Source organism: Acartia tonsa, chromosome 3, assembly GCF_053477335.1.
Source record: "Acartia tonsa isolate MP-2025a chromosome 3, ASM5347733v1, whole genome shotgun sequence".
Taxonomy (NCBI): domain Eukaryota; kingdom Metazoa; phylum Arthropoda; class Copepoda; order Calanoida; family Acartiidae; genus Acartia; species Acartia tonsa.
The window spans coordinates 8864779-9140737 of NC_137262.1; the positions used below are offsets into that span (position 1 = coordinate 8864779).

Here is a 275959-nt window from a genome sequence, read left to right on the forward strand (position 1 = left end):
ATTCTAAACTTAATTAAATAGGAATAGCAAAGATAATTAAGTTTTAGTTAAGCTTTCTATTAAATAATCAACTTTACTGTCATATATTATATCATACTATAATATATTTTGTTTAAACAAGGACGTGTTTGCACATAACAGGCATACAGATAAGCTATGGTTCAGATTATCAAACAATTGCCCGTTAATTGATTGCTTATACAATATAACTTCTTATATTTTTAAAAGCGAATCTTTTATTTAATTAGGGTTGGAACGCCCGTCCGCAACGGTTAGCTTAAATCGTTCATTGAGGCACGATATAATTGTTTAATTAATCATAAACTTAACATGGTGATTCAGCATCAGAAAACGTAGAAACTCTATAATTGTTACCAGAATGTCCGTATGTCCATTTAAGGCATGTTATTTTTAACTTTTTATATGTGATGTAATCATTCTATTCATCTATTTTTGAAATACAGATCAATATAACAACAAATTTCAATGTAATAAGCAAAGAATCTCTATAATCAAGTTCTAAAAAAGAAAGTATGTCTTCACGTATTAAAGTAGTTTACAAATTTAGTTTAGACTTATACAAATTTATATTCTGCTTATTCAGTTACTATATAACCTAAGGATTATAACGCACTAGTTGCGTGTAAACAAAAGCGGAAGTAGCTTCATTACACCTTCTCAATCTATGTCACACATTATAGGGGGGTGTGGGCATAGGATATAAAAAAAAATAACAAAAAATGTGAAAACAAGAACGTTCAACCTTTTTTAAAGGGGATTATAATGAGGGGTTGGTAAGGTTAGTGGGGGTAATCTAATTATTCTTTAAAAATTTTAAGGGGGTAAAAGGAGGGTTTGAATTTTGAGGCGAGTAAACAGCCTCTTTATCCCCCCCCCCCCCCTGGAGGTCTAAGTGTGAAAATCCACACTTATGTATTTATCTATTTAAAGTTAACAACGACAATGTTTAAGTCAATTAAATGAGAAATGTTATTTTAGGTCTATAAGCAGCTAAATCACCGTGTAAAAGTTGATATCTGCAATTAATTTTAATGAAACATGTTTTTTGCTACGGTATACACACGTTAATGTCAAGAAAAATGACATATCCCCAAGCACGCACTTTAAGCATTTTTATAAAAAATATGGGTAGTACACAATACAATATTCATTACTCTTTAGTTTGGATGGCGGATCTAATGCCAATGCAAATAAACTGTAAATAAATAAGTAAAAGATGAATAAATGGAGAATAGGAGAAACTTGAATAAGCTAGAGGGAATTTGACGTAGAGATGTGTGCAAAAACATGAAGCACAGACCAATCAACAAAAACATAATTGCAGAGTATATTTGCTACTTTGAAAAGTGTCTAGAATCTATAGAAATAAGACAATGGCCGATAAATTGATGTATCCCCTATGATGATACACAATATTACTCTGTCTTAAATCCCTAAAATTGAGATGGAGAATCCCTTATTTTTATTACGTCACAAGAATCAAAAGTGGTACAGATTGGGCTTCGTCTTTCTGTAGATTAGACTTTGTGGTTCAAACGTTTTTTCACTCAACTTCATCAACCAACCAATAAAAATTCAATAAAAGTCTCCAAAGTGGTTAATCTAACCAACAAGAAAACGTCATTGTAAAACTTTTTGGACTAGTGTAATAAACAGCCCAATGATCCCCCCCCCCCTCCCCGCTTGGATAAGTGTATACCTTCAACCCCCTGGAACTGTTGGTATACGTCCTTGGAAACTGTGTGTGAGCAGGCCTGGAACTTGGTCTGTGTCTGGATGTATGCCTTGTCAGAGCAGCCGCCACCTGATCCTTCGTAGTTCTCTTCACTTTCCCTGAAAGACATATTCATAATATAATTAAATTTTATATTGCCTAGATTTTCAAAATGCACCTCAAATTGAATAGAGGGCACAACCTACCAGGGGCGTCCAAGCTTTTTTATTTAGGGGGGTAAAATTTTGAAAATACAAATTTTGGGGGGGGGGCTAATCTTTATTTCATAGAGGAATTTTTTTTATTTGGGGGGGAGGGGGTAAAAATTGAAAATCCAAAATTTTCGGGGTGCCTACGGCACCCCCTAATTCATTTGGGTGGGGGGGGGGGGGGTAACCGCCCCATTACCCCCACCCTTGGACGTCTATGCAACCCACCCCCGTTATCTCGAATAGACACTTTAAGGGGTACCCCAAAAGTTTGTGTTATCTTATGGGCATGGTCATACTCAACACTCATAGAATTTATCCACCATAAACATTTTTTTTAATGCTACACATTCAACACACTAATATAATAATAATACCAAAACTAATAAAAAACAAATATAAAAATATGTCAGTTAATACAACTTTTATTCAGTGTTGACATTGAACATTGTCATTATAGATAAAACAATCCAATTTTTAATATACATTGATATAATAAAAATAAATGCATTAAGGTCTTAAAACTGCACAGAGAACTGTTTTGCTTTATTAGCTTTGTTGTCCTTGTTTGTAAAAATATATGCTGACGTTTTGTACTTGGCACATAGTGTACTTAAATTTAAAAACAAATGAAAATATAATTACTCATTTTCTATTAAAAACTGAAAGCCTGATTTACAATTATGTAAATCAGGAAACTAAAGGGATAAGACAATGGAAGAGAAATTCATGTACACTCAATGATGATAAACAAAATTACTCTTTCTGTAGATTAAAATTATTGGTTGAAAATATTAGATACCGCTAACTTGAACTAGCCAACCAATGTTTAATAAAAGTCCCCAGCAAACTAATGAGAAAAAGTTTAAGAAGCCTTGGACACAAATGTATAATTTACAATTTGATGAGTGCTATAAAGAGAAGAACGGATATACAGGACCACTTATACAGTAGATTCGCCTCCAAAAGTTATACAATATTTGCATGAAGTTGTAATTATCAACTTACGAAAAAGTTGGAGGTAAAATAAGAGCATATAATTATATGTTTACATATTTCATATATTTCTCCTTACAACATAAATAACTTAGTACCAACCAATCAAGGCTTTTGTATCCTAACAAATATTTATTCAGTTGCCATATCCCTCTGCAAGAGTTTATGTCCGGGGGGAAATTAAACATGTTGATTAAAAATAGAAATGATGTATTTCTGTTTTCATTTATTGATCTTTGAAAGTGTAAAATATTCCTCTAGCCTCATAGTATTCTTGAGAAAATCGGAGTTAATTTTAGATAAACATTTCAATTTTATAAAACATATTTAAAAAGTAATTCAGCAAAATTGTCAAAACGAACAATAATATATTAATATTGCATAAAATATATGCAGTCCTAGTAGAGAGTCCAAGCAGTTCAGTGGTTAGCAAGGTTTTATCTTGACGGACAGACACTGTTTTATTTAATTTAATTTTAGATTTTTTATATCTGTATCTCTGCTAGAGCATAGCATAGGAGCAAAAGGGGATTAATACAAATATTTCTAAACAAATTTATTGTGTGTCCCGGTTTTTCAGATCAAGGAATGGATAGTTCATCTAATTTACATATATGTATATATTATAGTAAAGCTTCTTTATAAGTCTATTTTTGGGTAAGTAACTATTCAACTCTGTCATAGATCCTAAGGCAAATCCCAACAATGGCAGACAACCAACCTTTTGATTGCAAGATCTTTGTCTGGAAGTCCTAACTCTGCATGGTAAGGAGATACGTCTGTTTTGGGCAAATGAACTTCCCCTATTCTTAAGTAATTAAGTAATTGACATATAGTAGCAGTAGGTATTACATTTAACGTTTTTAATTATGACATGGTTTAAGCTGATATAAGAACATTAGAGTAAAACGCTAGAGGTAGAAAGGGTTATATAACTGAATCTCCCTTGTGCATCCTTCCTATTGGGTCATTGAAAATCGACCAATGGTGTCGCTTATATTAACACAGCCAAATAGCAAAAAATAATTTAGATGCAGACGATAAAGGTCATTGAAAAAGGAAGGGAGTAGTTATAAATCTATACTATAGATCTGTTATAAGAACCACCCAACTCCAATTTTATGGTAGCTAATTTTTAAGTTAAAATAAAGTTACTCTTAGGAAACAAGCAAACCAAAATACCATCGTATTATAAACGGCTTTCCGCGGATATAGAATGTACAATTATAAGATTAAAACCAGTTTTTTTAGCCCCGAGGTGCCGAAGGCACGGGCTAAAAAAACTGGTTTTAATCTTATGATTGTAAATTTTTATATTCGTAGAAAGCCGTTTATAATACGATGCTAGACATAGTTTTTTCGTATGGATGAGAACCGGTTCCTATCTACCGGATTCGAATGAATACGAGAAAAAATTCTGATTATTTTACTTATCCCTTGATTGCTGTATCTAACTATGTCCAAAATAAACATATTTCACGCGCATGTAATTGATTTCACTGACAGATATTCTTGCTCATGTGTATATATGTATATGTATATGTATTTACATCTAAACTTGATGATTTAGGACAGTGTAGCACTTTTGTCCAAATCACTACTAGTTTTGATTTAAGAAAAATCCGTTAAACTAAACAAAACTACCTTGTTTCTTTATTGCAATACAACCTCAAAACTGAGGGAAAAGTCGACCCCTCACCCATTTTCAATTTGAGTTTTTTTAAAAACAAATTTGGGGCGAGGTCATCTTTTATTGGGAAGGTGTAGATACCCCCCCAAAAAATAGTTAAAAAACCTTCTCTTGATCTATAATTCACTATTAAGGAGACCCATATCGGTACAGCGGTAAGCGTGATCCTTCGCTAGAGACAAAAAAAGCTTCTAATTTATATAATAAAGTGTGTGCAAAAAAAATCGGACATTTTTAAAATTGAAATTGCGTGGCTTGTGTTAATAGTAGAAAAATGTTACCCATACCATTAGAACCTCTAAGAAGTTTATTTTTTTGGAAATGTAAGAACGATTCCTGTGTTACGTATAGTTAGGGAGCTACATTTTAAAATGTCCCAACTGACTTAAAACTTGACTTGCGAGTAAATTTTGGGACATTTTACCACCTAGCTTCTAGATTATTTGTATCCGTTCTTATATTTCCAAAATATACAGTTCATAGCGGTTTTAACGGTATGTGTAACATTTTTCTTCCATTTATACAAGCTGCGCAATTTAAATTTTAAAAATGTAGGCATGTCTTTTTGCAAGAATTTTTGTCTAATATTTACTAATATACTCGCAAGTCAAGTTTTAAGTCAGTTGGGACATTTTAACACGTAGCTCCCTAACTAAGCGTAGCACAGGAAATATATTTATACTTCCAAAAAATAGACTTCTTAGCGGTTCTAACGGTATGTGTAACATTTTGCTACTATTAACACAAGCCGCGCAATTTCAATTTTAAAAATGTCCGCGTTTTTTGCACACCCTTTAGAATTATTTCTACAATTATAAAGTTGCTATTAATATCTGTACTTTATCGTTGAAGAAATTGGGAGGTCGACCTTCAATTTTATTTTTGTTAAAGCATAAATTTTAGGAAAGTTGGAGTTTTTCATAGGACCTTTTTATTTAGGGAGGGTGTTAGTATTCTCCCCTCAGAAATAGTTTAAAACATTCCCATGGAAAAAACATAAGAAGACCCAAATCATTTCGGTGATAACGAGTTCTTTCGGTAAAGAAATAATAAAGACAGAAAGACCGTCGTTACTTTTATATTTGTATAGGTAAACGGTTATAAAGCGTTATCTGTTGTCCTAATTTAGCTGAATTGTATTTTGCATAGAAAATAGAGGACAAGAAATTAAGAGGAAACGGGAAGTAATGAAGCAAAAGTATGTATAGTATATATAGGGAATATTTTATATACAGCTTTGTAAACTATTACACAAATATTCTGCAATATTAAGATTCAAGCAAGCTTTAAGAAGCTAAAATCAAAGTCAAGGTATAGGTTTAATTTGTATATGGTATGAAAGTCGGGGGGTAGGACATAATTAAGAATTTCAGTAAATTAATATCTTATATTAAAATGAACAAAAAAATAATTTGAATTTCTAAGAAGAAAGAAATGTAGAGGGACAAAGTGACTCAAAAATCAGCCATGTGACGTCATAATAATGAGGGATTATACATCTCTTTTTTAATGGTTTTCGTTCCCACTTCTTCTCTCATCTCCCTCATTTTTATGACGTCAAATGTCTGATTTTTTAAACACTTTGTCCCACTTCCTGCAGCCGCCAAATTTGTCGCACTTTCCGTGTCAGTCGCAACCAGCAAATTCCAACTTTATTATGTCTGATCAATTTCAAGCATTGCATTGTTGGAGTGATATAATTGATTGTGATTCTTAATAATTTATTTCATTTAAACACAAATAACAAGAAACAAACCTACAGACACTTACACATTTTATATATAAAGAAATGCGGGACAGCGGAAAGTGTCATGTGTGACGTCATAAAAATACGTATATTATCCATCTCTTTTTAAAGGTTTCCTTTCCCACTTCTCCTTTCATCCTTCCTTTTTACTTTTTAGACGTATTTTTATGACGTCAAACGTGACCATTTCCGCAGTCTCAAGAACTGCACTATTAAGAAATGTCTTACCAGTATTGATTAACAATGGGACAGTCATCAAGTTGAACAAGCCCCGAGTCTACGTACTGTCCCAGCAATGCTTGGATCTGCATATCTTTCATCTTCCTATAAAACAAATATTATGGTAAGTTTGTACAAGTGAATGGCTAGGACGTCCAAATTCCCCCCCTCCAAAAAATGTAGGTTAGGTAGACACTCACAAAACCTATGGAAATTCATTAGATTACCCTTCCACCCCCCTTAAAGAAGCTTGGACTTCCTTGGTGATCGGTGGATGATTAAATTATCTTAAAATTGTCCTTTCCATAATAATCCTATATTTTGAAGGTGAACTAAATGATACCTCATAGGATTAAAATATATTTAGTAGGGGATAGGGGGTTTTAAAAACTAATTTCTGGGGGGAAAGAGTCAGTGTGTGAGCGATGTCAACGCTTATAGAGATGCTACGTATTTGAAAATTTCAATTTAACACTTTGGTTTACTATGGGATTGGTTCTTGCCCAAAAATCAGAAAAAGTTATAAAAAACAAGTATGTCAACATCCATAAAAACGTAGCTATGAAATGGAAGGACAAACGGACATTAACACTTGTATAGTGTCTAAACCGAATAATCAGAATATAAAAGTATAAGAGTCGAAGCAAAATAGTTAGTAAATTTGTTGAAAAACTAATTGATACAGGATAATGTTTATGGACATACTTACATTTTTAGGACTTGATTAAGTTGCTTCGCTTATAATATTGTTCTTTGTTGTCCCAGGAATCAATATACCAAAAATCAGATCAAACGGATTATTAGATCTAATTATAGAAAAGCTTTGCTTTTAAAAACAATATTTGTAAGCTTCATGTATTCATTATCATAAAAATTGTTATTATTCATTAAGCTCAATAAAATATGTATGTGTATCAGATATTTTTATGCTGTAAGAAAAAATGACAAAAATACAAGTGTTTTAATTTCAGTTAACCCAGATACTTTTTTTTTATTTATTTTCAATTTAAATTCATATGTATTTATACTTGTTTTTTATTAGTAGCATAGCAGCTCTACAAATCATAAAAGTTGATCTTTAGTCTATTGCAGTTGTTCGCCCCCCCCCCCCCCCCTTAATAAAAGAGTCTGATCCAAAGAAAATAGCATAAACTTTTATAAAACTCAGAGATCTAAAGGGATAAGACAATGGCCGATAAATCAATGTACATCCCCAATTATGAAACACATAATTACCCCTTCTGTAGATTAAAATTTGTGATTGAAACGTTTGAACACTCAACTTAATTTACCAACCAAAGTTTCTAAGCCAACAAATAAGAAAACGTTATCATAAAACTTTTGGGGCTAGTGTAATAAACAGCTTATTGTCCCTTTTCTCTCTCTGATAAAGCTATTATGAGATATTCCTATAAAGCAAACTAGAACCTGTCAAACGCTGCTGTAATTTTTGCTCAAAATGGACGGTCAATCAGTGGGTTATTTTTTAATTTAAAAGTTTTCGTTGTTATTTTAACCCTGATTAATTTAGTAGGTCAGACGCTTACTTGACATATTCAAATAATTTAAATTAAAATATTATATTGCTCTTCACTTATAACAGTAAAACTTTTTACAGTGAGGCTTCGAAACCGATTAATATCCGCTGGATTAGAACCGGTTCTCAGCCATTCAAAAAAAACATGTATAGCATTGTATTACAGACAGTTTTCCACAAATATTCAAATAAAAATCATAAAATTAATACCAGTTTTGTTAGCCTAGGACTTGGGCTCCTCGGGGCTATTAAAGCTCGTTTTAATCTTTTAACTTTTCATTTTAATATCCGCGGAAAGCTGTCTATAAAACGATGCGATAAATAACTATTCGCTAACTTTAAAGCTGCAAACATCAAAGTTGTAATAAAATAAAACAAGCTAGAAAAAAAACATATTTAGGAATAGTTATTTCTCGTATCGTATTATAAACGGCTTTCCGCGGATATAGAATGTACAATTATAAGATTAAAACTAGTTTTTTTAGCCCCGTGGTGCCGAAGGCACCGGCTAAAAAAACTAGTTTTAATCTTATGATTGTACATTTCTATATTCGTAGAAAACTGGATATAATACGATGCTAGACATAGTTTTTTCGTATTCATGAGAACCGGTTCCTATCCACCGGATTCAAATGAATACGAGAAAAGTAATTACCAAATATAGTTCATGTATCAAGGAAATCTTCATATAAACTTAATTATTATTTATCGGATAATTGAAATTATAGAGTTGTTTTGATACTAAAAATGAATAAAAAGATCAAATAATTTGCAAATTCGTAATCTATGATTAAGAAGTAATTTTTTAAAATTTTGTAATTATGTATCAACATTTTAATAATTCAAAGTCTAATTGTTTTTATTTGTCTGCAAAATTTAATAAGAAATTATTATTATATAATTGTACATAGATATATCTTATATGTACATATATGTGATTTTATTAAAAAAAAAGTTATTCAACAAGTAGTTATTTAATCACTTGATCAGTTTAAGCTAAAAAAATTAACCCACCAGTACAAAAAAAAAGATATGACTCAAAAATGGAGGTAGTGGGGTTATCAAAACCCTCTTTGAACAAGATATTATAAAGTTATCTCTTTATATTTTTCTTACCCTCAAGGCTTTACACCCCCTTGGTGAATCGATGTGTACGCCCCTTTATGCTCAGGGAGGGGACATTGGGCTATTTATTACACTAGTCCTCAAAGTTTTATAATAACGCTTTCTTATTCGTTTCCTTAACAACTTTGGGGATTTTTAATAAATTTTGTTTGGTTAGTTCATTTTGTTGATTGTTTAAACGTTTTAACCACCTACAGAAGGAGTGATTTTGTGTATCATCATTGAGGATGTGCATCAATATATCGGCCATTATCTTATCCCTTTAGATCCCTGAGAGACCATAGACTATGTGGTTGTAAATGGACAATGGACATACCTATGAAAGGATATTAATAAATAATTATATGTAGATACAATTCATATACATTTCACCTAACTAAACTTACTTGATATCCTCTTCTGAGTGGCACTGAGTCCATGTCTGACCGCACTGGTTGATGAAGGTCTCAAACAAGGTACACGTGGCCTTCTCCTTGTCGCCATTCTCCTCCAGCGTGGATTGGTACTTTGTGGTAGCTGAACCTGCAACAAAAATCCTCAATTATAAAGATGCTCCGCCGTAGCTGGAATAGGTAGGTCAAAAGCAGTGACATCTATCCCCATTTTGCTAGGGCACTATAGAATTAGACAGCTACTGCTCCGCCAATGAATAATATGGAAATGGATTTAGTATTACTTGGAACTTAAACCAGAGCTGGATCTTTAAATCATTTTAGTGGTGAGCCAGATCGGGGTGAGCCGAATTTCAGCCAATCACAGCGCGGCATTTCATAAAATGCTGTGCTCTCATTGGTGGAAAGTTGGCTCACCCCGATCTGGCTCACCACTAAAATGATTTAAAGATCCAGCTCAGATTATCATATACTCTAATAAAGTGAAACTTGTAGCTGGCTAAAATAACGATTCCCTCTATCCACCACCTCAACCTCAACCCCATCCCCTCCCTTCCTACTTGATGAACAAACTGATTAATAAATGATGTCAATATTAGCAAAATAAATTGACAGTTTTTTTCCCGTCTACATCCATTATAAAGGTTTAATTCTTATATATTCTATAGGATGTGTGTCTGTCTACATCGAAAACTCTCGCTTTCTTTACAGTGAAGCAAGCTTCTTATGGATTCTAGAAAGGTTTTACTTATTTAGGTGGAGGATAACTCCACAAAGAGAAACCGCCTCTAGAAAAAACCAACCCCTCCCCCCACCCTCTAGAGGCATAACCGCGGGTTACTTATTTTTTTTAAAAGCATCCTAAACTGTAGCTAAAGAATGCTATAATCTCAGATTACTAATTTACTGTAAAAATAAGTTACCACCCCTTTTTAATATTTATTGTATCATAGAGTTAGAAAAACAAGTTTTAGTTTTAATTAAAATGTTTAATTCAGCCTTTAATTTTAAAAAAAACTTGAGTTCTAGAATAGCTTTGCCATTAAAATACTGATTGACAGATGCTTTCTTTAGAAAAGGGATTCAAATACGTAAGACAAGAGTCATTTATTCAACTTTTAACGTCTAAATGTGCATTTTCAAATTTTAAAAGTAATGCTTAAAGTTTGAAAGTATGTATTTATTGTAGATTAATGAAGCATAGGACATTGTATTCATAAACATGTCAGTTATACTTTCTGAACAGCAGCATAGTCTATACCCACAAAACATATGGGAAGATATTATCAGCTACGAATACAATTCTTTTTAGAATCACTTAAGAACAGTGTTGAAATTACATGTATCGTGTGGTTCTTAAGAAGCTTTTCGCCTGAAGCTATAAACACATATAATTTTTATAAGCGAAGCTTTTCTATAATTAGGGTCGGTCCGTCCGTACGTCCGTCCGTAACGGATAGCTTTTTTCGTTAATTTAGACATGTTAGAATTGTCCTATCGATTTCAAATTTTGCATGGTGATTCCTTTAGTAGTTAGGTACGATTTAGAAAGCGTAGCAACTCTATAATCACTACCAAAATGTCCGTGCGTCCATTTTAAACATGTTGATTTTTTTACTTTTTTAAATAGCTTTTTTCGTTAATTTAGGCATGTTAGAATTGTCCTATCGATTTCAAATTTTGCATGGTAATTCCTGTAACAGTTAGGTACGAGCAACTCTATAATCATTACCAGAATATCCGTACGTCCATTTTAAACATGTTGATTTTTTTTACATTTTAACAACAAATTTGTATGTGACCTAATTATCCGATTGGTCTGATTTTTGGTATACTGATTCCTGGGACAACAAAGTACAACATTATAAGCGAAGCAACTCTATAATCAAGTCCTAAAAATGTAAGTATGTCCATAATCATTATCAAGCTGTATCAAGCAGTTTTTCAACAAATTTACTTACAATTTTGCTTTGACTCTTATACATTCGCATTCTGATTATTCAGTTCTGACATTATACAAGTGTTAATGTCCGTTTGTCCTACCCTTTCAGAGCTTCGCTTTTATGGATGTTGTCATCCTTGTTTTTATATGCATATAAGTATCTTCCTTCGAAAAGGAGACTTTTTGCTTATACTACCTGGAGCAGCTTCTATTTAAAAATTATAATAAATAAAGAAACAAGGATGACAACATCCATAATTAGCGAAGCACCAAATCTATTATGAAATAGACAAACAAAAGTCACTAAAAAGCCAGTAAAAAGTTGCTTAAAAGCAGTCTGACCACTACGGATGTTTTATTTATACTTAATTATGCTCCATATTGATGGGAATTCTGACAAGAAGTTTCAGCCTTCTATCTTTTAAAGGAGCTGAGAAAATCACGTTTTTCTCAAAACGTTTCAGACATACGGACAGACGGACATTTCAAGTTAAAGAGTAGATTCGCTACTAAAAATAGTAGAAATTTCGTCCCTCAGGGATGGATTTGAACACTGTTCCAATCAAACTTTATTTTTTGAATGAATGTTCAATTTATTTATTTATATAAGACTTTAGTCTGAGATGTACAGGGATCTAAAGGGATAAGACAATGGCCGATAAATTGCTGTGCACAAAATTACCCCTTCTGTAGATTGCTATTCATGGTTGAAACGTTTGGACACTAAACTTAATGAACCAACCAATTAAAATTCAATAAACGTTCAAAGTTGTGAGCCCAACGAATAAGAAAACTTAGTATAAAACTTTGTGGACTAGTGCAAATAAACAGCCCAATATCCCCTCCGGTCCCTCCCTGAAGAGGTATCTAACTATGTAAATGACTAAGATAACAAACTGAATAAAATTTCTAAACAACTCATAAAAACGGACAGTGAAATGTTGAAATTAGGTCAAATATGTTAATAGGTTAATTAAACCGTAAATACAATTAAATGTACATATAACAAGAATGATTACATCCAAGTAAAATATAAAGTCCATCCTATTATTCTATTTAATTTACACGAAATACTATAGAGTACATCAAATTTCTGTTTTATTTGGGAAATATGATTAAAAATATAAAGAAAAAAATTGTAAATATTCTGTTGACAAATAACAACTACTTTTTCACTGTCGGTATGTCTGTATTGCACTGAACATAATAAAATTTTTCATAGGAAAATAAGTTTCTCAGGTGTTTTTCAAGATAGACGTCTGTAATTTGTAATTTGCAGAATACATGACCAATGAGCATCTGCTCTATAACTCACTTTGTCCGACTTTTCGTCCAACATTTTTCTGTGCTTTGATACTTATAAACCTTGTCGACCTTCTTTAAAAACGATTCAACGAAAAGCTGAAGCTTTACATAAACCTAAAATGAATTGCTTTCTAGAAATCAAAATATGCATCAAAGATTAATTGATTTGAGTCGGATTTTTTGCAATTTCATAATTCAACTAAAATATTAAATAGAACATTTCTTTCTTCCAAGTATATAAATTAATTGAGAAAGTTGTGTTAAAAAAATTGGTGTAATTATGCTAAAAAATGTGATAAATGTTCAAACACATTAGGATTAGCCTAATTTGCTAGATTTTAAATTATTACACTCAGTGGCGTGCACAGCCATTCACTAGGGGGTGTAAAGCCTTATAGGGATGAAAATGGAATGCAGCCATACCAATTTTTAAAGAGGATTTTTAAAGGATTTTAAATAGGCGTTAACCCCCCACACCCCCCTCCAAAAAAAAGATTACATACAAATGTACTTTCCCCAGATAAACAATTTTCCAGTATTTTATTTTTTCTGGTGCAGCTCCTCTATAACTAGGACCTGTATGTCTGTATGACTAAGTTATAAAGCTATATTATCCCTTATTAAATTTACTAGTCTCAAATTATCATAGTTCATTTATTAAGCAATACAAAGCCACATTTAAAAAATATTTTCTTGATGTGCAATTTTTTCCCACATTCTATTTCAAACACTTTACATAATAAACAAAATTATTTTTAAAACTACGGTTCAGAAGCCGCTAATTGTTAGGGTAAACAACTGCAGACTTGTTAAATTAGAGCAAGGCGGCTAATACTTGTGATAATTTAATAAAGACAGCTTGACAAAGCTGTGAATTGTAGATTTTCTAACGGCTGTTAAACAACCAGCTACAGCTGCGGACACAAATGCCAAACGCCTATGAAAATAACGGCTGCTATATATAACAAGGATGACAACATACATAAGTAGCGAAGCACAAAAAATTGTGGATGGGAATATGTGAAGTAGATTTAAAGTGTATTTATCAAAATCAAGAATAGATTTATTGGAGAAAATAAACACGAAACCTTGTTTTATTTTGTATGATGAAGACGGTTAAAGTAAATTACATACTAGATGCACATAACAATGGGAAAAAATATTTTGAAACTGTTATGCATAAAAGTTTTAAAATTGGACCAAAAACCAAAGATATGGGGAAATATGTCAAACATATAAAAATAGCCAAAAACATGCTAAAAGGCAGTTTGGTCGCCATTGTTTCTTTTCTTAAAAAGCCAGAAATTTTATTTTAATATCTTTAACTGAAAATTTTTGGAAAATTGGACCATAAAGACCAAAGATATGGGTAAAAATGTGAAAAATATAAAATAAAAATAGCCAAAAACCTGCAAAAAGGCAGTCTGACTGTCATTGTTGTTTTCTTCAAACGACAGGAAATTTAATTTTGATATCTTTAACTGAAAAAATTTCGAAAATCGGACCATAAACACCAAAGATATGGGGAAAAATGTAAAAAAATATTTAAAATAGCCAAAAACCTGCAAAAAGGCAGTCTGACCGTCATTGTTGTTTTCTTCAAATGATGGGAAATTTAATTTTGATATCTTTAACTGAAAAAATTTCGAAAATCGGACCATAAACACCAAAGATATGGGAAAATTTGGAAAATATAAGAAATAGCCTAAAACCTGCAAAAAGGCAGTCTGACCGTCATTGTTGTTTTCTTCAAATGATGGGAAATTTAATTTTGATATCTTTAACTGAAAAAATTTCGAAAATCAGACCATAAACACCAAAGATATGGGGAAAATTTGGAAAATATAAAAAATAGCCTAAAACCTGCTAAAAAGCAGTCCGACCGCCATTGATGTTTTACAGTTAATTGTGCTCCTTAATGATGGAAATGTTGTCAAAAAATTTCAGCCCTCTATCTTTTATAGGAGCCGAGAATATCACGTTTCCCCCAATTCATTAATTACGGACGGACAGACGGACGGACAAACGGACGGACGGACAGACGGACGGACATTGTGAATTATAGAGTAGCTTCGCTACTAAAAAAATGATTTGGTATCCAACCGCCATGTAAGCTACTGCAGCAGCATATTGTCAAAGTATTGTATGCGGCTGTCGAAACTTGGTAAAAAAAACTTGCACAAAACGTCAAACAATTTCTAGCTTCAGTCCATTGACATTTCTCATACCTTCAACAGGCGAGTTAAAACAATAAACAACAAATTTCTCGGCCATAATACATAAATACATTACAGGCATTTTAGGATAGGAAAATATACAACAACAAAAAATAAATCACTACGTCATCATTTATTTAAGCTTTTTAAAAACATTTAAAACAAACTTAATTCATTGACAAACAGACAAAGTGTGAAATCAAGAAAAAAAAACGAAATCTTTATAAAATTAGTATTTATTTATTTTGAAAAAAGGTCGACAGACCGACGGACCAAGCAAATTATACTTGTACAAAAATCTTTAACAAGCAACTGAAAAAAGCACAATATCCAAAGCGCGTTGCGGACGGACTGTAAGAATGACTGACAGACAAAGTGAATTATAGAGTAGCTAAAAAGAGAGACCAACCATTATCTTCTTTGAGACCAACGTTTGGAAAGATATTAGAAATATTTTCCTATGTAAATAAAAGACTTTTTGAGCTAAGCTGATTTTTTTTACTTCTCTATATATTCTTTTTAAAAGCGAAGCTTTTCTATAATTAGGGTTAGTCCGTCCGTACGTCCGTAACGGATAACTTTTTCGTTAATTTGGGCATGTTAGAATTCTCCTATCGATTTCAAACTTTGCATGATGATTCCTGTACCAGTTAGGTACGATTTAGAAAGCTTTGCAACTCTATAATCGGTACCAGAATGTCCGTACGTCCATTTTAAATAAGTTATTTAACATTGATTGGATACATATGCCAAGTATCCCTGAGTTAATACACCTCTAAACACACCCAAATGTGATGTTTTAGGTGCACAGCGATTTTCTTTATAGGGTGCAAAAATATTGGCCTTGTCCATGCGGTTTCCCAGTGATTCTAGTATTTGTTTTCTCGTATTCATTCGAATCCGGTGGATAGGAACCGGTTCTCATCCATACGAAAAAACTATGTCTAGCATCGTATTATATCCAGCTTTCTACGAATATAAAAATGTTCAATCATAAGATTAAAACCAGTTTATTAGCCGGTGCCTTCGGCACCTCGGGGCTAAAAAACTAGTTTTAATCTTATAATTGTACATTCTATATCCGCGGAAAGCCTTTTATAATACGATGCGAGAAATAACTATTATTTTATAGTTACCCACAAATTTGCAGTTTGAATGAAAAGAATAAATTGAAAGTTCATACTTTTAAAATCTAAAATATTATTTCAAGTTTGTTTTAAGCTTTTTATTCTTCGCGCATTTATTTATGTATAGGATGGAAAAGAAGAGTTTAATCTTTGTCAAAAAGTATTTAGACATTGTTGCATATTTTTAAAAATAATAATGAAGATGCTTTCAAGCAGATTGGCCATCTATTTTTTTAAAGTAATAAATATCTTTTTTTGACATTTTTAGAATCTATATTGAGTAGGTTAGGTCAATTTATGATACTCCATCTCGGATTATTTATCAAAATGAGTAAGCTTATGTAAGGAGTATGATTTTAATTCATAATATTGAACCTTTCATTAGATAAGAGAATGTGTTCTTCGTACCAGAAAATGTCTTGCTATCAAATGATTGTAGTTTATAGATGAAAACACTATAGCAAAACACAAAAAAAATCTTTTTACGTTTGGAAAACTTTAAATCACAACAAAATATAAAAAAAAATGCTTAAATGAGGCAACACCTGTCATTTCTGTTCTAAACAAATAAATTGACAAATTCATTGTGAACGAACACATATAAGCTAGGGATAGAAATCTAAAATGCTTTTTATAAATTATGTAAAGAAGAACGAGTTCAGTCCATAATATCAATGAATATTTTTTAGGAAACATTTTAAAATGTGCATTTTTGTGTCCTGTGCCTCAAACACTAACGGCTACGCCCCTAGAAGCCTCTAGTGGCACTTTAAATGTTTTTTCTTCTTAACATAATACGATACCTATCTATGTTGCTTTCAAGTTTCTACGATACCTAGCTATGTTGCGTGGGAGTCTCTATACATAAAAAAATTACGATTTTTTTGTGATTTCTCTTGGGAGGGTGGTGGTACCCTCCCCCAAAATAGTTAAAACCTTCCCGGGACCTACGAAAAGCTACCCTTTTAAGGAGAACCCGATTTGTTTAGCAGTTAGCGAGATCCTTCGGTACAGACAAACAGATACACAGACAGACACACATCCTGTTTCTTTATTATAAGGATTGATTTTAATGTTATCAATTAATTCTTTCTACATAAGTTACATGATGTTTACTTCAGAAATTACTATTTATTTTAAAAAATAGAAAATCTATGAAGCAAAAATTATCTCCGAAATTTACCCCTATATAAAGGGTGTGCAAAAAAAATGCGGACTTTTTTAAAATTGAAATTGCGCGGCATGTGTTAATAGTAGAAAAATGTTATGCATATCGTTAGAAATGCTAAGAAGTCTATTTTTTAGAAATATAAGAACGATTCCTCTGCTACGTATAGTTTAGGAGCTATATGTTAAAATGTCCCAATTGACTTAAAATTTGAATTGCGAGTAAATTTTGGGACATTTTACCCCCTAGCTCATAGATTATGTGTAGCACAGGAACCGTTCTTATATTTCCAAAAAATACAGTTCATAGCGGTTCTAACGGTATGCGTAATATTTTTCTACTATTAACACAAGCCGCGCAATTTGAATGTACGCATAAATTTTTGCAAAATATCTTCTCTAATTTTTAGTTATATTTTAAAATTTACTCACAAGTCAAGTTTTACGTCAGTTGGGACATTTTAACACGTAGCTCCCAAACTATACGTAGCACAGGATCCGTTCTACTATTAACACAAGCCGCGCAATTTCAATTTTAGAAAAGTCCGCATTTTTTTTGCACACCCTTTATTTGGCATATTAGTAAAAATTTCCCCTTCCCGAACATTTATTTTCCTGTTTTTATAAGTAACAAGATATTACTTACTGTCAACTTTCCTCAAATTTATAAAGTTCACCAAGTAAAATATACCCAAATAATAATTTGTTAAGTCTATTCAGTGTAAAAGTGAAGTTATCTTTTAAATAAGGTTTTTTTAAACTTTGTAAAGCATTGCTGTAGATAATAAATCAAAGTAATGTCTATAAATACCCAGGGAGGGAGGGGACCATGGGCTGTTTATTACACAAGTCCCCAAAGTTTAATAACAACGTTTTCTTATTAGTTGCCCTAACAACTTTGGGGGCTTTATTGAATTCTGATTGGTTGATGCATTAAGTTAAGTGTCCAAACATTTCAACCACTAAATGTGTTATACAGAAGGGGTTATTTTGTGTTTCCTCAATGGGGTTGTACATCAATTTAACGACCATTGTCTTATCCCTTTAAATCCCTGATAAATACCTATCATTATAATCCTAATTTGATTCGTGATGGATGGACAGATATTTGGTACGATTTTATGAAAAATCACAAACAGAAGAACCCAAAAAGATATGAGCACTTGGCGAGGATAATAACATTTATAAAAATGGACCTTACAAAAAGGATTTTGGTAATTGGGAATTCCAAATAAAGGCTATGATAACTTTTTTATTCTGAACCATTCTAGCCTAACAAACTTACTTGTACATTCAGTATATTCTGTTTGCATGTTTTTATTTTCTTCCGGTGTACAGGCCCCGTACACTGTGTACGGTAACAAAGACAGGATCAGCAGGTAGTGTAGGCGGTGCCGTAGCTCAATACTGTAACATAATTATGTTCATTGAAAAATAGATATTGTAAGAGGAGTGTATGGGAGTTTCAACACACCCCGTAGCTGTCTAGAAAAATGGGGATAGACGTCACTGCTTTTGGCCTACCTATTCTATTGACGTCAGGAAAAACTCTATACCCCATCTCTTTTCTAGAGGGTTTCTTTCCCCCTTCCCTTTCTCCATCCCTCTACTATAACGTCAATAGTAGGGTAGAAGACCAGCCTTCCACTTTTCACCCCCTCGATTAATACCCAACCATGACCAAACCCTGCATACGCCACTATTAGTACAGAAATTTAAAAAGGAAAAAAAACACAACATTTCAGTTTTATAGAAAAAATCTTTTATTCTAAAGTGGATGGATGTGTGCCTGTCTTTTAATCTTCCCAGCATATTTAAAGCTTATTTTCTTAGTGGTAGGTCAACCTTTTCAAGAGGAATATTGTAGGTATAAGGTATAACCAACAAGCGAAAAAAAAATCTAAAATAATATTTGAGGGGCAAATGGAAAAGTCGTCAATTTACGATGTGTTGCCCCCCAATGACAGCTGAAAAACACGCATAGGTTTCGTGATTTTTCCGAATTAATTTCGTTATTGGTATAAGCTGGGAATATTGTAGTTTGTTGATGTATCTAATTAAAATTTCTTGAAAATTTTGGGTATAGTCCCTAGGCTACTGTGAAAATACGATGAAATGCCCCTTAAGAGGCGTTGCCACGAAAGGGACTATACCCAAAAAATTTCATAAATCGTTTTTATCAATAAACTTTTCCTGTGTGTGAGAGATCTTTTGTTCTGTGGTAACTTCATGTTTTGTAAGTTTATACAAAAATATTTCACCAGAATTATAAACTAGAAAGTTTTTATTATGACTATTTTATTGGGCACTACTATGTGTGTGTGTGTGGGCGTGTGTGTAACCCCTGTTTATCTCAGGACATTTAGTATCTGAAAACATAATTTAGGATCACAGCAAGGGCTATAAAACAAGAATAATAAATTGTGTAAAAGCGCCGCAACGATAAATTAAAAAGCAACACTACCAACCAGTGTTCGGCAGCCTCGCGCCAGTCACCTGTAAGCAAAAATTTAATCGAAGTGTTATACCTTTACATGCTAATATTTCAACTATATTCAATTTATGACATTCTTTTTTTTTTGTACTTTTACTAGGAGCCAAATAAGTTTTAATTGGTGACTGCCGAGCCCTGCTAATTAAATTTGACATATATTCAAAACTTAAATAGATAATATATATCAAAATGATCATAATTAGCAAAGCAAAATCAGATGAAGGGCTTGCAGACAGACTTTAGTTGCAAAGAGGCTTTGCTACAAGCAAGGATGATTATATTTATAAGAAGCACATTTAATATATATTGATGACAACATTGTGATGATTATTGTAAATGAATTCACTTACAAAAGATTAATAATAGAACAAAAAGTATAGTATTTTCCTAATTGCCTTTCAAGAATTATTTTAAGAATAAATTGTCCGATGGACATTGAACAAACCTTCGTTTGAAAGCAATTAAGATACTTAAGACTACCAAGTAAAAACCTCTAAACATATAAAGATTTAAAAAAAAAGTTTTTCATAGATAATCTTTGTCTCCTGAGGGGCAGATGTTACAGGTAAATTTTTCATGTTGGTGTAAAATATAAATTATAGGACATGAAGGTATTCTAAGTACTGTGTAAAAACTGTAAAAACAAATGTGAATACTTTCAAATAGCATGCTGGGTTGATGTTTAACCTACATCATTTTAACAGCTTATAAAAAAGCTTCACAAAGTGTCTCAAAAGACGTCATAAAAATGAGGTATTTTCTATCTCTTTTTTAGAGGTTTTCTTTCCCACTTCACCCTTTTTCTATCATTTTATTACGTCAAATGGCTGATTTTTTTAGACATTTTGTAAAGCTTCCTTAAAGATTAGATAACAAAAATTGAAATACACATAAAAAAATATAATTATTAAATATAATTAAGATTAAATCATTGTTTTTACGAAATGAATAAAATGCAGAAAAAAAACAATAGAATAATTCATCTTAAAATGTAAGATTGTAAATTTGTGGTTGAGTTTTTAAAAGTCAAACTAAAAAAAACTATTACAGGAAGAAAACGTAATTTGCTATGCTATTTTTAAGGGACAATGTTACAGGGCTCGGTAGCTGCGCGTCAGTCGCGATTAAGCTTCAAATTAAAACTCATTTCGGATGCTTTGACAATTTTTTTAAAAAAAGATGGGAATTCCATATTTGGTTAGGTTTAAACTTCTAGCCGTTTTTAAAAATGCATAAGGTTGATTTCCCTGAATCATACAAACAGTTAGTTGGCTGACGCTCGGCTGCCGAGCCCTGCAATGTTGTGTCTACCTTTCATCAGCTAGGGGAGCACAAATACTTGAGGCTTATTTATTGGCTCACACTATTTTTATACCCCTTCTTTCCTTATAGCAGGGGTACGTATATTTCACTTGTAGCTTTTTAGTAGTGCAGCAACTCTCAGCCCTAATAACTAAAGACATTAAAAATGTAAGGTACGCTACATAAATAGTAAGAGTATGAGGGAATGCCTTGGCCCATAAACAGGCGCACCTCATTACCATGCACAAATAGGACTTTTCAGACAAAGGTCGTGCAATCAAAGGGTTGGTTGTCTGTTGGATGTTGTAGGCGGATGATGTTCTGCATTCTCCAAATGATCACTTAACACTCGAAGGAGAATCCCGCCCTTACGAGGTAAGTTAAGTTCAGCTACTCTAGATTAGGTGTATGTTCGTCTGTTGGTCAAAAATTTATCTTACTATCACAATTGAGCGTAAAACTGCCTGGACCAAGCTATTAATCCTGCAGTTAGTGCAGGGATCTTAAGGGATAAAACAATTGATGATAAATTGATGTACATCCCCATTGATGGTAAACAAAATTACCCCAAATAGATTAAAACAATTGTTAAAAACTTTGGTCACTTCTAGATTGAGCAAAACAATCAAGATTTTAAACAGTACTTTTGGAATAAAACTTTGGGTACCAGTTAAATTTACAGTCCTATATTCAGTCCCTTCCTGGGGCACTTTGGGTTGTTCTACATCCCTAACACATAATCAGATCACTGTTTTCATCATTTATATAACAATTTCATTTATCAAACATTCTGTGCTTAATTTAAATGAGAAACTGTTTTTGAATTTTGATAACAAATATGTTCTTCATATATTTAGTATGTAACAGAATTTTCTAAATAGAAACAGCGTATAAGGTCCAATAAAAAATGACTTCATACAATACAAATGACCAATGATAGGCCAGTATACATTGTTATTGACCAATGTAAATTGTATACTGGCCTATCATTGGTTATTTGTATTGTTTGATGTCATTTTTTATTGGACACTATGCGCTGTTTCTTCTGAATGTATTTGGTATCACTATATCAAAGTTTATTATAAATCTATTATTGCTGCGTTACTTTTAAATAAGATGGTCTGATTGAGAACTCAAACATAGACACAAATTAAAATCTAATTTAAATCTATTTACAGAAGCTAGACTCTGAGGGGGTAAGTGGTCAGGAAAATAGCCTAAAACCATTTCAAGACAAATATAAAGATCCCCTAAAAGATTTAAACAAGAACTTTCCGAGATCTTAAGCTTCAGACAAAAAACCTTACTAATTTATATAATAGGATACTATAACATAATAAGAGTAAAAAAAGGAAAATTAAGAAAAAATCCCAATCCAATTACATTAATCATGTCTCATTAAACTAATTAAATGTTTTAAAATTAAATTTGTTTATCACAGCTCTAGATGTAAAGCTATAGAGATTAAGTGGGAATGAACTTGTCAAGTTTGAAATTATATCTGCCTCTCTCACTATACACACATTTCTTAACACGATTACACACCCCGCACAAACCTTCCACTTTTGCTATAGCACCCTGTACAGTATTATACCCCTACTTCCCTTTCATGTCATACCCATCGAAAGCACCCGCACGCTTTCACCGGCCGGCTAGTCAGTCAGGGGTGTCATTCCTAAATATTCTCCTAGGAGGACCGTACTGTACATCTACCCTTTCCCTTAATTTTTCGCGGACGAAAAAGATTAGATCATCATTTGGCCAAATTGCAAAAGTTTTATCTATCAAGATATAATTTTCATGCTGCATATTGTGTTCTATAAAACTTAATATATATGTATATATATTTAAAATATATGGAATAGATTTTTATTATGATTCAATAAAAAAATGTTAAAACTTTGTACAAACTGTCGTGTTTTATAGTCAACTTTGGGCATTCATTTTATCGTGTTGCATTTATAAATTTTTTTTATATAATTGATATGTTTAGGTTTTAATCTTTTCTGAATATCAAATATTTTCTTTAAAAATTATATTTCTATTTCTTGCATGCAAATATTTAAAATCTTAAATAAAATGCATAATTTAAATAAAATATGACATAGAACTAAAATATTATATCAAGTTATTATAAAGCATATGAATATCATATGTTTTTAATAATGAATATTGGCCAATTAAAATAATGCAAATTTTAATACTTTATTAATTGATGTCCCTAGCTATTTATGTCGGTCTTTTGCTTTGACAGAAGTTTTATAACTAGATTTTGTGGAGTTTTTTTTAATGAAAGAATGTAATCAAATGACCCCTTTTGTGCTATGCCTAGAAGTCGACATATACTTAAATTATATTCTTATTATAATAGTTAACAAGATTGACAACATCCATAAAAGCGAAGCACTGAAACGGTAGAACAAACGGACATTAATGCTTGTATAGTGTCAGAACTGAATAATCAAAATATAAATGTATAATAGGCGAACAAAATTGTAAGTATTTTTTTAACAACTGCTTGATACAGAATAATGTTCATGGACAAACATACTTACATTTTAGAACTTGATTATATAGTTGCTTCGCTTATAATATTGTACTTTATTGTCCCAGGATTCAGTATATCAAAAATCAGATCAATCGGATAATTAGATCACATGAAAATTTGTTTTTCAAAAAGTAAAAAATCAAAATGTTTAAAATGGACGTACGGACATTCTGGTAATGATTATACAGTTACTCCACTTTCTAAATCTTACCTAACTACTACAGGAATCACCATGCAACGTTTGTAATCGATATGACAATACTGACATGCCTAAATTAACAAAAAAGCTCTCCGTTTCGGACGGACGAACAGACTGACCCTAATTATAGAAAAGCTTCGCTTTTAAAAATATACAGAATAAAGAATATCTCGTAATTTCGTAAGTACTCAGTGAAACTAAGAAATGTCACAAAAAATAAGATTCATAAAAAGTCCAATAGAAATCAATTAAAATATTTCTTTTTATTTTCTGAGATATTTCTTAGTTTCCTAAATACTGTGGTATACGAGTTCTCTTCTGTACATCCCCCCCCCCCCCCACGTTTTATGATTAATTACAGCTCATGGTGTTAAGATTAAATTATTTAAATGTGTTGATGGGTAGAATTTATAATTGTTTACCTACAATCTAACACATACATATACACAAAGAAAAGCACATTATACCAGGGAGGAGGGGGACATCGGGCTGTTTATTAAACTAGTTTTATAATAATATTTTCTTGTTTGTTGGCTTAACAACTTTGGGGACTTTTATGGAATTTTGATTGGCTGGTTCAATAAGATGAGTGTCTAAACGTTTCAACCACTTCATTGTAATCTACAGGAGGGGTAATCATCATTTGGGATTTAAATTAATTTATCGGCCCTTTAAATATCTGCAAAGAAAAGCATATTATACAAATATTAATACGTACAACGCGCACATAAACACACACACATGTACATAAGGTTACAGGGATAAGACAATAGATGATTAATATAACGAGATTTTGGTCTGAAGCTTAAGATCCCAATAACTGCTGAACTAATTGGGTTCTCTATTTTGGGTAAGCTTCGCATAGGTCCTGTGTTGGATTTAGGCTACTTTTTTTTACAAATTTAAGTCTTTAGACGGTTTTAAAATATCTTTCTTGTTCATTCCTACCATTTCGAAGATGCTTGGGACGTCACCGCTAGCCTTAAAATTAATAATATAAACGAAGCCAATTAATATAGATATTTTAGGAGGTTTCTTTCCCACTTCTCCTCTCATCTCCCTCATTTTTATGACGTTACATTGAGGGACTTTCTACATTTACAAAAATAAATTTTCTTTATTAATACCCAAAATGGAATATGATTAGGGGTAAAATGAATGTTAATTTAAATTGCCCATCCCTGTCTAATAGAAAATAGAAATCTTATTTAGTATTTAATCCCTGTTAGAATGACATACACAAAAGGATAAAGCCTAAGTTATCGCCTATATGGTGAGAGGAATTTATAAAATCCAGGAAAATATTTCACAATAACATTTTCTTACACAAGAAATTTAATTGATAGCATCACTAATACCCTCATAAATTGAAAACTTAACCCCCCTCCCCCCGGCACTCTCTCTTCATATAACTAAGAATGTGTTATCTCAAAAGGCCCTATATATGCGTTGAAAGGGACATGCAGGGCTTTTTTTCCGCTTTTAAACCTAACATAACCTTTTAAGATACATTGCACATTTTCAATATAGCTTTATAAGTTACAATGCACTATTATTCTTTATTTTACAATACTAAAAAAAGTTAAGTTTGTATACCTAGTCAATAGTATGATTAATGAATCTGTCGATTTTTTTTCCTGCCATAAATAATCAACACCCCTATTTCCATTAGAATATAATAAAACAAGGATGACAACATCCATAAAAGCGAAGCACTGAAACGGTAGGACAAACAGACATTAACACTTGTATAGTATCTGAACTGAAATATCGGAACATAAATGTATAAATGTCGAATCAAAATTGTAGGTAAATTTATTGAAAAACTGCTTAAAAACAGGATAATGTTTATGGACATACTTACATTTTTGGACTTGAATAAGAGTTGCTTCGCTTATAATATTGTTCTTTGTTTTCCCAGGAATCAATATACCAAAAATCAGATCAAACGGATAATTAAAACACTTGAAAATTTGTTGTTAAAAAAGTATAAAAATCAACATGTTTAAAATGGACGTACGGACATTCTGGTAATGATTATAGAGTTGCTACGCTTTCTAAATCGTACCCAACTACTACAGGAATCATCATGCAAAGTTTGAAATCGATAAGACAATTCTAACATGCCTAAATTAACGAATAAAAGCTATCTATCTCGGACGGACGTACGGACGGACGGACCGACCCTAATTATAGAAAAGCTTCGCTTTTAAAAAGGTATTTGTATTATGGAAGGCATAACATAAGGGGCTTGTGACTGTAGGCAAGGATGACAATATTTGTTATCAGCCAATAACAATTAACTTTAAAGGTTAATTCTTCAATTACACAAATCAATGGAAGCAGCTTATAGTGTCTCAAATCTAAGTGGGAAAATGTTGCAATGCTTGGCCGAACTATCCCGAATGACTATATTAGAAGGGAACATGACATCAATCCACATAGTTCGGCCAAACGTTGGAACATTAGTCAACTTTTTGAAGGCACTATAAGCTGCTTCTTTCCAAATTGTCAATTCTGAATGCTCTCTCCAAACTTAAAACCAGCATAAAAAAAACATTGTTTAGTCAATTAAATGTTTGAGGGACATTGTCTGTTAAGTTATTCAAATACAAATGAATTTCAATAAAACAGATAAAGTGTTTTAAACATATATTCAAAATATTTGCTTTACAACAGACAAGCTTTGGTAAAGATCAGTTTCGCTACCCAGAAAAGAAGTGAATAATATATGGTAAAGTTCACAGCATGCCTGAAATTATGGCTGCTGAGTAAGTACGTGAACTCATGGACTTGGGGGTATGAACTCATGGGTTTCTGTAAATGATAACCAGCTTATTTGTTTTATTTTTAAATATATATGTTCCTAAGTGAACTTGACCTTCTTGCAATATGCTTTAGAATTGCATACAAAAACATTCCCCTATGTTTGCAAACTTTAAATTATTACTTTTGCAATTTATAATTGAAAAATTCTTTTTAATATTTTCTTTAAAGATGATTTCTTGGGTTATCATCAGACTTGAATCTCTTGTGGTGTTAGAAACACGTAGAAAAATCCAGGAATTAAGTTAAAGTTAGATAAACTAGAAATATAAATTTGATCAAATGCCTTAGCGGGTGTCTTATAAAATTGGGATAGCAGGTCTTTCCCTTTCACACTATAATGGTTTCGTATCCTCCTGGAGAATCTCTGTGGACGCCACTTATCAAATATTGCAATATATTTTAATATCTTAAATTTAATACATATTCCTTTAGCCCTGATAAAATAGCATGCTTTATTATGAACTATGCAATGCATTGTATGTATTTTACATGCTCCATACGTACAGTTGGGAGGGTGAAATATTTTCTCTGTAATACATATTCCTTTATCCCTGATAAATAGCATGCTTTATTATGAACTATGCAATGCATTGTATGTATTCTACATGCTCCATACGTACAGTTGGGAGGGTGAAATATTTTCTCTGTAATACATTTTCCTTTATTCCTCATAAAATAGCATGCTTTATTATGAACTATGCAATGCATTGTATGTATTCTACATGCTACATACGTACAGTTGGGAGGGTGAGAATATTTTCTATGTTTTACATATTCCTTTTTCCCTGATAAATAGCATGCTTTATTATGAACTATGCAATGCATTGTATGTATTCTACATGCTACATACGTACAGTTGGGAGGGTGAGAATATTTTCTATGTTTTACATATTCCTTTTTCCCTGATAAATAGCATGCTTTATTATGAACTATGCAATGCATTGTATGTATTCTACATGCTACATACGGTGGAAATAATTTCTTAAAGTAAAAATATATAATTTACATTTTAGTTTATAACCTTTTCTCAATAAAGTGTTAGTCCTTTCTTTCATAAAAATTATACCTTAGATATAAGGGCTATTTATTTGAAGCGATTCTTTATTGCATTTTTTAGGTTCGTCCGTCCGTGCATCAGTTACGGGTAGATCTTAAAGCTAATTTAGTTTCAAACTTATTATGAAGTTATATGTACAATTTAGAAAGCGTAGCAAATCTTTATAATCAATACCAAACGTAGTAAATCAATTTCAAACATAATAATTTTGGCTTTTAAAACATTATCGAAGATGATTAAAATCCCTTAACAGATTATGACGTAGCCAATGAGAGGCCAGTATACACTGTTATTGACCAATGGTAAAATTTATGCTGGCCTATCATTGGTTATTCTATCGCATGACGTCATAATCAGTGGAGGTACTTTAATTATCTTCACAAAATCTTATATAAAATACTTGTCCTATTCACTTAAATTTTGGATTATGAATTAATTGGGTAAAATTTTATAAGCGACGCCTCTAGATAATCAAGCCTTGTATATATGTCCATATTTAGTATCCTGTAATTCAGTAATTTTGGAATATAATGAGAACAATTAATGAGAGGGATAAAATATGACCAGCCTCCCAACTGTATACAAGCCACATATGAATGCCTTATACCGGCTCGCACAAAAAAAAGTTTCTTTTCGCCAATTTCTAGTCATTAATCATAGTTACCATTTTGGTAACTTCTTTTAGGCGTGCCGAACATTTTTTTATAAGGGATGTGGGAGTTTTAGGTGATGGGAATAAAGTGTAATTTTAATTAAAAAGGAAAGTTATTTCAAGAATGGCTTCAAAACCGATTAATATCCGCTGTATTAGAACCCGTTCTCAGTCATTCTGAAAAATCACGTATAGCATCGCATTAAAGATAATTTTCCATCAATACAAAAATAAAAATCATTAAATCAATAACATTTTTATTACCCCGCTAAATCTGGTCTTAGTCGAATAATTTTTCATTTTAATATTCGCGGAAAGCTGTCTATATTACGATGCGTATAGATTCGAATCCGATGTATTTCCGCTGAATTAAAACTAGTCTGTCCTGAGCAATATTTACAAAAAAAAATAAATTAGCAGGATTCTGGATTAATCCTTTTTTAGTCCAGAATTGATTATATAACATTTTATTTTATTATCCGCGGAAAACTGTGTATAATATGGTGCGATATATCACTATTATCAAATTTTTAGGCCATATAATTCTCAGATAAAGTATAGAGTAGCTTCAGTACATAAAGTACATATTTAGCACAATTTTAGTTAAGACAGACAAGTTAAAGACTTGAAAAAGACCTTGAGAGATTTATGCTAATTGTTTCTTTAATAGAATAATAGGATCTTCTGTCTGATAACAGTTTCCCTTTTTTGAACTCTAACATCAAAGACAGTAATTAAGATTTCTTACAATGATGGGAGGCTAATACAGTGTTTGAATATGTGCAGTGTGTATTTTGTACAAATGTGGGTTTATCTTGAGTTTTGCAAATATTTTGAAAGGTTTTATTTATTGAAAGATACCCCTCAATCACATATTAACTAAAAAATTAAGAGCATGCAGTATTTCAATTGCTAGCTGCTCTTTCAGGTTTTGAATTTGCGTACTTTTTTGGTCTACTGGGTGTCTGTAATATTCTTAAACAAGGGATCATGATTTTATTAGGGAAAATAAGTAGGTAAAATCATTCAAAATAAGTTTGTTGTAAAATCTCAAAGATGGAACTTTTAATGGAAGGTTTGAGTAATTCTTTTGGCCTATAATTTGATATTTTTATCTTTACTAACAGACTGACGGATGCTAATACTTGTTGATAAGGTTCTCTATTTTTTTTCAAATTTGAAAAATGGGATCAAGTCAAGCTGAGTGTGCCAATGGCAACAAATAAAACAGAGCGTGCCAATATTTCCCCTTGTCAAGTAGAGTATGCCAATATTCCCCCAAGTAAAACATAGTATTCCAATATTTCATCAAGTAAAGCATAGTATGCCAATAGTTTATCAAACAAAGCAGCATGACAAAAAAATAAAAAAAAGATGAATTTAACATATTTTCCGATTTATATTATAATAATTCAACCTACAAATTTACTACTTTATGTACGTACAATATATAAACTAGCAGTGCGTCCCTAGCATCTAGGAGCTTTTTATTCCAAGTAGTAGAAAAGTTAAGAAAATTAGCCTAAAACCATTAAAATTTCAAAATAAAAGATCTCACTAATCGATGGACTGTTATGGTTCTTCTTTCAATGAAGCTTCTTATTGGTCCTTTAAAATACCATGATTTTGTTACAATAGTTTTTCTTTTTCAAACTTAAATGTAAAGGAGATTTTCAGCTCTCTCCTTCCCTCAAATGCCCCTAGATACATCAAGGGGGGGGGGGGCTGGGGTTGGAGCCGCTAGTATATATACATAAATCATTTCAAAATTTTAGGAAAAGCATATCTTGACATGTAAAGCAGAGTATGCCAATATTACGCCAAGTAAAGCAGAGTGTGCCAATATTCCCCCTAGTCAAGTAGAGTATGCCAATATTCCCCCAAGTCAAGTAGCGTGTGCCAAAACAGGCTATTGGCATACTCGGCTTGACTTGATCCGAAAAATGTAAATTTTTCAAAAAGAAAATTTTCGCAATGTTGATACTTTCTTTTTCCTGTTTTTTAAGGAAAGATTGAGTGAATTATTTGATTAAGCCACAAGATAAGAAATAAGGGTAATTACAATTAAAATATTTCTACAAACAGATTTATTTGAATTTGCCTAACTATTCTGCAATCTCATTCTTTTGTGTTTACTCTTTCTTTCTACTTTGAACAATAAAAATCGATCTATTATTACTTGGATGTTGCACCAGATTTTTATGCACTCTCATATACTCGCAGCTGGCTATAACGATGTCCTCTATCCAGCCATTTTACCCCATCCCCTCCCCTTCCACTGGATAAACGAACAGACCAATAAATGAGGTCCATATTTGCAATCTTCATTAACGACAAATTTTCTCCTGTCAATACATCCACGTATATCCTATATCTATTACAATTGAAACAAAGATGAAATCACCCGATGAAACAAAACATAACACATAAACAATGTTGATATTTTTGTAAAATTAAATATTTTTGGCTAAGAAAAGAGTTATTGTTTAAAATAAAAAAAATGATACCTATCTTGATATGATCTAAATTTGAAGAAGAAAAAAAATAGATAATGTGTTGAGTTATTTTTAGAAAATATGATTTTTAAACCCTTGCCTTAAAAAATGAAAGAAAGAAAAACAATAGAAAGGGTGGATTTCTTTTAAATATTTTCTTTAATAACTCCCTTTCTCTTTTGAAAATTTTTATGTATTGTAATTTCAGTTGTAAAATTTATTCTTTAATTAAATTATACGTATAAGGAAATATACATTGGAATATGTATAAATTCTTTATTAAATGAAAACGCCCAAAAAACTTAAATAACTGATTTTTATTCGTGATTGTAAGGATAAATCAAGATAAATTTTCATTAATACTTTCTGTTTTCTGAAAGAGAGAGAGAGAGAGAGAGAGAGAGAGAGAGAGAGAGAGAGAGAGAGAGAGAGAGAGAGAGAGAGAGAGAGAGAGAGGGAGAGAGAGAGAGAGAGAGAGAGAGAGAGGGAGAGAGAGAGAGCGGTTATCCTTGCTGGCTTAAAAAAACTAGAATTAACTAAAGTTTTGTTATGTCTGCACATAAGGTGTCCTTGTTACAATTTTGTATTTGAATGATCGGTTTTTAAAATTACAACTTTAACCGCATCCTAGCAATAACAGTCATACTTGCAATAATATATGTAGGTGCGCAGCTACTCTATAATTACTTCTATTTAATGGACAATTAAAAATTATATTCTTTTAAATATGGAGAGACAAAAGGGCTGTAGATTAGTTTAACTCCCCTTTCTTGTTTTAGACATATTTCAAGTATTATAATCTTTAAAAAAAGGATATGAATATTGTGACCTGTATTTACTTGGCTATTTGTTTATAATTTTATCCTTGTTTTGCATAAAATAGACGTCTACCGCTATTTTCTTTGCTAAAAAATATTTGCATTTTAGAAGATTTAGAAAATACCTCATTAATTAAGCAAATAATGGCATACATACATTTTTAACAATTTCCAAGTCATTTACTTTTCTCTGAAGTATTTAAACCTAGTGGTTTCGTCCCTGGCATAGCTTTTCCCAATGAGTTATTTAAGCAAACAAAATTTAGCATAAATGGATATTTAAATCCCAAGGTATTAAATGATCGAGCGTTAGCTCATCATTTAATACCGAGGGCCCTGCAAGTGATTTCCTAATCTATCAAGGGGCTGTCATCAACACAACAAAAAACCTCATCCTGGCCAATCCATATAAGCGAACCTGGTTAGAAAGCCTAAATAGTTCTACTTTTTTTAAAAAGATTAAATGTTCTAGGTACTATTTATGGTTTAAAAGCTAAGCTGTGAAAATAAATATTGTAAGTTGAAGTAAACCCCCTTAATAGATAAGAACCTTACTTTTTACGGGGAGGGGGGGGGGGGTAAAATGTAAGTATTGGATATTGCATACATTATTTTGTTAGTCTCTTTTATAACCTTATAATCTATATTTATTCTTATGGGTGTTTCCATGCATTCTTTTCTACTTCAATACTTAATACTTAAATATATTTCAATAATTTATTTTAAGGAAAAAAATTGTGTCTAGATAAATTAAACATAAATGTGTCAAACAATGTGAATCAAATCCAAAAGTATACATCCGACAGAAATTTTAACTTGAAACCATCTAAGTGGTGAAAAATACTTACTTCCACATTGTCGGCTGGAAATAAGATTTACATGGCTGCTATCAGTGATGGAGGGCTGTTTAATTTATTTGAGATTATTCCCCAATACTCCACAAATCATTTATTCTGTTACATTCGGCTCTTTTGTCATACTGACCAATCTTAAAACTTGTATAGAGAAGCATTGCTTGTAAAAAAAAACTTAATACATTTAAAAATTAAAGTTCTAAGAATGTCATCACTCCTACATTGAATTTAAGTAAAATGAGTAGATAGGGTCATAATCTTTTAGCGTGAATAGGCAAATCTTAAAAACATTTTTAGCCTTTTCAACATTATTCTGGGAAAAATATACGAGTAAAAAAATAAGAGAAAATTTTATGTTTTGTTTGATTTAAGTTTAGTATATATTTTAGTTTTTACATATATATAAAATATATAGCAAAATATAAATTAACAGATTTGCTTGCTGTGCTTCTTTTAAAGATTGTTATCCTTGTTTATTTATTTTGTTTGTATAAATAACAAATGTTAAAAAGAGTTTATGAAGATGCATATAAAATCGATGTGCAATCACCTCCCCATATTATCACATTGTTTCACAAAATACACATTAGAGTAAAACAATAGAAGGGGAAGGGGTTAAATAAATGTAGGTCCCATTCGGTGCTGACTTTCAATTGGGTCTTTGAATATAAGCCAATTGCATCGTAAATATTAACACAGCCAAGTCGCTACAAAAGAGCAAAAAGCAATTTTCTAGCAGACAAAAAAGGTCCCCAAGACAGGGGCTAGGTATTAAAGGAGTTGTTTCATGATAAGAGTGAAGCAACTAGTCCCCAAAGTTTTATAATTAAGTTTTCTTATTCGTTGGCTTAACAACTTTTGTTGGGTTGGTTCATTAGGTTGAGTGTTCAAACGCTTTAACAACTAATAGCAGAAGGGGTAATAGGATGTTGTTTAAAAAATTTTGAAATTAATGTGATACAATTTACAAACAATAAATGAATGCACACCTTAAAATCATTTATGATATTTATTTTTCTGATTTAAATGAAATACACATGTGTTTAGCTCAATTATTAATATACTTAATATTTCAGACACTGTTTATTTTTATAAGATAAGGGAAAAGGGTTTCTAGACTATAGATATAATGTATAATGATGCTTTCAGATATATAATATGTTTTTATAAGATAAGTGGTGGAACATTATGTGTTGTTGAAATATAGCATCTTTGAAATTGAGAAGTCTTAATTGAAATTTTATTTTTCCAGTCTTTCACATATATTATAACTACTTTGTGTATATCTAAGGTTTTTTGTCGACTTTGCAAGAAAGTTATTTAATGAAAAATAAAATCTAAAAAATTCCTTTAAAAAGCGAAGCGTTTCTACATCAAAGACCGCCCATACATCCGTTATTGATGGCAGCTATAATTTTAAATTTAGGTATGTCATTGTTTTGTTTAACTTCTTTATTACTAAAAGCGATGTCACTCTATAATTATATTTATTAATTATTGTTTGTCTAACTGTATGATTTATTATCTTTGCATATATGGTTGTTTTCATACTAGTCTATTGCTGTTGTTTGAGGGCTTCGAAACTAATAACTCTTTACAGAAATTTGCAAATTTTAAACTTAAAATTGTCAACTTATGGCTTGAATATGTTAAGACTTAATGTACATAATGAATAATTAAGACATATTGTCAAATAAGGGCGTAGCAGTCACTTTGAAATAGGGATATTGGGGAGGGAAATTGGAAAATTTTAAGCTATTGTTTTATAAGTAACGTTAAAAAATAAATTTTATTAAAAAGAATGGTAGGGTTAAAATTTTGTAACTTGTTGTAAATTCTAAATAATTTAATCAGTTAATAACATAAAGTTGTTAAGTATTTAAAAATCCGCCAGTAATCAAGGAAATTATAGTCCATTTTCAGAGCAATTTTTGGACTGTCAAACGGACATATCTTGGGTTAGAGTTTATAATGGCATTAATTGTTCAAAACCTTAAAGTTTACCCCACCTGAATACGCCAATAACATTGACAATTTAAACAAGTTTCATCTTTCATACTGGATGGACGGTTGACTTATTAATATTATTTAGCCTCTAGACACTTGCATAACACCATATCATTTTTCAGGAATTGAAGTCATTATATGTGTTAATTTTTTATAATTTGATCAGAATGAAAGAAAAAAGAATTTTGACAATTAAGACAAAGATTAAATTGTGTCAAAAATGATCCATGTGACGTCATAAAAATGAGGGATTATCCATCTCTTTTTTGGAGGTTTTCCTCTCATCTCCCTCATTTATATGACGTCACATGGATCATTTTTGACACAATTTGATCTTTGTCTACAATTAAAGGAACTTGCCTTTAATTACTAAATGCTTATTTGTTTTGTTTCTTGATTTTTAAAATTGGTTAAACAAACAAAGAAGTTTTAGAAGTTTTGGAAATAGTCCCTTTCGTGGCAACGCCCCTTATGGGGCGATTCATCGTATTTTTAAAATGGCTTTTTACAGGTTATTTTAGGTAAGGTTAGGTTATATTGGGTTAGGTGACTGCCCCACAGGGTTAGGCAATTGGCCCCGCAGGGTTAGAGCCCCGACAGGGGCTGAAAATAAGAGAAAAGCTACAGTGAAAAATACAAAGAATCGCCCCTTAAGGTGCGTTGCCACGAAAGGGACTATAACCGAAGTTTTATTAGAAGTTCTCAAAAAATTATTTTTTCCTTTATATTCAATCCATTTATTTGTGATTTTTACACTATATGGGGTTATACATCAATATTGAATTTCATTTTTACATTATCACCGTATAACAAAATTATTAGCTTGAGAATTATGTTTTAGCAGCTTTAAAAAGGTTATTCTATAAATAGACTTTGTCTGTCCGTCTGTACTTGGAAGTAAATTTGTGCATGTTAATTTTTTCAATAGACAAAAAAACTGTCTTAATTTATGGATTATCATTTTTTCTATTTATATTACATGTTATTTATGAAAAAAGGCTTTGCTACTTTTTTCATGAAATTGTCCTTGTTGTTCATGCATATGCCATTTATATTTTATTATGCTGTAAAGTTTAAAGTATCTTTTATTATTTCCTTTTATACAATTTTGTTTGCCAAAAAAGACTGACTCGTATTTTACATGGAAATTAGCAAATGGCAAAACTTTTAGAAGTATTTCCCTCTACTTTAAAAAAAATTTCATGGGTACAATTTCGAACCACTAGGTTTTTGTAAACCCAATAGAATTAAAAACAAGGATGACAACATTGGACAAACAAACATTTTGGCCCTAAATATAGAAAAGCCCGCTTAAATTGCAATAGTACGAAATTCAAAGTTATTAGAAATCAAATTAATGACACTATAAAAATAAAATGACAAAATAATATAAATATCACTGAAAAAAATATCACTTATTAAACTAAAATATAATAACTATCAAATCAAAACTTTCTAAATATTTGTTAAATAATATGATTTATTTGTAAGGAACCTAGGAAGATGCAAAAAGAAACTGAGCACAGCAGCGAACGAGCGAAATAATTTTCTCTTTTCCCTCTCCCCATCACCACATGACATGACATATTCTCTCTCTACTAAGATTCTTCCCCTATTTCTCTTTCTTATATGCAATGTTTTCACCCCTCCCCCCTAACATTTCTCCTACCCCTATCATATTCATCTTACATTTTATTTCCCCGTTCCTTATTACATATGTGTAAAGCTAAAGTTTGCAAATCCCCCCCCCCCTTTACCCCCTTCTTCCCACCCATCTATCTACTATCAATCTCCATTCTTGTTTTTTCTTATTTAAAAAAAAATTCATATTTCACCCCCTTGACGCGATCATTATTCTTTTTTCTCTCTCTCCTTTTCATTTTGTTCATCTATCAAAACATTCTCTTTTTTTCTCTACCATAGACTTAAAAATATTTTCAAGTAAGGCTTTGAAACCGATTGATATCCGCTGGATTAAGACCGGTTCTCAGCCATACTGTAAAATCATGCATAGCATCGTATTACAGTCAATTTTCCACAAATATTAAAATAAAACTAATTGATTAATAATAGTTTTGTTAGCCTCGAGGGGTTGAAGTTTTTTATCTCATTACTTTCATTTCAATGTCCGTAGAAAGCTGTCTATAATACGATGCGATAAATAACTATTCTTGTCTTTCTTTTCTGTTTGTCTTTTAATTTCTTTCTATCTTCTACTTTATCTTTCTCTGTCTGTATTATCTCTTTCTTCCACTTTTCTTTCTGTTTATAAGCAAAGCTACTCTATAATTCTATGTTTTCGTCCACCAACTTCACTAAAAGAAAATATTATTGATTCTTTAAGTGTTAGTATTTCTTTATTAATAATCTGTTCTATAAATCACTTGGATCGTTGGTCCATCCATAAAGTGGACCTGTATGAATATTAATATTTTAAATATCCTATGACGTTTTTGTCAAAGTTTCAAGAAGTAACTTTAACTTAATTCCTGTGCTTCGCTACTTATGGATGTTGTCATCCTTTGTTCTTGTTTATTCCCTTTTGCTTATGACACTTGTTATCACATCTTATTTAAATTTAAAATATTGTTGACCCAACCCCCTTTACTCCGCCCACTTCCTGCGATACACCCCCAATAATATATATTTCTCATATATAGTTATATTTTTACCCCTTGCTAAGCCTGAATTTCAATTACTTTAATAATTCCCCCACCCGGTGCTTAATGCTTCACCCTCCATTTCTTCTCTTTATAAATTATCTTTTCTGCATAAATTTACCCCTTTTCCTTTCACCCCTTATACTTACAAGAATGGGTGTGCCCTCAATATCGCATATCATCATATCCAAAGTGCTTTAAAATACGTGGGTAAGAGATTCGCACATACACTGATAAAATACCTCCCTACACCACCACCCCCACCCCCTATTACTTAACCCCATTAACTCCAACAACCTTCGCGGAACTTATTGACCAATATCTGAGGATATATTAGCAGCCTAAATTGAAGAAGAAAAAAAAACCTTTGTCACAAAATTCACATATTCCTAAATCCATTTTTACAAAAGCAAATGATTAATTGAGTCAAAGTAAAAAGGACAATTTCAATTGTTGTAATAATTTACTGTTCTTAATATCTAAAATGTCATAAATTTGCAATTTGCGGCAATATAGACACACCCCAAGTATGTGTGTAATGTATGTATGTTTTGGGTAAGGCATGCAATATGACGTTCTTGTTATACAGCTAGCAATGGCTTTTTATCAATTAAGGAGATTAACAAAAATATGAAAAGTTCAACATCTTTATCAAAAAATTAGGTTTCACTTTAATGGTTTTCTGCTGCTTTTTCTTGCTTAAAATCAGAAGTTGGCATTACTTATTTCATTTCACCTTATTGTAAATATATTGTTTTTCATCAGGATTTATTTTTAAAATCAAACATTTTATGCAGGTAATTGGAGAAAGTCGCTTAATGTGACGTCATAAAAATGAGGGAGATGAGAGGAGAAGTGGGAAAGAAACCCCCTGAAAAAAGAGATAGATAATCACTCATTTTTATGATGTCACATGTCTTTTTTTTGAGCGAATTTCTCCATTTACTTTATGCAGATATGTTAGAACACCAACAATATTGAACTCATCATTGTTAGTTAAAGAGAGGGGCAATTCACCTTATTCCCTCCCCCCTCCCTTCCACCCCCATTCCTAAACATTCTGTTTTTAAAAGTTAAGCTTTTCTATAAATAGGGTAGGTCCGTCCGTACGTCCGAGATAGATAGCTTTTATTCATAGATTTAGTCATGTTAGAATTGTCCCTACGATTTCAAATTTTTCATGATGATTCCTGTAGTAGTTAGGTACGATTTAGACAGCGTAGCAACTCTATAATCGTTACCAGAATGTCCGTACGTCCATTTTAAACATGTTTATTTTTTTACTTATGTATGTCCTTAAAAAGAATTCTGTGTTTAAGAAGTTTTGTATAAAATTTACGTATAATTTTGTCAAAACTTATATATTCAAATTTTGTATATTCAGTTCTGATACTCTACAAGAGTCAATGTACGTCTGTCATACCGTTTCAGAGCTTCGCTTTTATGGATGTTGTCATCCTTGTTTAATAACAAATATCATTAAAGAACTTCTAATTCTCCATTTAATCTCATCTACTTTCGAGTGATATTTTTGTGTTCGCTTCACGCAGCCGTGCATTCTTATAATATTGAGCACTGCGGGGTTTTGTTTTGAAGCTAACCAATGCAGAATTTTATCCATTTTCTTCTACTCAGAATTGCATATATGTGAGCATGCAAAAACAATTGTGCAAAAAAGTATATTCAGTCAGCATATTGTCATAAAAGTTTGATTGAAAATAAATCATATATTTCTATAGGCAATAAAAAATAAATTTAAATCTTTGTTCTCCAACAACTTCAATAAGCTGATAAAAGAAATGTAATTTATTAGGAAGGTCCCTTAAAACTACCAATTGACAGAAAAATGTATATATAGGAGGAAGTAAAGGTTGAAAAGGCGACACCATGGAAACTGTCCCAATTTTGTATAACTTTTGCGGAACATGTTCCAGTTACGTCATATTTTTCTTTCCCGAAAAAGGGAAGGGGGGAAGAAAATCTCTTCAAAAGAGATGGGGAAAACCCCCTTTTCTCCCATCTCTTTTTTCTTCCCCCCTTCCCTTTTTTTTCTTTCCCCCTTCCCTTTTTCGGGAAAGAAAAATATGACGTAACTGTAACATGTTCCGCAAAAGTTATACAAAATTGGGACAGTTTCCATGGTGTCTTAAAAAATTAATTTGTCCTTTAACTTTTGGTGGCTGTTTTGAGTATTTAAATGTCATAATTTAAAATATTTTAAAAATCAATAACTACCAGCCAAATATTCTTTTTTTCTACCAGTTTTAGAATGTAAATGTTGGGTTGCCTTGCTTGTCATGTTTACAAACTTTTCATGCCTCATTTTTGCCAGCTGAAAAAAAATTGGCAACCTTTATTTTGCAAGATCTGCGAACTGTTTTGCAATATCTTACATGTAAAATGGAAGAGGAGATAGGACAAAGCTACTCTTGAAGCCATCGTTGGTTTTCTTTTGAATATGTGAAACAAAAAATTTAAGTTATGATAGACGGATCAAAACTATTCATCTATTAAATTCTAGTATAGCAAAAAGAAAGAGCGCAGTGCACAAAAACGGGTGAAAAAGACTTGATTATTTCTACTTTTCTTTAGGCCTATTTCTGCCAGCCGTATGGTCGTTAGCTTTCTTTATATTTTTCAATATACTATCCTTATACTAAAGTAACAGGATGTTTGTGTGTCTGTGTGTTTGTTTGTACCGAAGGATCTCGCTAACCGCTGAACCGATCGGGTTCTCCTTAACAGGGTAGCTTCTCATAGTTCCCAGGAAGGTTTATAACTATTTTGGGGGATATCATTGTTACCACCACCCTCCCAAGAGAAATAATAATAAATCGAAATTTTTATTTTAAGTATAGCGTAACATTGCGAGGTATCGTATAAAGAGACTCTTACGCAACATATCGTAAAAACTTGAACGCAACAAAAAAACATACATTCAAAGTGCCACTAGAGGCTTCTAGGGGCGCAGCCGCTAGTTTACAATATTGTAGCATGACTGACAGACTGACGTACAAAGTAAACTACATACTGAATGCTTATTAGGAAACAGTGTATAGTGTTCAATTGAAAATGACGTCATACAATACAAATAACCAATGATAGGCCAGTATACATTTTAATTGACCAATGGTAAAATATATACTGGCCTATCATTGGTCAATTGACCAATGGTAAAATGTATACTGGCCTGTCATTGGTCATTTGTATTGTATGACGTCAGTTTTTTTATGTGAACTTTTAGTTGCTCCCTTTCTTTAATTTTACGAAAAGACCGTTATCCCAATTTGCATGTTATTATTCTTGTTTATTGTGCACAATACATGAATTTAGCATTGAAGAAGAAAAGACTTTGTTGGCATAATTATCTGGCTGTTTAATTACCATGACACACTTGAAAACATAAAAACATAAATTTGCATGTATAGAACACAAATACGCTTTAAATGTCATATTTAGGTCTTTTTGTACCGACTTTGAAGAAAAGGGGTAAATTTTGTTTAGACTTTTGGATAATATTTGGGATCTTACTCTACATTTCTTAATTATTTATATATTTTAATGACTGCAATGATTTGGTTCAAGCTCTTTATAGTGCCTATAAAAAGGGGATACAGTTAAGATCTTTTGCCGAAATATCCCGAATGACGTCATATTAGAATAATGCACTAAACAGAGCTTCGCTTTGATTATGTTATTATCCTTGTTTAAATAAGTATTCTTAACCTATACCATAATATTATAAGAAGCCAAACAAAAAATAACTTATCACTCCCCTTTTAGGGGCAAACAACTTTTTTAATTAAAAAAGCGAAATATCTTATTAACAAAACAAGAAATATATTTGCAAAAATTTAGCAAGCCTTGCCATTAAGATCTTAATTCACAGCGTGTGGGCGGGAGGAACGACCTAACCATTACACCATCCTCCCTAACAGAAATCATCCTACCATCATTTAAAAAGCGTAGTAACTCAACAAGCCTAACAATGACAATTTTTGTTCAATATTATTATTTATAATAAGACAGAAATTATTTCATTACACATTATCATTTATTGAAAAAAAATTTGAATAAATTTGCTGTTTTTGGAAGTAATTATCCTTGTTTATTAATATACCGGCCGGCATTTCTATAATAGAACTAAGATATAACAAAGACAACTAAACCATTCAAGAAACATTACATCTAATAGTAGCAAAGTCTTTTGAACGTTATTCTAAACATATGGGTATATTAAGATAGACAAGAATGACAACATCCATAAAAGCGAGGCTCTGAAACTTAGGACAAACGAATATTAACACTATAGTGTCAGAAATAAATAACCATAATTTAAATGTATAAGAGTCAAAGCAAAATTGTAAATAAATTTGTTGAAAGACTGCTTGGTACAGGATAATGTTTATGGACATAATTACATTTTTAGGACTTGATTTTAGAGTTGCTTCGCTTAAATATTGTACTTTGTTGTCCCAGGAATCATTATACTAAAAATCAGATCAATCGGATAATTAGATCACATAAAAATTTGTTGTTAAAAAAATAAATAAAACATATTTAAAATTGACGCACGGACATTCTGGTAGCTATTTTAGAGATGCTACGCTTTCTAAATCGTACCTAACTACTACATGAAATACCATGCAAAGTTTGAAATCGATAGGACAATTCTAACATGCCTAAATTAACGAAAAAAATCTATCCGTCACGGACGGACGGACCGACCCTAACTATAGAAAGGCTTCGCTTAAAAAAATATCGGGATCGAAAGATAGATATAAAATTATGCAGCTAATTAGAAAAAGTGAATATTCTACGTTACACAGATAGACAAACACGGTTACTTAATGAGAAGATTCGCCACAAGAATCATATTCGATTGTATAACTTAATAAAATAATTTTAAAAATTATAACTTATATACTTTTAGATTTGATTTCTTTTAGTTTTACGTCTATTGTCTGTATGTTGTATTTTATTAGTTTTTAATCTTAGAAAGACAAATAAGGAAAGAAGATAAACATACAATTGATTGCCCATTTTTACCCTAATTTCCGAGGTTGTACGACAGAGCAATTTTCAGCTACTCCGGTCAAATGGAAAGGCTGAGAGGGAAAACAAAGCGATTTATACATTATACATCTAAAATTTGATTTTTTGGAAGTTTGAAGCTTTCTTAGCTAGTTGTAAATATTGAGTTAAGATGATGGTGATATGTACAAAATCGGAAACTAAGATTCAACTGGTCGGAAAGAAACCCAGACTATTTAGAATGACTAATTCTAACTTAATTGAGATAAACATTAAGGTTTAAATATAATATTAAGTAAGAAAAAAAAAAAAAGCATATGAAGTATCTTCAATTTAATGTTAAAATTAAAATCTAAATACTTATGGTCTTTGACTTATAATGGGTAAAACACCCCTTCAAACAAAAACCAATTTAATTTACATAAGAGAATGAAGTTCCTAATAAGGCATAGTTCATTATAACAGGGATAGGTAAATGGAAGATAATTTATAATCCTTAAAATCCAAAATCTCTATAACGTCTAAGGGTGGAAATAATTGTGTGATACTCCTCTCAAAAAAATTTGGGGGCTGTTATAGGAAATTTTATTCTTTAAATGAACGACCCTTGTCTGAAAGATCTAAATGTCATTGTCCATGGTAGGTTCCGCCTGTTTTTTTTAATAACATTCCCCCTAGACACTCTAGACAGTAAACAATTAATTTAGCTCCATTTACATATCCCTTACTCCGTCAAAGCTACAATAATAGTAACCAAAACATCCCTCTCAAAAACTATTCTAAAACTCCCTCCCCCTCCCCCATCCTAATACAACCTACACGCTTTCTAAAGTAATTTTAACTCCACCTCTTATTGTCTTTAGCAACCAAAAAAGTATTATCTATTTAGATAGCTAGCAAGTATAAACCTACACTGAAAGTATACGTTTATTTTAAAGCGAAGCTTTTCTATAACTAGGGTCTGTAACGGTTAGCTCTTATCGTCAATTTTGTGATGATGATTCCTGTAACAGTTAGATACGGTTTAGAAAGCTTAGCAACTTGATAATCGTTCACCCAGAAAGTCCATTTAAAAAAAGCTGATTTTTTTGACAAAAATGTTTTGATTACTTTTGAATGACCTAAATTTGTAAGAAGTATGTACTATAACAGTATACTGTATTAAGCAATTTTGCAACAAATTTACACACAGTTTTGTTTAGAATTGTAAATTGATATTCTGCTTATTAAGTTCTAACACCATACAAGTAATAATGTTCGTTTGTCCTACCCTCTGATTTGAGAGCTTCGTTTTTATGGATGTTGTACTTGTCATACTTGTTTCGTTTTATTCCACAATGTCAATTTTTCAGGGAATTTTACGTTATGATAGAAACTGCAAATTTCTAGCTAAAAACGCGTATTTTGATCTTTGAACAAGATATTTCTATAATTATGTAGAACAGCTTTCTTTAATGTGAGAGCGTCTTAATCTTTATTTTCACGGACATAGTTGGGGCGCTGGAATATTTTTAATTTCTTTACAAAATTATGCAAAAATGTCTGTACCGTAGGATCTTGCCAACCGCTGAACCGATATGGTTCTCCTTTACATTGTAGCTTCTACCTCTGAAATTAAATCGCCCACTGCAAAAAAAATCCGTGTATCCGCTAGTTTTACATAAATTACTGAAATGGAAAAATTTCTATAATTTAAATAAACTATACAAATTATACAAAAAAATCTTTTGGAAGATATAACACTTGTACGAACTCTTCCAAATTTACGAATAGGGTTGATGGGGTAATAATCAAAAACATAAAAGCAATAAACGTACAAATATTTCCCAACTCCCAACCTGCTTACAGATACATAAATTGATGTTGAAAAATTGTATGTTTTTCTTTAGCTCATTCTCATCTCATTTTCAACACAATCTTTGTTTTCATTGTGTTAACTCGTATTATTATTTCTTTCTTATGAATGGATATACGATTTTGATGGATATATTGACAGGAGAAAATTAGTCGTCAATTTAGCTTGCTAATATGAACCTTATTTATTGGTAAGTTCGTTCATCCAGTAGGAAGGAGCTGGGGTAACAGGGGTGGATGGGGTATTACTTTATCAGAGTACATCTGGTGCAACATCCAAGTAGTAATATATCGATTATCTCACAAAAAAAAGGGAAAGGAATACATATTAAAACGAAAAGTAAAAATAAAATTTTAAGGTTTTTAAATAAAATTACGATTTAACAAATCAATATATTTAATCTTTTAGGGTATAGCTAGATTTATACTCTTTACTTTTATTTCACATGGTCGACAAGAGAAAGCATTTTTATTGCATTTAAACCGGATAACCAATTAGCATATGATTTTACAAAAAAAAAGATGGATTGTTTAAACAAATTGATTTTATTCGAGTTGTTCAAAAGCCTAACTCCAGCCATCCTAATTTAACCTAGAGTAGATGAAACATCAATTTACTATCTAACAAGTAAGTAGCACAGCAAAAAAAAACAGTAAAATACCATGCAGTAAAAAATATAAACCTGAACAGAAGAGGTGTACAAGTGATTAGGCGATTATGCTTCAAGTTTTTTCAACATATTTGTATGTATTGATCGATATACTTCACTATTCATAAAGAAGGATCATTTCTAATGTGAAGTACAATTATTTAAAATTAGTTTTAACAGTCATAAAACATGGCATTGAAAGATAAAGAAAAAGTTGAGTAAAGAAATAAAAACAAATTTGTGTATTATGTAAATAATGCATTAAAACATATGGATGTATAATTGTATAATAGTATCTGTTTAATATATATGACTTTTACTTTTTTTGTGATAACATAATTTTGATAATGACAAGTCTTTAAAGGGTCTACCAAACGCTTCTTTTAGATTTTGGAAAAAAAACGCGTTGCCAAAACTTGCGGGAAGCTCTAACTCTGAGGGATCCTTTTAGGTGCAGGCCATTACCTCTACAGGGTCCCTTACTTACTCTTACGCTTAATGGTTAACCTAGCCAGACCAACAGTTTGTAAAAATTGTACAGACATACAAATTTACACGTTAACTTTTTTTTAGAGATTGCTTTAAATTTGCTGTTAACGTATCCTACACTTATTTGAAGGCTTACCTTTAAAAGATCCATCCAGTGGTTAGGGCGTTTTTTATCTAAACGACAGATATAGTTTCTACTACTCTTTCACACAAAAAAATTAAACACTAAAATTGCTTAAATATTTATTTCTGTTACTGTTTCTGTGATGTTAAAAATTTTTCATACAATAAGTTTTTGCTTATTTATCAACAAATGTGTAAGAACAATTGAAGCCATAAGGTCCCTCGTTTCCACTGAAATATGAAAAAATAATTATATTATTTTTATCACTTTTGTGTAAGCCCTTTTAATTTAAAAAAAAATTCTAATCAAAAACAACCTGTGTTTATGCGACATGGAAAAAACTCCATTTATTTTTTTTATTTTTTTTAACGTTTACCATTCTTCTCAGATTAGACCTAACCTAATATTGTATTAAAATTTAACAAATAAAATTAACAAAAAGTATAATATAAATGACAAACCCCTATTTTTGCTGTCTGTCTGTCTGTTGGTAATGTTAGTTGGTTTTATCTTTCTCTCAATGTTTGAACCTTATATTTTTCTTTAATAATTTTAAAAGGCTTCGCCACTATCCGCTACGTTATCATACTTGTTTACTTCTAATTTACCTGAGCTTGTAATCATTGGATACAAAGTACAAGGTTTGATGAAACCTCTTGGATTTGATTGTCTTTCCTTCCAGCTGTTTACCCTCGTAGCTCTCAAATGTCAACATGTCCTAAAAAGATTTTGTGCATTTTAAATAACATTTTTTGGTTATTAGACACAACCCTACTTTCTTTTATTTTGAAGAAGAAAAAAACGTATTTCATAAATTTTTTCGGGCAACCTGTTTAAATTTAGAAAGGCAATTCCTTTAGAGGTAAAATTTGGTGGTAATACCCTTAATCGGTTTATTCTTCTTTTCTTATGCTATAGTCGCATACCCCAAAGCCTCAGTTGAAACCTCAGATAAACCCCACATTCAGTATTTGCTTCAAATACGGGTTTTCCGCTCTCTAGAAAAAGGGTTCAAGCTGTAAGCGAGATCTTAATCGACCAATAATAATTAAATATTACCAGCATGTAGTCTCTGTTACCAGATCCTGGGGCACAGGCATTCTTACACTTGGTGTTCAAGTCAAACACGTCACAAGTCATCTTGGGAACCTTGCCGTCGGGTGCACTAAAATACAACATTTTCCAGTATGGTTTCGAAACCGATTAACATCCGCTAGACAAGAACCGGTTCTAAGCCATGTTGAGAAATTGTGTATCGTATCGTATTATATCCAGTTTTCTAAGAATTTAAAAATGTACAATCATAATATAAAAGAAACAGTTTTATCTTCGGCATCTCGGGTATAACAAAACTAGTTTTAATCTTATAATTGTACATTTTTATATCCGCGGTAAGCTGTTTATAAGACCATGCGATAAATGAATATTAAGAATCGGTTTCTCTAGAAAATTGGTGTGGAACTATATAGAGTACTGACCCTTTTCAGTACAAAGCTACTCTTTAAATGAATGTGTCTGTTTGATTGTTGGTTTTAAAGAGTACTAACCCTTTATTGGTATGTAAGCTCCTCTGTAAGGTTCAAGGCATGTTTCAATAAAAAAAGTAACCTACTTCTTTCAATAAAGTAAGGGAAGGGATGTGTGGGGAAAAAAATATTTTTCAAATGTTGATCTTATCATTGCATGGACAATATGACAGGGGAAAATTGTCGTAAATATAGGTTTCTTACGTGGAGCTCATTTGTAATGGGGTATCGTTATTTTAGCCCACTGCGAGTTTCACTTAGGGAACATAAAAATTTAGCGTATCATCCAAGTAATAAAATATCCATTAATCTATATTATTATTGCCCGTCCTTTATTTCAATTTTATAGAGATAAAAATTTTACAGGACTAAAAAAACTATTTTAAGATATACATTTTTTGCCAAATCTCTTGGGGAATGTTTTACCATTGTAAAAATAACATAAAGGGAATAATTTTGATAGCGCAGCTTCTCTTTAATCACAACTGTATTCCGCAAATTAGATTAATTTAACATTTGCTACTTCTTTGCGAATTTTTGGGAATAATTGATATTTAAAATTTTAACTTTAAATGAGCAAAATTCCAATTAATTAAACTGTTAAAATTTTTTCCCCCAAGTTGTCTCAGTTGAATTTGCTAAGAAAATTGAAATAAAATTGTTACAACATTTAAATGACTTGGTAAGATCATTTATCTAAACATTAAGCCTCACTGCCAGCGGGAGCTACTACATTAGAGGAGATACGGAAAAAGTGTGACGTCATAAAAATACGTCTAAACCCATCTCTTTTTTGGAAGTTTCCTTTCCCACATTTCCTCTCATCCTTTTTTAGAAGTAATTTTTGTGACGTCACACATGACACTTTTGCATCTCCTAAATTACACAATTTTCTTATTTATTAAATAATAATTTTCTAAGGTAAAATAATTCCAGGTTTACTTGTTAGTAGCAAAGCTACTCTATAATTCACTTTGTCTGACTGTCAGTCAGTCCATCAGTCAGTTGGCCTAGTAACGCTATGAAGGATGATCTTCTTGGATGTTATTTAAGATATACAGCTGATATTATTGTGAAGATTCCCTATACTAATAAGCGAAACAGCGTATAGTGTCCAATAAAAATGATGTCATACAATACAAATGACCAATGATAGGCCAGTATTCAATTTACCATTGGTCAATTACAATTTAAACTGGCCTATCATTGATCATTTGTATTGTATGACGTCATTTTTAATTGGACACTATACATACACTGTTTCCTAATAAGCATTCAGTATGTAGTTTACTTCGTCCGTCAGTCTGTCAGTCATGCTAGTATATAGAAAAATAGACGAAATTTTTTTTGACGAAGCCCAATTTGTACCACTTTTGATTTCTGTGACGTCATGAAAAAGAGGGATTCTCCACTTTTTTTAGGGGTTTTCTTTCCCACTTCTCCTCTCATCTCCCTCATTTTTATGACGCCACAGGAATCAAAAGTGGTACAAATTGGGCTTCGTCAAAAAAATAGAAAAGTGAGAGGGATAAATCAAGAGAAAGAGAGAGCGTAAAAATGCATTTGATGAGATGCTACGCAGCCAAAAATCTAATGTACAATTTTCATTTTGCAAAAAGACATTTTGTGTCTGGCACAAAATGCAGATTCAGACACGAAAAGGGGGATTTGTGCCACCAGGGGGGGAGGGGACATTGGGCTGCTTATTACACTAATCCCCAAAGTTTTATAATAACGTTGACTCTTATTTATTAGCTTAACAAATTTTGGGACTATTATTGAATTTTAGTTAGTCGGTTTATAAAGTTGAGTGTCCAAACGTTCCAACCACTAATTATAATCTACAGAAGGGGTAATGTTGTGTATAATCATTGAGGACGTAAATCATTTTATCGGCCATTGTCTTATCCCTTTAGATCCCTGGATTTGTGCTGCTTTTTATTTATTTAGAATAATATTTTAGGGTCAATTTGAAATTCTTGATGAATAAAAACATTCTTCTCCTTACACATGCATGAAAAATTACAACAGCTTTCTTTGTACTCTACTTTATTAATTTTAAAAAATTGTCTTTGTGTTTAAGGGTATCATTTAAGATAACACCCTAAAACATAAATAAACTTATAATTATTATCAGAACAGTAAACTATAATTCAAATTGTGCCTATTTATGTGTCAAGATAAAACTACTATTACATGTAATGTAGTTTGAAAGTACTGATATTATTTTTACCGTTTAAAAAAATTGAAAAAGTCTTTTAAATCTTCCAATTAACAAAGAAAATCATCTAAAAATATTTAGTAAATACACTCAAGAGAAGTAGGACAATGGAATATTACACTCGTCCCCAAAGTTTTTCGTAACGTTTTCTTATTCGTTGGCTTAAAAACTTTTGGAATTTTGATTGGTTAATTCATTAAGTTGAGTGTCCTAACGTTTCGACTAATAATTGTAATCTACAGAAAAGCACTTTTAGGAATTTACATTGTACATCAATTTATCGGCCATTGCCTTATCCCTTTAGATGTCTGTAAAAACCGAAAATTCCAAAAGACCAATACAAAGCTTCTCTAAAAACTAATTACCTGATCTGATAGATGCAGGATACTGAATCTGGATAGTTATTAGGATAGTATGGACTCAATATAAAGCTGTTGTCTTCCACATATCGTCCGCCACACAAATACTCGGCGCTGTAACAAGAATTTTTGGTACACATTTTTTACATTTGTTTTCAAAGCAAAGCTTTTCTTTATTTATATTTGTTCCGTATGTCCATACGTAACGTAGGCATGTCAGAATCATCCTATCGTTTTTAAAAATTGTCGAATGATACATTTAACCGTTACACTTCATTGGCGTAGCAGTTCTTTGATTTTTGGAATAATAATTAGGCACGATTTTGTAAGTGAAGCATTTCTATAATTAATTAGGTATTTCCAATACACATTAAGCATCTTCTGTAGTTAAGCAATTCTAAGCCGACGTTTTGATAAAATTGAATATTAAATGCATTCTTATTCTAAATTTGTTATTATTTGTTTGTATGTATGGCTGTCCTATTTGTTAAGCTTTGCTTTTATGGATATTGTCATCCTTTTTTATGTTGATGTTACCTGACTTTGATTCTTGCACCTCCTGATCCACCCTAGAATAAAGTATCATACTTTTAGATTTTTATTGTTTGTTTGATATTAGAAAAGCATTTGATTCTGAACCAAAGATATCATTGTTAAAATTTGAAAGATGATGATGACCTCTAGATGGGGCATGGTGTCGCTTCAGATTCTAGACTTCTCCAAGCACCTTGAAACATACTCCGCGACTTATAATTGCGGTATAAAGCTCAAATTTGCCTGATAGACAACCAACCTTATGATTGCACGACATTTGTCTGGAAGTCTTAACTGTGCATGTTAATGAGTTGCACCTGTTTATGGGCCAAGGCATTCTCCCTACTCCCACTATTAATGTCACAGGTCTGACATAGTAGCAGCAGGTTTTATTCTGCAGGGTGGTCCAGACTCGAACCTGACACCTCCCCGTCAGCAAGCCGACACGTTAGCATTTACTTTAACATTTAGCATTTGAAAGATACAAATGAATTAAAAACTATAAATAAAAGTAAAATAGGCATTCCCCCTACTCCCACTATTAATGTCACAGGTCTGACATAGTAGCAGCATCTATTATTCTGCAGAGTGGTCCAGGCTCGAACCTGACACCTCCCCGACAGCAAGCCGATCCTTCACCAATTACTTTAGCATTTGAAATATACAAATAAAATAAAAACTTGAATAAAACAAACAAAAAATAAAAACTTACCCTCTTCATGACATAATTCAGTAAGAGATCATGTTCGTGTGAGTAGAATGGTTTAGCTTTTCCATCACAGAATTCATACTTCTTCGGAGGGTCAACATCCTCTGTTACACTTAATATACTGATAATTATTTATTCTTGCCGAAAATATAATCATACAGTAGACGTTAAAACTAATATTTTATTGATATACTAGTGGCTTCGCCCCGAGCCTCTAGGGGCTTTGCACCAAGAGGTAATTAAAAAAACATTAAGTACTACTGGTGCTGCCGCCAGTAGTTTTATGTGAACTAACTTCCCCATAAGAAAAAAAATTGGGGAAAAATAGGTACCTACGCAAGAAAAGAAAAAAAGAAAAAAATTGGGAGGGAGAGATTTTTTATTTTTGGGGGGGTTGTGGACGTCCCACCCCCCAAGAAAAAACCACCACAGGACCAGTAGGTATATTCCCTGAAGAGTAGAATCCGATCGGTTCAATGGTTACCGAGATCTAAAGGGACAGACGGACGGACAGACAGACAGACATCGTTCTACTTTGTATTATAGATTAATTGAAAGTTTGAAATTATATCCTATTAGATAGAGAAGTAGTTTTTTTTGGAAGCTTTATAAATATTTTGGGGTGGATATAGACTATTTTCCTGACCTCCCCTGCCCTGGTCTAGAGACTAGGGGTAAACGTGAAGAAAATATCTAAGAATATCAAATATTTGCAATATATGCTAGATAGTAAAAGCTTTAATTTTCTTTAGAAAGATTTGACAAAAATTTCGTGATTTTATAAATTAGAAAATATTCAAAAATAAATCAAATTTTAAAAGTTTGAAGAAAATAAAGTACTTATGATTTCATGTCATTAAAACAAGTGTTAATATACAGCAATTAACTTTTTAATAGAAAACTAATATAAAAGCATTTAAAAGAACATTTTAATATGAATTTCATATAAAGAAACATATTTTTGTTGACATACAAATTAATAAATAGAAAGGAAATCAGATTTATCCAGATTTGTTTAATGTTTTGTTCATGCATGAGAAATTACCTGAAGTTTTAAATATTCTAGAAATTCAAATGACATATGTAACTCAAGTATTTATCGTTTGTTATCATAAAAAAAATGATATTACTTTTTTCCACAATAAAAAGCAAAAAGAGATAACAAAAAGTGCCTCATTTTATGGCTGTGGTTAAATCACCGGATTGACACTTTTCTTTTCTTTTTTTAAGGTGTATCTATATTCCCTGAAGAGTAGAGCCAAATCGGTTCAGCGGTTACCGAGATAATAAGCTTGAGACGGACAGACAGATGGACGGACAGACATAGATATGAAGGAAAAGATTTATTTGTAAAAAAAAACATTTGCTGCTTTAAAAAATATCTAAACTTTTAAAATTAATAAATTTTGTTCTAAATTACTCATTCAAATCAAAAACACATTTTTGGCTGATTTTATCATTTTTGTGTGCAAGTGTTTTACAAAGGCCATAAATAATTACTAAATAACTTACGTAACTGATCCTTCACTGCATTTCAAATCCATTTCTTCTATTTCAACGCTGAAAATAGAATTAGATTACTTTCCTGCTTTTATTTTGCCAGATTTTTATGCTAGATTTATTTAGAGTGATATAAGGGAAGCTGCAAATAGTGCCTAACAAAAAGTGACGTCATACAAAACAAGTGACCAATGATAGGCCCGCATATATTTTAATATTGGTTAATGTATTCTGGCCTATCATTAGCCATTTGTATCGCATGACGTCATTTTTTATTAGGCACTATTTGCTGCTTCGTTGTTAAAGTTGATTTTTTCAAAATGAAAATTATTTTTAGGACAAAATAAGGGGACTGATATATGGCTACTAAAATCTTTGGATAAGACATTGAGATCTAGCCAACAAATCAGCCACCATTTGATAATTCTCAACGGTTTGCAGCTGCTGGAATTAAATGACTTTATAGTTAGAATTATTTGGCTATTTTTTTAAAAATAGCATGGGCGCTTTTTACCCTTTCGATCTAATCCCTCTGGCAACATTTACCCACCAACTAGCAGATTTGAAATATTACTTACTCAATTCTCCATTGGCTGATGTCATCGTGTCCTCTGATCAAATCAATATGCCACTCAGCCTAGTAAAGAATATCAAATTTATTTTTCAATATTTTCCATTCCTATTACTTTTTACTCTATATATTCTATATTCTAATATTTATATGCTAAATAGGCCTTTAACAGTTTTTTTAGGCCATAACAAAAATATGTGAATTCAAGAAGAAAGTGTATTGTAAAATATACCGCCCCCCCCCAAATTTTTAAAAACTGCTCTATGTTAGATTAATTACTTTAAAGGTTTACATTGAATTTCTATTGGGATGTTCAAAGTGGCAGTATCCAGACTTTGCCACCCGTAAAATTAATCTTTATGATCTATTTCAGCCTATCATAATTAAAGAGCTAAAGGGAGGAGTAGGTTGCGCTAAAACTCCGTAAAGATTATGAGTTTTAAGTTAAAAACAGTAGTAGAACGATAAAATTTATGTTAACTTAAAAAATTGTCTATAGTTCTTTTCAATAGAAATACACATATTTAGTGAATATTATCGTTCTACTAACATTTTTAAGCCTTAAAACTCACACCTTTACGGATTTTTAGCGAACCTACTCCTCCCTTTATATATATTGTACTATTGCAGCTTTTTTACTTCAGTAAAGCCTTTGTCATTATAAATAAAATCATAAAGGTACAACTTCAAAGCAGTGGCGTGCGGTAAATAGCTTTTAAAATTTACAGAATATCTTTGCACTTGAAGATATGAACATCATTTAAATACAGCGTTGCTAAGAAACAAAACTGTCAACAACAAAAAAAAGCCAAAAATTTTACCTGGCAATAGCTGCCGTCAGCCACTGGTGTGTCAATATAAATAGTTTCATACCTTGCAATAGCTGCCGTCAGCTTCTGGTATGTCAATATAGATAATTTCAATGATTTTACCTTTCAATAGCTGCCGTCAGCTTTTGGTGTGCCAATATAGATAGTTTCATACCTTGCAATAGCTGCCGTCAGCTACGGGCGTGTCAATATATATAGTTTCTCCCTTGTGTAGCTCCAGAGTTACTGTCTCCGGCCTTCAGAAAAGATCATTTAAGGTTCCTAACGAATAGCTCTTAGTTTAGGCATGTTAGAATTGTCCTATCGGTTTCAAACTTGGCAATATAGATAGTTTCTCCCTTTTGTAGCTCCAATGTTACTGTCTCCATTCATTAAGGACCATCAATAATTCAAATTTTATCAGGATTCTTTAAGGTTCGTAACGAATAGATCTGATCGTTTCAGGCATGTTAGAGTTGTCTTATCTGTTTCAAACTTCAAACATCAAGTTAATATACATTGAACATTTATAGGAATTACACTTAAAATTAGCTTGAAGAGATCAATGGAAAATAAATTAAATTAAATTTTCTTACCCGCAGATGCCTTGAATTTGGCCTCTGAAATGAATGTATTTTTACTATTATCTATATTTACTCAATTTCTCTTGAGTTGTAACTTTCATTCTCTGATAATAAAATTTACTTTATAATAAAGTTAAGAATGAAATAAGAAAACCATACAATGGAATGCAAAACAGTTTTTCTAATAGATAAACACTTTGTGCATGAGAGGGAGGAAGGGGACATTGGATTGTGAATTATAAAGGGCCCAACGTTTTTAAAACTTCACTTTCTTAATTATTGGTTTTAAAAGCTATCGATGTATAATCTTATCAAAAGAAGTAATTTTGTTAAAGTTTATTGATAATATGCAACAATTTATTGTCCATTGTTTTATCCCTTAATTTTCTTGCTTTCTGTTTTTACCTGACAAGAGTGGCGAGAGCCCCAAATATTACAACGGCCCTAATCATTCTAAATAACATCGTTTTGATTTTTTACAAAAGATTTTGTTCATCAACTAAATACCTAAGGAAATTTGGTGGTAAGCTCGTTCTATGATTACAATTAATAAACAGCAATTTCTGAAGCAGCTTATAATATCTCAAAAAAAGTGAACAAATGTTCCAACTTTTGGCCGAACTATGCCGATTGAAGTCATATTCCCTTTTGATATGCCGTCAATTGGGATAGTTTGGCCAAACATAGTAAATTTTGTTTGAGACACTATAAACTGATTCCCTTTCTAGTATGTTTGTACAAGCTACCAAAGGCATTATTTTATAGCAATTAGCTTACACATCTAATCTAAGATTCACTTAATTTACAAGATAACAAAATCTTATTGGCGATAAATGGAATCACAAAATGGTTAGGTACACATATCTATTAAAAAAAGGATAGTTTAACTTTTGAAGTGGACATAGATAATTAAATTCCCGACTTTTACTTTTTAAAGTAAAGCATAATAACTATCAAAAAAATAAAATAATGAAACAATTAAAGAAAAAAAGAAATATGAATGTGTTATATAAAAATGCAATACTGAAAACTAAACTCTCACCTGTCAGATGGTGAATCAGGACTGAGTGCTAGTTCACTTTAATTACTTTGTAATATTTTGCCCACTTGGTGCTAATAGAGTATTCAAGAGAGGGTGGATTTTAGATTTATTTTAAAAGTAGTTGTGACAGAGCTGCTGCAGGGCATTTAGCTTCCTGTTGGTTGTGGCTGCAGCATTTTCAAAGCTGCGTGGATGAAAATGTCTGCGGAAAAGGGAAGCTTTTGCTTAATGATAGGTAGCTTTAGGGTGGCTGCGGCTATGGGTGATTCATATAATAGTTGTAGCTGAGAACGGCTGAATTATAATTTTATAACTGCTACTGAGGGTGTCTGTAGTTGCAGCTACGAATGCCGAGCCCTTTTTTATAACTGGTAGGTACCATATAGAAAGCGTAGCAGCTCTAAAATAATTGACTGGACGTCCAGACAGGCGGTCTAGACTAGGCTACTCTGCCCAATCGGACATACGGACAGACCAACCTTAGCTACGCTTCTTAAAATTAGAAAGATCTAAAATAATTTCTTTTCTCGTATTCATTCGAATCCGGTGGAAAGGAACCGGTTCTCATCCATACGAAAAAACTATGTCTAGCATCGTATTATATCCAGTTTTCTACGAATATAGAAATGTACAATTATAAGATTAAAACTAGTTTTTTTAGCCCCGCGGAAAGCCGTTTATAATACGATACGAGAAATAACTATTTCTAAATTTTCTCTCTTTTTTAAAATTTCAAGTTACGCCTAAATTGACTAAAGTATAAATATGAGTAATTCTTTTCAATAAAACACCTTTACTTACATTTTTAGAATTTCAAAAATGAAGTTAGATTACTGTATATCAAGGACTACTTTTTTATTGTTTTTGGAAGAGGTCAAACAGTTTTCTATTTTTTCTCGGTCAACAAAGTTATAGAAAAATCTTGACACAAGGATGACAACATCCATAAAAGCAAAGCTCATACAACAAATAAATAATAACAGCCATACTTACTATTGGAAAACAATTAGAGATTAGGTTGATAATAAGCTTTTTAAAAATTAATAATAAATAGGTCTAAAAACGCACAATAGTTGCAGATTTAGCTGGAATACATTAATTTGGAGTTTAAATCATAGAATAGTTGCTCTTCAAATATTGTGCCAAAACCTAATACAAGATGTCTTATTTCACATAATTGTTCTTCCTTACATACATAGGTATTCAATTATAGAAAAGCTTTGCTTTTGTTAAAAATATTCTGTGATTTTTCATAACTTTTAGAATTTTTTTTTCTTTTCAACATTGTATAAATGACAACGACATTTAATATCTTAACTACTAGGATATCTACAAAAAGTATTAAGTTGTCTGTCTGTCTGCTCATCTGTCTGTCTGAAGCTTAAGATCTCAGTAACCACTGAACCGATTGGGCTCTACTCTTTAGGGAATATACATAGTGGTCCTGGGATGGTTTTAAGCTATTTTTGGGGGGGTGGGACACCTAGCCCCCGCCCACCCCATCTCCCCCCTAGGCTGGGGGCGAAGCCACTAATTTAACCCATAACGGTCATGACTGCCCAAACTGCGTGACTTTTTAAGTATGGGTATGACACATAACTAACAGTTGGAATATTTTGAATATCTCCATCCTGGCGGGCACAGGATGCCAGTAAACCTAGCGGGATCATCTAGGTAAAGAGCAAAAATATTTTTTTTACTTAAACAAAGCATATTATCTTAACAAAATACTAAAATATCCTGTTTAGTACATCCTCATATGAAATATAGGTGTTCAAGTCAATTTTGTTCCAGGTATGATCCTGCAGGGCCTGATCCTCCAGGTCTCCAGAATTCTTTATAAGGCTCCTGTGACCGCAATTTTTGACTTAGATACTTCAAATTTTAAACTTAAGCTTTTCCTACATGTCTACATAACGTATTACAATTTCATAAAGATCCGCCGCCATTATCCCGCCGAACACCGACTGCGGTGGCTGGCAGCTGACAAGTACAGCTCCGGCCGCAGAAATTTATGTTTTGATAATTCTAATAAAAAAAATACATTTTAAGGTGCGGCAAGTGGCCCGACTGTTAAGGGTTAATATTAAAATAATACCAAATAAAATATATTTATTTCTTTTAATAAATAAAAATTTATCAAATTATTTGATATCAGTAATTTTACAGAAATACAATATTAGTTTTAAAATAAGCATTTTTAAGTATCATTCCAATTTTCAATCTTGTGTTGAAACTGTTGAATATGATTATGAACTTGATTGGCTAAATAATCAATATGATTATCTTGATCAGAATCATCATTTTCTACACTTCTTCGCTTCCTCTTTTTCTTACCAAACATCATCATTCCCAGCAGTGGTAGGGCTGTCTAAATTAAGAAAAAAAATAATTTTTCCAATTTTTAAATGCAAGAATGTGTTTTTTTTTGTAGTAAAGTTACTTTATAAGTTTTTTTTTGTCTGTCTGTCCTTTAGTCTGTGGGTAAAGTTACGGGGTTGCCGATTTTCATTTTTTAAATTGAAGATAATTCATTTTTCTTCACACCCCCATATATATCACTTCATTCCACTAACTTTCCCTTAACCTCCAAAACCCTCTTCTTTTCCCCATCGCTTTCAGAGATGGGTAAAAATGGGCAAAATTTCTCCCAGAGAAATACCAATAGTCAGATAGACTATGATACTATAAGCTGAATGCTCATTGTTCAAATAACCAATACAAAAAAGTCATCCATATTATATAGCAGCTGAACACATCCCATCTCCCCTGTACAAATCCAATATCCCAGATGGTAAAATGGACTACAAAAGTTACACTCTTTGATGTCATAGGTAAGAGTCAAACATTTATCCTAAATAGCAACCAATAAATTTTCACTTTTTAAAATTGACATACCAAACAGGCAGCAAAAACAAACATGCGAACATTTGAAATTACAAAGAAGCTTTGATACTCCCAGAAGCAATTCTAGTTGTGTGTATAAGTATTCAAAATTTTATAACCAATTAGATCTTCCTTTTAAAGATTTCTTTTCAAGTTATATTTGAAAGGTTTTGTGATTTTTTTCTTAAGATAATATAAGAATAATATCCTACCATCAGTTGTACCAGCCCAGACACTCCATTCGCTATGCCTGGTGCCCGCAGGACCTTGTGACCTCGCGGCAGTCCAGATTCTGGACCGTCCTGTTCCTGTCTGTCCCTATCCACCCTGGTGGCGAAGTTGCGTCGGTTTGGAGTCTGGGTGGAGGTGCGGTCATCATATTCCTTAGAATCATACCTGAAAAAATTTTCATAACTTTCATTGTACTATAACATGAAAAAGCGTTTAGTCTCCAATAAAAAAAATGACGTCATACAATACAAATGACCAATGATAGACCAGTATACAATTTACCATTGGTCAATTACAATGTATACTGACCTATCATTGGTCATTTGTATCGTATTACGTCGTCTTTAATGCATACTATACGCTGCAAGCTCCTATAACTTGACAAATAAAATATTGTTTGAAAAAATTTAAAATGTATGAATTGAATTAGCTTTAAATAAACCATGTAACATATGTAAGAATTTATTGTTACGGCAAATGATTGTAAAAAAAATATCAGTAAATAAGGAATACATCTTTTTCCATTTAAGTTTAAAATTAATATTCTTTTTAAGTTTGGGGTGGAATTATTTTAATTTATGGCGATTTCTCTTGGTAGGGTGATAGTACCCTCCCTAAACAAATATAAACATTTCGATCCAGAACCTATAAAAAAGAAATACTGTAAAGGAGAATCATATCTGTTCGAGAGATATTTCGCTACAAACAAACAGTCAGACAAGCTAATATACATCCTGTTACTTAAATATAAGAATTGTCATTCCTGTATAAAAAAAAAACACCCTGTATATCTACCTTGAATACTGAGAATCAGAGTCCCTATAAGAATAAACAGGAGCATAGTAATCATATGGTTTCACCAGCGCATATTCATCATAACTTATATAGTTACCTGGAATACTGAGAATCTGAGTCCCTATAAGAATAAACAGGAGCATAGTAATCATATGGTTTCACCAGCGAATATTCATCATAACTTATATAGTTACCTGGAATACTGAGAATCTGAGTCTCTATAAGAATAAACAGGAGCATAGTAATCATATGGTTTCACCAGCGCATATTCATCATAACTTATATAGTTACCTGGAATACTGAGAATCTGAGTCCCTATAAGAATAAACAGGAGCATAGTAATCATATGGTTTCACCAGCGCATATTCATCATAACCGATCTCTTTATCATTCATCGCGTGCTGAATGGTCAGAGTTCTAAACAGATTGGGTTCAGTTAATTTCATTCATGTTAAGGCAGGTTTTAGGTATAAGAATAAGGAACTTTTAGAAGAAAAAAACTATTTTGTCAGTCAAAAGAATTATATTTTTTCTTTGCATTTAACTAGTGATTGGCTGCACCTATAACACCTAACGAAAAGGTTCTCTAAAGGTTTTGAAGGAAAAAATAGTTTCAAACCATCCCATAAATTATGTAAAGCTTCTTGGAGAACTACGGCATACTAATGTGCCATGTCCATGTATCTTTTCTATTATAAAAAGTAATAAAGCCTTTTTGTCTAAAGATTGTTGCCTATTTAGGGAGGATTAACATAGGTCAAGGATGGTTTAAGGCTATTTCATTTTTAGATTTAAGCCTTTGGATGGTTTTAGGCTATTTTAGTGTAAGATTTCAGCCTTGTGGTGTTTTAAGCAATTTTTCTGTCCTCTTCTTACTTACTCATCTATATACAAAGCCCTTAGATGGTGATGGTGCAGCCGCTAGTTATCATTAAATTGTTAATTTTTACTGACCAAAATATTCGACAAATAAAGTTTATATTCAGATGTAATATCCCCCTCCCTTTTTAAAGGTAAATTTATACCTGGGTAGATTGTAAACAAATCTTTGTGGAGACTTCTCCCTAACCTCATTCAAGTTTGGGGCATAATAGTGAAGATTCCCAGGGTCATAGGTTCGATCTTCTTCTTTGTATTTGTATGCATTGCTGTTCTCATAATTGTAACTGTTGGCATCATCATAATTGTAAGTTTTTCTATCCTCATAACTATTTCTATCATAGTTATCTTTATAACTGTTTTTGTCATAATTGGAGCTATATCTTGTATTGGTGTCCCTATAGCTATTTCTATAATCACCAGTATATCTATTTTTGCTATAATCATTATTATAGCTGTTGTTATAGTCTTGAATATCATTGCTATTATAGTTATATTTATAATAATTAGAGTCCTTATTCCCTAGTATGTCATCAATAGAGTTTACATCACCATATTGTCTGTTCTGTTCAGGATAATTGTTACTACTTCTATTGTAATCATCTTGATATGAATATCTGCCTGGTTTATAATTATTTCTGTAGCTGTTTGAGTTTCTATCATAGCGGCTTCTGTTATAGGATTTCTTGTTACTTGGCCTTTGACCTCTATGGTTGTATTTGTAATCAGTGCTTGGTCTGAAGGAAACAATGAAATAAAGTTCTTGCTATAAACAATAAAAAATATAAAGAAAACTTAAGTTTATTTTTAGTAACATTTTCTGTATGAAATGGAAAAAATGTATATACCCCATGGAACTGCTAAAATAAATTTTTCATCTTTGTTTAGCCCCCATCAAATATAAACCAAAGGATAAATGGCTAAGACCTGCAATTTTTTACAGGTAGACATACAGACTTCATACTACTTCTCGAAACACATATACATCTTACTTATCTTCGGACCAAACAAATGAGAAGGAATTAAATTTTTTATTGGAAAAGTTAAAAACTATTTGAGACATAAAAATCTTCAAAACATAAACATTCTATAGCTATGGATATAGGATATACGTGGTTATATTACCAGAGGAAAATTAAGCTTGCTATTATGGAACTCATTTATTGGTCAGTTTGCTCATCCAGTGAGAGGGGAGGGAAGGGATAAGAGGGCGGGTCGTTATTTAAGCCAGCTGCGAGTATTCCTTTTCAAAGTACATGAAAATCTGGTGCAACATCCAAGTAATAATATATGGATTTATACATAGTCTTACCTCTGAGGGATAGGTTGACCGTATTTGACATACTCTTTACCATCAATGTAATATCTAGGATCATTCACTGGCGGGGTATTCTCATAATTATCATTGCCAATATCATCATAATAGTCATATTCATCTGAACCATATTCCTGAAAGTACATTTGTATTGCAAACAATCCTATATGATCACTTAAATCTTTTAGTGAAGCTACTCTATAATTCACTTTGTCTGTTCGCCAGTCCGTCTGTAACGCTATTGGAGAATCGAGATTCTCTCGGTTGCTATTTAAGATTGACATCTGAAAGTTTTGGTGGAGATTCTCTGTATCAATAAGCATCAAGTGTATAATTTACTTTGTTTGTTAGTCTGACGGTCATGCATAAAAGACATTTATAAATGTTGTTATTATTTCAGGACATGTTCTCTATAATTTATTTTGTTAATTTGTCCTTATATGAATTTTTAGTGCTTCGCTACTTATGGATGTTATTATCCTTGTTTAAATTAAGGATCTAGAATTTTTCTATTTTTAATTAAAGCTTTTTATATACTTGTCTCTAAGATCCAAATGTTTAAAAGAAAGTGAACTCTTTGATTGTACGACCATTTTCTGAAAGTTCTAACTCCCAACTAGTTAAATCTTTAATCTTACAAAGCACCAGCAGTGAAACATATTTAAATTCTTTAGTCATGATACGATGGTAGGCCGAGATTTGAACCAATCACTTTAAAATCGGATTTTAGCCTAAACTGGAAAAGTGAATAACTTTACCTTAAACTTTGCATATTCTCGTTCTATACTTGAGTAATTTCTTCCATCCTTTGAAGTTTCGTGTGTCACAGTCCTAATAAATATACAAAGATATTTTTTTGTAAAGTTAGGCATTTTCTGGGTCTATGTATTTACAAAAACTTGACAGCCGCCGAAAAGCCGCCAAATTACTGTTGTTTTAATGCCTAAATTATGAACAATAACATAATTCAAATTTAGAGTTAAATATTCGTTCTATAACAAAAAGTATTTTCTGCCCAAAAAAAACAACTAACTAATCTTCTTGAATATTATCCATTCCAATTTATCCAACTAGAGGCTACGCTGCGCCCCTAAAACCATAAAGGGACTCCTATATTCAAAATTCGAATGGGTATGGAGGGGGCAGAAAAGAATTCATAGACTTATACTTCAGAAAAATAGCCTAAAACCATCAAAATACCTATGAAAAGCTTTTCAAAATATGTTTAGTAAGATCTATACAGACAATCGAAAAAGCCTTCTACTATTCAACTGCCTTTCTAATAAATTTTTTTTAAGCATATCTCTACCTATATTTTTGATCTTCATATTTGTAGATAATGTGTTATATGTAGAATTTTAATATTTTATTACTCTTCTCCTTATATACAAAAATGACCCGCTTATAGAATCATGAATTGTATGCAGAACATATTATCAGGGATCTGCAACCGCAGCCAAATGTTAAAAAGAGAAAATATGCAACCGAAGTAGCAGAAACGCTGCGTTTTTGTATTAAAGACCTATAATTTTTACTAAAGATTATTATTCTCATGTAAAAGGATGGATTAATAGACAAAATTATTTGTTAAAACTTAGTACAAGTAGCGTGCGGAAATGGGGAGTAGCTTGCGGGGTGTCAAAAACCCGTTAAAAATGTAAAGAAGATTTGTCTTCTACTTTTGCAACCCAACTGATTGCTGTCCACGCCACTGCTTAGTTTTTGTTGAAATATAGATTCGCTCAATTTTTTTTGTTCATTTTCTTGTGACATGACAAACTAAAGAGTTGCTACGCTTCTTTGAAATAGTTTTACCTTGTATCATACACATTATGATCAATCCTGTCGACATCCTTTTTATCAGGCAGGGCATAGAACTGATTGTTCCAGGCATCATAGTACGTGTATCTCTTATCGTTAACTCCAATGTCGGATCTTCCCTAAAATAAAAATAAACCTTTATTTAGTCAATTTAGATTGTCCTATCTTGTCAGAATTGGCATAATGAATAATGTAACAGTTAGAAAACGTAGCAACTCTATAATTCGAAGTTGAATATTAAGTTCGTTGTTACTCTACATTAGTTAATGTTCTCAATGTCTAACTTTCTAATATTTTGAGCTTCGCTTTTATGGATGTTGTCATAATTTTTATTATGAATTTAACTATAATTTTTTTAACACTGAAAATGTCAATAAATCATACAACATCATTCATTTTAGACTAAAAAGATCCCTTTATAACACTTGGACAAAGGAATGGATATATTATAGAGTAGCTAAGCTTCTAAAAATAATAGAAAAAGTTAGATTGATGATTAATTTAGAGTAGATAAATTTGTGTTGGACAGATTTTGGACAGACAAACATAAACCAAATGAAGATGCACTTTGGGCTGACAACATTTTATATATGAATGCAGTTTCTAGGCAGTAAACAATGGGACAGGGATGCCATGATTTGTTGTATTTGGGTTTGTTTTTCGACAAAATTTTGTTTTAAAGTTGGCAACCTATACTGTGCATACCACTGTACTCCATGTCTGCTGTCACAGATATAAAGTTGGCAACCTATACTGTGCATACCACTGTACTCCATGGCTGCTGTCACAGATATAAAGTTAGCAACCTCTACTCTGCATACCACTGTACTCCATGGCTGCTGTCACAGATATAAAGTTGGCAACATATACTGTGCATACCACTGTACTCCATGGCTGCTGTCACAGATATAAAGTTGGCAACCTATACTGTGCATACCACTGGACTCCATGGCTGCTGTCACAGATATAAAGTTGGCAACCTATACTGTGCATACCACTGTGCTCCATGGCTGCTGTCACAGATATAAAGTTGGCAACCTATACTTTGCATACCACTGTGCTCCATGGCTGCTGTCACAGATATAAAGTTGGCAACCTATACTGTGCATACCACTGTGCTCCATGGCTGCTGTCACAGATATAAAGTTGGCAACCTATACTGTGCATACCACTGTGCTCCATGGCTGCTGTCACAGATATAAAGTTGGCAACCTATACTGTGCATACCACTGTGCTCCATGGCTGCTGTCACAGATATAAAGTTGGCAACCTATACTGTGCATACCACTGTGCTCCATGGCTGCTGTCACAGATATAAAGTTGGCAACCTATACTGTGCATACCACTGTGCTCCATGGCTGCTGTCACAGATATAAAGTTGGCAACCTATACTATGTATACCCCTGGACTCCATGGCTGCTATCACAGATATATAGTTGGCAACTTATACTGTGCATACCACTGTACTTCATAGCTGCTGTCACAGATATAAAGTTGGCACCATATACTGTGCATACCACTGTGCTCCATGGCTGCTGTCACAGATATAAAGTTGGCAACCTATACTGTGCATACCACTGTACTTCATAGCTGCTGTCACAGATATAAAGTTGGCAACCTATACTGTGCATACCACTGGACTCCATGGCTGCTGTCACAGATATAAAGTTGGCAACCTATACTGTGCATACCACTGTACTCCATGGCTGCTGTCACAGATATAAAGTTGGCAACCTATACTGTGCATACCACTGGACTCCATGGCTGTTGTCACAGATATAAAGTGCAAGATAAAACCAATAGGTCCACATCAAGAATAAAAGGAAATGCAAATGAAATTAAATTAGTTTGTCAATTGTGAGTAGATATGAATTTGACAAAAAAAAAATGATTATTTTCTCTTAAAGAGAATTCTAATTTTTAATCAAATTAAAATTTTAAGATTAAATTAAGATTAACAAGAATAATAACATCCAAAAATAACAAAGCACAAAAAATAATGGATTTATAGAGCAGATTATCAGTGTCATAAAAAAGAAAAAGAATTGTGTTTATTAATTGTATCAGACAGACAGACTGACAGACCAAGTAAATTGTATACTGGATACTGGAAAAAATTCAGCAAAATATCTAAAATAACAGCTGAGAAAACGATATTTTCCTTATTGCATTACGGACGGACAGACCAAGTGAATTATAGAGTAGCTTCTTAATAGAAAAAGAAAAATGAAAATAAGCAATTTAATGAAAATAAAAAATCTTCCAATAATTGCTTAATTGATTTTGCTGCAGAGATCTAATTATTTGTAGGTTATTAATTACACACATACACACAAACACACATACACACACACACACACACACACACACACACACACACTTACAATCACACTCACACAAACACACACACAAACACAAAATCACACACACACACATAATTCAAATTATAGAAATGCTAAGGATAAAAATCATTTAGTACATATATCAATATAAGTTTACTATTCATAAGTCATCATCAGAATATTAAAGTAAAAGAATAAAGGGGGTAGGGGTTTAATAACTGCATGACCACGGGGTAGGGATCCTGTGCCGACTTTCAATTGGGTTCTATAAATTCAGTCAATAGCGTCGGAAATACTAACACAGTCAAGTCGTTACAAAAGAGCAGAAAGCAATTTGCTGGTAGAAGAAAAAGCTTCCCAATACTGGAAGCAGGTAATTTTCTGGGTTATACATCTATACTTTTACATTTAATATCAGAATAATGTTTTTTTGTACAAATAGGTTCCTAACAGCAATGCTTAATATTGATCATAGTATTATAGTATTGACTATAAGATCAAGCATATTATCTCCAATAAATCCTTTGAAATTTCCTAATAACAATGTTCCCGCTATTCATCTATCCTTCATCCTTGTTTTGTATAAAGTTGGTGCCAAATTGTAATTAATGCAAATGATAAAGAAACTATGTATAAACTATTGAAGAACAATTTATTCATTTAAAGTAGTTTTAGCATTGTAAACAAAATTGTTGATTTTCACATAATTTTTTTGTTGTAAATCGGTCCATTCGAGAAATATGTAAAAAAAATATTGTTTTGAATTAAATGAACTGCCATCTGAAAAGTAATAGGTAGTGATTCGTTGACAATAGTTACCAAAATTTCCTATAAAATTTCTTATTTTTGCTGTAATAAACAAACTTAAATTTGAAAATAAAATAGCTTATAACCAAACTGAAAATGATGCGAATCTTTCTTGAAACAGAGAACTCAACGGTTAGCGAGATCATAACGTACAGACAAAAAAACTTACTACTTTTTACAATGCAAGCTGCTACACTAAAATGATCTAAAATGTATCCATTTTTTAATGTTTTAACTGCGACCACAAAATAGAAAATTTAAATGCTCAACTACCTTAGAAAAAAAACTATAAAAAGCGGATAAAAAACTAGAAAGAAAATGTCCGAAATTGGAAGAAAAAAGAAAAAGTCAAACTTTATTATGTTTATGTATAGGTGTCCAGTAAAATATCGTAAATGATAGGAATGAATGTTTCCAACAGCATGATATTGGTCTATTTCAGGTTCTAGGCTATTTTTGGAGTGCCCCCCTTCCCCCAAGGATTATATGGCCTAACCCCCCCCCCTCCCAATTTTTTCTTCTACAAATTTGGTCCTTCCTCTACCCTAATGGGACGAAGCCACTACGAAAAAATGAAATTGAGTGAGGGAATATAAAACTTATATAGATAAATCAAGGATTATTATTTTTATAACATATTTGTGGGAAATTTAGGAACTTTTACTGTGGGAAATACAATTTTTACTTATTTTGCAACCTATTCAAACTTTAAACATAACGTTTACACATAAAAACCATAAAAAGGTTTAGTTTTATCTTAATTGCAATCTTCTATCACTTTGCATTTTATACCAGTTCAATCTTTGTATCTCTTTTGTCTGTGTATCATTCTAATTCAAGGATAATTCAGGAGGGGAGGGGACATTTGCATGGCTGTTTATTACTCTAGTCCCCAAACTTTTATGATAATCTTTTCTTATTATACGCTGACTCAACAAATCTGGGGGAATTAATTGAATTTTGATTGGTTGGTTCATTAAGTTGAGTGTCCACACTTTTCAACCATTATATGAACTCTATAGAAGAGGTAATTTTGTGTATCATCATTAGATTTGTATATCATTTTTTCGGCCATTATCTTATTCCTTTAGATCCCTGAGAATGACAACAATAGCGTTTCCCGTATTTTTTTTGTTAGTCTTACATGTTATTTTAGTTAATTGTTCGTATTTTTTCTATTATTATTATTGATTTTTTTCATAAGATGAATAAATCATTTTAACAACAACATATTATTTTAAATAAATAATTTTATAATCACCAAACTTCCATAGTGTGTGGTAGGGGGTGTAACACTAAAATTTTATAGTCCTACCTGCCCCCCCCCCCCCCTTGCCAAGAGTTTAAATTCCCTGGAAAATCCCAGTGCACGCCACTGCTTCTAGCTTACATCAACAAAAACAAAAAATAATATTACGTGCGTTTTCGGTAGAAAGATCTTTTTTTAAGTAGGGTTGGGCCGGATATCCGGTTTGGCCGGATACCGGATATACGGCTGATTTTTCGGAATCGAACCTTGGCCAGACCTACTTTTAAGTTAAATTTTTGTATGTTTTGGAATCTTATCTAACAATTGTACAGGCCAGACAGACGTACGACCATGCCCTACTCATGACGTAGCTGCGTCACTAAAATGCTCTACAATGTTTTACTTTACATGCATTTAAAATTTAAAAGTGCCCTTTGTTTTAAGCCGTCCATAAGATTTTCTTACACGATAGCCTTGACATAGAAATGTGGTTTTTAATCCTGAATTTAAAAGGACACACACATACTTTAATTTTTATTAAAGGCTTTAGGCTTGTTTTCTTAGATATTTAAACCTAAGTAATTTGCATCAGCCTACTTAGCCTGAACTTAACCTCTATATATTTAGAATGCTTCTCTAAAGGATAAAATTCAGCAATTTAAAGGTATTTCATGACCAGGAGTGTGTTTTTAAATTGTCATTTTAAGACAATAAAATAATATAGCTACTGTGCCACAAAAAACAAAATCATATTGTAAGTACATAAACAATGCAATGTAATATCAATAACATATAATCAAAACAGATTTAGTACAAAATAATTTTATATCATTTTGTCTCTATAGTAGGCAGAACATTTTTTTTTCCCTATAATATCCTATGTATTTATAATAATACCACTCTTTAAAGCCCCTTTTTAAAGAAAAGTTTAATTTTTTAAAGCGACGCTTTTCAATAATTAGGGTCTTATGTCAAAGTTAGCCCTTTTCGTTGATTTATGCATTTAGATGATGATTCCTGTAAAAATCAGGTAAAATTTAGAAAGTGTAGCAACTCTATAAGCATTACCAGAAAGTCCTTACGTCCAATTAAAATATGCTGAATTTGAACTTTTTTGACATTAATTTCTTGTATGATATTATTATCCTATTGATAAACTTTCTTAGTAGCGCAACTATTTTGCAACAAGTTAGTTGTCTGTCTGTACTGTACTTTACGCACTTACACAATCAATAATATGTATATACGAGATTTGCCATATATGTTTGGCTCAAAGAATAGATTTATATTTGACATAAGAATCATAAAAATCTAGGAATCGAACTAGCACCCCAACCAATAAGCATAATTGAATGTATAAATGCTAGTGGAAGATGCACAGTGATATTTGACAGTAAACCTTCAATATTGCAAACTTCTGCCAAATATACAAACTCACAATCATTTTAGATAAAAATACATTACTGGAATTTTGCTGCTTGTTATTACTGTGTAACCTTATGACTTTATTGTTCTTGTTTAGTCTGTAATAGTTATTTCTCGCATCGTATTATAAAAGGCTTTCCGCGGATATATCAATTACGATGCTAGACATAGTTTTTTCGTATGGATGAGAACCGGTTCCTATCCACCGGATTCAAATGAATACGTGAAAATGGTTTAACATTGTTTCTTTTTAAAGATCATATTTTAGTCTTCTTTTCACACGAAATTGTACATAATTGTCCATTATTAATTTGAAGTACATGGGAAACTATGATAATTTATTTCAATTGGCAATAAAACAGTTGAAATTTGTCGCGCATTGTTCTAAAGTGTATTGTAAAACCAACTTTCTCCTTATAAAAGTGTGCTCCTTATATACAGTACTTACTTTAAATTTCAGAAATTGTTTTCAAATGAATGTCAAATATAGTATTGTTTTTACCAGAGCCTCCCCCCCCCCCTTTCCCCTCTTTATATATTTTGGGATATACACAACCTTGCTCACGACTTACTACTTTATAGAATACTAGAGGCCTCTAGGGGGACTGGAGGTAGGAAAGTGGAATCGACACCTCTCATTTAATTTTTAAGAAAAAGTAAAAAAAAATGCTAGAGGTAATTTTTTTTCTTGGGGCAACTTCTTTGGAGGGTGATGGTATCCTCCCCCAAAAATAAAATAGTTATATAACTTCCTTGGACCTACATTATAAAGGAGAACCATATCGATTTAGCGGTAAGCAAGATCCTTCAGTACACACAGACAGACATATAGACATCTTCTTACTTTTATATAAGAAACATGGATAGGATGACCGTTCTGGTAAAGTTTTAAGTAGCTAATTAACGTACCAAGAGCTAGTAAATTTAAAACTATACCTCTAGAGTATTTTCTTGTCTAAGGATATCATGGATAGAACCAGGGGATTCTGGTAACACTCGGTCCTCAGCTAAAAGTAAAGATAAATGTTCAGATAACTATTTTTCTCGTATTCATTCGAATCCGGTGGATAGGAACCGGTTCTCATCCATACGAAAAAAAACTATTTGTAGCAACGTATTATATCCAGCTTTCTACGAATATAAAAATGTACAATCATAAGATTAAAACCAGTTTTTTTAGCCCGTGCCTTCGACACCTCGGGGCTAAAAAAACTAGTTTTAATCTTATAATTGTACATTCTATATCCGCGGAAAGCTGTTTATAATACGATGCGAGAAATAACTATTTTCAAATTTTCAAATTTTCAAAATTGAAAAAAAAATATGTTAGAGGATATTACCGAGATCTTTCGTAACATCATACCACAACAATTACAATAATAGGATTGGTTTACTTTTTCAATGCATTTACAGATTTTAAAAAAAAATATATATAACTGAGTTTCTTAATTCACAACATCTGCATTGAGAAAATTAAATGATTCAACTAGCGCAGCTACTAATTAATTAACCTCTGTCCATCTGTCCATCTGTTTGGCAAACAATGTTCTACTTACTGAGAATTAAACTATCTGAGAACCCAACGCAACACATTCTACTCTGAAATTTAACAAAATGATTAATATAACATCCAAAAGTAGTGATGCACAGAAATAAGACGATATGTTATCAAAAATGAGGATTCACATTTTTTATCTGTTATAGTAGCCCATTAAGTAACATTTTTCATATGGAAATTTTACTGTTGAACCTTGTTGATAAAGGCGAAATCTTTAATCTATCTAATTATTTAGCAACTGATTTAATCTCATTTCGCATACAGGCAGACAGACAAACAATGTCAGTTACAGAGTAGGTTTCCTATGAAAAAGGGAGATAAAAATCGGCAAATCAAAAAAGCGAAGGTTGAATAATAAACAAGGATGACAACATCCATAAGTAGCGAAGCACAAAAAAATCGTGGATGGAAATACGTAAAAGTAGATTTAAAGTGAATTTATCCCAAAAAAAGTTTGAAAATTGGACCAAAAACAATAAAATAAATATATGGGGAAATATGTAAAACATATAAAAATAGCCAAAAACCTGATAAAAGGCAGTCTGACCGCCATGGTTGTTTTCTTTAAACGACGGGAAATTTAATTTTGATATCTATAACTGAAAAAATTTTGAAAATCGGACCATAAACACTGAAGATATGAAGAATAATGTGAAAAATACAAAAATAGCCTAAAACCTGCAAAAAGGCAGTCTGGTCGTCAGGGATGTTTTCTTTAAACGACGGGAAATTTAATTCTTATATCTATAACTGAAAAAAATTTGAAAATTGGACCATAAACACTGAAGATATTGTGGAAATGTGAAAAATACAAAAATAGCCTAAAACCTGCAAAATGGCAATGTGGCCGTCATGGTTGTTTTCTGTAAACGACAGGAAATTTAATTTTGATATCAATAACTGAAAAAATTTTGAAAATCGGACCATAAACACTGAAGATATGGAGAAAAATGTGAAACATACAAAAATAGCCTAAAACCTGCTAAAAAGGGGTCTGACCGCCCTTGATGTTTTATAGTTAATTGTGCTGCTTAATAATGGGAATGTTGTCAAAAAATTTCAGCTGTCTATCTTTAATAGGAGCTGAGAAAATCACGTTTCCCCTATTCTGTCTCAAACGGACGGACGGACAGACGGACCGACGGACAGATGGACGGACGGACGGACATTTCGAATTATAGAGTAGCTTCGCTACTAAAAATAATGACCAACTAGACCTCAAAAATTAATTTTAATGCGGACCATACTAATACTAATCATTGCATTGCACCTCTCTCCCCTTAATTTTAATAGTTTAATTTTCCCCCATGGTATAACTAATCGCCATAATTTCCAGTAGCGAACCTACTCTAGATATAATTTTATGCAGCACAAATACAAAATGATTTACCTCTCCCATAATGATAAACATAATTCCCCCTTTTGTAAATTAGAATTATTAGTTGAAAAGATTGGACATTGCCAATTGTAACCAACAAATTAAAATATAATGAAAGTTTTTGAACCAGCGAATAAGAGAGCATGTTTATAAAACTTTGGGTACCAGAACAATTTATAGTGCAATTTCCCTTCTTCCAGTAACCAAACACAACTGAAATGTTAACTTAAACTCTCTAACTACTGGACATTATCCTACTTGTTAAATTTTAATTGTAAGAAATGCAGTGTTGAAAACTAATCATACTTAACAATGGATCTATTATTATTTGGATCTTACACCAAATTATCATGTACTTTATTCAAATAAAACTTGTAGCAGGCTAAAATAATTATCCCCCTATCCACCCTTTAACCCATCCCCTACCCCCCTACTGGATGAACGAACTGTCCATGTTAGTAACCTAAAATGACGAAAATTTTCCCCCTGTCATAATATCCACGTATATTGTACGTCCATTTACTTAACATTTAACTCAAGGGCAAAATAAGAAATTTTTGCATGAGAAAAGAAGTTTAAATAACCCCATGTGCTAATCCTAGAACAAACGATTCAAAATGTCGGTCTCGCTGTGTTCTCTGTGTTGCTTAAGATCTCACAAACTGCTGTGCTAAATATGACTATCTAAAATTTTAAGAGAAATCATCTCTTTAAAAAATCGATCTATCCCCCCCCCCCCTTGTTTTAAAATATAGGGTGGTGGGTTAACCTCACCCATTCCAAATAGACTCTTCCAAGGGCCTTTAGAGACCTCTAATAAATTATAAAAAGAATCACCTTTATCATTGTACAAAAAATATATAAATAAAGGTATTGCGCTTCTGAAAGTTCAATAACTCGTAATAAATTGCCCTGTATTGCTGTAAGGTGCATTTTAGACATTGGGTTGAGAAAAAGGGATTTTTAAATAAGTTTAATAAAATTCATTTTGTACCTATGAGTTATAAATTTTTTAGGTCTTCACCTTGTGAAAACTATTTTACCTCATAATTTTTCTCAGTTTTAGAGTTTGTATAAATTATTGGTACTTTATTATAACTGGCAATAAATTGAGTTAAATGATAATTTTTATCAAGAGCATTCTTGGTTAATACTTTATTAGTAACTAGCGGCTGTGCCTCCTGCATCTAGGAACTCTGTATTCAAAGGGATACGATAGGAAGGAACAGAAAAATAGCCTAACACTACCCTTCTTCTAAACTCTATGTATAAAAATAGCCTTAAACATCACCGAGATTTATGTAAAGCTTTCCTAAAATTGAGAACTCAACCAGTTCAGTAGTTATTGAGATTTTAGACTTTAGACAAATAAATCTTTACATATTAAGATAAGGACCCAATTAACACCTCTAGCTATAAAATCCATAAATAGATAATCCTGAACCAAATTAAATATCCCTTTACCCATGCTCAAGGGTTTTTATTATTACAGTGAAAAATTAGCCCATAAGAAATGTGCAACCTCATATTACAGGAATAAAGGATTTGTAGTCAATACGTTTTTTTGTAAAACCTATCAAAATTCCTTTGCTAAAAATCCTTAAAACATGAAAAGGCCTAAGTAATCATAATTCAATTTTATCTGAAAAAAAATTCAATCTGTATTTAAGGTTAAAGTAGAGGTCCATAAATTTAATATATTTGTATAAAATGTTCCACCAAAATCCTCCCAAATTTTGAATCATTGCCATTAGAGGAAATATAAAAAATTGCGCAACTAAAAAGGATTGTTATCTAACATATACACAAAAAGCATTTTTAGTAGCATTTTGTAGCATTTATTCTAATAGCGGTATACAACAGTTTTCAGAAAGTTAATCCGTCGGTGAGGAAAGAATATACTTAAATAGAGATGCTTCACAACTAAAAAACTTTTTTTCGTCCAAAAAATTTGGGGTCCACGTGCTATACGAAGGAAACAGACTTCTTATTATATACGTGCATACCTTGAACTGCCTGTGTTGACAAAACCTTGAATTTCTGAATTCAAATTGTACCACAAAAATAAAACAATGTCGTGCATCCTTGTCAAAAGGCATTTGGATTTGGTTCATTTTGGCGGCAAACTCTTATATTTAGAAGTTTAAAGTTGTATCATCATTCCTGATTGTCGTACATAATAGGCAATTAATCTTTAATTATGGTATTGCATTTATATTGAAATTAATTTGGCCTTGATTTAGCTCAAGAACATTTTAATAAAATCATGGATTAATTTCTAAAAATACATTCTAAAAGTCATTGGTATAAGATATTTATTGTGGACCTTTAATTTCCTCGGCTCATTTAAATGGTATTTAACAAGGATGCCAACATCCATAAGTAGCGAAGCACAAAAACGTGGATTGGGAATGTGTACAAATAGATTTAAAGTGTATTTTTTTAAATCAAGAATAGATTTATCGGAGAAAATAAACACGAAACTTTGTTTTATTTTGTATGATGTTGACATAAAAAATGCTCATAACAATTGGAAAAATTATTTTGATACTGATATCCCAAAAAAGTTTGAAAATTGAACCAAAAACACCAAAGATGTGGGAAAATTTGTAAAACATATAAAAATAGCCAAAAACCTGCTAAAAGGCAGTCTGACTGCCATGTTTGTTTTCTTAAAACGACAGGAAATTTAATTTTAATATCCATAACTAAAAATAATTTGGAAATCGGACCATAAACACCAAAGATATGGAAAAAAATGTGAAAAATATAAAAATAGCCTAAAGGCAAAAAGGCAGTCGGACCGCATGCTTGTTTTCTTTAATCGAAAGGAAATTCAATTTTTAAATCTATAACTGAAAAAAAATTTGAAAATCGGACCATAAACACCAAAGATATGGAGAAAAGTTAGAAAAATATAATAATAGCATAAAACCTGCTAAAAAGGAGTCTGACTGGCATCCATGTTTTATACTTAATTATGCTCCATATAAATGGGAATGTTGACAAGAAATTTCAGCCTTCTCTCTTAAACAGGAGCCGAGAAAATCACGTTTCCCCTATTCTGTCTCAGACGGACAGACGGACGAACGGACATTTCTAATTATAGATTAGCTTCGCTACTAATAAAAAAGCCATAAGCGTTGACATATTGTAGATTATTCTTTTTATAAAAATTTGACTGAGGTCTACTTCGACATTATGATCAACTTACTATGAATGTTAGTATTGAAAATCTAAATCTACGAAGAACTATTGATCTTAAAGGATAACCCTTTGACCGTCTGACGATAACAATTATTGGTGGAAATGTTTGGACACTGAGTTTGAAATTGTTTGTAACACCTAAACAATCTTTTGTAATAGTCAACGAATTAGATTAGTATGTTTATAATACTTTTAGGAACATTAATAAATTACAGCCCAATATCACCTCTACACCAGATAAGAAACTCTTTAATCATTAAAATGGCATTATTACTGTAAGTCTTATGTAAATATAATAACAGCACAATAAAATGACAGGGTAACAAACAAAATAGTCTGTTTATATAAAATTAGAAAATACCTTTATTTTAAACCATTAGACTGACTTAGGTTTTTGTAAGAAAAAAAGTGGAGGGGTTGTAATAATGTAATGTTGTAATAAAGCCGCCCAAGTATCACACTAAAAAAATCATCAGAATAGCAAAAACTGCTTAAGGCATCTGCCTGGGATGCGTAATGGGAATGTTATTATTTCCACTTTTTTACAGGCTGGGGAGGGGGGGGGGGAGGTTATCAGTCAAGATGTAAATGTTATCCACCGGTATTTTGAGGGAGGGGTTAAGAAATATATCGGTGCTAGATTACTCCCCCACAGTGGTAATATTTTCTTTATTGCGAATTTTGCACCATCTCCACCCCCTCAATAAACATCTTATCACGTAACAGGTTATCTATTTACTATTGTGGTATTTTGCAGAATTGTGGGCACACCGTATAAAATTACAAAACCAAGATTTCCATTAACTAAAATATCAAGGTCGGCCAAATTAAACTAAATGATCTTCTTTATTAGAATAGAAAGGAAATGATTTTAAATGGGGACACGCCATTAGAAAATTTCTTTGGGGGTTTATTAGTAGCGAAACTACTCTAACACTCACTTTTAAACACTATTTAAAAGTAGCGAATCGGCGAACACTTTTTTTTTGGGACTATCTTTCTTAGGAGGGTGCTGGTATCCTTCATTAAATAGTCGAATATCTATCCTGGAGAAGCTTCACTGTAAAGAGGATCTATATCGGTTCAGGGGTATGCGAGATCCTTTACTCTCTACACACACATAGACATCCTGTTACTTTTATATAAAGATATCCAGCTTAATTTGGCAGAGTCCGCTAATTATAAATATCCGTCGGATTAGAACCGGTTCTCAGCCATCTTGGGACTAACAAAATTGTTTTTAATCTTTAACTCGAAAATCCGCGGAAAGCTGTCTATACTACGATGCAATAATTATTTTATTTCTGTCCATCCATTTTCTTCGCTACTTATGAATGTTTCCATCATTTTTTAAAAATTCAAACCAATTTTCTATGGTTTTTTTTATTTTTCAGGGTCAACAATTTCATCCATTAAAATGGTATTTTTAATCTTCAATAAATCTTAAACTAGGAGGTTTAAATCTTAAATTTACCATTTTTTAAAATAAGTCTTATTGGTTTGTACTTTTAAATATCAACATGATGTAAAACTGCCGCCCTGTCTGTAATTAAATGAAGCATAGATTGAATTTTTTTAGAACAAAAACTAACCAATTACAAAAATATCTTTTTATAATTTGTTCTCGGCTTGATACCAATTTATTAGAAAATGAAAATTGAAAAGGCTAAGTATTTATACAGTTTTTTTTATCAAAAGATATCTTTTTCAATAAAACTGTTTCCAGTATGGCTTCGAAACCGATCAATATCCGCTGGATTAAAACCAATTTATGACATTGTATTACAGACAATTTTCCACGAATGATAAAATTAAAAATCATAAAATAAACCATGTTACCACGGTTAAATCTTATAATATTTTATTTAAATATCCGTAGAAAACTATCTATAATACGATGCGATAAATAACTATTCCTTACAAGATATGGTTTATTTTCTCCCATTACTTGAATTCAGTTTTTACTAATTTTGCTTGACAACAAAAAAAATTTATTTTGTTGGTTTATACAGACACAAATCTGTGTTTAATAAATGATTTGTTGGAGCTTAATTGGCATCATTGACAATTTATTAATGGTATCAAAATTATTCTGCCATATGCCACGCTGAGTTAGCTTAGGGTAAAATTGTTATTAAAAAATCAAGTGTCATGTTTTGATTATTGATTTTAAGAGTTTAAAATATCAACGGATATATATGCAGAATTTCTATAAATGGAAAAGCAATAAAATTCTTTAAACTAGAAATACAATTGTGAGTTTTTTTTACCAGTATTGCAATAAATGATTTAATATTAAATTTAAGTTAAATGGCATTTATTCTTTTGTAATTTGTGTACTTTTAAATCTGACGATAAACAAATTAGTAACATTAACCTTAGCCTCAAGTCACAGTTGAATAGACAGATTGGCGCGACCTTTAGTTACAGAGTTGCTCCGCTATTAAAGATATTCGGGTCATGTGAAGAAAACGAAGTTGCGGGTTTCGTCGTATTTTCACAGTAGCTCTTGAAAGGTTATTTTAGGTTAGGTGATTACCCAGCAGGGTTACAGTTAGAAAGAGGAGAAAAGCTACTGTGAAAATACGACGAAACCCGCAACATCGTTTTTTTTTTCACATGACCCAGATATTCTACATTATACATTATAGCTACATATTATTGTCCTTGGTAGAATAGCTATTTGTTACCCTTTTGGGGCCAACAAACCAGAAACCAATCGTGTAATTTTTTTTATATGATATAATACAATACATGACTTTTCAGTATGGCTAAGATCCGGTTTTAATCCAGCGGATTCGAACCCACACTATTAAATGCAATATAAGCCCTTGTGTATAAGAAATTCGGATCTACTGCAGTTCATGGTAAAATATTGCTGGTAACGCAATTGTCCAAAAATCTATGAATTTTAAAGGCTGCTAGCTGTCAAACGGCTGAACGTACAGATCATACCCGCACACCATTTTAAGCGGCATAAGAAGGCCTACAAATAATCTAAAATAGCCAAGATCCAATGATGCACAGGTAAAGCTTCACTGAAGAAAAAACACGTAAAATAGGTCTTTTTCGCGCATTTCTCTGCACTGCGAGATTATTATGCATTATTGATTTATGGCTATTCCAGATTATTTGTAGGCCTTCTTATGCCGTTAAAAACAGTGTGCGGGCATGATCTGTACGTTCAGCCATTTGGCAGATAGCAGCCTTTAAAATTCATAGATTTTTGGAAAATTGCGTTACCAGCAATATTTTACCGTGAACTGCAGTAGATCCAGAAATTCTATCTGAAAATATGGGAAATAAAAAAGTGGAAATCTTTATGGCGACATTTATTATGGCAAATGGTTAAAAATGTGCAATAAAGTTTTTTTTTCGTTTCTCACTTTCTTGTAATTGGAAATACATTTTTTAAATGCTGCATTATGTTTTTCATTTGGGTATAGTCCCTTTCGCAACATCGCTCCTTATGGGGGCGATTCTTCGTATTTTTTTTACAGTAGCTTTTCTCCTATTTCTAGCCCTTGCGGGGTCTTTAACACTGCGGGGCCAATTACCCAACCCTGTGGGACAATCACCTAAACCAATATAACCTAACCTAACCTAAAATAACCTATAAAAAGCCATTTTAAAAATAGGACGAATCGCCTCTTATGGGGCGATGTTACGAAAAGGACTATTTCCAAATTTTCTAATATAGTAGCTGCGTCGATATCATCTAGGGGATCTTTATTCAAAGGGGCAAGGAAGGGGTTTAAAAATATCCTAAAACCATCCTGCGACTATTATGAATTTTCCCTTAAAATGGGATATTTGTATGAAAAGTTGGGATAAAGGAAAGAAAACGTAGTAGCGGATTCCGTCGTATTTTTACAGTAGCTTTTGATAAGTAATTTTAGGTTAGGTAAATGATAATGATTGCCCCGCAGGGTTAGAAATAGGAGAAAAGCAACTGTGAAAATATGAAGAAACATGAAGTATCATTTGCTTGTTGTTGCTGCGCTAATCTTGGACACAACTGCCCTTGTTCAAATACAAAATTACTAGTGAATTCCTGGAGAAGTAAGGCAGAACAATAGACTAAAACCGACCCTAAAACTCTGATCTAGAAATTAAACTCCCTAAAACCATGTCGGGAGCTCTATGCTGCTTCACTATTTAAAAAAAAACTTAATTACTTATATGGTTACCAAGATATTAAAGGACAAACAAGCAAAAACCTACTAATTTGTATAAAAGGATAGTTATAGTATCAGAATGTAAGAAGATTATGTAGTATAAATACTCTTGCAAACCTATAAAGCAAGAAATAAGCAGGGCTCAGCAACCATGTAGTAGCAACTTTTTTATAACTTTTTTAAAAAGCTGGAAGACTAAAGAAAATCTTCAGATGGTAATCAATCCCTTCTGTAATTTTTTATTTGCTTGAATACGCGGGGTGCCGAGCCCTGGAAATAAGACATCTCTTAATGGTTTTGTAATTGAAATAAAAAAAAGTGCACCATACAATAATGGCGCAAAAGAGCACAAGAAATGAATAATTGTCCCCTACAAAAGATAAAGGAATAATAAAAGAAGTATTTTGTTAAATTAAAAAAAAATATGAAAACTCTGTCTTGCCAATTGATTTGATTGAGGTAAAACGTATTGCTTTTCAACTGCCTATCTGATTAAAGAACATCCTAATTTAAAAATAAGATATCTGTTTGTATGTATATTTATTCTCTAAGATCTCATAAACGGCTGGACCGATCATTCTACTATTTTATGGGAAGTTTTCCATAGGTCCAGAGAAGGCTCTAGCATTTGGGTTTGGAGTAAGGAAGGAGGTGCAATACCCTACCCCCTAAGAGCACACTACCCCACCCCCTTTTTTTCCAAACCAAAATGGGTAGGAAACCTTCACCCCCTCTTAGGGCCTACTAGTAATATAAAAGGCATTTTATAAAAGACATGTAGTTGATATGATAACAGCATAAAAATCGAGAATGCATTGGCTTTAATTGTTCTTGATAAAAATATGATATTCAAGTGAACTTAAAAGATGTATTTAAATTTACTTTACTTGTGCCTGTATCCCTGACTGGTACTTTAGGACTAGATTTATTATCAAGCTTTTTATTGTTCACTGATATGTTACACACATGTGTGTATGCAGTTAATTCAGATATTTAAGGATAATACAGTTAAGTATTATTTATGTATCAGTTTTAGAGCGAAGCTACTTCACAGACCAACTATTGTGCTTTGTGGCTTGTAGAAGGAATATGTTAACGGCAAATAAATTAATTCATCCTCTTGAAGCAGCTTATAATGATTTTAAAAAATGACGTCATACAAAACAAATGACCAATGATAAGACAGTATACATCACAATTGACATATGGTAAAATACATACTTGTCTATCATTGGTCATTTGTATTGTATGACGTCATTCTTTTTATAGGCACTATAAGCTGTTTCCTTCCTACCCTTTATGTTTATTTTGCATGTATAAATTAGATGGACATACAGACATTTCGAATTATAGAATATCTTCACTACTAAAAAGTTGCTACGCTACCAAATATCCGAATATAGTTGGTTCAGCTAGTGATAATGTTTTATAATCTGCAATGATGCATGGCAGATTTATTTAAGGAAAGAGCCAACACATAGACAAATATAGATGAAAAGGCAGGTATATAAAGCAAAAATGAAGGAGCCAATACATAGACAAATATAGATGAAAAGGCAGGTATATAAAGCAAAAATGAAAGCCAACACATAGACAAATATAGATGAAAAAGCAGGTATATTAAGCAAAAATTAAAGCTAACACATAGACAAATTTAGGTGAAATAGCAGGTATATAAAGCAAAAATTAAAGCCAACACATAGACAAATATAGATGAAAAGGCAAGTATGTAAAGCAAAAATGAAGGAGTAAACACATAGAAAAATAAAGAGGAAAGGCAGGTATATAAAGCAAAAATGAAAGCCAACTCATAGACAAATATAGATAAAAAGGCAGGTATATAAAGCAAAAATGAAAGCCAACACATAGACAAATATAGATGAAAAGGCAGGTATATAAAGCAAAATTGAAGGAGCCAACACATAGACAAATATAGATGAAATAGCAGGTATATAAAGCAAAAATGAAAGCCAACACATAGACAAATATAGATGAAAAGGCAGGTATATAAAGCAAAAATGAAGGAGCCAATACATAGACAAATATAGATGAAAAGGCAGGTATATAAAGCAAAAATGAAAGCCAACACATAGACAAATATAGATGAAAAAGCAGGTATATTAAGCAAAAATTAAAGCTAACACATAGACAAATTTAGGTGAAATAGCAGGTATATAAAGCAAAAATTAAAGCCAACACATAGACAAATATAGATGAAAAGGCAAGTATGTAAAGCAAAAATGAAGGAGTAAACACATAGAAAAATAAAGAGGAAAGGCAGGTATATAAAGCAAAAATGAAAGCCAACTCATAGACAAATATAGATAAAAAGGCAGGTATATAAAGCAAAAATGAAAGCCAACACATAGACAAATATAGATGAAAAGGCAGGTATATAAAGCAAAATTGAAGGAGCCAACACATAGACAAATATAGATGAAATAGCAGGTATATAAAGCAAAAATGAAAGCCAACACATAGACAAATATAGATGAAAAGGCAGGTATATAAAGCAAAAATGAAAGCAAAAACATAGACAAATATAGATGAAATAGCAGGTATATAAAGCAAAAATGAAAGCCAACATATAGACAAATATAGATGAAAAGGCAGGTATATTAAGAAAAAAATGAAAAATTACACATAGACAAATACAGATGAAAAGCCAGGTTCATAAAGCCAAAACATAGACAAATTTAGATGAAATAGCAGGTATATAAAGCAAAATTGAAGGAGCCAACACATAGACAAATATCGATGAAAATGCAAGTATAAAGCAAAATTGAAGGAGCCAACACATAGACAAATATCAATGAAAATGCAAGTATATAAAGCAAAAATAAAAGCCAACACATAGTCAAATATAGAGGAAAAGGCAGGTATATAAAGCAAAAATGAAGGAGCCAACACATAGACAAATATAGATGAAATAACAGATATATAAAGCAAAATTGAAGGAACCAACACATAGACAATTTACAAATATAGATGAAAAAGGCAGGTATATAAAGCAAAAATGAAAGCCAACACAAAGACAAATATAGATAAAAAGGCAGGTATAAAAAGCAAAAATGTAGGAGCCAATACTTAGACAAATATAGATGAAATAGCAGGTATATAAAGCAAAAATGAAAGCCAACACATAGACAAATATAGATAAAATAGCAGGTATATAAAGCAAAAATGAAAGCCAACACATAGACAAATATAGATAAAATAGCAGGTATATAAAGCAAAAATGAAAGCCAACACATAGTAAAATATAGATAAAATAGCAGGTATATAAAGCAAAAATGAAAGCCAACACATAGACAAATTTAGATGAAATAGCAGGTATATAAAACAAAATATGAAAGCCAACACATAGATGAATATAGATGAACAGCCAGGTATCTTATGCTAAAAAATAGCTTTAGATAGTTTAAATCAATTGTTAATGCTTTAAAATATTCATAAGAAAGATTCATATCAATTATTATTATTAATTTTTCTTTTTGAGGTCAGCATTCAGTTCTAATTCAATTTTTAAAGATGTTATTTCAATTTTTGCTGCTATACATATTGTTTATTATTCTTTGAGCAAAACTAAGAGAAATTACTGTAAAGATTATGCTACATTAGACAGTATAATAATTTGCCATAATTATTACAGTCTGATAAATTTATGTATTATTTTTAGACTTGTTATGATAGATGAATATATGTTTACAAGCAGAAATATCAAACTTTTAAAACAAAACAAAAACATAATTGAAGGGTTGCTTTTCTACTAATCATGTTATAATTACTTATGGATTTTATCATTCATGTTTTTAAAGGATTGACAATTAATATTTTTTGGCACATTTATCCCAAACAATGAATTAAATATCAATTAAAAATCATGTCATCAAATAGACAGAAATATTGACACAATATAACCCCTATCTGTGCAGTTTTAATGGATGTATAATATACGTTGATATTATGACAGGGGAAAAATTTTTGTCAATTGAGCTTGCTAACATGGAACTCATTGGTCAGTTCGTTCATCCAATAGAAGGGGAGGAAGGTAAAGGGGATGGAAGGTTGGAAATCGTTATTTTAGCCCGCTGCAAGTTTCACTTTATTAGAGAACATGAAAAGCTGGTGTAAGATCCAAGTAATAATATATCCATTACAGTTTTAGACGCCGTAAAAACAAGGACGCCGTTTTGGCTTATAAGCGCAGCTACTCAAAGAACAAAGGATACAAGTTGTATAAAATCAAATACTGATGTGAAGTGTTATGTAATAATTATGGAGAAGCAACAGGATATCTTCTGTATGTCTATCTGTACTTTTGCTCATGAGCTCATCGCCCTCTGAACCAATATGTTTCACCTTTGCAGTAAAGCTTTCTTTAGGTCTGGTAAGCTTTAAATGTAAACTTAGGTAAACTTAAACTTTTTAAAACTTTTGTATAACAAGTTTAAGTGCAGCTTAAATCCTAAAAGCCATAAATGTTATTATCAAATGAAATTAAAAATCTAATAAAAGTAAACTTAATATTAACCATTTACATAGATAATAATTAAGTAGGTAATTACATAAATATTTTTGAATATTTTGATTTAGTCCCATATTTAGTAGCAACGCTTTGGACATGGCTTAAAAGCAACTTGTGGAGCCTATAAAAAAAATGACGTCATACAATACAAATGACCAATAATTGGCTGGTATATATTTTAGTATTGGTCAATTAAAATGTATACTGGCCTATCATTGGTTATTTATAGTGTATGACGTATTGTATTTCCTCCCTATGCTTATCTGAAAAGCACATAATGTCCCTCAACCCCAGTAAATAACCTTAAACAAAAAAAATACCGACACTAAGATTTTTAAAAATGAAGCTTTTCTATAATTAGGGTCGGTCCGTCCACCCGAGATAGATAGCTTTTATTCGTTAATTTAGGCATGTTAGAATTGTCCTATCGATTTCAAACTTTGCATGATGATTCCTCTAGTAGTTAGGTACGATTTAGAAAGCGTAGCAACTCTATAATCATTACCAGAATGTCCGTACGTCCATTTTAAACATGTTGATTTTTCTACTTTTTTAACAACAAATTTTTATGTGATCTAATTATCCGTTTGATCTGATTTTCGGTATATTGATTCCTGGGACATCAAAGAACAATATTATAAGCGAAGCAACTCTATAATCAAGTCCTAAAAATGTAAGTATGTTCATAAACATTATCCTGTATCAAGCAGTTTTTCAACAAATGTACTTACAATTTTGCTTCAACTCTTATACTTTTATATTCTGATTATTCAGTTTAGACACTATACAAGTGTTAATGTCAGTTTGTCCTACTTTTTTAGTGCTTCGATTTTATGGATGTTGTCATCCTTGTTTAACATTGTAGAGCTGTCTGAAAACTTAAGTTACACACCTACTTAAAATACGAAATAGTGATGAACTTTCTATCTTATTTTTATTCATTCAAGGCTCACCCCCCCCCCCCCCTGATAAATCCCTGTGCACGTTGCAAACATTAAAGTATATAATAGACACCGCACTAGACAAAGGACAAATTAGACCAGCAAAACAAGTCATTATTGCAAAAATCGTGTTTTAATTTAATTGTTTTTATTTCAAATTATATAAATTATATCATTTTCTCTTCAATTGCCTCTTTTATTATGATTATATTGGGTGATTTCCCTCAAAATACCGATTAAGAACTGACCCCCCCCCCCCCTATCATTATTCTTATAATGAATTGAAAATAAAGGGGCGGGATAGATTTTTTTCTATGCCTTACTCCTAATGGGGACATAACCTTGCGGTGCCACCAAGTACTCAATATAACCAAACATAACCTAACCTAAAGTTTACAACAAACGCAAAACTATTCCTCCCCCCTTTTTTTCAATCTGATATGGTGGGGGGTTATGTGCTCGACTAGAAACTTTGATGGAAACTGCCTTAAATTGCATTAGTTTAAAATTTACATTATGTTGGTAGTTTGTAGTAATTTCCTTTCAAATTTCCTGCTGTGCGAACATTTATATACTTTCAATTATCTGACAAGAATTGACAGATAAATTATTAAGATTTCAACAGAAAAAATTAGTTTATTATTTGGCAAAAATGAACAAGGATATAAACTGCCAAAAGCTTTACAGATTATCTCGAATTTGAGACGGTTAGAATGAAGGCTCGGCAGTATCAATTAAAAGTAAGCTGAATGAAAATCAACGTTGTTAAGATATAAAAATATCTGGATGTCTATGACCTGTTCTTGTCATGTTATTTAAAGCCTTTAAACTATGCCAAATTTGTATTCTTTAGATAAATTGAAATTAAGGGTTGGGAGGGGGGGGGGTATTTTTTCTCCTATGGCTAACCCCTACGGGGTGTCCTAATACTGCGGGGCCTATCTATAACTGAGGTGACCTAACCCTGAAAGGCAACGCAGTAACCAATAAATTCTATATGACTTGTAATAATAAAATCGACGATATACAAGAATTATTATCGGAGATAGAAACTGAAAAATTTTCTTTTAGTATTCTATTATTTCAAGAAATTTGGGCAGCAAATAACGCACAGACCACTAGATTAGAAAATTATCAAGATATTATCTTACAAACAAGGGAAGGAAAAAGGGGTGGGGGTTTAGGAATATATCTTAAGCAAAACTTAAGTTATGAAATTATTGATGAATTATCATATATTTTAGAGGGCGAATTTGAGACTCAATTCATAAAAGTATTTTTTGGTAAGAACAAATTTAAGATTATAGGCAATATTTACAGAATTCCTGGTGGTAACTTAAATAACTTTATAGAATGGTTTGGAGAAAAATTAACATTTCTTAAAACTGACCCAGTTTTAAAAAAATCTGATGAAATTATATTTGGGGGTGATTTCAATGCAAATTTTCTAAACTTTGATTCCCACAACCAAACAAATGATCTTTTGAACCTATTAATATCCACTTCTTTTCTACCAATGATTACTCTACCTACTAGAATTTGTCAAAATTCAGCAACTCTCATTGATAACATATTTAGCAATAAAAAGCAAGAATTTTATGAAAGCGGCCTAATTATATCTTCTATTTCTGATCATCTCCCAATTTTTTACTTAAATGTAACTTGTGAAAAAAATACTTCAAACCAAAAACAATATTATTATGATATGAGTCCAAATAACATAGAAAACTTTAAAGAGAAACTCTCTTCACAAAATTGGGAAGGTGTTAATAATGATAATATTCCGAAAACTGCCTTTGAAAGTTTTGGTAACATATTAGAAAAGTACTTTAAAGAGAGTTTCCCTTTAAAAGAAAAATGTGTAAACAAAGGAAAAGTTCCTATTAACCCGTGGATGTCACAGGAGTTATTAAAAATCAGAAAAGCCAAAAATAGGGCCTTTAAAAACAAACTTAAACATAGGACTGAATCTGCTGAAAATAAATTTAAATGCCTAAATAATAAATTCAAAAAACTTGCTAGAAAAGAGAAGAAAAAATATTACCATGAAAGATTTGAAGATTGTGTTACTGATATCAGAAAGACTTGGTCGCTAATTAACTTAATAGTCAAGAAAAAAAAGTGTAAAAATGACGTGCCTTGTGTTTTTACAGATGCACAAAAACCCTATAATACTTTCTCTGAGATAGCCAATGGCTTTAATGACTTTTTTGTTGATGTTGGGCCAAGACTTTCTGAATCAATACCTCAATCTTCTAAATCTTTCAGGGATTTCTTGGGGGATCAATATGATGAAGAATTTAACTTTCAGGAAGTAAACTCTTTTATTATCAATATAACTTTGTCCAAATTAAAATCAAAATCAAGTGTAGGTAATGATAATATCTCTATGAAACTTTTAAAAGAAATAATGCCAATAATTGTAAAGCCTATCATTCACCTGTTTAACCTCTCTTTAAACACTGGCTACATTCCTGATAACTATAAATGTGCAAAAATTATACCTATTTACAAAGCTGGTGAAAGAGATAGATTTGACAATTATCGTCCTATTTCCATACTTCCAGCCCTCTCTAAATTACTTGAGAAAATTGTTGCTTTTCAAATGATTAGATATCTTGAGGGAAACAAAATGTTATATCAACATCAATATGGCTTCAGAAGGTCAAGAGACACACAACAACCACTGATACATTTAATCAACAAAGTTTATGACGGACTGAATAAGCCCCAATCAGAATACAGTGCCTGTGTGTTTCTTGACCTTAAAAAGGCATTTGACACGTGTGATATACCAATTTTACTATCCAAACTAAAACACTATGGTTTTAAAGGTGTATCTGCAAAATGGTTTGAAAATTATCTAACTAATAGAAAACAGTATGTTGAAATAAATGGTGTAAAGTCCAAAGAAAAAGTATTAACCCATGGAGTACCACAGGGCTCTGTCATTGGACCAATTTTGTTCTTGTTGTATATAAACGACCTTCCAAATTCAACAACCTTATTTTGTAGCCTTTTTGCAGATGACACAATATTTTGTAAAACCTCAAGTAATTTAGAAACCATAAAAACATCATTAAATGAAGAATTAGATAAGGCATCAGTATGGTTTAGGGCAAATAAACTTTCTTTAAATGTATCTAAAACAAAATACATGGTCTTCAGACTTAGCAGTATGCAACCTGTCAATAATAACTTTAGAATCTTCATTAATGGGGAGGAAGTTGAGAGAATCAGCAATGAAAATGAAACAAAGTCTTTTAAATTTGTTGGGGTACATCTTGATGAATTTCTCAATTGGAATGAGCATACAAAAATGGTAAAAAACAAAGTTTCTAGTTCTCTATATGCATTAAATCAAATAAAAAATGTTCTCCCATCAAAAAACTTTGAAAACGATTTATTCCTCAATGATTTTGCCTCACTTAAATTATTCTAATATCACATGGGGTCTCTCTAAAAGTAAAGATATTGATCAAATAAGAAAACACCAAAAAAGGGCAATAAGGATTATTGTAGGTGCTAATTATAATGCACACACTGAAATTTTGTTTGGACAATCTAAAATCTTAAAATTTGATGATTTGGTAAATTTAAACATTTTAAATTTTATAAGTAAATTTTTTCATAAGAAACTCCCAGAAAGCTTTGATAACATGTTTAAAGTTCTTTCTTCTCAGAGATCAAAAAAGTTACTGATAAGTATACCTAAAACAAAACATCTTGAATATTTTCCAGCAGTGTCATTTCCAAAACTTTGGAATAACTTGAGAAATGAAATAAGGCTTTCAGACTCTGTAAAGAAATCATTGTCCATGATTAAAAAAGATTATCTTTTAAATTATAAATCATTTCATTGCAACAAAAGAAAATGCTTTTCCTGTAAGAAATAAAATCTGTACCAACTTCTGTAACTGTAAATAGTTATTTAGTCAACCCACTTAATTATTGATCTATTAAATTCGTGTAAATATCTTTATATAATAAATAATTTTTGTAATTTCTGGCTATAAATAAAATGATAAATGAAATCAATTAAAGGGGTAAATTTACGGCCTACTCCAAGGCTTAATTACTCCTTGCTATGCAATTTTTAAAATATGATTTTATATGTATATTTAATAATTTAAATGTATTGCATTAGTTAATAAATTCTATTCTATTCTATTCTATTATTAAAAACTAAAAAACACCCACTGAAAATTTTTCGACTAAAATTTCGAATTATAATTTTATATAAAATAACCTATACCAATATGGGATTTTTTATTCAGATGTTTAAAAGTATATATTTGATGTTTAAACAGTGGAACCCACTAAATATAATATCAATGAAAAAAATATGAACATTAGTCAAGCATATTAGACATGTCATTTTATAAATGATCACAAGTATATAACATTTAAAAATACATTATTCATTGTTTTCACTAATGTATATATTATTACTTGGATCTTGAAACAGGCAGCGGGCTAAAATAACGACCAACAAATGAGTTTCATGTTAGCAAGCTAATTTGACGACAATTTCTCCTATGCCATAGTATCCACTTATATTCTAAATCCATTTTTTCACGTGATTTGCTCACCCAAGAATTATAAAACAGTGAGATATGTGGATGTTGGTGTGGCCAAAAAGACCTCGCGAACTGCTAAATCAATCGATAATAATTTTTTTTTTGCAAAAGGACAGTATTTTTTTTAGGAAAAATGGGGCTTTTTTGTTTCTTATTAAAAAAATTATATAGGGACAACTTCAATCACCTCCCCCCTTTTCCATGAGTAAACCTAATACAAAAGATTATTTATTTCCCAGTAAAAGAAAAGAACATGACATAGAAGTTATGTCATTTATTTAACTACAGAAAGCTTTCGTTAAAAAGAATAAAAATTATTATTTGGATTTTTCGGTTCTTTTCGACGTCACACGTACAACAAACCAACAAGATTTGTAGAATTGCTTTCCAGCTAAAAGATGGAATAACAGTGAGATTCTCACAACGATAAAAAGAAATGTAGTATCCTTAAATCTGCACTTTGTTGGTATTTAATCTGAGTAAATCTGTTGAAATACAGGTGAGAATCTGACAATGTGCAAGGGCGTGCATATGATTTTAGCTGGAGGGAGAAAAGGGCGGGGAGGGGTAATGAGTAACTAATGTTGAGATATAAACACACCATGAACTTAGTTTTAAGGGGGTAATGGAAGTTAAATTTTGTTTCCCCTCACCCCTAATTATTCCTATAAGTGTAATATACCCCAGAGAGTAAGGGAGGGGACAATGGATCGAATATTCAATTTTTAAGAGTCTCAGACTTTGGGTACTGGCTTAAAGGGAATGTGCACGAATTCAGCAGGTTCTGACTGATTTTGAGTACTAGCGCATCAATGCCCCGCTAACTAGCTGAGTTAGTTTTGAATATAGCAGACAGAAAAGATGGCTGGTTTTAAAAATATTTTTTCCCAAGAAAATGTCATTTCATATATAGAAACTCTACTGTGATATTTATGTATTAAAAATCTAAGAACCCCTTGAACTTAGGTTGCAGTTAAAAATATATGAGAAGGGTTGACGAAGTTCTAAACACGATTTTTCTAGTGATTAATTACAGAATGTTTACTACATTGTGATGTATTGGTAATTTAATTTTCAAGTGAATTATTTTTTTCTATTACCATGATCCCCTTACAATTTTGGTCAAATTTTCTGGATAAATCTGGTTTTCATTGCTTTTCAGCGAAAACTCTTAAATTGAATTAATTGCCCATTGTCCCCTCCCTTACTCCCTGAATATACCCGTTCATGATGAAACTAACTCTGGAGTGGGTACCCCGCCCCCTCCCTCCCATCTTAGGTGCACGCCCCTGCTATAGTGTGATGCATGGGAGGTTAACCAAACGTCCAACACGTTCACATCAAAAGTGTTCCGCATCAATAAGGGCGTAATACTATATTTAAATCAGAGGGTCAAAATATTAGGACAATTTCTTTTCTTTTTATGTAATAGTTAAAGAGCAATAAAACAAAATTATTAAAGTAAAAATGCCATTTGTTGTAATAGTTTTAAAATTAACAGATCAAACCAAACATTGATTTACTATCTAAAATCTGTAATTCAAATAAAAACTATTAATATTTAGACCTTAAATTGATCAATTAATAGTTATATATCACATCGTATTATGGACAGTTTTCTGCGGATCTTAAAATTAACTGGTATTAACTTTATGATTTTTATTCTAATATTCGTTGAAAACTGTCTGAAATACGATGCTATACATGTGTTTTCATTATAGCTGAAAATCGGTTCTAATCTAATAAACCAGGAAATATTTAGAGGCTAAACTATAATTCACAAGAAAAAATAACTTTTGCTAAAAATCCATGAAAGAGTAAAATTTAGCTGGTAAAAATCCCCCTCTGCAACCTTTTTGATTTACTACTAATTAATTAAGTTTAGCTCGGGTTAGAATCTAACAGAGATAGTGCATATTGGTAGGTTGTTTTTTTACAAGCAAGAATGTTTGCATCCAAAGATAAGATTTAATTGCGAAAAAGTTAATGGCAAAATGGATGTATTTTTTTACTTTATGATATTTTTTTTGAAGTTCAAAATGTACTGAAGTTTAAACTGTTTTTAACCTATTTTTAAATCATATATCAAAAATATACTATGACACCAGTAGAATCAGACTGCAGAGCCCAAATTTGAATTAAGTCCCCAATAAACTTTTTTGGGGGGAATCAAAAATTAATTTTTACTGATGCTCCGGTCATTTTGACCAGAGCATCTTACTTTTTTACTCGGGGTTATATTGTGGCTTTTAGACCAATTTATATAATTCACTTTATATTGATACAATAAAAAAAACTTTACTATGTTCATTGGAAATATATTTTTTTCTAAAACAATTAATTTTATTGAAAAATCTAACATTAAAATAAAACATATAATTCTGAAGTCTGAACCAATTAGAAGTCTTGTTTCATTTCAGTTCCTTCAATTCAAAAAAGAGTGTTTTCACAAAGTGAATTATTTCCAATGTAGTTAAATAATTTTTATTTAATTAAAATGAAAAGAATGAAAACCACACACATAAAAGATACATACTTTTTAAAAATATTTTAAAAAATAAGTTTGAATAATCTTATATTTTATCATATTTGTATATGTGACAAAATTAAATTTGTTCTATTGCATAAACGTTTGTTGTCATCTTACACTATTTAACCTTTTACAGCCAATTTTTATGTGTTTTAAATAAGCACGATAATGTTAATTCATTGATATATTGTAAAGAATTAAGTTTTTAATGAATTAATTTAGATGAAATCAAAAGGCCTAATTTTACTCTATATTATATTTATGAAGCAAAACACTCTAAAAGCTATGAATTTTACCCAAATAAAAAAGACCTTTTGCTCTGATCAAAAAGGACCACAGCAACAGTAAAAATTAATTTTTAAATCCCCTCAAAAAAGTTTATTGGGGACTTAATTCAAATTTAGGCTCTGCAGTTTGATTCTACTAGTGCCATAGTATATTTTTATATATGTTTTAAAAATAGGTTAAAAACAGTTTAAAAAGTACAAATGCAAATAACGACTAAAATTCTGCTTGTTAAACTGTTTTTAACCTATTTTTGAATGGGGGGTCAAAAATATACTATGACACCTATAGAATCAGACTGCAGAGCCCAAATTTGAATTAAGTCCCCAATAAACTTTTTTTGGGGGATTTAAAAATTAATTTTTAGTGTTGCTGTAATCATTTTGACCGAAGCAAAAGCTCTTTATTTACTTCGGGTAATATTGTGGCTTACAGAACATTTTTCTATAATTCACTTTATATTGATACAATAAAAAAAAAAACATTACTCTGTTCATTGGAAATAATTTTTTTTCCCAAAATAATTAATTTCATTGAAAAATCTAACATTTACAATAGAACAAATAATTCTGAAATCTAACCAATAAGAAGTCTTGTTTTATTTCAATTCCTAACAATTCAAAAAAAGAGTGTTTTCACAAAGTGACTTATTTCCAATGTAGTTAAATAATTTTTATTTAATTAAAATGAAAAGAATGAAAACAATACACATAAAAGATACATTCTTTTTAAAATTATTTTAAAAAATAAGTTTGAATAATCTTATTTTATAACGCATTTGTATAAGTGACAAAAATAAATTTGTTGTATTGCATAAACATTTGTTGTCATTTAACCCTTTACAGCCATTTTTTATGTTTTTAAAATAAGTGAGAGAACACAAACATGTTAATGTTAATTCGTTGATATATTATAAAGAATTAACTTTTTAGTGAATTTTTATAGTAAAATCATAAGGCCTAATTTTACTCTATACCAGAATACAATATTTATGAAGCAAAACACTCTAAAAGCTACGAATTTTACCCAAATAAAAAAAACCTTTTGCTTCGGTCAAAATGATCACGGCAACAGTAAAAATTAATATTTAAATCCCCCCAAAAAAGTATATTGGGGATTTAATTCAAATTTAGGCTCTGCAGTCTGATTCTACTGGTGTCATAGTATATTTTTTATTTACGTTTTAAAAATAGGTTAAAAACAGTTTAAATTAATATTTGGTTTTAAAACTTTGTTTAGTACACTATATTGGTAAAGAATATTTCCAATTTGGCCTCGAATCAGAATAATATCCGCTGGATTAGAACTGGTTCTTAGCCTTACTTTAAAAAAAACATATAAAGTATCGTATTACAGAAATTTTCACCAATTCTAAAAAAATCATAAGGTTAATACAAGTTTTTTTTAGCTCGACCCTTTATTTTGATATTTGCGAAAAGCTGTCTATAATACGATGCGATAAATAACTATAACTGCATAATATGGCTCTAAATATGCCTATCTTAACATACATTATAATGTAGAATGGCTGCGCTGAAAAAAGGTTGGATGCAAAATTGGTAAATTCAGAGTGGGGGAAGAATTTCTTTGCTTGCAATCTTTAAAAAGAAGCTTAGATTTTTTTCGTAATTGTAATAACTTGTGTAGCGTAAATTAGATGCAGGAGAAATTAAAGGAATGATTAATTTATCCTCTAAAAGCATAGAAGAATATTTTACTTATCCCTCTGTCTCTAGGAGTTGAGTATCCCGTGCATTCAACCTTTTCAATTCTATGTATGTATGCATCACAGAATGAGATACATAATTACATGGATATTACGCCAGATTTTCGCCTACTCCAGAAAATTGTTACTTCCAGCTGTGTAATATATCAATACCACTTTAACTTCACCTCCAACTGGTGGAACGCAATGACCAATCAATGACGACTATAGTAGCAACCTAGATTAAAGACAAAATGTCCACTGTCATAACATCCACGTATAAATATAACCATTATTACAGGATCTAAACAAGGATCTATTTTTTGAGTGCGCAGCTACTCTAAAACTTACTATAGAATATAACAGGAACCTTTGAATTTTTAATAAGCGCGTAGCCGAGGAAAAGGCATAGAAGGCAATACATCCCTACAAAGAAGATTTTATTACTAATAAATTCTAGTCTCAATAACGATAATGAAAATACTGTAGGGTTGGGCCGGATATCCGGTGTGGATGAAAATAGACAATTACTATTGGACATAGGCATCCTTGTTATACTTAATTAAGGCAAACTAAGTGTTCCCTATTTGTTACTCCTTCTTTTAAAAGCGAAGCTTTTCTATAAATAGGGTCGGTCCGTCCGTCCGTCCGAGATAGATAGCTTTTGTTCGTTAATTTAGGCATGTTAGAATTGTCCTATCGATTTCAAACTTTGCATGGTGATTCCTGTAGTAGTTAGGTACGATTTAGAAAGCGTAGTGCAACTCTATAATCATTACCAGAATGTCCGTACGTCCATTTTAAACATGTTGATTTCTCTACTTTTTAAAAGCGAAGCTTTTCTATAATTAGGGTCGGTCCGTCCGTCCGTCCGAGATAGTTAGCTTTTATTCGTTAATTTAGGCATGTTAGAATTTAAACTTTGCATGGTGATTCCTGTAGTAGTTAGGTACGATTTAGAAAGCGTAGCAACTCTATAATCGTTGCCAGAATGTCCGTACGTCTATTTTAAACATGTTGATTTTTTAGTTTTTAACAACAAATTTTTATGTGATCTAATTATCCGATTGATTAGATTTTTGGTATATTGATTCCTTGGACAACAAAGTATAATGTTATAAGCGAAACAACTCTATAATCAAGTCCTAAATATGTAAGTATGTCCATAAACATTATCCTGTATCAAGCAGTTTTTAAACAAATTTTCTTACAATTTTGCTTCGACTCTTGTACATTTATACTCTGATCATTCAGTTCTGACACTATACAAGTGTTAATGTCCGTTTGTCCTACCGTTTCAGAGCTTCGCTTTTATGGATGTTGTCATCCTTGTTTAAAAACAAATTTTTATGTGATCTAATTATCCGTTTTATCTGATTTTTGGTATATTGATTCCTGGGACAACAAAGAACAATATTTAAGCGAAGCAACTCTATAATCAAGTCGTAAAAATGTAAGTATGTCCATAAACATTATCCTGAATCAAGCAGTTTTTTAACAAATTTACTTACAATTTTGCTTTGACTCTTATACATATATATTATGATTACTCAGTTCTGACACTATACAAGTGTCAATGTCCGTTTGTCATACCGTTTCAGTGCTTCGCTTTTATGGATGTTGTCATCCTTGTTTTTACATGCATTAAATACTAGAAAAATATTTTTCAGATTTAATCAGGAGTCCCAAGGTATAGGACAATGGACGATGAATTGATATTCACCCACAAATTTTGACAAACAAAATTATCACTTTTGCAGTTTCATAATATGATTGGAAAATTTTGAATGCTTCTAGTTTGTACAACCCAATTAAGATTTGATAAAAGTTTATAATCCAACAAATTAGAGAACGTGTATATATTTGATATCATAAGGATTTTTTCCCAGTATGGTTTTGAAACCAATTAATATCCGCTGGATTGCAATTGGTTCTGAGCCATGTTGAAAAATTATGTATCGTATCAAGATTAATCCCAATTTGGTATCCCAATAGTAATTTTACTATCCGCAGAAATCTGTCTTTAATAATTTAATATTTAATGCGATAAATAACTATTATAGGCATTATTGACAATACGTTTCAATCAAAACTACAGACATGGTTATTTTTGGCAAATGAAACTATTAATCAATATGAAAAGAATCACACACACTGACAGTTGTTTCACCGACAATGGCCAAAAGTAAACTGAGGTTAATGTTATTGTGCGTCGTCGCGACGCACGTTGTTCTCCGAATTCCCACGTACGTCTGCGCGCAATAAAACGGGGTAAAATTCTATAAATATATTCATTTATACAGCGTGTCTGTTCTACGTGTAAATTGTTCGTGAGTCCGTCTGACTATCAGTAGATTTATTTGTTGCACAAAATACTTCAATAGAAAATACTCGGCTCCATAATATAAAATAAAAACATTCGTTAAAAATGGTAAAGGACTAGTGGATACGCCCCTAGAGGCACTTGAGTGAAGGGAATAGACACTCTACTTTCAATTTTAGTTTGTTATAAACTTTTGTTGGACTCATAACAAGTTTCATTATTGTGAGATCTTAATCTATATACTTTTGAAATACAAGTATAGTTATTTCTCGTATCGTATTATAAACCGCTTTCCGCGGATATAGAATGTACAATTATTAGATTAAAACCAGTTTTTTTAGCCCCGAGATGCCGAAGACACGGGCTAAAAAATTGGTTTTAATCTTATGATTGTACATTTTTATATTCGTAGAAAGCTGGATATAATATGATGCTAGACATAGTTTTTTCGCATGGTTGAAAACCGGTTCCTATCCACCGGATTCGAATAAATACCAGAAAAATAATTAAAGATATGCGTCTTTTTATCTGTCTATCTAAAACTTTTGATCTCCGAATTGTCACTGAACCTATTTGGCTAGTACTGGGTCATAAAAATACAACATGATTAATGACAGAACTCTGCATAATTTTAAGAAACACATTTTAATTTGAGTATTGAATTAAGTAGGGAATTTAATTAAAAGGTCACAGAAGATGATTAAAGTCCCTCAACAGATTATGACGTCATACGATAAAATAGCCTATGAGAGGCCAGTATACACTTTAATTGATCAATGGTAAAATTTATGCTGACTTCTCATTGGTTATTCTATCGTATGACGTCATAATCTGTAGAGGGACTTTATTCATCTTCAAGGTTAAACAATAATTATAATTCTGATAGCATTTTCAACACTTTCCTAACCTGACCGTTCATTTACTTTCTCTTACTTCAAAGTGACGCTGTTCAAGGTTTACAACCACCTCGCAACATCCTGTAATCGCCACTGCATATATTTATAAACTTTCATTTTTCAATGTATTATTTTTATTATTTTACATGAATTGTGACCTCAACCTACACCGATATGGTTCTCCTTCATAGGGTAGGTTCTCATAGGTCCTAGGAAGGTTTATAACTATTTTCTTGGAGAGTACTACCACCCTCCCAATAGAAATCGCTAAAATAATAAAAAAAAAGATAGTTAAAAGTTACCAAGCAATAGAAACATTAAGAAACAGTTGATCTTAACATAGATAAATTATTTCTTAACCTAATTAATTCAAACGAAAACATTTTAATATGTATAAAAATCTCCCTTTTGCAGGAAAAAGTGTGATATGAAAGATTGCAGAGAAAATATTACTCTTTAGAAATTGATTTATATTCTCCATGGAGTAATTCAAAGATAGTTGCTAAAATACGTTCATGAAATATTGATATCTATGCTACATTTTTGCACTTTACATATTTGTTTTGCACAGTAAGTACTTTGTTAATAAAAAAACGCGGCATTTGCGTATATGATAGCGGGCCTGCTTGCTATCTGGTAGGTGTCGAGTTTGAGTTATACTAGAGACGTTACCAACTGCTGCTATGTCTGGCACGTGACACAATCTGTTTTTTTAGTAACTGCAAATAAGCAGGGAGGGAGGGTGCATTGTGCTTTTTATTGCACTAGTCACCAAAGTCATATAATTACGTTTCTTTATTCGTTGGCTTAACATCATTAGTGACTTATATTGAATTTTGATTAGCTGGTTCATTTTGTTGCGTGTCCAAACGTTTCAATCAATAATTAAAATCTACAGTATGGGAAATGTTGTCTGTCCTCATTGGAGATGTACATCAATTTATCGGCTATTGTCTTATACCTTTAAATCCCTGGCAAATCAGCCCTTTTTTCAAACCAATCTGCATCCGAATCGTCTAAAGAATGCTGGGCTTCTCTTTCTTTTGTGACCAACTCATTGGTATTTTGTTAGTGTGCATTTAATCTTTACATGTAAAAGTTCAGTTGCTAACCAGTTAAATTCTAATCATTTAAGTCAAAATGCAAATACATCCACAAGTTGACTTTATGCATAAATTTCGCAAAGATTAATACAAAAGTATTTGGTTTCTTTACCCTTATGTTGAAATTATAAAAACTATATTCAAATCTTTATGTAGTGCCAATAAAAATTTACGCCATACAGGCCTACCATTAGTCAATTAAAATGTATACTGGCCTGCCATTGGTAATATAGTCTTATAATTGGACATTTGTATTGTGTGAAGTAATTTTTTATAGGCACTATAAAGAGCTTCACATAACAATCTAATTTAAACCTGTCGGGGTTTAGACATCTAACTGATTTTTAAAGTTATTAAATGTCGATTTTCCTGATGCTTACAGGCGGCTGACGCGCGGTTTTTGAGTCCTTATAGCATCAATTAGTAACAAGGCAAAGAATTGGAAATTTAATTTTCTTTAAAAGTCTAGCTCCATCCTTATATAAAAGTGACAGGATCTGTGTCTGTGTATCTGTCTGTCTGTGCTGAAGGACTTCGTAAACCGGTCAACCGATACGGATCTCCTTTACAATGTAGCTTCCTACTATCAGAGTAAATGTTTATATGTCAAGTGTTTACTAAAATATATTTAAAAAGTTTTTATGAAATTCCACTCAAAATCTAATTAATTATGCATACATTTCATTAAAATCACTGTTTTTCCAAATAGCTGCTACGCCCCTAGAGGCCCCTAGGGATCGAACTCCCCTTCTGTTTTGATTTAAGTTTTAAAAAAATAAAAATAAGTTTTGGGGGGCGGATTTTTTTCTCGGGGTGATTTCTTGTGGAAGGATGGTGGTACCCTACCAAAAATAGTTATAACCTTCCTAGAGCCTACCATGAGAAGCTACCCTGTAAAGGAGAACCATATTGGTTCAGCGGTTAGCAAGTTCAATGATACAGACAGATATACAGATAAAGACCCTTTTACTTTATTATAAGGATAAAACTCATCTTTTACATTTTAAAATCATAGCTTAAACAAAATCTTATAGAAACCAACTTGGATTTATTTTCCAGGCAGTTTCATTTACAAATTGCTCAATATCTCGGATATTCTCTGACAGATAAGGGAATGGTGGTCGGACAAGAGGTTCTACCTCCCTCATATTTCTCTTTTTCTTTTTCGCTCTCTCTCTCTCTCTCTCTCTCTCTCTCTCTCTCTCTCTATCTCTCTCTCTCTCTTTCTCTCTGTCTCTCTCTCTGTCTCTCTCTCTCTCTCTCAAATGCCTGGTTTTCTGACGGAGAATTTATTTTACCTTTGACAGAAATGATTCGGAACCAGTTGGTTAAAGGTGTTGCTTGAAGTGACACTAGCATTTTGTAAACATTTGGATAGTTTACTTTAAAATACTTATTTTTGTTTTCGGTGTTTTTTATGATAATGATAATTTTAAATAAACTTAAAACTAGGTTAGGTTTTGTTTCTTGTAGGATTTAAAAGGCTTTTAATATGTTTATAAAAACTGTAATATTGCATTTTATATGTAATTTTTTATTATTTTATGCATTAACATTAAAAAATTTATTTATGAAATTTTTTTTTTAAAATTAAAGTTGATAGAACAATCATTTTTTTAAATTTAATAAACGGGAAAAATATAAAAAGCTTTGATGTTACAAGCAGATAAAAGAGGTTAACGAGAGAATTTTACCATATCTGCAAATTTTAATAAGTCGCAAAATTATCAAAAAAGGGCCAGTCATGGAAAGCACCCATGATTGTGTGTTTAATCTAAAATATATTAAAATTAAAGCAATTTTGCATAAAATTGCAACGATAATTGCAAACACCCACTGGTATGCATTATATTAAGCATTGTCCATTTAAGATCGACATATACACAATACGACCATGTTTATTTTTTTATTATCTATAATACAAAGTAGAACGATGTCTGTCTGTCCGTCTGTCCGTCTGTCTGTCTGTCCCTTAAGATCTCGGTAACCACTGAACCGATCGGATTCTACTCTTCAGGGTATCTACCTATTGGTCGTGTGGTGGTTTTAAGCTATTTTCTTGGGGGGTGGGACACCCCCAACCCCCCCAAAAACCAAAAAATCCCCCCCCATTTTTTTTTTTTTTTTTTTTTTGAAGATTTCCTTGGTCCTTTATTTTTTTTGTAGAAGATTTCCTTGGTACTTTTTTTTGAAGGAGATTTCCATGGTCCTTTACGATTTTCGCCTTAATTTTTTTTATCACCTCTTGGGGCAAAGCCCCTAGAGGCTAGGGGCGAAGCCGCTAGTATAATTCTATAGGAAGAAGAAAAGAAGGATGCTGACTGCCTGTCCGTTGATCTGACTTGGTTAAAGGAAAATATCTCAACAACCCCTAGACTGTTTAGATATGGCTTTTCAGGGAATCTTCTGACTTTAAGCTATGTCTAAGGGAAATGGAAACACCTCTAGCTCTCTAAAGAAAAATAAACCTTTTTATTACTTATATTTAATGATTTTAAAAAGTATAACATAAAAACAAACAAACAAAAATAATAAATATAGTTTTTTATACCTAAATATATCAGAGAAAAGTAGGGAGGTAAGAACATTGGAGTGTAAATTATACTGGCTTCCAAAGTTTCATAAACACATTTTTTTGTTTAAAAACTTTGGAAACTTTGGATTGGTTGGTACAAACTAGCAGTGACCAACTTTTTCATCTTAATTTTAATCTACAGGGATGAATTTTTCATAATTTGTAATAAACGCCCCTAGAGGCCTCTAGGGACACGTAAAATTGTTTCTATTTTAAAATCAGCTATTTACCAAAAATATTTTTACGGTCCATAATTGGTGTTAGTTATGTTTTTAGCTAATTGTAAAAATTCCACAGGGCAGCGTTTTTTTTATTTTTGTCGATTTCTCTAGGGAGGGTGGTTGTACCCTCCCCCAAATAGTTATAAACCTTCCCGGTACCTATGAGAAGCTACCCTGTTAAGGAGAATCCAATAGGTTCAGCGGTTAGCGAGATCCTTTGGTACAAACATTCAAACAGATAGACATCCTGTTACTTTATTTTAAGGATTTATACACCATTCCAAAAATGTTTATCTGTTTTATAAAAGGATGGGGGAATGTTTTGGTCCAAATAAAGCTGTGATGGAAACTACATGCACTCTAGTGCACATAACCACGAACTATTAACTAACTTAGAAACAACTTTTGATTAGATTTAATCATAATTTTACTTGATTAGTCCTCAGAGACAATATTGGATTACATTTTCTATTAATATCAATCCATTTTTTTATATTGTTGTCCCTAAGGATTCTAATAACCAAAAAAGTCTAATAATTTTTATTTAACTCATCGTATTATAGACATTTTTTTGCTGATATTGAAATGGAAAATGTTAGTTCGTGCCTTTGGCTACTCGGGGCTAACAAATGTGTTTGCAATTTTATGATTTTTTATTTTAATATTCGTGGAAAATTGTTTATTTTACATTGCTATACATAAATTTGTTTTAATAATAATATTATTACCTATTCATCTTTTAATAAAAACATTCTGGAATCAGTTTGAACTTTAATGTAGTAATCTATTAACCTATCTTTCTTAATCTATGCCATTAATAGAAGCTTTGAATTGGTCCAAGGGGCGAGAACTCTTAATCGAATTTAAAGTATTGGTATTTGAAAGAAGCTAAATTTTTCCTAACATAAAGTGCATGTAAACCAATTATTGACCTTCTTGTCCTAAACAGTGCTTCACACAATGTATATTTTTCCAACAAAACTAACTTTGGGAATTGCTTCTAGAAACAAAGTTAATTATTTGTGCCCCCCCTCCCCCCCACCTCCCCTCTATATCTCTTTCCTTTATTTTAACTTTTCCCGTATAACTCTTTGTTAAGGTAAAAGGGAAAGAGTGCTACAAAATATTTAGTTTTGAATAGTCCAACTAAAATGTATCTTAATAAAACTAGGTGTTATATTCTTTTTATAGAAGCGTTATGTAGGGCTTGAATTTAGTATTTATTTGTTAAGCTTTGAAGCATGGTAGCTGTATTTATCCAGCATTTTAAACAGACTCGCAATTTTTTTCTTCCTCAAACCTTAAGCTACATAAGTCAAAACATGACAGCAAAAAATGTAACTTTTAATCAGCTTTATACTATTTTAAAAATTAACATTCCGATTCTGCAACCAAAGCTGTGAATAAACAGCTACCAAGTCATACCTGGAGAAAAGTAAAAACGCGTTTACGCAAATCGATTGGGTGGTCTGAAAAAAACAAGAAAAACTCTAATATTTAATTCATCTAAAACAAAAGTGATTGATTTTGCACATTTGGAAGACCCGACTATTTATGCTGTGAAGTTTTTGTGAAGCACCACTAAGAAATCTAGAGAAATAATATAATTGGAAAACTAAAGTTCTACTACAATGAACAAAACTGAGAATAGGAACTTTACTTTGCCATGAGAATTGTGCAGTACTAGGCAAGGATATGACAATGGCCGATAAAGTAATTTACATCCCCCCATGATTATTAACAAAATTACCCCTTCTGTAGATTACAATTAGGGGTTGAAACGTTTGGACACCCAATCTAATGAATCAACCAATCAAATTCAATAATAGTCCCTAAAGTTGTAAAGCCAATGATTAAGACAACCTTATTATAAAACTTTGGGGACTAGTGTAATGAACAGCCCAATGACCCCTGCCTCCATGAGTACAAGGGCATGCACAGGAGGGTGTTTTTCATATGAAAAACCTTTTGAATAAAAAATATTTGATGTTATTTATTTCATCTGCATAATCTGTATTCTTTCATAAATTTGATTTAAGTAGATTGAATTAATCTAACGCAATGGTATATAAAATTGAGAAAAATTTTACTTTTTTTCAGGACTTGGAAACCGCAGTTGTAAACAAAAAGGCTTCTAAATAACAATGGATATAGACTACATGGATATATTGACAGGGGAAAATTTGTCGTCAATTTAAGTCGCTAATATGGACCTTATTTATTGGTCAGTTCGTTTATACGATGGGGTAAAGGTGGTGGATAGGGGGTATAGTTAGTTTAGCTAGCCAGCCAGTAGAAATATAGAGATTTTGTACATGTATTTCTAGGCCACTAAAGTAACTTGTAGGTCTGCAGAAGAATTAATTTCGAAAAAGTGTATTTTGAGTAACACGTCTACTGAGAAGGTCTATTTTTTCTAGGGACGATTTCTCGTAGAAGTTTGTAAGTATCCTCCCTCCCTCCTTAAACATAAAATCTTTAAAAAGATCTTTTATTACAAAAACACTCACAGATAAATAGACAAACATCATGTTACTTCTATGTAGAATTGGATTATGGAAAGAAAACAAAGTAGCGGGTTTCGTCGTATTTTCACAGTAGCTTTTGATAGGTTAGGTAAGTTAAATGTTAAGGTTTGCCTCTCATGATTAGAGCCCCCCCCCCCCTTCCCCCCAAGGGCAAGAAATAAGAGCAACGCTACTTTGAAAATAAGATGAAACCCGCTACTTCGTTTTCTTTCCATGATCCAATGAATTTATATTGAATAAAAAATTTAAATAAAATGGTTTAACATACTAGAAGTATTCTAAAGAATTACATGACTACAATTGTTGAATATTTGTGCCTGTCTTTATCTGTGGTTTAATGTGCAGGTAAAGTGTTTGCTAATGTTAGTGTTAGTGCTAAATTTGTTCAAATTCAGGGGTTCAAATTTGCCAGGATTACCAATTTACCACAAGTAGGATGTGTCAAAATGTAAAGCAACTAAATTTAAATGTTATTAGAGAATAGTTATAATTATTGCATATTATTACAGACAGCTTTCCTTGGATAGTAAAATTTAAAATTATTGATTCCAGTTCAGTTGGTAAACTAAACTGGCATTGGTTTTATGATTTTTATTTTATTTTTCATCGAAAATTGTCTATGTTGCGATATATTTAATGATTTTTTAGTATTGCTCAGAAACGGTCAGAATTCAGTGGATATTAATAGGTTTCGAAACCATACAGGACATATTTTTTTCTCAGTCAGAAAAATTCCTTTTATGAAAACAGTTTTTATAATAAAGTCTTGTGTTTTACCTTATAAGTCTTTAACGTTAGTAATGTGTTTTGCAGGGAGGTATTGTATTGGTTTTAATTTTAATCAAAGATAAGGAGATGTCATAAACATAAAAAGACATTTTTTTATTATAATTTAAAAATCAAATATACATAAATATGTACATTTTAATCTCTTGAAACTTTTTAAAAGAAACAATTAATGATAATTTAAGATTTAAAAGTTTCTAATGACTAATTAATCTGATTAAGTATGAATAAATTAGTAAACCTTTATTGAACTAATGTGCATATAATCAAATGTAAGAACTGCACAAAGCCCAACCTCACATCTTAATTTAATTGATTAGAAATTTGCATTTGGCCAAATTTTTGTTCATTTCACATTTTTTTCTTCTTCAAGTTGTGCATACTGAACTTCCTAGGCAATACACAAACATGCATATTTTTCCTGAAGCTTCTATCCCAAAGCTGAAAATTATTTTTGTTTAAAGAATTTTTTTAGCTTTCTCACACAAAGCACAAAAACTCCCCCCCCCCCCCCTTATATTTTGAGAATAAATTGATAAAACGGGGGTGGGATAATTTTTGGTATGTTTGTTTATCACTTTATTGTCAGGTTAGGCTAGGTTATATTTGATACACTATAGCCCCACAGGGTTAAGGGACAGGTATATGAAAAAAATATCCCTCCTCTATTTTCAATTTTATTAAAAAAATAAGGGAGGGGGGAGAGTTTACACAATTTTTTTAAAAAGATTTCCTGTACAAGTAAAGTTATTATAGGGTAATTGTAAATATAAACGATATATAATAATAAAATAAATAGAAATGTATTAAAATGAAATATAGCAGCTAATATAATAATCATGTAAAGGCATATTGCAAGGGATGTAATATTTGTTATTATTTATTCAACTGCACTTCATCTCCTTATCCTGCAAGATATGTGCAAGAGCGAGCATCTCTAAATTTCAAATAATGGTTGGGTTCATTAGGTGCTAGAAATTCAGATGATAGTTTTTGGAATGAGAGTAAATATATTTTTATCCTTCTGATGGGACCATAACTAAGCAGCCACTCTCAGCTGCGTGACTCACTAGTACACTCAAAACGATGCAGCCATCAAATTTCAATTCAGGCACTCGTCAGCCTTTACTTTAGCTCTACTAATGACTTATAAAATACCATATAGTTGACATTAATCATAAAAATCTTTTTATTGTATTCAATCTATGAAAATTATCAACTTTAAAACATTTTTTGTTGTGTCAATAGAAAATATTTTTAAAATTCAAATAATAAAATGTTGTGAAGTGTTGATGAAGCTAATTTTGTTTAGATGCCAACTTTTATAGAAGAGTAAACACTTGAGCAAATTAGTCTGAGTTGGAGTCTAGCTAAGCGTAAACACCCCCAGGTCATTTTTAAACTAGAGAAAAAAGAAAAGTAAAATAGCACAAAAATTTATATAAAATTTAATATTTTATCAAGGAATTTCTATTCAAAAAGGTTTAATTTAAAATATTTTTAGCAGCCAAGACCTAAACATTTCTGAAATGTATAATTAGGAAAATTTGGAATGACATCATAAATTAAAAATAAGATAATAATTACTACTAAGCTTTAACATACTTAGTTATATAGTTAGAATGATAAATTTAAAGTTATGTTAAGATATCTAAAAATATCTATCTATTCCTTTAGCTTTGCTCTTTCTAAAATTAACCTTCTTTTAGGATTTAATGTTTAAGCTGAAAAATTTCAATTAATTTCACTAAACTAATTTCACTAAACAGATATCTTAAACTTTAAAATTTATTGACATTTTTTTCTTATTACATAATCATCCAAAACTCTGGCATCCGCCAAGAAGCATCAAATAGTGCCTATTGAAAAAAATGATGCCATACAATACAAATGACCAATAATTGGACAATATACATTTTTCCATTGGCTAATTACAATGTATACTGGCCTATCCATGTTCATTTGTATTGTATGACGTCATTTTATAAAAGGCCCTATAAGCTGCATCATCAGCCTAATGCTTATACATATACCATCACTGCTGTTCAAAATTTGAAAACTCTTTAATTCACTTATTGAGTGGACAGTGGACACAAGAGAAAAGTTCTATCCTACTTCTCAATTTAGTTACAACTTGAAAACTCAACTTGTATTGTGAATTAATTTCATTTTGCTGAGTTTTCTAGAATTTTACAGGAAGAGGGAAAGGACTATGGTGGTCATTTTAATCAATTAACCGTTCTCAACATACAAGACTCTAAATTCCAACAACAAAAATATTAAAGGGAAGATTTATTTGATTTCTATGGTGCTATTCCTGTATTCCTGAGAATTTTCTTTTTGTCAAATTTAGCGAATTTAATAAAATTGTTTTATCAGATATTTTGGGGGACTGCCATTTACACATCCAGCAAATTTACAGTGGATGTGTTTTTGCCAGTGCATTGGATGTATTTATGACAAACTGAATTTTACTGTATAAATGACAGTAAAGTCGATTCTCATGCCATAAATACATCCAACACTGGCAAAAATACATACCATATTTTTATACATAGGTCAAAAATACATCCGACACTGGCATTTACACATCCATACTTTTTCATTTATATGTCATAAATACATCCAACACTGGCATTTATACATCCTCAGAAATTTAACACAAAATAAAAAGAAAACACACTTGTATATTATTTTAGTTATAATATATTTGTCAGGTTAAAATAAAAAGCATTATAAAGATTTAAATTAAAATATATTTGTCAGGTTAAAATAAAAAAAGCATTATGTGATGGATTGTTGTGACGATCTTGACCTTGTCACAATTCTATATTTTGGTCTACCAAAATCATCAACCAATGAGTCCCCACTTCCATATTGATTGTGGGGTCTTGGAGGTCCTGTCCCTTGAATCCCTGTATAGGGTCCTGGTAGCATTTCCAGGATTCTTCTTTCCAGAAATTTGTGGGTTTTAATCCCTGTTGTTTTTGTAGTCACAAAAAATAGCATCTGGCTCCGCCATAATAAAACAATGAACTAACAATAAATATTTAAATTATAATATTAATTATATAGCAATAATTTGACCACCTGTGGAAATGTTTTGATGTTCTGTAGGGAGCATCTTGAGAAAAAGGGAAGTAAATAGGGGGAGAGTAACTAAAGTAGGGTAAAAAGTTTAAAACCTATACATACTGTACAAAATATAATTAATTGTAAATAGGGAAGAGTAACTAAAATAGGGTAAAAAGTTTTAAACCTATACATACTGTACAAAATCATAAATTAATCTAGATGTATATTTGCCAGTGATGTATTTATGACATATCATTTAAAAAGTATGGATGTGGAAATGCCAGTGTTGGATGTATTTATGACATATAATTGAAAAAGTATGGATGTGTAAATGCCAGTGTTGGATGTATTTATGGCATGAGAAAAAGTAAAAAAACATTTTGCCAAAAATACATCAACTGTAAATTTGCTGGATGTGTAAGTGCTATAGCCCCGATATTTTCTACAAAAGTCTGGATTAAGGTATTTTAAAGCAGCTAGTTGGCTATCCATAATGTAAATAATCAGTACAAATTGTATTTTTTTTGAGGGATTAGTATATCAAATTATTTCTCATATCCACCAAAACTTTTTACACTTCTGTTGATTTAAATTTACATACCTTTCTTGTTGTATTGTTGTCTTACAGAGAGAGAGAGAGAAGACCTTAGACTATAAATTATGATTATACCCACAGCTTAATAAACAAACTCTCTCATTTGTTGGCCTAAATATTTAAGGGCCTTTTATTGAATATTAATTTAGAAGTGACCAAACTTTTTCATTATAAATTTTAATCTACAGAAGTCAGAAGGTGAAATTTTGTTTATTGTAATTGGAGGTTTATGTACAACAATGTATTGTCCATTGTCTTATCCCCTTAGATTTCTGGTTTGTAAAACCACCTACTAATTTACAGAAAAAGGAAGATCTTTTGATTTATTTAAAAACCTGTGGTTACAAATAGAAAAAAATCGTCTAATTCAGAAACTAGCTCAGTTTCTAATGAATCAGTACTTAACTAATATTTCAATTGGATGGTGTAAGACAGAGTTAGTTAGAAATATTGGCTTCTATACTTATCTTTCACTACCAGGCCACATACAACCTAATACAAGGATATTGAAATAATGGTTGAAAAATAAATTGGTAAACCTGGCATCAATCACAATAATTTTATTCATATTTATTCCTAAAGATACAACATTTCATTGTAACAGTAGATGAAAACGAAATTTTTGTTACACTGCAAATAAAGTTAGAACAACTTTTAAAGTCTTTAGTTTTGATATGGTTTGCGCCGAAATTCAAAGCCACTACCTACCCATCGACGAGAGGATGCGATATTTGTTACGCTAATGTCTCGGGTTAATGATGATAAACAAAAAACCCATTGTGTAGATCAGAATTAGAAAATTAGTTTGAACCAACCAATCAAGTACCTAACGTTTTAAAGAATACTTGTTTATAAAACTTTGGGTACTAAACTAATAGAGAAAAGCCAATAATAATCATGCCCATGTGTTAAACCAATTTGTATGTGGTCCTTGATTTAGACCAAAATGCAACCATATTTTTCAAAAATCATTTATGCAACAAAGCTCCTTTTTTGTTTCTTTTTAATATTTTAAAAATAGCAAAAAAATTAACCAAGTTTTCATGTTATTGCATAACTTTAGTATTATTATCTGATTCTTCAATTCAACCCTAGGATTCGGAATATAATCTAATAGTTGTCTTACTCTGAAGTTATACTTCACTGTGAATATTTAGATTTTGCTATTATAAAACTGTGCTGTAATGATTGTACACCATCCTATTAGCAAATTTGCAAATATTTTGCCAAATTTTCCTTTCACCCCACCGCCGCTGTATGCAAATTTTGTTTATGTTTGCAATTAAATTTTAAAAATCTGTATTTCATAAATTTATTTCATCAAATAACAAAACAGATTATTTGTCAAATAATTTTATTTCAAAGTTTTTAATTGTTTTTTTTGCAACTTTATTTTTATACAAAAGTAAAGTAAGTATTTATATTTGATTTTTGTTTGTAAAAAGACTGACTAGATGTGTAAAAAGAGGAAATAATTTATCGATATTGACCTTTTTGACAGAATAATTTGGTGAGTTTACAAATGCAAGTTTTTTTTCAAAGAAGAATCAAAAAGAGTAGTTTTATGAAAAAATGCCAGGATGTATTTTTTTACAGATCCCAAGGTGAAGGTGAGCTAAACACCCCCTTGACTACTATCCCACTTTTTAACCTCTAAAGTCTACTAGTAAATCTATAAGACAAGGTAAAAATATCATTTTTTCACATTTGAATTTCTGGGTCATGGAAAGAAAACGAAGTTGCGGGTTTTATCGTATTTTAACAGTAACATTTGAAAGTTTATTTTAGGTTAGGTAAGGTTAAGTAAATGTTAATGATTGTAGGAGATAGAAATAGGAGAAAGGCTACCGTGAAAATACGACGAAACCCGCAACTTCGTTTTCTTTCCATGATCCGAATTTCTACCTTTCATATTTTCTCTAGATTCTTCCTCTTTGAGCAAAATTGAGTGCAAAAAATTGTAATTGGCCATGCATCTCAAAAGTTTGTAAATAAAAAGCCAAGAAGAGAGTTTTCAATTACATTGCAATGGTATATTAGTTTTGCACCACCAGAAGTGTGCATACAAGGTTTTCACCTAAATCCAGGAAGGGAGGGGACATTGGACTGTTGATTACACAACTTTGGGGACTTTTACTTGATTTTTGATTGGTTGGTTCATAAAGTTGAAAGTCGAAACGTTTCAACCATTAATTGTAATATACAGAAGGGGTTATTTTGTGTAGCATCATTGGGGATATGCATCAATGTATTTGTCATTGTCTTATTCCTTTAGATCCCTGGCTAAATCCTTTTTTACCAGCCGTTACCCTTTCCACCACTTATTTTATTTGGAAAATAATATGTTTGTTATTTAAATTGAAAGCAAGGACGTCCAAGCTTTTTTTAAGGTGAAAATATAAGATGAGGGTTTACAAAGGTTTTAGGTGGGAGTATATGGGTAATCTAATGTATTTTTTAAAATTTTAAGGGGTTCAAAGTATTAGGGAGGGTAAATAACCCTTTACATAATTTATCATTTATGATCGTCTTTTATTAAGGCCATATGGTCGCCACAAGCCATTAAAATTGCATGAAACAGAATTCTACCAATTGTATGGGGCTGAATTTGGTTAAAGTTACTATTTTTGGTTATATACTATTTCTATTTTCTAGGATATGTTTAGGGGGAGGATAACGTGTCTACTGTCAAAATAAGGAATAATTTTTCATTTTTTCGGTGAGGAAAGAAAAACAGCTCAACAGGGAAGCTATCATTTAATAGATTTATGGGTAAATTTGTCGTCAATTATTTAGACTTATATATTGCTCAGTTCGTTCATCCAATTGGAAGGGATGGGGTATCGTTATTTTAGCCGACTGAGAGCATCATTTCATCAGAGTAGATAAAACAGCATCCAAGTAATAATATATTGATTAATCATTTATTTGTAAAATATGATTTGGAAAATTAATTTTTAGGGCCAAATTATAATAAAACATCTTTTATACAAACAGGAAAACATTTACTAAAAGCAAACATTTTATAATATGGTTAATTAATGTTAAAATAGATTTTTAATTTCAGAATAAAAATGATGAACACAGGATCCATGATGAATAAACCTTTAAAACCTGAAGAGGTAAAATTAGTTCATGTTTTCCTTGAATTCTCAGAAAGGAACATGATCTTTAAATTAAAGCTAGAATATTTTTCAACATATTTGTAAATACACTATTCTAATACACTAAGATATATTTATTTATTTTGTATAAATGTAAATGTTTCAGGTTTTAATCCAAGCATTTTTAATTGGTGATAGTACTCTACATCATAGACGTCCAAGGGGGGGGGGGTAATGGGGCGAATACCCCCCCCCCCCCCCAAACGATTTTGGGGGTGCCAATTTTTTTTCATTTTACCCCCCCCCCCATTTAAAATTTAAATTTACCCCTACCCTGGGGGTGCCGTAGGCACCCCCAACCATTTAGGAGGGGGTATTTACCCCCCCCCCCAAAAAAAAAATAAAAAATCTCTAATAAAAAAAAATTTGCGCGCTTCGCGCCATTTTTAATACTAAATATTTAATCAAATTTAAATTACCCCCCAAAAAAATTTTACCCCGGGGGTAAATTTTTTTTGGGGGGGTAAACTAAATTTACCCCTGCCAACAGATTTCAGGAGGGTAATTACCCCCCCCCAAGCAAATTTTACCCCCGGGGTAAAAATTTTGGGAGGGGTAAAAAAAAGTTTCACGCGCCATTTTACCCCCCCCCCCTTAAAATTTTTACCACCCCCCCCAAAAAAAAGCTTGGACGTCTAATCTCTACATATTACTGCTTATATCATTCTGTCTGTCCGTCCATCTGTTTGTTAATTCCTCGGCTGTTATGATAAATATGAGTTTATCGACGTCAGTATTAAATGTAAGGGACATGCAATTTCTATTCAAGAAATGTTATTCTACTCAAAATGCATCCAAAACCATAAACAGAACTTACGGACATACGTACCTACTGACTAGCGTAAGTAGATGCCTTAGTTAATGAGTAGATACGCATAATAGTTTTGTAATAGTTATTTCTCGCATCGTATTATAAACAGGAAGATGATTAAAGTCCCTCCACAGATTATGACGTCATACGATAGAATAGCCAATGAGAGGCCAGTATACACTGTAATTGACCAATTGCAAAATTTATGCTGGCCTCTCATTGGTTATTTTATCGTATGACGTCAAAAACTGTGGAGGAACTTCTTCTATAAACAGCTTTCCGCGGAGATGCCGATGGCAAGGGCTAAATAAAATGGTTTTAATCTTATGAATGTACATTTTTTTATTCGTAGAAAACTGGATATAATACGATGCTACACATAACTCATTCGTATTGATGAGAACCGGTTCTAATCCACCGGTTTCGAATGAATACGAGAAAACATTATTGACAGTATATCTCCTTTTTTGAAAATAAACAAACATAAAATAACTAACTTTTCAAAATGTGTTCTTTATCCAAGCCGGAAAAATAATAAAATTGCATTTGATTTTTGCATCTGCATATACTGTATTAGGCCATATTTGTTAATATTTATTTGCAAGCTCATAGTGCATCAAAGCCAATCTCAATATTTGCTGCTTTGATTAAAACTTTTCCTATTTATATTTCATTACACTATAAAAAATACAGTTTTTAAATTTTTTATTTCTTTATGTTTTATTTTAATTCCCCCAAAAAGACTTTAAAGTTAAAGATTTTATGGATTTTCTAGGTATAGCCTATTATTGTAAGCTATGGCTGTAGCTAAGGGTCTCCTGATTTAAGGACAGACAGTTTAATTCTTTACAGTGTGTATGGATTTCGCTGTTATACAGTATGCTGCACTTTTATAGGCATATTGATGATGCTTTAGTTTTAAGCATAAATAAAGGTGCTTTCACATAGAATGCCTGTTGTGCACTGATAACCCCATCCCTCTTATTTCTTTAATGATTGTAAATTGTAAATCAATTATATTAATAACAGTGTTGGGGTCCTAACCCTGTGGGGCCTATACCTGCAGTCACCTAACCTAACTTCCCACCCCCAATCTTATTTTCGAATATCATTAAGAATAGCCAATAGGGGAGGAGGGACATAAGGGTTAACAGAGTAACAGGCAAGATGCAATATACGATTAATTAGTGTACTCCTCAAGTTATAATAAACAAAATTAACCCATCTGTAGATTAAATTTGTTGTTGGAAAATTTTGGATACTTCTAGTTTGTACAACTCTTTCAAGATTGAATAAAAGTGTCAAAACTTTTTATGCCTACAAATGAGAGATCATGACCATTTTATATTGCCTCCATAAATATGTACATTCTATGTCAACACCAGGCTACAAAATTAATTTATTATTTGTCTGGTTAAGCTTTGTTATTATTGCTATAACTCTTCCTTGTTCTAATATTTTTTTCACATTTTAGGTTGAAGCTTATAAAGAAGCATTTGATCATTTTGATTGGACTAAAAGTGGAACAATACCTCATGGGGTAAGATAAACTATAATAAAACTTTTTTGCTTTTGACTCTTATTTGATAATAGATAAAAACAACACTAACATTATTCTTTATCGTTCTATTAATCATCATTTTAAAAATCATATAAGAATTTTTCAGCAAAACTCTTTATAGTGTCTATAAAAAAATTAGGCCATACAATACAAATGACCAATGATAATCCAAAACAGAGACTAAATTATCAATGGCAGGTCAGTATACATTTTGATTGACCAATGGTAGGCCAGTATGGCGTCATTTTTTAGCAAATAAATCAACATATCTCATGTCTTGGTTAGGTTACAGACTTTGTGGTTGTAATTCTTGCATCGATTTACAGATTGTACCCAATTTTTGCAGGAATTAAAATGTAGAATTTTATATCAATAGAGCGATTCTAGCCTGCTACAATAAAATATGAAAGCTTTTATCTACCGACCCTAATTGTAGAAAAGCTTTGCTTTTCTAAATGATTTTAAAGGAAACAGTGCATAGTGTCCAAAAGAAAATGACTTCATACAATACAAATGACCACTGATTTGCCATTATACATTGTAATTGACTAATGCTAAATTGTATACTAGCCCATTAATGGCAATTTGTATTGTATGACGTCATTTTTTATTGGACACTATACGCTGTTTTATTGTAAAGGAATTACAATACGCTATGAGACGAGCTGGCCAGAATCCTACAGATGTCGAGGTTCAGGACATGATTAATCAAATAGATGATGGCACGGGAACCTTGGATTTTCAGGTAAAAATATTAAGGGTATGTGGGTCAAATTCTTGTTAGTAGTGAAGCTACTCTATAATTCAATTTGTCTGTCTGTCCATCTGTCAGTTCGAAGCGCTATAGGGGAAATAAGATTTACATAGCTGCTAATAAAGCAAGACCTCAAGTATACAACATCCATGACAGTCCGACTGCATTTTAGCAGCTTTTAGCACCTATGATGTTTTTGTAGATTCTACATATCTTATTTTTTAAACGTTTTAAGGTTAATAGTAAAAAAATTAGATTTCCCATCGTTTTCAAAGATTTTTTGTTCATAGGTGAAAAGACACATAGCTTTTTCCCTAACGAATTTTGATTTAAATTGCATAACTTTATTGAACCACCCCTTGCGTGGTGCTTATTTTTACTTTAAGAACTTAAAGAAGGCCTATTATCCTTTAAATATCTCCGCAAGATTTATAGTCATTATCAAAATTGCGTAAGGATCTTGGTCCAGCCGTTTACGAGCTATTTTAAATTTTATATGTACAGAGACAGATGGGCATTCTTGTACTTTGTTTATCCTTATTTAAAAGTAACAAGATGTTTTTGTCTGTACCTAAGGATCTCGCAAACAGCTAAACCGATAAGGTTCTCCATTACACTGACTCTTCTCATAAACCCTAGAAAGGTTTAGAAATATTTTGTGGAAGGGTACCTCCATCTTAAAGTTCCTCAAGAGCTTCTTGGGGCGTAGCTGCTAGTGTAAAATGTATAATTTATTTGTACAAATTGTTAATTTTTTAGGATTTTCTTCAAGTGATGGGAGAGAAAGTAGGAGAAATAGATATAGAAATACATTTCAAAGATACATTCAGAGTTTTCAGCAAAGATCCAGATGGTAAGCATTATATAACAGTGTGGTGTGTGCACAGATATTTTCTAGGGGGGGGGGGGTGAAAAAGGGAGATGCTACCCTATCTAAGTTCCTTATGGTTTTTTTATTACAACGGAAACTCCTCTTGAAGGGATCATTCAAAAGCAGCAAAATTTTGTGTGTTAGGGAAAAATTTGACTAAATAAATGTTTTTAAGCAACTCAAATTGTAAAAAGATATTTTAAAAGCTATTTTTTGCTAGAAAGGTTTCGTGTTGTTTTTTTAAATTGATTGAAAACAAAATTTATTTTATAAATAATGTATATTTATCTAGGATGTATACCTGCCAATGAACTTAAATTTGTACTTATGCACCTTCCAGGAAAGGTAATCTATAACCCGGAGGGGGACAGAGCGGCACCTTCCCCTTTTTTCTTCTTATTTCCTGTGTTTGAAAGATGGAAGGCTATAACTAAATCTCATAATTTTACATAATTGGGTATAATTATACACAAGCTTTATGGCCATAAGACGTCCCCAAATCTTGCTAGGTCATCCAGTATCGGAACAAAATGTTTTATGACTTTAACAAAGTATTTTTAAAAAAACTGAAGTAGTCGAGCTAATATAGTAAAACTTATTTAGAGATATAAAAGGTGTTCAAGGTGTTATTTATCGCATCGCATTATAGACAGCTTTCCGCGGATATTAAGATGTCAAAAAAATTTAAGATTAAAACAAGGTTTGTAAGCCCCGATGGGCTGGAGGTCCGGCAAAATTTTCCGTAATACGATGCTATACATGACTTTTTATTCTGGCTGAAAATTGGTCCAGCAGATATCAATCGGTTTTCGAAGCCATACTAGAAAATAACTTGCTTTTCTTTAAAATATGTAATACCAATTATCATTTAGATAGCAGGCAAAGAAATTGAAGAAATGATAAAGACAGTTGACAAAAATGGAGATGGAAAAATCAGCTATTCAGAATTTAGGTAAAAACAAAACCTTTTCTCATTTCAAATTGTTTTTTTAAAAGAGAAATTGCATTTTTACTGCATCTTTTTCAACAACAGCATGTTTTTAATGTTAATCATATAAGAAAAGTAATGTCATAATCAACAGGAGATTTTATTTTTATTTTAATTACCTGTTGATTGAATCAAATTGCAAATCTTATTTGTTAAAGCAAACAAAAACAATTTAGTAAATACAACTTCTTTTCTTTGTAGGGGATTATATAAAAATTGGTTTAAAGAACTTTTTACAGTCTATACACGTTAAATGGAATTTATAAATAAATTAATTATGATTAATATCTCTGAATTCTAGTAACAATGAAAACAAATGTAAACTACAATATTTTCAAAATTTAATTTAATGCTAGGGCGTTTTGTGATAATTTAAATAAGGGAACATTCTAAAAGTTACATCATGACAATTGCTTTAAATATAACTGCAATACATATTTATAAACTAGCGGCTGCACCTTCAGCATTTATGGGCTTTGTATTCAACGGGGTGAGAAGGGATAGAAAAATAGCCGAAAACCATTCCAAGGCTTAGATCTAACCAGGGATCAACGTGAAGCTTCCCCGTAAAAGAGAACTCAATCAGATCAATACTTATTGAAATATTATCAATATATATAAAGTTTTCTGTAACCACATTACATTTTTCGTCAGATCAAAAACTATGATTTTGGATTTATTGGTTTCAAACTTGTAGTGCCCAATCTTTTCAACCAACGATTTTAAAATATAAGGAGGAATCATCTTTTTCGTCATTTTGGAATGTATATCAATTCATCGTCCATTGTCTTATCCCTTAAGATCCCTGCTCTAATTGTAAGATGGAACCTGTAATATACAACCTTAGTGCTTGGTTTAATTTCCCCGCTGATGACGCTATTATAAATCAGGGATATAAAGGGATAAGACAATGGCTGATAAATTAATATACATCCCCAATGATGATATACAAAATTACCCCTCTTGTAAATTACAATTAGTTGTTGAAACGTTTGGACACTCAACTTAAAATAAAAGGCCCCAAAGTTGTTGACCCAAAGAATAAGAAAACGTTATTATAAAACTTTGGGGACTAGTGTAACAAACAGCCCAATGTCTCCTCCCTCCCTGGTTATAAATGCAAACCAGGTTGCAAACTTTACACAAATTCAGCACCACCACAAAACAGTTTCGAGGCGTAATGCTCACTTTTTAAAGAGAGAGTGATATTAAGGAATTCTCCTATTAATTTTAAGCCTTTTATCTTTGAAACAAGTGGAAAATTGTATAGAAATTTCCATTTAAATTTTAAGTTTTTTTACCATTAAGCATTTTTAAAATTGTCATTCATTTAAAATATCTTAGACAGGGCTTATTTGCTAAAATGCAATCATTGGCACTAGAAAGCTGTATCTACTATACTGCTGTTAGATTTTGTCATTAGCGTTTAAAGTCTAATGATGATTTAATGACAGTACTAAAGTTTATAAGCTATAAAATCTGAACTTCATTACAATGATTATTTGAATTTGTACTAATAATTAAAAATTTAAAATGTCCTAAAAGAGTTGCTTAAACATGTTGCATTATTGGGTGGCTAATCCCTCCCACAAGCCACCCAGATTTCTATAATCCACAAGGTGACGTCATAAAAATACGTCTAAATCCATCTCTTTGAGAAATGAAAACGATTGTTTTTTTAGAGCAGAAGACTCTTTGTAACAAAGAGTTTTAAATGGAAAGCATTTATGTGGATGTGGATGTTCAAATTCCAAGCTGCATGGCCACTCTTGAAAACGCGACTTAAAGATTTGTATGCAACTACTTTAAAACTGATCAATTTATTCATATGAAAAGTTCTAATCAAATTGGATGTAGGGAGTATTCTCTAGTTATTTGTTGGCGCAATTTTTTTCAGGGATAATCGGATTTATTAATGGAAGATTACTCTTTTATTAAAAAAGTACTAGATTCTGTATAGTTTTAATAAGTGAGAACATATTTTAAAACTCCTCTTTATTTATTTTTTTGTACACATTCCTTGTGTAAAATGTATAATAGTTTAGCAATGATATTGTTTTAAATCTAAGGTAAGGAAAGGATATTTTGATAAAATATCTTTTTAGAAATTGGAAGTAAAAAAGTTTATAATCCTGTTATATAAAGTAGTAAGCATTTTTTGTCTGTAGTAAAAGAGAACCGATGTTGTTCTTCTTTACAGTGAAGTTTCGTATAAGTCATGAGATAGTTTTAGGCAAATTTTTTTTTATAAAAAACAAGTCTGGGTTTTAGGCTATTTTTCTGCTCTTTCATATCCCTTTATGCTCCTAGATACTAGGGGCGTAGCCGCTAGTTATTTATAAAGTAAAAGGAAGACAGACGTCAGTGATTTATTGTGTAACTTCTTTAATTTATGAAATAGATTTATATTTATTTCAACTTTCAAATCAATGACGTGCACAGCGTGCACACCAGGGCCGGGAGGAGGGGGCGAAACCATAAGGGGGTGGCAGGCCTTTTAATTTTAACTCTACACTACCGCGAAGATGATTAAAGTCCCTCAACAGATTATGACTTCATAAATAAAATAACCAATGGAGGCCAGCATAAATTTTATCATTGGCCAATTACAGTGTATAGTGGCCTCTCATTGGCTATTCTATCATATGACGTCATAATCTGTTGAGGTACTTCCATCATCTTCCACTACCGCACGCCTATGGTTCAAATGAAACTGGAATCAATGTTATTTCTTATTATTGTTTTAAGAGTGATGATGGGAGGTTTTCCACTTATTATTCCAAATGATAAATTTGCTCAGGTTACTTTTTCTTTTTCTTTAGATTTATATTTTTTATCCTCATAATAAAGTAACAGGATATCTGTGTGTGTCTTTCTGTCTGTTACGAAGGATCTCGCTAACCATTAAACAGATTACCTTCAACATTCTAAGATAATCGCCCATAGAAAAAATTACTACACTTTTTCTTTTAATAAAAACTAAGAGTTAGGGGTCGACTTTCTTCCCCATCCCTTCAAGTATCTCTAAGGTCCTCTAGGGGCCTGGACGCTAGGTAAAGATACAGTATTCACAGTATACTATTCACTGACCAACAAGCATCATCTCGTACTTTGATAATACTCCTGTGGGAAAATACAACTATATGAGCTAATTGCTGAAAGTGAGCTGGCTGTTTATGCTGAGAGTCACTGTGAACGGTTGCGCCTGATAAATTTCTAAAGTGGCTGCAAATTTTGTTGTTGTTGCATCCTCAAACCTAAATTCTGAAATTCTTTTGAAGCCTCTTGGCTGCTGCAGTAAAATCCTGATTTTAAGTTGTGTTAATTTGATTTTAGGCCAAGAAATTAAAAGAAGACGAGGAAAAAGAAATGCAACTAGAGAAGGAAAGAGCAAAGAAGCGGGAAACTTATGAATATAAAGGATAAATAATCATTACCTTTTCTTCAGGGCTCGGCAGCCGCTTAATTAATCAAACCATCCAAAAAGCATTAAATTTAAGGCTAAATAGCGGGTGACGCGCGGCTGCCGAGCCCTGCTTTTTACTTAAATAATCAAAGCATCCAAAAAGCATTAAATTTGAGGCTAAGTTGCGGGTGACGCGCGGCTGCCGAGCCATGCTTTTCATATATTATATTCCTTTATATTAGGTAAATTATGATTCAAAGTTCTTTCTGGTTAGTTTAACTATATGCTAGGGACGAAGCTCCTAGTAAAAATAATAGTATTATTTTCTTATAAATACTTGCTTAAAAGAAATCTGTAGATCATGGAAAGAAAACGAAGTAGGGGGTATCGTCGTATTTTAACAGTAGCTTTTCATAATCCTGTGGGGCATTCATTAACATTTTTTTAATCGAACCTAAAAAAGTTACTGTGAAATTTCGACGAAAACCGCTACTTAGTTTTCTTTCCATGATCCAAATATGTGAATAGTGCCTTCTTTTTATTTAAATAAGGTGTGCATGTACTTCCGCATAGTAACACACATCAAAACTTTTATTTTATTAAAACAGCACAAACAGCCCCTTACCCTTTTTAACAACCTCCTCATGAAATATCACATCTTATGTGTCTGCATTTGTGTCTATATTTGCGATTATGATTCACTTTGCGGATATGAGAATATGGGGAAGTAATTGATCACCTTTAATTTATAGCTTGTATTAAAAAATTTTGAATTAATTTTGTAATTCTAATATCATATCATATTGATAATATTACTATTCATTTAAATAAAAAAGTGCCAATTTATAAAAAAAATTCGGATCATGGAAAGAAATCGAAGCATGGGATAGGTTACTTTAGGTTAGATTAAGTTAGATAAATTTTAATGATTGGCCCACAAGGGCTAAAAATAGGAGAAAAGCTACTGTGAAAATACGACGTAACCTGCTACTTCGTTTTCTTTCCATGATTAGATGTAATTTATTCATTTGTTTGCTTTGTATTTTAGGTAAAAATTTAAATAAATATATATTTTTTGTTGTGAAAAGATATCATCATGGTCTGAAACAAATTTTCAAAATAATATTGTAATAAATAAAATACAGAGCAGCTATACTTTGAAATATATTAAATTTATTTTAAATGTTTAGCTCTTTTCAGCATTGAACAATAAAAAACAATTTATCATCTGAAAAAGTTTCAGTTTTTCATTTGTCATGTTTTTATTTAATTTGGGTTCAAAACTTTTTTTTGGTGTACCATCAATGCTGCAAAATCATATTGTAAATTCGGTACGACCTTAAATCATTACTACAGCAAAATCCTTCTAGTTTTCCAACCTGTTATCTTTAAACACCCCTTTATTTTTTGCTATTTTGCCTTTTAGTGAAAATTAAACAATTTTTCACAGTATGGCTTTCGAAACCGACTAATATCCGTTGGATTAGAACCAGTTCTAAGCCATTCTGAAAAATCATGTATTGCATCGTTTTATATCCAGTTTTCTCTGATTATAAAAATGTACAATAAAAACTGGTTTTAATCTTATGATTGTACATTTTTAAATCCACGGAAATCTGTTAATAATGCTATGCGATAAATAACTATTATAAGAAAGTGATAGCTAACTAACCTTTTCTTCGGAGGCGCTCGGCTGCTTTCATATTTTAAACTTCAGATGTAAACAAAGAAAAATTACGTCCATAGAAGCAAAGCTCAGCATCAGAAGGACAAACATGAAAAAATATATGTAATCATTCATCATTTTAGTAATCCTCATTCAGGAATCACTATTCAAAGTTTGAAATTTAAAGAGCTATCCGTTTAAGAAGTACTGACGGACAAACTGACCGTATTTATGGAAAAAGCTTCGCATTTAAAAAGCTGAGATAGAAAAAAACCAAAAACTTATCTTAACTTTATTATATATTTTTGTTATAAGATATTTTCAAATGTTAATAATATATAATGTTAATAATAATGCTCAAACAATTTATGAATAAATATTATTTGTAAATATATTTTAATTCAGTAAAAAGGTTACACATGTAATAAACCCAGGAATAAGGTATAGCCAACAAGCGAATTAATTATATAATATTTAAATTCGCTATGATACAAAGATAGATTCCCAAACTTGGAAAACTAAGAACTGAAATTTGCCTCACCTTTCCAATATTGCATTAGACCGCGTACAACTTTTAAAATGGCATTTTTCTACTTCTTCGGGGGAGGTCGTTATTTTAGCTTGCTAGAAAGTTTACTTTAAAAGAACATGAAAATCTGGTAAAAGATCCAAGTAATAATAAATCCATTACAATATCTATTATAACAATCTTGAAGTTTAAAACGTAAATTATGTGTTGTAAGCAAAAGCGCTCTGTTGTTACCAATGCGTCATAATTAGCAAGTGTATCTACACTGTGGAGGAATACTTCTGGTACATGCATAGCAAGAATCATGATTAGCAAGTGTATCTACACTGTGGAGGAATACTTCTGGTGCAGGCATAGCAGGAATCGAACCCGCTACCCGCACCGTTGTACACATTACTAATGACAGTTCTGCAGGGACATTGGCCGTTACACTGGATCCTTACACATAGAAAAGTATAACAGTAAGGGACAGGTAGTTAGTTTTGTTTATATTTTTCCAATTTAAAAACTATTAGGCCTAAACATAAACTCTGACAGGGCCCCCTAAAATTAATCATCAATAAGACAAAATAGATTACTATTGCAAGCTCTGTAATTCCCCTTATCTCTTTTTTAGGGGTTTTCTTTTCCCACTTCTCTTCTCTTCTCCCTCATTTTTAAGACGTCACGTGGCTGATTTTTGAGACACTTTGTCCAGCTACATTTTTAGCCTTCTCTGAGAACCTAGTAAAAGTGTTTGACTCTGATTATGACGTAAACAAAAATTAGCCAATCAGAGGCCACTATAAATTTTACCATTGGTCAATGACAGTGTATAGTGGTCTCTCATTGGCTAATTTTTTTTACGTCATAATCAGAGTCAAACACTTTTACTAGGTTCTTCTCTGACGTAGTTACGAACGGATGTAATTATAAATTAGCTTTTCAAATTTAACATTTCAAATTTTGTTTCTCATATTTTTCTATGTTCCTTTCATTGAAGCAGTTTGCTGTACACAAGTTGCTATAGGTCCGTCTGGTTCGTCCTTTTCCCCTAAACCGATTCTATGAATAACTTGTAGAGTAGCTTTGCTGGGGAAAAATCCAACCCATACCTTAAATTATGTATTTATTCTAATGAAAATAAAAGACTATAAAATATTATCAAAATTAGACAAATTTAAAACAATTTAATATAATATTTAAGTAAAAAAGCACGTATAAAGACCTATTTATTAAAATGGGGAAATAAGATCTATAAAACGAAGACCCTAAAAGGTAAAGTGAGAGACAATACCCCTTTTAATAGAATGGTCATAGTACAGCTAAAAAATTATTAGCAAAAATTATCAGTATAAATTAACATTAGTAAAACAACACAAGAATCATAAAATTAGAGGTTTCGAGATAAACAAACTAAATTAAAAGAATGAAAATTTGTAAAATTAAAGATGACATTGAAAAAACATTATTAAAAAAAAAACTAATTTGAAACCAATAGTTTAATGTATTCTTGATGTAAAATAAAATAAAATGTGATCTTACTAATTTATGAAATGCTTATTGTAATTTAGTTGAGATATGCACACACTTTTAAATGCAAAATCTTAATAATCAGGTCGCCAATTTCCCTAAAACATAAAAATCAACACAAAAATAAAAGTCATCCTTTTTGTCTCTCTTTTTCCTAAGGCTTCAGGGCCTATAAAAGTAAACCTGGAAAAGAGAAACAGTCAGTCGTGATACGGAATTACTATATTACACATACTCTTTAAAAAATTCTAAAATTTAAGGGAAGACTCCCTTCTCTTTCTTTGGAATTTTCTTGAGGGTCTTGGCGGCTCAAACTTAGGATTTTCATTTAAAACACACCTAAAAAATAAAAAGTTTTGTTAGATAAATTCATAAATACTTTGTTAAATAAATTGTAGAATATCATTTGATGTTGGTCAATTGAGATATATTTAAGGATAAGGCCTTCTTAGGGCCTAAAAGCTTAGGCATCCGAACGGATAGTTATCTCCAAGTTTTTGTTCTGAAGAGAACTCCTATAGCTTGGTGCCCTGCACCATTAAATTGCAAGTTACTACGGGACTAAATAGGAATAACAAAGGGAAAGCACGGTGGTGGCCCCGCCACTACGGTTGATGATAGCTCATTATCTGACGGCCGATACTAACAAACCGGATCTTCCCTCAAGCTTCTGAAGTCCAAAAAGGTTGGAGATCGTTATCTATTCGGACAATTTAACATTTTCGAATAAGAACTCTGAATAAGTTCACGTCTTAAAGGTAGTTTTATTTTGCTAATACTCTGGAAGATCGGTTCGGAGCTAGCCTAGTGATTTTCTTACCTGACAAAGGTACCTAACAAAGAACTTCACGCCTCACGGGGATACAGGCAGCAGGACGGAATATTGTAGTCATGTTCGCATGACTCTAGTAACCACAATAGATACTTCCAGTTTAAAAGTGTTGGCAAAGTTAGATACCTAGGAATAAAAAGTTCTCAGATTAAATAGCAATATAAAGTTATCAGTAATATTTTGATACCATTTTCGGATTAGGGCTTCTAAACAAAAGATTATCTCTTAAGCGAACTTGGATGTAGGATCGGTGTAATATAATATCACCATTCTAAGGTTAGATATACTCGCCGAACAGAGATTAATGCGTCACTGATCTGGAAAGGAGACATTGGTGAGAGATTGTAATCCTGTGATAAAGGATTACATTTGTCCCTAGAACCCGGAGGTGACCCATAAAATTGGTTCCGTTACCGGATAAACCCAGGTAAGGTTTAACTTTTCCTTTAGGGGGGGAGAGGGCTACAAAGCCACTAAATAAGTCTTACCGCTAGATATCCATAGTCAGAATTAACATCGTATTCTTCTAAGCCTCGAATATATGTCCTGAAAATGGAAGATAATATTATTGATAATATAGACGAGGATGTATTAAATCCTCCACCATATAACCCTGATTATCAACCTAACCTAGATAATACTGAAGATCAGTATTTACACTTAGAAACTATAAATGATCAAATCGAGGAAATACCTCGAATTCAAACTGAGCCTGAGGTTCACACAATACCAGCCATGTTTGTTTTAAATAACAGACGTAGAAATAGAATCTTGCATAGGCCACAATTACATCTCAACCCCCAAAATGAGATAGAGCATAATACACAAACAATAAAACAAGAACAAACAGGCACAAAGCCTAAAATTAAAAAAGAAAATAAACCATCATCAGATCCACCAGAATATGAATCTGAATCTAGCGACTACTCAGAAAAACGAAAAAATAAAAAACATACAAATAAAAAATACAGACACTATGATCCTCTCAATCCTCATGGTTTTGAGGATAGGCGACATCATAAACATCATGAACACCGTCACAAACAAAAAGACAAACAAAGCGATAGCGACAAAGAGGACAGAAGGAAAGACGAAAAAAACTTCTCAATGCCAAAGAGAATGAATAAACGCAGAGACAGTAGTAGTCCAACATCAAGTTCAAGTTCCAGTTCATCTGATACCGAATCAGATTGGGACAGACGAACATCCTCTAACAATAGAGATAATAGAAATAGAGAGGAAATGATCGAAATGAACATATTAGAAAATAAACTAACCTCTGAACAGATGGATAAGTTGAGACTTCTCCTCCAAGACTCGCCCAGCCATACAGATCTAAATATTAAAAAAATTATAAAACTTATCCCAAACAATCTAGTATGGGGTACCGCTGAACATGAGCGTATTTTCCGCCAAATAAAATACCTTGGCAAAATACCTAACCTATATGGGGAACAAACCAATCCCTATACCTTCTTCAACACTTTTAAATACTTAGAAACATATATAAAACCATTCACCCATAGTTCCTATAACAACATAATAATCCACTATTTTAACCCAGAATCAAGGAACAAATTGGACATGCTAGAAATAGATCCTAATGTGCTAAGTGCACAGGATTTCGTAAAAGCCATCCTAACTACCATAGGTGCCGAAATACTTGGGCCACAGGACTATGAAAGGCGCTTCCATACCTATAGGATAACGACAGAGGACGAGGACAGACCTAACAAAGCTGTCATAAATCTAGCTGCAATGTTGCAAAAAACGGGAAATTCCCACGAAAATCAAATGGCTAAACTTAGAGAAAAAGTGTGTTTTTATCTGGTACCGCAATATTTGCAATCTGCATTTTTGGCAACGACAAATATACCAAATTGCACAAAAGAGACAATACTAAACTGGTTTAGCAACAATCGCAGCTATTATCATGCAGCTGTGGACAGAAAAAGAAGGATGGAAAAACAGAAAAACGGGAATGTTAATCAATTAGGAAAAAATCGCCTAAATTCCCTAACAGCCAAAAAAGAGACACCAAACGATAATGGCAAAAATAAAGGACAACAAAATGATAAAAATGCCAAAGATGTATCTACAAAACCTAAACCTGTTTGCGAACATTGCAAAAAAGGACATTATAGCAAACATTGTCTTAAACACCCAGACCCAGCTATAAGGAAAGCTAACGGGGAATGGTGGGACAAAAAGAAAAAAGAGAAGGAATTAGCCAATCGCATCGTATGCCTACTATGTAATTCTGACACCCATGGTAGTGCCGATTGTCACTATTACCCCAATGTGACACCGGCCCAAGAACAATGCCCTAGATGCCTACATTATGGGATAACGAGACGCCATCATCCACTGGCAGCGTGTACTTTACCACTGCCAGCGGAAAAAAACGGCTAAGGCCGCCGAGTACTTCTCAAGAAATCAATAAAATACATAATACGGATTCTTGGGAAATACCCGGCGCCCCTGACAAAGGGAAAAACTCACCTGCTATAAACAAACATCAAATATCCATTCCAGTGGCAGTTACACTCACTCTAAAAACAGAAATAAATAATGAAAATCAAGAAATTAAACTACTGGAATGTTCAACCAATAAAGACAAACAAAATAACCCTGTAAATATTCCACTTAATTATGATATGCAAGATGAATCTGTAAATAATAAATCAGCAGCCCCTGGCAGCTTAAATGAAGGTAACAGCTGTGATATTGTAAATAGTAATAGTATAAATAATGACCAAATATTAGATATCAATTTGACAGAAACCATACCTGTCAAAGAAATTGTAAAAAAGGGTATATCCGAAAAACTACAAGAGCTTAAAGAATCAGAAAACGAACCAATTAAAGACAGCAATAGTAACAACTTACCCATTCCGAGCGAAGACAAAGCCAATAGCACCATACTTGAACACTCAACACTATATCCTAAAATAGAAATAAAAAATGTTAGTAGTAATTCTGATGATACCCAATCTATTGAAGAAAATGACTTAAAAATTCTTTCCGAAGAAAACCCTTCAATGGAAGATACCCCTGAATATGATATAGATGAAAACGATCTATTAACAGATATTACAGGATTAACTAGGGCTGAAATCATGGCCGAAATCGAAAAAATTGAATTAGACAGTGACAAAGACTCTATATCAGACTTAAGTGACTTAGATAGTAGCGATTTTAGCTCAGATGAAGATGAAAAAAATCCCCCATCAATCTCCGAATCCGGATTAGAAAAAATATTTGAAAATTTCGAGTATCGGGGAGATAAATCTGTAGAGGAACACTTATTGAACATCAATCAAACCATAGCTAACGTAGATATGGCAAACAAAATAAAAACAGACGAACAGACTGAAGTTGAAACTATCGCTAGCGGCTGTTTTTACCTGGACGAATTTGATAATGCAGCGTCTGCTAGGGAACAACATAAAGCCGGAAACATTGAGCAGTCATTTTTAGAACCTGATGATGAGTCTGAAAGCAGAATAAAACATAAAAAACATTATTTTAAAAATGAATTATCATTGGAGAATCGTGTAAAAATTGCAAAAACAATATCGTTTTTGAGTTATTTACACGAATACCCAAACCAAAATAAACTTATGACAATTATTATGATTGTGCTCACAGCCATGTTGTTGGGAAATTATCTTGCTCCATATGGGCTATTGACAATAATTTTCCTATATGTCAATATACCCAATGGGAGATATTTCCTGCAACTGCTGGCTGAGAGGACAACCGACATAATTGACATAGACAAATTAGAAACAAATCTGGAAATTAAAACAATTCAAAGCCACCTAGGCGTGCTGGACAAGATCCAAATTCCCGTGGCAATAAATGGCAGCAAAATAATTTTTGAGCTAGACACTGGGGCCGCAGTAAACTGCGTATCAGAAAATATCTTACTAAAAGTGCTGCCTAATTACCACGAGATGGAGCTTTGTTCGGCCTACCGTTTGTCTTCAGTAGAAGGCAAAGCAATAAGCGTCATTGATGCCCGACGCCTAGGGGTCGAGTTTGAAGGGGTGGGAAAAGTGTTCTTGGACTTCCATGTACTTAAAGAAAAGAATATTTGCCTATTAGGACGCCCATTTTTGATCACTTGCAATATAGGCATGCAAGTAAAGGGACAAAAAGTCTACATAGAAATAAACCCTAACAGAAGAAAGGTAAAAAATCCTTTTGCTGTCAACATCAAAAAATTAGAACTAGCAAAGGGAGAAGAAAAATTAATAGAACTGGAAGTCAAAGATAAAGACCCAAAACAAGAACACTTTATCCCACACCTTTCAAACATGTATACTCAAATTAAGATTAAATACAAAATGTATTCAATAACCAGGACAGGGGAAAATAAACTCGCGGTGTACTGTGAAAATGTAGGAGAAAATCCTCTTATAATCAAACCAGGCGGGTTTCTGATCTCTCTCCTGCCTTGCCAACCTGAAAAAGACAAAAATTTAGAATTAAAAGGTTTTAAAGCACCTAAAATGGGTTCAATTAAATCAATCGCTGTCTTGAGAGGAAACAATGGAATTAAAGAGCAGCTTAATAAAATAAAAAAAGGTTCCAATATTCTGTCAAAGACGCGCGATTATCTAATTAAACCCATCCTAAATATAATAAAATATGTTAAGAATAAAGTAAAAAATATTGTAAATAAATTATTGGATAAAATACCATTTAAAATAGTGCTAAAAAACGTATAAAGCCCCGCTCTAATGTTGATATTTTTAAGAAAGATAAAACATATGTTAACATAGATAAGATTATTAAAATAAATAGTGTAAATACAATACAACCAGAAAATGAATTAAGTCTCGAAGAAATAGCAGATATTTTTGGGGATAATAAAGAGGGAATTGAGTTGACTGCGCCACTACCCCCACCACCATTAACCTTAGAGCAAATATTAGGGAAATTAAGTTACATAGAGGACCAAAATGTAAAACAAAGAGTAGCTAATCTCTTATTAAAATTTGAAAGTGGGGCGTCCCACAACTTCGATATTGGGGAAAGCATTGAAGAAATGGATTTCCCTTGCCCTGAAAATTATGATAAGAATACTAAAATCTATAATCTCTCCCTAACAGATACGCTCCATCTTAGATATTTCATAGACCTGTGTTTAAAAATGGACATTATAGAATGCTCCCCACCCAGCCAGCAGTTTGGGTCACCTGTTTTCCTTACGAGCCGTAAGGATAAACAGGCGCCCCCACGCATAATCATTGACTCTAGGGGGGTAAATGCTAGTATTCCTTACAGCGTATCATCGATCACAATGGATCCGATGAATACGCTAAAAAATCTGCTACCTAAAGTGAGATACGGGACTTTTGTAGATATTAAAAATGCATTTTATAATCTTAAACTATCCCAAAAAGTTCTTGATTCAGGAGTGTCCTGCATTGTGACTAGCTTTGGGTGTTTCCGCTTCAAGAGAGCCATCACCGGCTATGCGGGAACACCCAGCCTTTTGTTGCATTATATATTATCAAATATTCATTTAAATGATTTAAAAATTAATGACATTATAGAATTGTTACTAGTTTGGTTCGATGACCTCTCAATTTTCAGTTGGTATGAAGAGGACATCGAGGACCACCTCGCCAAACTAGAAACTTTTCTATCCCGCCTTAATAGGCTAAATCTAAAATTAAATTTGGACAAATGTACTTTCTGTACAGACTTAAACAAAGATAAAGTAGTTGTACTAGGCTATGAAATAGGCCAGGGACGGATTACCATCCCTGACAAAAAGGTCAAATATATAATGCAACTAAAGGCTCCAAAAACATTAAAAGAACTTCAATCATTTATAGGAAATCTTCAATATTATAGATCACTTTTGCCCCTACCTATCCATGGACATATGAATGCTTTGTTCCCCCAAGTAAGGAATTTTGACTGGAATGAAGAAGCCGATTTTCACTTCAATAAAATCAAAGAAATACTTGCATCTGATAATCTCAGCAATGAATCAGTAAGAAATATAGACTTTCAGGTGTTATACACAGACGCCAGCGAGCATGCCATAGGTTCCAGCTTGCTAGGATTTGAAATTAAAGACCTTTTTCAATCCGAGCTGCCTAACTTTATGGACATGCCTGCTGAACTAAAAGCATATTTTAATGACCATGAAGAGATAGGGGTACTTTTTAAAGAATCAGATTATCTAAACTTATTTTATCAGATATCAATCTTCTTAAAACTAGATTTTTCAAATTCATATGAAAATTGGTATAAAATTTTTTCAAATAATTTTACAATGTATTCACAATTAAGCTATCTTTTGGAAGTCACATCTGACGATGTTGTAAGGACTAAACAAGAAATGAATAAAATATTTGTAGAGAAAATAAATCTACTTAGAGCAGGGGCTCTACCGTTGAATAATCCATACGTTCAGACATTCCTATTCTATTCTTTTTCAATGTTTTCAAAGCATAAACTTCGAATAATTTACCTGTCAAGCAAAGACGGATCCATCCTCGAGAACTTGCTCTACCAGCGATTCACCGAATCCTCCAACTCTGAAATTATAATATTTGTTAATAATGACAATTTTTATTATTTGGGAGTAAAAGAAAATATTGAAATAAAACAGAGAAAATACAAAAAGACAGTTCAAAATCTAGACGTCAGTGACAGAGAAGTTTATACGTTCCTCGAAAAAAGCATGAAAAATAATTTAAATGATATTAATGTGAGAGGAAAGATATTAGGGTTTTTTTCAAAAACCGTGGCCCCCAAAGTTATGGAGACCACAGGTATAGTGTACCTAGAGATCCTGGCCATCTACGAGGGCCTCACCTTCTTTGAGGTGGAGATCAAAGGTACAAGGACATTAATACTGACAGACAATGTGGCTTGTTATAAGATCCTTAGAAACAAGAAAATTGAGAATCGTAAGAGTAAGCTTGATTACTTGAGCCAAAAAATTCTCTATTGGTTTGGAAAAATGGTTTCCTTTCTATCTATTCGGACAGACGAACAGCTGGCCGATTTTATTAGCCGCTTAATGCCCCATGCTACTGAAAGACTTGACTTTCAGGTGGAGGAAATAAAGCCTGTATATCAAGGGGAAAATTTTGCTATTTTTGATGCAGCACCCATTATACGGGACAAAGAAAACTTTATAAACAAGGACACGGATGTACAAATTTTAGCAGTAACTAGAGGCAAAGCTGACGAAGTTCTTAAGAAATATGAGGAATTAACAACCCGCAATAAAAGGGCAAAAAAGAATAAAACCAAAAAACCTAGTAAAAAGGAATTGCAAGAATCAAAAGCTTTGGCAGAAAAATTACTAGAACAAGTTTTGCCTCCTGTCCCTGCTAAAAATCCATCCGAAGAAAATATTAATGTACAGCAGGAAAGCACAAGTAAATCTATCCCTGTCCCCGAGACATCAGACAATATGACACATGTTGAAAAGAGTTCAAATAAAATTGATGACCAAAATGTTAATTTTGATTCAGGGGTTAAAGATACAAATTTAGATAAAAATCAACAACTTTTTAATGACCCAATCCCTATAGCAATTGAGGATAATAATCCAATAGATATAGTGCCCGTAGATGAACAATTTATTATTAATGATCCTATTCCAATTTTTCCTGAACAATTTATTATTAATGATCCTATTCCAATTTTTCCTGACGAAGAACAAAAAATAGAAAATCCAATAAATAGTCTTCCAGATAATGAACAAATAAAATTTAATAATATAGATCCCTTGACTCCTGACCCTATTGAACAAAATATTAACACGAGCTCAAACATAAGTTTAAATATTGAAACTACCGAGGATTTAGGGATAAGCATAGATACAAAAAAATCATTTTCTGAAGTCTTATTAAATACACAAGAACATAGTACAGTAGGACATAGTTCAAATAAAGCTATGGCAGATCAAATGGCACATTTTGAACAACAACTTAATAAAAAACCTGACAGGGAAGAAAGGGAAAAAATGAGAAAAGAAATAGTAAATGAATTTCTAAATCAACCCCATGATAATGAACAAAATTTGTCAAATAAAACTGAAAGTCACACCGAATATGAAGAAAGCATAATATTATTACCAAATGCAAATGCCACCTTTGAAAGGCTGCGAATTTTTGAAAAATCTACCTTTATACAATTACAAATAAAGGAAAATTTGTCAAATGACGTCAATCCAACGACATTAAAATATAAGGAAAATTTATTAATTCTACCCTACCCTCTTTACGGCTATATTGCTGGGAGCATGCACCGTGATATGGTACATGCAGGGGTGAAAAGGGTTCGTGATAATATAACGTCAACATTTTATGTACAGTATAAATCAAAATTGCGGAAAATAATTGAAGCCCATATAGGCTTATGTTGTACATGTATAAAATCCAAAAACAATCACTTAAGATTAAAAAGATTAACCTCAATTAATAGAAATAATAAATTTAGAAATACGGTGGTAGCAATGGATATACTGGAATTTAGTAAGAAATCAAAAATAGATGGAATAAAAGGAATACTGGTTTTTATGGATGTAGCCACCCAGTATATCACATTGCATTACCTACCAGATCTAAACTATGAAGATGTAGAAAATGGCATAAGCCAATACATTTTATTACATGGGCATGTCAAAAATTTCTGGGCCGATAACGGCAAAAACATCAAAAATTCTAAAAGTGAATTATTTCTGAGAAAAATAGGCTCAAGATTCTTAGACAGTGCTGCTTATAAAAGTGCCTCGAGGGGCAATATCGAGAATAGGATTAAAGTAATCCAAAACTTAGTACGAATTGCAAGAGCACATGCCGCAGATGTAAAAATTAAAACAGCATTAAGCACAGTAATACATATAGTGAACACCATAAAATTAATAGGGACAAAACTAAGTCCCTATAACCTCCATTACCTTAGTTTGTATGGTTTTGAAGGTGGAATAGTGCAAAATGATAATTTATTTAGACCTAATTTCTCATTTGACCCCAAATCTCTATCCAAGAGATTTGAGGATTATCAGATTCCTTTTAAGCAATTACATGATGAAACACAAGAGTTTATTTTTAACAGACAAGAAAAATTGTTGAAAAAACTTAACAAGAATAGACATGACCATAACTATAAAGTGGGGCAGTTTTGCGTGCTGCGCCGTGACCGTCTAAAAAAGAAATACTACGCAAAAAATAAACCAGTTTTTGATTTAATGGTATGGGTCATACTTCATATAGGAAGACCTTTAATTACCATAAAAAATATCTGGAGCACTTCTACAAGAAAAGTGAACCCCACGCAAATAAAAATACTGCGTAAGGATTTAATAGGCGATTATCAATTACCCAGAAAGGTTGCTAAACACTTTAAGGTGTTGACCTTGCGGGATATCCGAAAATTTAACAAAATAAATAAAGCAAATAGAATACTGAGAAGTATATCAGACGACAAATCTAGTTCTAGAGTAGATTCACTGTCAAGTATTTAATCTTAACTAAATTAAAGAAAGACAAATATCCTAGTTATATAGTAGCTATTCTCCTTTAATATTTAAAAAACCCACCTTTCGTCATTGCGGCCAATTTCGGAAAGCTCAAGCTCGTCGGACCCCAAGGGTAGGGCTTGTCCATCAGTTCCTTGTCTTGTAACAGCATCTTGCACTTCGCTGTAAACATCAAGTTCCAGCCACGAGCCGGACAGGCAGATGTCCTGGAGCGAGGTAGGAAGGCTACGGGTTCCGATGGGATGCAAATAAGGCAGAGATCTTGAAGTGGGGTTGCGCAGCGACAAGGGGATTAAATCCATCTTTTGTTTAGCCACGTTATAACGTCGCTGGTAACCATGCATTTCAGTCCGCAGTCTCAAACATTCTACTCTCAGGCGTTGGGTTTTTGCATTCAAGGTTCTATAGCGAATTTTTAACTCCTCCTCTTCGGTTTTAGATCTCTTCAACAGCTGGCGAACATTCCTCAAATCACACCAAAGGCTGAGGGAGTTACAAATACAGGTCACCTGAAAATAAAAAAATACAAATTAATAAAATAAGTGATTAAAAAACACATTTGCTAGAATAAGTGTAATATGTGTCATTCAAAAACAATAGATCTAACAAAAAGCAAACAAGTAGTGTCCCATGATCGCATGAGTATATATTGGGAGCTAGTAAGAATAATTCGACAGTTGGATTTATTGTACAACGCAATCATCCAAGCCAAAATCTGTCTATGCAGAGCTTGTAAGAAATTAAAAAGGAGAGAAGCTACTCAGGAATCAGCAGCACGTTTTTATCGATATATGGAGTTAAACTATCAACGTATGGCACGCCCTTATTTGAGAAGAATCATTCTAAGTTTAGCCGCACAAATTAGGTTAAATTTAGGGCAACAAAACTCTTTAGAGTAGTTAACCAATCCTTCACTTAAATAAGCTACACAAATTATTTTCAGTAAAAAATCAGAAAATAAAGACAATACTTAAACTAAGTGAAAAACAATGATGGTTGTGAATTCACCAGAACTTTTTAGATGCTTCCCTAAGAAAAAACTTATAGAACTAGTACATGATGATATGAAGGCGGAGGATGTGATTGTACTTTGCTATGATTACATCTTCTACTTCAACGCAATGTTCAGGGACTTGAGATGGGTCCAAAGCGCCACCTCCGATGAGATATTTCATGACCAGCTGAGCGATCAAATTCGAAAGAACGGCGAATGGAAAGCCTTCTTAAAGAATTTGATCGCTTGGTTCCGTGATTCTCCTCGGAGTGAAAGGCTGCCTAAAATCTTCCTTGACCATGCAGCCAGCATCGACCATACTATAAATAAATATCACCTAGCCATTAGGGAGTGGGACTCTGCAGTATGGGAGGGACGAGATAAACCCAGCCGTTTTCAGAAAGAGCGACACGAGCTCCCCCATCACGAAGGAAACCGACTCCAAAGCCTCGGCCGCCGTGCTCACCGCAACCAGGATAGACGAGATAGACGTTATCAACACCTTCAAGAACACCGTGCTAACCATTACCAGCACGACACTCGCAACATACTTGGCGAATACCCCAGGGAGCAGCGGCAAAGGCCTAGTGGCCTAGCAGCATGGGGTTTCAGAGCTTGGCCAACTAGTGGCGACCTTCGCCAACAACTTGACAGAGGACGTCGCCGCTGTGCCTCGGTTCAACCAGTGCCACGCTATGACCACGGCCCTAGAAGTCACGACAGCTAAGAAAATTAGCACCCATCAGCTTAGTTGGTAGTCTAGAGTAGCAACATATTTAATCCTTATTCATGATACCTATATTTAACCATATTATCCTTATTTAATCTTATTTAACCATATTAATATTATAATCATTATATGTTAATCTTTATTTAATCAAAATATATTATAATCAATAAGCACAAAATGAGTTAATATGTCGTCTAAAAATAATTATGAAAGATTGATAAACTCTATTTAAAAAAGATAGGGATAAGTTAATTAAAAATTAATTGAAATTTTGATTCTATAATTAATAAAACGAGAAAAATTTATAAAAAGGTTTCTAAGCGACAATAGTAGGTTTTGCCTCAAATTAATTAAAATTGTAACAATAGAATGTGCGGCTGATGCCTAGAAAAGCTTCGCTCCCAGAAAAATAGGATTGTTATTAAAACGAAAACGCAAATTTTTAAAACTTGCTTATTTCCAAAAAATTTAGTTGATAGGTGTATCTTAATTATACGTTAATACTTAAGTAAAACGCTAACTTTAGAAAAGGGACCGATCCAAAAAAGGTTTCTATAAAAATAAAAAAGGTTCTAAACAGAAAAACAACTTTTAAAAATAATTACTACAAAAAATCTATATCGACGAACGAAAAAAGCTAATTTTAGAGAAAGTTTCGCTCCAAAATTATTCTTGTTTGTAAATGAATGAACATCCCTTTTTGTAAGAACTAATAAAGGGTTAAAAAAGTTGACACATGTCAAGTTTGAACATAAAACAGATCCAAAATTATTTAAAATTTAATTCAAACAATGCAAGTTTGAATAAGTATGACGCCATCTTGCTTATTTAAAATCCAACTTGCGAATTTTTGAAACACACTCACACAGCCTAGCCTACTGGTGTGTTTGCGTCACACAACTCAGTTAAGGGGTACGCACACCCTAGCGCCATATAGGCATACACACACACAAGCCAATTAGCAGTAAAGTACATCTCAGAAGGTCACTAAGGCACACACACACCACCCGTGCTATACAGGCACACACACACACGCAAATACACTTAACCTAGATAAAACATAAAACATACAAAATACAATCTTTATTAACAAAAAGCAACAAATTAATTTATAATCATATTAATAAAAAATTCTTCGCGTAGGCGTAAATATTCATCAATAATAGGTCTCAGGCGAACGACAACAGTCTCGCGATCGTCACCATAGCTGGGATATTGGGAGAGAAAGACACTATATAAGCGTTCCAAACGTGCATGAAATCCAGTAAGGAAACCTTCCCTAACTCTCATAGGCAATTCAGGATTGTTGAACCTGGTCACACTCTCGTATTTAACTTCATCCAACACTTTATCCAATAAAACCTTAATATGAGTTTGCAAATTATCAAAATTAAGGTCATTTACAAGTAAGGCTTTAGAATTTTCCAGCACATTTTCTGCAAACGACATCTTTCAAACAGAATAAATAAATGATTCAAACACCAAATAACCATTCATTTTTATACCAAAATAACCAGGTGCGTAAAGCTAGAGATACGAGTAAAGCTCACGAGTAAACCTCATTAACCTGCCATTAATCCATTTCTATTGGTTAATAGAATGCTACATATTAATGCGCTGAATTACAGCGGCAAGCCTAACATTAAAATTCTTTCCAATACAAATCTTACAATATAAAATAAATCTAACCTTTTAATAACAATTATTAATAAATTATTACGCCGTTTAAAAAACAAATAAAAAATAGTTTTCCACAATTTATTGAAAAATCAATTTGGAAATATTAAGAAAAATATTTCAAAATCAAGGAAAGCTGCCGCTGGTCTTCTCGCAGATCCTGTTGGAAATTGAATCGAATCTTCGACGGATAAACTCAATGTAATCATTCGAATACTCGATAAAATCATCCCCAAAAGTAGCAGGCTTAGTATCATCTGGTGTGAAACGGCTGACCCACTCAAATTCTAGATCCAGCAACTCTCTTCTAAAATTATCGCGATCAGTTTGAGAAGCTAAATCTCCGTATTCGCCGTTTTGTAAACCCACCACAATTTTGGCTATATTTCTAGTGAAATCGCCATAAATAACTTTTAGAGCCTCGCGACTAGCAAATGTAGGCATTTTCGCAATAAGCAACCAAACACAACTGAAATTAAACAAAACAAACCAAGCAAACATCAACTAAAACACAAAGATAAACCAATTCACGCGCAAATTAAACGCGCCAAATAACAAAGGTTAATAGCTACCACACCTGGAAAATAAAAAACACCCCTTTTTAAACCGATTAAAATAATAACTAATCTACACAACAGCTGCAGGCAGCTAAACAATAAAAGAGGCGGCAAAATTATTAAAACAAAACAAAAAATAAAACAAAATAAATAAAATAATTTTCACATTTATTAATGCATATTTGAAACGCAAATAATTTGTCTAAACATGAAAAACTTGGAGCTGGTGAAACTCTACATCATCCTCTACAGTTTTCAACTTAGCAAGTTGAACATCTTCAGTTTCTCCTGGCAAAGGCCGACAGAGCAAGACCCTTGCGACTAAAGTCTCTTGAACACCCAATAGTCTAACCACCTCCTGCCTATCAACGGTAGGATCAGAGGTCTCAATCCTCATTTGTAGATATCTATGTGCATTCCTCATGACGCTAGTCAAATCCTCCCAAATTAATCTAACAGTTTCGCTTGCAGCCATTCTTTTAAATATTCGCTAACAAACTAAAAGTAAAACCAAAACCAAAAAACATTAGAACTCTAAGCACACCAGATACGCGCGCGCAAAACTAAATAAACCATCCATAGAACAAAAACAAAATAGATCAGAAATATTTCGAGCATACAAAACAACAAATAAATAAATATTACAAAATTTATTCATAAATTATGACAATAAATTTTATAAAACACTACAAACTGAAACTAAACTACAAATTTAAATTTTAATATTCTTGCCAAAAATCATAAACAGTCTGGCCAGCAAAGCCCATAGCATCCCGGAAAAATCGATCCAATCTTGCAACCTTTTTAAAGATAGGCTTAATTTTTCGAATAAAAGCCCCCTTGGTTTCTCCAAAGATGGGGCGGCTCAAGCTGAAATAGTTGAACAGTACATCCAATTCACGCAAACATTCTTTAGCCAAGATACAGATACCATCACCAGGATATTCCAAATATGCTTCGAACTGCTGCCGAGCACAACCAAACTCGTATTCTCGAATAAAATCCCAATCTTCACAGGCACTCGCATACGCATTTTCATAACAAACATCCGCATCCATGGAATCCTTCTCAGACATTTTTACTCCAAAGTTCAATAAAGAATGATAAAATCATAAAGCACAACTTATATTTATACTTAAAATTGTCAATAACACACATACAGATTACAAACACACACACCGATATCAAAAAATTCAAATAACAAGCAAAAAACTTAAACCTTAGAATAAATAGGTAAAATTAAAATTTTGTCCCAAAAGCGTTAAATTTATAAAACTACTAAATGTGAGTTATAATCCTTATAGCATTAACACACAACAGCAATAGAAAAAATTAGCAAAATTAAAAATAATATTTAATATTGCATCTAAAATGTAATCCTTGCTATAAAACTTGTCAACATTAGCAAAACACATAGATATTAAACCATAATAACCAAATAACATTAATTTCGAATATTAAAATAAAAACAACATTCAGTCACTAAAATAAAACACAAATTATACAACACATCATATTTATTAAAAAGAAAAAACAAACTAATTTATAATCATATTAGCATAAAACTCTTCGCGCAGCTGATAATATCCATCAACAATAGGTCTAATAATAGCAATAAAAGAATCACGATCAACACCAAATACTGGCTGAAGGGTAAGAAATCTCTCATACAGGCTATCCAAACGACCAAAGAATCCAGAGACCCAGAACTCTTCCCTAATTCTTATAGGCAACGTTGGATCATTAAATCTAGTAAAACTAGCATAACGGGCCTCATCTTGAAATCTATCCAAAAGGAAAGTAAAATTCAACTTCAAACTCTCAAAATGGCTATTATTCAGCTCGAAAGCTTCAACTTTCTCCTCCTCTGTTAAAGGCATTTTCAAACAAACAACCACAACTAATAAAACCAAAACAACAGCAAACTATTTTTATACCAAAAACCCAAGCGCATAAAAACAAATCACGTGCACTTAACTCACGAATACACCTCTTAAACCTGTCCTTAAAACGAATTCCTATTGGACAACCAGCCATAACCGAACCCCAGACAAAGAGGAACATAAAATAGCAACAAACTAATATCCACATAAAGCAGCAAATAAAATGAAATAGCAAATCCTATCTATCTTTCTCTCGACTAAATCTATATCACTAATACTCAGTCAGGCAAAATTCTAAAAGTCAGTAAAAAAGCGCTACTAGTCTTGAACAAATAATCACTTATAAGATAGATAGAAAATAATTTTCAACAAATACACCCTCCCTCCCTACATCCCTGGAATTTAAATAATTAAAGGAGATATAAAAGCTACATATATGTCGTCAAAATACCCCTAAAAGGTAATTTTTTTTTTTGCCACAGGGGGAGAGTATTTGCCATTGCAAATAACATTAAATCTTTTGGTTAATAAAAAATCCTTTAAAGTTTCATTCAAATAAAATAAGGGTAAAGTATGCATACGGCCTTATTTCCTCAATAAAAGAAAAAAGAGGTCTTTTAGCTCAAATCAAAAAGGGCAACTAGCTTCCAAACTTATAAACAGATAAGAATGGGGCAATAGGTCAAACATAGACCAAAAATAACTTTCCAAAAACTCTAAAATAAAAAGCAGGGAGGAAAGCACCATAGGTTATAAAAACCAAATATATTGAAACTTAAAAAACATAAAAGGTACTCACCACAATAACCAAAAGAAAACACACAACGCCAGCCCCAACCAGCAAGAGTGCTGGGCAAGCGGACCGAAGGCCGCTCACGGGCGCCTCCTTCAAAGCCGGTATAGATTCGGAACAGTTAAACAAGACAGGAGGCGGCGCTGGATGTTGGTAGCGACTAAAAAAGAAAAAAAGATAGAATTAATAAATAATACTATTCTTACTCTAACAAATACTTCTAAAAAAGTACAAAAAATAATCATTACCTACAAATAACATTAACTACAGAAGGCTCCAAGCAACGTAAGAAATCTTTATGATAATCCAACGAACGATCATGGAGATCAACACCAATCTCCTCACTACTATCCTCGTCGTAAACGTAGTTGGGATCCATAACAATAACTAATCAAAAACTGTAAGATTTCAGTGTATAATTTCACTGACTAAATAAAAAAAAAGCAATATATATATCAAAATTCTAATTATTACCTCGCAATCTGCTAAACAGCAGATAAGATAGATGGTAAAATTAGCATACAGCCAAATGGCCAAAGAATACCCCAGGCAGATCTGGGAAAGCAGAAAAATCTGAAAATAACATAAATAAATTAGTAAAGAAATAACAAAAAATATATTAAAAAACTCTTGTTAAATGTCTTTAGATAATAAAACGCTAAAATCGAGATAAATTAGCGGGTTATTGAGAACACTTTATTAAAATAAGTCCGATACTTAAAAAAGTTACTTACCACATAATAGAACAATAAGCTGGGGGAGCGTCCTCCACAACAGCAGCTTCGCGCTCAACAGCGGGGTTGTTCATAGGGGCTTCGATATCTTCAAGCTGATAATCGTCGGCGGCCCCCCCCGGACGTGACCGCAGATGAAACACCTGACCAAACGCCAGGGAAAAACGCCGGGAGAAGGCCTTCAGCTTGTCTTTCGGCAAAACTAAAAATAAATCAAAATTAATAAAACATTACAAATAAAATAAGATAAACCTTTTAAAGATCGGACCAATACTCAATAAATCTATTAATTGATATCATTTTAAAAAAGCAATTATATTATTTTATGTTTCAGCACAGCACATAAATCAGAGATTAAAAGATGGCGCGTGCATATAAAAAGCAAAAAGTTATATGCATAGGGGGAAGTTACTTTCAACGAGTAAGGTCCGAACTTGAAAAGGCAGGTTTTATTTTTCTTTTTCTAACAAATGTACAAATGTTATATTCATCAAACTTACCCCCCAGAAAAAGAGAAATAAAAAGAAATTTCTTTAAATCCTTAAGAAAAGAATTAAACAAAAACACACTAATACTGTTAAATTTAACAGGAAACTCTCTATTTGTCAACCAATGTAAAAATGACCACCACAACCCAGAAAATACAACCGGTTTCGACAACGACAAAACAATATCCTACATACAATGTATGAAAAGACTACTAAGGTTCCTGATTAAAAATCTCAGGAAGAAAGGGATGGAAGTGTCAGAAATGAAGGAAAGAATCGTGATTCTGCCAACCTCCCCAAGATTTATCTATACGTGTTGCCAAGATCCTGACCACCACACACAAGATTTAAAAACAATCCATGATACAGTGTCATCAATGCAATTAACTTTAAAACATTGTTTCACCATAACAAAAGTACCGATAGTCCGAGTGGTGCCATTGCGCCACTGGATCAACTTCATACTAATCAACCTAGACATAGACGAAATATTTTGTGCAGATATGGAATTTTTGAAAAAACTGTGCAAAAGGAACTTCTTGTTCTCTTTCCGAAATTTAGGAGGGAATAAGACCGCTCAAAAAATAATACTGAAATATGTGTTAGACTTGAAAAAAGACAATGGATTACACATCAAATCAGACTACAACAAATTATGGATCGACTACCTGCACTGTCTGATATCACCTGACTATCCGATTAATGCAATTGTAAACAGAAAATTGCGTATTCATTATGATAAATTGAAGTATTAGGACGATTAAAAATGTATGACTTTCAGTGGTTACACAAAAAACTAGACGAAAAACTAAAAAACTTTTTCTACTTTTAGGAAATGATTTTGTTAATCCTATCCCTACTATTTGGGGCTAGTAGTGGTGTGTTACAAGGGGAACAGGTCAGTTTTCTCAAGGAATCTCACTACCTACCAGTAGAAAGATTCCCTTCTTATTACCAAGATTCCATAAAATTCAAAATACAAATTCTAGGGGAAAAAGAGTTTAAAAACATTTTTAGAGATCAAATTCAACATGGCTTTTGGCAAGCCTTTAAATTCATTGCTAGGAGATATTTCCAAAACGAACAACTGAACCATATTGGTATAGGATTACTAGACTTAAAAAATAGTTTGGATAGAATCAAAAATGGCACTATTACATGTAAATTAGCTAACGTAGAGGATCTGATTATAGAATTATATGACATGATTACTGCTAGTAACCCTACAACCACTGAAAGTCCTACTAGAAAAAAGCGAAGTGAACCTAAAAAACCACGTCTTGACCCCGCAATTTCTAACAAGCCCCCAGCAATAGAAAATCCAGCATTTCCAGCTTTCACTATGAGACAAATATTGGCAATAGTCTTTGACAACGGTTTTGACAACCCACCTACTCAATATAATGATAGACCCAGATCTGAACAACTAAAAATAAGTATATCAGTAAATTATGGAATCGAAAATTTAAGAAGAGAACAATTATTTAGAATAGGAAAACTAGGGAATTTTGATTTAAAAAGATACAAGACCCAAGTACTAAAAAAGAAAGTAAGAAAAGGCATAGCTAAATTGCTAGGAATGGAAGGTATGCCAGACGAAGTGTTTCGCCAATATGTCAGCGATTCATCTTCTGGTTTAATCAACTTTTTGGATTCAAATAATCTTCCATTATTTAGTGCTAATTCAGCTGGCCCTTCTACTTCAAACAATATAAATACAAATAGTAACAGTCAAGACAACGGGGGTCAAAATATGGTTTTGGGAGAACTCAATTATAATTATAATGACTATGATGACCCAAATTATAATCCTGACACAGACTCTGACGCTCAAATGAATTCGAGCTCCGACTCTGAAAGCGATAGCGATGAAATTAACGAAAGTGAACTAGATGATCTAGGGGATGAACAACCCCCTTCATCATACTCAACAGAGGAACCAACATCTGAATCTCTACCTCCATCACCTCCACCAACACTACCTTCAACACAATCTGAATCTACCCCATCAACAGAAACCCCTCCAACTACTGAAACTAGCTCTAACCCTACGGAAAAATCGAGCACAGCAACAGTAGCAAGTACAGATCCTACAACAAAAACAGAAACCCCTCCAACTACTGAAACTAGCTCTAACCCTACGGAAGAATCGAGCTCAGCAACAGTAGCGAATACTAATCCTACAACAAAAACAGAAGCTCCTATGATTTCTCCCAAACCTGAAGAACCACAGGAAGGTCATAGCCATGCAGCCTCCAATGGGGAACCTCCTTTACCGGGGCATTCTCCACCTGTGAAAGAAGAATCTCATCTACCTGAAAATTCTTCTCCTGTGAAAGAAGAATCTCATCTACCTGAAAATTCTTCTCCTGTGACAGAAGAATCTCATTTACCTGAGAACTCTTTACCCGTAAAAGAAGAACCTCCTTTACCTGAACACACTCCACCCACAAAACCTGAAGAAATCCTAATTAAACCCGACATAGAATCTTATCTATCCAGAGACATGGAAGATTCCATCTCAAATGACAATCCTATAAAACCTGAAAACAATCTTAACACGGAAATGGAGGTTGACAATGATGACCCTAACCCAATAAAACCCGAAAATAATCCCGAATCACAAATGGAAGTCAGTGGGGAAAGTAATGCTTCAATAAAACCATTACCTAAAGATGAAAATAATAGAAAGGGATTAAGATGTATACCACTAAATAGGTTGACAGAGGAAATAATGGAGGTGGATATAACAGAGTGTGATGAACCCGACCACGTAAATATACTACAAACTATCTTTGAACTAAGACAACATCTAGGCCAACTTGTTAATCAAGCTGCTAATAAAGATAGCGAAATAACAAGGTTAAAAGATCATATAGAAGATTTAGAAAACATCATTAAACTAGAGACACAAGAAAGAACCAAGCTAGAAAATCTACAACGAGATTGTTCAGCAAACTTAGCACACTTATCTTCGACATATCAGGAATTAGGTCGAAGGTATGATGACCTAGAAACAGAAAATCATGCCTTATTTGGAAGTAAATTAACACTAGAAAGTAGAGTAACGGCTGAAAAAACAAGAGCTGATACAGCGGAAGGAAGATGGGCAGAATTAAATGAATTATACGAACAAATAACGGCTGAAAAATTAAGTACTGATTTAAATCTCAATGAACTTAAAAGTACTGTAACATCACTAACAATGGACAACAAACAGGTCAATAACGATAAAGAACTACTAACAATAAGGTTAGAGAATTGCGAAAAAAGGACAAATACTCTAGAAAAGAATCTCCAAGAATTAAACCAAAATATACTTGCTTTACAAAAAGAAATAAATAGACTAGAATTAGAAAGAAATAAAGCCATTAACGAAAAAACCACAATTCAAAATCAATTAGATACCTTAATATTCCAAAAAGATAGGTTTAAAGATGATAAGGTAAACTGGCTAAATAAAGAAATAAAAGAAATAGAAATAAAAAGGGGTTTATTAGAAAATAATTTGGAAGACTGCCAAAAAACTATCAAAGATCTAACACTAGAAAAAGAAAAAGCTCAAAAAGACTATGGGAGAAACATCTTACAAATAAGAGAGAAATTGTCACAAGAAATTTCAGAATTAAAAGAACAACTTCAATCTGCTACTTCATACATCAATGAAGGGATTGAAATGGAAAAAACTCTGCAAAATGACAAAGCAGTAGCAAAAAATAAAGAACTAAAACTTGTTGCTGAAAAAATCGCATTACAAAATAATATAATCTCCATTAACTCAATGTTAAAATCAAAAACATTAAAAAACCGCTATCTTAGAGGCCTATTCAAGAAAACCATGGGGAAAAATAGGGATTTAAAGAAGCAAAATCGTATTCTAAAACGACAAATACTTGAAGGCAATAATTTACCACTCAGCGGACCAAAAGTGGAGAATGAAACTCCTTCATCCTCTGAAAAACCTGCACCACCGGCAGGATCAAGCTCCGAAACACCTCCAGCTAACAATGGAGGACAATCAGAAGCGAACGCCGTACCTCCTGGTAATAGTGAAGCACCTCCAACAAACAGTGAAACACCTCCAGTCAATGCTGGATCATCCCAAGAAAATAACAATGGGGAACAAAACAATAACAATGGAGGACAAAACAATGACAATGGAGGACAAAATAATAATAATGGAGATCAAAATAATAACGATAGGTCAGAACAATCCGATAATGGAGACAATGACGAGGGTGATAACGAATCTGATTATCCAGACTTCAGAACATCCGAAGAAGTTCTGTCTCAAATTAATCTAGCTTATGGCGAAATTAAAAAGATCAAAAGCTTAGTACAAACTCCTGAAACTAGACAAAGATTAATAAGATTGGAAACAAAATATGACACTTTAACTGAAATTTTAGCAAGCTTAGCACGAGATAGCGAAAAAATTCAGAATACACTAGAATCTATACCAAATAGTGGACTCACACCACTCTATTCCAAAATCAATTTTAGAAAAACCTTAAAGCTACAGGAATTTGACTTAGGCCTCAGAATACAAAAAATCTATGACATCTCAAAAGGGACCAAAACACCTTTGAGACAAAGAATATACCGCCGTATCATGGAAGAAATAGACTTAATATCAAATTATCTAATTAATATTATCCCATTGGGGGATCAACCTAAAGTGATTGATCCCACCTTACTACGAGAATGCGTGGATTTAGTAGCTGCTGACAAACCTATAGTAAGCATGTTGTACCATGATGATTATCTATGGGCCTTTAATACTGATAAACATTATGGATACAAATACAAATCGATGTGGTTTGGTGGTGTGCCACAATGGGCTTTGCGAGAAAGGTCAATTTTTTCATCTACCTTTCCCCCAGAGCTCCTTTGTGACAAAACACTAATCCATCATCACTCTGTATATTGCTTAGGAAGACATATAAGAGTAGAGGACAACAAATGCATAAAGGACACAGTGAAAAGTTGCGATTATACTTTTACATTCTCAGCAGAGGCACACACAGAATTAATAGAGGACCTAACTTATGCCTGTAACACTACTTGTGAAATTTACCAACACGAAGGAAATCCTATCGCCAGCTTTCTTATGACGCCGGACATTATTAACAAACATTTTGGAAAAACCGGATCTTTCAATGATATTTTAGGAGTAATTTACGATTTTATAATGCAACACTGGTGGGCAATTTTCGTTTGGATTTCCTTTGGAGGCTTTAACGTGCTCATAGTCATTGTTACATGCTTTAGTAATTATTTCATTAGTAACGAAGGAGAATTCAGATGGTTCCCTTGCACAAAAAATGACGCAAAAAATTTGGCAAAATGTTGTTGTTGCAAAGAACAAGAAATTAGGCATACAGAATATGAGCTCGTTAACCTCCAAAGGCCAGCCGTTTGAAAGGTCGGCCACCAGTGTGCACAAAAATTTCCTAACAAAAATAAATAAAATTATCAAAAAACTAAATTAATATCATTAAAAGATCCAAATTTATTTAGGAAAAAATATACATCCAACTACCTTACTGCTAATTTTGTTTTTAGGTACCTATATATATATATTTTTAGACCGACAAACTAGGAAAATTGTACAACATCCACGCAGTACCAGAAATTACCAGGGTAACCAAAAAACCATTAAAATTCTAAAAAAGACCAAAAGACAATAACTAGACATTTAAAACGCAAATGACTACTTTACAAAAACTACGGCACACAAATTTTAACATTATTATGTCACAAAGTCAAATTTTGCTTAATTATAAAAACATATAAAAAACCTCCATATTGTTCTAAAAAATGTAAAGAATAATTCAAAATCAAATTAAATCAGTTACAATTAAGACTTGAGGCTGGACACATCTATCTGGAATTATGCTTGGCTTTTATTGATTATAATTCGAATAGAAATAGTTTTGTAAAAGAACAATTTTTAAGGTAAACCACAGTTTTTCCATTAAGAAATAATTTTAATAAGTCATACGTGATAAATTACCACCTGATGCCTCAAAAACCAATGCTTATTTCTCCATTTTTAACTAAATTTTTAAACAATTTTGATACACTCCAATCACTAATTAATAATTTTCCTGCTCTTAATCAAAAAAGGCTGCATTAATCCGGGATAAAGGAAAGGATACAGAATCTTTAATGATTTTTTAAATATTTTTAGAATGAACAATCAGAGTGTGCATTTCCTAAAGACGAGAAGTTATTAGCTGCGGCTGCAAAGTCCCGCAAATACAGCGTCACCGCTCAGGGTGGTTCTACCACCTGTATTTGTCAGGGCACTCCCGCCTATCCCAGCCACGCTCAGGTGGACAATTGAGGGGATTGACAATGGCTGATAACTTTTCAGGAACGACAGCTCCAATTGAGGGGGTAAATAATCATGTTGGACAATCTGAAACCTATCCCGAGGGACAATACCAATCTGTCCTAACCGAAGCCTTAAGGAAGCTGATGTTATCAGCTGAACATATAGATTTCCCATCCGGAGAACTAATGCAATTGGTTGAGAGGAATTTGACCGTTTATACCCCAAAATACAAACGTCCAATTACCCCAGCTGAAATGTTAACTATGAGTCCTAATCAATGGATGGGAGGGGAAGTAATATTTGCTTTTTTATTGGAAGAACTTGGTCATCTTGAAAATGTCTCTATTCTACATACCTACTTTGGCGAATTTCTAAAAAGCAACAGCCGAGAGGAACTAAACCAAATATATGACGGACAACTAAATACCATGTTAAATAGAGAAGTAGTCCTAATTCCCCTTCACCTAAGGGGAAACCACTGGGCTCTCGTCGTAGTTTATAAATCAAGCAATCAAATAGCATACTATGACTCGCTCCTTCAATGGGACTTAGCAGATCATAGAAAAAGTATTGTTGAAAGTCTGCAAAAATTACACAACATTTTTGTAGAAGAAAGAATTCTAAACACGCCTGTAACCGTTAGTATCGTCAACGATGCGCCACAACAAACAAATCTAAATGAATGTGGCCTTTACGTCTGTAAAACGGCGGTTGCCTTGATCAGGGGAGAACCACTCAACTTTGGCGGTCAAGACCTAAACTACTATCGAAAAACCATAGTCAAAAGCGTTCTTGGCATTGACTGCAAAGATGCCCCGGCAAATTCTGCGAATACGCTAGAACCATCATCACCAAGCCTGGAAGAAACCATAGAAACGGAATTAAACCTTACCTTTCAGGATCTCCCTGACTATAGCGACATGTTAGAGGACCTCTTTGCTGAAATAGACAAGGACATAGCCAATGCCCCTCAACCAACTCAACAGATAAACCAACCAAGCATGGCGTGTACAATGGACCAACCAACCCCTATGGACAGCGTTAGCCAACTACCTGTAACAGCCGCGGAAGTTGAAGATCCTTTCCAACTATGGGATAAAAAATACCAAGAACAACTAAAATATCTTAAAACAACCGAGATCCCCTATCTAGACTTTAACCGAGACAATGTTTTGTGTACACATAACTGGTTAGGAAGCTACAAAGATTGCAGAAAAATGTCAGAAGTTGCCCTAATACTAAGACAACAATATAATGTATTTGGGGAACATAAATGGACCTTCTTGGCAAATGAAGCCAGACGGGACGGGCGTTTCATCATAAATTGGTTTCTAAAAATCCCTGTGTACGACATAGAAATTGGGCCTATGTCTTTTCTACCAGGAAACCGAAAAACTGTATGCAGAACGATAAGAATTATAAAAAACCTCAACAGGCACCAACTGGACTTGGCTACACAACAAATGATAGACAAAAAACTCAATATGTTCTACAATAATCCCGACTACCACAAGAAAAAAATACACGAGACCAGGAAGATTCCAACAAAAAGGACCGTCAAACGACTACAAAATTAAATGTAATGAAAATCTACCACTGGAAACAAAAACGCAAAAAAGGATTTTATTCTTACCCAAAAAACCCAAAACAAATTTTTACCCAAAAAACCCCAAGCAAAATTTATTTTTAATCAAAACCCAAAACAAAATTTATTTCTTACTCAATAATCCAAAGCAAAATTTCCTACTTTTAAAAGGGAAAATTTTATAAAATTTTAAAAATTAAGGTAACACGAAAAAGCTAATGCTGGCTAAAAAACCACAAAAAACCTAAAGTTAAAAAAGGGAAAAAACTACTCTATAATTAAGTTGTCTAAAATAATAAAATACGATAATATATATAATATATTCGGGGAAATATCTGATCAATAATACCTTTCTGTCACTGCTAGCTGCTCTTATGTGAATAATATAAGTGGAAAAGGGTGACATTGATCAGACGGTTCCTTTGACCAATAATTTAAAATATGGTAAACTGATTGAAAAATACACAAATAAAAGAGGCTAAATTGTTTGAGTATTTTACTTTCAGCAAATAAAGTAGTAAAATTAAAATATATTAAAAAATCGGTCAAAATCGAATAAAACGAACTATGCACTTACGGAATTTCGCAGAAAGGAGGACGATCAGCAGAGAGATAAGAGTCAGGGTGGCAATCAACACGTCTCCGGACACGGGATCAGCAGGGCTGATCATGTCAAGCCCGGCCTTCTCTAACTGATACAACGTATTCTGAAAAAAGGAAAATCATTTACTTATCAAAAAAGAATAATTAAAACAGAATAAAATAAATAAAATATAAAATTCAAACACAAAACAACTGTTATGCGATAAGCGTAATACAGGGATGTTTGAAATTTTATATGACTATGAAAATGAAAAAAGTTTCTTTAAAAAATACGTATAAAATTTAGTCCGAAAAAGATATTTATCTACCGCCATAGGGAGACTAAATATTATACAATTAAGGAATAGAGAATTTTTAAGAAAACTGATATAAATGATTTACGTTGAAACTAAGCGATAATGACCGAAAATATTGTAATTAAAGTAATATTGTAATTAATGTAGTAACATTTTATGTTTATTAAAATCAGCAAATAAAAGAAGAAAGCTAAACCAAAAACAGAAGCTGATTCTAATAAATACAAAATTATTAATATTAAGGGAATACATTATTGTGATTGAAATATTCATTTGATAAAACATTATCTATTATAGTAAAAAAGTCTCCATAGAAAGAACAGGATTAAGGATCAGTGCCGGAACAATAAAAAAGGTATATTTACCTGCAGAAACAACCGGTCCTCCTCCTTATCCCTGCCTGGCTGCCCTAACATCTCTACCAGCTTACCGCCGGTATAGATGTTTAGGGCATTAAACTGTTGCATGGTGAGATTATACTCGGCCAGGACCGAGTATAACCTCCCCATGGCAACTTCGTTTAACATAATGCCTGACAAAAATAAGTTCGCACAAATCAAGGAAATGAGGTCGCGGAAAATAATCGAAAATTCTGAAAAATAAGAATCACTTTTAATAATATCAACATGAAGAATTGATTCCTCATTCGACAAGACAAAAAACTTATCACCGAAGGCTAATTCAAAGGGAAAATATATTGAAATTATCACCTAGCCTTTATTTATGCATTTACACATGCTTTTTTCATATTTTTAACCTATAAAAGGTGAATTTTCACTGTATTTTTCCCTTTCTACAAAATAAAAAATTTCAGCGTGCCGCCACCTTAAAGTAAACTAAAACCGGCATGGTTATTCAATATGGCGTACTCTGGAGTGTACGCGGCATTCGCGAAATATGTGAGATAAGACGACATTTAGCCATCGGTATAAGTATTTTTGGTCTCTTTATATTTATGAAATAAAAACCTTAACAATATCGTAAATATAGTATTTAGTAATTTTTCTTTGTACAAAAAACACAAAAAAATCATTAAAATAATAAACGAAAGATGTCCTATGATTTAAAACACCTCAAAAACCAAGGCTGTATGAAACACGGGTCATCCTTAGCCTCTTGAAACGTGTTATAATCGAGCTTTTCTTTTTGAGGGGGGTACATGGTTCGTCCTTTTCCCCTAAACCGATTCTATGAATAACTTGTAGAGTAGCTTTGCTGGGGAAAAATCCAACCCATACCTTAAATTATGTATTTATTCTAATGAAAATAAAAGACTATAAAATATTATCAAAATTAGACAAATTTAAAACAATTTAATATAATATTTAAGTAAAAAAGCACGTATAAAGACCTATTTATTAAAATGGGGAAATAAGATCTATAAAACGAAGACCCTAAAAGGTAAAGTGAGAGACAATACCCCTTTTAATAGAATGGTCATAGTACAGCTAAAAAATTATTAGCAAAAATTATCAGTATAAATTAACATTAGTAAAACAACACAAGAATCATAAAATTAGAGGTTTCGAGATAAACAAACTAAATTAAAAGAATGAAAATTTGTAAAATTAAAGATGACATTGAAAAAACATTATTAAAAAAAAAACTAATTTGAAACCAATAGTTTAATGTATTCTTGATGTAAAATAAAATAAAATGTGATCTTACTAATTTATGAAATGCTTATTGTAATTTAGTTGAGATATGCACACACTTTTAAATGCAAAATCTTAATAATCAGGTCGCCAATTTCCCTAAAACATAAAAATCAACACAAAAATAAAAGTCATCCTTTTTGTCTCTCTTTTTCCTAAGGCTTCAGGGCCTATAAAAGTAAACCTGGAAAAGAGAAACAGTCAGTCGTGATACGGAATTACTATATTACACATACTCTTTAAAAAATTCTAAAATTTAAGGGAAGACTCCCTTCTCTTTCTTTGGAATTTTCTTGAGGGTCTTGGCGGCTCAAACTTAGGATTTTCATTTAAAACACACCTAAAAAATAAAAAGTTTTGTTAGATAAATTCATAAATACTTTGTTAAATAAATTGTAGAATATCATTTGATGTTGGTCAATTGAGATATATTTAAGGATAAGGCCTTCTTAGGGCCTAAAAGCTTAGGCATCCGAACGGATAGTTATCTCCAAGTTTTTGTTCTGAAGAGAACTCCTATAGCTTGGTGCCCTGCACCATTAAATTGCAAGTTACTACGGGACTAAATAGGAATAACAAAGGGAAAGCACGGTGGTGGCCCCGCCACTACGGTTGATGATAGCTCATTATCTGACGGCCGATACTAACAAACCGGATCTTCCCTCAAGCTTCTGAAGTCCAAAAAGGTTGGAGATCGTTATCTATTCGGACAATTTAACATTTTCGAATAAGAACTCTGAATAAGTTCACGTCTTAAAGGTAGTTTTATTTTGCTAATACTCTGGAAGATCGGTTCGGAGCTAGCCTAGTGATTTTCTTACCTGACAAAGGTACCTAACAAAGAACTTCACGCCTCACGGGGATACAGGCAGCAGGACGGAATATTGTAGTCATGTTCGCATGACTCTAGTAACCACAATAGATACTTCCAGTTTAAAAGTGTTGGCAAAGTTAGATACCTAGGAATAAAAAGTTCTCAGATTAAATAGCAATATAAAGTTATCAGTAATATTTTGATACCATTTTCGGATTAGGGCTTCTAAACAAAAGATTATCTCTTAAGCGAACTTGGATGTAGGATCGGTGTAATATAATATCACCATTCTAAGGTTAGATATACTCGCCGAACAGAGATTAATGCGTCACTGATCTGGAAAGGAGACATTGGTGAGAGATTGTAGTCCTGTGATAAAGGATTACATTTGTCCCTAGAACCCGGAGGTGACCCACGTCCATTCACTCCACACACAGGACTGTACAAAGCTGGACAAATACAGTTGGCCTGGCGACGCTGAACATTATGCTGCCCACCAACGGATGTAAACGCTCTTGTTTCAGTAATAATATGAATTATAAATATAGAAACAATTAAAAACTTTGTATTAAACATTATATGGTGTCTGAAAAGATAAACTGATAGTAAAATCTTAGGATAATAAAGGTTTTATTGAAATTTGATACACGTATGAATTTAACAAGTTATCATAGTGTAACAAGGATGACAACTTCTAAAAAGCAAAAATTCTATAATTAACAAATCAATTATGAAGTTTTTGGCATCAATTAAAGAGAAGATTTTGTTGGCATGTTAACTTCTAAAAATATGATTTATAATTAAAAATCCAAGTTGAGAAATAGATATGACAAGGAATACAATTTAGGAACTTTCATTGATTGGTTGGTACAATAAGTTGAGTTTTCAATCGATTCAACCACTAATTGTAATCTACAGCAGGGGTAATTTTGTGTATCATCACTGGGGATGTATATCAATTTATCAGCCATTGTCTTATCCCTTTAAATCCCTGGCTACTATTAGTGTGATAAAATATTTATTACCAAAAGGGATGAATCAATTAAAATCAGACGTCCATCAGACAATACTTTGAAGTTTAAAACGCAACAAACCATAGCCAAGGAAAAGCTTCGCCTTTATAAAGTACAAGTAATCAGGTGCTGTGATTCAGCAAACTAATTACCAAAAGTCTGGGTATTTCGTCAGGGTAGGTAAGTTTTGAAATCCAACTTAGTGTCGGGGGGTATGAACGGGAGAAAGAAAGAAAATGGTTTAGAGGAAAATTTTCACCTAGAAATGCTGGTCAGAATCCCTGACAATTTTTAAATTTTACTAAAGTTTTTTATACCAAATTCCTGTTTCTTTTTAGTTTACTCATCCTAGCTTGTGACTTTTATTGTTGCGCTACTTATGGGCATAATTTTCCTTGTTATGCAAGATAAGTGTAGAATCTTCTGTTAAATGTTAAGTATAAACAGCTTTCCGCGGATATAGAATGTACAATTATAAGATTAAAACCATTTTTTAGCCCCGAGGTGCCGAAGGCCTAAGAGAAAATATATTCTAATTCATAACATAAAATTTAACATTTTTAACAATTAATGCATTTTTGCTTCACTTTTATGAATTTTCTTATTCTTATTCTTTAAGAACTTTAGTTTAGTTTTATTATAACATTACATTTGGTTTCTTTAAAATGTTAAAGATGACTGAATTTGAAAGAAATTGTGATGCTAAAAATGGGAAGTCCATCTGAATTTATTTTTTTACCACTCCCAGATATTACCAAGGCAATTTATACATTTAATTAGCCAAAAAATTATTAAAAATAACCATTAAATTTCTATCTCAAAGTTAGCGCTCCGCAGCCGTTCATTATTTTGGCAGCCCTGTGTAGAGGAAAAATTATTACGAATAAAAACGGCTGCTGTTGAAAAAAATTATGACTTAGCTGCGGCTTGTTGGTTTACTGGCAGCTTTAGTTCGTTGTCTTGTAAACTTTTGCATTGTAGCTGCGACTGACGAGCCCTGATTCTTTTATAAAATGCTACAGATTCACATTTGAGTGCTCTTCTTCAGTGGAAATCCCATTTGAATGTCTTTTTAAAAGCGAAGCTTTTCTATAATTAGGGTCGGTCAGTCCGTATGTCCGTCCGTCCGAAACGGATAGCTTTTTTCGTTAATTTAGGCATGTTAAAATTGTCCTATCGATTTCAAATTTTGCATGGTGACTCTTTTAGTAGTTAGGTACGATTAAGAAAGCGTAGCAACTCTATAATCATTACCAAAATGTCCGTACGTCCAATTTAAAGATGTTGATTTTTTTACTTTTTTAACAACAAATTTTTATGTGATCTAATCATCTGATTGATCTGATTTTTGGTATATTGATTCCTGGGACAACACATTATAATGTTATAAGCGACGCAACTCTATAATCAAGTCCTAAAAATGTAAGTATGTCTATAAACATTATCCTGTTTTAAAACAAATTTACTTACAATTTTGCTTCGACTCTTATACATTTATATTCTGATTATTCAGTTCTGACACTATATAAGTGTTAATGTCCGTTTGTCCTACCGTTTCAGTGCTTCGCTTTTATGGATGTTGTCATCCTTGTTAACTATTAAGTTTTCTTTTTTTTTCTTGCACTAGGACGACAATGTTTAATACAATGAAAATAGCTGAGATAGGGGGCAGAAATTGGCCTCCGTAAATTTAGCATAAAATAGTCTAAAAACCATATCACCAAAGAGTATTATTTAGCCGGTTGAGAGATAGTAAGGGTCATATTTAACGACATAAAGACATCCCAGTTTTATCATGGTGTAACAATTTACATAAGACAAATATTAGTTATTTCTCGCATCGTATTATAAACAGCTTTCCGCGGATATAGAATGTACAATTATAAGATTAAAACCAGTTTTTTAGCCCCGAGATGCCGAAGGCACGGGCTAAAACAACTGGTTTTAATCTTATGATTGTACATTTCTATATTCGTAGAAAACTGGATATAATACGATGATAGACATAGTTTTTTCGTATGGATGAGAACCGGTTCCTATCCACCGGATTCGAATGAATACGAGAAAATTTTTTATAGGCTTTCTAATAGATTTTACGCCAGATTTCATATGAGTTAGCCTAGCAAATTAGTTTTGGAGAATTTAGAGTAACAAAATTAAATCTTTTTAAAAAGTAAATCTGAAAGAAAATTTCCAGTATGTCTTTCTGTCTGTCTGTGTGCCTGTTTGTACCAAAGGATCTCGCTAACTGTAAAATGTAGCTTCTCACACATCATAGGAAGGTTTATATTTAGTTTAGGGAAAGGTTCTCGAGAGAAGTTGCCCTTAGAAATTTTTTTTCTCTTTAAACTTCAACTAAAAGTGGAGGGTCAACTTACGACTACCCCTGCACTTCCCTTATGTGCCCCTGTAGGCCTCTAAGGGCGTAGCCGCTAGTTCAAATATATATTGTTAATATATTTGTTGCATCTATTCTAAACATAAGGTTCATAGTGAATTTCAAACTAGTTTCTTTAAAATAGACTTCAACACATGAAATTTTAATAAAAAATAAAATATAAAATTCAAGATTTGACAATAGATTTATTATAGGCTAAACAGTTTAAATATCAAAATAATACATGTCTCAACTACTTCTAACCCCAGTTAAAAACTCAAGCCACTTTATTCAATATTTAAACAGTTTAAACTATAAAATAAATAAGATAAAAATACTTTGTGATAAAAATACTTTTTTTAGTTGGTTCAATACAAACAGAAAAAAAATATTAGAATAGCAAGCAGACGGTCATGGAAATTTAAAGAGTAGATATTCAGAGGATTTAGTAGAAAATTCATTTTTAGAATATTCATATACCCGTATGGACAGACAATGAGATTTATGGAGCAGCCACAATATTAAAATCGGCCATGAACAAAACAAAGCAATGATTGGACCCTCCATTATACGTCCAAGTATGGTTTCAGGCTGTTATTCTTAACCCTACCTCACTCTCAAAAACAAAAAAAATCAAATATGCATAAATTAATACATCAATTATAATTATCTGTTGCTGCAAGATACATATTAGTGGCAAGCAACAAAATAAAGAAAAAATAGGTCAGCTGAATTTTGGTTTCCGATTGTTGTGTATATAGTTTCCTCATCCTATCTCAATATTTATTACTAGCTAAAAAAGCTTAAAACTTCAAAAAAATCTAAATTTGAAAAATTAAAATTTTGAATGTAAAATGTATAAATCGTTTATGCATTATATAGCTTTTACCTTTGACCGGAATAGCTGAAAATAGGTTTTGCAATATTTGGGGGTTATCTACTGTACAACTTCGGAAATTAGGTAAGAAATAGTCAATTAATTTTCAGTTGATCGAAAAATAACATATGAGGCATTAATAAGGGCGCAACTAGAAAAAAATATAAGTAGGTATAATGACGGAATAATACTAGATTTTGGGAAAATTGTAAGGTTACATAAACAAGGATGACAATATTATTGAGGAGAAGGACAATCTAAAATATGCAGAGAAACTTTGCTTATTGATCATATAAAGAACCTCTGAATTAATCATAATTACCTCTTTTAAAGTCAATTTTCACAAAGTACGGACGGACGGACAGGCCAATTGAGTTATAATAGAGTAAATTTATAGAAATAGTAAATACATATGGCTAATCATCAAATAGGTTGACAAAATAGGCATTCCTTTAAAATACAACTACCTATCTCTTTTTGTAGTTTTAAATTTTGTTTGCCTCTGCTTACGTGCTTACGTAAAACTGCATTTGATGTTCATATGCACGGTAGTTTTTTAATAATTTTGAAACATGACAAAATGTCCTATTCCCATATAAGATTTAATCCATAATACAAAGTAGAATCCATCTGTACGCCTGTTTGTCTCGGTAACCGCTGAACCTATTGGGTTTAATATTGAGGATAAATAGATACTGATCCTGTTTTAAGTGTTGGGTGGTGGGACATCCCTAATCCCCCCCTCCAAAAAAAATTACCATACTTTTTTAATGTAAAAGCAACTATGTCACAACGTGCGGTACAATTTTCCTTCTCTCATAAAAAAAGCCACTAAAACTTAATTTAACTTTATAAAAAAAAACAATATTTGTTTAAGACTGCATGTTTTAGTGAGATGGGATACTCTGCCGAATAAAAATTAATGTTGATGTGCCCAGTAAAAGCTTGAAAACAGCCGGACCATTTGGACTACAATTATTTGGGAAGCTTGAAAGTATTAGGTTTTATTCTTTTCGCAGTAGGGTAGATGAAACTTAATCTAAATATGGAAAAATAACCTTCCAATTATTTTTTAAGATAAATTTCAAACTAAGGTAGAAAAGACCTTAAACTTACTTTAGGAAAGAGACATGTGTATTGTGTAGGCTTTTTTGAGACTGATAAGAAAAAAGAGCATGATATCTATCGCAAGGGAGTAGTCAATGGACTGTAAATTACACTGGTACACAAAGTTTCATAATCCTTATTCTTATTCGTTGGCTTAAAAACATAGGATACTTTTGATTAATGGGTGGTTAGTGCCAATTTAGTAGTATCCAAACTTTTCAACTATAATTTAATCTAGAGTAGGGTAATTTTGTTTGTCATCATTTGAGATATACATAAATTTATATGCTGTTTATTTCTTTTAAAAATATTCAATACACACTGGAAGGAGTAGAGCCACACGTGCAATTCTAACACATACAGGATAATAGACATATTAATCTGGATAATCAATGAACCCAAAATCCGTCCAAATTAAAAAGGGATTCCTAGCAGACAAACACCTTTGGTTATTTTTTGTATTCAAGTGATATCTTCAGAAATGCGACTATTCATAGAACGAAATAACAAAAAATAAACCCTTTCCTACCAAAATCTGTAAACAATTTAAACCTTTAACATGATGTTCTTCAACTATTATCCTATTTGCTAATTTAGAGAGTATGTCTCTAGATTATCTCTAATCAAATATAAGGTCATAGTCTATCTACAAAAAGATACAAGTTATTTCGCCATTACTTGGGGTTTATACTAAACATTTGATTAAATTAATAAATTTATAGATTTTGCTCATTTAAAATCAATCCTGATTGGAATCTCAACAAGTGAAGACATAATTACATCGTAAGAAAAGCTCTTGTATTATACAAAGAAAACGAAGTTACGGGTTTCTTCGTATTTTTATAGTACCTTTTTAAAGGCGAAGCTTTTCTATAACTAGGGTCGGTCCGTCCGTCCGTTACAGTTAGCTTTTTTCGTTAATTTAAACAGATTAGAATTATCCTATCTATTCCAAACTTTGCATGCTGATTCCTATAAAAGTTAGGTACGACTTAGAAAGCAGCAGCTCTATAATAGTTACCAACAAGTCCGTACGTCCATTTAAAACAAGCTGTTTTTTTACTTTTTGACAACAAATTTTTGAATTTTCAAATTATCCTATTCATCGGATTTTTTGAACACTGATTCCTAATACAACAAGGTATAGTGTAATAAACAGTAACATGTATTTAAACAGTTTTGCAACAATTTCACTTACAATTTTGTATAGACATATGCATTAATATTCATCTTATTTAGTTCTGACACTCTACAAGTGCTAATGCAAGATTGTTCTCAGAGCGCTCACTATTATCTAGTAATTGCATTTCTACATCTTCTCCATTTTCTATCATCAGAGGAAAAAATTGATTCTGAAAATTATTGATATCATCATTTGAAGTAAAATTTTTCTCATTTTGTTCTGTTTCATCAGTTTGGGGCTCATCTTCAATAATGTATGCAAATTCCATGAAAGTTTTTTTGTAGCATCTTAGAACTATGAATTCAATAACAATAAAAATTGTTGCAATGAATCCAATAGCTCCACAACTAAACAGAAATACTTTAAATCTCCAAATCTTAATTTGCAAAAATGAACACATGTGGTCTGTGCTCATGTCATATTCTGTTTGAAAAACAGTACATATGTTACTTCCAATCAAGAAACAACAAAACATCAATTGAACACAAAGGCACTTTCTTCTTAACTTTTTGAGACTTTTTCTGTTTATTTTGTTTTTCATCATTTTGTAGACAACATTTAGAGGATTTGCAATATTGTTTGGATCAATTGTGTTGACTAGTATTTTCTTGAAAATTTCTCTACCACTTTCTTTGTTGAAATGGATTATAAAAAATGTCACAAGTGGAACAAATAGTTCAGAGAAGGCATAGAAACAATATATACAAATGATTTCATACTGATTAAACTCCATATTGCAACTTGTGTTACCAGTATCAGTCCACATCAGGAATGACATTGTACAAATATTATATATAGGAAGTATTACTATAACCATCTGACTAATGCCATTTGCAAGAAGAAATTTGAATACTTGCTTCAATTCAACTTCAGTCCCATACAACTGATAGAGGTTATAGCTTGCTATGCCAAACATCAGACTTAAGAATGAAGTAATTATGCTAATTATACTTATTACCAAATTTGTAGTGTCTTCATATCCATCATTTGAACCATTTAAACACACATAGATTTGAAGGTGAAGTTGGAACAAGGCTTCTCCGTTTAGTTCATTTATCTAAACAGAAAGTACTTTATAGTATAGAGTAATTTTTATTTTTAAATTGTATGAAAATAAGATGGTAAGTTGGAGGTTGGGTGGATTAGTTGATACAACTTTTAGAAAATATACCACCATTACCTTGCAAGGGCGGGATTCTCCTTCGTTTTAAGTGATCATCTAGAGAATCCAGAGCATCATCTACATGTAATGGGATGCGATACTCTTACACCCAAGGATATTAGGTTAAGTAACATTATCAGACAAACAACAAATACTACATTAAAACAAAAACCTTTAAATGCCAATACTTCTCAGCCATATTCTTGTTAGGACTGAAAAGATCCAAAAATCCATATATAGGCACTAAAACTTGATTACATATGGCTTCTACATATTCCATTGGTTTACTTCTTCTAGATGAATCTGATACTGTCTTCAATAGACTGAAGATAATTGGCAGCATCATGATAAAAACTATTTATTGCTTTGCTTTTGATAAATGCAAGTAATAAAAAAAAGATGTATTATAAATTTTTGGAATCATATGTACATGGCTAATCTTTAAAATCTGAAAGCAAAGAAACCTGAGATATATCCATATCTAACATCTTTGTTTTGGAAACACTTGATTGTGAAGTTGATATCAAGACCAATATCCACAAACGGAAGAATTACATTTAAATCCAGTTTTAACATGGATTTTGGAGTTAACAAATTTCTGATTTTGTCTTTAACAGAAGGTTGTGTTTCTGAAAATTGTGTGATTTTATTACTTTTACATTAGAAAAGGTCATGTTTTTTACAAATCAAATTTACATCAATTGAACATTATTTATTTTTCTAAAGCTTCTTAACAAAATAATGAATATAATTAAAAATTAAATTTATTTTTAAAGCAAATGTTTAAAGCAGCAGAAATTGAAAGGCATAATGCTCACCATTTGTTACAGTAATATCTTTAGTCTTACATTGTATATATACCACCTCAAGGGTACTTAAAACATCCTATTTCAAAAATGTTTGAATTGAAATGTAAAATTAATTAGTTTTTTTTATTCAAGTAAACCTCTATTATATTAGTCATCAAAACAAATTCACTGCAGGATTATCAAATTCATCCTTGCTTCACTTGAAAAAAAGGTCATCAAAATATACCTAACAGACAAAATACCCTTTGATTACACAACCTTTGTCTGGAAGTCTTTACTGTGAATAATAATGAGTTGTATTTGTTTATGGGCCAAGGCATTCCTTCTACTCTTATATATTATGATAGCAGAAGATTCTTTTTTAATGTCTCTAGTTTGACACAGTGAGGTCCAGACCTGAACCCGATAGCAAGCCAACATGTTTCCAATATGCAAATGCTGCTCGTTAATCAAACCATTGGTTTTCTGTAATGCTATCAAAACAACCCAACAGTTATAGACTAACCTTTAAACCTTTCGTGTATGAATATTTACAGATTATTAAAAAGAACTCACCTTTTTATTATTTTCCTCATCTTGTGTTTCAATGATAATTACTTTATCTGTTTGAGTTGCTTTATCAGATTGAGCTACTCTACTCAATATGTTGAAATTAGACTGATCATCTTTTGTTTTGGTTTCATGCACAAAATTTTGTATTTCCTGAGGGTCTTCCTTTTTATCATCAACAATAATCTGATTAACACTACTTGTTAGGCTACTAATTTCTAGTTCATTATTTTCTGCTACAACAAAAATATCTTCAATAGTTTTAATGTTGTCATCTGCTACTGTATTTTCTAATTTGGGATTTTCATTTGGGTTTTTAATGAAATCAAGACAAGGAAGCTTAGTTATGATCTCTGTTTTATTTATTTCATTAGCGAGTTGTTCATTGCCTTCTTTTATATCATAAGTATATCCATCAGCTGTGACAGAATCTCTTTTATATTCCATAATGACTTTGTCACTCTGTTCAGGTATTTTCCTGTTAAGTTTTTCAACATATTTATCATTGTGTCCAATGATATTAGAACCATAAAGTACACTTAGATTGTCTGTTTTCAATTTCCCATCAGGCAGCTTTACCTTTTCAAAAACATAATCTTCTTCAGTTTTGAAGACTGTATTTCTGAAATTTGACACGTCTTTCAATATGTCTTCATTTTTGTTCATGGTAACAATCTTATCAGGTAGAAAAATATCCAAGCTTGATCTGTCTCCTCTATCTTTGTTTTTTCCATCATCAGATTGCTTTTCAACATCATCTGGACCATGTTTTACGTCAAGAACTTCTCTGTCCCCAGATAATTCCATTTGTTTTGATAGTTTGCCATCACTGGGGTCATAATGTGTATTTGTGTCATATTCTTTTAATGATGGTTTTCTGCCATTTTTTTCAGACTCATCTTCTGTTAAAGACATTTTAATTTCATTCTAATGTCATCTAACACAAAAAAAAGATTTTTCTTAGTGGATTTATGAATTTTCTCACCTTCACTATTTTTAAATTTAAATATTTTTTAGAAGGTTCATTTACTAAATTTGTACGACAATAGAATCTTAAAAAAACTGCACTGTATATGTCACAATTTTGAATTTAATTATTATTGATGCCTGTTATTAACTAATAAACTAACCCTACAGTACACCCAATTAAGATTTTCACCCCCCCCCCCACCCTCCTACTCAAAAAATTTTTTCTTCATATTTTGTAGCAGCTGAGAAAATCATATTTTCCCAAAACAATACATAATAATGGATTGATAAAAGAAGAATATTTGAAGTTGAAATTTAATAGATTACATAATTATATTACCATACTTTAAAAGTTATATCCAGACTAAAATTAATAAGAATAGTGACTAGTATGTTCTTGATAACATTTTTTACTTCCTTTGCAGCAAATATATTGTTTTAACCCTATTCTTGGCAAGGGGGTGGGGGGCGGTTGTATGCCCCACCCCTAAAGATTTGATTGGTTAGTTTATTTAGTTAAGTTTCAATTCTGTATTGGGAGTGAACATAAATTCATCGGCCATTGTCATGTCCCTTTAGATCTCTGGCTGTTACTATATGTTTTTAAGATTTTCTATTTGTAAAGCCTCGCTTTTTAAGGAATGTTATCATTCTTGTTTCCCCTATTTCTAGGCAATGCGGGGGACTCTAATTCTTCGGGGCAATCTTTAATATTTACATAACCTATATTAAAATAACCTTTTAAAAGCTACTGTGAAAATACGACAAAACATGCTTCTTCGTTTTCTTTCCATGATCTAAGTTTTTCATTAAAAATAATCATATCTACAATAAACTAACCCCCTACCCCCTTCTTATCTTAATATTTTTGATATGAAGGAGGGGAGGGGGGTTCAGTGTTTGATAAACCACTTTAAGGGAAATTCAGTAAAATCACTAAATTGTCCAATGAAATATTTCCTTTTGTTAAGTCATTATTGATGCTAAATTTAAATAATATAACCACATATAACAATTTCTATTGTATTTCTATTTATTATTATCATAAATTTTTAGAATTGCAATTGCTGAGGAATGAAGTCTGGAATAGTGATGTTAATTTTGTGGACTCTTCTTGCTTTTAGTAAGTATTATTTCAAGTAACGAAGCTACTCTATAAGTGTTCTGGCCATGTGTGTGTATGTCCTTAATGCCATACCATTTATTATCATGTATGATGAAGCATTACAAAACCTTGCTCATGAGTATTGGAAATCAGCCCCAAAATAATTAGCTGTCTATCTTCAGGGCAAAGGGAATGTGATTCTGACTAACAATTCTAAGTGAAAAATTCCCCCTCTTCTTATCCACTCTCCTTTCACTTACACCAAAGAACCAGTTTTACTCCAACAAAATATATAATCTTCCTCAATTTCAAATGGAATGAATTGACTGAATAGCAGCCCCTGGTCTATATTAAACAGCTTGTGAGAAAGTCACATTTCTTCCTTGCCACATGGACAAACTGACGGAAATACAAAGGGAATTATAGAGTAGATTTGCTACTAAATATAGCCTTTTATAATTAAACTAGCGGTTTCGCCCCTAGCCTCTAGGGGCTTTGCCCCAAGAGGTTTGATAAAACCAATTTTTTGGTATTTTAGATTTTTAAAAAAAATTTGGGGGGGGGGGAATTTTGTTTGGGGGGTGGGGAGGTAGTCGACCCCACTATTTTAATTTTAGTTTTAAAAAGAAAAATATTTTCGGGGGGGGGGGGGTATTTTTCGAACACAGTAATAGTGTCTGACTGATTATGACGTAACCAAAAAAATTAGCCAATGACAGGCCGTTATTGACCAATGGTAAAATTTATAGTGGTCTCTCATTGGATAATTTTTTTGTCACGTCATAATCAGTCAGACACTATTACTGTGTTCGTATTTTTCATTTTTTGGGGGGGTTGGGGGTGTCCCACCCCCCAAGAAAATAGTTATAAACCTTCCCGGGACTTATAAGAAGCTACCCTGCAAAGGAGAACCCGATCGGTTCAGCAGTTATCGAGATCCTTCGCTACAAACAAACAAAAAGACAGACAAACAGACAGACATCGTTCTACTTTGTATTATAGATATTCTTTCAATTTATAAAAATAATTTGTTGCAGTTTACGGAGTCGCCGGGCAGCGTGGCAACTTTGACGTTGAGTTTGACCACTTGTCCAACGGCCTCCAGTTTTCCGCCACGTCGTCCTGGAACGGGGGTGGTCCGACCACAAATCACGAGATCAAGTTCTCCACCGATCATGGACGTAGGACATTCACAGCCAAGTTTGTGGATGGGAGTCAAACTCATGAAATCAATGGAAATTTTAATGTTGTCGGTAGAAAAGTTATGCTCACAGGCAAGTAAATATTAAGTTAATATTTATAATCAAGGGGGAGGTAGGTTGTGTTAAAATCCCGTAAGGGTGTGAGTGTTGAGGCTTAAAACAGTAGTAGGAAGATAATATCACTAGATATTTGTTTTCCTTATTGAAAAGAACTATAGACATAAAAATTAGTGAAAAATATTTAGTGACTATTATCGTTCTACTTCTTTTTTTGTACCTTAAAACTCACACCTTTACGGAATTTTAGCACAACCTACCTCCCCATTTTTGATTCATTAACACCATGACACGAAAGTATAGATGTATATTGATTTAACCCCGACAACTACTTGGTTTAAGTACAGGGGGACTCTTTTCATCTGCTAGCAAATCGCTTTATTCTCTTTTGTATTTCCGACTCTATTGGCTTAATTGAAAGTCGGCAAAGGGTCCCCACCCCATGGACTGAGTTACCTATAGTCCATGCCCTCTCTATTCTTTTATACTTTTAGATGTTCCTCCCTTTTTTCTGAAACTAAACTAATCTTCCATAAGATCTCTTTTTTTGTAGAAGTTGATTAAAGTCCCTCCACAGATTATGACGTCATACGATAAAATAACCAAAGAGAGGCCAGCATAAATTTTACCATTGGTCAATTACAGTGTATACTGGCCTCTCATTAGCTATTCTATCGCATGACGTCATAATCTGTGGAGGGACTTTAATCATCTTCTTTTTTGCAAGTATTGTAACAAAATAGAGAAAAAAAAAGCAGTTTGCAAATAAGGTTTACTTTTTAATTGTTAAATTTAGTCAAGAAACAAGTATGACATGGCTGCTATTTTTTATATTTAAGACAGACATGCTCTTACTTGAGGTGTTGATACATCTTCATTAGAATAAAACACTAAAGAGGGGAGGAGTTAAATATCTGTATCTCCCAATCCCAATGACCTTGTGCTGACTCTCAATTGGGTCTTTGAAAATCAACCAATTATGTCTGGAATGTTAACACAGCCAAGTAGCATAAAACAATTTGCTAGCAGACGAAAAAGGTCATTGGAAAAGTTTGGCAGGTAGTTATCTGTACATTATATATATATATATACTATAGATTATTAGATATGTTCATCTTCAATTTCAAACTTATGTCTTTAAAGTTATTTTTTTCGTTTCAGGAACATATACTAGAAAATCTACAAGCAATAACAGAGTGTATCATACAAGCTCCGTCAAACTTGAACTTGAGAAAAAGACTGGACACCAACATGCCTACAGCCTCAAATTTGAGTCTAAGTTCGTTAGCGGGGAAATAAAGATTATTTATAACAACGGGGCCTTACTGTTCAACGGCAACATGAACAGCTATGACCTGTCGGGCGATATCAAGATGGACGCCAGGAAGCCATTCTTGATGCGCGGTGAAATTTCAGCCTCCAGAGGTGGAACTGAGGTATTTAAGGTTGCCCTGAACACCCAGAGGTTCCCCTACACTCTCGAGATATTCCCGGCCTCCAGTGCTGGACTCAGGAAAATATATTTTTCATATATTCGACACTAGTGGCTACGCCCCTAGAGGCCTCTAGTGGCACTTTGAATGTTTTTGAAAAAATAATACCTTCCTATGTTGCGTTCAAGTCTCCACGTAAAATTCGATAAATTGTGATTTCTCTTGGGATGGTGGTGGTACCCTCCCCCAAAGTGAGAAGCTACCCTGGTAAGGAGAACCCGATCGGTTCATCTCGGTTTGCGAGATCAGGGTAAAAACAAACAGACAAACACACATCATGTTTATTATAAGGATATATTAAAGTAACAGGTTGTCTATCTGTACCGAAGTATCTCGCTCGCTAACCGCTGGACCGATATGGTTCACCTTAACAGTAAAGCTTCGCATAGGTCCTGGGAAGGTTAATAACTCCCTCCAAAGAGAAATCACCCCTGGAAAAAAACTTCCTTTTTTTACTTTTTCTTTTAGAAACAAAAATTTAAAGTGGTTGTGGGGGGGTTTAAGTCCCCCTTCGCTAGTAATTACAAATAGAATACTTGTAAAAATATTTTCTACACAGAATTCGCAATAATGATGACGATGGTGCCAGTGACATGTGGTTCATTGAGGCGGACTATAGGGAGGAGAAATATCTTCACATCAATTCTAACTCAAACAAATTCTCTTCATTTAATATTGACAGGTATTAGAGAAAATATTAAAAATATCTTTTTATATCCTTGATGTAATCCCAAGAATGTCCAAGTTTTTTTTTGAGGGAGATAAATACCCCAACACCCTCCCCCCCCCCCCTTATCCTGGACGTATAAATATGTTAGCTATATTGATATTGTGCAATAGAAAAAAAAACATGTTTAGTCTCATTGGATTGGGAGTCGTTTAATTAGAAAAATATGGTGGGTGTGATAAATCTATTTTATAAATAGAGCAGTATTTTAAGAAGCGAAGCTACTCCAAAATTTACTTTTTCCGAAACGCTATATGGAAATGTATCTTTTTTGCCTGGTATTTAAGATAGACGGGTATTTTTTTCTGAAGCTTCAAAAAGCATCCAGTATTTTCTATAAAATCATTTTTGATATATGACCACTACACATCTACTCAATAACTCATTTTGACGTTTGTCTATCCATGATTTTTTTGTACATATGAATGTTGTCATCCTTGTTTTGAATTATGTAAAGTTGATCATTTTTTTTTGTGTTCTGGCCAATATGCCATATATGATGTATGACTTTGCTTGATTTCTCATGATTAACCATGCTTTAGAATGCTCGGAGACCGTATGAGGTACGAGTTGAACGGCAAAGAGTTGCTGCAGTCCAAGATAGGATCATCCGGTAACTCTGGAGCCAGCGGCCTGTTCAGCCTGCCCAGCGGATTTGAGGGACAGACAAATTTGAAAATGAAACGTACTGATGATTTCAGCCACAACGAGGTATGTTATGATTGTCTTATTGTTAGTAAAACTAGAAAAATACATTTATTGGGGTATAGTCCCTTTCGTGGCAACGCTGCTGAAGGTTAAATGCGAGAGGATATCGCAATTTAAATTGATGACAATTATTCTCCTGTCATAATATCCACGTATATTCTACATCCATTACTACTAGATAAATTGTGTCCCAAAGTAGCGCAGCTACAGCTAGCTGCAAGAAAAACATAGACGAAATGTAATTAAGAGATATATAAGTTGGAAAGAATTTTAATGTTAGAGGGAGATTTGAAATCTGCATCAAATTTTAAGGATTTTTTATAAAATTCGTTTTTTGTATAATTCTTTATCTAAAAGCGGAAATACAATTTAAGTTAATTAATTTTGACATCTGTTATTGGTGGATTGAAAATTATCTTCGCTCTGATTGGAGAAGCTTAAAGGGAGTGTGAACGTAAAAATTTCTCATCTGATTATCAAATCTTAACATTTACTAAGCACATTTCACTACACTGATCAACAAAAAATGTCCTATTCACAAAAATATCCAGAAATAATGCCTTGATTTTATGGTATTTTGAGAGGGAAAAAGGAAAAAACAGGGAAAATCTGAACGTTTTTGTTTCTTATAATGTTTGTAGGGATATTTAACTTGTCATATATAGTTGAAACAATTTACTTACTGTTAAGGATTTATTTTATGCTATAAAATTGCCAATTCGTTTTTTTATAACGTAGTAATTAGGTAATAAAGACATATTTTAAATTTGTATTATTGACAAAAAAATACCTCACTGTCTACAAAGGGTTGAATCTCATAGGTTATATAAAATAATAATATCCTTTTTTATTGTGTTGAACAATAAATAACCCACTTTGGAGAATTAGTTTACACTTTTATCAGACTGTTTATAAAGAAATATTGCGTCTTTATTATTTACAAATTTGTAATTAAAGGTGGGCGAGAGATGGGCCATTTAAAGTTAATTGGATACTAATAAAAAACCTGTTTCTGGCTTTGTTATTGTATTTGGTTTTCAATAAAAAAATATTGCTTATTTTATCAATTTCTAAGTAACTATACATTGGATTAAAGCAAGGATTATGTTAAAAGTCAGCTTAACTGTTAGGAAAAATCTAGAACTATGTGAAAAAGTTTAATTTTAGCTATAATGGGAGAAAAAAGCAATTTAATGTACATTTTATATAATACGGAAAATTTCTTCCTTTCCCCGTACCTTATAAAAATCGTCGGAAAAAGCCGTTTTTTAAGCAAACAAAAGCGCGTTTTGCTCTATCTGTGAGATATTATGAATGAGATAATGTTGAGATTTGATATTAAGATGAGAAAAATTTACGTTTACAGTCCCTTTAAGTGTCGCACATCATTCAACCAATTAGATCACAGGTAGTTTCCAATCCACCTATCCTATTGGTCAAAATTTATTAACTTAAATTGTATTTCCGCTTTTAGATAAATAATTATACAAAAAACGAATTTTATAAAAAATCCTTAAAATTTGATGCAGATTTATAATCTCCCTTTAACATTAAAATTCCTTCCAACTTATATATCCTAGTAATCATATCAGAAAACCAACCCTTTAAATGTTCACTCTTATTCTTAAATCCTATTAGTCAAGAATAAGGTATATCCAACAAGCAAAATAAATCTAAAATGATATTTAATCAGCAGATGAAAAGGTAGTCTTTATCACGATGTGTTGCCCCATATAATCAACAAAAAGATAATTAAGAATTGGCCCAAACTCATTTTTATTAAATATATTTGTGAAACTTTTAGCTGGCTAAAATAATGAACCTCCCGCTCCCTCCTACTGGATGAACGAACTGGCGAATAAATGGTGTCTATGTAAGCAACCTAAATTGACGACAATTTTCCCCCTGTCATAACATCCATGTATATTCTAAATTCCTTAGTGGGGTAGTGTTAGAAACAACTGTACACCTCTGTAATTAAAATTTGATGACTAATATTTGTGTAGGTCACCCTGGATATGGACATTGGAAAGCCTCTCAAGGGATCTCTGGACTGGGACATCAGAAATCCATCAAGTCATTTACATATCCGCGGAAATATGTCTATGTAAATGTAATACAAAGCTTTACAGTACAGGTTGTTAAAAAAGTGCAACCTTTCTTTAGAAATAAATCAATTTTTCAACCCCTTACTTCAAATTAGAAATTCTTTCAAATTACCTTTAATATATGTGAAATGAAAAATAAATCTAAAATTTTAGAAATATTTCTTTCTTTATTCTGTAGGTAGTTAGATGTATTTCCTTAAGGACTCGTAAACAGTTGGAATAATTTCCTCCATATTTGCTGGATTAATCTGGATTTCAAGGTCTTTCAGCAAATACTCTTAAATTGAATTAATTGCCCATTGTCCCCTCCCTTACTCCATGGGTAAAATATCAGTATTTCCCAATCGCAACCACCTTGTGGTGCAACCTTTCTATTGGGTCATTGAAAATCAACCAATGGTGTCGCTTATATTAAAACAGCCAAGTAGCAGAAAATAATTTAGACGCAGATGAAAATAGTTATTTCTCGTATCGTATTATAAACGGCTTTCCGCGGATATAGAATGTACAATTATAAGATTAAAACTAGTTTTTTTAGCCCCGAGGTGCCGGAGGCACCGGCTAAAAAAACTGGTTTTAATCTTATGATTGTACATTTCTATATTCGTAGAAAACTGGATATAATACGATGCTAGACATAGTTTTTTCGTATCATGAGAACCGGTTCCTATCCACCGGATTCAAATGAATACGAGAAAGGTCTTTAAAAAAGGAAGGGAGGTAGTTGTTTGTATATACATCTATACTATAGTTCTGTTGTACTAACAAAATTTCAAAAATGTTCAAAATTTTAAATAAATAATCTTTGCTTTTCTTGTCATGATTATGCGGTAACTCCTAGTGGGTGAAAATTGAACTTGAAATTTTCAAATTTAATTTTCTCAAAAACTGCTGCATTTTAGATTTTATTGAAAAGTGAAATGAAGTTACCTAAACTAGGGGAATGAAATGCACTATGTCCCTTTTTAGGTTCTGACACAAAAGTCAAAGCACCTTCATTTGAACTGTGACCTATACTAATTATGATTATTTATGTTCGACTGGCCGTTTTTCATCGATTTTTTTTAGGTTGAAAAAAATTACCGAAAATTCCCCCGCTGGTGGGGAATTTTCGGTAACTTTTTTGCGGTCAATTTCGGCAAACTTCTAAAAGTCCTAGGATAACGTCCTTTTAGGACCTGATAGTCCTTTCCATAAGATTTCTACCGGTCTTCATTTGAAAATATTAATATTTACCCTATTTAAAAAAAAAAAAAACGAAAAAATACCAAAATTTCCCCCCCCTTACCCTAGTCCAAAACTTTCGTTGCTTATTTTTATGAACCTGATGTAAGTACTTAACTTCATCTGTTTTAAATTCCTGTTTAAGTTGGACAGATTATTGTGTCTAATTTACTATCTACGGTACTAACTCTATTATTGATGCCTAATCAATGCTCATTTTACTAATGATAAGCAACGCTTTAATAGATGGCACTCTATTGTCATTTAGGGGTTGAAAGTTTTATACGTTTTCGTATAGGTTGGCTTAAAAACGTTGGGTACAAATTGAATCTTTCTGTTCAAGTCTTCAGTATCCAAACTGAAGACAAACAAATAATTTGATATCCAGATAGAATAATTATATTTATCATCATTGGGGATAAACAACATTATACCTATATCAATTTATTTCCTTAGTCTTATCCCGTAAAATGCCATGGTTTAAAAACTTAATTGAGAGCGTACAGACAGTCAGAATTCGGAATTCTATCGCATTGGCCTTTAACATTAATCACATTTTAATTTCTACCAAAAATAAACAAATGAATACTTATTCAAATACTTTATTAATTGCCTAGGCTACACAAAATTATTAATATAATTTTTTAAAAATATAGAAATAAGTCAAAAAGAATACAGCAATCACATGAGGGAAGAACTTATATATTAGCTAGTTTAAAAATATTTACAAATCACATACTTTAGTTTTAAGTGGATTTTTTAGTATACATATTGTATTATATTTGTCCCAAATAATAAAATATTCCATAAAATGTTAATTATCTCTACTCTGGGGTGTATATTCTGCAAATTTGACCCTGCTGAAGGGGGTGGGGAAATAAAAAAATCTGTGGAAGGGGGAAAAAAGGTAAAAATTAAAAGAACTGAAAGCATTTTTCCCCCAATTTTCTCCCATCTTTGGTAAAAAATAGAATATGTTGGAGGGGGGATAATATTAATAAAATAAAGAGTTTTGAAAATATTTTTCCATTTTATCCCCTTCCTTGCTGGAAAAAACTAGGAGGGGGAAAAAATTTAAAATTTTGCAGCAGGGGAAAAAAAATTTATATTGTGCAGAATATACACCCCTGTCTTTACTTCTACGTTTAAGTAAACTGTAGGTTAAATGCAGATAAATACTGATAATTTTGATGATTTAGTTTACAACACTTATTCTTGCAATTCTAGAGCACTTGTGTAACTGTATGTTCTGCCCAGCTTATTGAGTAGGACAATCGTTAGGTGGTCGTTCTTTCTCTAAAATAACTGGATCTCGATCAGTCTTACTCTTTACACCAAGAACCTCCTAAAAAAAATTTGGATAATTAAAAAAACGATAAGAAATTCTGGGTATATTCGCTTTCGTTGCAACGCCTCTTAAGGGGCGTTTCGTCGTATTTTCATATTAGTTTTTATAGGTTAGGGTTAGGCAATTGGCCCCGCAAGGTTGGAGCCTCCCGCAGTGGCTAGAAATAGGGGAAAAGCTATTGTGAAAATACGAATAAACGCCCCTTCACAGGTGTTGCCACAAAAGGGACTATACCCGAAATTTTAAATAATTTTTAAACCGCCGCGCTGTACCAAAGAAAAAAATCATAAAAATCAATTATTACTGTTCATAAGCAAACTCATAAGATCATAACTTTGGTAAACCATGGTAGTGATGCTATATTTGACTGTCAATCATACTGGCATCCAAAGTTTATAACCCTGTTTATCTTATTTGATGGCTTAAAAACTTTGGGTACTTTTATTGAATTTTAATAGGTTGGTATTTAATTCTTGTATAAAGAAAGGGAATTTTTGTTTATCATCATTGGAAAGTACAAATAAGGGGGGGGGGGTTAATGCAACCATCTCGTAATCAATGTATAAATGGCACTTAGAATTCGAATTTCGATCTGAAAGAGGACTATCCACGAACAAGAGCACGTGATTCTAAGTACCTTCCAGCATTGATCCTGAGTATTTTCTTTCAGAATATAATAGGTCACTATTAATAATTAATATATTGACGAGAAAATTTATGTTTCACCACTTCAAGTTGAAGAAAAGTAAAAAAATGTCCATAATTTTTCGTTAAAATTCTATCAAACGTTTTGTTGAGTTCGGGGTGTCTTAAATTGTCCATGTTGTCAAATGATAAAAATTAAGAAAAGTCAAAAGCACGTTTACTATATCTCATATGTAATTTTAAATTGATGCTAATATGGATTAATTTACAATCTATATAACACGAGTATTCGCATATGTATCATCAAATATCCATTTTATTAAAAGAATTAGCTTCATGAAAGTTTTCAAAATCAATTAAAATACCTAAAAAAACATGGTGAAACATAAATTTTCTCGTCAATATATTAATAATATATGGTGACCTATTATTTTCTGAAAGAAAAAACTCAGGGTCAATGCTGGAAGGTACTTAGAATCATGTGCTCTCGTTCATGGATAGTCCTCTTTTGCATGAGTAAACCTTGGTAGGTCCATTTTCCCTAAATCGAACAAAAAGTTAGAAAAGTAGCGGCTAACGGCTGCCGGCTCAGCCGTTTAGCCATTTTTGGGCTTTTTTAGGGCAAAATTGTCGAAAATAACACCAATAAACTTTTTAAAAATTTCTAGTACCAGCTGTTTAACAGCTAAAATCGACTAAAAAAGGCTGGTAGAAGCTATAAAATGCCAAGAGTATCATTTTTAGACCGAATAATGTAAAACTATCATTCAAAAAGTTGATTCCTCCGTAATTAATGATGGATTTGCCCTGAAAATAGCCAAAAAACCGGCTTAACGGCTGAGCCGCCAGCCGTTACTTTTTCCAACTTTTTATTCGATTTAGGGAAAATAGACCTACCAAGGATTACTCATGCAAAATTTCAGATCAAAATTCGAATTCTAAGTGCCATTTATACATTGATTTCGAGATGGTTGCATTAAACCCCCCCCCCCCCTTTATCATCCATTGTCCCTTAAGATCCCTGTGAACTATTTATTTGTACCTGAGCCTTTTCCTTCATTTTCTGGAGTCTAACTTCATCAGCTGTTTGTTTGCCCAGACCAAGGTTGCCCAAACCAGTCTCCAATTCACCTGGAAATAAATTTAGTATCAGGATCAAAGGAAAGGTATTTCCAGTATGGCGTCGAAACCGATTGATATCCGCTGTAGAGGAACCTGTTCTCAGCCATAGTGAAAAATCATGTATAGCATTTTATTACAGACAATTTTCAACGAATATTAAAATCATAAAATTCGCCCACTCGTGGCTAACAAAACTGGTATAAATCTGAACTTTTTCATTTTGATATTAGCGGAAAGCTGTCTATAATACGCTGTGATAAATGGCTATTAACGGCCAAGAGGGGGACATTTATTTAATTAGGATAATTAATCAATTTATCACCGCCAAATAACTCTCTCCTACTTTATTTTTAACTAGCGGCTACGCCCCTAGAGGCCTCTAGGGACACGTAAGTGGTGTTAGTTATGTTTTTAGCTAATTGCAAAAATGTCCGCAGAGCGGTGTTTTTTTTATTTTTGTCGATCTCTCTGTGGAGGGTGGTGGTACCCTCCCCAAAAATAGTTATAAAGCTTCCCGGGACATATGATAAGCTACCCTGCTAAGGAGAATCCGATCGGTTCAGCAGTTAATGAGATCCTTCGGTACAAACATACAAACAAACATCCTGTTACTTTTTTTATAAGGATTGAGCCTAAGTAATGATAAAATACCTAATACTCTGTCAGAATCTGTTCTTGCACCCAGCGGCTTTGGTTTGCTACTGGCGGCTGTGGCAACATTTTCTTGGGAAGCATCACTTGGTTTCTGGTTCTCTTTGTCCGCATAGGGCTTGCGATACCGGATCTTGTGATGGTCCAACACCTCTTCATACCTATTAAAAAATATAACATTAACAATACATATGGATTCAGGGGTAAAAATTCTGCAAATTGACCCTGCTGAGGGGGGGATTTCAAAAATATGTTGTTAAAAACTGAAAAATTAAGAGGAATGAAAACATTTTTTCCATTTTTCACTCATCATTGGTGAAATAAAAACTAAAATAATGTGTGGGAGGGGGGATAAAATAAATAAAACAAAGAGTTTTGGAATTTTTAAAAATTCTACCTTACCTTGCTTGAAATAAAACATGAGGGAAAAAATAAAAAAAATTGCAGCAGGGGAAAAAAATAAATCTTGTGCAGAATATACACCCCTGTATAAATTAAAAGAAATATAAAAGATATCGATATCCGGGGGTGTAATAGGGGTGTTTTCCACTCCCCCTCAAAATTTTAAAAATAAATTATAAATACCCCTCATGCCTTTGAAACCCCTTAAATGATTAACAAATAAAGAGGAACATAAAATTTAAGCACCTCGAGGCTAACGGCGAAGCAATATGATAAAAACATAGGTAGTATTTTACATGATTAACTAATAAAGAGGAACATAAAATTAAAGCACCTCGAGGCTAACGGCGAAGCAACAAGATAAAACTTAGTATTTTACATGATTAACAAATAAAGAGGAACTAAAAATTACCATTTAGCATGAGATTTCCAATCATTGCCTCTCTTTCTATAGAACTCAGTCGCTTCTTTCTCTTTCTTCATTTCTTTCTCCAAGCGACTGAAATAAAACTTATAGAAATGAAAAAAATCTTAATTCACATAAAAAAATTAATGCAACCATCATATATTTTTTTATGTGGTGTCTTTCTGTCTGTCTGCAGTACAATAACATATCGTCAAGGTATATTGTAAGAAATTGCCCCTATAAACAATAGAAATTTTCCGAATACTAGCTTATAGAGGGGAACTACAGGGTAGAGGGTTCCGTAATCGTATATCGACTCTCAATTGACTTTAAAAAAAAAAAAATTTTTGGGGGGGGGGGGCTGAGATGGGTCTTATTTTCCTGGGGTGATTTCTCCTGTGAGGGTGGAGGTGCCCTCACTGAAATAGTTACAAACTTCCCTGAACCTAAAAGAAGCTTCACTGTGAAGGAGATCTTATTGGTACAGCGGTCGATATCTTCAGCTACACGAAACCTCCTGGTACTTTTATATCAGGATGATATTGCGCTCATACACATATTTACAGAATTACTTTTGTTACTTTTCAGGGAAGGAAGGGACTTTGGTCTGATTATTAAGTCCCCAAAGTTTTATAATAATATTTTCTTATTTGTTGGCTTAACAACTTTGAGATCTTTAATTGAATTTTGATTGGTTGGGTCATTTAGTTCAATGTACAAATGTTTCAATCACTAATTGTAATCTACAGAAGGGGTAATTGTATGTATCATCATTAGGGATGAACAGTAAGTTTTCGGCCATTGTCTTATCCCTTTAGATCCCTGTTTACTTATACATTTATCATAAGACAACAAAGCTTTATAGAACACAGGTTGAATGTTAATAATATATATCTTACACTGTCTTGTGTTCTAACTCATACAATCTGACTTCTTTAATTAATCCAGATCCGCTACCCCACTCTGGGCTGGCACTAAAATAAACAAATATCTATTACATATCCAATTACTATCAGTTTTAGCATTCATAGCAGTAATGCATTAAAGCTTTTAATGCCTAAAGAAATAAATTACGTATTTAAACCATTAGGTAACCTTGGGATTAATTTTTGGGCGATGGGTTATAGGTGTTTTATTACATAGTGCATTAAAACTCATTTTTTATTGAAAGTAAGGGGAAGTTTTTTTTCTATGCCTAACCCCTAGGTGCCAAACCCTACGTGGCAACCCAGTACCCAAAATAATCCAACCTAACCTCAAGTAATGTTACTGTACATACGAAACACAAAAGCAGTGCTCACAAAGGTAATTTTTGAGAAAGTACAAGACAACAATCAATAATCAAAGCAATAATGCCAAGTTTCACCCCTTTCAATTTTCATATCTAACAAAAGAAAGTTTTTTTAATCGCATCTTTAAGAATATTATCTTATCAAAAAAAAAGAAACTTGCCAGTCAGCCGTGGACGTGTTGGTTGACCTGGATACACTGGACCTGGCCACCCTGGACACAGGATTTGCTGGAGCTTTGAAGCTGTCCTCCATCCTGTCAGATTCCAGGTGACGGATTCTGGTGTTCAGCTTGTTAACTCGCTCCTTCTCATATTCTAACTCATCCTGTGGAGAGAGATTAGTTATTTCTCGCATCGTATTATAATAGTTATTTCTCGCATCGTATTATAAACGGCTTTCCGCGGATATAGAATGTACAATTATAAGATTAAAACTAGTTTTTTTAGCCCCGTGGTGCCGAAGGCACCGGCTAAAAAAACTAGTTTTAATCTTATGATTGTACATTTCTATATTCGTAGAAAACTGGATATAAAACGATGCTAGACATAGTTTTTTCGTATTCATGAGAACCGGTTCCTATCCACCGGATTCGAATGAATACGAGAAAAATATTTATAGACATAAGCAAGTAAATAATCAAAATAATTGCAAAACATGAGGATTCAAATATTAAAATTCTTTTTAAAATCTTTGGGTACTTTTACTGAATATTGATTGAATAGTTCAAAACTAATAATTTTAATCTACAAAAGGGGTATTCTTGTTTTATCATTATTGGATGAATATTTGTTTAAGAGTTCATTGTCTAATCCCTAAATATTGCTAAGTAGTGGTTATATTTCCTGCTTACCTGGAGTCTTTTCTTGGCTTTCTGGAAGTTTATTTCACCTTTGTGCAAATCAACCTAAAATAAATTTATGAGCTTTATTAAGCCATGTATGAATTTATGGGGTAGTAGGGTTGGGTTGGGGGATGGTAAAGAGTCGCAGGACTGGGATTTTTGGCGCCATAGAAGTTGCTTTTTTCTTTGTGTTGTTAGGTTGGGATAAAAAAAGAGGCTCATAGACTGAGACATCTCCCCAATTATATTTCAATTATGTTTCATGTTTTAAGCTGAAATAGTCGATTAGGTCTAAGAGGTTATCCTATGCCAAATTCGTGACATAACATAAACATTAAAAATTTGGAGGGAGGTGGTACTCTACCAGGACCTATGAGAAGATTCATTGTAAAGGAGAAACATATCGGTTCAGAGCGGTTAGCGAGCACACACAGACAGACACAAACATACATCCTTTTACTTTCATATAAAGTTTATTCTTATTTTTGCCTAAGCACATAAATACTAGATAGAAAACATCAGAAACAAGTTTATGTTGTGCCATTCCTTGGAAGGGTATCAATATCATTATCCACGTTACCTTTATTCCAGACAGCTCCCATTCTCTTTCCCTCAATTTTGTTTCCAACTGCTTTTTCTCATCAACCAATGCCTAAATGTAAACAAAATATAATTAGGTATATTATATTAAGACTATCTAATTCCAACTAAAGTAAAGAATTTCAAAATGTATTATGTGAATACGACGTCTAAAAATAATTTTGCAACTTTTAATTCATTTAAATATGAAATTATTATCATTCTTACCAAAAACTTTTGGCCTTGGTTCCTTTAACATTAAAATCATTTCATGAAAGGAAGCTTTGTATTGGTTAGGAGTGGATATAACCCAGGTATAAGGTATGATCAACAAGCATATTAAATCTAAAATATTATTTGGGGGACAGACATAAAGGTCGTCAATTTAAGTATATATGTTGCACCCAACGAATCAACGACAGCTGAAAATCACTTATAGGTTTCGTGTTTTTTTCCCGAATTTATTTCATTGTTGATATAAGCTGGATTTAACCTGCAAAACTGATCAAAATTACCTTAATCTGAGCAGCTGATTTCTCATCAGGGTTAGTATCTAAATCCCTGGGTGATGAAGCGCCTCGTAAAGCTGTGGCTAGTTGGGACTCTAACTCTGCAATTCTGTCCTCATACTCTGAACGCAGTTTTTCTATTTCTTCTGCTCGTTTGGTTAGATCTTCAGTTTTCAGCTGAAATTTTCAACAATTTGACATACAAAAATTAAGGTCACAACTTTTATTTTAAAAAATTAAATTTTTAAGAACAGGTGAATGTGATCCTGACAAACAATTCTAAAGGAAAATTTACCCACAACCCCCTTCTCTTTTTTCTCCCCTTCTTACCCATTCTCCTTCCGTTACGAAAAACAAGTTATCCGCCAGCTTTACCCCAACAAAACATTAAATTTGGCGGCAATTTCAAATTGAATGAATTTGCTGAATAGCAGCCCCTGCGTTTAATAACACATATTTTAACAAGGATGACAACATCCATCAAATTGAAGCTCTAGAGGAAGGACAAACATCCATCTATCTTTTAATAATATTAATAGTATACAAATAAAAAAAACTACCTGCTCTTCCAAGGCAGACAAATTATTGCTGACAGATTCTTTTGTGGCAGATCTTAAAATTGTTTGTTCCCGCTCCTTTGTGCTTAACAATTCTTTATATTCCTCAATCTTTTCTTTCAAGCAATTATTTTCATCTGTGGTTTCCTTGAGTTGTTGCTCGAGTTCATCTTTATTTATATGGTTTTCATCTGTCTCATTCGAGTTAAGTTTTTCTTTCAACTCCTCATTTTCATCCTTTAGATTTGTTATTTGTCTTCGCAAATTAGAAAATTCAGCTTTATCGCTGGAGTCTTTGAGACATTCCCTCAGACTTTCGTTTTCTTCAGATAATTCTCTAATAAGAGTTCTTAAACTTTCATTGTCCTCATTTAAGTCAACAATCTTAGCTTTGGACATTTCTAGATCTTCAACAACAGGATGGATTGATTTGCTGGCAGCTGCTATGGATTGTTCTTTCAGTTCTTCATTTTCTGTAACCATTTTATTTATTAGGAATCTGAGCTCTTCGTTGTCTTCCTTGAGATCAACAAGTTTAGCTTTTGTTTTCTCTAGCTCATCATTGTTTGAAGTATCAACTATAGACGATTCTGATTGTGATATTTTGTTCTTGAGTTCTTCATTTTCTGTTACCATTTTGTTTATTAGGAATCTGAGCTCTTCGTTGTCTTCATTGAGACCAGCAAGTTTAGCTTTTGTTTTCTCCAACTCATCTGAAGTATCTTTAGTAGGCAATTCTGATTGTGTCTTTCTAAGGGAGTCTAACTGATATTCTAAGTCAGCTAGAGTTTCTTTTAACTTCTTATTTTCTTCTTGTTTATCATGCAACAATGCTGAGAGACTTTCACTTGAATCAGATTTATTTTTAATGTCATCTAATTTGGCCTTTAATGTGTCGTTTTCTTCCGTTAGTTCACAAACCATTTGTCTTACATGATCATGATCTTCTTGGAGGTCAACATATTTTGATTTAATTAAATCTAGCTCTTTATTGTTAGAAGAATCATTGGACATAGAGTTCTTTAGCTCCGTTTCTAAAGTGCTTATTCTATCCTCTAATCTATTATTCTTTTCTGAGATTGCATCTTTTTCTTTGGCCACGGTTTCCAGTAAAGACTCATATTGATCTTTTTCCTGGCTAATGTCACCAACGAGCTTTTTAAAGTTTTCAATCTGTTCTGTCATATCAGTTAGAGTGTTTCTTAGAACTTCAGCATTTGCTTTTGTACTTGAAAAGTCTTCTTCAAGCTTAGAAAGAATTTGCTTTACATTATTGTTATCTCCAATCAAAGCTTGATTTTCAGATTGTAATTCTTTATTTTTACTCTCCAAATTAGAGTTGACATCTACTAGACTCACCAAAGAGTTTTTAATTTCAGCTAATTCTCCACAAGCCTCTTCTAAACTTTTAGATTTAATGGACAATTTCTCCTTTTCATCACATGCCGCTGATAATTTTGATCTCAGCTGATTATTTTCCTCAGTAACAGCAGACAGAGCTGCACTCATTTCCTCCAAGTCCGAAGATTCTTCACTTTTAGCACTTGTGTTGTCATTCAACTTCTCTTGAAGAATATCAATGGTTTTCAGCATTGCTTCAAGATTCGCCTCAACTTCTTTCTTCTCATTTTGCATAACTTCCAGGTTAGTTTTTAGAACATTATTGGCATCTTTGAGTTCAACTAGTTTCAGCTGAATATCATCTTTCTCATCAAGACTCACGTTATGGAGGTGATCCAGTTTCTTCTCATTAGAAATAAACTTACCCTGTAATGTTACAAAGTTAGATGCTGCACTACTATCCTTGTCTTGCAAATATTGGCTGACAGATTTAAGTTTCTCGTGTAGAGATAATATTTCTTCATCTTTCCTTACTATTTCCTCTTCTAGATCTGGAATTTGTGTATTGGAAGACAGGGCAACTTTTAGTTTTTCAATGATTGCGTTGGCCTCGGATAATTGAGATTTAAGAAATTCTATTTCATTTGTAGTGCCGGGATCTGTTATTTTCTTTGATAAGGCTTCATTTTCTTGTTTTAACACCATGAGTTCAACCTTAATAATATTATTCGTAGGAAATACCTAGTTCAATTAATTTAATACTAGAGGCTTTGCCCCAAGAGGTGATCAAAAAAAATTAAGGTGAAATTTGTAAAAGGACCAAGGAAATCTTCTGCAAAAAAAAGGACCAAGGAAATCTTCTGCAAAGAAGGACCAAGGAAATCTTCTGCAAAAAAAGGACCAAGGAAATCTTCTGCAAAAAAAAAAAAAAAAAAAAGGGGGGAATTTTTTTGTTTTTTGGGGGGGTTGGGGGTGTCCCACCCCCGAAGAAAATAGCCTAAAACCACCACAGACCCAGTAGGTATATACCCTAAAGAGTAGAATCCAATCGGTTCAGTGGTTACCGAGATCTTAAGCTTCAGACGGACGGACAGACTTCATTCTACTTTGTATTATAGATTTAGATTTCTTCTAAACAAGGATGAAAACATCCATAAGACTTAATATAGAAGATAAGTGAAACGAATATTAATATGTATTTGTAGAGTGTCAGAACTTATTAAGGACATACTTTCATGTTTAGGACTTTATTATAGAGATGCTTCGCAAAATTATTCTACCTTGTATTCCTAGAAATCATTATCCTAAACATTAGATTTATATCATGATAATTTTATCATACAAAAAGTTAAAAATCGGTTTGTTTGAAATGTACCTACGGACTTTCGGATAACGATTATAGAGTTACTACACTATATATTATATATCTTCCCTATCTGTTATAGGAATCATCATGTAAAGTTTGAAATCGATAGGATAATTCTAACATGTTCTAATTAACGAAAAGAGCTATTCTCCATGGACGGACGGACCCTGATTAAAGAAAAGCTTCGCTTAATTAGGTATTTTATTCTTATATCTAATATGAATTCTATGCACACCGCTTAATATAGATAGATAGATAGAAAATGAATCTTCTACGAATATAATAATTACACTAAAATATGAGTTTTACCTTATTTCTATTAAATTCTTCTATATCAAAGTTAATAAGTTGTGTCTGTAATAATTCCAGCTGGTTTTTCATCTCAAGAATCTAAAATAAAATATTTTTATATAGAAACAATGAACACAATTAGTTATGCTTGGGAAATAGACTAACTTCCAAAGGAGGGTCATCTAAAAAAAAACCTATCTTTAAAAATGCCTACTACATATTGATTTAAAAAACCTGTTTTATGTCTAGCAATCAATTAAATTTAAAAATATGTCAGTCTAAGAAGGGTGTTAAATAGGTGTAAAATTCTAAAATTTGGCATGGCAGTTGGTTTAATGGGATATAACGTGAATTTGTAAAAAAAACGCCGCTCCCACCGAATTTTTTGTTCTTTTCGCTTCTTCTCACCAAATTAGACAATTTTTAATCATTTGAGACGAAGTGTCTAGAGCAAATAAAAGGTCAACGTTATTAGAAAATAATAAGTTTGTCTTCGATGATTCAAATTTGTGTAATTCAGCGAGAAAGCAAAGAAAAATTGGCAAAATATACCGGTTTCCGGCGGCAGTGCCGCCTTTTCTACACAGTTCTATATTGTACCATATTAAAGCAACTGCCATGCCAAACTTTAAGGTTCTACTCCTTTTTAAAGTTTAAAACACCAACCTACGCGAAAAAAATGACCCCCTTGATGCCTTTCTTTGATATTTTATAAATTTGGAAGAAGATTTTTTGGTACATATAAAATGATTTTTATATTTTAATATTAAAAATAATATTTAACCTCATTGATATCAATCATCATTTTGCCGCTAAAAGTTTCATTTGCCGCAGCTACAGTCATGTTGGCAGCTGATGACGGTGGACTGTGCGCAGCTGTACAGCTCTCATCCAGCTCACTTCCAGCTGAGGATGTAGATCCTCCCTTGGTAGATGGAGGTGGCGGGGGCAGCATGCTCAAGTCCATGCACAGACGCAGGGTATCATCAAGGTTGCCGAGTGTAGCATTCAGTTGCAGCAGAGTAGCCTCCTATTTAATATAAATGATTTTAAGGGGTCAAGTAAACAAAAAAAGTAAAAATGCAACTACTATTTAGATAAGATATTTCATATGCACACACAACACTAAAAAACCGCTAATAAAGATTTGAATGAAAAGACTAATACTTTTTTGGTGTTAATTTTTTGAATTAAATATTATTGATATTAACAATAAACAATCACTGAATTATTTCATTAAAAGAAAACTAGCGATAGCGCCCACTAGATTCTAAATCTGGGATCTTTGTTATCGAAATGGCAGCGAAGAGCCAAAAAAGGTTAAAACCATCCCATGATTTCAATCTAACAATAACAAGACAAAAAACTTTATTTCTTTATAAATAAAATAGGGTTATACATAGAAAAATTTTCTTCCAAATATTCTATCTCATTACACAAAACTAAATAACTAACCTTCAAAGACTTGCTCTTCTGATTAGCAGCAGCTAGTTCACTCATAAGATCTGATCCACATCCAGTTTGATTCAGAGGAGCGGTGAAGTTTGCCTTGAGAGCACCAATAGTAAAGTCCATTGTACCATCCATGTCATAACAGGATATGTCAGCAATTGATTTTGTACTTTTAGCTACAAAACTCTTTTCAATATGACTTTCATTGACTGTTGTCTTTAATTGCTGAATTTCTTCTTTAATGGCACTAACATCATGATTTAGAGTATCATTTGACTCTTCTTGATATTTGTTCTGGTTTTGTAGTCTGTGCAACATCTCCTTTTGTTCTAGTGCCATTATCTTGTATTCTTCCAATTCTCTTTCTAAATTAGTCATATGTTCATTGTCTGTTGTTTTAGTAGTATTGACTTGGTTAGTGCACTGATCCTCATAACTTCTTAGCAGTTGAATTCTTGCTAATAACTTAGGTTCCGTGTCTATAACATTATCTTCTCCACTTAATAGAGACATAATCTCTTTACTTTTAAACCTCCAGGCGTCTAGTTCTTCTTGAATTTCAACTATTTCTTCTTCCTTTGCTTTTAGCATTTCATTAAAGTCCACATTTGATGCAGTTTTGTTAAGATCTTCTTGATTTCTGTTGTAAGCTTCTTCAATCTGTTGAAGGCGAACAATTTCTGTTTGAGCCTCAGCTAATTCTTCATTTCTTGTCTTTAATCTTTCAGCCAACTCAACACCTTTGGATCTTAGGGAATCATATTCTTCTTGCAGGGATAAATATTTCTCATGGGATTTCTGCAGATTTTCAATTTTTTCCTGTGCCTTGGCAAACTCCTGTTCTTTGGACTTTAATAATTGATATTCATCTTGCAATTCAGAAAGTTCATCAACTGAGGATTTAAGGCAGTCCAACTCTTCTTGAACTTCAGTAAGTTTCTCTTCCTTAGCATTATAAGCAGCTTCTAGATCAGCAAGCTGCCTTAGTTTACCTCTAAGTTGTTCTAATTCAGCATTTACACTTTCATCTGAAGCATTTGCCGTCTTTTTCATATCTGTTATTCTTTCTTGCAAGTGTGCATTAGCCTCTCTGAGGATAGTAAGTTCAGCCTCAGAAGATTCAGCCTTTTCTGATTCATTCCTAACTTCTGTCTCTAGCTCAGATGTTCTTGACTCAAGATCTGTTATTTGCTGCTGTAAGTTCATATTTGCTGCCATCTGTCCATCAAGATTTGTTTTTAATTCACAATTTTGCGTTTCAACAAGTTTAAGTTTTTCGCGTATTTTTGTAGCATCGTCAGCTTTCTGTTTTAGTTCTCTATTGTTGTCTTCAAAAGTTTCTAGTTCAGATTTCAATTTTTCAAGATCAGAAGCAATAGTTTCATATGCCTCTTTTAGGTCAGCATTCTCTTGTGATAATTCAGTTGCTTTCTTTGCAGAAGCTTTTAGACTATCCATTTCTGCTTGAACCTGAGCAAATCTTTGTTCTTTTTCAGCAACTTCAGATGTCAACTTTGAAATATTCTCATTTTGCTCTTTAAGGTCAGCATTTTCAGTTTTAAGCTGTGATAAGTCTTCTTCTAGCTTTCTTAAGCAGTCTCTCATTTCATGGTTCTCCTTTTCAATTTCAACTAATTGGCCACTTCTTGATTTTAGTTTTTCAAGTTCCCTATTAACATCTGTCAAGTGATCAATCTTTCTTTTCAATGCTTTATTTTCAGTCTCCAATTCTTCTCCTTTCACGGAAGCATCTCTCATTGATTCAATATCAGCATTCATTCTATCCATAATCTCTTTCAGCTCATCATTTTCTTTCTGGTAGGTCTTTAATTTATCATTTGATAGTTTAACATTCTCATAGTTGTTCTGTATGTTCACTAGTTTGTTTTTCAACTCAATATTTTCATCTTGCACATTGCAAAGCTTTTCTTGTTCTGTTCTAAGGCGGTTGAGTTCCAGTGTAAGTGAGCTGAGTTCCTCTTTATCTTGATTATTTCCATGCCCAGTGTTGTTGAATACATTTTTGGCAGATTCTTTCAGGGTAACATTTTCGGATTTTAATTTTTCAACCTCATCCTTTAGAGCAATTAAGTCATGACCATCATTATTAGAATTTTTTAATACTTCCTTTAATTCTTCAACTTGACTATTGAGTTGAAGATTAAGATTGTTAACTTTTTCAAGTTCAATCTTAAGATTGTCCATACTCTCGGAAGGAAGGGTAGAGTTTAGACTTTGAGTCTTCATTTTGGTAATTTCTTCACTATGTTTCAAGTGTTGCTGTTCTAATAATTCTTGAATATCCATCAATTCTTTCTCTTTATCAAGTAACTGTTGATCAAACTGTGCCTTGAGCCTGTTGTAATCATTTGTACCTTGGAAAGATTTCAAGTCTTCTACTTCCTTGGAAAGTTTGTCTTGTGCTGTTTTCAACTCATTCTTTTCTTTTTCCAGCTTTAAAGCATTTTCCTGAATTTCCTTATTGCTGTCTTCAATTGATTTGATTTGATCCAATAAGGCTTGTTTATCTGTTTCTTTTTCAGCAATGACTGCTTGAGCTTTAATAAGCTCCTCTTTGACTTCATCTAGGGCTTTTACTTCTTCAGTTTTTCTGGATTCTATATGTGCTTCAGCATTCTCTTTAGCTTGTTGAAGCTCAGCTATTTGTTCATGTAAAGGCTCTAAACTTTCTTTCAACATTTCGAACTCTGCTTTAGTGGATTTTAGATTTTCAATTTCTTCAGATAGACTTTTCTTATCACTATAAAGAAATTATCTTATTTTATAATATTGTATATTTTAAATACCTACAAATTTTTAAAAATATTTGTCTTCTTGAGAACTTCCTATGCTTTTTAAGAAGAAATAATAACAGATACTAAAGGTACTTTCATGTTAAGAGATGAAAACCTACAAAAATTTAAAATCCTATGAAAAATTGCCAAGAAATTAACAAAATTATTTTAGAATTGGTGGAAGTTAACTTCTCAAAGAGACATAAAAATTGCAAATAATTTTCATAAAATACGACTGGAAAAATATCTCAGAGAGCAAATAAAATTTTAAAGTTAAAACATTTTTGTGTAACTTTTACACTAATGATTAAAAAATAAGTTAATTTCCTTGATAATTGATTAACAGTTTCCATGAGAGCATTATTCTCCTGTTGTAGAGCGTCTGAGTGTCCCTGACCTTCATTAACTTGGGCAGCGCGTAGGTCATCCTCCAGCTTGCATTTCTCTTTGGCCAAACTGTCGAGTTCGTTGGATAAGGCTTCAAAACCTTCTTTGAGATGTGCTATCTCGTTATTCTAAATATAAATTTATATTAGCATGTTTCATACTTAAAATATAAAACTTTTTGCAAAATTTTAAAATATTAGTAATTACGATAAGAACAATTTAGTATTTAACTTCTGTGCGTGTAAGTTATGTTACCACGTAACGTCTTATTACAGATGGCAAATAAACTAGTATTTATATCTGTGCTTAATTATAAGAAGATGGGTTACTGTATAGTCTATACCTAACTAAGCATGTAAGACTTAAATAAGTTTGTTGATAAAACAAGCTAAGATAATAACAAAAATATACAAAATGAGTTTTTCAAATAAAATCTCATTTCTTATGATTTATTGACCATTCCTTCCATGTTGTATTTTAAAAATACTTATTCATGTTACTACTCTTTTGTCCTTGTTTTAATATAAATACCTAATATGCATAATACATCAATCAAATGCATAATTGAATCACTGTATGTATGTATACCTGTTTCTCAATTTTCTCTTGAGCCGCAGTCAACTCATTTATTTTCATCCTCATATTTTCAACCATTTCAACTTGCTGTGCAAGATCATTTTCAAGCTTCTCCATTTTGTCAGGATCACCACCAAGATTATTCTGCTGTTCAGCTGTGGCAGCTACTAACTGCTGTTGTTCTTCCAGCTGCTTTTGCAGCTGCTCCACTTGCTTCTCTAATTCAACAGTTTTGTTTACCCGGGCCTTCACTGAGGAGGGATCACACTTTTCTAGAGTTGATATTTCAGAATAAGCACACTCCAGGGCGCTGCGCAGCTGGCTGATTTCTTTCTGTTTCCGGTCAACACTTAATTCCAGTTTCATGTCAAAGTCTTGTTTTTGTCCCTCCAGGTTTGTGCACTTTTCCATTAATTTCTTCAGGGCTTCAACCTGAAGAAAAAAAAAACAATTTGAATATAATCATATTGTATATTGTATACACTTACTGTATTTAATTCATGGTCATAAAGCCTTCCCATTCCCCCAACCTCATCTTCCTTACTTTGAAGTTGAGGAGAAAAAAATCCATAAAACCACATTAAAACATACATTAAGCTTCCAATAAAAGCAAAAATAATTTGAACTACCCATTTCCGAGATATTAATCAAAAACCTTACTACCAATTTTTTTTCATAGGTTGATAAGTAATATTTTTAAAATCTTTTTTAAAGTAGCGAAGATATTATATAACTTTTTTATTTTTGAGCTTCGCTGCTTCTGGATGTTGTCATCCTTGTTTTGTGTTCTTCACTGAAATAAGGGGGGGGGGAAGTTTGTACAGTTATAGGAAATGAAAATTTAGTATCAAATTTTGGCTTGGCCGTTTGGGCTTGTTTTTATAGTTATCAACCTAATTCTTTTTGCAAACTCTCTTATATGATTGGATCTACCTGTAAAACTTTGAAAATTGAATTTTGGGACTTTCCCTCTAGAGGCTAGTGGTGCAAAAGACCCCCCCAAACACTAAAATTTTAAGTTATGCGCTTATTTTTAAAGATATCGAGCTGATTTCTTAAATGGAACCTTTTATTGCATAAATGAGTTGATTAGCCATCCCATTTTATTTTTGCACCTTACCTCTAGGGGCATGTAAGCTCAAAACTTGTAAATTTTGTATTTGAGGGGGTTGTTTTACTCCAAAAGCCCCTAGAAGTAAAGTGCAAAAATGAAATATGGGGTGGCTAATCAACTCATCTATGTAATAAAAGGTTCCATTTAAAAAATCAGCTCGATATCTTTAAAAATAAGCTTATAACTTAAAATTTTAGTGTTTTGGGGGGTCTTTTGCCCCACTAGCCCCTAGAGGGAAAGTCCCAAAATTCAATTTTCAAAGTTTTACAGGTAGATCCAATCATATAAGAGAGTTTACAAAAAGAATTAGGTTGATAACTATAAAAACAAGCCCAAACGGCCAGGGCAAAATTTGATACTGAATTTTCATTTCCTATAACTGTACAAACTTCCCCCCCCCCCTTAATTCCATCTTTTAAAAATAAAATTACCTGGACTTTACTTTCAGCTTCTAATGTCTCCCATCGTTTCCTCAAATCTGCCTCACTGGCGCGAAGCTCCTCGTAGTTACCTTTCACCTCCAGGTATAAACAATTGACACGTTCCAGCTCCTGTTGGTTTAAATATTCCTCATTTGAATTAGAATAGAACTAGATCTGTTTTAAAGTAAGTAATGAGGAAGAGCTGTGGTTGGACCAAGAAAGCAATTTTTTTCCTCAGTGACTAGCTAAGCAACGAAAGTACTCCACCCCCTTCCCATTATTTTCAATTTATTTCGAAAATAGGGAGGTGGGGAGGGGAGGGTATATCATGTTATTAACTGAGTATAGGGTTGGAAAGCACTTAATTTATTTCGAAATATTTAAAAATCAATTAAGAAGATTTTTCTATTTACAAATGAGGAATTTTTCCTGTTTTGTTTCGTGGAGACTCTTGTTCAGCTCCAGATTAAGGGCTTCTGCATCCGAAAAATTACGCTCCAAAATCTTTAATTTATCCTGAAATAGTTATAGTATGATAATTGAAAGATGGATCTTATTATTTTAACAATAGCAAATAATTACCTATAGCTATTTATTTGTTTACTAAAATTAACGTATTCTTTCAGTTTTCAATTCAATTCTAAAAAAATCTAAAGACAATACATAAACTTTACTTTAACTCGTCCTTAATCAAATTATAGGAAACCTTTAATTCACAAAACTGAACTTACCATATCTTCACTAGACAGGGAGGAGGACCTTCTTGTTTCTGCTACGCCTGCCTCTTGTTCCAACCTAAAATGTGCCATATTCGATAAAAAAAAAAAAAAAAACGTTGATAAATGCATAAAGGGGTAGTTGCACGAAGTACATTTAAACATGAATTTAGTGAACTGCATATTTTTCTGTTCATTAGATTAATCTACATCTGTAAGACATATATTTGAAAGAATTTAAATTTTCTACCACGTAGTTTTAAAAACATCAAGACTTATAAATCGTATTCTTGTGATATATAATATGCAATTTATATAGCTAGCTTATTTTCACAAAAAAACAGCATTTTGACTATTTTGGTGGTGCCTAATTGATTGCTATTTATTGCAATAAAAAAAATATTTATGTAAGATGGTATTCTTGTAACATACATATGCTTGCAATCAAACTTGTTAAATGCCCTTAATACAACTATCCCTTTAGATATAACTTTTTGAGTGTATACTTAAGGGGAGGGGGGAGAGGGGAGTTAATGTACAGATCTCGTAATCTAAGTGTGAAAGAGACCCAGTAACATTCTAAATTTTCTTTTTAGATATAACCTTGGAATAAGCTATTTATCTGCCCCCTTCGTATCACTTTGAATACTAGAGACGCACCACTTGTGATTTGCGAAAAATTGACTCAATATTCATAATTTTGTATTATAAATTTGGTGAGGTTATCATTGATATTACCTGCCAAATTCTTCCAGTTCTTTATATTCCATCTCCAGCTGTTTGATTTCTTGCTTCCTAAGCTGTAGCTCATGTTCCCGTTGGGAGAGCTCTTCCTCTCGCTGAGATAACCGGATTGAAACACGCTTATACTTGTCCCTAAATATCATTGTCAAATTTTTTGTTGTAAATCTTTGAATTAGCATTAGATTTACAGGATTTTGTCATGTTCTTTTATTTTACACATTGAACTCAGCAACACATTTGCTGATACTTCGTCACAAATTGCTTAATATTCAAAAGTTTTTTCGGGTAATTCCTTTCCCTTTTAAGGGGCGTTTCATCGTATTTTTAAAGTAGGTTAGGTTTGGTTAAGGTTAGGTGATTGTCCCGCAGGGTTAGAGCCCCTCGAAGGGGCTAGATAAAAGAGAAAAGCTACTGTGAAAATACGACAAAACGTCCCTTAAAAAACGATATCTCGAAAGGGACTATACCAAAAAGTTTTTTCTTATAAAACCGTGGATGAAGTTTTTTTTGTATAAAATATTTTATACAGAAACCTAGTTCACTTACACAAAAAATATCCAACATCACTGCTTTAAAAAACCAGTTAGTCCTTGTTGGCATTTATCGTAAAGAAAAACACAATTTACATAATTCTGACCTTATCAACGCTTTCGGTGTACCGTTGTCCATACTGATGTCCAGAATAGTGCTGGAATCCAGGTGAGGTGGGGCCATAAATTGTGGAGGCTCCGGGGATTTAAACATCACCGTTCTTCTCTTTCTCATGTTAACTTTACTCTCTTCAGGCTCCTAGGTAAAAAGATTATGATAAATAAAATTATCCCTTCAGTAGATTAAAATTCTTCGTCTTAAGATACTAGTTTGTACTAACCGATAATTATCCTAAGTTTTTAAACCAACAATAGAGAGAACTTTAAGAAACCAGTGAAAATTCTAGTCCCCAATGTCTCCCTCCCTCCATAGGTTTAATGGGACATAACTATCTCAAGTTTGGTGTTGTAAAATATGAACTTGGTAAACATTAAACCTTAGATAAGAATATCTAATATCGAAATCAAGAATCCTTCCATTCTCCTAGTATCAGAATTTAAATGAACATCTAAAATAATTCTTTTTTGGTTGAGGATCATGCACACTTATTTTTTGGTTTCTCAGGAATTATTAATATCATTTTTTATTAATCTTACATTTTCTTCCTCAATGGAGCCCAGTCGTTGCAGAGACGGCTTAGGTAGATTAGATTCTGGAGCTTGTACAGGTGGTGCTTGGGGTGGTGGTAGAGGGGCTGGAGGCAGGGCCAGTGCTGCAGCCTGTTTGCTGGCGTTGCTCAGAAATCCTCCAAAACTTGCCCTCATCTTCGGTGCAGCCCAAGTCATTCTTCTATCTTTGTCTCCAAATCTTTAAAAAAAATATTTATGCATCCTATAACATGAAGTAAAAAGGTAATTTTTGTCTTTCCGTTAAAATCGCTAAGAGATGGACCAATTTGACTATCCATTTTAAAGCTTTCATACTTAAAGAAGTTTACATTTAATTATATACCCTCCGGCAAAATAAAAAGCTTAGACGTCATTGACCTTTAATCCTTTTAATAAAAGTAACAGAATGTCTGTCTTTGTGTCTGTCTGTACCGAAGGATCATACTAACCGCTCAACCGATATGATTCTCATTTACAGGGTAGCTTCTTATAGGTCCAAGGAAGGTTAATAACTATTTTCAAGGAGGGTCCAACCACCCTCCAAAAAGAAATCGCCCAAAAAAATCATCTCTCCTCCCCCTCAAAAAAACTTTTTTTTAAATTTTTCTTTTTAAATCGAATAAGTCGAAATCAACCCCCCTCATGTGCCTCGAGGACTCTAGGTGCGTAGCCGCTAGTACTACATGAAGGATTTGTATCATATTCACTTACTTGAATTGCATCATAGATTTCTTGCTAGGTTTATAGGGAATACTTGACACCAGAATCTTTTGTTCCAGGGATCGCACCTTGGCAATCTGTTCCTCCTTCTCTTTTCTCTCCTTTTCCAGTTGTTCTTGCAAATCAGCGGCAACGTTACCCTGAAAATGTTTCCTCGGATTAGTTATTTAAACTCTGGAGAATTTTAATAAAATCTTTGCGTTCTCCTCTTAATTTTTTTTTTAATTTTGAAAATTTGAGTACTCCCCCCCCCCCCGCAGCGCTCGGCTCCCTTGCCTACCTAGCCGCAGTGCTCAGCCCCCTTGCCTGCCTAGCCGCAGCGCTCAGCCCCCTTGCCTGCCTAGCCGCAGTGCTCGGCCCCCTTGCCTGCCTAGCCGCAGTGCTCAGCCCCCTTGCCTGCCTAGCCGCAGTGCTCGGCCCCCTTGCCTGCCTAGCCGCAGCGCTCGGCTCCCTAGCCTATAACCTAACCTAACCTAACCTAACCTAACCTAACCAAACCTAAGATAGTTGTTCTCTGTCGAAGCTTAGCAAATTAAAAGGACAAACAAATGAAACAAATATATAGTAACAGCACATTTAAAATACAACAAAATCAGATTACCAAGTTTAAAAACGATAAAACAATTATAATGTGCCAAAACTATAAATAAGAGCTATCCGTAAAAAAGGGCCTCTCCTATATGTAGAAAAGATTCGCTTTCAAAAAGTTTGAACCTACCTGAACTTGTAAATTCTTCATTCCCTCGAGTTGGGCTAATAACTCCGCCATTTGAGCCTTCAATCTAAAAACAGATATTAGTTATTTATAGCATCGTATTATAGACAGCTTTCCGCGGATATAACATTAAAATACTATAAGATTAATTACATATTGTATGCATCAAGAGCCCGAAGGCACGGACCTACAAAAAAGGACCAATTTTATCTATAATACAAAGTAGCTTGATGTCTGTCCGTCTGAAGCTTAAGATCTCACTTCTACTCTTCAGGGTATATACCTATTGGTCCTGTGGTGGTTTTAAGCTATTTTCCAAAATGAAAATCGCCCCCACTCAAAAAAAAATAGTTTTCTTGGGAAACTACTTCAAAATAATGGCAGCACCAGAAATACTTAATTTTTTTAAAAATTACCCTAGAGGCTAGGGGCGAACCGCTAGTACTTAAAAAAGGAACAGGATCTGTTTGTCTGTAATGAAGGATCTCGTTAACCACTGAACCAAAATGATTCTTTTTTAAGTGTAGTTTTTTATAGTTCATGGAAGGTTTAAACTATTTTGGGGGAGGGTTCCACCACCCCCCCTTCCAACTGCAGCTAGATGTTAATATTATTGTATTATTCGTGTAAAAACAATATTTAAGTATGGCTCAGAATCCGTGAAAATGTTATAAACTGGATTAGTTTGAAATATAATTTATTCAATGTATTTTTATAGCGATGGTTACATGAAAGCTCATTTTTACATGTTTCCCTAAAGGTACATTTGAATCTGATTTTAAAAGGTTTTGTTTTTATTTTTACCCTCTTTTGATGCACTAAATTGAGTAGGGGGAGGGGTGAGTTAATAATTTTTTCTCGCATCGTATTATAAACAGCATTCCGCCAGATGCCGAAGGCACGGGCTAAAAAAACTTGTTTTAATCTTATGATTGTACATTTCTATATTTGTAGAAAACTATGCTAGACATAGTTTTTTCGTATGGATGAGAACCGATTCTAATCCACCGGATATTAATCGGTTTCGTATGAAAATAGTTATTTCACGCATCGTATTATAAACAGATTTCCGCGGATATAGAATGTACAATTATAAGATTAAAACCAGTTTTTTTTAGCCCGAGGTGCCGAATACGAGAAAATAAATTACCCTAACTCAAAAAATATCATTACCCATTCTACAAATACAGTAAATTCCCTTTTCGTAAATGAGATAAATAAGTCATATTATTAAACTAGATTTTAGTTTATAAGGGAAAGTTTTTAGAAGTTAGCGCTTATATACCTTACAAAACATAAAATAGTTTTTTTTCCAAAAATCTTAAGAAGTCAAACAATAAATTTGACAAACAAAAATATTTTTTTATGATATCAATGACCTGTCCATTTATCCCTGTTAAATGAAACTAAATTAAAGATCGGAAATTCTTTAAATTGTTGCTTAACTAACCCTCTCCCTAAGAAGCAATCACTTTGTGCGTATTTTCTAAACCCAACTTTCAATGTTTGAAAATTATTTTGTAATACTTATTATAAATGAAATAAAAAAAGTCGTTTTCCTTTGAATAGAGAAGTATGGTTTTTGTATGATGCTTAAAATCTCAAAACTGTCTGAGCCGATTGGATTATCTTTTTTATGTAAGCTTTACTAAGTTTCTGTGATGGTTTTATGCTATTTTATTTTTACATTTAATTGTTGGGATGATTTTATGCTATTTCTTTTGCCCATATCTCCCTCTTCTAATACCGTGCCCCTAGATGCTAGGGGAGTAGCCTCTAGTAGTTTTTATAGTAGCGCTATTTTATATCCACATATAATGGTGTTGCGCAAGAATTGAGAACCATGGTAGTTTCAAGACAGTAATTTCATATTCTGTTGAAATTTTCTGACCTGTTAAAATTTCAACTTTCGTCGCAAGCTCTTTCAGTGGAGTTAAATCGCTCTAGTATATAATTTAGTTTTAAATCTTTCTTTGTGCTACTTGGTTGTTAATTTTTAAAAATTTTAGGGTCCTCAAAACCTTAAAATGGTTTTATGTGAATTTTTGAAGTTTCACAGGGTTCAAGTCCAAAAAAAAGTTAGAGCCAAAGCTGATCTTCAATAAGAATGTGAAGCTGCACTATGTTTGTTTGTCTCTCATATGAGTAAAAAAATAACAGTGACTCACTTACTCAAAATATAGAAAGAAACAAGTTTAATTTTAGCTTAGTTGCAATTTTATAACAAAATAGGCAGAAGAAATAAAGTAGTGATTAATTCATAGTTTTGTTTCAGTTCATTAAGACAGTTCAAAATCAAAAGTTAAATCTGATTTGGTTCGGTCAAAGAAAACATTTATTTGAAGTGTGGTGAATATAATGTTCATAGTATGGTTTTATAGCTATTGTTAAAAGCAAGAAAGTACATATCATCGGACACTTTCTTGTTAGCCTATATTTCTTTATTAACTATAAATAGTAAATACTTATATTTAATACTTTCCAATTGCTTTATTGTAAAGTTTTTAAAAGCGAAGCTTTTCTATAATTAAGGTCGGTCCGTCTGTCCGTCACTGTTAGCTTTTTTCGTTAATTTAAACAGGTTAGAATTGTCCTATCGATTCCAAACTTTGCATGATGATTCCTGTAGTAGTTAGGTACAATTCAGAAAGCGTAGCAACTCTATAATCAATATCAGAATGTCCGTGCGTCCATTTTAAATATGTCGATTTCTAACTTTTTTGACATCAAATTTTTGTATGTCAAAATTATCCGATTTTTCTGATTTTTTGAAAACTGATTCCTATTACAACAGGGTAAAATGCAATAAGCGAAGCATCTCTTTAAACAAGTCCCAAAAACAGTATCATCTATTTATGCAGTTTTGCAACAAATTTACTTACAATATTGTTTGTACTGATGCATTAATGTTTTACTAATTCAATTCTGACAATATACAAGTGTTAATGTTCGTTTGTCCTTCCATTTCAGAGCTTCGCTTTTATGGATGTTGTCATTCTTGTTTTTTATACATAATACATATTGTAGAATTTTTCCTCCAAAAAATGTCTGGAACAATACAAGACCCTAAAATTGGGTTGGCAGATGAAAATCAAGTTTTACTTCAGATGGAAGAATTAGATAACAGGTTTGCAAATCTTTGCTTGGGGGGGGGGGGGGAGCTAATTGCAAAACCTTCCCGGGACCTCTGTAACGCGGAGTCATAACGGTCCAGCGGTTAGAAAAATCTTATGGTAATACCTACCTACTGTTATTTTCAAATGAAAATTGATAGCAGAAAAGTCAAATGAGATAAATATTTTTATAAAATTTTGAATAATTAAATGTTTTTGAAACCTTTTAGCTATAGCAATTGTAAAAGTTTACCCATTGTATTTTTTTCAGTAAAATCAATCAGCAACCTGAAAAGGATGAAAACAGATTGGATAAACTAATTAAAGTAATGAGAAGACGACTACCCCAGTTTATGTTCTTACTACAAGGCTTAGCAGCTGTTATTTGTGTTGTTGTTCTAATAACAGTTTACACAAAACCAGGTAGGTATTGATTTTATTCATTGAAATGGGGTAATTTTTCTGCTTATTTTCCGTAAAGGTATGTGTTTTTAGACTATAAAACCGTAGAAGAACGCTAAAATTTTGCATGGCAGTTGCTTTAATGAGGTACAAATGTAGATTTGTGAAAAAACGTCGGCTGAACCGCCGCTCCCGCCGAATTTTTTTTAGCTTTTCCCGCCATATTTGAAAATTTTGTATCATTTGTATCCTTGTATTTTTACCGGACACTTTTTGTAGAGTTTAGACATGTTTAAATGTTAAAATAAAAAAATCACAAGTGAATAAAGGTCAACTTTATTAAAACATTATGTTTATCTTAAATGGTTCAAAATTGTCTTATTTGGCAAAAGAAAGCAAAAAAATGGCAGAATATACCAGTTTTCGGCGAGTGGTGGTTTATCCATATTTTATCATAATAGAGCAACTTTCATGGTAAAGATAAGGGTTTTACTTCTGTTTTAGAATACATGCCTTTAAGGAGAAAAAACAGAAAAAATTACCCCCCACTTAAACAAAATATCATGTCCATATGATTGCTACAATTAAGCAAGGATAAGTAAATAATAGCCAAAAATTGACAACCCCCCCCCCCCCCCCCAATCTAAAAATAAAACCATATTTGTTACAAACTCACTTAATTTTTTTTTGCAATTTTGCATTGAATTCAATCACCTCAATAGACAAAACTGTATAAATATTAAAAGACAATATTGTTCATATTTTTTGTTTTGTTTATAATAATCTATTTATATTTTCAGATATCTTACCACCTAGTAGTAAAAGTATGTAAGTATTTTCGGTATTACCTATCCTCTTAGGACTATTTTTTTCAATTTTGATAATTCTTATTTTTTAAAGATCTATAAATTCTTGTTTTCTTCAGATATAACACAGGCGTACCATCATGTAGAGAAGGTATGACTATAAATTCTAACTGGTTGTTGTTGGGGGGGGGGGGGGGGAGAAGAGTAAAGAAGAGTTTACTCCAGGGGTGTTTATTCTGCAAATTTGACCCAGCTGAAGGGGGGTGTAAAAAAAATAAAAATATGTGGTTGGGGGGAAAAATAATGTAAAAGTTAAGAAGACTGAAAGTATTTTTTTCTATTTTTCTCCACTTTTGGTGAAAAAAAACTAAAAAATATGTGAGAGGGGGCATAATAAATATGAATAAAAAAAAAAGAGTTCTGAAAATATTTTTCCATTTTATCCCCTTTCTTGCTGGAAAAAACTAGGAGGGGAAAAATAAAAAAAAATTTAGCAGGGGAAAAAAATGAATCTTATGCAGAATATACACCCCTGGTTTACTGCCAATTTTTTTTTTTTAAATATTAGTTTTCTGTTAACATTTTAACCCCCCCCCCCCCTTCCTCAAATTTCAATTTCAATATTTTATAACCCTCCAAAAAGAAAAAAGCTTGTACGTCCTTATATAAACATTATGATGGCACAGTTACTCTGCAACTAGTTTATTTCATTCGTGGTAGATGTTGCATGAAACTTTTCTGAATGCATAGTATATAAGCGATTCCATTGCACTGAAAGTAGTTTCATAATATTCCACATAATTGAATATTGAATAAATATAATTTACCTAAGCTGTTCTCATACTTTAAAAATTAAACTTCTCCTATTTAATTTCATGAAATTTATACATGTCAAAAATGTTTTAATTCTAGGTTGTTTTAAACTAACATGCAGCGGTGGCCAAAGTGAATGTCTACTGTCTAGAAATGGACTAAACAGGTTGTAAATTTATGATTCTAATCAGTTCTTCTGTATGTCTTCCATCACAATAGCGAAGTTGGGTTGGTCCGTATGTCCGTCCGTTCGTATGTAAAGGATAGCACTTAAGTTAATTTGTGTAAATTGTACTATCTATAACAAACTTTTTATGACGATTCCTGTAACATCTAGGTATGATTTATTAAAGAAATATTAGATTTATTTATGATACCTAATCATTTATTTTGTTTAGAAAATATTTGTGCCATCTGATAATCCAAAATAAGGAGGCAAAACTTAACCTATACAAGTGCTAATACAAGAATTATGAATCTGCAAGAAGATGAATCTAACCAAGGGTGTTAATTCTGCAAAAGTTCAAACATTAAGTATAACAAGCTTTTAATTAGTATTTATGTCATATTATAAGGGGTTTATATTCTGCATGGGATTCCCTCTTAAACGGGGGAAGGGGAGGGGTTCTTTTAACATTTTTCTCCATTATTTCCTTTCTTGGGCAAAAAACTCGAAAAATATGTAGGAGGTATAAAATAATAATACAATAAAAATTAATAAAATCTTTTCATCCTTTTTTATCCCAACTTAGGGTAAAATCTAGGGGGTGGGGGATAAATGAAATATTTTGCAGCCGGTAAAAAAAAATAATCTTGTGCAAAATATACATCCAGCCCTGTATATAATTGTATTTTATTATGATAGACATACTAAATTAAAATTATTTTCAAGTAACGTGAGATAATTCTCACTTTGTATCATATAAAGGCTTAATGAAGCATGTTTAAATGGTTTCTTTTCATCTGGAATTTTTCATCCCTCCCCCCCCCCCACCCCTTAGCCGGGAATCTCATGCAGAATATATACCCCTGTGAATCTTACACACTAATTGTTATCTATGACAAATGTATGTTTTATCATATCATTTTTACATATACTCGAGAAGATTTTATTTTAGTTAGCGGTATAAAATTGATGGAATCAACATTGTCATAAAACATTTTATATTTTCATATAATTAGAAGTTCAAATATGTACGTTGAGCCATTTGATCGCTAGCTAAGAGCATTTACACAGTTCTTAGTTTGTTTTTAATAATCGATTCTAGCAACATTCAGTTCCCCAAACAGCTTTTACAATTATCAGTTTAAAAAAAAATCAATTTTAGCAACATTTTTTTGTAGTTAAACTTTAAAAGTTTTCGCACTGGAGATCTTATCTTTATGTACCTAACCTTTAAATTAATTTTTAAACGACAAATCAAAATTTTAACGGGTTTAATATTCTTGTATATAGTATTTTTAAAATATAACTTTTTTAAGTTACTATACATGATTTTATATATTTGTAATGATAAATATTCATATTGTAATAAAAATTCATTATATCAAAAACTTTTGTTTCCTAAAATTATATGAAAGAACATACCTATTAATTTGTGCTTGATCATCTAGGCATTCATTGACCTTGGCATGAGTCTTGATCATCTTAGCTTGACTTGCAAATCTTAAAAATGGTGAAATTGTTAATTACGTGACGAATGAAATGTAGGATTGTTTATGTAATCAAAAGGCTAGTTAAACTTAGTATATTTTGTAGAATATAACAAATAAGTTTTTTTTCAAAGCAGCAATGAATAAAAGTCAGCTAATCATCATCGAATCTTGGGGTATAGTCCCTTTCGTGACAACGCCTCTTAAGGGGCGTTACGTCGTATTTTCACAGCAGCTTTAAATGATTTATTTTTTGGTTAAAAGTAAGGTTATGTTGGGTTAGGTGATTGCCCCGCAGGGTTAGAGCCCCTCCAGGGGCTAGAAATAGGAGAAAATGTACTGTGAAAATACGACGAAACGCCACATAATAGGCGTTGTGACGAAATGGACTATACCCGAAACTCGTCTAAGTGGAAAAAAAGATGCAAATAATATTAAAATGCTATAGATTTCGACTGAAAAAAAATTATAAATTCTATAAGGTCTTAACAGTGGCAATTTTAAGATTAATAGGCTTTCAACGATATTTTGAAATGAAAGGTCACCTTAGGGTTGAAATACTTTGATCTTCGCTCATCTGAGCTGGAGTTATTGTTGCAATGATAGCAGTCTTGGCGTTTCCACCCAGGCTAGTCTAAAACAAACAAGGATGACAATATCCATCCGTAGAGATACCCCACAAATCATGGATGTACAAAGTTGGTTATGGAGCAGATGTTGAGTTGTCATATAAAGAGAGAATATTTGAAAAATCATTTTTTCAATAAACGAAACCTTTGTAAAAATATCGACGGACCAGTAAATGAATGCTTATTGGTAAAGAGAACCAAAAATCTCATGCCTTAGGTCTTTGTAAAGGATGTGTACGTATTATTCTAATTAACAGTGATACTACGGGGTAAGATACTCTTCGAATCCATTACGACCATAACTGAAAACTTGCGTTATAATCACCAACAAAGTAAAATGTGAAGTTTTTTTCTTCCACAATTTCGCGCCCTAAACTAGTTAAGTTGACAACGCTTTAACTATCAAATTACAATTTTTTTACCTGTAAAAGCCTGGTTAGCTTTGAGTCTCTGTAGTTAATAAATGCATTCTTGTCACCACTGCTTAGTTTCATGATCACCTGACCTAACATACTCAAGGATTTGTTAATACTGGATCCTTCACGCAGCCTAAAAAAAATAATAATTAGGTATGCAATATTCAATAGGTATAGGTATTCAATAAATAGATTTATAAATGGAGGAATAGGATATTCCCAACGTTTACAATTAGACAATTTATACACTTCACTTTTTAAAATTATTAATTGTGATCAGGAGATAACAGAGGTGAATTCTTAAAATACTTTTTTGGCTCACTGCCTAACTAAAAGTGAGGCAAAATTATCATCTCTAAATTTTTGGCGAGCCTCACTGATTTTAGTGAGGCAGTAAGCCAATTTTTTTTTAAGAATTCACCTCAGATTCCCAAAAGAAAAAGATGGAGGCAGGGAAGGTAACACTGAAGGCTATGGCCCATGGGCTAAGCAATAATTTTCAAGATGTAATGACTTCAAATAAAGACTAGACGAAAGCAAATCTACAGTTTTCCTAACTAACCTGGAACCCTCAGCTCCAGTCTGGTCCGCTCTCTCGCTGCCGGCCAAGTCGACTAAGTTCAGGATAGACATCATCACATGCTTCCCATGACCTTCCTCTTTCTCCTCTTCCTCTACCTGAGTTCAATACTTAATAATCGTCTATATTCTATGCCTTATTGATGTGAGCAGCTCTAAACCCACCTCCAAAAACATATTATCTAACTCACCCCTCACCATCTCCAACTTACTCTAATTTATTATCCTAGTCTCAAATCTCTAGTTCTAAGATATGTCCAAGATTATTTAAGTATTGAACCCATCCCTTATCAATTTCCTCTTCATCTTCGATGTCTCCATCATTATTCATACTTTCAAGTTGGATCCTTAAAAAATTGCAATTAGTCAGGATAGTTTTAATTAAACATTTTAGAGGATAATATTGATTAGGTAACAGTTTAAAACTATATTATTTTTATTAAAACACAAAGAATAAAGTTTGATGTGACTTAGGCTTATTTCAGGGGGTGAATATTCTGCATTGGATCCCCTGTTAAAAGGGGGAGGGGATAAAAAAATTCAATATGTGAGAGGGGAAAAATGGAAAAATAAAGAGTTACTGTTAACATTATTTTATATTTTACCTCTCCTTAGGAAAAAAACAAGGGAAGAAAAAAAAATTTGCATCCAGGGAAACAATTTAATCTTGTACAGATTTCAGGGTTTCGGATCCGGATCCGCAAGGATCCGCATATTTTTGAGTCCAAGGATCCGGATCCGCAAAAAAATGCGGATCCGGATCCGGATCCTTAGACTCCAAAAAATGCGGGAAAAATGGAAAAATCTACCTAAATTTATATAAAATCTCAGACATTCTCTTGATGAGAGCCAATCTTTAAGGTTTAGGTTCAGACTTGAAATTTAAAAGTATTTTTGACTTCGAATTAAAGAATAAATTTTTTTTGAAAAATTTGGTGATTTTATTTTTATTGTCAAAGATCCGGATCCGCACTGACCAAATTTTGAGGATCCGGAACCGGATCCGCATAAAATCAATGCGGATCCGAAACCCTGACAGATTTAATATACACCCACTGCTATATTTCCCTAGCAATTTAACAAATGAAATACCTGAAAATTGTGTGACTGCGACTACTTCTGTCGTTCATTTTTGTTCCAGCATAATGTCTATTTCTTTCTCCCTGAACAACAAAATTGTTATGTGTTGAATGTGTTATGCTTTCAGATCAATTTCATCGAACTACCCCCCCCCCCCCTTCATTTGCTAAAAAAGGGCTCTAAACCATAACCTATTCTAATATAAACTTAGAAATACAGGACAATAGTGATTAAGATAAATGTAGTTATTTGTCCAGGTTTAAGACACCTTTTTCATACATTTATGTCTGTAGCAAAAGATCTCGCTAACCGTTGAACCGATATGGTTTTCCTTTACAGTGAAGCTTTTTTTATGTCCCGGAGTTGTTTTAAGCTATATTATTTTTGTAATAAATATGAGTATGGTTTTAGGCTGTTTTTCCGCACTTCTATATCCCTTCGAATAGAGCCCCTAGATGATAGCGCAACAGCTAGTTCCCTTTAAAATATCTATTAGGGTTTTACTAACAATCAAATAATTATTTTTTCATTTTTTTTCTCTTTATAAGGATGTAATCATTAATCAATCATGTTTGAAATGTATTGAGAAAAGTTAAAAAAAACAGAACTAATGGTATACCTGCTCCATTATACTAAAAACCTCTTGTGCACTGTTGACAGGAATAGTTTTGGCGCCATCCACATAAACTTCCCCCGCCTCATTTTCGCGGATTTTTAGATTAGAGGATGCCCTGTCTCCAGGCTTGCCCAACAAATCTACTACTTGCTCGTTGTATATCTCCATGTAGGACACCTGAAAATATAAATATATGCATAACTAAATTATTTAGAAACAAGATTATTTTCAAAGAAAACTTACTCCTTGTTAAAAGCTGAAAATCAGATCGGAGATTATTAAAATAACACCCCTCTTATTGTCGGTGTTGTCACCCTATGGAGTGCAACCCCCCCCCCCCCCCCCCCCAACTATTTTGGAGTAAGAAAGGTGTCAAAGTTTCTGGGCTCAACCCTGTACACAACACTGGAGCTAATTGAGTGAAGGAGGGGGTTCATTTTCTTTTGGGCGAGTGGAAGTAATAGTAGAAATCTTCCCTAGACGGACCTAGGAGAACCTTTACTGTAGCAGTTAACGAGATCTTAAGCTACACACACACATAAGACAATGTTATTTAAATACAATGATATATAACCTGCATTAGAAAACAGCGCTCAGGCGTGTCCTCTACCGCCAGAAACAGCTGTTCCACCGCCTGTTTGTTGATACCTGGCTCCTCCTCTGTACCCATCATGGTATAGGTCTTACCAGACGAGGTCTGCCCGTACGCGAATATTGTCGCATTGAATCCACTAAATTGTAACTGAAGCTTAATTTTTACACTAGGACAAGATTATTTATTAAGAAAGCTAAATGCATAAAAGAAAAACTAAAATTAAATAGTAAAAAGTTTTAACTGTTTGAAGGCCAAAGACTTACAAAACCAAAAGTATCAGCACAATCAAAATAAATGAAATAGTCATAAATAGAAAAACAAAAAAGTATAGGTAATCAAACAAAATCAAAAAAATAATTAAGCTCCATTCCTGACAACAGATTCTACTAGACTAGATATAGAATCAAAGTATATTGAAGTGGTAGAACTGTTCTCAGAATAAACTCTGTTCAAAGCAAGTTTTCATTTATTTATTTTTAATTGAAGCTTTAAAAAAAAGGATGTAAAAATGAAGCATTGGTAAATCCAACCTAACCCCCAATCAATAATGTCTTGAGCACATCAGGCCCTCCAATCCAAAGACACTTCAAAGATGGACCCAATTATCCTAACCTTTAAAGCCATTCTTTCTCCCTAAGTCATGGAACCATTTCGCCGAGGGATATAAAACCTCCCACTACTCCGAAGTTAAAAATAAAAGCTTGCAAGTCTTTATAAATCATAGACAAAAATTTAGATGTTGCATAATTCTAAAATTAGTAAATTTTGATAAAAGAAGTTTTAATAAGCAAATTGAATGAAAAACTTTCTTGTCAAATGTCCACGTTTTCTTTGTATTTTCATTCATAATCTCCGCCGACTTGGTCACCTTGAACACTTTGTTCTGGTCCGCCTCCCTGCTCAACAACTTGCGGACCCTGACCACCACTTTGATGGACTCGTCGTCCTCGTTCTTGCCCACCGCAGCCATGGCGGCCATTTTCAACTAGCTGGGCCACCAGCGAGCTTCTCTGAAAAACAGAAAAGTTTCGCGTCAAAAACATGATTGTCAAAAAGACAATTAGTAGAACAACAATTTAGAAAATTAATAATGATTATAATAGCCAATAAAGAATTCTCAAAAATCATATTTAATCATAAAATTCTTTTATTGAGTTAACAACATTTATTTAAAAATTAAACACCAACGAATTTGTACACATAAAAATACAGGTATAGAGGTAGATTTACGTCTTTGTAGTTTATTTATAATTTTCTCAAAATTTGGATACTGAAAAGTAAGTCTTTTTGTAATAATGTTAAAAAGATTAAAAATAAAAGCTTATGGTCATAAAAATAAGGTACTTAAGTTTCAATAATATAATTGCGAGTCCTTTTTAAGACACAAATATAAGTATAAAATATATAAAAATTCTATAAAAGCTCGCATTATTACTGAATGAATTGTACATGTTTGATTCACAATTAATAAATAGAAATTAATTCATAAATGATATGTTAATTCTAAAACTTTCAAGATAAGAAAAATACACGAAATGATAATACGCAACACCAAATAAAAATCAAAATTATTTATATACACCATTGTCTACTCTCGGTGGTATGGTTAAATCAAACTTAATTAGAAACGTAACTAATTGTTATTCCAGGGGTGTATCTTCTGCACAAGATTTATGTTTTTCCCCGGCTACAATTTTTTTATTCCCCTCCCCCCCCTAGTTTTTTCTCACCAAGTGGGGGGGAAAATGGAAAAATATTTAAAGTACTCTATATTTGATTTATTTCATCCCTCCTACCACACATATTTTTATTTTTTTTCACCAAGGAGGGGGGGGGGGGAAATGAAATTTTTTTTTCAGTTTTCTTAATTTTTAAATTTTTTCCCCTCCAACCACTTATTTTTTATCCCCCCCCCCCCCCCCTGAGCAGGGGATCCCATGTAGAATATACACCACAGTATTATTCTAAAAACAAATCTATTCGATTAAGGGGGTGGGGATTGGTCTAATTAGATATCCCGTAAAATAAAGTAAAAAGTACATTTATAAACATTCTAGAAAAATATGCAGTTCTCTAAATTTAAGTTACTAAAACTTGGTCTTACGAGATCTATAATAAAAAACCCTCCCAATTACAAGACCTACCGAGAGATATAAATAATCCAACCAATAAATAAAACTATATAACTATGGACAGTAGTAGATAGAGAAGGGAAGAGGATTGTCATTCATCTAGGATAAAGATATAATTTATTCACAGCCTGATTCAGGTTTTTTTTTATGTTCATTTTTCAGCTCAGAGACGTCGCAGCCTTGCCTTGGATTTCTTGCTAGTAACCACGGCGGATCTGGATCTGGTTAGCTGCGGTATTTGACAGGCACCACCTTAAATAAAGGAAAAAGTCAGGATCATGGAAAGAAAGCTAAGTAGCGGGTTTCGTCGTATTTACACAGTAGCTTTTGATAGGTTATTTCAGGTTACGAAAATAATAATGATTGCCCCGCAGGGCTAGGAAATTGTCCCCCAAGGGTTAGAGCCCATCGCAGGGGCTATAAATAGGAGAAAAGCTACTGTGAAAATACGACGAAACCCACTACTTCGTTTCCTTTCCATGTTCCGAAAGTCATCATACAGGCATACAGGACATAAAGCAAGATCATCATTTGTCAATTTTAGTCAATAATAAATACCTACTCATCTTAAACTTGAAGATTATATGATACAAGTATTGTAAAAATCATATGTGAATACCCTTACCTTTATGATCAATGTATAGGCACTTGACACAGAATACCAGGTTGCAGGTTTTAGATCCACACTCAGCAACTTCGTAGCAACTGCCATCTTTACCCTATAAAGTAAATATTGTGATCATATAACAACTTTATTTTCACTTCATCTTTAATACAAAGTAGAACGGTGATGTCTGACTGTTAGTTGGTTTGCTACTGGTTATCAGAGGATATCCCTACTGGTCATACCAAGATTTTAAGGGCCAAAAGCAGGAGTGACAAACGAAAGAGTGGACACTACCTAACTTGTAATGAAATACTAAAATATTTTTAGAAACTCTTGCGTTTGGGCACTCTGACGTTTGACACTCTGCGTTTGTCCTGGAACAGTTTTAAGTTATCATTTTGGGGGCAAGGGGGGAGGACGAGAAGAGACATCCTCCAAAGAAAGGTACTAATATTTATTTAAAAAGATAAAAAAAATCAAGTATTTAAAAAGCAATCATGACCTTAGTAGAATTTACAAACCAAGATAAGGAAATTCTTTGAAGAAAAACTTTTCCTTACCTGACAACTTTTAACTTTGCTCGTAGCTGAGCAGTGGGGGCAGTGTAAATATCTGACTGGTCTCTCAGTTACTTCAGACTTATCCTCAGTAAATAATCTACAAAAAAAAATAAAAATTAAATAGGTAGTATTAAAAAGGTTTACTTTACTTTTCGTATTTATACTGAAAATTGAGAGATGTTCCCTTTTTATAAAGAAGTCTAATATAACAGCTGTAAATTCAATTCAATAGTGTAAATCATAAAATTTTAAAAATCAAAAACTTAAGACTAAAGTCATGTCATTAGTGGTTTCATTGTCTTAGAAAATGGATTAAACAAAATCCGCGGAAAACAGTCTATAAAACTATTTTTTACCTATTTCTAATTTTGCTAGGTGAAATGACACTAGGTGCTGAATTTGAACTTTCTCTGTTTCTCTTATTCTGAGGAGATATGTTTCTTTTCACCTCCTAAAAATCAAAATGATAATTCAAAACTTAAAAAACAAGCGCCATAAGAGAATTCAAAAAAATTGAAGTGCTCATTTTTCAACAATGTTGTTCATTTTACTCATTTGACTAATTGACACTTTTATGATTTACCTTTAAAGCTATTCTTGGGGATGATCTTGTAATAGTCACAGCCCGTCCATAATTTTCCCTATTCCGCATAACTTCAGTAACATACGTTGCCCGTCGCGTATTATGATCTTCGAATAAATCCTCTTGCAGTAACTTATTCCATTCTGAGCTTACTAGGGCAACTCGACAAAGGTCTTCTGGACGTAGGTAGCTGAATATTATATCCAGAATATGACTCATGTTAAGCTTTCGCAGTTGCACAAATATATCCATCGTGTCCCAGTCGGAATAGTAACCAGGTGACCGCATATAACTTGTCGTTCTAAGCTTGCCCTTACTTCTGGGCGATTCGACAAGCTTGGCCCGTGACGACATTCGGTCAATCTGGTTTTGTATGGCCAATGACCGCGGGGAACGACGTAATTTGGGTAGAATAGCTGTAGTTTGGCCATTACGCGACTTGGCCCGTTTGGGAGGTGAGTCCACTGTCGCTGACGTTTCTGACGAAGTTTCGTGGTGTGAGCTGCCGATACCAGAATCAGACTCATGGTGGCTGGAGGAATTTCCTTCAAGTTTTACTGAATTGTCGTAGCTTTGACTTATGTCTCCATGGGTGTTCAACTCTGACTGACCACCTCTGAGTGCAAGTGTTTCATTGTCTTGGAATGCTTGGATTCGTTCTGTAAACTCTTGTGGGCTAAGCTGGGCTAATGAGGATATCTGAAACGAAAAATAATAAGAATCTTTCATTTTTAGGATGAACCAAAGCTCTAACGTATGATCAGATACGGACATACGAACTTTACGTTCATCAGTCTTTTGGATTTTTTATATATTAGGTATCTTTTATTGTAAGGTAAAATTTTTAAATATAAATATTGGCTACCTTATGATTTGAACTTTTGGAAATGTTTATATTTGTTAGGCTGCTAACTGCTGAAAGTGAATCAGGGCTGTCAAATCCTGGGGAAAATGGGCTGACGCCAGCACCACAAACTTGTCCTGAACAAAACATTTGTAACTTTCATTGAAATTAATTCTCAGAATCTGGTACAATAAAAAAAGAAATGATGGGTGATTTAACTTTTTTTCAATTCTAGACGTTCTGATTTTATTTATAGTTTGTTTTATATAGAAAACATTGAATTATTTTTAACAAATTATACCTTTATTTGCATTAGTCTCCGGTGTGCTTGAAGCTTTAGGTGGGCTGTAGGTGAGAGATCCTGGTAACCTTGTCAGAGGTGTACAAGACACAGGTATACTTAAGCTCCTGGAGGGTGCCTTCAGCAGAGGTGTGCTCGACCATCTGTGGTGACCTCCACGTAGGAAATAATTGGATGGAGAGTCTGTGACACAACGGGAGAGGGTTGGAGGAGAATTTACTAAATCTGCTTCGTCTGAAAAACAAAGGTCATTAATATATAATAAGATAAAGGCTGTAGGTATTAAATTGTGTAATTAGATTGGATGTATTAGTTTTAAGCTAAAGACGTAACATGTCTTTACATTTAAATTAAATAAGGTATCTATTCAAACTATATTTTTTCGATATCTTTTCAATTAACATTACGAAAATTAAGTTTACTTAATTAGATTCTGTCTTAATGAATAATAAAATGTAATAGATTCAATCAAACACTTAAGGATTATTCCTAACAAATTTGATAATCAAATGAAATAAAAATATCTCTATGGCCAGGTATATGGAAAAAAGGATGATTTATTTCTATTAGGAATTCAGATAAACTAAAGACCAAAAGCAACTTTGCTCATACTTTGAGGATGTAACAGAATATAAGTATTTAGTGTTCTAAGGTGTAGGGAGATGGTGGAAAAATAGCCACACACCATCCATAGACCTATGCGAAGCTTTAATAGAATGGAGAATTAACTCAATCGATCAGTTCAGTATATGTTAAAATCTGACTGAAAGACTAGCTGAAATACTTACTAATATATATTAATAAGCTAGATAGTTTAGGTCATGAGAGTTCTAAGAAAACCAACCTGGCGATTGAGGGCACCCGCTGTCCGACAAGGTGGTAGAAGAAGATGATAGAGCAAGCTTATTCAAATCCTTTTCTCCATCGGAATTTGACCTGGGCAGATTTTCTAAACTAACCGCTCCACCCCCGAGAAGTTTTCTACTACTACTGTCCATTATAAGGTGTTAATAATACCAAGTAAAAACGATAAAATGTGCCTAAAGTGTTAAAACTCGGTTTCAGTCATTGTGATAAAATCTGAAATAAGTCAAAAAAGCTATGAAACAAATTTTTATCACTTTTTTAAGTCAAATATTTATGAATACTTTTAAATGAATAAACTAAATGCAAATTAACAAAATTATTGAAATAATAGTAATAAAAAGATAAAAACTCATTATCAGATGAAGATAAGTCGTGGCAACAAAATCGCGCGGCAGAGTTTGGCTTCATCTCAAGTTTTGGCGGACTTGCTACAGTCATTTCGAATTTAAATACCCCGCTAGTCACAAACCTCTCCAATATACAGGTTGCCAAATTAAAGGCAGTCAAAACTTTTAGGTAAAAATTAAATTACAAAAATGACACAGATTATCCGTCTGTGATTCCTCATTTTATTTCTTAGCATTTATTAATTTAAGAAAAAGTTTCTATTTAAAAATGTAATTTTTAAAATGTTTTCGGGAACCATGAGCAAGGTATGGTCGTCTTCTGTCGTATTTCTTATGGCAGCTTGTACTAACAGCTGCTGTGCGTATTTTTATTTTTTCCTTTCAATTTATTCTATAAGCATTTTTTATTTTTAATCATTTGACATATTTTTAGTACTTAATTTCTATCATAGTATTATTTTTTAAAACTTTAATTAAGCAGTAAAGCTAATTGAAATATAATTTTATAAATAAACTTCAAGCTTCTATTTTTGGATAAAACAGCTGCTGAAAACTAATTTTTCTCTTACTTTTTTTCCATTAGTGATTTTATATTTAATCCTAATTATTTCTATAAAATGTTAATGAATGTAAGTCTATGCGTATTAATAAATATTTGTTTAGATTTTATTAAAAAGCAATAAGTTTTTCATGTAAAAATAAAAAAAACTTTCATGCATTGATTTGGGGGAATATTTGCAACGTAGTTTTACGACAATATCTTTTAGGAATAAATGTAGAAAGTCTAGACTTTCAATCCCTCAATTAGACCAATACAAAAACAGAATAAGAATTAAATTTGTTTTTGTAAATTATCCTCCAAAAATCTCAACTGGTCGAAAAGATTCTCTGAAAGGATTAATTAATCAAATTGACTGTTTACAGTAAAAATTCTATTACTTGAGGAAGGCAAGCTGTCGACAGCTGTCGTCCTCTAGCAGAAAGTTCCAATCAGCTGATTAGCAACAACAACTTTGACAAGAAATTCAAACAGAGTTCAGACAAAAATTTAACCTTGTAATTGATTAAAAATTATTTTTTAAGTTTTGAAAATTCCGCATTTTATAATTACTTCAAAAAAATAATAAACAATAATTTTTACAGAATATTTTTTTTCTGAACTCTGTCGACCAAAAAAATCCAAACAAACAAAACGCAATTTGTATTTGCAGACTCCGCATATATAATCATAACAAAGACATCCTCATACTAGACATTTACATCACATTACATAATTATACTAATAAATTTTGAAAACTTAGTGCTAAAATAAGAAATTAAAGTGATTGTTATTAATTTTAAACTAAGCATTTAATATAAAAACTGTGAAAAAAACTTGAGATTAAAAAGTACGTCTGAGAAGCTTTTTTTTGCAAAAGCCCAAAGCCAAAATGTCTCAACAAACTTCAGCAGTTAACAAGACCTTCAAGGAAAGAAGACCCTACGGTAATTCCTTACAATTTAATTGAATAAAACCTGCAATAATATGTTTAAATCAGTTACATAGATCTAAAATTAACTTCAACTTTACTGCGTAATACATTAAGAATACGTTTTTACCTTTTCTGTCGCTTCTAATGACATTTTTTGAATTTTATTCTGTGCTATCTAATTATAAATATTTTGTCTTAATTTATCTAAGGTACTTAATTTTTTATTTACACGTCTAAAATCAGCTTTATTATAGGAATAAATATTAGTATTTGAAAAAATCATATTTTTTCAATATTTTAGCTTTGAGAGTTAAGGACGTTGAACAAATCAGACAAGAACACCCCAACAAGGTCAGTTATTATTTTATTAAAAAACTAGCCGCCGCACCCTTAGCATCTAGGTGCTCTATATTCAAAGGGATATGGAAGGGCAAAATACAGACTAAAACCACCTCAGGACCTTTTAAAAGCTTCTTTGTATAGAAGAACCATATCAGTTCCAGTGGTTAGTGAGATGCTTCACTACAGACAGAAAAAAGCTTTACTTTTTATAATAGGATATCAATCAGCGTTCTTAATCTTAATCTTAATCTTAAATTAAGGATATTAATCGTTAATTTTCCCTTCCTAGTCGGATCATATTTAAATGCATTAATCCCTTTTAGAGGTCTTAAAGATAAACTTATCCTAATTTGATTTTTAACTTTCCATTCATTAAGTAGATGTTATAATTCTAAAATACCTTTTTTATTATAACAAAATGTTCTATATTTATTCAAGTAAATTAATGCAAATAAAATTTGTTTAGATTCCTTGCATAATTGAGCGGTACAGTGGAGAGAAGCAGCTACCTATTCTGGACAAATCTAAATTTCTCATTCCTGACCATGTTACTGTGGGAGAACTCGTCAAGATTATTAGGTGTGTATCCTCTAGTTACGAAAGTAACAGGATATCTGTGTGTCTTTTTGTGTGGTTCTCCTTTGTAATCTTGCTTCTCATAGGTCCTGGGAAGGTTTATAACAATTTTGGGGGAGGGTGCCACAACCCTCACAAGAGAAATCGCCCCTTTAAAAATGACTTCTCAAAATATTTTTATTTCTTTTTTATAAAACTAAAATTAAAAGTGTGAGGGGGAGACCATATTAGCCTCTAGGGGCGTTGCTTTTACTTAACTTTTGTACTTTTTTTATCAGGCGAAGATTACAGCTGCACCCCGCCCAGGCATTCTTCCTGCTGGTGAACCAGACCAACCTTGCTCCCGTGTCTATGCCAATTAATGACTTGTATAGGTATGAAGAAATTTATATTATTGATAACAAAATATTAATCTATATTATATGTCGGTGTACCCAATATTCTTGTATATTGTGTTTACAAGTTTTTTAAAATCACGAATTAAATATTTTTGTGGATAATTAAAAAACTGCCGTATGTAAAAGTTAGTTTTCTTTTGAATAACCTTTATTTATCGTACATTTACATTTTGAAATTTTAAGGTTCACTCCTCCTAGAACCTCAACTCATTATGCACGGTCCCTTTATTCTTCACACACTAAAATGGCTATTGACTATGACTATTGACCTCTTTGTTTTAAATAGGCAGCATATGATCGAACATTTTTGTAGTACCAATACTATACTTCAATTTATATAAATTTTATTTTAAACCTAAAAAGAATACCTAGGTGCAAAAAGCATTTATTTTTTTACATAAATCGTATTTTTTGTTAGATCGGAAATGGACCAAGATGGATTTCTGTATCTTGTTTATGCATCACAGGTAAAAGGTTTTAGTTAATATTATAGGTCTTTTATAAAAGTAACAGGATCTCTGTCTGTCTGCCCCGAAGGATCTCGCTAACTGCTGAACTGATATTGTTCTCCTTTACTTACAGTGTATCTTTTCTTCGGACTTTGGAATGTTTATGACTATTTGGGGGGGAGGGTAGCTTAACTCTCCAAAGAGAAATTGCTCCTTGAAATAATCACCCCTATCAAATTGAAAATGAGCGGAGGTCGACTCCCTCCCCCCTACTCATTAGAGCTCTAGGGGCGTATCCGCTAGCCTAAAAGTAAAGCATCAACTCTGAATAACCTTTTCTTTGTTTTTAAATCGTGTTGATACCTAACCAAAGACATCTGAGGCATTACACTTTTTAAAATGTTGAAACCTTACGTAATCTATTCAAAAAGGCTTAATTAAAATAATCTTTCGAATACCTTCTAAATTGAGAACTGAAATCTGGATTAAAGAATTTTATTTTTCATTACTAACATATTATTTACATTTTCAGGAGACCTTTGGCTAAACATCTTCCACAGTTTGAAAGATACAGCACACCTAAAGAAATTTTTCCATCTTTGCGCTCTGTACTGCACATATGGTTGGCCCCACAGTGGGTCATATTTGTAAATAATGGCCATTATACTAGTTTCAATTATACTGTTATTTCATTTGTTCGACCTTTTTTTTTTTAACTTTATCTACATAGCTATTTTTTGTCCATAATTTAAGTTATCTTAGCACAGAAGTACAAAAATCCAACGCCATAATATTTGTTATTCCTTTTTGTATTAATCAACTATAAAAGGTCGAAAAAGTAAATTTTATATTTTATAAACCAAAAGTGGCTCTCTTATAAATAAAAATTCATTCTTTTTTTTTACTTTCTCAGTGTCAAATTATAATGATTTGTAGATTTGTTTATAATTAAGTCGCCCTTGTCAAACCAAAATAAAAACGAAATCTTAAAGTTCTTTCATTGTAAGAAAATGTCCCAGTGAGTTGTATACTTGTTTACTGTTTAGTTAATTATGTAAAAAATATTTGTATTTAATCAATTTGTGTACATTAAAAAATCATCAAAATTTTGCAGGGTTTCGGATCCGGATCCGGATCCGGATCCGGATCCGCAAGGATCCGCATATTTTGAGTCCAAGGATCCGGATCCGGATCCGCAAAAAAAATGCGGATCCGGATCCGGATCCTTAGACTCCAAAAAATGCGGAAAAAATGGAAAAATCTACCTAAATTTATATAAAATCTCAGACATTCTCTTGATGAGAGCCAATCTTTAAGGTTTAGGTTCAGACTTGAAAATTAAAAGTATTTTTGACTTCGAATTGAAGAATAAATTTTTTTGAAAAATTTGGTGATTTTATTTTTATTGTCAAAGATCCGGATCCGGATCCAGTAGGATCCGGATCCGGATCCGCACTGACCAAATTTTGAGGATCCGGATCCGGATCCGGATCCGCATAAAATCAATGCGGATCCGAAACCCTGAAATTTTGTAATATTACTATGTATAAGAAAATTCACTAATACCTGGAAAATTTTATTTCCAAATTAATAAGAATCAGAAAATAAAAAAAAACATCAAAAATCATAAAACTCTCATTTCATCAAAAATTTATCCATTAATAATTGTCAACTAAACTTTGTATTGTATTTAAATTACCTTTGTGTCTTTTTATTATTAAATTTCAATGTAAAATACAAAAATAAATTTAAATTCATATAAATCATATATTTTTAGTATTAAGGCTACTCTATAAGTCAAAATAGTCAGTTGGTTCGTCTAAAATCGATCTCTTGTTTCCGCTGATCAATACTTGAACTATTTAGATCCTTTATAATATTTTATAGTCATTCTTATAACTCATTAAAATCTAGTTATTAAAATGGATACGTGGATACTATGACAGGGAATTTTTTTTTATGAATTAAGGTTGCTATTTCCCCTGTCAGTTATTGGTCAATTCGCAAATCTAGTAGGATGGGGGGGGGGGGGGGGGAGAGATTGTTTTTTATCCTGCCATAAAGTACACTTTATAAGGAAATATAATAATCTGGTGTTAGATTCAAGTAATGATAAACTCATTGTTGAAAAAGTGCAACAGATACTAGAATTATTTTGATAAAAGCTAAATTTTCTACGTTGTAATACATTTTTGTTGCAAAATCTTTATTGCTGCGTCACTGTGTCTATTGTTAATACTTGTATTATAAAACAAGAAGGAGGGACTGAAAAAGTTACTAGTACTATGTATTTCTCTTATTCGTTGAAATTAAAACTTAATAGATCTTGACAGGTTGGTTCAAACTTACAATTGACAAAATTTCAACCAATAATATTATACAAGGGGTAATTTTGACTTAAATGACGGGGTATATACATCAAATTATCGTCCATTGTCTTATCCCTGAAGTGAATGAATATCTGGGTCGATTTTTTTCTGTTGGGTCTGAGTTGTTGAAACTGAGAATTTGCAGCATATCTTTGGTGCGTCCCATACTCATGTGAATGACGCATTTCTTCACATGCAAAATACACAAATATTTTCTACACTCTAAAAAATCTTGTTTTATAAAATCCGTTTTTTCCTAATTCATTAAGAGCCTAACTAAATTTTACAGAGTTATTAGTCGAGTGCCTGTTCTTTTGTCTAGGTATGTCCATCTATCAATCAAGAATAAAATCTCATAGTACCTTCACACTCATTAAACTACATAGGCTTCTTGGCTTGCCGCAAAAATCACCAGAGCTGGATCTTTAAATCATTTTAGTGGTGAGCCAGATCGGGGTGAGCCAACTTTCCACCAATGAGACACAGCATTTTATGAAATGCCGCGCTGTGATTGGCTGAAATTCGGCCCACCACTAAAATAAAAATCCAGCTCAGTTATATGTTGTCATCATTTCATATATTGTTCAAAAAGCTTAAAGCTTGAATAGCTATAGTTTCAAAAATACATTTACTGAATACATAGATTAATAATTTTATTATTAATAGGTTAATTTTTATAATATTGGGTTCCCTATTTAAATAAGATTGACAAAGGTACTATGATTTTAGGCAATTCGATTTTCTTGGGATCCTTTAATAGTTATTTCTCGCATCGTATTATAAACGGCTTTCCGCGGATATAGAAAGTACAATTATGAGATTAAAACTAGTTTTTTTAGCCCCGAGGTGCCAAAGGCACCGGCTAAAAAAACTGGTTTTAATCTTATGATTATACATTTCTATATTCGTAGAAAGCTGGATATAAAACGATGCTAGACATAGTTTTTTCGTATGAATGAGAACCGGTTCCTATCCACCGGATTCGAATGAATACGAGAAAGCTATTTCTCTAACCCCTTTGAATATAGATCCCCTATAAGACGATAGGGGTGTAACCTCTTGTAATCTTAATAGTACTTCCTATAATTTGGAATCCAGATTGAATATAAAGGAAAATCAAGGATAAAACAATTAAGCTGAAGGATTATTTCAAACTTTCAGATGAGACACTTTACATTTGGAAATCGGTCAAAACTACTTACGCATTTACTGAAATTAAATTGATTTGAGTTCTTTCGAAAACAATACAGTAAGTCTTTTTTCCAGTTAAGATCTCGATAACCACTTAACCGACTCAGTTCATTCCATATGTCCCAATCCCCAATTCCCCCCCTCAAAATTGTTTGGGGGGGGGGGTTAAATACCCCCTCCTATATAGTTGGGGGTGCCTACGGTTTTAAATGGGGGGGTAAAATGAAAAAAAATCGCTTAGGGGGGGGGGGTGAATCGTAACTTTACCCCCCCCCCCCCCTTGGACGTTCTTTGGCGCAGCCGCGTGTATTACAAAAAAAATATAATTATAGAGAAGCGACGTAATTATAAATAGTTTCCAGACACTCTGAATAACAAATATATGTGAACATTGAACAAGAAAAAGAAAAATTACTTTGTGTTGCAGTCATGGGTCTCGAATTTTTCAGACATGCCCACTTTTCTACTTTTTTTCTTCAAATTGTTACCGGTAAACAGAACGATTGAGTTTCAAGGTAGCAAAGCTAAACATAAAAAGAATATAGTGAAAGTAACGAAGAATTATTAAATATATTAAAAAGTAACAGGATGTCTATCTGCAGCGAAAGACCTCTAAAACTGCTGGACCGATACGGCTCTACTTTACACTGAAGCTTTGCAGACAGAAGAAAACAAATACTTATAGAGTAGCTTCCCTACACTAAATAAATCCAAAAACATACATTTAGAGGAAGTATAAATTATCTTTGTTTTAAGTTTGTGTTATTGTGTTTGTGACGAGGGGGGGATTTGAAGTATTTGGTCATAATAGGTCGTTTTATTGAATTGTGATTGGTTGGGTAAATAAGTTGAGTGTTCAAACGTTTCAACCACTAATTTTTATCTAGAGAAAGGGTATTTTGTGTGTCATCATTGGGATGTTGTACATTAATTTATCGGCAATTGTCTTATCCCTTTGAATCCCTACACATTACCTGCTTTAGGCAGACGTACATATTATTTCTACAAATTTGCTAATGTGCCATGATAGATCTCTTAAACAGCTATTGTTATAATATTTCAAAGAATTATAGGTGAACCAACTTAAAACAAGGATGACAACATCCATAAAAGCGAAGCACTGAAACAGTAGGACAAACGGACATTAAAGACTTGTATAGTCAGTACTGAATAATCAGAATATAAAAGTATATGATTCGAGCAAAATTGTAAGTAAAATTTGTTGAAAAACTGCTTGATACAGGATAATGTATATGGACATGTTTACATTTTTAGGACTTAATTATAGAGTTGCTTCGCTACTTTGTTGTCCCATAAATCAATATAGCAAAAATCAGATCAAACGGATAATTAGATCAATAAAAATTTGTTGTTAAAAAAGTACATAGAAAAATCAACATGTTTAAAATGGACGTACGGATTATAATGATTATAGAGTTGCTACGATTTCTAAATCGTACCTAACTACTACAGAAACCACCATGCAAAGTTTGAAATCTATAGGACAATTCTAACATGCCTGAATTAACGAAAAAAATGTATCTATCTCAGACGGACGGACGGACCAATCCTAATTATAGAAAAGCTTCGATCTTTAAAATACACCTTTTTTAGGATACCTAAAACGTTTTGATCCTATGCCCAAACTCATTATATCTTTTTTTTGTGGCAAGTCTATACATAGCATGTAATTATATTTGATTATGTTAATCAATATATTATTACTTGGATGTTGCACCAGATTTTCATGTACTCTAATAAAGTGATGCTTACAGCTGGCTAAAATAACATAACCCCCTTGACCCCACCCCTCCTACTGGATGAACGAACTGACCAATAAATGAGGTCCAAATTAGCAAAGCTAACTTTTCGACGAATTTTCCGCTGTCTATATATCCACATACATCCTATATCCAATATTTTGTAACACTAAGACGAAGTTGAAACTAGAATCATAATATTCATCACAAACAGAAACGGAAAGACTGTTAAACTAAAATATCTAAAAGCCACCAAAATGCAATAGCAAAGAAAATACATGGAGTCAAATCTAAATTCGACAAAAAATTAGTAGGTACTGTTCATAAATTCTTACATAAAAGTGACAGGATCTGTGTCTGTGTGTGTGTCTGTCTCCACCGAAAGATCTCTGTAACTGACTGTGTTCTCCTTTACATTGAATCTTCTCATAGGTCCTGGGAAGGTTTGTAACTAATTCGGGGGAGGTTAACACCACCCTCCTAAGAGAAATCTCCTCTAGAAAAAAAATGACCGTCTTAGATTTACCTCCCACCCCCTCAAAGGACCCCTAGAGGCCTCTAGGGGTGTAGCCGCTAGTAACAAACCTAATTAAAATCGCCCAATATATTTTAGTACAAGTAAAAAATGAAAACGAGCAGCTTAAAAATTAAATCCTTTATAATATATAAAGAGAATACGGACAGAGTGATTAACAGAAAAGCTTTGCCTTGAGAAAAAAAGGAATAACTCTAGATAATGACCCGTGTCCCTCTAATGATTACCTCATTTTCTGTTTTGATAGCTCGGGATCATTAGTCCACCCTTCCTACAATATTTTACATAACAAGATGGAGAAACTTCATAGCAGGGCAGCTGCCAGCTATCCTTTCATATCGAGGTATTTAGGTTTTTTATCCTAAGTTAAGGAACTCGAAGATTATTGGTCTGAATGGGTTGTGTTTTTCATGAAAGCTTTGTAAATGTATTCAATTGTTATATGCTTTTTTCTAACATTTCCTCCCCTCCCTCTTTCTTTTATATAAGGTAAGAAAGTTTTTTCGTTGGAGCTAAAGATTTTAATAGTAGCAGTTCTTGATTTTAGAGCAGCTAATTTTAGAATAGCTTCAGAAAGGCCTCGGAAATGTTTTAGGATATTTTATTTTAGATTGAAGTCTTGGGATTTTTTAAAGATATTTTCTGCCCAACCCTATCCCTTCAAATACGGAGCACTGACGATGTTGGCACAACGACTAGTTTATAATATAAAGTAGTAATTTTTTTTCTTTAGCAAAAAATCTCAAATTACTGGTCCCAATTATTTTTACTTTTCATAGAAGCTTTTAAAATTTCTTAATATAGTTTTCAGCCATTTTTCTTACCTTCCAGAATAGAAACTTATTAATTAATTGGTTTGGTTTAATGATTTAATAAAAAAAAATCAAATATTTCTATGTTATCTAGAGACCTTATAAAAAAGTATATTGTTTGACCTTTAATTTGTTTCAAATACAAGAAAAAAAATTTCATTGATAATTGAAAAAAGAAATTTTTCTTTTTTAATAAAATTTCTAGGATCTCCTTAAAGAGAACCTGTTAACACTTGACCAAAATAGTGTGAAATTAATTAATGATATTAATTAAAAAGTTTAATTACCAATATTTGACTTTTAAAATAAATGGAGGGATTGTTCCCAAAGATATTTCAAAAAATTATTTGATACAACAATAAACTTTTTTCCTTGGTTTAACAGCGAACTTTGAATGACAAATAAATATTGTTTCATGGATTCTGAGGGGCGTAGCTACACTAAAACTAGTGTATTATTTTTTCCTTTCCTAGAAAAATCAATCTCCTTAAGTTCGATTAATTACTCTAAAGATTTTATTTAGTTTTTGAATTATGGTCACAAAAGGATCTGTAAAACAAATGTTATTTTAAAATGTGTGGCCGTCCCCTAGTTAACATTTAAATTGACAAAAAAATATTGGGCTTGGATTCTGAGGGGCGTAGCTATACCTAAAATTAGTGTATTTATTTTTTTTTCCCACAGAAATCAATCTCTTTAGTTCCATTTATTACTCTAAAGATTTTATTTAGTTTTTAAATTATGGTCACAAAAGGATCTGTAAAACAAATGTTATTTTAAAATGTGTGGCCGTCCCCTAGTTAACATTTAAATTGTTTTGTAGTCGTTCTGTGTATGACTTTTAAGTTTATGTACACAACTCTGCATATTTGACTGTTGTAAAATGTAAATGTTATGGTAGAATAACATGCTTCAAGCTTTATTATCCTCTCTTTATTCTATAGAATGTCAGGGGTGTGGAGCAGGGATCTAAAGAGATAAGACAATGGCCGATAAATTGATGTACATCCCCATGATGATAAACAAAATCAACTCTTCTATACGTCACAATTAGTGGCTGAAACGTTTAAACACTCTACTTAATAAACGAACCAATCAAAATTCATTAATGGTCCCCAAAGTTGTTAAGCCAACAAATTAAAAAACGGTTATAATACAACTTTGGGGACTAGTGTAATAAACAGCCCAATGTCACTTCCTTCCTGGGTGTGGAACCAGAGCGAGATGTACTTTCTGCATTATCCAGATATTAAAGTAAATTAATAGAGGGGGCTTGAGCTATTTGTAACACTTTTCCCCTAGGCAAAGACCCTGTCCCTATTTTGTATTGGGTCTTGAAAATCAGCTGATAGCTTCTGAAATATAAACACAGCCAGGTCCCTACAAAAGAGCGAATAGCAAATTGTAAACAAATCCAAATTAGCATATGAGCTTTAATGCTTTTCCATTTTTTCCCAGTTGAATTCGTTTTTCCATTGCATTAATCATGTTCATAAGTTAAAAATGTTTTTAAATCATCTAAATTTATCTGTAAAACCGACAATAACCAATTTTTTTACTCACACATCTATTATAATCTAAACATATATTTCAAATTTTAGCCGATTCTAATATCGGGCCAAATCGGTAAACTTAATTTTTTCTCCAAAATACATTTTTTATAAATGTGGAGGGTTACACAATTTAACTGGTACAAGAAGGTAAATATCCCACTAATATATAAGGAAAAGCAACCCCTATAGGAAATATAAATTAAATTACATGAATTGATATGCAATATCAATTCATATGAACAACAATAACATGATTAACCCTTCATATTATTAAACATAAACAATGTTAAACAGATCTTCCTTTTATTAATAGACAGTGGCTTTGTAAATAGCCTCTAGGGACAAAGGCTTTAAGAGAGCTTAAAATGAAGATATAAATGTTTTTAAATATAAATTTACATATGATTTAATTCTTCAGTAACAAAATCTGAATGCGTAAAACCGGAGATGTTATTTTGCAAGCCATGCTAATTTAAAACGACAATTTGCATTCCTATTTTGGTTTGTTATCTTTAAAGAGCCTTTTTTAGTTTTTTTTCCTGTCTCGAACGCCGCTCTGAACAAAATCAAGCCGTGTGGCTATTACTGCAGTTGCGGCTTGATTAAAGTTTTGCGGCTTCTGGAATCTGCAAACTGCTTTGAGCGGCTGTGTTCTCCTTAAAGCCACGCGTCCGAGCACGGCAGCCAATCTCTGATATTAATCTTATTCGATGTTTAAATTTTAACTATAGCTTTAGAAATACAACAGGTTAAAGAAATAGTAGAGTAAGGTTGAAAAACATTAACAATTTTATGGATTAAAATCTAAATCAATCCTATTCTCAAAGGTTCAATTGAAACATACTTTTAATAGTTTAATATTATATGACTTTTTCTATTTCTTCAACAATGCTAATATACCCTGTATTGTATATTTTATTTATAATCAAGATTTGGACAAGTCTAAATAATATATTAGATATACAACATTAGCATAGGCGTTCACATGAGGGGTTAAATTTCTAGAGGGAGTAACTATTTTTGCCCACCGTACGTTGGTCTACCCTCTCCCTCATTACAATCGTCCATACTTACAAGGGGCCCAATACTTTTGTTGCTAATCCCCCCCCCCCCCAGTAAAATTATTGTAAACGCCCTTGGAGATTAGTTTTTCCTAATTCTGTCTTTTCAATATTCTAATAAATGTAACTAAATTCTACATACAAAATCAATAAAAATACAATGGTAATTAGTACTTTGTTTATACAATAAAAAGTTGTAGATTATAAGATATTTTATTACTGCCATAAATAAAACTTACAAAAAAAACAATTTGACCTTTCGATTCAGAAAGTTACTGAACTAATTGTCCAAATAATAAAATAACTTTTCGCAACTTAATATCTCCAGGGAAAATAAAAAAAAAGCATGACAATATTTATAAGTATCGAATCATTTAAAAAATCATAGTTATACAAACGGACAATAGAATATTAAGTGAATTTTAGAGCAGATGTTTAGTGGCCATAAAAAGAGAGGAAGAAGAATGAGAGAGAAGGATGGAATAATGATGGAAAAGAATTTAAAGTTTTGCTTTTACGGACGTTGTCAGCCTTGTTATCTTACATATATTGAACAATTATGTACTATAAGCTGTAATAGAAGCTGCGCCTCTGACAAAAATAAGAAGACCATGGAAAGAAAACGAAAGTAGCGGATTTAGTCGTGTTTTCACAGTAGCTTTTGACAGGTCATTTTAGGATAGGTTTGGTTATGCAAATGTTAATGATTGACCCGCAGGGGCTAGAAATAGGAGAAAAACTACTGCGAAAATACGACGAAACCCGCTACTTTGTGTTATTTCCATAATCCAAATAAATTTCATAATAATCATGTTTGTTGTCGTCTAAAATACACGTTTTAAACTATGCAGTACTTTGTAAGAGAGAGAGAGAGAGAGAGAGAGAAAGAGAAATTGCATCTCTGTACACAAAAGTGTAAGACCTTGCCAGATTTCTTTTTGTTAAATTGCACTTATTCTAATATATGACCCAAATTCTATGTCTGCTGGAAATTGATACTCCAAACAAATAAGTTTTAATTGTGTTTATTTAAAGCAAAGTAAATTCTAATTTATTACATTTTGTTCTTGTAAAAAACTATAATATTGATTTTGAGAGTTATTAACAAGGTTAGGAGACCCCCACCACCCCCAAAAAGACAAAATCACCCTCATTAAAAAACTATTTTACCTTAAAATGTGGTGCAACAAGTGGTTTATTGTTAATCCCTTTTGGCAAGCATTTTTTATTATGAACTAGTTGCTTTGCCCCCCAGCCTCTTAGGGAAGGCAAGGGGAGTAAGGAAAATAGCCTGAAATCACCCTAAGACATATATAAATCATCTCTGAAAAGTAAAAGAAACTCAGCATTAGTATTTTCCGAGATCTTAAGCTTCAGAAAAAAAACATTATATTACAGGATAAAAAAAACCCAATTATTTTCAATTTTTCAAAAATTTAAGGAAATATTTGGTTGTAAAATGCTTGCAAATCGATGCAATAAAATTGCTTGTAATTCAATATAATAAAATTTTGTGTAATGGATAGTTTGAAGAGATATAGTCGCGCACTTGACCTACATAGCTACTACAGGCAACGCATGCAGGAGAGAAAAGTTTGAAAGTTGAGGCGCAAGTTAAATATCACAGAAAGAGAGAGAGAGATGGGACAATGTGCTATATATTACACTAGTCCCCAAAGTTTTATGATAAGGTTTTATTATTCGTTGGCCTAACAACTTTGGAGATTTTTACTACATTTTGATTTGTTGGTATATTAAATTGAATGTTGAAACGTTTCAACCACTAATTGTATTCTACAGAAGGGTTAATTTTGTGTGTTATCATTGGGGATGTACATCAATTTATCAGCCATTGTCTTATCCCTTGAGATCCCTGTAAATATCGGGCACTTGTTTGTTTCTTCTATAATACAACAAAATCTTGTGATTTTTAAATTTTCAAACTATCACAACACAACACACAAAAAGCTGTAAAAATGAAAAGACTTGTAATTAGAAGCGACAAAAAAAGAAAATTAGAAAAGAGTTATATACAGGAAGATAAGCTGAAATAGAGTAGTTATTTATCACATCGTATTATAGACACTTTTCTGCGGATATTAAGATATAAAATTATAAGATTAAAACCAGTTTTATTAGCCCCGAGAGGCCGAAGTCACAAGCTAACAAAACTCGTTTTGATTTTGTTATTTTTAGTTTAATATTCGTGGGAAATTACGATGCTGTACATTATTTTTAGTATGGCTGAGAACCGTTTCTAATGCAGCGGATATTAATCAGTTTGAAAGCCATACTCGAAAATATTTTACTGATAAGTAAGCAAATTTTTTTAAAACCTAAGTATAAATTCAAAGAAAATATAAATATGAAAAAAAAGAATAGTTATTTCTCGCATCGTATTATAAGCAGCTTTCCGCGGATATGGAATGTACAATTATGAGATTTAAACCAGTTTTTTTTAACCCTGAGGTGCCGAAGTCAAGGGCTAAAAAATGAATTTAATAATCTTATGATTGTACATTTTTATAATCGTAGAAAGCTGGATATAATACGATGCTAGACATAGTTTTTTCGTATGGATCAGAACCGGTTTCTATCCACCGGATTCGAATGAATAAGAGAAAACAATTATATTTTGTCTTCAGCATATAAAAAAAATCTTTATTTTTCCGTCATCATTTCGCTAACCACTAATCCGATTTGGGAAGCCTCAAATTCCGTATTAATCCATTTAAAAATTGCATAAATAGAATGTTTGCTTTTAAGATTTGTTTGTAATTATGCTTCACTTATAACATTGTTCTCAATCGTCATAGGAATCAATATTGCAAGAAGAAAAAATCGTATTTTTTAACTGTACTTTCGGACTATCAGGCCATGCTTGTAGCGTTGCTACGCTTTCAAAATAAAAACTAACTTTTATAGGAATCTCAATCCGGATTTAAAACCCTAAATTAACAATAATAGCAATCCGTTACATACGGGCGGACTAATATTAATGCAGAATAGCATGTAAAAATGAGAAAGAGGCAAACTAAATTTTCAAGATAGTTTGTGCTAAATTAACGGAAAGATAAAAAGAAAGGAAGTTGTTTTCCATTTGTTTGGATAATTAATTTCATTCTTCCGCTTGTAACTGCACAAAGTGTCTATAAAAAAATCAGCCATGTGACGTCATAAAAATTTGAGGGATTATCAATCTCTTTCCCCACTTCTCCTCTCATCTCCCTCATTTTTATGACGTCACATGGCTGATTTTTGTGAGACACTTTGTCCAGTTGCTTCCGGTTTCTTTAACAGATTGCATTATAATCTACAAAGATTTATTGTGGTACCTCTCAGATTAGTTTTTATGCAATTGCATATTATTGTCTGCTTTTGCATATCTAACATTCCTTATATAAAAGTAAAAGGATGTTTGTCTGTACTGAAGGATCTCGCTAACCGCTGAACATATTGAATTATTGCCTCACAAAGATTTATTGTGGTACCTCTCAGATGTATGTTAGTCAAGTATATTTATTTATTTATCTCGTTGTTTTTATGTGATTGCATATTATTGTTTGCTTTTTAAATCATTATATAAAAGTAAAAGGATGTTTGTCTGTACTGAAGGATCTCGCTAACCGCTGAATAGATTGCATTATACTCTAACAAAGATTTATTGTGGTACCTCTCAAATGTATGTTAGTTAAGTTTATTTATTAATTTATCTCGCTGTTTGTTTTGCTGGTCTGTGTGTCTATCTGTACTAAAGGATCTTGCAAACTGCTGAACAGATTACATTATTGCCCCACAAAGATTTATTGTGGTACCTCTCAGATGTATGTTAGTTAAGTATATATTATTTATCTATCTGGTTGTTTTTATGTAATTGAGTATTATTGTCTGCTTTTGCATATTTAACAATCCTCATATAAAACTAAAAGGATGTTTGTCTGTACTGAAGGATCTTACAAACTGCTGTACAGATTGCATTATACTCTAACAAAAATTTACTGTGGTAACTCTCAAATGTATGTTAGTTAAGTATATTTATTTATTTATCTGTTAGTTTTTATGCAATTGCATATTATTGTCTGCTTTTGCCATCTAACAATTCTTATATAAAAGTAACAGGATGTCTGTCTGTACTGAAGGATCTCGCTAACCGCTGAACAGATTGCATTATACTCTAACAAAGATTTATTGTGGTAATTCTCTGATGTGGGTTAGTCAAGAATATTTATTTTTTTATCTGTTTGTTTTATGTAATGATATATTTTTGTCTGCTTTTGTATATCTAACATTCCTTATATAAAAGTAACATTATGATTGACTGTGTATCTGTCTGTACTGAAGGATCTCGCTAACCACTGAACATATCGCATTATAGTCTAACAAAGATTTATTGTGGTACCTCTCAGATGTATGTTAGTTAAGTATATTTATTTATTTATCTGGTTGTTTTTATGTAATTGCATGTTATTGTCTGCTTTTGTATATCTAACATTCCTTATATAAAAGTAACAGGATGTCTGTCTGTACTGAAGTATCTCGCTAACCGTTGAACAGATTACATTATTGCCCCACAAAGATTTATTGTGATACCTCTCAGATGTATGTTAGTTAAGTATATATTATTTATTTATCTGGTTGTTTTTATGTAATTGTATATTATTGTCTGCTTTTGCATATCTGAAAATCATTATATAAAACTAAAAGGATGTTTGTCTGTACTGAAGGATCTCGTTAACCGCTGAACAGATTGCAATATAGTCTACAAAGATTTATTGTGGTACCTCTCAGATGTATGTTAGTTAAGGATATATTATTTATTTATCTGTTAGTTTTTATGTAATTGCATATTATTGCCTGCTTTTGCATATTTAACATTCCTTATATAATAAAAGTAAAAGGATGTCTGTCTGTACTGAAGGATCTCACTGACCGCTGAACATATTGCATTATAGTCTACAAAGATTTATTGTGATACCTCTCAGATGTATGTTAGTTAAGTATATTTATTTATTTATCTGGTTGTTTTTATGTAATTGCATATTATTGTCTGCTTTTGCATATCTAACAATCCTCATATAAAAGTAACAGGATGTTTGTCTGTACTGAAGGATTTCGCTAACCGCTGAACAGATTACATTATTGCCCCACAAAGATTTATTGTGGTACCTCTCAGATGTATGTTAGTTAAGGATGTTTATTTATTTATCTGGTTGTTTTTATGTAATTGAGTATTATTGTCTGCTTTTGCATATTTAACAATCCTCATATAAAAGTAACAGGATGTCTGTCTGTAAGGATCTCGCTAACCGCTGAACAGATTATGCATTATACTCTAACAAAGATTTATTGTGGTACTATACCTCTCAGATGTACATATGTTAGTTAAGTATATTTATTTATATATCTGGTTGTTTTCATTTATTGTCTGCTTTTGCAAATCTGAAAATCATTATATAAAAGTAACTGGATGATTGTCTGTGACAAAAAAAATTGTCTAAAAACAAAATGACCTTACACTTTCAATTTAGTTTTAACAAGAAAAAGCATAAAAAAAAGTATTTGCTGACCGTTGGAGTATTTTTTCTAGTGTTGATTTCTCTTGGAATAGTAGAAAAAAACATCCCTGGAAATAATGCGAGAAAAGTAGAGCCTAATTGATTTAGCGGTTACGGAGATCTTAAAGCTTGAGACTGAGTCACATATCATTCTGCATACTTTGTAGTATAGAATGGTCAAACGCTTTACAAATGTCAAACTGCATAAAATAATTATCTATAATACAAAGTAGAACGATGTCTGTCTGTTTGTTTGTGGCGAAGGATCTCGCTGACCGCTGAACCGATCGGGTTCTCCTTTACAGGGTAGCTTCTCATAGGTCCCGGGAAGGTTTATAACTATTTTCTTGGGGGGTGGGACACCTCTAACCCTCCCAAAAAATGAAAAATACCCCCTACCCAAAAAAAAGAAAATTTTTATTTTCTTTAAAATCTAAAACACGAAAAATTAGTTTGATAAATCCTCTTGGGGCAAAGCCCCTAGAGGCTGGGGGCGAAGCCGCTAGTTATTTATATAGCATTTACTGAATAAATTTTAATTTTAAAGAAACAATCAAATATATATTTAATTAAGGAGCGTTTTTGTAAATTGTTGTGTAAATTTTTGTAAATTATTTCATTTGGATCTTTTTCAAGCTCTACTTTTTCATGTATTTTTATTATTTATATCAAATTCCCTTTAAATCTTTAAATCCTAAACGTTTTTAATGATTCCCCCCTGCAAGAAGCTAAATAAATATAAAAAGGTAATATTTCAACTGTTGTTTATTTTATTTTACTGAAGCTGCTTGCTGGAATGAGTAATTACGGTGGCAATAACACAAATCCTCATAAACATTTGCTTTTCAAAAGAATTACAAAAAAAAATACTTTTTTTTCCTTGCATATATTAACATGAAAATTACTCATTAGCTTTGTATATAGGGGATGGCTGAAAAAAACCCAAAGATGACAACATATTAATATAAAAACGAATATCATCAAATCAGACAGACAGACGTTGACAAACATAGAGTTACTGCACATAACCATAATATTAAGAAAATAGGATCGTATTTTCACAGTAGCTTTTGATAGGACATTTTAGGTTAGGTAAATGTTAATGATTGCCCCGCAGGGGCTATAAATAGGAGAAAAGCTCCTGTGAACGAAACTTCGTTTCCTTCCCGTGATCCAAGAATTAGAATAAAAATCATAGAAAATAAGTGTAAATGTGGCATTCACTGGTGAAATATATGCAACTTGTTATCTACACAATAAAGTTTTGAAAAGATTAGAGAAATGCTTTGCTTATTACATGGTTTTGGAATCAGCATTTAAATTCATTGAAATATTGCAGCTATATCACGTAAAACCACATATTAAAATGTATATGGCAATAATAAACATGGCTAAATTTGGTAAAGCAAATTTTGCTAATCAATGGACATAAAATCAATGACTTACTTTGAATGATTGTTTTTGAATTACTGTTTTTTTTTGTAAGTTAACTTCTTTATTAAAAATTATTATAAATTTCTTTAACAATTAATCCATCTCATTCTTAATTAAAAAAAATGATTTTATAGAGCCTGTAAAAAAATGATGTCATAAATTACAATTGACCAAGGATAGGCCAATACACAGACTAAATTACCAATGACAGGCCTGTATTGACCAATGGTAGATAAGTATGACTTCATTTTTATAGGCACAAAAGAAAGTTTCTTCATAAATTATTTAAAAGTCCCCTGATCCTTATATTCATCAGATTTAACAAGATTTGTTTTATAGATATTTAACACTATTACAAAAAATCTCTAAAAATGAAATAAACTTTTTATAAAATAAACAAGTGATGAAGTAATAGACATAATATACCTAGATGGTACATCTGACCCCATATATTGTCAAATTAAAAAGGGAATTTATGCAGACAAAAACCTTTGTTTACTTTTTGTTATATACAAGATAGAAGCGACATTATATGCAACGAAATTTTTCAACAATATAATTTTTAAAAAGCTAACTTTATGCTAAGAAATTCAACTATTCATAAGTACCCTATTATATGTTTTGTCACATGATAGGATAAGAAATTTTTACATGAATTAATTTACCCAAGAATAACTTTAGAACACAGTAATAGTGTCTGACTGATTATGACGTAACAAAAAAAATTAGCCAATGAGAGGCCACTATAAATTTTACCATTGGTCAATAACGGCCTCTCATTGGCTAATTTTTTTTGTTATGTCATAATCAGTCAGACACTATTACTGTGTTCATAACTTTATCCTAAGATATGCGACAATTTATAGCTGACTCATAATGCGAGCGAAACGAAAAAATTACGTTCCAAATAATATTCAACCAATGAGATGTCTGGCATGTTCACTATTCTCCTATTGGCTGATTTAGACAGTATGTCTCTAGGTTATCCTTATACTAAAGTAACAGGATGCTTGTCTGTTTGTTTGTGTATCTGTGTGTCTGTACCGAAGGATCTCGCTAACCGCTGAACCGATCGGGTTCTCCTTAACAGGGTAGGTTCTCATAGGTCCCGGGAAAGTTTTTAACTATTTTGGGGGAGGGTACCACCACCCTCCCAAGAGAAATCGCCCCTAGAATTTTTTTTACGTTCTCGATTTTAGAGAGAGAGTTCAACGCAAACATAAATGTCAAACGCAATATAGACATATTTTAAATTTAAAAAAAAACATTTAAAGTGACACTAGAGGCCTCTAGGGGCGTAGCCGCTAGTCTCTATTAAAGAAGCAAACAGAGATATAAACTTGAATATCAAAGCTATAAAACTTTAGAAAGAGAAATTAAACTTTTAAAAAGAAAAATGCTGAAATATCATATTTATATCTTTTTTCTTAAAAGCTGTCTAATAGGCACATACAATCCAGGGATCTAAAGGGATAAGACAATGGCCGATAAGTTGATGTACTTCCCAAATGATGAAGCACAAAATTTATCCTTCTGTAGATTACAATTAGTGGTTGAAACCTTTGGACACTTAACTTAACAAATTAGCCAATCAAAATTAATTCAAAGTCCCCAAGGTTGTTAGGCCTACATATTATTAAACTTTGGGGACTATGTGTCTCCCAATTCCTGCTTAAAATCTATTTTCAACTTTTAAAATGTTTTACTTTATATTTGTGTTTAGTTACATAATATATTATTAAGCTAAACCTGCTTAGAAAATCAATTTGGTTATCAGTTTTATAAGCTTTTCTGGGAAATATTTTGGTGTTATTATTCTTGATAAGAATTAATTAAGATGGAGAAAACAAAAAAAAGAAATAAATAAAAACATCATATTTCCAAAATATATTTCAAAACATAAGAAAACATGATGAATAACAGTGATACTAAATCAAAGACTATTTGTTGTTAATCAACTATTTAATTTTTTTTAAATCTCGGCATTAGTGCCTGCTTGCTGTCCAGAAGGTGTCGGGTTTGAGTCTTGTCCACTCCACATCATATTAGAGACGTTAAAAAAGGTGAATACTGCTGGTGTGTCTTGCACGTGACACTAATTGTGAGAGAACAGGGAATGTCATGGCCATTAAAAATGCGCAACTCATTACCATGCACAGTTAGGACTTCCAGTCGTATAATCAAAGGGTTGGTTGTCTGTTGGATGTTACTTAACCTAATATCCATAGGCGTTAGAGTATCGCATACCATAACAAGCGGATGACGCACTTGCTTCTCTAGATGATCACGTTAATCGAAAAAGAATCCTACTCAACTCTTACCTTATTATAGATTAACCTATGCAAGACATATAAAAGCTCTCCTGTCAAGCCAAAATGACATACCTACATCCCTTACATTTTTTATATGAAATTATGGGCTGGGCTTTCTGCAGGGGGGTTGGGGGTGTCATGAGTAACACCCACATTAAAATCATAGTTGCCTGCATCTCCTTTTTACCGCTTCAAGGTCTGAACGCCCTAACAAAACCAATTGCACGCCACCTGTATGCAATATTATACATAAAAATGATTTTATATATTACGAAAGTAGTTCACATAATTTGTTTACTTATCTTAGGGAATAAAATTGAGTAATTAAGGTATTTAAAACTTCTGCTTGGTCTTTAAAACTTATTTAGTCACTTCAATGTTTACTTTAAACAAAGATGACAACATCCATAAGTAGCGAGGCTAAAAAATTAAGGAAGGACATCCGGAACGAACTATAGAGCAGTGTAATACAAAATAAAAATAAAAATTAAATAAATCACGAAACCTTTAATGATTTATAATGTGGAAATCTAGGAATCGATCTAGCACCACAGCCGATTAGTATATCTTAATGAAACTTTGTGGAAATATGTAAAATGTAAACTTATTCAATCCCTGAAAATTTAAGCCTTGAATAAGACTCGAGAAATTCATGAAAACTTCAAATTCTGCCGTCTATCAGGACTAGGAGTTGAAAAAGACCTTGAACACTTAAAAAATACTAGGAATCGATCTAGCACCCCAACCAATGAGCAAATCTCAATTAAATGCAGAATTCAAACTTATTTAATCCCTGAAAACAAAAGGAGCCGAGAAAATCACGTTTCCCCAACAACGTTTCAGACCGACATACGGACAGATGGACATTTCAAATTAGAGAGTAGCTTCGCTACTAAAAAGACAGGTAAACACAGTACACACTGAATTACACACATACACTCAGGTAAACACAGTACACACTAAATTACACACATACACACTGAATTACACACAAACACTCAGATTTACACAAACAAACACATTAGATTACACAAAAACATCCAAATAACACACACCCTTTTACACATAAACAATACACTAAAGTAAACATCCCAGCACACACACACACACACACACACACACATAAAAACCCAACTTACCCACATACACAGAAACTCAAACCTCAAGATGACATTTTCCTGTTTGAAAAGTTTAACAGAACTCTCTCTATCTCTCTCTCTCTCTCTCTCTCTCTCTATCTATCTGTCTCTCTATCTCTCTCTCTTTCCTAATCTTTTTCTCTTTCTTGTTGCTGTCATATTTTAACATCAATCTTCTTGAAAAATAAATAACTTTTTGTTTTTACTTTTTGATATAATTTCTTTTTACAAAACAATTTTCAGCTTTTGTTACCTGATATCTTTTATTCTATTTGTTACAATTGTTATTCATCGCATCGTATTATAAACAGCTTTCCGCGGATATTAAAATAAAAAATTATAAGATTACAACCAGTTTTGTTAGTCCCTAGGCCCGGGCTGGTATAAATTTTTATGGAGTGGGTACAAAACCACGACAAACAAAACCGCGACAGTTACAAAACCGCTTCATTACAAAACCGCGACAATAACAAAAATATAACTATGTAGGAATTTTTGTAGGAATACATGGCCGCAGCGCTCGGCCCCCTGGCCTGCCTAGCCGCGGGCGCTTGGCCCCCTTGCCCATAACCTAACCTAACCTAAATATTGTAAAAAAATTATAAAAATTTGAAAAAAATCTACCAACCACTTTTTGTAAAATCCACGAAATTCTAAACTATAAATAAATAATGTACATTAAACATTCAAACATATAGGTTAGGTTAGGTTAGGTTATAGGCAAGGGGGCCGAGCGCCCGCGGCTAGGCAGGCCAGGGGGCCGAGCTCTGCGGCCATGACCTTCTAGCATTAAGATTTTTTTATTATAGATTTTTAGTATTATAGATTTTTTTGTAATTGTCGCGGTTTTGTAATCGGGCGGTTTTGTAACTGTCGCGGTTTTGTTTGTCGCGGTTTTGTATCCACTCCATTTTTATATTACTGAGAACCGGTTCTAATCCAGCAGATATTAACCAGTTTCAAAGCCATACTGGAAATGTCATTACCTAATTCTTCCTACTTAAAATTTCAAACTAAGAAGAAATATTTTATAAAACATTATAAAATGACATTTAGGTAACTTTTTATTTTCCTTTCCAAATTTAAACTATAAACCCTGAAAAAGCAGAAATGGCCACCCTACAATAACTCTCCAGGGCCCCCTACCTAATATTACCCGGGGATCTTAAGAAGTTCGCCATAGGCTGTTAAATTGATGTACACCCCCAATCATGATAAACAATATTAATTCTTCATTAGATCAAAATTATTTGTAGAAAAAGTTTTAAAGCCAACAAATGGGATAACGAGTTTACAGTCCAATGTTCCGTAACTTTCTGAATACAGCCTAACCTGACGTGGCAAGGAATTTGGCGAGAAAAAAATTCACAAAAATTTCCGGAAAAAAGCATTTTAATGTCGATTGAGATTCCAAATGGAATAAAATTTGACCCTAATTAACTTTTACAGTTCCTATGAGATTGGGAATTCTTATAGAAACACACAAAGAACGTCGACCTACACATGTTTAAAAGTGTTTAAGTCATTGTCAGGTATTCCAAGAATTTTTATTCTATCAGATTTGCACAAATTTTAGCACTCAAGTTTTATCAAGTCCATGGGTATGGGATGGATTTATGCATTAAACTTCTTTTGTACTCCCGAGGTCCGTCCGTCTGTCTATCTGTCTGAAGCTTAAGTTCTTAGAAACCGCTGTGAACTGATTGGGCTCTACTCTTCAGGAAATAAAAATATTGGACTTGCGGTTGTTTTAAGCTATTTTACTGGTTTTTTTTCAACAACCGTGAAGTAACATGTGGTGAAACTTTCCTGATATATCTGGAAGCTAGGGCCGAAGCAACTAGAATGTTACAAAGCACAGTTAGATGAGATCATACAGAAAAAATGTCAAGAAATTACAAATGCTTTAAAATAAAATGTAGCCTTCACGACAGACTGACGAAAACAAAGATTGAGGGGGGGGGGGTGCGGTTATAGCTTAAACCTGCACTGGGATAATATCAAACTTCTCTGTAATTCTTGAACAATCAGTTCCGCATTTTATAAGATCTTAGCGGACATAGAGACCTATATAAAAACAGATATTTTAAAGTTAGTATGTTTTGCAAACAATTTTTAACAAGGATGACAACATCCATAAAAGCGAAGCACTGAAACGGTAGGACAAACGGACATTAACATTTGTATAGTGTCCGAACTGAATAATCAGAATATAAATGTATTAGAGTCGAACCAAAATTGTAAGTAAAATTGTAAATTGTTAAAAAAATGCTGGATACAGGATAATGTTTAGGGACATACTTACATTTTTAGGACTTGATTATAGAGTTGCTTCGCCTATAACATTATACTTTGTTGTCCCAGGAATTAATATACCAAAAATCAGATCAATCAGATGATTAGATCACATGAAAATTTGTTGTTAAAAAAGTAAAAAAATCGACATGTTTAAAATGGACGTACGGACATTCTGGTAATGATTATAGAGTTGCTACGCTTTCTAAATCGTACCTAACTACTAAAGGAATCACCATGCAAAGTTTGAAATCGATAAGACAATTCTAACATGCCTAAATTAACGAAAAAAGCCATCCGTTACGGACGGACGGACAGACGGACCCTAATTATAGAAAAGCTTCGCTTTTAAAAATGGAGAAAGGTTATGTATTTATGTTTGTCCTTAAATGTGGATGGGTGCAGATTTGAATTTTGAAATCTGTTGGAAAAATGGGTGGAGTTATTCCTGGAATCCTGGGTGATGGGAAAAATGTTTAGCCTTTATAGTTTCATGATTTGGTTGGGTTTAAGATAGAAATCTTATATTAACAAGCTGAACATATAAATGATGATTGGGAAAAATGTACGTATAAGTCTGGGTCAAGGGACCAAGTTTCTGACAAACGATTCTGAGGGAAATATTTTCAAGCATGGCTTGAAACCGATTAATATACGCTAGATTAGGAACGGTTCTCGAACATACTGAAAAATCATGTATAGCATTGTATTACAGACATTTTGCCACGAATATTAAAATAAAAATTATAAAATTAAAACCAGTTTTGTTAGCCTTGAAAGTCGGTCCCTTGATATTACAAATATGGTTTTCATCTTAAATTTTTTATTTTGATATCCGCATAAAGTTGTCTGTAATACGATTCGATAATTAATTATTATTACCTTTGGCTACATCCCGAAACCACTTTTACCCCCAGTTTACCCCGACAAAATATTATTTTTATTTCTATAATTAGGGTCGGTCCGTCCGTCCGAGACAGATAGCCTTTTTTCGTTAATTTAGGCATGTCTGTACGTCCATTTTTCTACTCTTTTAACAACAAATTTTATGTGATCTAATTATCCGATTGATCTGATTTTAGGTATATTGATTCCTTGGACAACAAAGTACAATATTATAAGCGAAGCAACTCTATAATCAAGTCCTAAAAATGTAAGTATGTCCATAAACATTATCCTGTATCAAGCAGTTTTTCATGTTTTTCAACAAATTTACTTACAATTTTGCTTCGACTCTTAAACATTTATACTCTGATTATTCAGTTCTGACACTTTACAAGTGTTAATGTCCGTTTGTCCCACCTTTTCAGTGCTTCGCTTTAATGGATGTTGTCATCCTTGTTTTTGTCAATTTTAAGTTAAATTAATTTGTTGAAAAACGGTCTCAACTCTGGTAAACGTAAGTAGCCCAGTAAGACAATAACATTTGCACACAAAACTATTTAAAATACAAGCACTCGATTTTTTTTAGCGAAGCTACTCTATAGAGTTACATTAGTTGGTCTGTATATACATATAATATTTGACATTTGTATTTTTAAGATATATTTTTATACTGATTAATTAGAAATAATCCTTATTATTTGTTTGATAAATATTTCATTAATTTTATATGTTCTTTGGTTAAATATTTACAACAAAACAAGACCGAAAACGACCATAACAGGAAAAGATGCATTGGAAATAAACTAAATTCAAACCAAAATAAGTATTATTTAATGAAGTGGTGATATACAATATTATTATATGCATTATTAACGCATTATCATATTTACATAATATTTTAAAGGGACGGATAGACAGTGTGAGGGATCCTAAGCTTTGCGTTTTATAAACTTCGCTTCGATTAAACACTTTTGTCCTTGTCTTCTTAAAACTTTCGCGGGTAATTGAATGCGTTTGTTTTGCTGACATTTTCAATCATTAGCGAAACCTAAAATATGTTTTTCTTGGATATACAACATTTTGAAATACAGGGTGATAAGGAAGTATTTCATGATTTTAGAATAATAAATAATGCTCAAGTTAATCTTATCCCTATTGCAGTCCTCGCTAAGTGAATTTTTAACCCCTTAATAATAATTCGGAGAGGAAAAGAATTTAGCGGCCTTTAGGGCCATTTTAAACCCCTACCTAAAAACAGGAATTAGACGTCCTTGGCTTGGTCCTAAACCATCTTTTAATCATTCTTCTGCGTGAATCAAATTTAGACCTTTATTTACACTGTTAAAAATAAAAGAAAAATTTGCATCAGATAATACTATATATTAATTTCATTACTGTATAGCATCATCCCATACGTTCTAGCAAAAAAACCTCATTACGATATAAGGAAGATTCCAATACTGTATTGAGTATTACTTAGTGTTCTATGGAGTAATATGTATAACTAAATGAAGAATGAGCATTTTATAGTATTCTCTATGGAATAAAATTCAATACGCTAGAAGGAAGTTTTTAATACTCTGGTTCATAATTTTTGTTACTCTGTGGGGTAAGAATTGATACTAAAAACGTAATATTTCTGTATAGTAATAGTTATTACGGTATATATAGTACTACATGGTGTTATATATTCATTTTGTTAATACAGCACAATTATGGGTCCAGGTCTAATACAACCCCAGCGTATCAATTGATACTAAACGAAAAAAATATTTATGTATCCTAAATCAATTCTTTTAAATCAGTTAAAATCTTAGGTTATCTTATAATGGGTTTGACCGAGAAACTCCCTAGTTCAATTTGTTCGTGACCTAATTTGTAAGAAAAAGGATGTTTGTCTGCAGCTTAGGATCTAGCTAACCTTTGCCCAATTTCGTTCTCTTTACAGAGAAGTGCTGCTTTAAGGTAATTTGGGGGAGCACTTTGCTTTAGGGGGGGGCATTTTGATTATATATACTAATTTTAAATAAGGTCGTTTTAAGGGGTGGGATTATTTGATTATGGGCCTTCTAGTCCTTATTTCTTCTTGACCATCCCTTCCCCCATCCCTATTTCCCATTTATATCCCCCATCTCTTCCCCCCTATCTCTTCTCCCCCATCCGTTCTCCCCCACCCCTTCTCCCCCATCCCTTCTCCCCACCCTGCAATGACCGATGGGAAGGGAGCTAAAAAGCATCTTCGAAAAAAAAAATACAGAAGATAATTTAACCTCCCCCCCCCCCCCCACCACAAAACATTTTTTTATGGGTGGAAGGGGATGTTATAAAATCTCAGCAGGAAGGATGAATAACCCCATTAAAAAAATTTTTTTTTTGGGGGGAGATAAAAACACTCATTTTGGAAATAATTTACCAAAAATTAACCTTATATGTAAAACTGATTTTAAATATTTCTTTATTGTATGACAACAAGGATGACAACATCTTTAAGTAGCAAAGCACAAAAAATCATTAATAAGAATACAGACAAGTAGATTTAAAGAGCATCTATTGAAATAAATATATATTTTAGATAGAAAAAGTCACAAATCCTTTTTTCCTGTACGTTGTGTGATGACAGTCAAAGTAAATTACATAATGGATGCTCGAAACAGCAAGAAATTTTTTTTTTAATCTTATAATCCACAAAAAAATTTATCGTACCATAAAAACCAAAGATATAAAGAACTATGTAAAAAATAAAAAAATTACTTGTCCTTTCATCTACAGATATAAAAATTTCTTAGAAATATGGAAAACTTTGGGGTAAAGTCTCTTTTGTGGCGACGCCTCTTAAGGGGCATTTCGTCGTATTTTCATAGTAGCTTTTAATAGGTTATTCTAGGTTAAGTTAGTGATATCCCCGCAGGGTTAGGCAATTGGCCCCGCAGGACTCAGGAGCTATAAATAGGTGAAAAGCTACTGTGAAAATACGACGAAATGCACCTTAAGAGGCAATGTCACAAAAGGGACTATACCCGAAATTTAAAAGATACAAAAATAGCCAAAAACGTCCTGAAAAGCAATCCGACCTCCATGAATTTTTGATAGTTAATTATACTCCATAATGATGGGAATGTTAACATTAAGTTTTAGCCTTCTATCTTTAATTGCAGTTGAAAAAATCACATTTCCCCCTTAGCATTACGTACTGACAGCCATAGTGAATTATAGAGAAGCTAAAAAGTTATATCAACATATCCTATCCTCTTTAAATGGCACTTTAAAACTCTGTTAATTTTTGATTAAGTGGTGTTTCCAATGATTTATAAGGGCGGTGCGTGAAGCGCACCTAAAAATATTTACTCCCCCTTTGAACTAAAATCAATCAAAGACAACAAGAGTAGCGTATTTTATCAAGTTAGGAATATAGAGTGTAGTTAGTTTTAAGGGTTTTTAATGAAAATTGTCATAAAAAAATGTCTTTTTGTAAGGGTATGTACACAAAAAAAATGATAAACTTATCCTGAAAATAATATGACATCATATATAGTTATTCATTTAGACAGACATACAGTGTTGAGAAAAAGGCTTAGATAAATATCAACGCTGTTTCTTTTTAAAAGCGAAGCTTTTCTATAATTAGGGTCGGTCCGTCCGTACGTCCGTCCGTCCGTCCGTACGTCCGTAACGGATAGCTTTTTTCGTTAATTTAGACATGTTAGAATTGTCCTATCGATTTCAAATTTTGCATGGTGATTCCTTTAGTAGTTAGGTACGATTTAGAAAGCGTAGCAACTCTATAATCATTACCAAAATGTCCGTACGTCCATTTTAAACATGTTGATTTTTTTCTTTTTTAAATAGCTTTTTTCGTTAATTTAGGCATGTTAGAATTGTCCTATTGATTTCAAATTTTGCATGGTCATTCCTGTAATAGTAAGGTACGAGTTAGAAAGCGTAGCAACTCTATAATCATTACCAGAATGTCCGTACGTCCATTTTAAACATGTTGATTTTTTTACATTTTTAACAAGAAATTTATATGTGACCCAATTATCCGATTTGTCTGATTTTTGGTATACTGATTCCTGGGACAACAAAGTACAATATTATAAGCGAAGCAACTCTATAATCAAGTCCTAAAAATGTAAGTATGTCCATAAACATTATCCTGTATCAAGCAGTTTTTCAACAAATTTACTTACAATTTTGCTTTGACTCTTATACATTCGCATTCTAATTATTCAGTTCTGACATTATACAAGTGTTAATGTCCGTTTGTCCTACCGTTTCAGAGCTTCGCTTTTATGGATGTTGTCATCCTTGTTTATATAAAATAACTTTTTGATTAAATATTTGTTCTTTACACATGTTTTTATAGAAATAAAAACAAAATATATTAGTAATAAAAAGCAGAAATCATTTGGAAGGGCGCGAAGCGCAAATTGTTTTCTTCAAATATGCAGGGAGGGATCGTTTTTTGGCTATTTATTACACTAGTCCCCAATATTTCATATAAAATTTTCTTATTCGTTGGCTCAACAACTTTGGGGACTTTAATGGAATTTTGATTGGTTGGTTAATTAAGTCAAGTTTCCATACATTTCATCCACTAATTGTAATCTATATAAGGGGTAATTTTGTGTATCATCATTGGGGATGTACAAAATTTCTTTGGTAAAAAGTTTATATTATACAAAATAAAATACTTCCTATTACCTGTTTTGTTATGTTAAGTGAAAAAAGATTATAACCTAATTTCTACACTAATTTAAAAATTTGGTAAGGATGAATGAATAGTAACTGTCTGTTTGGCGCGAAGCGCCAAAATTTTTTTTTTGAGTATTTCTTGATCTTTTTTTTTTGGAAACTGGGATAGTTTTGCTTTTTGTACGGTAGGGGGCAAAAAGGGGCATTTTTGTTGACCAGGGGGGGGCAAAATGGGGCATTTTTCAACATTTAGGGGGGGGGCAGGGGGGGCGGTGGCTAGGGGGGGGGCAGGGGGGGGCGTTTTGGTCGCCAGGGGGGGGCGATTGCCCCAAATGCCCCCTTCGGTTCGCACGCCACTGACCTCTTTCATGAAGTTTCATCTGCTACTAAATTATTTTCTGCGACACCATTGGTTGATTTTCAATGACCCAATAGAAAGGTTGCACAAGGCGGTTGCGATTTGAAGATTCAGTTATTTAACCCTTTCTCCCTCTAGTGTTTTACTCTAATATTCAAATTGTCACAAGTCCTGCAATAAATAGTTATTCAAAATAAACTTTTGAATTAAAGAATTGCTCTGTGTAAAATTACAATTGATAAGGCCTTGTTTTCACCTCCTAATGGTTTTACACACTCAAGGTGAATGCTTTGCACGCCACTGATTTAGATTAATAAAGTAATGCCTAATTTTCTAAGATATCCACGATGCAATGTTTGAAACGCTTTGTTTTTAACCCACATAAAAGCGAAGCTTAATATTTCAGACGGTTAGACAAACAAAAAAAAATAATCCTTAACGGGTGTAATTTTTTGGTATAATGTACAATTTTGAAACAGCGTAAAGTGCCTCCAAAAAATTACCTCTTACAATACAAAGTACCAATGATAGGCCAGTATAAATTGTATTTGACCATTGACCAATGACAAAATTTATATTGGACTCTCATTGGGCTTTTCTATTGTATAGCGTCATTTTTTGGTAGCAAATTACGCGGTTTATACAATTTTTGATCAATAGTGGATGACTCATATGACCCATTTATGATAAGGTCACTGAACTGCATTAAAAAGGACTGGATGGCTCTTGAAAATCGACTCAATAATCCCTTCCCACGGTCTAGAAGTAATGTTGCCAACACAAACTTTGCTAGACCATAACTAATCTACTAAGGAAAAGTTACTAAAATTGTTTGCAGCTCTAAAGGCACCTTTTTATAATGGTCATCCAAGTTTTTCAATTTTTGGATGGGTACAAAAACCCAATAGGTGTAGATTCTTTTCATATGAGGCTTAGTGTGAAATATGAATAACGAAAATTTGTTTACAAAAAATATTTAGTGAGTTGGTAGATTTGGTTTATGTAGCAGGAGTTGCAAATAGGCACAAGAGACGAAAAAGGAAGGGACGGAATTTGAGGTCAATTATAATCAGCATGAGTTTGCTTTTGGACTTGGAGGATGCTAGGCGTCAGTAATGAAGTCATGATCGCGTCAGGTTTGAAATTTTTAAAAATTATTACTTCTGCAACTGCGCTTCTAACTTCTAGGGGTATTAAAATCGAGAAATTAATTTAAAGCCTGGAATTGAGTATAGTTATTGTTTAAACCTTGAAAGAAATAGTGTTGATGTTCATTATTCAATGGTCTTTACATAAGGCAATTCCGAAGTCAATTTTCTTTCTGAAGCAATGCTTAATTTCTAGAAATGGCGTGCACATGATTTTTATTTGAAAAAAGCATTACTTTGTGTGTAGGAGGGTACACTGAGTGTAGTTTGTGTAAGAACAACAACGAGGATCCAGCTGTTTACAGGTTAGATTTCATTTGTTTAGTGCATCAAGTGAGTTCTAGATTTTTATATAAAAGAGAGAGAGAGGGGGGGGGGGGAGGAACGGGAAGGGGCTCGAAGTCAAAAGAATTTTTCTCTAGGGGGTAAGAATATATATTTTTTTTTTTTTGGGGGGGGGGGTTAATCACACCGTTACTACAAAGAATCACAGATTTGCAAAGAAGGCTGGGGGGGGGGGGGAGTTCTGACACTTATGTGTGTAAACAGGGAACATAGGCTTTGTCTTAGGGGTGAGAGTATAGGATTTGACAAAAAAGTTTCCTTTTGGGATGTAGTTTCCTTTTATTTAAAAATTGTCAGAACTCCCCCCACCCCTCCCCCCTTTTTTTAAATTGTGGCATTGCATTATTTTTTATATTTTTTTTTTTGGATGTAAGTACCCCTGTTTTATATTAATACTGCAATTCACCTTAAGCAATAGTTAATTTACTGCAACTTAGACTTTAACAGAGGGTTTGATTGCCATTCTTTGTCAATCAAAAAAGTTAAACTTGTAAGTTTAATGTATGAAATACCAAATAAAGTTATTGAAATAATTGCATAGTAAAGAAATTGATGAGAAATGATAGCTAAGTGTGATTTAAATTTTTATATTTCTTAGCTCTCATGTTCTGAAGGAGCGGTCTGGAAAAATTCTTTGTCCTGTTCTGAGAAGACATACCTGTCCATATTGTGGAGCCTCAGGGGATAATGCGCACACAGAAAAGTAAGTATTTAAAAGTTGAGGTGTTGAATAAGTTAGTTTATTAATCACTAGCAGCTACGCCTCTAGGGGCATTTAAAAGGGGGGGGGGGGGGTTAGCCTCCTATGCTCAACCTACTTTCAATTTTTGTTTTAAAAAAAAGGCAAAAAAATTTGGGGGCCAGGTTATTTTTTTTCCAGGGTCAATTTCTCTTGGTAACGTGGAGAATGAGACAAACTTCCACAAAATAGTTATGATACCCATGAGAAACTTAACTGTAAAGGAGAGCCATATCAGACTAGCGGTTAGCAAGAAACTGATCGGTACAGACAGACGTTATGTTACTTTTATAGGACACATAAATAAAAGATTTCATTTGTAAAATAGATGAGTTACAAAAGGGTAATGATAAAATGAAAATAAATTATACTGACTTAAAATGCTTAAAACTTTAGTTGATTGGTTTATTTTTGTAGGTACTGCCCGATACTGCGGGAGAAAAAGACCCAGCGGCTGAATTTGAGTACTCCTAGGTCAAAATATCTGGATATCAGCTACGGGTCCGGTAGCCTGCAGTCCTGTCCTTTTCCGAGACCCACCGAGAACAACAACCCTGCACCTGTTTACCAAAATAGCTACTTGATGGTAGGGATTTCAAACCAGAAACATAAAAGGATTTATGAACAATTAATTTTAATCTTAAAAATCTAATTTAAAAATTATTTGTGTTCTATGTAATTACCTTCTTATAGACACCTTCACTGTAACAAAGCAATCGATAAAATTTAACTTGTATTAAGTAACATCTTGCTGTTCTTACACTTACAAATATTTTGATAATTACCAATATGTCTAAGTAAAATTGTATTTGTCATGGAAGCTTTAACTACTTATAAGAAAATTTTTGTTCAACTTTCTAAAAGCACTTTATTTAATTTTCTGATACTTTAGACAGGTGACTCTGGTAGGCCTGTTCAAGGCTGCAAGATTTTGGGCTCCATGCTGCGTCTTGATGCGCCCAATGTCCCCAACCATCAGACTCGGCAGCAGTGGAAACAATTCAAGTCAGGACCAGTGACAGATGCATCATCGAATCAGTTAATTTTCAACTCTCAGGTGTTTAATTTTTAAAGATATATCATATATGTATTTCAATGGACAACTTTCTAATAGTTGGCTTGGGGTTTTATTGCATTTTATAATTGTTACTTGAAGAGAGGCATATGTTTTTTTTCCATCAATTGAAATTTTATACATATGTAACATTGAAATTTGTTTTCCTTTCAAATTCGTTAAAACTAGAATCCTTTAAAATGTTGTTAACTTGTGAAAGATGTTAATTTTTAAGAATCCAACTAGTAGCAGACCAGTGTATAAAGAGGACTCTACTAATGATTTGAATCCCATCCCACCAAGAGTTATCAACAACAAACAATATCCATATGATGACGTAACGCGCCAGCAACGTGCTCAGGCTTGGATAGAACAGGAACAATAATTATTGATGAAAATTTCAGGGATTTAAAGGGATATTACATGAGAAGATAAACTGATGTTTGCTCCCAATTATGATTAATAAAATTGCGCCTAATTCTTTTTGAAATAATCGCTGAAAAAGTTTAAACCAACAAAAATTAAACATTATTATTAGTATTACAACAAATAACAGAATTATCAATTTAATAATTTGTTCGCTTTTTTTGTGAACCTATATTGTTTTCCAAATAACTTGATATTTTAACACTGTACTACTACTAATTATTGGTGGTATTCAGGAGCGGTCATCCTGCACATCCTTTAAGGATCCAAGGCGAGGAAGCCAGAGCTCCATGTCGCATCCAGGTGAATAATCTAATGACACGAATACATTTTTTTTACTCAAAAAAGTGTCAATACTCAATCTTAGCGGACTTTTTCATCAAAAAAAAACTTGTCACGGTTGACTTAATTTATAATAGTAATTGAATAATGCTATAGAGCAATAATATTATTGGTGTAGAATTACATCTTTCCACAAGAAAATTATGTAGTCTTTTAATGACAAAAGTTTGACAGGAAAAAAAATCACTTTATTAGCACAGCTTATAAATAGTAGAAACAACATATATACATATAGATATAACTTTCATATTTAGATAATTCTGGTAAAGCAAGTCCCAGATCCTACTATGATCCATCTCTTGACCATAACAAGAGCCAGTGGGAACTTGTTTATCAACAGCACAACGTTGGACATGGTAGCCGTTATTATGCAGATCAACAGAGGTAATACATACTTCCTTTACATTTTTAGTAGTGATGTACACAGGGTTTGGTAGGGGTGTGTAAAACGGTAGTAGGCGAAAAAAGAGATGAGTAAAACTCTTTTTAATTCAACTAAGTGGGAGTATCCCTCCTTGAAGTTTTGAGTTTTACAGCGGCTACAGCTGCTAAAAAACCGCTTGGGTGTGGGTTGCTGCGGCTAAGTGTGGCAAACGCTAGTATCCTGCTTAAAATGGTAATTAATTGAATATTAGACCTTTTTTATTGAACTCTAACAATTCGAAAACATTTTATCGTACAATTGAGAAACTTGATAGGCATGAAAGATCATAACTTTTACTCACAAAAAAACTAAAGTTTCAGGATTTTATGTTAGTACTAGCGGCTAAGCCCCTAGAGGCCTCTAGAGCTAGATCGGTCCAGCGGTATAGCGAGATCCTTCGGTACAAACATACAAACAAACACACAGACAGACAGACATCTTGTTACTTTATTATAAGGATTTTATTGTATTGTTTAGGAAAGCCCATGACAGCAGCAGTTACAATACCGAACCCCTCACCTTTATTCAACGTCTCCAGCTGGCTGAACAGACCAGGTTCTGCAACAGTATGTGCAACCCGCGAGCAATGGATCGGACAAGGACAAAAACGCGCGAAATAGCAGAGGATGAACGGGGCAGTTTGTTGGAGGATAGATTGGCAGCTATGAGTTTGGAACCAAGATACTGATTCATGAAATTTTTATGAGTCTAAAGATTCTTCTCATGATTAAATTTGAAGAAAAAAAATCAATTCAATTTACTTATTTATAACCTTCGTTCATTAATTTTTTTTTTATCTATTTTTAAACTTATTTACTGCCAGAATTTCGGCCATTTTGATTTGTGCGTGAATTATATTTATTTTGAATGTTTTGTATGCAGCCATCCAGCAATTTTAAAAACCATTTACACTTATGTATATAATATATTTTTATAAGCAATTTATTTAATCAAATTATTTGCTAAATTAAATTGAATAGTTTTTGATAATGATTTGAAATTTAAAATGAACCATAGTAATTAATTTGGCTTTATACGTTATATATTGAATGAATGTTTTTGTAGTAATTGTCATATTCAAAGAAAATATTTTTTTGAAAATTATATTTTTGATTCAATAAAAGTGAGATATTTAAACTTTTTTCTTATTTTTAAAGCGAAGCTTTTCATAAAATTTGGTATGTCTGTAATGGTTAGGTCTTGTTGTATAGGCCTATAATAGGCCTCCTTTATTTTGGGATAAGATTTTTTCGCAACTAAGAAAGGAGATGCCACGAATCTATTAAAAAACCTCTTCAATAAGGACAAAAATAATTATTAATACATACCAAAGTAGAGAAGCTGCTTGCAAATAAGGACATACATCAATATATTGAGAGAGAGAAAAATAGTCGTAGATATATATCTTTTAAAATAAGTCGGTATAAATAATTTTTACACCAATGCAATGATATAATATCCAACAAGGATGACAACATCCAAAAACCCGAAGCTCTGAAACGGTATGACAGACGAACATCAACTCCTGTAGAGTTTCAGAACTGACATTTTTAGGACTTGATTATAGAGATGTTTCTCTTATAACATTGAACCTTATTGTAATAGGAATCAGTACACCAAAAACCAATGTTTAAAATGGACGTACGGACATTCTGGTAATGATTATAGAGTCGCTACGCTTTCTAAATCGTACCTAACTACTACAGGAATCACCATGCAAAGTTTGAAATGGATAGGACGATTCTAACATGCCTAAATTAACGAAAAAAGCTATCCGTTTCGTACGTGCGTACAGACCGAGCCTAATTACAGAAAAGCTTCACTTTTAAAAAAGTACTTAAGATGTGTCTAGTGGATTACAGAAGGCCAGCCAGACAAGAACACTATAGATCAACTACACTGTCGAAAATCACTTGATGACGAAAAAGTACATTTGTATATTTTGTATGAAACTATCTATTTTATTAATGATACAAGTGTAAAAAGGTAGAATAACAAATTTGTCTTAGGGTGATATAGTATACAAGGGGATATTCGGATGGCGTATAAAGGTGAAGGGCGACATTTAAAATGTTTTCATTTATTCTATTTCTTGACAAATCTCCTTAGTTCAATATAAAACGCATTCATACAATAGTTTCTGTTATGTACGAACAAATTAAATTCTTAAAAAAAGAAGATAAATTTTAGGAAGGCGGATTTCTATAAGTATGGTCGTACGACCACCAGTAAGGATAGCTATCATCGTTAATTTGGGCAAGTTGAAATTAATCTAAAGCTGGCATTATGATTCCTGTAACAGTAAGGAACAATTCTGAAAGAGTAACAATCATATGTATAATCATTACTTACAGGTCCATATCTCTTTTACAAACATAGATATTTTGACATTTTTTTGACATTTTTTATGTAATATACTCTTCTATTCATGTCCTAAGACAATTAGGTACAATGATAAAGCAGAGGATCTCTATGTCAGTCCATATCAAGCATCATATACTTAAGTACTCATGGCATTGACTCTTACAGAATTATTGTTCCGACTAGTAAAATGTTAATCATTAAAAGCGTTGATGCTTTTTAATTTTTTATTGTTCGTTTGTCGGAAGGTCTGTTACGAGAGTGGGTGAAACGAGGTTTAGTAGCACCCTCCTTTTTTGAGAAACATTATAACACAAGAAACTCGTGTTATGCCCCTAATTTAAAATTCTGTTTTACTTCTTTCATCAGTCTTGGACAGTTTCACTTATTTCTTATGTTCAACACATATTTAAATCTCAAATGACTTGCTCGCTATAGATAAGGGGGGAATGTGTCTTAGAGTAAATTGAAATTATTTTACTTACTCGCAATTGTGTTCTATTCAGCTTTTATAAGAATATCTTAAACGCTTAGTATTCTGTAAATATTTTTATCGAGTTTATTTATTATTTAGTAGCTAAACTACTTTATAAGTATTTGTCCTTCTGTCTGCTTGTAATGCTATCATATTTTGTTATCAACCCTTAAGCATAAAAACATTTGTTATAAATACGCCGGATATTAGGATCCTATTAAATGTGTAATGCACGGGATATGATGAGCCAAAATTTGTTGTCCTTGCACTGGCTTGTGCTTAATTATCTTACTTTAGTTAAACTCTATATTTTATACAATTTTTAAACTTGTCATAATAAGACTTTCTCGTATTCAATCGAATCCGGTGGATAGGAACCGGTTCTCATTAAGTTTATCTCAAGAATAGTTATTTCTCGCATCGTATTATACCCAGTTTTCTACGAATATAGGAATGTACAATCATAAGATTAAAACTAGTTTTAATCTCATAATTGTACATTCTATATCCGCGGAAAGCCGTTTATAATACGATGCGAGAAATAACTATTCTTGAGATAAACTTATAGAGCAGCTTTGCTACACATTGTACTTTCCCAATATACCTATCATAAGCCTTTGATCTATTTTTGGCATAATGTATTTCCTTTTTTATGTATTGTGAATGTAGGCCTATCTGGTAGATGTAACTTAATTACATCATAACATTAACAAATAATAGACACATACACACAGATGTAATCTTACTCTTTTTATTGACTAATACACGTGTTTTTTAGTAGCTAAGCTACTCTATAATTCCGAATGTCTGTTCGTCAGTCCGTAATTATTAAATTGCGGGAAACGGGATTTTCTCGGCTCCTATTCAAGATAGACAGCTGAAATTTTTAGAGAAGATTCCTATGACACTTGCCCATCTAATCTATATATTGTTTTGTCTACCTGTCTGTTATTTGGGGTGCTAGATCGTTTCCTAGATTTTTAGGTTTTCTTATATAATCAAATCCTAATTATGAAGTTTTGTATTTCTACTGTGTCTATATTGTGTATTTACGCAATTTATATGGAACAAATTTATGTACAATTTTGTTTATACTTACAAATTAATGTTCTACTTTTAAAGTTCTGATACTCTACAAGAGTTATTGTTGGTTGGTCCTACCTTATAATTCATAGCTAGGCTTTTATGGATGTTGCCATCCTTGTTAAGTTGTGAGTTATTGTCTGTTGGTCCTGCCTTCTGATTTTACAGCATAGCTTTTATGGATGTTGTCATCCTTGTTTGATTAAAATTGTTTCCATATTACAAAATAAAATTATTTGCGAACTAATGGATGTGTCATCGTATGTATGTAATATGTATTTACTTAAATAATATTAACATTGTATGCGTATCAATTTTATTGACAGTTTTGTCAAAGTTAGGAATTATTACAGTAAATTATTTTTGTGGACTAGAGTTTATTAAAGCAACTAACATAGTTTTTTTCCTTTGTATATATGTACAATTAAATTTTAAGCAACATTAAGATAATATTTGTTTATTATTAATTATGTCATCAAGATTGCGTTATTTAATATATTATTATACAAATAATTTATTGCTATATATTTATACTAGCGGCTTTGCCTTTAGGGGCATGTATGAGGTAATGGGAGGTCAACCCTCATATATAAAATTTTTCTTAGAGCTATATATATTTTCAAAAAAGTTATTCTTTGTCAAATTACTCTTTGGCAAAATTCGTAAAAGGACCAAGAAAATCATCAGCAAAAAACAAATGGGGGTGGATTTTTTTGTTTTTGGAGGGGTTGGGGGTGTCCCGACCCCCCAAAAAATTGCCTAAAACCACCACAGGACCAGTATGTATATTCCCTAAAGAGTAGAATCCAATCGGTTCAGTGGTTACCGAGATCTTAAGGGACGGACAGATAGACAGACGGACAGACAGACATCAAGCTAATTTGTACTATAGATTAAAACTAGCGGCTACGCCCCTAGAGGTCTGTAATGGCATTTAAATTTTTTTTTTATTTTAAATATCTAATTTGAGAAATAATTTGTCTATGGTCAATCAGCTGTTAAATTCATGTCTCTACGCAGCGCTACTACGCTAGCGACACTATGCGGCGGGAATATTTTAATTTTTTTCGATTTTATTGTGATTTCTCTTGGGAGGGTGGTGGTACCCTCCCCCTGAATAGTTATAAACCTTCCCGGGACCTATGAGAAGCTACCCTGTTAAGGAGAACCCGATCGGTTCAGCGGTTAGCGAGATCCTTCGGTACAGACACACAAACACAAAGACATCCTGTTACTGTAGTATAAGTATTATGTCATGCTGTCAAAAATGTTTAAAAATCATCATGTTTTCAATGGACCTTATTAGTAATGATTATAGAACAGCTACGCTTTTACAATCATACCTAACTGTTTCAGTAATCGTCAAGCCATGTTTGAACCTATTATATCAGGACTATTATATGCCACAATAAACGAAAAATTAAATCTATTACGGACGGATATAAGGACAAACCTAATTATAGAAATCTTCGCTTATAAATAGGGTTAATGATCTAGATTTTAATATAAACTTTAAAAGCCTCACTAAGTATTATATAATACAAAATTTATATCCTTTATACTTCCTAACCCATTAGAAATCAATATAATTATACATATGACTTCATTAATTTAGTATTTCATACATTTTTTATTATAGTATGCATTTGCATATTCTACGACTTCATACTCGACATATGTTAGTAGTTATCTATCGCATCGTATTATAAACAGATGCCGAAGGCACGGGCTATCAAAACGGGTTTTAATGTTATGATTTCTATCTTAATATTCGTAAAAAATTGGATTAAGTATATATATGATACATGATTTTTCGGTATGACTTAGAACCAGTTCTAATCTAACGGTTTCGAAGCCCTACTGAAAAATACTTATTACTTATAAATATGTATTAATAAAATATATCAAATGCGTTGATAAAGTTAAGAAGACACTAATTACAAAAATTAACATTGATGTTTATAATTTATTTATAATCACCGTGTAACATGTGGTGGAACTAAATTTCTTTGATACTTATTGTTAAAAGCTTTTCTATAATAAGGGTATGTCCGCCCGTCCGAAACGGATAGCTTTTTTGTTTAATTTAGGCATGTTAGAATTGTTCTATCGATTTCAAATTTTGTATGGTGATTCCTGTAGTAGTTAGGTACGATTAGGAGGAAAGCGTATCAACTCTATAAGCGTTACGTCCATTTTAAAAATGTTTTTTTATCATTTTTAACAACAAATTTGTATGTGATAAAATCATCCGATTAATTTGATTTTTGGAATATTGATTCCTAGGAAAACAAAGTACAATGTTATAAGATGAAGCATTTCTTATAACAGCAAGGGGAGAGGGAGGGTAAATAGTAGGACCAGTAGGTGTATTCCCTGAAATCAGAGCCCAATCAGACATGGAGACAGACGTTACTTTGTATTATAAATTATATATAGTACGTCTGTAATTGTAAAAAGTAATAGATCGCAGTTTAAAAAAAAATTGTTTTAATAAAAATGAAGTTTTCAAATGGACATGCTTCTGTGTTTAAGCCATTTCCGTAAACCTAATGTAATTTGATTTTTATTTTCTCTAATAAGGATGACTAAATCCATAAATGCAAAGCTTTAAAATCAGATGGTAGAACAAACGAACATTAACGCTTGAGAGTGTTAGAACTTAAAAAGCAGAACATTAATTTATTTAATTTTATTGTAAAATTTACGTAGATGCGGGACAGGATATACTCACAATTTCAGAGCTTGAACCTTGTTGTCATAAAAAATCATAAAAAAATGCTTTAAATAGACATAAGGACTTTCTGTGAACTGTTTAAGAATTGCTACGCTTTCTTAATCGTACCTGACTTTTACAGGAACATTTATGCTAAGTTTGAAATCGATATGACATATGTAACAAGCCTAAAATAACGATATTAGCTATCCGAAACAGACGTACGGAAAGACACTAATAATAGAAAAGATTCGCTTTTTATAATGCGCAAAGAGAAATTTGTAGAGAACGGAATTTTATAATCTAAATATCTAGCTATGGTTTCATAACATACTTTAAATGCACCTAAAATACATTTTCACACCTCATTTATACATGTACCCAAGATATACCTATTTACTACCCCCAACAACTTTCTTTTCTTGCCCAAGCAAAATATGAACATCTATGTTTCTCCGTCTAAAAATTTGTGTGAAATCTTTGAGCGGAGTCTGATCTGTTGGCTCTGCGCCCCTGAGCACCCCTCGGCTCTCTTCCGTATACCTCCCCCCCCCCTATCCTACGTTATCAGCCCATCTAATCTAACCTCACCCCCCACACCCCTCAAATGCTTAAATGTTTATTTTCTCCTCTACAGGGACAAGTTTAGTTTAGTTAAAGCAACTTTCAGTGTCGCACGGTTAACCTCGACATTTTTCGAGACTCATTTTTTTTGTAATTGTTTTATTATAGTTATATAGTTAGATTTATATTACCCCCAGTAAAACTTACACAGACTTATTACAATTTTATTTAATACTAAATTATTTAAAATACATATTTAAATGTAATTTACGTGAACTTTAATTCTATTATTTAGTGATGTAAAGTTTTAAACTTTGACCGATAATTAAATTTTAAAAACTTTTATATCAAAACTATTTTGTGTTTAACAAAATATGAAATTTTAAAGTATCTTTAAGAAATACTTTTCTGATTCCTTAAGTAATTTAGATTTTTACTATTGGAAACTTGTATTTTTAAGACATAATTAGCGTAATAATAGCTATAATAGTATAAAAGTAAGTGAATGATAATGCTTAAAATTCAAACATTCCTTACAACAGTTTATATATTTAAACTTCACATTAATTAGATAAGCTTTTGCTCAAAAGTATGTTTACTGTTTACTTTATTTTGTTCTAAAAATTGCTTTTTGTACAAGAGTTGGAATAGTAATTTATCACATCGTATTATACACAGCTATTTGCGGATATTAAAATCAAAAAAATTAGATTAAAACTAGTTTTGTTAGCCCCGAGAAGCCGAAGGCCCGGGATAACAAAAGTGGTCTGAATTTTATATTAATTTAAATATTCGTGTCAAATTGTCTGTAATACAATGCTAGACATGATTTTTCAGTGAGGCCGAGAACCGGCTCTAATTCAGCGGATATTTAACGGTTTCGAAGCCATACTGGAAAATTATTTGCTGTTCAGTTTATTTAGCTCTAAAAATTGCCTTATTTAAAAGATGTGGAAAACTTGTTTATTTAACTCTGGCCAATGTGTAAGTGTTTTAGAACATTATCAAAAGAAAAACAAGCAAATAAATTTTTACCTTCAACGTTTGCAAATTCAATTTTTGTCATTTTAATTTTTACACATTTTGAATTATTTTGTGAGTTATTTTAATGTAGAATTTAGCGTGATATTATGACAGGATTAAAAATTAAAAGGATCATTATAGTAAAATACACTTTTGAAAAAAAAACTATTTTTATCCATAATCATTTTAATATATCTGTTTTAATTTTACTGTTTTTTTTTAAGTATCTACATGTAAACAACCTAATTTCTTTGAATAAGATATTCAATACAGCCCCTAATTAATATAAGAAACAAGGATGACAACATCCATAAAAGCGAAGCACTGAAACGGTAGGACAAACGGACATTAGCACTTGTATAGTGTCAGAACTGAATAATCAGAATATAAAAGTAAAGAGTCGAAGCAAAATTGCAAGTAAATTTATTGAAAATTATCTTGTTTTTTTTTAATATAACTGAAGAGGGGTGGGTAACAAGGAGAGGAAAAGGGGAAGGGGGTTGTGTGGAAATTTTCTATTAGAAAAGTTTGTCAAATATCATTCATTCCCTTTTCCCTTATTATATCCATATATTTAGACTATAACAACAAAAGCAGTTTATTATCATTCTAATAGAATAATCTCTAATATTTTAAGATGCGAATTTTTTTGCAACCTAATTAATTTCTCAAGTTTCCCTATAACAAGAAGCTTATTTGTGTTAGTTTCCTTCCTTGGGGAGTGTGCATGGGGTGTGAGAGGGTTTGTGTGTGTGTGTGTGTGTGGGGTGTGTGTAAAAATGTGTTGCTATAATTTGTAGGCCACATGTATTATGTATTATAGGGATTAGGTATTTTAGTTATATTGTCAGAAATATAAGGTATAATGCATTTGAAGAACAACTTTTTTTCTGTTTTAACATTTACATTTGCTTAAACAAAATTAGAATTGAATTTATTATTTCGTGTCTTATTCCAAAAAATTTAATCTCTAAACCAAACGTTTTTAAGAATTCACTGTTTTTTTTTTAAATTTGTGTATTCCTTTTTGAGACATTTTTGTGTTTTTTCTCTGCTTGTTAAACTGATAATTATATTTTTTTTTATGAATTTAAAGTATTTTTAAATTATCTTTACCGTCCCTATGGCATAAGTCTAAACATTTTTTTTTGAAAATCATTAATATGCCATGAAAGTATTTTAAGTTGATGCTCAGTGTTAGGACATGATTTCTACAATAAAAGGTTTTAGGAAAACCTTTTCTGAATTATACAACCAAAACTCGTATTTAATTGAACCTTGGATTTAAGAAGAGCATTTAGGAGCATCATCTAGGGGAGTGTTCAACCCCCATATATAGCTTACTACTTGGGGGGATTACAAACCCTTTCGTCAAAGAGCCTAAAATAGCTGTTGACCATTGCTAAACTTCCCTGAATATTTTTAAGAAATCGAAGCAGACAAACAGACAGAAGAACGAAATCCTACTAAATTTTAGCTACTCTTAACGGCTACACTCCCAAGAGGCCCCCAGGAGGCCTTGAGGTTGGAGGAGGAAAGGGCTAAGTCGATCCCCCGCTAAGTGTAAATACAAAGGGAAGTCCAGAAAGTGTATCGTTTTTTTGTATTTCTTTTTAAGGGACGATTTCTCACACACAAACACATATCCTGTTACTTTTATATAAGGAATATTGGGAATGTAAAAATTTCAGTCTTGCTGTGCTACGTTTTATATTGTGAATACCTATCCCTGCCTCCTAGATGGCATTCTCTTATTTGTGGGGCAGAGCAGGAATGTTTCTTCTCATTTTCAAAATGAATCATTAATTATAATCTGCATTTAAAGAGACCTTGCTTTGTCTCATCCATGGATACATACAGCACAGCATATACAGAGAGAGGGCAGATTTAGGTATTTTTTAACCTAACTTCTAAATTTTAGAATATAACAAAATCCTTTCTTTTGTGTGTCAGTCTTTCCTATTTAAATTAGTAAAAAACCAATAATAGTAAGAAAAGGGACCATGAGGGTGAAGTTCAATATGCCCCATCTATTCTTTTACTTTGATTCTTAATTCATACAATAAAGATATTATTTTTATTTTTAATTATAGATATTTAGCCATTGTTCTCATAAACAAACAATTATGAAAATTATAAATTTTTTCATTGTTTTTGTTTCCGTTCTCGGTAAAGATAAATATTTCCAGTATGGCTTCAAAACCAATTAATATTCGCTGGATTAGAACTGGTTCTCAGCCATACTAAAACGTCATGTTTTTAATCTTTTAATTTTTCATCATAATATCCGCGGAAAGCTGTCTATAATACGGTGCGAAAATAACTAATACAACGATTTTCATTTACTTAACAAACACTGGTGAAAATAATTTTGTTTTTCTTTTTCTTTCTATAAATCAACGTGGAAATGGGGTGAGGGTCGAGTCCCCCCCCCCCCTTACAAGTGACCCCATAGGCCTCTAGTGGCGTAGCCGCTAGACTTATATTATAATATTAAAAGTCTATATATTTATAAACATAAAAAAAGTTATTTGTGTAATCAGGAAGAAAGTTATTGAAAGTACTTGATTGCATAAACTTTACAGAACTATCTTAACATTTACTATGTTTTGTATTTATACCATTGATACTGTTTTGATTGTTCAACTGAATTTGAATTGCCGATTGTGTACATACTACATAGTTTCCTCATCCTATCTCAATATTTACTAATAGATAAAAAAGTTCCCAAAAAAATCTAAATTTGAAAAATTAAAATTTAGAATGTATAATGTATAAATCGTTTATATACTAGCTAAGCTGACCTTTTGACCATTATACTTTTATCATGGCTACTTCATATTATAACACATGAGAGACTAGATCATTTATTTTAAGAACTTGTTGGACAAAAATGTTTAAATTGTTTTTTTTCCTAAATGGACTATTTTTAATTCTTTTGAGATTACCATTCCTGTTACTTTTTAACTTTACTAGAAAATAAAGACTATATATATCCTAGTTTATTGGAAATTAATAAAATCTGTTTTCTCGTATTCATTCGAATCCGGTGGATAGGAACCGGTTCTCGCAGACGAAAAAAACTATGTCTAGCATCGTATTATATCCAGCTTTCTACGAATATAAAAATGTACAATCATAAGATTAAAACTAGTTTTTTTAGCCGGTGCCTTTGGCACCTCGGGGCTAAAAAAAACTAGTTTTAATCTCATAATTGTACATTCTATATCTGCGGAAAGCCGTTTATAATACGATGCGAGAAATAACTATTCTTGAATTTCTAAGATTGGTTAATTATAAGCAATTTATGACAGTGAGGGAGGGGACATTGGACTGTTTATCACACTAGTCCCCAAAGTTTTATCATAACGTTTTCTTATTCGTAGACTACGTTGCGGACTTTTAATGAGTTGGTTCTTTAAAATGAGTGTCCTAACTATTCAACCACTAAATGTAATCTACAGAATTGGAAATTTTGTGAATCATAAATGGAATGTAAATCAAATTATCGGCCATTTTTTTATCCTTTAGATTCATGAATTTATTATCTCGAATTAAAAAAAAAACATTAAAAAAAGAAAGAAAACATAATTTTTTTAGATACTTACTAATATTTAGAGTAACTACGCTTCTTAAAAGATTATATTTTTGAATAAATGGAATAAATTTCGAGTTATATTTTGTCCATATAATATTCACGTTTATTAGAATTTGTATTTTCATTGTTTATAATTGTTTAAGACAAAAGAAATTCTACTTTTCATCAATGCTCTTTCATCTTTAAAAGATATTTTGGAAATTTATATTTAAGTTGAGATAAATATAATTTGTTGATTCGTTTTTAGTTGAAAATATTTCATGTTTGTTATCTCACAGGGGTTCTGTCGATATAAAAATGTAATGGTTTATATTGACTATTTGAGGTTTACAGCTGACATTATATCTACATGTAATTGTTATGTCACCAAAAACATTATTCATGGTTTTAGGCTATATTATCTTTTATATCTAAACTTTAGGATAATTTTATGTCCCCACTTTACCTCTTTGAATAAAGAGCCCCTAGATGCTAGGGCGCAGCCGTTATTTATCTATTATACAAAGTTCACAATAAAAAATAAAAAATCTCTGTTTAATTTTAGAACATTTATTCTAATTATTGCTTCCACTTAGTGTATTATAATACACAACCAACCCTTTGATAGCACAACCTTTGTTTGGAAGTAGGTTTATGAAAGGAAAACTTTTACGTATATTATAACCTTGGAATCTATATGTACACATGTATGTGATTGAAAAGTTTAGCGTAATTTTCATTGATTTGGTAGTTTGGCAGCCGGACAATAGGATTCCACCCGCACATCAGCCAGCCTTGCCAGCAACGCTCTGTAAAATGGAAAATAAATGAGACAGCCATAATTTAGATAAGGATGTAAGCAAAGCTAAGCCTTGCTGTGGCCCGCTTGATTCAAACATACAATTTTGATTATAATTAAGATAAAAACATGTATAATTATCTCCAACATTAGCTTTATAAAACACAGCACATTTATTTATTTTTAAGTGTCTTTTTAGCTCCAATTGTCGAGTGATTCAAATAATATACTAGGATGACAACACCCATAAAAGCAAAGCTCTAAAAGCAGATTATAAAACAAATATATGTACAAAATTGGGGTATAGTCTTTTCCACGACATCCCTCCATAAGGAGCGATTCTTCGTATTTTTCACAGTAGCTTTTCTCCTATTTCTAGCCCCTGCGGGGGGCTCTAACCCTGCGGGGCCAATTACCTAACCCTGTGGGGCAATCACCTAACACAATATAACCTAACCTAACCTAAAATAACCTATAAAAAGCCATTTTAAAAATACGAAGAATCGCTCCTTATGGAGGGATGTCGTGGAAAGGACTATACCCCAAAATTGTTTAAATACAGGATAATGTTTAATGACTTATTACATTCTTTGGGTTAGATTATTATAGGATAATTAATCATATCATTTAAAAGTATTTGTAAAAAGTTAAAAATTCTGGTATTGATTATACAGTTACTTGGCTTTTCAAATCATATATAAATGTTACAGGACTTGACATGCTAAGTTTGAAATCGATAATAGAATTGTAACATTCCTGAAATGAATATATGAGCTATTGTTTACAGACCTACCCTAATCATAGAAAAAGTTTGCTTAAAAAAAATCACACACACTCTTAGCTACGGCTAAATGTATTTTAAAATAAGATAGAGAGTAGCTTTTTATAAATATTTTACTTTAAGATTTTTAAAATCTTTACTAAACTAAATATGAAGCAGGTAATATTTCAAAAGTGCAATTTATGTGACACTTAATGCTCCTTGATGGCTTTATATTGAATATTTAGCAAATATTTATTTGCAGGTGTGTGGCAAATAAATATGGGGCAGAAATACACGGAAACGGGGATAGGGAAATGAAAGATAAATCGAACCCAGTAATAGTGTCTGACTGATTATGACGTAACAAAAAAAAATTAGCCAATGAGAGGCCGTTATTGACCAATGGTAAAATTTATAGTGGCCTCTCATTGGCTAATTTTTTTTGTTACGTCATAATCAGTCAGACACTATTACTGTGTTCAGATAAATCCTCTGTTTTTATATCGACATAATATGTAGTCAAAGTGGCATTAGAATAATTCTTTGTAAGCCGTGACCACGCCATATTTTTTTGACAAAATGTCCCTAGCCTCTAGGAGAGGGCGCAGGAGGTCAAGGAAATAGCATAAAACCAGCCTAAGGCAAACTTAAAACTTTTCTGAAAAGCTCAACCCATTTGGGCCAGCAATTTCAAAGATATACAGACAAAATAACATTACCACTTCATTTTTTAGGAATAAATTTGCATGCCAAACGGACGTTGGTAAAATAATCTTCCCGCGGGGGGAAAGGGGTTGTCAACATCCCCTTAAATTAAGACATTGGGAAGTACTACCTTCCCTTTATTACCCCCTAGCTAAAATGTCCAAACCCCCCTGTCAAATCTCTGTTCAGACTATTGATAAACAACCCAACCTTGTTTAATATGTTTGGAAATTTGGATTACCAATTAAGATATATAAGTTTTTAAGTTTTTACAAAGAATTTTAATGTTAGAGGTAGATTTGAAAACTGCATCAAATTTAAGGATTTTTTTTATAAAATTCGTTTTTTGTATAATTCTTTATTTAAAAGCGCAAATACAATTTAAGTTAATTAATTTGACATTCATGATTGAAAACTACCTGCGCTCTAATTGGTTGATTAATGTACGACACTTAAGCTTCTCCAATCAGAGCGCAGATAGTTTTCAATTCACCAATCACAGATGTCAAAATTAATTAACTTGAATTGTATTTCCGCTTTTAGTAAAGATTTATACAAAAAAACAAATTTTATAAAAAATTCTTAAAATTTGATACATATTTCAAATCTACCTCTAACATTAAAATTCTTTCCAATCCATATATCTTATTACCTATCTCTCTCTCCCTGATAAAGATGCTAAATATCTCTCACCTTTACCCACTTAAAAATAAGAGGCAGTTTAATGACTTTCAAATTTTCCTCTTAAAGGGTTTATTAAAGTACGCTATTCTAATAAGAAGACCCAATATTAAATAATGTCCAATCTATTTAAATGGCACGCGTCTGACAAAGCAGCTTTAAAAATACAATTTCAAAACTTAAATATATTTTTTTATAAGTTAGATTATATCGGATAGATTTATTGGATTGTAAATTAAAATAGTCCCCAAAGTTTAATAAACACATTCTCTTGTTCGTTGACTTTTAAACTTTGGGGGCTTTATTGGGTTGACTTCAAAGTTTATTATCAAACTTTTTTTTTTAAAAAGTGCATGAAAAATTTATTATTGTCTTATCCATTAAACTCCCTGAATTTTATCAATTGTGTTTTTTTTTCTTAAAATTTGTATTATACTGAAAACCTTGTACCCTCGAGAGTGAAAATATCTGTTATTTGACCCATAACATTTTTCCACATGCCTTGGCTAACACAAATCATTAACTCCTCCTATTTGTTCTTTTCTAATTTTCAATTTTAACAGGTTGTTTTCTAAATTCTTTACAGAAGGCTTTGTTATTTTAAATATTTTATTAATTTGTAACAAGAATGAGAAATTCCAACGAAAGAAATTTCAAGATTAGACTTTATTTTTAGAAGTAGTTTGATAAGATGGACCAGTATTTGAGCTAAGGCATTTCCCTCTGAAAAAATATTGCTTTAAGCTGATATTTGAATCAGTTTTTTCAACTACCATGTGGTAGGTTAAACTTCATCTAAGAAATTTACTATAGCCTTGAAGGTTGTTTAAAGTTTTAAATTTAGACTATGTAGTAGAAAACTAAAGTAATTTCAAATTATTTGGTACTTAGAATATTATCCTTAATCCCTCTCTTTACATTATATTTCCAAAAAAAGCTTTGAAACCGATTAATACCTACTGGATTAGAACCAGTTTTTATGAAAACTCATCTATAGCATTGTATATCAGATAATTTTCCACGAATATTGAAATAAATGGCATAAAATTATAACCAGTTTTGTTAGCCAGAGCCTTTGTTCCCTCGGGTCTAAGAAAACTGGTTTTAATCTTTTGCTTTTTCATTTTAATATCCGCGGAAAGCTTTCTATGATACGATGCGATAAATAACTATTCTTTTCTATCCATCAAACCATTTATCTTTAGCACTTTTCATAATCTTTTCTGTTGCGTAATCTTACCTAGAAAATGCGTAGCCCCTAATCCTTATAGTCTGTTTGTCTGTCTGTGTGTTTGTGTGTTTGTACCGAAGGATCTTTCTAACCGCTGAACCGATCGGGTTCTCCTTAACAGGGTAGCTTCTCATAGGTCCCAGGAAGGTTTATAACTATTTTGGGGGATGGTACCACCACCCTCCCAAGAGAAATCGCCCCTATAAAAAATTACCCCCCCCCCCAAAAAAAAAAAAAACCGCCCACCCCCAAATTTTGTTTTTACTTTTTTTTAAATCTAAAAAAATAAATTGGGTTATCAAATTCGACTCTACCCTCTTTAAGTGCCCCTAGAGGCCTCTAGGGGGCGTAGCCGATAGTATTTTAATAAAAGGTTAGGGAAAGAAATATTTTCTAAGGTAAGAATTGTATTAATGTGTTTTTCGTCTTGTTGTTATAAATTTAAGAAAATCGAAAATGCAAGAAGGAAAGAAGAATCGCTGGAAATTATGCATCTCTATTTTAGGGGTTTCCTTTCCCACCTCTCCTGTCATCCGTCCTTTTTAGACGTATTTTTATGACATTACACATGACACTTTACAACCTTCAAATAAGAAAGAGAAAAGGGATTAAAAATATGGAATAAAAAAGGTCCAAAGAAGATTTTATTTTTTATTTTCTTATATTTTGTTAAAAGGATTCTAGTGTAAACTCAGCATTAGGGAATAAAAAATTTTTATTTTCTATGGGACAATCATTTTTATTATATAATCTATTTGGACTAAATAAATTTGAATTATATAAACCAATACAATTTTGTCTACAAAAAGGGCAGATATTATCATGTTGTGTAAAATATATTTGAGTTTTATTGGCGTACATATAACCTTGCTGCTTAGAATATGCAGTATAAGTAATCTCTTGATGGGTAACAGATAGACGCACGGAATACCACAATCATAGAGTAGCTGCTTCACTGTTGACTTTGGTTTGCCTATGCGCAATTTTATACAAATAGTCATTTCAGAAAGGGACGCATATCCAAAGTCAATTGAGTCAAAGCTTTTTTAGGGTGGGGGGGCTGGTTGAGAGGGTTTAAAGCTTGAGGGTGGGATACACCCTTATATCCCCCCCCCGCACCTGGACGTCACTGCCATTGTCTCAACCTTGGGTTCAAATAAATTTAAAAACTTAAACATTGTTTTAATGTAAAATCATTATTTATAAAATAGGACATGTACCAAGCTAGAATAGGACAATTCCACCTTTATAAATTTACATCCCTTTTTTGCCCCGCAATTTGAACCCGGTATTAGTGTCTTAGAAATTATCTTAGTGACTTAAAAAAAATAGGATGTGTCGATACTACTAGGATTTTTAAGAATTGTTAATATAGGCCTGAAATCAAGATTTTTTGTGCTTTTAAAAAATATTAAAAATATTTCTAAAAATTCTACATTATTTTTGCTCACTTTTAAAAAACAAAATCAACTTTTTTTTATTTTTTTTTATAAAATTATCTTTCAAAATTGAAATAAGATCTATCAGCTGATATTGTACTTCTTACATAACTCAAGAGTTGACTTACAATGTGTAAATATTTTATAGATTATTTAGCAAAATAATAAAAAACCTATATGTAATTTCGTGATTAATAATTGGCTTAATCTTACATTAAACATTGAATGATTTTAAATAATTTTCAAATATTTGCTTTTATAATTATACTTATTGTATAAACCCCTCATAAGTTAGCGCAAAATGCTATATATTTTATCACATATGAGCTATTTTTTAAGCCAGCTTTTTAGTCAAAATTTCAAACCAATAACAATTAAATCAAAAGATATTAGGTTAAAACTATATATAAACGAGAGTAAAGAAATAAGATATTGCTATCAACAACAACAAAAAAGGGTTTTGTCTAGTTTTTGGTAAAAATAACGCATATTTATCATTTTAAATTAAAGCTATCTTTTCAAGATTACATCTATAAATTCGTCTGTATTTTATAACTTATACCTGTTACCATGAAAAATCAATTGATTTTCCATAATAATTTTATTTCTATATTAAATTTAGAGACAGCTAATTTTTCTTTAAATATAATGAGATGTTTATCAGAAATTTTTAATTAAGCATAATAATGTATATATAAAAAAGACAATTACGAATAAAAACAAAACAATCAATTATTAGATTATTTATATCAATAAATTTAACGGAATTTGAACGTAATTGTTAAAAAAGCTAGCTTAAACAGTTTTGCCATTAAAAAATAACCTTCTTTATGAATGGTACATTCTAACAAGGGTAATGATATCCAGTAGAGCAACATATTTAACAAATATGTCTTTAAATAATCAGTCTATTTAACAAATATCTTATTAAAATGCATAAGTTATATTACCTCTCACAAGATTGTTTAGTCCTTTGACACTGTACATAATTATTATTTGATTGATCTATCCTTAATTTTTATTCATATTCAATTTTATTGTTTGTATATAAATATTTAATACCTGTATTATAATACGGTTATTATTTTTTTTGCTATGTTTTTATAAAATAAATATCTAAGCAAATGTTACCAATTCTTATAATTATCTGGAATTGAAAAGAATTACTTTCATTCGGTTGCTAAAAAGAGGAGAAAAAGAAATGTATTGAGTCAGATAGTAGCCTTAACCTGTACAGCTTTACATTTATTTCATAGATAAATTGAAATTGAAATTAGATAAAATTATTAATTGATTTTAGATTATTAAACAAGACATGTTAGAATTATCCTATCAATTTCAAACTCTTCATGATGATTCCTATGACAGTTAGGTATAATTTAGAAAGCAACTCTATCATTGTTAACAGAAAGTCAGTACGTCCATTTAAAACATGCTTTGTGTGTTTTTTGGCTGCTATTGAAGAAAGACAACTGAAATTTTAAGTGAAAAGGTCTTTTAAGAGGTGTTTTAATGTATTTTTTTTTACAGTAGCTTTTGATGGATTATTTTAGGTTAGGTTAGGTGATTGCCCTGCAGGGTTAGGAAAATGGCCCCGCATGGATAGAGCCCCCCCCCCCCGCAGTGGCTAGAAATAGGATAAAATCTACTGTGAAAATACCAAGAAACGTCCCTTAAGAGGCATTGTCATGAAAGGGACTATACCCAAGATATATGTGCATCTACTTAACGACTTCCAAAATTTGAGGGTGCCCTCAAGTAATCACCCCTTCCCCCCCCCCTGCATCTACTCTATACATTATTTTGTCTGTCTGACTGTCGGTCATGCTTAAAAAACCTTATTGTTGGAGAAATGTTATTTTCACGACTGCTTTTTTAGATAGCCAGCTGTAAGTTTTAGTCAGATACCTTATATTTATACAGATCTGCTCCATATATTTATTGTCTGTCTGTCTGACAGATATACTTAAAAGGACAATTTAGTTTTAAAAGAAAAAAATTTTAAAAATGTTGGTGGTTTTTTTTCTAAGCGCGTGAGGGTGCAGGTACCCTATCCTAAAATAGTTCTAAACCTTCCCATGACCTATAACCTATGTCCCTGCAAAGGAGAAGCATATTAGTTAGGAAGATCCTTCCATATAAATAGACACACACACACAAACATTCTTTTACTTTGATATAAGGATTAGCATTTTGTTACTGTATCCTATTACTAGCGGCTACGCCTCTTGGGGCACTTGAGGAGGAGAGAGTCCAATTTAATAAACCAATTTATTTTTCTAGATTTTAAAAGAAAAAGACAAACAAACAAACAAAGAGACAGACAAACAGACATCCTGTTACTTTATTATATCCTATTATATAAATTAGTAAGCTAAGCTTTTTTTGACTGTAGCAACGGATCTTGTTAACCGCTGAACCTAAAGGGTTCTTCTTTACAGTGAAGCTTATTATAGGTATAGAGAAGTTTATAACTATTTAGGAAGAGGGCTCTCCACTCTCCAAAAAAAATAACACCTAGAAAAAAAGTACCATCTCCGCAATTTTACTTCTTTGTTTTAAAACTTAAATTGAAAATTGGAAGAATGAACTTTCCCCCTTACCACCCTAAAAGCTTCTAGTGATGTTACTGCTAGTGATAATATATTATAGTTTATATCAACATAATATGCGGATTTTAAGAAAAATTTAATCAAATATGCGGACTTTTTTCAACCTTTTTTTGACAACATTTATTAGACATATTAGAATTATACTATTGATTTCAAATTTTGCACGGAAGTATGTCCTTTTACTGTATGCTTTATTTACGCAATTTTGCAACAAATTTATGTGCAATTTCATTTAGACTTCAAAATTAATATTCTGCTTATTAAGTTCTGACACTCTAGCTATTGTGCGTTTGTTCTTCTGATTTTTGTGCTTCGTTTTTATGGATGTTGTCATCCTTGTCTAGAAAATACAAATTAATTAATCTATGGTAGAAAGTACAGAGAGTATAAATTATTTCCTACATTTTCTTTATCAATTATCAATTATCAATCACCTCTATTATCCATCTCTTTTTTAGGGGTTACCTTTCCCACCTCCCCTCTAATCCCTCGTTTTTAGTTACGTCACTAAGATAATTTCTAAGACACTAATACCGGGTTCCGCAATTTTCAACAGTTACCAAAGACCTAATTTTAACAATTAGAATTTATCGTTCATTGTCTTAACCATTTACATATATATATTAAAACTAGCGGCTGCGACCTTAGCATCTCGGGTCCAGGTATTCAAGGAGGTAAGAAGGAAACAGAAAAATAGTCACTCTGAAGCCATGTCAAGGCTTAGATCTAAACATAAAATAGCTCTAAACCATCCAGCGAACTTTGTAAGCTTGCATAAAAGGAGAACTCAATCAGTTCAGTAGTTATTGAAACCTTAAGCTTCAGATAAAAAAATCTTTACTACTTTATATCAAAGGATAAAAAGATTAATTTATCGTCAATTTTCTTATCCCTGTATCCCGTCCACCAACCAGACTAAAGATTACAATTTTCTGCGGATTTAGATTCAAAATCCTTCCAATTCAAATTATAGAGAATTCTAAAATGTGTTTTAAAAATTGATATATTATTACTTGGATGTAGTACCAGATTTTCAAATCCTTATATATAAAGTAGTAAGCTTTTTTTGTCTGTAGTGAAGGGTCTCGCTGACCGCTGAACCAATATGGTCCTCCTTTACAGTGAAGTTACCTATATTAGGTCTCGGGGTGGTTTCAGGCTATTTTATCTTTATAAAAAGTGCCTTTCCATATATGCCTTCCAATATAGATCCCATAGATGCTAGGGGAGCAGCTTCTAATACTATGATTAAGTAATACTCGCAGCTGGCTAAAACAACGATAAATCCCATCCATACCTTTCACCCCATCCCCTCCAATCCTGCTGGATGATCGAACTGATCAATAAATGAGTTTCATAATTAGCATGCCAAATTGACGACAAATTTCCCCTGTCAGTATATCCACTTATATACTATATTCATGGTTTGATATGCTTTCATAACTCTCATTATATTTCTATGGAAAAGTAATATTTCATATAATAATGTTTTGTCAGAGAAATTTCTTTAAAAGTCTCTTTAATGTGTTATGCGCTTCTAAAGCAAAGCGCTGGAAAGTGTCATGTGTGACGTCATAGCTCATAGCGTGGTAAAGGAAACCCCTAAAAATGAGATGGATTTAGACATATTTTTATAACGTCACACATGAAACTTTCCATTAATATCAAATAATTTGATTAATCTTTCTTTGCCCAAGCAACAGCCATAATAGTCCTTAAAATTTTTTAAAAATAAATAATCAAATTCGTATAATCTAAAAATAAAAATTTTGACCTAACCATCGTATTTTTCCATTTTTCATTAAATAAGCAATATTGAGTTTTTTTTTAGAAATATTGAAAAAAGGTTAAGCTCGATTTCCATTTGAAAATGTATTTAGATATTTAACCAAATTAAATTATTGTAAGCTGGATTTTAAATAAATCCGGAATCAAGTTCCACGAAATTGGAATATATTATGTGTAAATGTGTGTGTGTGTATTTGTCGTTTAAGATCCCAAGAACTGATAAATAAATGGCTCCGGACAGATTTTAATATCAAAATACCCATCCTGAAAGTTTAAATCTCCAAAAGACATGATTAAGATTACCGGCCACATGTTCTAATTTCTTTGCAAAGGTGGGTTATGCTTTTCGGAAAAGTAACATCTTGGTTTGAAAGCAATAAAACCATCCCATTGTAATCCTTCTATATTAAATAGTATTTTTTTTCGCATGTAGCCTAAGATCTCGATAACTACTATACAGATTTAATTTTCAATTTCAGAAAAGCATCTTATAGGTCACAAGGGAACGGTTTTATCCATTTCTCGACTCCTATTCGAATATAGAGCCCTGCATGCTAGGGGTCCATTCTCTAGTAGTTACTCATTGCATAAGAGATTATAAGCTGTTAAGCAGCACAACAATAATACTGTATTATAACAACTGAAATGCTAACTAATAATTTTCATTATGTACCATTAACAGGCGTACACAGGATTTAATCAGGGGGTATTTTAAAAAAAAAGAAAATGATATTGTAATTTCCATTATTGCGATTTATTTCATCTGAATAAAAACTGGTTCTGAACCGCGCGATAAACAAAACTATCCTTATGTAATAGTAGCAGTATGTCTGTGAGTCTGTCTGTGTAAGTGTGCTGAAGAATTTCTCTTACTGCCGGCCGGTATGGTTCTCCTTAACCGCGAAGCTTCTCATAGGTCCTGAGAAAATATATGACTATGTTGTAGGAGGGCAGATACATCCGTCTACGAAAATCGTCCTTGGAAAAAATGTTCTCTCCCTACCCCACAAAAAATTGTATTTTTTTTAAAAAGACGGTGAAGTGCGTGCACACGAATTCTTTAAATCACCACCCTCTTAATGCGTCAATAGTAGAACTGTAATGATTATCTAAGTTGAGTCAGCATAAATTTCATAATAAATTAGGTTATAATGTATAGCTCTTAGGAATTAACACAATTATCAACTTCATAAGAAAAGTTATCTATTGTATTTTATCATAGACAGCTTTCAGCGCATATTAAAATAAATAATTAAAGATTAAAACCAGTTTCATTAGCCCCATGGGGACGAAGGCCTAGGCTAACAAAACGGATATTTATTTTATGATTTTTATTTTGATATTCTTGGTAAAATGTCTGTAATACTATGCTACACATAAATTTTCGGTATGGCTGAGATCTGAGATGGATTCTTAAAAAGAATTTGCCCCACTGATCGCTTAGTGGGGCAAAATTGTTTTCGTGAAAAATCCACCAAAATCACATTAAAAATCTACAAAAATTAAACAAAATCATAGAAGGGTTATGAACATAAGATTTTATTTAATTTTTGTAGATTTTTTATGTGATTTTGGAGGATTTTTTACGAAAACAATTTTGCCCCACTACGCGATTAGTGGGGCAAATTTTTTTTAAAGAATCCACCTCTGGTTATAATATATCGGATATCTAATATAGCGGATATTGGTCGGTTTCGAATCCATACTGTAATAACATATTTATCAATATCTTTAGAAAACACTACCATTCTCAAATTTTACGTATCTACAATTTAATTTATGATTAGATGGTCTTTTGTTGACAGTAAATAAAGGGACAAGCAGCTACTTCTTCCCTAAAATATACAAATAAAATATTCTCATGAACTCTTATATTCTTAATTGTCAAATATGTATTCCTCTAAATATTTATATTTATTTCTATAGTTTATCTAGCCTCTAGATGCCAAAGGCATAGGCTAAAAACTGGTTTTAATCTTATGATTGTACATTTTTATATTAGTAGAAAACTGGATATAATACGATGCTAGACATAGTTTTTTCCTATGGATGAGAACCGGTTCCTATCCACCGGATTGGAATGAATACGAGAAATAAAATAATTGTTATAAAATAAGCTATTCCTCAATTCTTAATGGACATGTGTATTGTATATATATTCCTATAAATGTGTATGTTTTATTTTATTTTACGTAATATTATTAACCTCAGGATTATTTTCTAATTAATTTATTTCCTATGAGATAACACAACTAATATTCTATTTCATATCACAATATTTTATCTATTTATAAGTTTTTGTTTAGTAGCGAAGCTACTCTATAATATAATTAGTCTGTTTGTCTGTCCGTCCATCCTTTCGTACGTAACGGATAGCTTTTTTCGTTGATTTGTATTAGTTAGAATTGTCGTATCGATTTCAAACGTTGAATGATGATTCCTGCAGTAGTTAGGTAAGATTTAGAAAGTGTAGCAACTCTATAATCGTTACCAGAATGTCCGTACGTCCAATTTAAACATGTTGATTTTTACCTTTTTTTTTAGCAGCGAAGCTACTCTATAATATACTTTGCTTGTTCGTCTGTCCGTAACGCTATGGGGGAAATAAGATTTTTCAGCTGCTATTCAAGATAAATGGCTGAATTTTGTAAATGAAGATTCCCTTTTTCTATGCGCATCCAGTATGTAATTTACTTTGTCCGTCGGTCTGTCAGTCAAGCTACAAAAAAAAATAAAAATTAAAATATATAAGAGAAAAATTTATATGAGGGGGAGAGGAGTGCATGTTCTTCCTTATTTATACCCTTGGGTTTATATTTATGGATTTATTGACTGCATTTAGGCCAGTTTTTTTAATTTTTTTAATTGCTGCGCTAGAAACTAAATCCGTGTTACGAATTTAAACGTATATCTTTCTATGGAAGTATTTACTATTATTTAATTAATTCAATAGTCCGTGAAATCAATATTAAACAAGGATGATAACATCCACAAAATAAAGACAGTTATCAAATAAGACAAACGAACAAGCAAACATTATATCAAAATACTTTAAAGAAATAAAATATTAAGTAAGGATATACTTACATTTTCATACTTGATGATAGATATGCTTCGCTTATGAAATTGTGCCTTATAAGCCCAGTAATCAACATTCTAGATTAACAAGTATCACATTGCAAAATTCCAACTTATCTAAACTTTCAATCAGGACTTTCTGTTACAGACGTACAGACGGACTGAACCTAATAGTAGACTTCGCTTTTAAAAAGAAAACCTTATTATATTATTTACTAGAAAATATTGATTTTTAAAAGTTGAGCTCAATTTAGAATTTATCTAGTAAAACATTTTCATACTCTGAAAAAGAATGTAACCTTCAATTTATCTTTTGTAAAATGTTTACATGTATAGCACTCTAACATTTATATTTTAGAATATCATTTTATATATTTTTCATATTTTTAAGAACTTTAAAAAGAAATATTCGAGTTTAAGCAAAATAAATGTAGTACAATTTGTGATACCTTGCAACGAAGAAGCTTATGATTAGTCGTATTAAATGATAAAACTACCAACAGACAACCAACACTTAAATTGCTTGGATCTTGTATCATCCCACCCCCTTCCCTCTTCCTATAGATGTAACGTGCCCGACATAGCAGCAGTATTTTACAGTATGACTCAGTTTGGTCCTGAATCCTTTTGGGACCTTTAAGATATTATACTGTGAAGAAGAGCCATATCGGTCCTATTACTTTTATTAAAAATTTTTGCCTGTTTTAATTCTAAATGTTTTAGAGTGAGTATTAGCTAGGTTAACAAACTTTTCAACGCAAAAATACTTGAAATTTCAAGCTCTATTTTTTCAACTATTCAACATTGTTTTCTTTTTCTATTTTAAAGAATGGAAAATCTTTTTCTCAACTACAGTAAACAATTTTCTATATGCTCGTTAGAAAAGAATTTTATTTTTTTCCAATCCTATATTTTAAGCACCAGCTGCTGCGCCCCTAGCATCTTGTGGCTCTATATTAAAATGTATATGGAAGAGCAAAAAATAGCTTAAAATTACCTCAGGACATTTAGGAAGCTTCACTGTAAAGGAAAACCATATCAGTTCAGTGGTTAGCAAGATCCTTCGCTACAGACAGAAAAAAGCTTACTACTTTATATATTAGGATAACTTAATTGGATATCATTCAAAAAATAGTTAGAAGCTTTACTCTTCCAAAATAAAGTAATAGAGAGCTATTTACTTTTAGGGTTCTCAAAATTAGAATAAAATTCAATGGTTTCGGTCTTATTATTTGCTGGTCGGTAAAGCACAATAAGTTATCAAATAAATACATGCTCTTAGCTGTCGAAATAAGATCAAATGCTCATAAGAGAGCTATTAAGGTTCCAAAAGAGCGCTTGAAATGAAAAATATAAAAAATTTAAGAAAAAAGGTTTATTTGCGATTTAGATTAGAATTTTTGTGTTTTTTTAGTTATTAGTTATCATATCCCTTCATCCCTGCCTACTGCCTGAATATATGAACAGTAGGACTTGACTTCTAAATATGTCAGACAAATGTTTTCTTTCAACAAAGTGTTTGTGCTCTTCTATTGGTTACCTCCCGCATTTTTGGTCAAAATTTTCATACATTTTTTAATCACTGATTTTAAACCGTTTATACTGAATCTTTTTGTGAAAAAAATAAGTGCTATTTTGACAGACAGGAAAATGCTTTGGTCTAAAATATTCATTGTTGTGCATTTGTATAGTAAGGACTTAAAACAAAGGTGTTGCGATCAATAGTTTGATTGCTGGGATGAATATATCTAAGACTCTTCTTCTTAGTATGCCTTTTAGCTATTAGCTATTAACAAATTATTTTGTAGAAAACAAATTTTGCACTGAATAGGCCATTGTGAAATATTCTTTACTTCGTTGTAGTTCATGTGAGAGATTATTTTTTTTATCTGTTGCCTCTTAAATTCTATACTGTACACGAAGTAGGGCCTTCTTTCAAGGCCTTTCAAATCTAATAAAAAATTCTAATAATAGTTTCTAGGGCGTTTAATCTTAAGTATTTTTTATTACACTTTATTCCATTTACTCATTATGTTAGCAATGGAAGTTTTGATCTTTGAAATGGTTTATTATACTTTATCCATAATGAATATCGAATTTTTAAAGTTTTTAATTGATTCTTGAGTGTGTTAAATGAGGCTTTTCTTCTATATGCGAGGCTAGAATTATTTTTTATCTTTGAATGTTTATTTTAAAACTGTTCTATTTTAGTATAATTTTTATCTTGTCTTTGTTATACGTTTAATGATATACCCTAATATGTTAAGGACCAGTTTATTTAAAACAAAAACAAAAAATAAATCCAGCAGTATTTCGTTAATTGTAATTGAAAGGTCAAATTGTAGAATGCTATTATTGATTTTGGTATTAACTATTTACAGAATATTTTGAAATGAAATATTTATCTTTTTTTAATAACGCTTAAAACATGGATCTGTAAAAGATAAAAAAGATCCAGGTTTCTATAAAAACTTTCCTTTACAATGTTTTAGAACAACCATAAAAAAAACAAGAATGACAACATTCTTCAAGAAAAGCTAAAATCGAAATATAGAATATCTGTTAATTATTATAGAGTTGCTACGTTGCATATCCTAATTGTAGAAAAGCTTCGCTTTTGAAATCGATAAGGTCATTTCTTGTGGGCATAATTTTTAAATTCTTATTTTCTTATCCGCAATTCGTATCCTTGAAATTAAAGAAAATAATTAGCAGCTAAATATTGAAAAAGTTGAATAGCATTAAAAAAGCTTAATGTCAGTTTCACAAAATTTCCAATTGAAACTTTTTTGCAAAATTTTCTGCCAGATAGGTTTATGTCAATTTATGCTGAAATTCTCAATGAAACTTTTTTTTATCGTAGAAAATTGATTAAATTAATATATTATGTTTATTTTATTTCAAAGGATTTAAATTGAAAAGATTTAGTTTTTAAAAAGTTCTGTTTAAAAATTTTAAAGTTGTCCAGTTTAATTGTAAAAAATTAGAAATTATTCTCTTGTGATTTATGCAACTTTTTATATAGCCACTGCATTATGATTCATGGTTTTTCTATTAACAGGACCCTTTTTAGCCATGGATCATAATGCATGTCTTAAAATAGACAATTTAACTTTGATAATTATAGAGTGGCCTAGCTTCTGCGTGAGTGTATTTCTTTCTAGAAGAATCTTGAAGCAATTTAAACCAAACGTTGCCTATTTTAAGTTAAGTTAAGTTAAGAGTTAGTTAGGGGGTTAATAGTTCAACAAGGGGATTTAAGGGGTTTCCCTTTTCCTAACTTTATTTTCAGAAATAAATGTCAGAGATTGCTAACCCAGGTGAGAATAGCAGAATCCAGCTAGAATGCAAGTTAGCATAACTCACCACAACATTTTTTTTATTTCTAGCATGTACATTAGTACAATTCATAATAACACTAATGGCTTCGCCCTTAGCCTTTAACCAATATAACCGTAGAGTAGAGGAGCTCAAAAAGTTCAGCGGTTACCGAGATCTTATTCTTCAGACAGACAGACGGACAGACAAATGTCATTTTACTTTGTATTATAGATTTAATGTCCAAAGATTAAATAACTAATGTTTGAAGAGCATCAAGTAATACTAGCTTTTCCTCATATATAAATTATTTCCTATAAACTAATTTTCATTATTTTTTAAGATAATAAAGAATAAACCTTTTAGAGAGAATTGGACCATTTAAAATGTCCATTATTATGCTCTGCTAATCTATAACTAGGGGTATATCCGCTAGTCTGTATGTCACGACATTAAGTTACTTACCAGGTTTTTAATTTTTAATTGCAGTTTTTACGATTATATCTTTTTATTTTACCATTACAAATTACCATTTTTGAAACAAAATTATAGTTTACATTTTTTTTCATCAAAGAAGCTGTACATACAAAGTGTTTTTAAAAATTAGCCATATGACGTCATAAAAATGGGGAATGAGAGAAGATGTTGGAAAGAAAACCCCTAAAAAAGAAATTTTCATGACGTCACATGGCTGAATTTTTGAGTCACTTTGTGTTTTGCTTCTTATTGACAAAATTGTACTTGTTCTTTTATCCTTTCTTTTAGATTAAAATTGTAATTAATATTTTATCAATAACTGCATTATCCTTAATATAAAGTAACAGAATGTTTGTTTACTGTATGTCAGTGTCTGTTTGTTTATACCGAAGGATCTCGCTAACCACCGATATGGTTCTCCTTTACAGGGTAGCTTCTCATAGGTCCTGGGAAGGTTTATAACTATTTTGGGGAAGGGTACCACCATCCTCACCAAAAAAATCGACAAAAATAAAAAAAAAACGCTGCCCTTCGGACATTTTTGCAACCAGCCAAAAAACATAACTAACACCATCTAGCGGCAGAAAAAAATATTTTTTGTAAATCGCTGATTTTAAAATAGATTAAAAAGAAACAATTTTACTTGTTTTTAGAGGCCTCTAGGGGCGTAGCCGCTAGTCCTTGTTATAGTACTAAGATAGGTTAGGGTATTAATTACATTACGACATCATTAATGAGATAATATTATATAAAATGTGGTTAGACAGAGTCACAGTCTCACCCAAAAATACACGTTTAAATGCAGGAAGAAAGTAATAATAATTTTACTTCTAAAATGGAAGACATATCAATGAAGCCGAGTTATAGATTACATATATGGACACAGACGGTTAGGTTTAAAAGTTTAAAATATCAATATTATTCCCAAGAATCAACAAAGGGTAATGGGGTTAGGGGTGCTTCC

General features: G+C 32.2%; 10 protein-coding genes across 18 annotated transcripts in view; 4 read left to right on the forward strand and 6 right to left on the reverse strand.

Moving 5' to 3' along the window:
* Nucleotides 1-19772, reverse strand: part of LOC145313226 (uncharacterized) — a 24214-nt gene extending 4442 nt beyond the window's left edge. The window contains exons 1-5 of the mRNA XM_080152526.1: nt 19601-19772; nt 18693-18814; nt 9645-9780; nt 6606-6701; nt 1721-1854 (exon numbers count right to left, since the gene is read on the reverse strand). Coding sequence (XP_080008652.1) covers nt 1721-1854; nt 6606-6701; nt 9645-9780; nt 18693-18814; nt 19601-19638 — 526 coding nt within the window. The 5' untranslated portion in view covers nt 19639-19772. The remainder of the gene's footprint in view (nt 1-1720; nt 1855-6605; nt 6702-9644; nt 9781-18692; nt 18815-19600) is intronic.
* Nucleotides 19773-41732: 21960 nt separating this feature from the next.
* On the forward strand, nt 41733-170438 carry LOC145313231 (uncharacterized). 2 transcript variants are annotated; one of them, XM_080152536.1, is made up of 7 exons: nt 41733-41746; nt 163939-164005; nt 165025-165261; nt 166408-166756; nt 167296-167421; nt 168009-168177; nt 170181-170438. In XM_080152536.1, exons 2-7 carry the CDS (start codon nt 163957-163959, stop codon nt 170283-170285), a joined length of 1035 nt encoding a protein of 344 aa, XP_080008662.1. In that variant the 5' UTR covers nt 41733-41746; nt 163939-163956; the 3' UTR covers nt 170286-170438. The 2 variants fall into 2 exon arrangements, with proteins under 2 accessions (XP_080008662.1, XP_080008661.1); XM_080152535.1 differs by lacking the exon at nt 41733-41746 and adding an exon at nt 158889-158993.
* LOC145313227 (blastula protease 10-like) lies at nt 45576-55375 on the reverse strand. 2 transcript variants are annotated; one of them, XM_080152528.1, is made up of 12 exons: nt 55329-55375; nt 54692-54739; nt 54299-54322; nt 53878-53959; nt 52901-52959; nt 52335-52382; nt 50826-50934; nt 50117-50148; nt 49586-49693; nt 46533-46638; nt 46082-46191; nt 45576-45703 (listed from the first exon to the last, which is right to left on the reverse strand). In XM_080152528.1, the coding sequence occupies exons 2-12, from the start codon at nt 54736-54738 to the stop codon at nt 45649-45651; spliced, it is 780 nt and encodes a 259-aa protein (XP_080008654.1). In that variant the 5' UTR covers nt 54739; nt 55329-55375; the 3' UTR covers nt 45576-45648. The 2 variants fall into 2 exon arrangements, with proteins under 2 accessions (XP_080008654.1, XP_080008653.1); XM_080152527.1 differs by having other exon boundaries at nt 50826-50943; nt 55329-55370.
* Nucleotides 57507-59480, reverse strand: LOC145313497 (uncharacterized). The gene is made up of 4 exons (XM_080152930.1): nt 59435-59480; nt 59241-59361; nt 58427-58610; nt 57507-57699 (listed from the first exon to the last, which is right to left on the reverse strand). The coding sequence occupies exons 1-4, from the start codon at nt 59478-59480 to the stop codon at nt 57529-57531; spliced, it is 522 nt and encodes a 173-aa protein (XP_080009056.1). The 3' UTR covers nt 57507-57528.
* LOC145313507 (uncharacterized) lies at nt 59412-61580 on the reverse strand. Its single transcript, XM_080152946.1, has 3 exons — nt 61432-61580; nt 60266-60856; nt 59412-59657 (listed from the first exon to the last, which is right to left on the reverse strand). Exons 1-3 carry the CDS (start codon nt 61578-61580, stop codon nt 59528-59530), a joined length of 870 nt encoding a protein of 289 aa, XP_080009072.1. The 3' UTR covers nt 59412-59527.
* Nucleotides 111116-119781, forward strand: LOC145315090 (neo-calmodulin-like). Its single transcript, XM_080155133.1, has 8 exons — nt 111116-111192; nt 113520-113585; nt 114247-114351; nt 115120-115213; nt 115524-115576; nt 116104-116183; nt 118968-119019; nt 119556-119781. Exons 1-8 carry the CDS (start codon nt 111145-111147, stop codon nt 119643-119645), a joined length of 588 nt encoding a protein of 195 aa, XP_080011259.1. The 5' UTR covers nt 111116-111144; the 3' UTR covers nt 119646-119781.
* Nucleotides 170439-172091: 1653 nt separating the features above from the next.
* LOC145313233 (uncharacterized) lies at nt 172092-205428 on the reverse strand. Its single transcript, XM_080152538.1, has 34 exons — nt 205208-205428; nt 204769-204843; nt 204378-204534; nt 203807-203980; nt 203200-203270; nt 202393-202454; nt 202091-202205; nt 201535-201661; nt 201029-201117; nt 200419-200496; nt 193700-193763; nt 192973-193121; nt 192250-192460; nt 191700-191851; nt 191057-191194; nt 190334-190397; nt 190030-190118; nt 189612-189729; nt 188079-188498; nt 187431-187618; nt 184312-187069; nt 183641-183886; nt 182875-182955; nt 179862-181913; nt 179308-179478; nt 178794-178865; nt 178223-178276; nt 177533-177696; nt 176980-177054; nt 176087-176173; nt 175273-175433; nt 174542-174630; nt 172632-172851; nt 172092-172335 (listed from the first exon to the last, which is right to left on the reverse strand). The coding sequence occupies exons 1-33, from the start codon at nt 205375-205377 to the stop codon at nt 172765-172767; spliced, it is 8808 nt and encodes a 2935-aa protein (XP_080008664.1). The 5' UTR covers nt 205378-205428; the 3' UTR covers nt 172092-172335; nt 172632-172764.
* Nucleotides 196646-199456, forward strand: LOC145313236 (uncharacterized). Its single transcript, XM_080152546.1, has 6 exons — nt 196646-196823; nt 197081-197232; nt 198012-198039; nt 198137-198168; nt 198930-198996; nt 199229-199456. Exons 1-6 carry the CDS (start codon nt 196741-196743, stop codon nt 199290-199292), a joined length of 426 nt encoding a protein of 141 aa, XP_080008672.1. The 5' UTR covers nt 196646-196740; the 3' UTR covers nt 199293-199456.
* Rca1 (Regulator of cyclin A1) lies at nt 205408-210502 on the reverse strand. 7 transcript variants are annotated; one of them, XM_080152545.1, is made up of 9 exons: nt 210270-210502; nt 209426-209659; nt 209146-209261; nt 208281-208979; nt 208054-208148; nt 207698-207794; nt 207156-207249; nt 206565-206782; nt 205408-205986 (listed from the first exon to the last, which is right to left on the reverse strand). In XM_080152545.1, the coding sequence occupies exons 1-8, from the start codon at nt 210421-210423 to the stop codon at nt 206694-206696; spliced, it is 1578 nt and encodes a 525-aa protein (XP_080008671.1). In that variant the 5' UTR covers nt 210424-210502; the 3' UTR covers nt 205408-205986; nt 206565-206693. The 7 variants fall into 7 exon arrangements, with proteins under 7 accessions (XP_080008671.1, XP_080008667.1, XP_080008668.1 ...); XM_080152541.1 differs by having other exon boundaries at nt 206543-206782; XM_080152542.1 differs by having other exon boundaries at nt 205408-206014; nt 206543-206782.
* A 1308-nt stretch (nt 210503-211810) lies between these two features.
* Nucleotides 211811-214887, forward strand: LOC145313232 (microtubule-associated protein 1 light chain 3 alpha-like). Its single transcript, XM_080152537.1, has 6 exons — nt 211811-212124; nt 212413-212462; nt 212920-213032; nt 213308-213403; nt 213846-213894; nt 214409-214887. Exons 1-6 carry the CDS (start codon nt 212070-212072, stop codon nt 214421-214423), a joined length of 378 nt encoding a protein of 125 aa, XP_080008663.1. The 5' UTR covers nt 211811-212069; the 3' UTR covers nt 214424-214887.
* Nucleotides 214888-275959: the final 61072 nt, after the last annotated feature.

Bases quoted from the DNA above. Each gene is read 5' to 3' on its own strand.
- LOC145313227 (XM_080152527.1), bottom strand. From the start codon at position 54,738: ATGATTAGGGCCGTTGTAATATTTGGGGCTCTCGCCACTCTTGTCAG. The intron at 53,960-54,298 runs GTAAGAAAATTT...TCTTTTCTGAAG, and splicing joins CAAATTCAAGGCATCTGCGG to GCCGGAGACAGTAACTCTGG. The intron at 49,694-50,116 runs GTAACATCAACA...TTCTTGTTACAG, and splicing joins GGTGCAAGAATCAAAGTCAG to CGCCGAGTATTTGTGTGGCG.
- LOC145313497 (XM_080152930.1), bottom strand. From the start codon at position 59,480: ATGCTCCTGTTTATTCTTATAGAGACTCAGATTCTCAGTATTCCAG. The intron at 59,362-59,434 runs GTAACTATATAA...TTATTCTTATAG, and splicing joins TCAGATTCTCAGTATTCCAG to GGACTCAGATTCTCAGTATT. The intron at 58,611-59,240 runs GTAGATATACAG...AAATTTTTTCAG, and splicing joins TCTGATTCTCAGTATTCAAG to GTATGATTCTAAGGAATATG.
- LOC145313507 (XM_080152946.1), bottom strand. From the start codon at position 61,580: ATGTACTTTCAGGAATATGGTTCAGATGAATATGACTATTATGATGAT. The intron at 60,857-61,431 runs GTAAGACTATGT...TGTTTCCTTCAG, and splicing joins GGTCAACCTATCCCTCAGAG to ACCAAGCACTGATTACAAAT. The intron at 59,658-60,265 runs GTATAAATTTAC...CAATCTGTTTAG, and splicing joins TTTGTTTACAATCTACCCAG to AACTCTGACCATTCAGCACG.
- LOC145315090 (XM_080155133.1), top strand. From the start codon at position 111,145: ATGATGAACACAGGATCCATGATGAATAAACCTTTAAAACCTGAAGAG. The intron at 115,214-115,523 runs GTAAGCATTATA...ATATTTATCTAG, and splicing joins TTTCAGCAAAGATCCAGATG to GATGTATACCTGCCAATGAA. The intron at 115,577-116,103 runs GTAATCTATAAC...ATTATCATTTAG, and splicing joins TTATGCACCTTCCAGGAAAG to ATAGCAGGCAAAGAAATTGA.
- LOC145313231 (XM_080152536.1), top strand. From the start codon at position 163,957: ATGAAGTCTGGAATAGTGATGTTAATTTTGTGGACTCTTCTTGCTTTT. The intron at 164,006-165,024 runs GTAAGTATTATT...AATTTGTTGCAG, and splicing joins GTGGACTCTTCTTGCTTTTA to TTTACGGAGTCGCCGGGCAG. The intron at 166,757-167,295 runs CAGGAAAATATA...ATATTTTCTACA, and splicing joins CCGGCCTCCAGTGCTGGACT to CAGAATTCGCAATAATGATG.
- LOC145313236 (XM_080152546.1), top strand. From the start codon at position 196,741: ATGTCTGGAACAATACAAGACCCTAAAATTGGGTTGGCAGATGAAAAT. The intron at 197,233-198,011 runs GTAGGTATTGAT...TTATATTTTCAG, and splicing joins AACAGTTTACACAAAACCAG to ATATCTTACCACCTAGTAGT. The intron at 198,997-199,228 runs GTTGTAAATTTA...TATTTTGTTTAG, and splicing joins TCTAGAAATGGACTAAACAG to AAAATATTTGTGCCATCTGA.
- LOC145313233 (XM_080152538.1), bottom strand. From the start codon at position 205,377: ATGGCCGCCATGGCTGCGGTGGGCAAGAACGAGGACGACGAGTCCATC. The intron at 204,844-205,207 runs GAAAGTTTTTCA...TGCTTTGAACAG, and splicing joins AAAACGTGGACATTTGACAA to AGTTTATTCTGAGAACAGTT. The intron at 191,195-191,699 runs GTCAGAATTATG...AATGATATTTAG, and splicing joins ACACCGAAAGCGTTGATAAG to GGACAAGTATAAGCGTGTTT.
- Rca1 (XM_080152545.1), bottom strand. From the start codon at position 210,423: ATGGACAGTAGTAGTAGAAAACTTCTCGGGGGTGGAGCGGTTAGTTTA. The intron at 209,660-210,269 runs GTTGGTTTTCTT...TTTGTTTTTCAG, and splicing joins CGGGTGCCCTCAATCGCCAG to ACGAAGCAGATTTAGTAAAT. The intron at 209,262-209,425 runs GTATAATTTGTT...TGTTTTGTTCAG, and splicing joins GGAGACTAATGCAAATAAAG to GACAAGTTTGTGGTGCTGGC.
- LOC145313232 (XM_080152537.1), top strand. From the start codon at position 212,070: ATGTCTCAACAAACTTCAGCAGTTAACAAGACCTTCAAGGAAAGAAGA. The intron at 212,125-212,412 runs GTAATTCCTTAC...TCAATATTTTAG, and splicing joins CAAGGAAAGAAGACCCTACG to CTTTGAGAGTTAAGGACGTT. The intron at 212,463-212,919 runs GTCAGTTATTAT...AAATTTGTTTAG, and splicing joins GACAAGAACACCCCAACAAG to ATTCCTTGCATAATTGAGCG.